The sequence below is a fragment of the Actinia tenebrosa genome, unplaced genomic scaffold (assembly GCF_029948245.1).
Source record: "Actinia tenebrosa isolate PJP-AT-01 unplaced genomic scaffold, QUT_ActTen_1.0 PGA_scaffold13__45_contigs__length_12533684, whole genome shotgun sequence".
In the NCBI taxonomy this organism is placed as follows: Eukaryota; Metazoa; Cnidaria; class Anthozoa; order Actiniaria; family Actiniidae; genus Actinia; species Actinia tenebrosa.
The window spans coordinates 10,052,342-10,272,117 of NW_028292573.1; the positions used below are offsets into that span (position 1 = coordinate 10,052,342).

The window sequence follows — 219,776 nt, forward strand, 5'->3', positions numbered from 1 at the left end:
TCGTTTTTGAAATGGAAATAAAAAAGGGTCATGAATCTAGAATTCTGTATTTGTGAATTAATTTGTTGGTAATTTTGAGTTACGAGTGAATTACTTAGAATTGAAAGCTTAAAAAACACATGAATTAAAGTCATGGCCAACCGCTTGATCCACGCCACTGAACAACACTTTCACAGTCAGACACAGCTATCCAAATAAAACTATTCACATATTACCAGTGATTCTAAGTTAAACAAACGTCTAGCAAAACCGCTTCAAGGCCAGAGTAGCAAGTTGAATAAAGTAGGACAAAGGCTATATAAATATCCACAAAGCTGGCTATAAATAATAGTAATCATAAGCCGGGAAAGTCATTACAGGAGACGACAGTTTAATGATTTTCATAAAGCTTGCTTATTTGTTCAGATCAGTAAAGGACCAGAATACTGGATGGTTTTCATGGTTGAGTGATTGCAATAAATTCATTAAATAATCCTCATAATTAGGGTCTATTAGTGCATGGACCTCCCAGATTGAATTGTATTGTAAACAAACTCATAGTGTAGTGGCCAAATGTATAACGAATATACTATATATACAGGAAAAAAGTCTTTAAGCTCGCACTATGAAATTTACTTCTCAAATGCGGTCAAAAAAGTGTTTATTTTGAATGCCTTGTTTTATGTTATCTATTATCACGTCCACAGAAGTCTAAACAACAAATTACTATTTTATTGTCGTTGATATTATCTTTATTCAATTGATCTAGATAATAATCGTTGGTATAATTGGAGTTGGTGCAAGTCTTTCTGAAAACCACCCAAACAAGTCTTTGGTAAGAACAAGTCTTGAATCATAGACTTAGTTTTCCATCAAACCATAGTAGACACTACAGACACGACATGGCAACGCTCTGTAATTTACATCTGACTTGATTAAGCTGTCATGAAAGTTTTTGAATCTCTATATTGTAGTATGCAAGTTTGAATGAAGTTGTTTTGACATGGTCTGATAGTCTCTTGCCATCAGCTATACTTGACCAGCCAATCACTTTAAAAAATACTCATCACAACATGATTAACGACTGGTTGTCTTGTGTGACTGAATAGCCCATTTACGAGATATGCTTCATTTGGCACGTACAAAGGTTTCAATAGAGGCTATGTGCTAAATTAATTGTTTTCTTTTCTCCTCTCGCAAATTGCTAAACATTATGCACGAAGCCTCACACTGAATCCTTTTTGCGTGACAAGTGAAGCATATCTTTTAAGTTTTCTATTAAACTATGTCATTTCGATGACGTCGAATCAAGATACTCCTTCAGTAACCACTTTCCTTTCTCTGCACAACTTACAAATATTAATGGACATGGCATTAAGATATACTAATGATATGAATTTTTATTCATGATTGTAACATCCTTATATATTTCCCCCCGTTTTTTTTTTGATATTGTTTGTGTTTAAAAAAAAAAGAAAAAAAAAAAAAAAAAAAAGAAAAGAAAACAGCAAAGCCATGATAGTTGCCATATTTCTTGCTTCGCCAAATAAAATAACTTTACTATCATTTGTTCCAGGTTGTCGCATACCTCGTCTCTTCTATTCTATCCACACTCTTGGCTATGTCTCTCACAGCATGCTATGGTGCTAGTCTCTACATCATCGACAAACAAGAAGGAAACTGCAAAGGTTTAAAGGATGGAGCATCTAGTTACATACAAAGGTCATATGGGCAGGTATCTCATGAAGCCCAGTGCAAAATACGAGTCAAGTTAGCAATTATTATGATAGTTTTTGGTGTGGCTGAGGTGTTAGGTGCCGTCTGGTCTATCGGTTGTTGTTGCACTATGTTCACTAAAAATTCTCGACATCAATATGAACTGCCCGATGAAACTCGATTGGTATGTATTTTCTGATTATAACTGACTTAATTACTTACATCCATCCATTTTGATTATATTCCAGCCATCCACACATACACATTTATGTTGCCATTTGTCTTTCCATCAAGGATACCACCCATGCATCAATGATGCCATCCTTCCAGCAATGCAATTATTTTGCCATTTGTCTTTCCCTAAAGTAAAAATAAAACATCCATCCATGGTGCTATCCATCCAACCATGCATCCATGTTACCATTTGTGTTTCCATCAAGGAAACCACCCATCAATGATGTCATCCTTCCAGCAATGCAATTATTTTGCCATTTGTCTTTTCCTAAAGTAAAAATAAAACATCCATCCATGATGCAATCAATCCATATAAAAAATATGCATCCGTTTCCATTTGTTTTTCCATGTAGTAAACCATCCATCCATGCGCGAATGCATCTATGTTGCCATTTGTATATATATGTTTCCATCAAGTAAACCACCTCTCCATGATGCCATTAATCCACCCATGCATCTATGTTGCCATTTGTATATATATATTTCCATCGAGTTAACCACCCCTTCATTATGCCATTAAGCCACCCATGCATCCATGTTGCAATTTGTATATATATGTTTCCATCAAGTAAACCACCCCTTCATGATGCCATTAATCTACCCATGCATCCATGTTGTTATTTGTGTGTCCGTCCAGGTAACATCTATGATGTTAAGTGCCCCCGATTAGTGTACCACTTGTGGTACGCTAGCAGCTTGAAACGTTAAAGTCTATTTGCGTAGTAGATCAGCAGCAACAGTCTCTTTAGTTCATTCAGTAATTCTGATTTCAGGAAACTATTGATGACACACCACTGGATGACGATGAACAAACCACATCAACAGCCCAATGTACAGCAGCCTCATAACAACGAATCTCAATATTTTAGGTGTATATATATAATTTGAAAAGAACTTTTCATAATATTTAATCAATCTTTTTGAATAATGATAAAAAAGTCGATTGTGTTTTGATACGTCAGAATATACTAATGACCTTAATTTTAATTGGAGCGCAATTTTCTCCCGTTCCATACCTGGCAAATTAACTCTCTTGTGTAAAAATACACAAGAATAAAATAAAAAAATAAGTGGATTTATTTAATGTAAATATTTATTAAAAACGATTTTCAAAATGTGGTTTTCGGTAAAGATAACGAATAAGTTGCAATTTAGATTGAAAACCATGTTCTAGTTCAGAAGAATGTAACAGAAATTTGCATCATGCATGCATTCATTCACCATTTTCCATACATCGGTTCACTGGTCGAACACAAAGCATTCAGTCGAGGTTGCAAGGTTCAAATTTGGATAATCCTTTGAAAGTACCTTATCGCCTCGCTTGAGTGCTTTCTGTTTGACCAGTGAACCAATGTATGGAAAATGGTAAATTTACCGTGAAACGAGAGAAAGAACAAGGATTTTATAAAAGAGAGTTGATGGTTGTGATACTCACAAATAACTGAATGAACAGTATGGATCCCAATTATGTGTTCTCAGGGAACTGATGCTGCTTGTCGTTTGCTGTCATCTAGACATTGAATGTTGTGGTGACTGGTATCCATCAGTTCATTTAAAATCTCTCCTTTCTCAATCGACTGATAATGCCATTTATTGGGTAGATGAGTTTTAGATCTTTAGTGACATCAAACAGCTGAATGAATGTTGTTGGCATCATCATGCATCTCCATGGTATGACAAAAGCTGCCCATCAGGTGGTACAACTGAATCAGAAACACATTTGCATGTCTGTGTGTTTCCATACGAAAACACAGACAGATGAGCCAACGATTCTGCCCAAAGCGGTTATTTACAATCTCGTTTTTCTCTCTAGTTTCCGATCATAATTCACGATTCTTAAAAAATGTGCAGGTCAATACAAGGATTACACATCTCAGCCTACATACAGATGATCATTGGTATATTTTGTATTATTTTGGGGTTTGTAGAGATAGGAGATGAAGTGGAGAGGTATTATCATAAAGTAATAGCCGTCCCTTTCCTTGGCTTTTGGATAGGTTTATGGGTGAGTAGTATTTAGTGATTATCAGTGATTTATAAGCATGATTGATACAAAAATAGAAAAAGAACATCTGTTATAAGGTTACAGTATGTACATCGACAAGAAGTTCTATAATATAAAGAATTCGATACTTTATTATTGTTTCATAAAAATTAGGATTGCGAAGTAAAAATCCAGTTTCCCAGAAAACAAGCGTTACGCTCAAGCTTCGATTCAAATTGTCGCTCTACCTGTTTACTTAGACTTTTTTACTCGCTCAAAAGTTTATTTGATCAATTAAACCGATGAAAAAGGTGCTGAAAAGGACAAAATTCCATGTTAATCATGAACACAGCAAAACAGAATGCAAATGTGGGTATTTGAGTGTCATTGAGTGGTTTATATTTGTTCGCAAATATTTCTAACGTCAAAAAGCAAAGAATTCCCTAAAGCCTGTGATAAGCCAATGCAATCAGATTTCGAGATTTTATTTGTTTTGAAAATAATTACGGAATATTAGAAAACTGAATAATGCATTCTAGATGGGCACGCTTCATGTCCTTTGACTGTAAAACCAAACAAAACCATGATAGTTATAAATCGTTCCTTGCCTTGATTATTGCATTGGACTGGATATTTGCTCAGTTTTCACTAGACAAATTTAAGCCAGCACGTTTTGCTTTTTTTCTGGTTTTCTGTAACCGTAGACTTAGACTGCAGCTGCACGAGCAACTTTAAGCGCTGTCAACAATGGAACCGCTAAAACATTTATGAGTTTTAGCTTCCCTTCAGGTTCATATGAATTTTTTTTTTCGTGTGAGGGAAGGAACTTAATACAAACTAGAACAAAACAATCCACCAAATAAAAATATTGAAATTTCTAAACATTATTTGCTGTCTAGTTAGGGGGCTCAATTGTATGGCTTGTCCTAAAACCTATTATTCGTACTTCGGATAGTATGAATACCTTTTCTCTAATACTGGCCAGAAAACCGCGCTAAGTCTATTTTTAAAAACTCTAATAATAAATAATAATAAAATAAAGCATTGTTTTGTTAACCTTCACTAACCCGGTCTAGTGTGTCCATCAACATATTTACAATTATTTTGTCGATTGCATTAGTGTAGTCATCTTTGTTTTCATAGTTTCTTACTGGGGGAATTGTTGGGGTACTTGCAAGTTTTTACAGCACAACGCATTTAAAAGTTTTGGTAAGATTATTGTTCATCTTTCATTTTTGTCTCCTTTTCTACTTGCATTTATATAAACTAAACAGAAACCTTACTTGTCCTCTTGCAGATTATTGTGTCGGTGTTTATTCTTCTTCATGACATCAACCTTCTTAACACGATCTATATATCATTTTTATGTCCTTTTCTATTTGCATTTGACTAAACTGAACAAAACCCTACCTTATCGTCTTCCAGATTATTGTGTATGCATTCGTCTCCATGACATCAACCTTCTTAAGATCTTTCCTTTTCGCATCCTTTTCTTTTTCCATTTGACTAAACTGAACACAAATCCTACCATGGGCCTCTTCCAGATATGCATTCTTCTCCATGACATCAACTTCTTAAAATCTATCCTTTTCGCATCCTTTTCTTTTTCCATTTGACTAAACTGAACACAAATCCTACCATGGGCCTCTTCCAGATATGTGCATTCTTCTCCATGACATCAACTTCTTAAAATCTATCCTTTTCGCATCCTTTTCTTTTTCCATTCGACTAAACTGAACACAAATCCTACCATGGGCCTCTTCCAGATATGTATTCGTCTCCATGACATCAACCTTCTTAAGATCTATCCTTTTCGCATCCTTTTCTTTTTCCATTTGACTAAACTGAACACAAGTCCTACCATGGGCCTCTTCCAGATATGTATTCGTCTCCATGACATCAACCTTCTTAAGATCTATTCTTTTCGCATCCTTTTCTTTTTCCATTTGATTAAACTGATCAAAGTCCTACCATGTCCTCTTCCAGATTATTATGTATGTATTTTTCTCCATGACATCGACCTTCTTCGGTAAAATCTATAATTTTTGTCTCCTTTATCTATTTTAATTTGTCTAAACAGAACCCAAACCTTACTTGTCCTCTTTCAGATTATTGTGTCGCTTTCATTCTCGTCCGTGACATCAACCAACAAATCAACCAACCTAATTTACTATTTTTGTGTCCTTTTCTCTTTACATTTGACTAAACTGATCAAAACCCCACCATGTCCTATTTCAGATTATTGTGTACATATTCGTCTCCGTGACATCAACCTTCCTTGCTGGCCTTATGACTGCTTGCTACTACCTCACGATTAAGTTCTGGAAATACCAAGACACTCATTATCCTGCACCTTATGGGATTACCTGGGTGATTACTATCCTTGGAAGTATTGAACTACTTGTAAGCCTTTGGGCGTGTGTGTGTTCCTGGAATATCATTTGCACTTCATCATGTTGCAATTTAGATGTTCATTCTCAAACGGTAAGTCAGGATGTCTTACAACATTGCCAACTTCTTACATTTGTATTTTTATATATTTAATATGTTTTTCTCTTAGGAAGGATTTCAAGGAGATTTCGAATCAACATCTCGTAGAACAGGTGCTTCGAGTGCATTTGTTTTCTTTGAATATGACAATGTAGTCCCTGTTGCAGCTAGTGGACCAAATAAAGATCCCTGTGGCACTCCCGAAAACATCCAAACAGAAGTTGATTCTAGAAACGAAGAAATGCCCCCAAGCTACGAAATGGCAATGCAAAATATATAATCTTAATTCCATTACAGAAATAAACAGAACTGTAAACATAGAATCTGGTGCTAGTGGACCAAATGAAGATCCCGTTGGCACTCCCTAAAGCATGCAAAGAGAGGTTTTAATACTAAAAACGAAGAACGGCCTCCAAGCTATGAAATAGCAATGCAAAATATATAACTTAATTCCATTACAGAAATAAACAGAACTGTAAACATAGAATCTGGTGCTAGTGGACCAAATGAAGATCCCGTTGGCACTCCCCAAGACATGTAAAGAGAGGTTTTAATACTTAAAACGAAGAACGGCCTCCAAGCTATGAAATAACTTCTCAAAATGCTTATTCTATTACAGAAATCAGTAGAACTGTTAAAATAGAATCTATTGATGTACAGTCGGAGGGACCACCATCACCTTCCTAGGAATTAAGTCCACTATCGAAAATGTTAGTAACACAATCATGGTACTTTTTAGACATTAGCTTTCCGAAGTAAAGACCCCCTCCATATGCTATATAATAAGAAAATAAGTGTAATAATCTCTTTAAGCTTATAATTTGTTTGTTTGTTGTTGTTTTTTTTTTTTTTGAATATGAGTGCACCAAATGCAGCTGCGTTGGCACGTTGGCATATATATATACAGCGATATGCAGAAATTCTGATCCAACCAAGTATATAGTACATAACTATATCGGGTGCATTATGGGTAATAGACCCGCGGAATTCAAAGCTAAGTACCAAAGCGTTGGCTGGCCTACCGAGTGTTGTTTATGAACAGCGCTAAAGTCAAGAAGCGGGAACAATGTGGCAACAAGAGAATGTCTTATATTTTTGTGATCAGTAGTGATCAAGTAAGTCCCGTCGGTGGTTATATCAGGCAGCTAGTATACTTTCTTTTTTATTGAAAGATTATTTTTTAAATAGGTGCTGACATTGTTAATAATTTGTGGTACAGTAAAGTTGTAGTGGTAAAGAGGACAAGCAAAGTTGTATAAAGACGCCTTTTACGTATCAAGAAATCGGTGCGACTTCAGGCCTAACAAAAGGCTTTCCCATATTGACCGTAAAAGGACTAGCCATTTTGACCTGTCACATGTGGGGACAGTCAAACGCTCACAGTCAACCGAAGAATAGGGCGTTTCTTGATACGAGATAGATCCAAAGTAGAGCGCTATGTTAAGTCACATTGCCAGACTTGAGCACGTTTGTTTAAACAAAAGAACGAGAGTGCACGCCCCAAAAACGTTCGTATTACACATTTCAATTTAAGATTTGTTCCGACCTGTTCACCCTCCACGAGACATCTGTTAATCTTTATTTATAAGCGCGCCTTAACGGTTTGTGGCAACAAGACAATATTAAGTGATCATGACAAGAGCCGTTGCGTGACATTAACATAAAAATATCACGTTTTAGTATAAATTTAGACTTGAATATACAGTTTCTCGAGCTGTGATTGGTCGAGCGACCGGTGATTGAGACGATAATCATCGCTGGAGCGGTGATTATGAGGTTTTCCAAAGTTTTCATCCAGATAGGAAGTAACTCTAAGACGTTTATCCTGAATTTCGACTTTTCTCTGATATTCAAATCTAAAATTATACTAAAACGATTATTCCCCTCAGGCTCAGTGGAGGTGGATTTTTCCAGTTGACGAAATGAGCCGGGGAAATGAGATGCAGAGATCTATATTTTTAAGTGCGCCCAAGGGTCTGACGCGAAAAGATAATTGTGACTAGAGCCGTTGCGTGACACAGACATAACGAATAGTATGTCAAAACTGAATATTCTTCAAGAATGACTAACGAAAGGCGCTCTAGACAATTTCAAAAAAAAAATTTGTTGAAGTTTCGCTTTTCGTTCACAGGTTTAAAGTCAACCTTAAAATCAACGACCAATAGGCTGAAATGGGAGCCGATTCTTACCAGATAACCCTAATTTCAGGGATAACCCAATTGATCATTGGTGTGCTTTGTTTTTTATTCGGAATCGCTGATATCGCCACAACCATAGCTGAACGTCGCATCACAGCTTCATTAATCTCCGCTATCCCCATTTGGGGTGGTATTTGGGTAGGTATTATCGTTCTTTATTTTCAAAAATGCTTTAGCAGCAGAGTGTAAATATATGCTATTCTTAGAAGGCGAAGTAACAAACTTCTTTGCATCTACATGCAGTCTACAGCAGGGAAGCCAAGTTCTACCGATATTCATGTACTTTCTGCGATATTATCTTTGAAATTTTGCAGTGAGTATCGAGAATGACGCTGAAAGATAAATTTCAGGATGTATTGTAAACATGGACGCACACTATTATTCTGAAGTTGCTCTTCACTTACCATTCTGACAAGACGTTTTAAAAATTATTACAGAAGGAAAATATGCAAATTTTTTCACTGAGTGGGAAAATGTCACGCGATATTAAATATATATTGTCAAACAATAAATTGCGTGGTACGAAAATAAACTGTACATTAGTTTTATAGGTCCAAAGTGTGAGTATTTGCAGTAATAACTATTTTAATAAGATCAAATTTTAAACATTTCTCTAGTATTTATTTTTGCCTATTGCTGGTTTTCACATGACGTCATCAAAACATCAAAATCTAAACTATAGATCGTATAAAGGCATTTCTCAAGTATGTTTTAGAAATCAATGTTATAAGTCACAAGAAAAAATCTTGACTCATTTCGATGTTTGGTTCCCGAGTTATGAAGGTTCCATCATCCAGCACGAACTGAGTATTAGTGCTGTATTACAGTGGCGCGCGATGTTGCACCGTGTGTCTGTAGCTTACAGCTATTTTCATAAACATGTGTTATGGGATAGACCGCTCTAGGTAGAGCTACTCGGGATCTTTATTCTACTTTCTCTTCTTCTATACTCTATCTCTACTCTTCTGACTAAAACTAATTACATGAGCTCTATTCATAATAACTTCATGACAGGTGTCATTCTACAATCAATATGATATCATCGCTGTGCCTTGATTGGCTAATGGAAATAGTAAATTCCTAAGTGTGTGTCTTATTAAGAATAATACGAGTGAAAATCATAGAACTAAACATAGCTTAAACCAAAGATATCATATGATTATATGGTAAATGTATAGAAAGGTCTACGAGGGATATTTATATCATAAGAATAGTGCTAAAATAACTAAGCAAAGGGGGAAAGAGTGTTTAGGGTGTAACCAGAGGTGTACATGCTAATGGGAGGAGCTAAGTGGTTTACTTGTAAATTCAAAGCATGCCATCATCTAAACTTGCGTGATGGTAGCCTTACTGAAATCTTATATCGATATTTTCAATAACTAATTGATCGTTCTTTATCTTGTTTTCATATGATAAGAAATAGTCATTAGAAAACTGATGTCTAGCTTAGTCTGTAAAAACATTAATTTTCTCTCTCATAACACATACGACCTCGGTGTTCTTGAATTGCACGCTGAAATTTGGTTTTTCGCTGCTGTCAATCAAACCTAATCAGTCGGTAACTTTCATATTTTTGACTGGCGGCAGCGAAAAAACCAAATTTCAGCGTGCAATTCAAGAGCACCGAGGTCGCATGTTTATGAAAATAGCTGTAATACACACCCGGATTTGTTCTGTCAGTCACTTAATTATTGTAGACTGACAAACTAAGCCGGAAAATTCGAGGTTTTTTCAGATGTGAAATTCAAACTTTCGTGTCTTAGTTTAAAGTTTTATTTGTTTGCTAATTGTGGGTTTTGTTTTTCAGATCTGTGTCACCGGTATCATTGGAATATGTGCTGTACGACGTGCAAGATTTGGAAGGTCGGGATGCATAGTAAGATAACATTCTTAACTTAGACTGCATATCATTATCACCACTACCACTGCCACTACCCACTGCCACTGCCACTGCCACTGCCACTGCCACTGCCACTGCCACTGCCACTGCCACTGCCACTGCCACTGCCACTGCCACTGCCACTGCCACTGCCACTACCCACTGCCACTGCCACTGCCACTACCACTGCCACTGCCACTGCCACTACCACTGCCACTGCCACTACCCACTGCCACTGCCACTGCCACTGCCACTGCCACTGCCACTGCCACTGCCACTGCCACTGCCACTGCCACTGCCACTGCCACTGCCACTGCCACTGCCACTGCCACTGCCACTGCCACTGCCACTGCCACTGCCACTGCCACTGCCACTGCCACTGCCACTGCCACTGCCACTGCCACTGCCACTGCCACTGCCACTGCCACTGCCACTGCCACTGCCACTGCCACTGCCACTGCCACTGCCACTGCCACTGCCACTGCCACTGCCACTGCCACTGCCACTGCCACTGCCACTGCCACTGCCACTGCCACTGCCACTGCCACTGCCACTGCCACTGCCACTACCCACTACCCACTGCCACTGCCACTACCACCACCGCTACCACCACCGCTACCACCGCTACCACCGCTACCACCACTACCACCGCCACCCCCACCACCACCACCGCCACCGCTACCACGTACTACCAATCTTTTCACTGACACCGATTAAGTCATGCACTGAAAATACTAAATAATTTGTCTAAATTTTCGCAGACGAAAAGTTAGCCAAATCTTAGATGCTTTTGAATCGTTTTATTTTTTCAGTGTTGCGATAATGGAAGTCCTGAGGTGTACACCACGCAAGGAAATTGCTGTGCATCATTAAAGTGTATGGTAAGTTGATGACGACTTGGAGGACTTTCTTTCTATTTATCATCATACCAGTATGTATATAATAGTGACCACTCGTAGATTGTTGTAAACGTGGGATTCTCCATAACTACAATTGTGTTTACTCGTAGATTGGCGTATACATGGGACTCTCCATAACTGCTAGTGTAATTGCCGCCCTCATGATTATGTGTTATGCTCTCACTTTGAGTTGGCACGCCGATCGCTCTACTAAGTATGCATTCGTGTACATCGCCTGGATTATGATGTTCTTAAGTATTGGTGCGTTCGGTGTTGCAATTTGGGCTTCTGTTTGTTGCTGCAAAATAATATGTTGCGGTCAAAATCCACAATCGGTAAGTGATATATTAAATGCAATCGTTGTACCCATGCAAATAAAAAATGCGATACTAATCTCAACGTGTTTTAGGCGCCCGTCGGGCCGGTAGTGTACACACAAACACAAGGTCCCCCTGTTGCATATATTATCGTCCAAGGACCCAATGGCACTCCTGTTGCCATACCAGCTCAAACCAGTGGGCCTATGATGGAGCCAGGTGGAACACCCGAGAACAACCCAGTCGAGCAAGCTGCTGTTCCTCCTCATTACAATGTAAGTTCTGAGACGACCACTTGTTCATCATAACTTTAGTATGAAATGATCAAAGTTACAAACCTCTTGCACGGACCGCCAGTCAGGGAATGATGTTACAAGAAGCAGGGAAGCTTATTTTCTCATGACCCAACGTAACCCTGTTTTTCATAGTCCACCCTCCCCTTCACTTTCTGACCAGTTCCTCATCCTGATCAATTCAAATCTGCTGGCCGATTCAAGAAGCTGTCGTTAATAATAATGCCTGTCTCTAAAACAAATTTGAGGGTAAACTATTAATGTTCTATTTTCTTATCTCTTCTAGTTTGGTGCACAAGGATTACAGGCAAATGAAAATTCTGTCAAAGTCGCTCTGTAGTGTTTTTTTCTTCTTATTTGTTTCATCTTTGTTTTACTTTGTATTGTCTATACAGTGGTACCTCCATTACCTCCGTTTGCGACCTTATACCATAAGGTTCTTCATAGCCAATAGAGGTGTTTGTTGTATATAGATTGGTTTTTCATTCAATATGGAAACCAAATAATGCTCTTTATAAATATTTTAGCTGCTTAATACAGGTATCGCTGCATTTACTTTTCACATTTAACTTTTCGGCATGGTTATAACTCTGACAGATTTTTACTTTCTTCTTAGCGGCCCGCACGCTAGAAAATTATGGATGTGCAGCATGCTTGTCAACTCACAACTTTAAAACAAAGCTTTAAATAAAATAAGTATAACAGTAGCAGTGCGCACTCAAGAAATCCCCCAAAAAATTATAATTCAGAATCTTTTGTTAATTAAGGTGCGAAAAAGACCAGTTTCGGGTTACAAATCACCGCTGTGTTTTGAAGATTCATTTACTCAGGGCTAGCCTCGAATCAGAGTATAAATATTCACAAGTACGAATGGTATAGCAAAAAATGCACAACTTCAACGATAAAAACACCTTGAAATTCCACGGACCTTCAGAACTTTTCTTATACGAGCCTTTACCGGCGCTTGCATTGCTACGCGGCCACCCCAGACAAAAATCGCGCCGTGCACTTTGCAATAGACTGCCGTCAATCAAACAAGTTGACGCCATTCACACGCGTTTGGACCGGCCCGGATAGGCCCGGTGAGTGTGGCTCATAATAATTGTAAACAATCGACCGAAGTTTTGACGCCTTTTGAATCACACACGCGTGTAAATGGCGTCAACGTGTTTGATTGACGGCAGTCTATTGCAAAGTGCACGGCGCGATTTTTGTCTGGGGTGGTCGCGTAGCAAAGCAAACGCCGGTAAAGGCTTGACTAAAGCTTTGAATGCTAATTTTGTTCCTTATCCAATCCCAGAGAGTGTTTGCCATTGGATGGCCCCTCCTAAAAGGGAACCCCGTGAATATTGATCAAAGAACACTTCCCTCGCACTTGAGTATCCTTCACTAGCCTATCAAAGTCATTTGAGCTTCTGCCACCTGTCTAACACCCAATCTTCTCTTTTTAAGAGGTGGAATCTAGGATATGATAGAAAAAAAGAAAGGAAAATACCCTTCAGATAAAGTCCCTATGCATGGGATTCCCGATCAGGAGGGAGCAAACCTCACACGCCTGAGAGCAGGCGGTCCAAAGGCATCCCAGGAATAAGGTAGCCATTGGGAGTTTGCTCACCCTAATATAGGAACAAGGAGTTACTCAGCCAAGTCAAGTAAGAAACCAAGGGGGAAAAATAAATAAAATAATAAATAATAAATAAATGAGCAGAGACAAGTATAAGTAGGCATCTTTACTGATGCTAAATCGTATTATTCTTTAAACAATAATACATGCCACATAATATACGCGACTTCCATCATGCTTCCAGAGTTTGGAGCCCACTTTCCTCTTTTGGCTGCCCCCACCATCTTGCCTTGGTACCCCTGAACAATGGCTCTTATAGTGCCCCCATTGTAGACACTGAAAAACACTGGATATTGGCAAAGCGGCCAGCTCTTCCACGCCCTCCTAAGGAACCTCTGGTAGCCGGCCTTGGCGACACCACCTTCATAGCTTTGTCAACTTTAGCCATGGCTTCAAAGACTTTCTCATGGTACTTGTATTCCATGCAAGCTGCCATGTTGGTTGATATAACAACAGAAGCGAATGTGGAATGCTTTGTTATCGTCAACCAAGATGTCGGCTATAACGTAACATGCACCTGCTCTATTAGATCTTTTTCCATTGTTTTCTTTTGTGTCTATTTGACTATTATACACTAAGAACTAGAAACTGTTTCACGTGGGTCTGAGGAAAATCACTATAGACCCCTTGCATGTGACGTCAAAGCAGCTCGATCTGGAGGAAGACAAAACAAAAGAATTCCAATCTCTTGAGAATTGGAACCTTTTTTTAACACCTTGGACAATTGTTCACGTCTCTATTATTGCAAGCTCACCGTTTGTCTCGCTTCGATGCAAAGGCACTGCTACCTTTCAAGATGGCACAGGGAACTGTGAAGGGGATTATTGTCAGTTAACTGACTGACCCCATTGGCACCCTCACAGCTAAAATACTCCGCCAAATTACAAGCAGCTGTCAGAATTCTTTGTAGAACGAGCAATGCTAGCATAAAACAAGTTATGTAAATATCAAGCAGGGGATGCCGGGAACGCTCTCTAGAGTAGACACGTACGTTTGGAAACGAAAGGCCTATCAGAATTCAGAATTCTTTGTAGAACGAGCAATGCTAGCATAAAACAAGTTATGTAAATATCAAGCAGGGGATGCCGGGAACGCTCTCTAGAGTAGACACATGTACGTTTGGAAACGAAAGGCCTATCGCCACCGCTTGGTTTAAATTTAAAAAAAAAATTGTCAATGAATTCTTTTAATATATCAACATGGTTGTATTCGGTTTGGTCTTTCGATGCGTTTTTAGTGAGACATAAACGAAGCATTTCGAAAACACATTAGTATATATAAGGCCTAATATTGCTTCATAACGTGGTCAATTATACGAACGTGACTTTCTCACAAGTGTTTATGACCATAAAAAAAAATAGACATGACGTTATTAAACACGGAAAATTACTGAAGCACACTGTGCATGGTGGACAGACAACATCACCTCATGGCCTGCGTACATTTAAACAAATGAAATCAACTCCTAAATTCCAATTCGATCTTAGGAGATAATCTCGATAGTCTTAATTATATATCTTCTTTTGTTGGCACATGCGAATAAATGAGGATTAATTGGTTAAACACCAATCCTCGGTTATGTTGACTGCAGCCTGCATGGTTCTACTTTAGTCGAAGGAAAAATTCATCTTATTCAATTGCAGATTCATATCTTGTTATTACAAAGAGACTAGACGATGTTTGCAGTTCGTGAACAGCTCCTGGTGTCAGGCGTCATTCAGCTGCTGATTGGTACTTTATGCTGTATATTTGGTGTCTTTGAGCGAGCTGTTCAGACAAGTGGTCATGATCATAGGCGGTCGTTTCATAATTTAACACTAACGTCCATGTCATACATTGCTGTTTGGATGGGCTCGTGGGTAAGTACGAATACCTCCACCAAATGTTAAACCTGAATCAGTTTAATTTCCCATAAAAAAATAAATCAAGAAATATTGCGGGTAAATAGAGGCAGCTAGATCTTGTTGTTATTATTATCATAGTATTATTGTTATTATTCTCGTTTAAGAAAGACTTGCCTTATATTCTCCGACTGTGTTTACCCTTTCGTCTTGAATGTAATCGGCAGTCTTCCGATCCCCTATATTGCGGGTAAATAGAGGCAGCTAGATCTTGTTGTTATTATTATCATAGTATTATTGCTATTATTCTCGTTTAAGAAAGACTTGCCTTATATTCTCCGACTGTGTTTACCCTTTCGTCTTGAATGTAATCGGCAGTCTTCCGATCCCCTTTTCAGATTGCCATCACAGGCTTACTTGGAATTTTTACGAAGAGAACATCTACTTTCAAAGCTACGGTAAGACTTAGATTCTAAATTTGTAATTTTTTCTCGGAACATTTTTCTATAAAAGCACTAGCATTGGCTCCTTGACGATAAATAATATTAAAATGATGGCAAAAAATGTTAATAAATGTACGTATACGTTCCGCAAATATTTCCAAGCGCCCATGGTCCTACCTAAACAACCACACAAATTTTATCTTTCATTTGGTTTCATATTAATTGATTTCAGATTGGTGTCTATTTGGGATTTACCATCACATCGATTGTCTTCGCTGCCGTCATGATCATTATGTACTTCATGACGGTGTGTATTACTTACGAATTACATAGCAGCAAAAAAAGAGGAGTAGATTATCATATGAGTATTTTGATACTGATCCTCAGTATCCTGGAGTTTGGTATCGGTATCTGGGCGTCTGTTTGTTGCTGCCGGGTTTTCATTGGTAAACCGCAAAAGTGGACACTAACGGTGAGTGTAAATGTGAATGAATCTTTGGAATGTACAATCAAATATGTTTTTGCAGCAAAAAAACAAAATTCAAAGCATGTGGGGTGCTCTGTTGATTGGTTCCCGATAGTAGACGAATGCTACATAATTGTTGGCCACTATCTACTGCTACCTATGCCTCGAAAAACCCGAGAATTTTTCTATGGAACAAAATCAGATAATGATTTTTATGGAATGAGGAAAACCGGTGAAACCGGCCATTGAAGCAAAGGAACAGATCTAACGACAACTCTATTCATTCTCTACTTTCACATCCCCATAATACCTTGCGTCTTGGTGGGGTAACCAATCAAAAATTTGTCCCAAATTGAAAAGTTTTTAAATTGAATTTATATTATACTTGCTTTTATCCGTACAATACTGATTATCAGTTTATTCCAAGTTATTTTTGCGTGTACAGATCATCGAGAGTTTTGGTCTTACAGAAAATGTATTGACTTACGAAAAAATGTTTAAAATTTACCTTAAACGTCTTCAAGCTTTTATCTTTTTCTGTTTTTTTTTTTTTTTTACTTCTTCATTTTATCTTTGGATACCAAACACGGTATTGTCAACATTGTCTGATCAGCCTTCAGCAAAATAAGTGGGTTTGTACCCTCCCTCTGGTTACCCCCCCAAAGACACAAAGTATTATGGGGATGTGAAAGTAGAGAATGGTCCTGTTCTGCTCCAGAAATTAAGTACTAAATTCTGATCTTTAGAAGTAAATAGAAAACAGTTTTATGGTGTGAAGAAGGAAATATAAAATCGAGCCATCCCATCCCACATTCCATGGCCTTTGACGCATTGACCTTACGACTCGTTTCTCCGATTCCTAATAGAGAAAACGAGGCTTTTCCGGTCTCGTGTCAAATACCTTTTTTAAGCCCTTCATTGGAGTAGAGTAAAGAATTCAAATATGTTTTGAATATAACCACAGGTTGAACAGGTTGAACAGCTTAACTATATGCAAATGCAAAATGGTTCTCAAACTGGATACGTTATCATCCAAGGACCTGATGGGAATCCTGTGGCTATACTTAATCAAACAGGTGGACCCATGACTGAACAGAATGACATTCCACCTCATTACAGTGTAAGTTTTCTTGTGGGCGTTTCCCCCCAGTATTTCTTGTGCATGTCCTGCATGTTTCTTCTGCATTGACCTCCGTGCGCTATGTGCTATTCATGCCTAGAGCTCCGCGCAAGAGTGCAAGCGTCGTAATAATATTAAGATCAGAGAATTCTTTTTGTATTCAAGCGGTGAGCGCCAAAAACTATTTTCTTGAAGAAAGGCTGTTGTACAAGGCTAAAATCTTGTTATTTAGAACTGAAGTTTAACTTGTTTGGAAGCGGAGATGACCGATGAAAGTGGAATCAAAGTGTTAACCCAAAGCAAAAATTTGAATCGAAAATGAGGTTTAGGCCTTCATTTGCTTATTTCCCATACATTTTCTATAAAAAAAGCCTGACAAAGCAACATTCTAACACAAATGCAACAAAACATCTTTGTACAATTGAAAATACCGCTTCAAACAAGCATTTTATCATAGTACATCAGCTTCTAACTGTTAAAAAAAGGTTTTGAGTGTTAACCCAAAACGAAAATTGGAATCAATCAGGTCTAGTTTTTGGCGCTTTTTGCCATTATTGCTCGCTATATTATTCTATGTTTTATCTCAAGTTGATACAATTGAATTATAGTGGGAAAACATCCCTAATTTTGATCTGATCTGATCTGATCTGATCTGTATTTTTATCTGTCACTACCATCAGGCAGCAGCTGCTACACACCAAGATCTACAAACAAGGAAAACTGAAACAGAAAACAGAGGACACTCTTGTCAAACTGTAACATATGTATAGGTCGAGAGAATGTCAAACATATCTTCTGCGCACGCGGCTGCTCGGCATTGAGACACAGATTGAAGGACCTTACTCCACTACCCTGGATTCCAGAGACCTGGAGGCTTATAAATTCAGAATTGTACGAGAAGATTGTGCATTTTTTTGTTTATAATACACTCAACAAAACCGAGCAACTTAATTGGGACTCGACAGAGTACAATTTGGAATTCAATTGTCTTGTCCAATCAGAACCGAGTAATTTTGTTCACGGGTGTATTAGAATAATTTTAACTAAAACTGAGGAGAAAACCAGTCATACCTAAGAGTCTTGATCATGGAAGCAAACAAAAGAATATGCCATAAATGTAACAAAAGTGTACCCTCATCCTGCTCATAAATTGGCATGGTTACAATATTTGGACATCGAGCATGGAGCATACAGACTCACATGTGACTAGTGCTAACTAAGATCGTTGGAAGATTGATTGACTCACGTCAAAAATTCTTGATAATTGCTACTTCTATGGGTTGCGCATTTTATGAAAATGGTGGCAAATGAGTAAAAGTTTGTGAATATCAGTGATGATAATAGGGCAACTGAACCCGTTGCATGGTAGGTTATTCTTGCCTTTAAAAAAAGCAAACCAAGCGAGCTAATAAATCAATACTTAAGTTAAAAAACCATCTCAACAAAGGTAAAAAGGCCTTCATCGAATCTCAGTCCACCTATGTGAGCTATGTTGGTTGGTTCTCTTTCTGACGCGGAGGGTTTTCCTGGCCTTCCAGGTTTTCCTCCCTCCTATCAAACCAACTCTAACTAATTCAAACTGGTTACAGTTGTGCTCTGGAGTCATACATGGACTGTATAACGACTGTCAAAGGTGCCCTCCGCATGCTTGTCAAGCCGGTTGAGCTACGCCACTGCTGTATTGCTGGTTTGCAATCATTCCCACGAGAATGAAATAACAAAAGACATGGTGGCCATGTCGGATGATATAACAAAAGATACTAATGACGAATCTTTTGTTGAATTCATCCAACATGGCGGCTGTGAAAACCATCAATTGCGGTGGTGATTAGCGATAACAAGTTTAAGGGATTAAATATTCATATCGTACATTTTAAATTCGACATCTAATAGAATTCGTAATCTTAAGCTTTATAATTTATTCTATAATTTGACTCATCGGTAATATTAAACATAATAATGATTATAAAATAATTCCTTTAATGTATTTGATACGAGTCTTTACAGGTATCTCAAGCTCAGTTTTAGTGTCGATCGAATTACAGTTAATGTATGGAGTCTGTAAAAGATAATTTTTTATAAGCTAAGAAAACATTTGTACATATGTTTTAAACTTACGTACTTGTTTGTATTGATCCCTTGTGGGTCTGGGATGAGGCCAATCCGTCAAGTTTTTTCATAGGTAGCCCAGGCTTACCGTTAGTGTTGAATAACTGAATCGATCGAGAGACAGACAGACAGACAAAGATTATATGGGTATCATATGGGTATTTTTGAATCCTCATTTTTACGCTTTAAAATAATTCAAATCAAATAAAACTCCCACCGTGTGTTGTTGATATATTGAACAGCCCCATGGTTTAATTACAGCTCATTTCGTTCGGGTTTAGATGACGTTTCCCCACCACACACTAAAGAGGAGAAGGTAGGAAACGACTCAGAAAAAACGGCCGTCGAACGGTCGAACCCTTTGCCAAATATTTTGCCGAAAAATGCTTCCAGTTGAAACTTTCTTTTGCAGGACTTTGGAGAGATAACTAAGCCACGCTATCATCTTAACAGAATTAACAAAACCATTATTCTTGAAAAGCAATCCCCAAATGAGTATCACAACCCGGCTTCTCTGGACGCCATTTTCATTCCTGACTCGAATGTTTTGCCACCCGAAAACCGTTTTTTTCTCGAGAGAGCCTGGACAGAGGAAAATCGGAAACTCTCGAGGGTAGCCTAGTCACGCGCACCTCATACACAATCGGCTGGAATTCCTTCAAAATTCAACCTTTGGCTAACATTCCTCCAGAATCCATTTTCTCGATAAATAATCTAAGGCCCAAAGCAATCCTCGGATCTTCGGTCCCTCAAACCAGAATATCTGCACCAAAATATCCGATTTTATGCGTAAACCGCCACAGTGATTTGCCTTCTTGGCAAACAGCTCGATCCGGAGTTATGCCAGGAATGCAAACGGTCGTCAAATTGGGAGCCCGTCCAGAAGGTACTGCGAGAGTTATGTAAACACGTTTCATTGCTTCTTAGCGTCGTAGACTTTGGAGGGACAAAAGTACGCATACGCGTCCGGGACGAGCTGCAGGGTTGGTCGTCGGTCGAGGAACAAGAGCCGAGATCAACCCTCCACCCTTTATACGAGTTTCGTTTGCTACCAAAATTTGAATACCGAAAGTCAACCTTACATAATCGGGGGGAAAACTAAAAATCCAGTCACTTTAGGTGTCCTAGTGCCCGTTACGCCGAGTATAGAATATAGACAAGAGAAAAATGAACTGAGACTGAAGGAATCCTACCCATATAGCCTTGTAACCATCATGTGCACAGTTTGATGCTATTTTTACACCATTTGTTTTTCTCACGCGCATTTACTGCGCGCGCTCTACGCTGTTTCGAAAGCTTGGCAATTACGACAGGAAATTGAAGTAGTAATTTGTTCAACCTTCAGTATTTTTACATTTATTTCCCAAAGCTTTCGACCTACATCGTCATCTTGAGGGCAGATTTGAACATTTGAACATAAGAAAAGCACTAGAAAACGTTAGCAAAAAGCGTAGAGCGCGCGCGTACTATGCGCGTGCAGAAAATCAAACGATCAAATAAATGATATCATTTGATGATATTTTCAGAATAGATTCTAAAAATAGCATCAAAGTGTGCACATGATGGGGCACAGGGATTCCTTCTCTTAGTTCATATTCTCTTGATATAGAGTATAATCATGTGCGTTCTGAATTACCGATATATCTTCAGCTGTTTCAGTGACGTCTACTGTTGCTTCGTTTCCTTGGTAATTCTACGTACGTACAAGCGTGACTTTTGGACAAGGGTCACCACACATCGAGAAATATAATGACGTTCTTCTCGACGCGGAAAAAAAAAAAAAGCTGAAGCACAAGCAAAACACATTCAGTCGAAGAAGAATCGATCCGTTCTATTAGCAGATTCATATCTTGTTAAAAGAAAGAGACTCTTGACGATGAATGCAACTCGTAAACAGCTCCTGGTGTCGGGAATAATACAGCTGATAATTGGTAGCTTCTGTTTTATGTTTGGCATAGGTGAGCGAGCTTCAGCAGATCAACGCCACCGTCTTACACTAACATCCATTCCTGTAATTGCTATTTGGATGGGTTTATGGGTAAGTACGAACCACTCAAACACTTTTTTTTATATCTTAATTTCTAATTTCCCAAAATGAGAAAATCAAGAAGCATTTTGGGCAAGAATACAGACCAATGTAGCTGCCTGCATCTTCAATTTTTCATGTCAAGTCGTTCTCTGTTCTGCAAATTTCCTTGCCCTTTTAACTCCGACTTGGTTGCAGGCCGTTTCTTCTTGAATGTACTTTCCTTAAATGACGTATTGTTATTTTCCTTTTTAATTAGATTGGCATCACAGGCTTACTTGGAATCTTCACGAAAATAAAAACATCATTCAAACCCATGGTAAGAGAACATTACTTATCTTAAAAAAATCTGTGTGTGTTATAGCACATATCTGTGACCAGCCGACTCGCTAGTACACCGTCGAAATCGAAGGTTTTAACCTTCAATTCCTTCTCCGACCTTCAATTTACGAGTCTCGCCAGCAAACTGAATAAGTTAAGTCTTAATATGGTATAAATAAATTCATAAAAAACACCATACAGTCTGATGTGTCGAAGGTGTTTTTCCATCGCTTGCAGTTTTTCTTTTATTCAAACATAGTCTTTCAACTTCCAAGAATTTTTTTCCAGACTATCGTGATTTAGTAGTAATTTTAAACCCTCTGATTCAGCGAGATGAGAATGTAAAAAAAATATATACACCTACTTGCAAGAACGTTGTCATACAAGAATAGAACATTAGTAATTTAGTATTCTTTCTGCAATCAAGTGTGTGTGTATATATTTAGCAATAATTCGCTGAAGGCGAAGTGAATATCGGGAATATTTACCGAGACGCTAGTCTTCGAGCGGCGAGGTAAATATTCTCCATATTCACTGAGCCTGAGGCGAATAATTGTTTTAGCATATATCAACTTGTGTAAAGAGTAACTTATTTTCATATACAATAATTCAATTAAAACAAACTAACAGAAACTTTTAGTTTGCGAAACAAATTCACGCAAAACGTTTAGCAAAACTTTTAAGCAAAACTTTTAGGCCATACTTCGTTGCCTTTTTAGCATTCAGGAATGGCATTTACTTTCATTTTTTCAATTTCCTCATCGGAAATTGTAGCAAAACGATTGCCGGCAGATGCCATTTTGTTGCCGACTCAATATTCCGAGATTCAGAGAAAGGATTCAGTTTTCCAGGGGAGAATTAAAGACGTAACTCTATTGTTGTACCTCCTGTCATGGCTGCCACCATGTGATGGTGCAAAGCCTCTATTGCATGAATTTGTGGTAAATATTGTGCAAAACGTTTTATAGAACGAGAATACGAAACTTCAACAATACAAACACTTCGAACTTCCACGTATCAAACGAAATCGATGCTAACACTGTCTTCGAAACGGGAGTTCGTTGACATTGGCTACCGGACAATAAGAAAAAAAAAATATTGACACGTTTAATATTAATTATTTTCAGATTGGTGTCTACTTGGGATTTTCCATCACATCGACTGTGTTCGCTGCCGCCATGATCATTATGTACTCTCTTTCAATTGCCATTTTTTTATGGGTACAGTTATTACATTATTACAATGGGACAGATTATGTGATGAGCATCCTGATCCTGATCCTCAGTATTCTGGAGTTTGCTATCGGGATTTGGGCGTCTGTTTGTTGCTGTGTGGCTTTTAGTGGTAGACAACCACAAACGGTGAGTGTAAATTTAGGTGTAAATGAATCTGGGATGTACACTGTCAATTTTGTTCTTGACGTTGTATTATGCATGAGATGGACTTGAGGGAGTTTCCGTTAAAATCCCAAATTACAAACGGCACGGGCGGTCCTTGATGGTGCTAAAGATTATGCTCTTAACTTAGGTAATTAAAGGGGAGGCCGGATGTGCATCTGAAAACACCCTTCAAGAATAAAACAAACTATCGTAAGACTATACACGTATTCCGAAGCCTTGAACCCTTTGGTGTTTACTACGGTTAACTACTAGTATTTTATTCTAATCATGTAGTAATTATTTACTTGATTATCATGACTAAAGATTAATTTAAAATATATTTGTAGAGTATATGATTAAAGTTACAAATACTATCTTATATAAATAGGTACCAGTCGGACAAATTGTCTACATGCAAACACAAGTCGGAAGTCCTCCAGCTGGATACGTTATCATCCAGGGACCTGATGGGAACCCTGTGGCGGTACCTGCCCAAATCAGTGGACCCATGACTGAACAAAGTGGCATTCCACCTCATTACGGTGTAAGTTTTTGTGGGCGTTATTTTCAGTATTGCTCGTACTGTCAGCTTCTTCTGCAATGAGATCCAAGCGCTATGCGCTATTTATGCGTGACTGTCATGAAGAATCACGGACTACATGATTGAAATTTGTAGAACTCAAGCTTCTCCCTGCCGTTCGCTGAGTTTTCGGTCAAAGTATTCTTATCGTAGCAAGCTCAAATAGATCTTTATTGTCAGTTAGTTTACATTTCTTAATGAAGCAATTAACTATTTCGGTTTTGGCATGATCACATGCATCCTGAGTCCTCGACACACCCTTAACCCAATCTACATCTGATTACTTTTATTTACTTATTTTATTCAACAGAATCCTCCGGTCCAGCAGCAGCAACAAAGCCAAACCAAGGTTCCTCTTCATAGCTAGAAGATTGTTAAGTCCCTGCTTAATATTAGAGACCTTTCGATCCGACGACGAGTACGAGAACCCGGGGGGGGGGGGGGGGTACTACCACCCCAACTTGGGTAGGGGTGTGCCGCCAGGACCTCAAAACCGTGACCCTATCCCAGACCTAAAATTTTGATTTTACATACCCTACCCCAGACTAAAACTAAGAATCGTACACCCTATCCCAGACTAAAAGACGGAAAATACGGTTTTACAATCGATTGCGATCAATATTTACTAACATTTTTATTGTTTTTGGTCGGCAGAAAGCGTAGCCTATTCGCCATACAAAAACGACCAAATCGTTAACCCTACCCCAGACCCAAAAGCCGAAAAACCATGCCCTATAGGGCGGCACATACCCGTATAGCAAAATAGGGGAGTACCCCCCCCCCCCCCCCGGGACGAGAACGAGTACGAGTACAAGTGTTTAACTTTTAAAGAGAGGCACTATCTTTTTGTAGTCGTGATCGTGTACGTAGATTGAAACTTCAGATGGTAAAAAATGGGAAATCGACGACTACGATTTAGTGTTAACCACGTGCACAGGACCAATTTTAAAACTGGTACTCGTACTCGATCTCGTACTCGTCTTCGTATCTATAAGGTCGCTAGTACCGGTAACGAGTCAAATTGATGATGACCGGCGTTAACGTTTTGCTACTGATAGAGCTTTTTAGTTTGCTGACTCAGATTCCTTCCTTCTTTTGACAAAAAATACGAAGTTAGTTGATTTAGCCGATTTTCGTTTTGGTGGTTATGACGTCATTTTCCACACTGCTTCGTTTAGCTTGTTTTCTAGCCTACGTATATATGATCGGCCTCAAGAAATCGTTGGGATTGGTCGGGGGACTTGGAAGGAGGGAATCCTTCTTCTCGGTCCCCGTCCTGCTCAAAACACCACGATACCGACACGATTTCTCGAGGGCGGATACGTACGCTACTCATTGGTATAGCACAGGCTAAAATATACAAGCACTACAACTTACCTATATTATCTTCTACTATTTCATTAGTGCCACGTGGTCCACATACTCTCATCTTAGTTCAGACTAATGATGATGTAGTAGTCTCTTGATAAAAGATCCTGGTGCATGCTATGTGACTGTGGTTTTCGATATTCTGCGAACTCTCCGCAATAGTTACAAGCTGCACGTTGAAGTAGTTGGTTTTTTGTTGCCGTCAATCAAAAGTAATCAATCTGTACCTTTTATGTTCTTGACTGGCGGCAGTGAAAAACCAACTTCTCAGCAAGGCGCTAAAATGCCAGAGTTTGCAGAATATCGAAAACCGCACTGTAGTAAAAGGGGAAAAAATCTGGATACGCTCCTAGCTTAGTCCTATTCGCTTCTTCGCTTATACACCTTATACACCTTACACACTCTGTTCTTTGCTGTTTTCTTCTGTGTCATTTTAGGGTGCCAGAGCTAGTGTTTAACCTCTAAGGTTTTTCTCTTGCACCCTCCACAAAGCATCATAATCTTAAGCTTTAGGATTTATTCTTTAATTAATTATGATTTCTTAGTTGACACGAAAAACTTGATAGCAATCACAACACTTACACCAAGGGCGTGACTAACTTATTATCGACATTGTTCTATAATAATTCCATAATAAATGATAAATAAATAAATGATTCCTTTTCAGTCTAGTCGTCTTTATTTGCAGTTGTTAATTTTTCGCCGATCAATATGTTTTTTTTCGTGTATTCAGTCCAGGCTTGCGCTGTCGATTTGAATATCTGTGCTGTTTACACTTGATATTCTAGTTGCTTCCGCTAATGTAGGTCCAGTTTACATGTGATGGCGAGTTGTTGGCATAGAAAACTAACCTGTTCAGCATGAACTGACACATGCTTGTTATGAAAACTTATACCTTTTGCTGTGTCAGATGGTTTCTATCATCTTTCAATAGGCTATTTTAATTTTCTCTCCCTATTTCTTTTTCTTTTAATTTCCGTCCAGAAGGGTTTTATGGCATTCTCGTTGTGAGGCAAAGAAATAAGGTTATCTTTCTTTTGGAAATAAAACTCTTTTGTCATACCTTGTTCTTGCCCTACAACATGAAGTGATTGCCAGGGAAATGCACCTGTATTTGGGTCCACCTTCTCTTTCTTTTCTTTCTTTGTTTCTTCCTTCCTTCCTTTCTTTTCTGTTATTAGCCTTGTTTTATGCGGTTGTTGGTGCTCTTCCTTCTGCTGCTACTGTTGTTTTTTCTGTTGTTGCTGTTGTTATCGAGTGGGTTCTGTTACGTTGTTGTGGTTGCTATTGTTACTGCTGTTCATATTGACGCAGTTGTTGGTGTTTCTTCTGTTGTTAATGCTGTTATGTATGCTATTTGTCTTTGATTCTAATTTGCCGATATTTCGTTGCCGAAGTTTGTTCTATTTTTGAGAGTTCCTCTTCTTGATTAAAGCATGGAATTTCTTTGTTGTTGTTACTTTGATAATGTTCAGTCTTTCTTCGATTATCATTTCCTCAAGCATTAACACTGAGATTCCTGAAACCTAAGAGATTTAAAAGTCAATTGTCTCTCCACTCTTCTCATCGAAAAAGAAGACGGTTCAACCTCGATCCGTCTGCTCCTGAATCCAAGCATCCTCTCGAATGCACTTCTATAATTCTCACTTTGAAAAGCGCAAATGATAGGATTCACACAGGAATTACAAACAATTAGAAAGAATGACAATCTACGAAATGATAAACGAACGTCATTTGGTATCATCGATGCGAAAAACAGGTAGACAAGCCTTGGGGTGAAAAAGAAGACAAACGCACATGTAAGTATCAGCAAAAGCTTGACAAGTTTCCTTCTACTTCTGACCTCATTGATACGTGTTTGTGGCGTTATTCCTGGTATTGTCCCCAGTATCCTTTTGCGGTAAATTTCTCGTAAAACCTTGAAGTAACAATAACAGATGGTAACAAGGATGAGAAAAGTTACGGTACCGACTGCAATCCAGTATACTTGAGAACTGAAAGTGAACTGACAGCGATGAAGCTGTTGGTCATAGTCGGTGTATATAAGCAGAGGAAGAGCGATCACCACGGAAGAAAGCCATATAGCAAACACTACGTATAAAACATTGTCTTTGTTCATTCGCAATCGATGTTGCATTGGTTTGATCAACGCATGGTAGCGCTCCACGGCCAAGATGCATAGCGAAATGATCGATACCGACAAGGTAATGCAAGATAAGTTATTCTTCGTGATGAGGATACAGACCATTTTTCCAACCATTCCATCTGGGTGGCTATAGAATTTCAAAATAACGAAAGGAAGACAAGACAACATTGTGATGAGGTCTGCAGTTGAAATATTGGCGATAAGAAAGTTTGTAGTCGTGTGCATTGACTGGTTGATCTTGACTGCTCGTATGACAAGCAGGTTACCAATTAGTCCTGCTAAGATGACAATGGTGTACGCACAAGTTAAGATAATGTGTTCAATCTTGCTTCCCTGACCGCTGATACCGTAGTTGCTATATTGGTAGTGTTCTTTGCTATCTTGTTCGGTTTGTGTACTTATGTTTGAAAATACGCGGTCGTCATTTTGTGAATTGGACATTTTTGCTTCTGAAGGAAGGATTCGAACACTCAAAAATGGCCCAAACTCAGTCACAGTGTGCGCCACCGGATACAGCGAAAGCTGACAGCGCGAAATTAAAGTTTCCAGTGAAACACAAGATAAAAGTACTCAAATTGATTGGAAAATGTGTGGTCTGGCTAGTGCGCGTTAATTTAAGGGTTCGAATTCAAGCATAACGTCAAGTCTAAGACTGACAATGCTCTGTAGGAAGCCGCAGCTGTTTTCATGTGTCCATTATATAACCAAATTTTAGTCTTTTTTTCTTTTGATTCCAGATAATTTCTTTATAAGTTCCTTTTCAGTTGTCACTTATATATTTTTCGCTAGAGAGCATATATATGATATACTTATATCTTGTTCTTACATTCAGATGAATTTGTATCCCTTCCAATCAGAATCATTTTGGAACCGTACCCGGCTACAGAAAAATCAAAACTTGCAACATCGTACCAGATGTTTTTCCCTCAAGAAGGATTTCTCTTCTTCAAATTTCACCAACAAAGCCCCCACGTACTATCTATATATCTTGCTCTTTGCCTTGAACAGCTCATCTGAACTCGAGTTTTAAACACAAAGTTCTTTTCTTGTAAATGATTTAAAGCTAAATGGTACTTTCCTCGTAATGCGTCTTGTCAAATCCGGCAAGCCTTTCGTTTCCACAATTGCCAGCGACGTATTTCTCACTTCGTATATTCTGTACAACTTGAAATTCAAAAGCTTTAAAGTCTACATAAGGAAGCTGAAGCCCTAAAACACTCCGAAAAGCTCAGCTTAATTCATGAAAATACAAATTGCGATTACACCTGAATCAATAAGGGCGTTTCGTAATTTAACACCAAGTTATGAATAACCCATGTGATTGATTGACTGGTGCAGTTCGTTGACCAATCACAAGCTAAAGTAATCAGTCTTGTTTGTGCTCTCTAATAAGTAGATACAACACTTGATAATTCTGAGCTATTTGATATATTTGATTTTAGTTAACGTCTTTAATGTCATGCTGTTCAAGCCCTTGGTGTATAATGTAAATACAAATTTCGTATCAGTATAAATTCTAAATGTCCTCTTGTTCATACACTTATTAGCAATTTCCTGTTCAAAACTAATAGGCATCGGGAGCCTGTTGGCAGATAGGAAATAGAAAAGAAAAAGTGGGTTCCTATTTTATTCCGAGTGAAAAAGGTTTGCTTTTGCTCGTAAACTGTTTCTAAACTATTTAATTGCGATTGTAATATACAATTTTTTTTTGAAACTTGCGTTAGTCAAATGGAGTTTGGGCGGCTCGCAAAAGCATATTCGTGCAATTTTTAATATGATTGGGGTACATGTTACATCATATAGCCACCATAATGGTTGACGATAACAAAGAATTTCTCATTAGCTTCTCTTGTTAGATCAACCAACATGCCGACTGTCTCATTGTTATTTATATCTCAAGGGATTTGGAGTCGTGTGGTTGCACCCCAAGAATTCCTGAGTTCGAGAAAACGATCATGCGTAAAGTTAACGTTTGTCGCTAGCAAGTGTGGGCTAATTCCCAATATTTCCAGACTCTGCGCACTCCGCACTTTTCCTGGACGAGAAGCGAGCGAGCTAGGCTCGAGCTTAAAATCTACTTGAACTTTGAACACTACATTTTTGGTTGAAAACGTGGGACAGTCTTTCTGAAGCAATCTCATTCCCAAAGGGAAGGTGTACGAAGGGTGAATAGCGCTATTTGTCGGATAAATCCTTATCCTGCGAATAAGTCGATTGCTGCTATCGAATAGACTTATCCGCACTGGATAAGATTTATCCGTCGGATCACCCTTCACCCTTCGTACAACTAGGCCCAGGAGATCTAGAGCGTGCACACGAAACAGAGGGGTTGAGAGGGGTAAGTATTTGGCACTTAAAAGTAAGTCCAATCTATATTTTTGCAAATGGTGAATCCACTTTTTTGTTCTTGGATAGTTAAAAGTAAAGCTAAAGTAACAAAACATTCACTACACTGCTTAGATTAAATGTGTTTGAATACTATTTATGGCAAAAGTCTATTTCCGTAACAGCTTTTATCCCAATCCCCTACATTTACATTTTCCAGATTTACCGGGTATACCACGGTCTCCTTTGAACCCGGGTACACCTGCTAACCCTGTCATACCCGGTGCCCCTGTTTCTCCTTTAGGTCCATGTTTTCCTGGATATCCACGTCGTCCTATTTCGCCCCGTTCACCGGTGGGCCCTCGTCTTCCCCTATGACCTTTGTCTCCCTTTTGTCCTTTTAATCCTGGTGCACCGGGGAAGCCTGGCGGTCCTTGAATCCCTTGATATCCCCTTTCTCCAGGTCTGCCCGGTCGTCCGAGCATTCCTGGTGTACCGGATGGACCAGATGGACCGGGCATTCCTCTGACCCCAGTGGGTCCTTGATCACCTATATCTCCCTTACGGCCAATTTTGCCACGCGGTCCTTGAATTCCATGCAGGCCGGGCTCACCTTTCGGTCCTGCGTGCATATAGTTGCAAAGAATGAAGCGGTGAGTATGGATGGATGGATGGATGGATGGATGGACGGACGGACGGACGGACGGACGGACGGACGGACGGACGGACGGACGGACGGACGGACGGACGGACGGACGGACGGACGGACGGACGGACGGACGGACGGACGAATGAATGGATGGATGGATGGAGGGATGGAGGGATGGAGGGATGGAGGGAGGGAGGGAGGGAGGGATGGAGGGATGGAGGGAGGGATGGAGGGATGGAGGGATGGAGGGAGGGAGGGAGGAATAATGGAGGTATGGCTGATTTTCTGAAATAAAATGAGACGGGATGCATGATTGATAAGGACTACTATTAAAACAAACCTGGTAAACAAATAGTATCTCTCGGCTTACAGATGTCTGACGCCTTCAAGGATTTCAGGTGAAGCTTGATCGCCATATGCACGTCTTCTATTGACAGACCTTTGCTATCAGCATCTCGACGTGTTCGTGACGAAGAATCTAGATATTAAAAAAGTCAGCTGGCAAAATGTTTGGAAAAGGGTGAGCTGCCCATTTTCCTTAATCCATCCTTCCCTACGCCGCTGTACTGAAATTATGCATTTCTTTCTTTTCCTCGGATTTGTATGCTCGCTTCTTGGTTTTTTGAACTGGGCTGATCTAAGCAATGGATGGTTATTAACAAGGGCGGATCCAGGGGGAGGGGCAAAGGGGGACTGAAGCCCCCCTTCAGCAGAAAACAAAACAAAACAAAACTGAAGAATTAGATGCTCTTTTAATCGTTTTCCGTTGTGTTGATGGAAGAAACTGAATTAGCCCCCCCCCCGGTGGTAAAAGTTTGGCTGGATCCGCCCTTGTTAAGTCATAGAACGAACTTCGAAACAAACTGGCTGGGCTGACTCATACCAGGGCATGGCTAATTGTATTATATTTGTACTCATTTTGCACGTTATAGGTTTTGCGAAGGGTGGAAAATTAAAACCCGTATCGTTTCGAGAACCACTAGAGAAGGGGCAGAATTCGAGATCATTCGACTGAAGTAAAACTGGTGTTCATCTAACATGGTTCTTAAAGACTTAGATGACAGATGAAAGGCGATTCTATCTTAGCTGGTGATCGATCCACGTCACCGTAGTGTATATGTATCCTTCTAGATGTGATCAGTGTTAGAGATCCGTCCTATAAAGATCATATATGCTTACCTGAAATATTTTATCTTTGACAGTTCAAAGACGCATAATTTTGAAATGTGGATTAATGAGATAACAAATAAAACTAAGGAACATTTAGCCATGACAAGCCTGGCATAAATAAGGCACACGTACGTACGCCAGCGCAAGATATTTACGTACGTCGAGTGTATATATACCTTTCTTGTCTTGGATGGCTTCATCTTCATTTGAACTCCTTGTAAGAAAAACCCCCGTAAGGAGTCCGGTACAGAAGCCGACGAACAGCAGAGCAGCTACAAATAAGATTTTAGATCTCTTGCACCATCCTGTTGTACTAATCCTTTGAAGGAGATTTTCCTCGCAGTTTTCTTGTTGGGCAGCCATTTTATTGATATCGATGGACTTGGCTGATAGACTGATACTATCAATATATATATGCTCTGATAGCCAACAACTTAATAAACGACCCTTAACTTACTAAACTTGATAAGTCTATCTCATTACAGAGAGTTTTCCAGCAAATATGCTGACGTTCTGCGTGGCAAGATATTTCAATGTTGACTTTGCAGTTCACTTGAAGTCACAGCAGTCTTCTTCTCTGAAGAGAATTATAGTGACTTCAGAGCAAAACATTGGTCTCTTTAGGAATGGTTGTCAGCACTAGTGACGATAGGATCAAGGATATCAGATCATGTTACTCGATTCCCCGGGGTGGGGGGTACTCTTGCCCGAAAGGAAGTTTAGAGGTTAGCTATATGTAGAAAAAACTCCCTAAATGCAAACATACAAACGAAACAAAAGCAGCGGTGTGATATCAATAAACATAAATACTCTGATGAAATCTAAATCTAAATCACTAATTTTAGAGAAAAATGATATATGCCTATAGTACGTATTGTATACTGATATAATTATTGAAGTCATTGTGATGTGTGACTTTGAAAATAAATAAAAATAATAAATTAAATACTTAAATAAGCCTTCAGCTTGTTTTTGAATGCGGAAAAAATGTCGGCCTCAACTACTTTAGTTAGGTTATTCCAAGAATGGATGATTCTTATGAAAAATGAGTTTTTATAGCAATTGACTTTTGCTGGCTTAAGAGCAGAGTATTATTTCAGCCAATCTCGTACCCAGAGCCTGCGTTTCTTCTGCGTTTCTTCTGGCTATATCTCACTTTCCGAAAATTAAGCATGCGCCAAAAAATGGATTATCCACAATCTCGTACCCAAAGCCTGCGTTTCTTCTGGCCTGCGGCGAAGAACGAGGGCTCTGGCATAATCCATTTTTTGACGCATGCGCAATTTTCGGGAAGTTAAAATTTAATCATTTAAAATCATGCTTTCAAACAGAGTTCTGTTTTTATTTCCGATCCGAAATAAGAATCAGAAATCGGGAACGTGTATTTTGTTTTTGGCAAGTCTTTTAACGTAAGCGCTCTTATACCGGAAGTCCAAGAAATCCTGGTCTCAAAAAATGGACTATGCCAGAGCCCTAGTTTTTCGCCGCAGGCCAGAAGAAACGCAGGATCTGGGTACGAGATTCAGCGAAACGGCTTTGCATCGTAAAGCGCATGAGCATAATATTATTTGCAGGCAGTTATTTGCAGTTGTCTCGGCCAATGAAAAACGAAGGAAAAAATAATTTGATTCCCAGCGGCTGGGGGTAGCGACGGAAAATACGTCTGTTTTCTCACGAGACTACAGCAATTCTTCAGTGCACGTTATATATAAGGAGTTTAACTAGTCGCCTAATGATCATGACCTTTATGGCTCGCAGGGTATTACGATTACCGTGCTGTTTATTTTCAATGGACGAAGAAGAAGAAGAAGAAATGATCAATTGATAAATAAAGCGGCCAGTCACGTCTACCACGTAAAGTCAGTGGGTCACTAAATAATCATTTAAGCGGCTTTGAATCTTCACATCCACGAGAGGGGCTTCTAAGGCCAGTCCAATCAGGTACATGGCATTTCTAAAGCAAATAAAGAAACTTGCCAATCAGGCAAGCTAATGATAAAATACAAAATAAAAAAGACTGTGGATTCAGTCAAGCTAATAATAAAATGAATGCAGCATAAGATGACTGTAGATTATCGAAAAAGGGAAAGACGCATCGTGAGAGGGTTATGACGTCAACACGCACAACAACGGCAAATCATAAACCGGCCGGTACGCAAAACTAATATAACTTGATTGATTTCAATTAATTACTGAATTTCAAATATACATGCATGACATTGATTGAAACAACAACAACAAGAACAACAAGAACAAGAACAAGAACAAGAACAACAACAACAACAACAACAACAACAACAACAACAACTGATTGAATCTATTGATATTGAAAAAAACATCGCCAATATAACTTTACCGAATTGGCTTGAGTGACCAAAAAAAAAAAATGTTCCAAGAGTGGAGGTTGGACTTCACTACCCTGCGAGCAGAGTCTCCTTTTAACTCCTATACGCAGGAGACTCTGCTCGCAGGGTAGGACTTCACGAAATACAATGAATGTATATATAACCGCATCAAGTCCAAACTCGAAGCGAATTCGAGATAAAGGTCTATATATATATTGAATCAATGAAACCCTGCATCTTGAGCTGGTCTAAGTCAGTAGAGATAGAAGTTGACTGCCTACTTTTGAACGTTCGATTTGAGCCCACGATGTGCGCGCTCTCAAAAACCGCTGAAAAATCTACAAGAGTACTGAAGAACCATACGCGTTTTGAGCTTCAACAGGGCAAACCCTCAAATTTTGCACGGGATTCTCAATTTTTTTAATAGCTTATTCCGGAAAAAACTCCTAAAAATCTAGGTTATATCAACATTTTAGAAAAAGTTAATTTTTCTAACACGAAAAAATAGATTTTTGTAGAGATTTTTGTTCGACTTGTGAGATTTTTAAAGAGCACCGAAACTACAAAATATGACAAATCAATGTATCTCTTTGTCTTTTTGTCGAAAATATCCGCGTATTATTGTAGAATGATTGACTAGCCGTCATTCGTGCAATCATATAGTATGCTAATAACTATGATCTTATGAATCTTAATTTTTTCTAATCACTTCCGGTGGCGCAAGTTTAATTGCCCAAAAAGCTCGCGCGTAGGCTTCCATTAAATGCTGATTATCTCGAAAACGAGCTGGGGACACCCAATTTTTTCTTTCCAGATTTGGAATCAGCATTAAATTTCAATTCGGAAAATCGAAGTTTTAAAAAAAGGTTAATATTTTTTTTCCAAAAGTAGGCAGTCACCTTAAACGTTGTTACCATGAAAAGGCACAATTTAGAACTTAGCTACCTGACTGATTACTGGCATACATATCTGATAAGCGCGGATTATTCAAAGACGTATTGGTATTGTCTCTCAGTCGATCATTTTCAGTTTTCATTTCCGGTAAAATAATTGCCAGCTTTGTTCTGAGATTTGATTGGCCCGAGCTGCTCAAACACAAGTTTTTTTTTGATGAAGCCTTAGATTATTGATCGAGCGAGCCAGGAAAGAAATTTGAATGTATTTAATAATTTTGAACACAATCAAGAGGAGAAAAGAATACAAATGTCTCTCTCTTAACCTTACCAGTTAAATGCTCTTTATATTCAGAGTACTCTCTCCAGGTAATGCAGGTACGGTTGCCTAGTAACGAACATTCTCTCCTAGTCATCTATTTTTATTAAGATTTGAGGTAAATATCATTATTTTTGTCGAACTGATGCATGAACATTTGATTGGCAGCTTTTCTAAGTGTAGTATAGTACTACCGGATATTGAAATACAATTAGTTTCTTTTAGTATGAGATTAATGCTATTTTACCCCTTTTTCTTTCTTTATTTTCCCTGGTCCCCCCCCCCCCCCCCCTATCTTTCTGTCTTTATTTCCTCATTAAATTTCGAATCTTAATCGTAATCTAAATTTTAGAAAATCAAGCAAATTATGGGAAAGAAAGGAAAAAGAAAAACGGGATCGAATAAACGAAGTATCAGGTACCCGTGTTCCAGTCCTCGACTACGGGTGACTGGCCCTTTATTTGCATAGGCAGTTCCCGGATGCTACTTGTAGAAAAAGGAAATATGGCGGCGTTAGACATGTGATGGAGTTATTTTTCGCTATATCGACCACTGAGGTCATAATCAATGAAGAACATTCATCAAGGAATGAAGAGTAAAAATTTCATACTACCATACTTGAAGTCTGTCGTTATAAATCCTTGGTTAAATAACTAGAGGCAGATAAAATGGGCTCCAAAGTCAAGGTGGCTGTGAGAGTTCGGCCATTAAACCGGCGAGGTTTGTGTTCATTTGTGAATTAAAATCAATGGTTTAAGTTTTCCAAAGCTGAAACATTCATATACATTTGCTGTATTTTACTGATTCTTCTCTTTTCCTTGCAGAGATTGACCTTGGAGATAAAGTCGTGGTTGATATGGTGGATGGAAATCAAACTGTACTTCATTCTCCAGACAAGTTCGTAGCTAATTTTATTTGTATAATTTATATTATTATAATTTTTTTTCTAAAATCATTGGTCATTTCAAATGTTTTTCTTCATACTTAAGCCTGAGGTTTATCTATTTTTCTCAGAATCTTTTCCTCTTGATTTTTAAATTCTTGCTGAATCATATTCCATGGTGTGCAGACGATCTAATCACGGTTTTAGCATTAAAATCTTGGAATAATTTCGAGGGAGTTCTCTCAAGATATACAATTTACTACGTTTTCTCTTACTCGAAGGAGTTTCATTCATTCTTAAGTCTAACGTCCATTGGTTCTTCTTTAGGAGGGTTTTATTTGACAAATAGATGTTATATATATAAGTGTTGCGTAAATCATTTTTGTCGTAACAGAATATAGTATGATAAGAATGGATTTCGAGAAGATAAATTCAACTACAATATTAGTATCGGGCTTTGATGGTTTCCTACAATATATCAACCCTATCTCGTCTTCTTTACCATAAATCTAAATCCTGGACATATTCAAATGAAAGACAAAAATCTAAAATAAGCTAAATACTGGAGTATTTTCTTTACGTGCTTCTGTAACCGATATTTCATAATTTTATCGTCTTTCAATAATTGTACTTTTTTTGAAAACTTCAACGAAGATTTCTAATCTTTTCTAATCACTTGGAACCATTGTTAATATTTGAAGAAATTTAATAATGATTTTCTAAAAAGGCGTAGTTACATCTCAGTAAGATACTAGATTTTACCATAGTATTAAATAGCTCTAAATTATGTGTAAGTTAAGAAATTTTCACACTTTGTAATATATGAGCAAACAGGAAGCGTTGAAGTCTACAGGAGTATGCTTTGTTATTATAACAGTTATTTCTAATAAATGAACATTTCACTCTAATATCTGTACATTTTATAGAATACTTTGTCAACTCCTTTATTCAAAAATCATCTTGTTCTTTTATTTTTCCAACCATACATAGACACAACTACATGTACATTGTTTGAATGACCACTAATAATAAATTATCCTCCGCGTTTTTCATTGATTGTTTTCTATGCACTTAAGAAAATGGTCATATAAACAATTCAATAGGAATAGTACCTTCATATAGTTTATAAATTATGTGTACCAAGAAGTGTTAAAATCTAAAAGCATTTTCATTCATTGATACTAATATTATTCTTTGCATTTTTTTATTTATCATCGCACTGTGTATTTGAAACAAATCAAGGAAGCAATCTAAGGTAAGAATATTTTAACCCATTCACTATTCTTTGATAATTTTAAGTGTATTTACATTGATGTATGACATAGTTCATTCATTTCAATGTTATGAAAACAAACTGTATTTACAAAATTTACACTAGCTCATGTGGGTTTAATTATCTAGTCATAAATAAACAAAAGCCTTTACCAAGAGTTATTCAATACTAGGTTTTGATCCTTTTTTTATAGAACTTTTGAATTCCAATTTCATTTACAAAATATATTCAAAATATATTATGAGAAGTTAGATAACCAGATAACTTTATGGTCAAGTTTTGTTTTATATTACTAAATGTACTTGCTTGCACAGTATATTACAATTACAGTAGATTTTAAATTTCGTTTTGGTATCTTCTATTGATGTTTTTAGTGCATTAAAGTTTGGCTTTGCTGATGTTTGCTTATATAATATGTTGTTTGTTCCAACGATTTCTGTTTTCAGCTCCTGTAACCATTATATTTTCAATATGTAATTGTTTACCCCCTATCTTGCTGCTCTTTTTACTCATATTATCTACTTCTCTCAAGCATAAAATATTAAACAGATGAGCCCATTCTTTTAACAGTACCATAATTCATATCTATAATGAGGCTTTAAAAGTCAAGAAAATAAGAATGAAAATTTTGAAAACATTTTAGATCTTTGTCTCTTTTATTCTAGAAATTTGTCTTCAGTATTGATAAGTTATTTTCTATTTGCAAATCAGATAACGCTTTGTGCATGAAATATATGAAATAATAAGGATTAAGCCATTGAACGTTTCAGTTTTAAGCACTTGTCCATGCTTAGTTTATTTTTTAAAATTTCATTTATTTTGTTACAAAAATTTTTAAGCTTTAAACCAGAAATGTGATCTCATAACTACTACATGACTCCTAATTCCTGTCATAGTATGCATGCTCAATTTAGAGTAGTTGATTCAAGACATGTTACAAGCATAGCAAGCAGACTAACATGCTGAGATGTGCCTCATAGGTAGCAAATCTCTTGAGGAAGTTGCCTAATTTTGTTGTTTATCATATCCTCCTGGTATAAAGGTCAGGCAGAATAATGCTCTGTTACATGGTTTCTGGTTGCGTTTTGTAGGTTTAGGTCAGTATGACAAGGTTATTTGGTTTCATGTATTTAGCTTGTTGTTTAAGATATCCTTTTCAGCATTATATATACAGTATACATAAGTGTAGATCTATCAGTATTGGAAAAAAAACTTCAAAGGTGACAGTACTCTATCAAATCTTTATAATCAAGGCTGTATTAACTTGAAAAACAAATAAAATGATAGCATCATATCATTGTACATGTATACTCTATAATAATATGCAAATAGTAAGTTTTAGTATACATGTAAATTTTTGTTATTTTAGATCATAATTAATATTTACAAACAATACAGTATGGAGCACAAATTATGCAAAGAAAAATAGTGATATTTTATTTTATTTTTATATTTTACAATTACATTATAATGATAGCATCATATCATTGTACATGTATACTCTATAATAATATGCAAGTAGTATGTTTTACTATACATGTATATTATTGTTATTTTAGATCATAATTAATATTTATAAACAATATGGTATGGAGCACAAATTATGCAAAGAAAAACAGTAATATTTTACTCTGATTCTGTCACCTTTTTAAACAAAAAATGATCATGCAAGAAGAAATACAATTTAATTGAAGGTTGTATTATTTCGCTAAGTGACTATTTAATCAGGCATAAGAGATAATATTATAATTTATCTTCAGGTAGTTGATGTTATATTTACAATATAAGTGGCTGTGTTGTATTGACTATACAATCACGAGTCGGAGGCATAAATTTTACAAAACCATATACAAATCTCATTAGAAAAGGTGCTAATTACTGGTAAATAAACTGGGATCTCAATTTCTCACTTGCTTGGACTTCTATATCCATTGATGAAGTAGGGAAAATCTAAACTATAAATGAACACCTGTTATAGTACCTCAAGTTGGTCATTCTACAACAATGGCACGCAGTACTAAATTTATTTTGCATTCAATTAATTAAATTTCACAAAAACTGCAATGTATAATAATATTCATTTGTTTTCTATTGTTTTATCATTGTTATGTAGATAAGGATTAAATTTAACACATTTGCATATCTCTGTGCTGTGATACTGTATGAACACCCTGGGAGCTATAGAGCAGGAGGGAAGCATGCATAGGAACATGAGGTGTAGCCAAGTGTTTCGTTTGCTTCTTGAGTGCTTAACAGCTCCCAGAGTGTATCATAATACAGAGACATATAAAGAAACATTTAATATTGCTTTGGTGATATATAGTGACCACAGTAAATCCGTGAAACTTTAGTAATACTAAATAGCACAATTTCATGCAAATTCCATTGTTTTCTATTGTTTAATTAGCACTATTTTGTACTATTTAGCAATTAGTGTTTCACGGATTAATTGTTTGCGCTCTATCTCAAATATTTTATAATACAAATTAGTCTTTATTGCATAGAACTGTTTCTCAGATTTCGCATTCACACATTAGGGCATAGACAAACTGGAGCAAAATTGCCATAAAAGGTTGATTTTTAGTTTTTTTCCATTTTCCAAGAGAATGCACGATAAGCAATTATTTCCCAAAATTAATTCCCAATAGCAAATTTTAATGGCGAGTAATAAACAAAAAAAATTTTTTTTTGCTACATGCTACTCTCAAATAATTTATTGCTGACATGACTTGTCAACAATCTGTCATTTAGTTTTTACGCTATATAGAGTTGAATCCACACTGGTCACTAGGGGTACCCTGATACCTTAATTACAGTATTTCGATAATTTTTTCAGATATCTCATAAAAATAATTGTTAATGACAAAAAAATAGTTTAAAAATGCTTTCTTTCTAATAATTTTGTTATTTTCGTATCAACTTCATCTAGCTGGTTCCGCAGACGTGTGCCAAGTGTTAAAATATAATTAATGATAATTACAAACCACGCTTTTTTATGCATAAGAATGACTGTCTACGTTATTTGTTTATACAATCTAGATCTTTCCACCAGGCTGTTATCCAAAGACAGACTTAAAAGACTCTTTTTTCCCCAAACCTAAGAAATACTAGTTTTTTTTAAGGGGTATGAAATATTAATACTCTAATTTGACAAGGATAATAGCATCTAACACTTTGGAGCATGTACTATACTGTAAGATTTGAAGCATATTGTCTACATGGTTGAATATATTTGTTTGCATTAATTGACAGTTATGACTGCGGTAAGATCTATGTAGAATGTGCAATTTTTGTTCTTGTTATTGTGTTGTATCTGCTATAAACAGAGTTCCTTTGACCAATCAAAACGCTTTCTGTCATCATTTAGTCGTTTTATTTCAATAGACCCCTTGCCAAAATGGATGCTAAAAGTTAAAATGCGTTAAATTAAAAAACCCATACCAGCACCAGAAAGAGCTTCTTTACTTTAGTAACCCTACAAAGATTCATTATGTCAGGTGGTATATCGGCTGAGAAAACTCAAGTTGAAATTTGCCAAATTTACAGACGTTTGTACATGTACAGTCTGTATGTCTGGGGGTATAGCATATATACAGTATATACCCCCAAGGGGTCTATTATGCAGTATTGTACATGTTATAGTGCAATCAGGATGGGTCTGCAACAGCTTAGAACCATTTACGCATGAACATTTTTGTGAAAGATTTCTTTCAATTCTTTAAAAATTTCCAATATCTCCCCACTTTGTTTCAACTAGTTTTAGTTTTATTTATTTTTATCGAGTTTTATTTCTTTGTTATGTCTGGATTTTTAAGTTCTATTATCCATAAAAATTCTTTGAAAACTCAGACTGAAAATTCAGTTGACAAAAGCCAAAAGCACAGATTTCTTTGATTATAGCTAGTCTTGACCAGGGTCACATGATTAAGAAACTCTTGGGTTTTTACAACCACATGACTCAAAATACCTTGAGATATGAATAACAATTAAACAGCTGCCATATTGGTTGATGTAACAAAAAAAGCTAATGAGGAAAGCTAACGCCTTTGTTATTGTCAAACAAGAGGATGGCTATGATTTAACATTGTACCCTAGATTGGGTATGATCTATTCAATGTCATGATGCTGACAATGATGATGATGATGATGATGTTTTATATGTACATCACTCATTTTTTTTCATATGAACTTATACATCTGAGACTATATCCTCACATGTGAAGATAATGAGAACGTCTTTTCCAATGTTTTCAACCAGTTTTTGTTTGTTAATGTGTCTATATATAAGAAGAAAATTACACGTTAGCTTGAAGATATTAAGTTTATCTTCTTGTGCTAAAAAATATTGTACTGATCAGTCACTGCGCTCACTACTTTTCACCACTTGAAGATAAACTTCATACGTTTGTGCCACTGTGTAATATCCTATATTTATATATATGTACATGTAAATATATCCATTATACTGTACATGTAGATGCCCATGCAGTAATTAGCATTTCTTCATAGCAGTTCTTGGGGAGTAGAGTGGGTATTTGCCAGTACCCACCTATTAAATCAATAAAAGTCTCCTATTTTGGACCAAAATGTTTTGCTCCTTACAAACACTTTAATAACACTTATGATAATCTAATATATCTAGCATATAAACAATTAGAACACATACATATATATGAACAGTATTCTTGATGGCCAGGATGATCTTGCTCACAAGTATGGAGAGATTTGAGTACTTTTATAGCATTATACAAGTACTCTCTTCCTTATCGTCTAATATCATGTATCTAGCTATTATTCCAGTTCCTGTCAACCACTAATCCATAGGTATTATGACAAATCCCTAAAGCCTACATTTGAGCTCTAAATGTTCTATTTATAACATTAATGTTTTTTGGAAGTATGTGTTTGAAGACTTAGCAAAATCCTTTCTTTACGGATTGATTAAGAAGAGATTTCCTTTGAATTCACAAAGGAATTGTTTACATAATTTTTATCTTTTTTGTGCTGATGTTCTTATTCTTTTTTATTTTTTTTGAAAATAGCTGATAACTCTTAAGATTAGGAAATCCAGAATTGAACAAAGTACAATCTCATTAAACTATATGGCTCCATGTTGAGGAGATAAATATGATAACTGATAAATATTCAGTATGAGTTAATTAATGTACACCTACTTGCAAGAACATTGACATACGAAAATAGAACATTAGTGATTTAGTGGGATAGGAATTATATTAAAAAACAAAAGAAGATCACTGAAGCTAAACTTTTTCTTTTGTCTTTTAATGTATTCCTTTCTCACTAAATTACTAATGTTCTATTCTTGTACAACCTTCTTGCAAGTATAGGTGTATACATGTACACAACAAGTCCAACCTCTGACAAAAATCAGCCAGAAAATAAAAATTTTTAATGACCGGTTGGTGGATTTAGTCTCTGCAGTCGTCATTAGCTTGATCCCAGATTATCATGGTCCTGGGAGGGTCTGGGACCGAAGCTAATGACAGTTGCGGAGGAGACTAGGCTGGTGGGGGCAAATTCCATTATTGGGACTGGTCATAATCTGTCCTGACTTTGACTTGAAACATTAGAAAACTATTCAAACATTAGTCACTGGACCAAGAGAGTGTGTACCAGTAGGTTTTCAACCCCAAAAATTTTTTGACCAAAATCAGCCACAAATGAAAAATTTTTGATAACCAGCCGGTGGGGGCAAATTCCATTTTTTGGACCAATCTTAATCTGGCCTGATTTTGACTTGAAGCAAAAAAAACACACACAAAAAAAACAAAACAAAAAAAAAAAACCAAAACAAACAAATAAACAAACAAAAAAAAAAAAACAAAAACAAAACAAAACATGAAATTTTATTTTATTCTTAACTTGAAAAGTATAGGAAAAGGATTTTAGTCTTTCTAATGCATGTAAGTTTTTCATTAAATGCAATCAATGAAGCACTGATGGAGAGAGGTTGTGAAAATGCTGCACAAGCTGTCATCCTTTTTTAAATCATTCTTACTGATGAAGCCCTTGAAATTAAATATAAACCTTTATGCCTCTAAAAAAATAATAATCGATGTATATGAAATGTTTTGTTACCACACACATTGTTTTTCACTTTATATTCACTATAAACTTTATCTGTTCTTTCATCAATTTTGATTGTAGCATTTTATTATTGTTTTGTCTTGTTGCTGATTGCCGTTGAGCTCATACTGTTCTCATATAGATTCCCTTTTAGAGACAATCAGTATTCTACCAATCAGAAGTATTATCTTCACACTCTACATTATAATCTTAATTAACATGACTGTCTCATTTCTTGTATTACTTTTGCGTCACTACATGTATATTTGCAGGGGGTGACTTAATTATATTAAAAGGTTTTCAGAATTTTTTTCTCCTGGGTTATTGCATATTCATTTTTGAAACCAAAAGATCATCAGTGAAAATTATGATTTATCAAAAATCTAATATCGATCCAAGTCAATCTTTTGATCATTTATGAACAATATTTAAACTCAACAACAAATGCTTTACCATATTGAGCAAAAATAAATATGAGAAAAGAAAAGAAAAATAAAATAATGTTGAATAAAAAATTCAATATTTTATAATTTATGACATATTTTAATAATAGTATACCTAATTATTTCTAAATATATTTATATTTTTTATCTATCTTCAAGGTTATCTTTAATTATTTTTTAAAGGGTTGAAGACCATTATTATAATTAAATTCTGTTTCAGCTGAAAATAACCTGCTATTTATTCCAAAAAGTGCTTCTGAAATTGTTCCATATTTCCAATTCCCATTTAGTTTTCTATTTTCTCATTTATTTGTTTATTTATAATATTTATTTCAAATTCTTAGGTTAGAAATTGATTATGGTTTCCTCAGCAATGGTTTGTTGTTTCGACAAAGAGAATATCAGAACTCATTAATGATGAACCTCTTCTGGTGTTGACACTAGTATTAAACATAGGACCAGTCAAATGCATTAAGCTGTACTCCAGACTCAGGAAATTGGTTCTCTGTTTCTATGACAGGTCATCTCAGGACTTGGAAATATGTGACTGACTTGAAATTAATAATAAAAATTTTATGCCAGAGATTTTGCTCTTTTAAGAATAAGAAAAACATGGCTTAAATTTTGTGCTCAAGATGGAAAAAAAAAAAGACTTGAGGGGGAAAAGTTTAGCCTTTCCTTTTAATGCAAGATTGAATTTATTTTGTTGCTCAGTTTAAAATGTATTGAACATTATTATAACAAAATAGTATGGCCTTAGCTCTATGATAAAACTTTATACTTCTTTGGTAAAAAAGTCTTTAATTTAAAAATAGCTAAACAGAAAACTATGATTATGGATTCTGGCAGCGAAAACTTACTGCAGTTTTGGATATTGTATTACTCTGACATTTTAATGGCTCGTTGTGAAATTGGTCTACTGATGCCAGCCGTAAATAAAAAGGGTACAGTTTGATTGACGGCAGCAAAAAATGTAATGTCAGAGTGCAGCTTGCAACTACCGAGTTTGCAGAAAGATTTCTGACATCTTAATGGCTTGTTGTGAAATCAGTCTTTACTGCCACAAGTCAAGAACATAAAAGTTAGCCTTCTAATTATTTTTGATTGATGGCAACAAAAGTGCAGCTTGCAAGTACAGAGTTTGCGGAATATCAAAAGCGGCGGTAAATTATTTCTAAATTTATCATTATTCATGATGCCAATATCTGAGCAGTGACAGCTGTAATTTTATCTCAACTTTTCAATCTTCACCTGTCTCAGTCCTGGATATTTCCTTTCTGTCATTATTCCAGCAGTGATCAAAGTCTTAAGTGTTTCCTTTGCCAAAAACTGAAAAACAAAAAGATTTAAATCTTTAGTGCTTGGATTTCTATAATAATTATACAGCAATTATAATGATTGATTAATTGAAATTTGAACGGTTTCTTAGTAAAACTAGGCTAGGTTGATTATTTACTACATTAAATGTTTTTACAGTATACTCATATTCAGGTTTATTGATTTCCAAATTTAAAAAAAATTTTTTTTTCATTTGGTCATTTATGTTTTCCAATAAAAACCATGTGTCCTTTCCTTGACAATAAGATTCTTTGTTTAAATTTCTATTTTTTTTCTTCTTTATTAATTAATCTGCTCAAAATTTTACTGGCAAACAAAGTAATGATACTCAAGGGAATGCAAGGGGATTTGGAAAAAGTTGTAAGGGGCCTGAACCTCTGTCTTACTGTGAACTCTAAATTGTACCTTGACATTGGAAAAATGTCTTTTATTGGGCATTAATCTTTCCATTTTTTGATCATGTTATTGTTATACCGACAGAACTTTGCCTTTGATCACTGCTTCTGGTCTATTGATTCTGCCAATGAGGAAAAGTATGCAGGTAAAGTTAGTTTCCTTATCACAATCAATGCCTGCATAGCCTCAACTGCTACAGTTAATCTGTTGAGTAGCTGGGAATCATGCTGTAAAAGAAGTGGCTATTATACAATATGTACCTGTATCTTCAGTTTTCTATGAAGTTCTAGTACACATGTTTGGGTATAAGTACAACAGTGTATCAGTATCAGGAGCAAAGGGGGCTGTAAGCTCCCCCCCCCCCCCCCCCCCCCCTCAACAATATATATATATAGTTTTACTTGATCAAAGTTAATAGATTCACAGTAAAATAAGCTGTTACTTACAAGTCTAGCAAAATTCGGTCTAGCCCCCTTATTTCTTTACCTCGATCTTTTTCTGTTTTCATACATTTTTTTCTTTCCATCCTCCCTTCCATCCTTTCTTAACAAATGTTTCTTCATATTCACAACATATATTTGATTATGCACCTATTTAACATCTTTGTTTAATATTGAAAATATTTAAAAAAAGCTAAAGAAAAAAACTTGTATTACCATTTACCCTGCTGCAGCTCAAGATAAGGTCTTTGATTGCCTTGGCAAGGATGTATTGGTTAATGCATTTGAAGGCTACAATGCTTGTATATTTGCCTATGGACAGACAGGTATGTGTTTATTTTCCCAGCACTATAAATTATTTAATAATTTGTTGAAAGTTTAAGGCCAAGTGATTATCGGTAACATTTACTGAGCCACCAGTCTTGAAGAGTTGACGTAACTATTTGCTGAAATACTAGTAATCACTGAGCCTGAGGCGAATAATGTTTTTAGTATCATTTCACAGGTAATTATTTGAAAGAAAATAGACAACATTGGTTTATTTGTAACATCTATATTTATTTTGTACTATATTTTCAAATTGGCACACTTCAACATATGCTGCTCACACCCAATCATGTATTCGCATGTATGTGATTAGTGAAAAATAGTCCAAGCGAGTGTCCAATTGATACTCTTTATTTTCTATAACTATCACCTGGGTTATGATAGAAATTTCGAATTTTGAATTTCTCTTGGAATATATGCTCCTGCATAAAATTTGTTTTGTATATGCTCGATATATTTTTTATTTTCTGTAAGGAAAGGTTACCCTGTAGGTGTGAAGTGCTTGTTTTATTTATTTATTTTTGGATTCAATCAACCTCCTCTCCCCTCAATCCATCCCTGAGTTATGGTTTCCATCGATAGTTATTACAAGCATAGCCATGTTGGGTAATTGTGTACTTGGTCAGCCAATATGCAGTCAACACACGGCCAATGGTAGGCCAACGCTTGGTCAACACACAGCCAATAGTTGGGCGACTGTCGACCAACAGTCAGGCGATAGTCGACGGACATGTGTGGGCTGGTCATGAAGTACAGGATTACTGCCATGTCGTCCATGTCGTCCATGTCAAAACTATGAAACGAGTACTTCAATTTACTGTGGTTGTTTTCAGGGTCTGGTAAAACATATACCATGATGGGAGTACAGAATGATAAAGGAATCATACCAAGACTATGCGACAATCTGTTTACTGGAATATCAGAGGTAAGGATCCTAATGCAGTGCTGACCTGTATGGAGAAAATGGGGAAAAAATACATAACACTGTGCTCTATACCAGGGCTTAAAATAATAACTGGTCATTGGACAATATTCAACCAGAATTGGAACTTGTCTGGTCAATTCTTTACTTTGCTTGTCATTTTGACCAGTCATGTTAAGGTGAAAGCTGACTGTAAAGGAGACATATGAGTTTGATTCTGGTCGGCTACACCCCTGTTGTACGTACAGGGAGGGTTTTTTTTCATTTTAGACAAGAACAGGACACGTCAATAATTAACTATTGAATTATTATTTTAACTATTATAACTACTCTAACTATTATACTATTATTTTTTCCTCCTTAGAACACAACGCAAGACATCACTTACAAAGTAGAAGTATCTTACATTGAAATCTACAATGAAAGAGTTCGGGATTTGCTTTGTCCCAGAGGGTGAGTCAATATCTATCTTTGTCATGAATTATGAAAAAAGATTAGAAATTTTAAACCAATTGATACTTCTGCTAACATACTTTTACATCCATATGTATTTCAGAGGTAACACAGCTCTGAGGGTAAGGGAACATAAAGTACTTGGACCATACGTGGAGGGCTTAACCAAACTTGTTGTCTCGTCCTATGAGGTTTGTATACACCTTACATGCATGCAGTGACATAGTGAGCGGGAGTGAGTGGGGGCAACCACCACCCCTCCCCCTCCTACAAAAATTTTTCACCGAACCTGTAGATTTATAGCAGGACACTCTAGAGAAGAAAAACTTACCCATATGGGTATTGAGAAAGTGGTACATTGCCCCCCTCCCCCTCCGCAAGACCGAGACCTTGCTACGCTTCTTCTCTCATGTAAATTCTTCTAGAATAAACCTGTCTAGCTTTGGCGTAATGTTTTGCCCATTTCAGACAACGTGTCATTCCCTTGAGTATCATTTCTTTGTTTGGATGTAAATGAAACAAAGGATCCTATTCTCAAAGGTCTAAACAGTCGGTGCTTATAAAGCAGTTTTCGTATGGCTGTGAAAAGCTCAGTGCCGTAAGCGTGACGTGCCGTGACCGTGATGCTTTCTAGAATTTTGATTGGCTAATTTTTTCTCGCGCAATGTGATTGGTCTGGCAGTGCCGTGACCTTTGTGTGACCGTGTCCGCGCCGTGTTTATGCCGTGTTCCGGGTATTTGGTTGGATGGAGAGTAAATTCTCGTGCAATGCGATTGGTCTGGCGTATGCCTTGTCGTGTCACCACCGTGTTCGTTGCGTAAGATTTTCACAGTCATACGAAAACTGCTCTATGTTAGAATCGTGCTTTATCATGTTAATGCGCGTGCAATTTCATACCTTAAAAGTTTTTCATTTAGTTATTGAGCATCAGGACGTTGAATATTGTTTATATATACACAGGATATCGAAGCCATCATGGTAGAAGGGAACAAGTCACGTACAGTAGCAGCTACGCGCATGAACACTGAAAGTAGTAGATCACATGCTGTCTTTAATATCGTACTGGCACGAACAGAATATGACCACGATACAGAGGTATGGTTTACTGTACTTTAAGGCCTTAGACGATAGAACGATTGTTTCAAGTTTAATCAACCATGCGGGATTCCTTTAAATATTCATTCATTGGCCATAGACATTCATCACGCAAAATAAGAATTGTTGTTTGTGCCCGAATAAACTCATCCTCAAGCGCATATGGAAAATTTATTGTTCCAGCCAAAATGGCTGCTGCGCAATCCATTAAGGTGAAGAAGCACAGGCGCGCGATATGCACTGGGGTGCAGAGGTAGATGATCTTTCCTCTTTGAGCTTTTGGAAACTGCTTCATAGTTGCGCACAATGTTGTATCATGCGAAAGAATTTCGCACTCTTCTACATTCTTGCGTACAATATTTGTGAATGTGTTTCTGACATCTGACAGCTAAAAACACTTCTTAACTTGTTTTCATTAGCAATTTTGATAAAGAATAGAAGAAAGCGTGCTTGAACTGTGTTTTATAAAGCAAGGAGTGAGGATTGATAGAGCACGAGATGAGTGTTAGGAGAAGCGTCGGTCGTGCCATTCAAAGCGCGCACTCGCTTTTTCTTTGATGAAGGAAAGGTGTTACAAAAGTAGCAGATTCCTTTATTTGAATCGCTAGCCAGTTCCTCTCTCCTCATATGTCCTGCTTTGTCTTGCCTTTTTGTAGTGTGTTGGCGAGAAAGTTAGTAAGCTGAGTCTTGTAGACTTGGCTGGCAGCGAAAGAGCCAGTAAAACAGGTGCTGAAGGAGAAAGACTGAAAGAAGGAAGCAATATTAATAAGTGAGTAATTTTCTTTGCATTAAGTCTTTTGAAATGTTATTGTGGTTGTTAAATGTCCTGTGGGAGGGAGGGGAAGGGGTTATTAAATTTGTCTTGCTATTCAGACTGGCTGTTTGCGCGTCGTTTGTTTTTATCTCATGTCTGTCCATTTGACTGTCTGTCTGACCATTTGTCTGTCTGTACATTTGTCGTTGTGTCTGTCAATCCTAACCGTGTATCACCATCTGTTTGTCTGTCCTTTTCTGTCTGTCTTTTTCTGTCTGTCTTTTTCTGTCTGTCTTTTTCTGTCTGTCTTTTTCTGTCTGTCTTTTTCTGTCTGTCTTTTTCTGTCTGTCTTTTTCTGTCTGTCTTTTTCTGTCTGTCTTTTTCTGTCTGTCTTTTTCTGTCTGTCTGTCTGTCAGCTGGGATGTCTGCGCTAATGTCTTCCCCTTTATTGTTGTTGTCGCCATGTTAATTTATTTCAGAATCAAGTAAAACAGGACTGACACGACATTCTGTTCATTTTCAGATCACTAACTACACTAGGACAAGTAATATCAAGCCTAGCTGATCAGGTACAGCAAGTTTCCTCAACAAGATATTATGATTTATTTTGTCCGTCTGGCTTCCTAATCCAGTTTCAAGACTTTCTTTGAATCCATTCGACGTAAACTTGCATCTATCGCTGTCGTTCGTCTCTCCGCTTATTCCCGCATGGTATTTTCTGACGATCTGCGCTTTACCATCTAAACTTCGCTAATCTTGCGTTTATAAGGAGGCTGCTTGTAAGAGCGAAAGACCATTTAATAGGTGGGTGTACGTAGATTCAGAACGTTCCATTCATATACTGAACTGCTTGTTTTGACTTTCATACGACAGTCTTCAGTCAAACACCATAAAAAAGGAGTGCATTTTGTCCCTTATCGAGACTCCGTTCTTACGTGGTTACTCAAGGTACGACAATTTTTGTATGAATAAACTTGTTGCCCTTCTTTTAATATTTACGTGATATCTGGATTTTTGGATTCTATCAGTTAAAATGATTAATAACTTGGGGTTTAGAGGGTAGCATTGGTGGCGTACGCTGCTATAGTGTCTTCTTTCACCACTGTGGTTCCATAGAGCCCTGCGGACGTCACATCTTTGTAAAAATCAGCGTGTGAGTTGAATGTAGTATGTGTGTGAGTGTGGACGAGGGTGGGGGGCAGTTTAAATCGGATCTGGACCATTTGTGTCTTCCTGGGCTGTGCCCCAAGAAAGGATTCAAAAATATTGTTTTGATAAATCCTTGATCGTTAGGAGCCACAAATCCAGATGCCGTGTAGAATATCATGTTTGCAACGAACTCGGTCACGGTCACGACAGTCCTCGGCAACCGCATTTCTGCGTGACATTATGTTATTATGGATTAGTTATCAGATTATAAATATGATTGTTTGATAATATTATCAGGATAATCTTGGTGGTAATAGCAAGACTGTGATGATAGCTACCGTTAGTCCTTCATCTGATAACTATGAAGAGACACTATCCACGTTAAGATACGCAGACCGCGCCAAGAGAATCGTCAATCATGCTGTCGTCAATGAAGATCCTAATGCTAGGGTATGTTGTATATTCCCTTCGTTTGGCATTGTCTTGGGTTTGATTATTTCATTCGGTTTCATCTGAATTTGTTAACTTCTCTCATAGATCATCCGCGAGCTTCGCGAAGAAGTCGAGCGGCTAAAACAGTTACTACAGTTGAAGATTGCTGGCAAGTTATCACCTGAAGATGCTGGGGAGTTTGAGATCCAGGAACAGTTATCAGAGAGTGAGAAACTGATGAAAGAGGCGACGATGTCTTGGGAACAGAAAGAGAAACAAACAGAACAAATTATGCAGGTAAAAGGTGTTGGAAGTGTTGTTGTTGGTGATGGAGATGATGATGATGTTGTTGGTGGTGGTAGTGATCGATCGCTGACACTGGTGATGGTGATGGTGATGATGATCATAATGATGATGGTGATGATGATGATGATGATGATGATGATGATGATGATGATGAATATTATGATGGTGGTGGTGTTGTGATGATGATCATAACGATGACGATTATGGTGGTAATGATGATGATGATGACCATAATGATGATGGTGGTGATGATGACCAGCTCCATTCATTTATTTAATATTATTTTTCGTGTTGCAGGAACGACATAAAGCCTTGGAGGAAATGGGTATCTCAGTCCAGTCTTCAGGAATAGCAGTCGAGAAAAACAAATTTTATCTAGTGAACCTGAACGCAGATCCATCCATGAATGAGCTGCTTGTCTATTACTTAAAGGTAGGCAAACCAGAGGTCGTGCAGTGGCTGAGAAAAACTAGCTATAGTGTATTTTATTGCAATCTTACATGTATGATTAAATGGTGCACAAGCCATATCGTTGTTACGCCATTCTGTAGTGCGTTATACATTCTGGTTGGAAGTTAGCAGTGTCTCTTCTCCGCTTATAAACAAGGGCGGATCCAGGGGGGGGGGGGCAAAGGGAGGCTCAATTCCCCCCTTCAGCAGGAAAAAAACAAAAAAGCTGAAGAATTAGATGCTTTTTTATTGTTTTCCGTTGTGTTGACGGAAGAAACTCAATTAGCCCCCCCCCCCCCTCCTTAACTCAATTAGCCCCCCTAAAATTAGGGCTGGATCCGCCCTTGATAAATGTATTTAAGTAGTAAAACCACTCTCACCTGAATACTGATCATGATTCTGATTTAAGGACCATACTAAAATTGGACGTCTGAACCCTAACCTACCTCCCCCTGATATCCAGTTAGGAGGTCTTGGTATTCTACCTGAACACAGTACTATGGATATTGAAGGCAATGAGGTTTACCTAACTCCTATGCCCAATGCCAGGTATGGATGCTATCTCTGCATGGCGCATTCACTGTTATAGTATGGCCTCCTATATTGAGATTTTTCATGTGACGTCACGCTGTAGAGAAATTTGTTTGATTTGAAAAAGGAGTTGATATTCAACGTTGTCATACAGATATTAGAGACTTTGAGATTTGCAATTTTTGAACCTCACAACTTTTACAAAGAAATGTAGTTTACGTGGAATCTACGATTAAAAATCTACGACGGCGACGTCAAACTCAAGTATAAATAACTTCACTTTGGGGTTTCGCGCTATCAAACTTTCTCTTCCTTGTGGATAAGTTGACTTTACTGACAGTGTTTTCAATGAAATCTCCAATGAACAGAACCCCGAAGAGAAATTATTTACACTTCACCTGTGTCGCTGTCGTAGATCTTTACAAATCTTTAAGTCTCTATTAGTAGTAAAACTGTGAAAATTCGTGAAGATTGCAACGAAACTACATTTCTTTGTAAAAGTAGTAAGGTTGAAAAATTCATACCGTGTCTAGATTATCGAAAATCGTCACGAAATTTTACAGTTTTACTAATATCTATATGGACAATTTTACTGTTTAAACTTTTTTTTAGTTTCTGATAAGACGAAAAAAATTTTTTTTTCTATAGCGTGACGTCACAGTGAGAAACCTCTATATATAGCAAATAAACATCTTAAGAAATAATTGCATTGATTGTACTAATCTGATACAAATAAAACATGTTGCCGGTTGTTTTTATCCAGGACATTCGTTAACGGCAAAGAACTGAAAGATCGAACGTTATTAAAACACGGTGACAGAATCCTCTGGGGGAATAATCACTTCTTTAGAATTAACTGTCCACGGCTACCAGGCAGTGAGGTCCAGCCTGAACAACCAGTAGACTTTTTGTCTGCACAGCATGAGTTGATGATGAACCAAATCCATCAAGGTAAGAAAACAAGGAAGAACGGAGGGACGCACGTACGGACGGACGCACGGACGGACGAACAAACGATTGAAAACAAGGACGGACGGACGGACGGACGGACGGACGAACAAACGATTGAAAACAAGGACGGACGGACGCACGCACGCACGGACGGACGGACGAACAAACGATTGAATAAGCTTTCAACTTAGAGTGCATACCGTATATCCGTTGAAAAGTGAACTAACAAAACTGTACAAATTAGTGCAAAGTTTAGTAGGTACGGTCTACTAAGGTCTACTGAGGTTTACAGAACTTACTAATTTGTGCAACGTTTTACAAAGTTTTTCACAATATATGGTATGCGCTTTACTTTTTCGATTGTAATGCCCATCAAGTTTGGATGCGCATACGCCCTGTGGTAACGGGTCTCAATGACATTAAGTCGGTAGAGAAGAGACTCATTGATTCCTTTGAAGAAAGCACTCGGTCACAATTTTCTGGATAACAATTGGTGTTTGATTTATTGCAGGTCCATTACATGAATCGATAAAAGCGTTAGAGGAGCAGTACCAGGCTGATAAACAAGGTAAACAACTTAAGTTACATGATGTCTATCGCTTGACAATATTCCATTAAGAATGTTATTGAAGAATATTGAGATAAAGGAGATCGTAAAAAAAAAGGACAATAATCAAAACAATCCCAGCTAAAATCTCTGGCACGACGAACAACATTGTCCCCGGCCCACTTGAATATCGCAACCTCACCAACAATACTTCGATTCAGTGTTGACCTGTAAGTTTTCACTGGTCTGTGCCCTTGCTCTACTGTACAAAGCAAGCGGAAATATTTTTTTTATGCAAACAAAGAAAGGATTCGATTCTTAATCGTGATATTTAATTGGCTCTTATTAGGTGCATTGGAAAAACAAAGACTGATGTACGAAGAAAAAATCGAAGAGCTTCGAAGTCAAGTCCAAACCAACCCACTTGGTAACAAATTCACTGACAGAACATGGAGTGTGGGGTCATTCAGCTCTGGGTACGGGTCACGTATGTCATGGTACGAGGATAGAGACACGCCAATGAATTACATCGACAAACCAGAACAGCGTCCTCTTGTTTTAAAAGAAGAGGTATTGAAGGCGAATACTCTTGTCAGGTAAGCGAAGTGCACCGGTAAGCTATTGTGTCTGGGTAGGGTCACGTATGTCATGATGCGAGGATAGAGACACATCAATGAATTACATCGACAAACCCAAACAGCACCCTCTTGTTTTGAAAGAAGGTAAGCTGTAAGTTGTATCGGTAGCTGTCCAGAAAACTATCGTAACCTATTCGATTTGCCGTCGGCAGGCGATCGTTGCATAGACGCTTCTCAAAACATTTTTGAAGAAATTTTTGCAGCGTATTTCTTTCACCGGTAATGGTTTAATTTTCACTATGTGGTTAACTTTTTTGGGGTTGAGAGAAATTGTGCTAGAAAGGAAATTCGTAAAGAATTTTAAAAAATGTTTTGAACCCATAAACCACATCTATAGAATAAGGTAACTACCTGCACATCAACGTTTTGAGGAAATACCCTCGCTACAACGAATAACTTCATGCCTCTGTACATAAGAAATGACCCGTTGGATTAAATCCCTACTAGGTCAATAATTACTGATCTTATCAAAATCCATTGTTTTCAGTCTGCATTATCCCAACGAATGCATAGAGGAAAATCAGACATTCATTATACCTACGAATGCTGCGTGCCTCAGTAATTATCTATTAATTAATGTAAAGCGCATTGAGACGTTGTATAAATGCGCTAACAAGAACCTCCCATTATTATTATTATTATTATTATTATTACTACACCTGGGGGTCAAAACAATGACATATATCAATTTACCCCAACAAATATTAAATTTGAAAAAGGATTTGATCTTGTTTCATAAAAGGTCTACTACCCCCCCCCCCCCCCCAACCTCTATCTCTTTTACAACTGCACGTTTTCATTGCTTTATCCAGGGAAGCTAATCAACTGAGCGAAGAAATGAACAAGGACACGGAGTTCGCAGTCACTTTGCAGATCCCGACATCGAGTCTAAGTTTTGGTCGCAGTCGTTCAGGATTCAGTAGTGAAGTTGCTATTGTTGTGAAACACAAATCTAGAGGAACACAAAGTTAGTATTCTCGCTAACTGATAATCCATACCATCTGTTGGGCTATAGCACCCTTGCATGGGACGTCTAAGCAGCTCAATTTGAAGGACAAAACAAAATAATTGAGAATTGCAAACCTATTGTCATTTCCTCCAAATTGAGCTGCATTCCGACGTGCTGCAAGGGGTCTATCACGACCATGGGCACTGGGAAAAAGGTCTGCTGCGCATGCTCTAAAACTTGGCGGGAAGCTTAGTGACAATCGTGCGCAAACGTCAAAGTTACCAATACCAAGTTATTCGTTGTTTTTTCCATTACAGTCTTACAGGTCACGAGTCCTTTCCTTGATTTTTTTTTTCAAACTTATTGATCTTGAAAGAACCGAAATGAAAAAAGATTCTGACCAAATAGATTTTGCGTCAAGTTATTCATTGGGATGGAATTTTTATTTATTTATTATTTCTTTCTTTCTTTAATTATTTGTTTATTATTTATTTAGTTATTTAATTAATTAATTAATTTGTTTGTTTGTTTGTTTATTATTTATTTATTTATTTATTTATTATTCATTCATTTATTTATTCATTTATTTATTTATTTATTTATAAATTTATTTATTCATTTATTTATTTATTTGTTTATTTATTTACTTACTTACTTACTTATTTATTTATTTATTTATTATTATTATTTATTTATTTATTTATTTATTTATTTATTTATTTATTTATTTATTTATTTATTTATTTTATTTATTTATTTATTCATTTTTTTCCCTCTTCCTTACTGTCATGTTTTTATTTCATTAGTTTGGTCTCTGGACAAACTAGAGAACAAGATATTCGACATGAGAGAACTATACAACCAGTGCGTTGATGAGGGGATTGCGTTTAATAGCAAGGTTAGTTTCAATGCCGTACCATACTGCTGTTTGTTACTCTCATGCTGATCATCCTTTTCTTTTGGATGCAGCGTAAACCCCCGGGGGTTGACCACGGGGTAAACGTATAAGGTAGTTTGCGATTTGGTACCTTTTAGGGTGTTTTTTTTGATTGATTGATTGAAGACTTTATTTAATGAGGGTGACACGTGACAGTAATTTTAATAACTGATTAACTTGTGGCCCTCTTTATATATATGTTGAACTTGAAATTTACAAATTTAGAATTTCAGCATATATTTGCATATTTTAAGGTATTTCTTAAAAGATCGTTCAACCACACTCTTTTTAAAAGACTTTGGGTATCTTTTACCTTAAACCTGCATCATGGTGACCCAGTATCAACATGTTTTTTTTTCCTTGCATGTTTCAGGAGGATAACACGGATCTTTTCTTTGAGGTGGAATGTCACACTCTTATTGGTGTGTGTAACGTGTTCTTAGAATGTTTATTACATGATGTTAGTCACGAGTATGCTGCACCTATCATCAGCCAGCAGGGAGAGGTAAGCAGAGTAATGTCACTATTGATATTCGCTTCTTCCTTCTTTATTGCTTTTTTCTTTATGACCTTGTCATTGTCTGATTGTTTTCATATCCCATCACTAATCTGTTCCTCCACTCGTCCGACCGGCAACTCATCCGTCCTGCCACTTGTTCATCCCTCCACTCATTCATCTCTCCACTCGTTCATCTCTCCACTCGTTCATCTCTCCACTCGTTCATCTCTCCACTCGTTCATCTCTCCACTCGTTCATCCCTCCACATGCCCGTTCCTCCAATCTTCCGTCCGTACATCAGTCAGTCTGTTGCTGTAACGTCCCGTCACTAATCTGTTCCTCCACTCGTCCGACCGGCAACTCATCCGTCCTGCCACTTGTTCATCTCTCCACTCATTCATCTCTCCACTCGTTCATCTCTCCACTCGTTCATCCCTCGACATGTACGTCCCTCCAATCTTCCGTCCGTACATCAGTCAGTCTGTCTGTCTGTTTCTGTAATGGACGTGCTATGGTCTTTTAGCCTGTCTCCAATAAATCTAACTTGCACATATTTTTTTAACTTCTAAAGGTTTGTGGTCGACTTAAAGTTGAAGTTACTCGTGTTACTGGTAAGTAAGGAATGCTCCAGTTTCTTTGTTGCTCAGGTGTAGAATATTCATGTGTGTACAAGTGAAGGTCCGTGGAATTTCAAACGGTGCTTTCATTGCTGAAGTTGAGCATTCTTTATTTTACCGTTTTTTGTAAATGTTAAACACTTGTACAAGGCTAACCTTTCGTAATTGAGTCTGTAATCAAAGAACACAGCGGTAATCTGGAACTCGAAAACGGTCTATTTACCAACACAAGTTTGCACAAAAGACTAAGCACCAATGAATCTCCCACACGCAATCTTCTAGAGATATAAGTACAAAATGTACAAATGCTTTCGTTTTCAGATAAGGGCTCCGATAGCGAATCGATTGAATCCGAGGACGGACGAGAAAGCCCCGAAGATGAACCGGAGATCGACGATGACGATGAAATAGAAGAGTTTCAGCTTGGTAATCGCATGGAAGTGTGTGTACGCGTGATTGAGGCGTTTGACCTTCCTCCTGCCTTGTGTAACTACGTGTTCTGTCAGTACCAGTTATGGAAAGATAAGGATACCGTCGTGGTCCCGCCTATTAATGCCAGTATTTCACATCCAGGACCAAAAACTAACACTATGATCTTTGAAAACAAACAAGTGAGTAAAAAAACCTAGAAAAAATAGTTTGGAGAAAAAAAAAAAGATAATGAAGTTTATTGGTTACAGGCTGTATAGTGCGCTATCACCACCAAAAGTTTCATTCATGTTGAGCTAATTCTCACAGAGATATTCTCTATTTAACGATTTGACTTTTTACAAGAATCCTGGGTTGACGTCATCATTTCGTGATTTCTATATTGACTATCAGCAACGAAAAAGGATCGCCGTCTAGTAGTCAAAGAGAAAGTAAAGGCCATTCTTATTTATTTTATAAAGCCTTTGAAATCAGGAACAGATCCTGTGGGATTGATACGCACTCTAAATATTGGACAATATTGTGAATGAAATATGTTCCCTCTTTTCATCACTTAGTCTTTTGACATCGAGATCACTGAAGATTTCCTGGAATACGCATCAGAAGGCTCACTTGCTATTGAGGTGTGGGGGAACAGAAGTCAAGGCTTTGATAGCACTCACAAGATGAACTGGAATTATAATGTGGAAGCTCCTCAGAAAGGACTTCATGACAGGTAAGGAGAAAGGGATCCAGAACTTCTGGGGGGGGGGAATGTTCTGAGACTACAAAAGAGATGGGAGGGCAACTATAGGGCTTTTCAGTTGTGACGTATTTCTGGGTCCAATCACACAAAAAGATCGCTAAAATCTTGCCGCAATTTATTCCAAGGATTTATTCTCTACCTCCAACAACTAGATATATGAACAGAAAATCCTATGCTATGAAGGGAAAAAAAAAAAAAAAAAAAAAAAAAAAAAACACGGGAAAAAATCTGTAAAAGTAATTATTAAGTCCCTAGCCCTTTCGCCCCTCACCCCTCCCCTCCCTCTCCTGCCTACGCCCTTGCATTTCCTATCTAGTCGTTCAATCATTGGAGGCAAAAAAGCAAAAGGGGATGGGATATGAGACGCTGTACTTAATGATGTATTTTATATTATTTTTTCCTGTGTAGGTGGCACGAACTTGTTCGTAAATTGGAACTGTGGTTTGAAGTACACGAGATCAACGACCAAGGAATCTACGCCCCTGTTGAACTAAACATACGCGAGGGTAGAGAAACTGGAGGAGTATTCCAGCTACGACAAGGTCACTCGCGTCGTCTAGTAGTCAAGGTCAACCCTGTACCGAAGTCTGGGGCACTTCCTGTAGTATGCAACACTATATCTAGTGTGTCTATTGGAAGCATATGTGTCAGGAAAAAACATTTGTTGGGACTTGACAGCTACCAAGAAAAGGATTTGTCACTGTAAGTCCTATCTTCCTCATTTATTCATTTATTCATTCATTCAGTCAGTCAGTTAATTTGCCTGTCTGTCTGTCTGACTGTCCGTCTGTTTGTCTGTTGTCTGTCTGTCTGTCTGTCTGTCTGTCTGTCTGTCTGTCTGTCTGTCTGCATCTCTTCTTTCTCTCCATCCTCTGATTCATTTGTCTTCCCGTCTCCGTTTGCGTATATGTGCTTCTGTGTAGACCAGTTGGTCAGTTTATCTGTTTGTCTGTCTGTTGTCGTCTTTTGCATTTTTGTCAATAAATATTGTTATTATTATGAAATTATAAGATTCATTCAAAATCTCTTTTCTCACGAATTCTACTGTGTTAGCGCACTTCATTGGAATAACTTTATAAATCTTTTTGCTTTATAAGGCTACGTGAGAAGTGGTCAAACTCGTTGATGAAGAGACGTGAATATCTTGATCAACAAATTCACTCTTCAATGGGAAACCAAGGTCAGTAGAGAATATTAAAATTATTTATGTGTAAAGTGAAGTACAGTGGTACCCCTATTAAAGGCTTGCACCTTCTGTGCCTTGCCTGCTGTCCTCTTAATAAAGGGTGTCTGCTGAATAGACTTTTGCTTCATGTAAATACGAAAAGAAAAGTTGGGGACTGTGCAACTAGTTCAATGTCCGTTTATTGAAGGGTGTTTTTTTTCTAGAGGCATCACTATTTCTTTAATGCAAGGCTGTACAGAAGTAATATTTATTGTGTCACGAGGTTGCTGCGTGAAAAATGCACATATCATAAGGGGTAGATGATAGATGGTAGATGATAAATTTTTATTTTCCTCGACATACAGATAAGTCAGTAGTGGATAAAGAACGCGAGAGCTGGTTAATAGACCAGTGGGTTTGTCTTACTGAAGAACGTAATGCTGTTCTCTGTCCTCTTCCTGGGAGTGGAATACCAGGATCACCGCAACCTGATGAAGAGTGAGTATACTTGCTTAGATGTACTATTAGCTATTCCAAAGTCGACGAAAAAACTGGGTCGAGTTGGTATTGCAATGCATTGTGGGACTGTCAGTGGGCGACATAGACGCCATCTTGGAAATATATCCCCTAAAGTAGTTCCACACTGCAATGCAATCTCGACCAAGTTTTTTCCTCAATCTTGACTGGCTAGCCTTACTTGCGAACCTTATTTGTGTTCTGTGTGTTTGTCTGTCTGTCTCCTTGTTTCACTGTCTACCATCTTTAAGGGGTGTCTTGTGCTTATCCTTGGTGATATATCATCAATCTTGACGTTTTTATCTTTATTTTTAAATTTACTTTTACTTATTTTACAGTTTGATTCGCCAAGGTCTGGAAGCACATATCCCTGTTATTTTCCTCGATTTGAATGGTAAGCTAAAGTATATGAATACAACATGCAAGGGGATTGCTGGTGGTGGGAGTGGGGTGTGTTGTTATGCATCTTTTCCCCCATTTCTCATTACCTCTCATATTTACTCCCATCGCGAAGTTTTATTCTCTTACGGGCTTCCTGTGTGGGGTTCAGTTCAGGATGAGCACAGGTATCCCACTGGTAGTAAAATATATCTGCAATTAGACAGAAAGAATTGCCCATCAGAACTCTTGAACACCCGACCCTGGAACATGTTCTGAAAAAATCCGGACACGCCGCTTCACAAGAGATACAAATGAAATTCCTTAATTACTCGATATACCTTTTCTATACTTTAATATATATTTTTGTTTCTGATAGATGAATTTAGAAACGGGGCCGCAGACGACGCTTCTCCAGCTGGTGTAGATACGACTCTATCATTTGAAAACCCTGATAATATGATAGAGTTGCCTATAATTAAATACGACCAGAAACAGGTAACGCGAGACAAATACTTGTAACGCAATGAAACCATTATTAAATACGACTAGAAACAGGTAACGCAAGACAAATACTTGTAACGCAATGAAACCATTATTAAATACGACTAGAAACAGGTAACGCAAGACAAATACTTGTAACGCAATGAAACCATTATTTTTCCTAGTATGGAAGTTCAAATTCAGAGCGCATCCGCGGAAAAAAAATACACGAGCGTTTTAGATACTCTCGTCTGAAAAAGCATTCTGACCAATCACTGTGCGCGTTAGAACTCTGCAGTTATTTTATAATCTCTGATTTTAAATATTTATATATCGATTTATATATCGATTAGGTATCTGCTACCGCGTCATGGGACTCGTCTATCCATGATGCCATCGAACTGACGAGAGTAACTGGATCGAACGAAATGGTTTATCTTATAGTAAAGGTGAGATACATTGCTAAAGCCAGCGTCTGTCTGTTTGATTGGCGCTAAGTCTAATGTCAAACGTCGAACTTGGCATGAGCCAAACCTACGATATAAGTAAGTATATAACCTGACATCAAAGATGACCGTCTTGTTGTCCAATGTGTCACTTAGGTTCGGCTCATGTGAAGTTTAACGTTTAACCTAAGCTTTAGCAAGTTAAACAAGATTCTCAGCTGGCAACCTTGCGTGCTTTTTTTTCTTCTCTTCTCTTTTTCTTTCTTTTCTTTTCTTTTCTTTCCTTTTTTTTTTTTGGTCGTCGTTAGTACCACCGCAAACTACAGCAGTGGCACGGCTCAACGTGTCCTACTGAAAACATGATTTGACTTCTAGTTCGTAGCAACTTACTGATAGTAGTGGGAAACGTCTAGTTTCTACCCTAGCTCCACAGAGGGTGGGGGAACTTGCGATTAATTTTTGGGGGGTAGGGGGGATAGTTCGATGGGGACTGAGATTTCATCCTTGTATACGTAGCCTTAATTAATTTTGGATTTTCGAGAGTCGGTTTTTGCTTGCGTTATTGACAACGTTTTTTCGACAAGGTCGTAGTTGGACTGTCTAGCCCTGTAACGATGGAGTTGGTTCTTCGGAAGAGAATTTGCATTAGAATATACAAGAAACAGAGTTGGAAGGACAGCCTCTTAAGAAGGCTAACAAAGGTGGGTTAAAATCGAGAGTATAGTAGACAAAAACATATTCGATTGTGAAGAGCCCTAAAATTCGTCATTCCATTTGATTTTAACTTTTGATTTATTTGGTCACCAGGAATATCGACATACCTGTGGTGTGGTTTACGAGCTCGTTTCGCACATACCTCGGGTAAGTCGTGTCCCCTTTAAATCAATAATTGCTGTAGAACCTTGTAATATATACTTAATGGATATATGCATAATTGACTCAGTGCATGGCATTTACCATTATACTCTTACATGAGCTCGCTTCACACGGACACCTTGTTAATTCGGACACTTTCTCTGGTCCCCTTGGTGACTGTATGCCAGGATGAAAGAGTTCTACTTTACCTGTTTTACCAGAATGCGCTTTACAATCATAAACATTGCTTAGGTGCTATAGGGGATTTCCACCATCACGTGAAGACAGCCAATGACAGGAGTTTTTGTACTCTAGGAAAGTGAATTCTTTTTCATGTGAATCAGATTAGACCAGATTCCATTGTTCCTGTCTCCTGTCATGGCTGCCATAACGTGATGGTGCAAAGCCTCTATTTGCAGTTGCGCAACGTATGTACTCATCGTCGTTACTACGAGTTTTATTAGTCCATACGAAACGTCGGTTATACCGCAACTTCTCTCTTGCTGTTTGCAAAACATAATTGATTATTAAAGAAGATTATTAAAATGCCACCCCACGTGACTCACTCTTGTTAATGTATCTTTAAATTACCACAGCAACCAGGAGAGGAGACAGAAGAGCGAGCGAGTCTAGCGCAAATGGCCGCTCAAGCTGTTGGCGAAGAAGAAGAAGACGAAACGGTTCTACGGCGATACAGTAAAGGGATATCAAACGTCGAAAGCTTGTTGGCACTTGACAAACTGAGACAGGTGGGTGTTGGTTCCCAGATAGCTCAAAAATATCACGTGAGAAATGTACACGGCACGGATACAGTAAAGGGATATCAAACGTCGAAAGCTTGTTGGCACTTGACAAACTGAGACAGGTGGGTGTTGGTTCCCAGATAGCTCAAAAATATCACGTGAGAAATGTACACGGCACGGATACAGTAAAGGGATATCAAACGTCGAAAGCTTGTTGGCGCTTGACAAACTAAGACAGGTGGGTGTTGGTTCCCAGATAGCGCAAAAATATTACGTGAGAACTTTACACGGCACGGCAACAGATGATACTTGGTAAACCAAACACATGGGTATATTGTTGACAAAGCGCAAAATCAGAGTCACCCATAGTCAATCAGAATCAATCATAGTCGAGTCGTAAGTAAGGTTTTTCACACAAATCACAAGAATTCTACTTCTTTTAGTCAGCTCACGGTATAAACTACTTCTTGATTAACAAAAAAAGATACAGTGGCTCTTAGCCAAGCAAGGAGAAACAAAAACAGGTTCCCAGTTGGTGCGGAAGCGACAAATTAAAGAAATCGTTTCATTTATTTATTTTTCCAGGAAGTTGTTGTGAAAGAAAAGTTAGCTGCCATTGGTAAACCTCTAAGGAAGTTTGCTAGTACGCCCAACTTAGCGGCAGCGGTGAGTAATATTTACTCCTAAAGACAATATTACATGCTTAATTCCTTGTTCAACTAGTCTTGCCAGAAAACTGTTGCTAGGAACTAGTTACACGCGAACATTCCGCTGCATCTCGTTTTCGCAGAAAATGGTTGTAAGTTGTAGAAAGTAGACAATAGTTCCCAATTAAGAATATTGGATCGGATACAAGCTGCGCAAGCATGTATTACTTGCACAAAAAGCTCATACAGTCAATTTTCGTCTTGCGGACGCCCCAATACCTTACCGATACCTAACTATTACGGACAGGAGAAAAATCCCTGGTGAAAAATACTGACAAAGAAATCATAGTAATTAACTCTTGGAATTTAGAATTACTGGTTATTGCGAACGGAGGTAAATTGGAGGATCGGATAGTCCGATATGCCTTTGCAGATTTTTGGTATCGATCCCCGTTAAAATGGCGATATAAGAGGGGTGCGTTCTCACCACGCATTCTCACCACGAGACTACGCGTGTGTCCCTAGATCAAGTGGATTATTACAATTAAGGGGGTTGATCATTTTGTGTGTGTTATTTTCTTTATAGTCTGACTTCTCTTTTGGAACCAGTCCTGGTCGCTTTGATTCCCCAGACACCAATCGGCTATTCGATTTTAGGGTAAGCCTTGTGATCTTGTTCTTAATGGGATGTTATCCAAAACAATGGGATGAATCACAAACAAAAATTGCATCATAATCTCTTACGCAGACATCCATAGTCTCATCAAGTAACGCAACGTTTCTGTCACACAACGTTTCTGTCCCGCGAGAAAAACGTTGTGTGACGACCCTATGAACGTCCACCTAGTCGGCTAGCCATAAAAGTCTATATAAAAACTCTTAACATTGTCCTCAAAATGTAGCCAATAGCAAAAAAAAAAGAATCACACTTTTTCTTGGGAAGCGTGAGGCAGTTCTCTAGGGATCTCTTTGGTTTTAGCCCCGTTTTTACAAAGTTTTCAAGGTGGTCTTTGCCTGTTGCATGTTTTTATTCAACTTTTTTTTTCTAGTTCCTTTCCTTTCCGTATAAACAGTTCTGATTCCTTACCGTATTTAGGGCAATGTATCCAGAGGACGCGAGGATTTATTGATTGATTTATCGTCATCCTACTCCTCCCCTTTGAGTAGTGGAGCAGGGGGAGTCGTCTTACGTGAACGAACCGCAAGAACTCCTAATTCACGGCCAAGCTCTCTTCTCCTCGAGTTAGAAACTTTAAAAGAAGATTCCAAGGAAGATAAAAGCTCAGCCTCGCCAAGTCCTCGTGTTCCCCTTGTGCTTTTCGATTTCAATGGCTCTAAATCAGTAGCTTCCGACGGCACTATCAGTCCGACGGACAACCTCCGACAGAGAACAGCGAGTTCCGATACGATCACTTACGACGATAATGGACCGACGGTATACGACGATTTGCCGACGCCGACTCCATTTACATTACCGAAAAAGTTGAGCCTTCCTGCAAAGGCAGAAAACATGAGTGCTGATTTTCTCTCAACAAAAACTGATGATGTATTAGATTTAAGTTCGACGAAAAACGAGGAGTTTAAACCGGATTCTACATCTCAAAAAGGTGATAATTTGATTTTAGATTTATTGAACAATGATAAAGGCGAGCTGTCGCTTGTCGATCTTGAAAATGTCAGTGTTACGAATGACCAGGAAGCGAGTCTTCTCGAAGCAACGGCCATTCCACCAAACCAGGTTAGTGCGGAAGGAGCTCGCAATCTATCTCCGTATCTAAACTCAAGTGAATTACAGCCCATGGGCAAGAAAAACGATTCGGATGAAAATTTCATGGATGATGGCAGGGACGAGTTGTCTACCTCAAGGGATGACTTATCGTCTTTAGGAAGTCGCGAAGACTTGACCTCATCCTTTGATAGCATGAACGAGGAATGGGATGATGAAAGTGTCAGTCACTTACGGTCTGGTATGGCTGTAAGACTTGCTGAAGGTAAAACTGGCGTCATCAGGTTTATTGGTCAGACTAGATTTTCTCCTGGTGCGTGGATCGGAGTGGAGCTCGATAAGCCTGGAGGTGAGTGTGCTTGGTGTTTTCTGTATGAATTTTGCTGCTTTTTTAAGAATCGATTTAGTATGTGTAGTGTAATCTTTTTCCAAAATTCTGCTTGTAGGGTGCCGCACGCAACATGCCGCACACAACATTCCGCACGCAACTTCATGCCGTTACAGTCAACTCCTGCCTTGCGAGCGCCCTAATATTACGGACACCTCACTATTACGGACAAGAGCAAAATACCCGGTGAAAAATACTGACAAAGAAATCACTGTAATAAACTCTCGCTATTGGAGACCCTCACTATTCCCGTCACCAAGGGACGGTCCCGAGGGTGTCCGCTGTAACGAGAGTTGACTGTATTGTGCTATAAGCAACCGTTAGAAATAGTAATCTGCTCACACGGAGCCGCGCCCAACATACTACACACACCAATATGTTACTTGATATTACTAGATCCATAGCCTCACTTATTCAATAATACATTTTGTTTTGACAGGAAAAAATGATGGCTCCGTTAAAGGTATTCGATACTTTGCCTGTAAACCAAGATTCGGTTCATTTGTCCGCCCCGACAAGGTTACTCCAATTGAGCACAGTGCTCGAGAACGAACCACGTCCCGCAAGTTTACGGGATCCCGGGATAACACCTCGAGAACCGCGTCTAACAGAGGCCTAGACAAAACCGAAAGCACATCTCGTACATCTCTTGTAAAAAATGCCGCCAAACGACGGACTGAGAGTCCCACGAGAGGGCGTACCGATAGTCCCGTCGGAGAATCCCGCACTGCGGGACGGGTCGAGAATACGCCTAGCCCCGTAGTAAGGCGCGAGAATGCCGCTGCAAATCGTAAAAAGAACGACTGGAAAAGACGGTCAAATATTTTATTTTAAATTCGGGAATTTATTCGATAATTGAAGGCATAAACCTTCAATAGCAAATCAATAATTGGAACGCTTTAGTATGGTAAGATCAGCGAAGGGGAACTCCTGAACTAAATCGGGGAAATCGTACGATAGCAATGTCTCCTGGTTTAAACACGTCAAATGATTGAATATCTGGTGGTGTATCAGCACCTCTTCGATGATCTTATGAAGGATCTCCCAGAAGACCCTGTGAAAGCATCCAATAATACGAGAATGATCCGATAGCGTATCTACCTCACGGTTTGAGCGTCGATAACTCCTTCACGAGGTCAAATACGAGAATATTCCGATAGCGTATCTACCTCACGGTTTGAGCGTCGATAACTCCTTCACGAGGTCAAACACGAGAATAATCCGATAGCGTATACATGTACGTCAAGGTTTGGGGAACGTTGATGTCTGCTTCACGACAAACATTGAACAGGATGAAGGTCAAATACGTTAATTTAATGCATGGTTTTTTTATTTGTTTATGTGGGGATTTTAAGATCATTCTTCATTTTAATTGTTTTATTTTATTTCTTAGACAGTAATAGTTAATTGGGTTCATATTTTATGGCCCAAAGTGTTTTTTAGCACTTAAGGTGTTTTCTACAGATCCACTTTTTTGGTGTTCGCTGAGGTAATGATTTTGAAACGTTTGTTAACAACAACAATAACCCAAATAACAAAAATACTACCATTAGCATCAACAACAACCAAAATAAACGCACTAGCATCATCGCCATCGCCATCAATTACGAAGATAACCACAATCAAAATAACAAAAAACAAAGAAAAATATAACATTGCGAACAACAACAACAAAAACAGAATTAGCACACTACCGTCATCACAATCCATAACAATAACTACAATCAAAATAACAACAACAATACTACCATTCCAATACCACCACCAACAACCACAACGATGACCAATACCTCAACAGCAACAAATGACATTGATTAAACGATAGCAATAACAAAAATGATAACAATAACGACAACTACATCAATAACACTATAGAAACGATAATACGACAATGTCAGTCACAACAACGACAAATCTTAGCCAAGAGTTAGAGCAGTTTTCGTATGACTGTGAAAACCTCACAGCATAAACACAGTCGTGACACTGCAAGGGATACGCCAGACCAATCACACTGCTCGAAAATTTACTCTCCATCCAATCAAATACCCGGAACACGGCGTTGACACGGTCACACCAAGGTCACGGCACTGTCAGACCAATCACAATGCGCGAGAAAAAAATCAGCCAATCCAAATTCTAGAAACCACGGTCACGGCAAGGCACGCATACGGAACTGAGCTTTTCACAGTCATACGAAAACTGCACTAACAAGAATAATAGCAATAACATCAAAAGATATAACTTTCAGCTGACACCAAAAAGAGCGAAGGACCTGAACACAAACATAGAATAATAGAAAAAAAATACAATAAGATTTCAATTGTAAATAGCTTATAGATAAAGGTTAGGAACAAGGCGGGATTTGCATTCCAGCTCTTAAACTGTTTACTCTAAGAAAGCCATAGAAAATATGCAGCAGTCGAAAAAGTGGAAAGTTAAAAATTGGTAGACGACATCGTTCTGAACAACTCGTTCTTATGGCTCTTAATTGGTTAAGAAGAGCAATAGCGCATGTTTAGTTATCTACAACGGGTCGTATCACGTCGTATTTACTATAGGTCACGTGACTATCCGCGTCTGCCATTATGATAGACAATACAGTACTAGTATTGGACGTTTTTTAGAATTTATTCTCATATCACGATCAGTTTTTTATTACAGAATCATATGTTCTCTTAATAATTTACAAATACGATAAACACTTACGAAGTTAAGGCTGAGTTAAGGGAATTTAGTATTAAAAAAACACGCAAAGGTATGGTCCTGTTGCTGGGTTTCAATCCGCTTATAAAAGTCTTTGGATCTCATCTGTTCCGAATGATGGTCAAACACTGACCAACATGTGCTTGCTTTCAGCCAGAAAAAATTCTATAAAAACATTGCAAAAGATATTTTCCAAGATGCGTGAGCGTTGTCAAAAGTATCGCTTGCTCAGATTCGAAAGCGAGGAGGATTAATATTCTTTCCTTCAAGGGTTTTTTTGAACGTTGTCCAAAAATTCCTCGTTTTTCATGTCTGCGCCTACGATATTGATGAAAGCGCCCGCTCATCTCGGAAACCATCTATTCAGCTGATGAACATTGAGAAACCCAGCAATAGATACTGACCATGATAATGGAGTCTATATTTCACGAATCGGATAGTTCGAGTGTTTTTCATGTTTCTGCGGCCCAAAGACAACTCCGTACGGTGTTTCTAAGTTTTTGGTTTCGTTTCAAATTTACAACGGCCTCGTAAGGCGCGATTACATAGAGCAATTTTCTCTGCAACTTGTTTCGCAACAGCGTTGCGATGCTCCGTGCAACTTGCCGGTGTCGCAACATTTTTTCGGGCCAAGTTGCAGAGAAAATTGTCGCTCCGTGTTACTGAGCTTTTAGTCAGTAAACTTTGTGAGGACTTGCTAGGGAAAATTGGTTATCCCTTTTTGTCTAACCAAGGATCTGCCTTGGTCGCAAAAACTTGAAAACTGCTCCATAAACGAGAGGATTTTTCGAATGAGCGGGAAACGTACATTTTAAATCTTTAACCAATCAAACCAATCAAAAACCGAGATATACCCTCGGCCAATCACAGTGCCCGGAAGCCATTTAAGTGCAGCCACTTTGCGTTTCCCTCTCGTACTAAATTTCCTAAAAGGAATTTTCTCAACTTCTACATCCTATTATAAATTTTTTCGGAGCGATCACGATATTATTTTAAACGCTAAAAATTTGAATATCCAAAGACCATTGGATGCAAAAAGAAAATTAAATAAAGACCGAGTAGAGGTCTAATCAGTTTTTTTAATATTTAGGAGAAAAGGGGTAGGGATATACGAAGATATTTTGCTACATTATTGCAATAGAAATAGAATAAATGAATCGAGTAATAAACCAAGTCTTTCTTAACGAAGAATCTTCGAATGGTTTTCTTGATAAGACTTCGACAAGTAAAAATGAATTAAGTAAATAAAATCGTGAAAAACATCAAATTTGAGTAGTTCTATGTTCTTTTTTGGCGTATCCTTCGGTATAGCTTTGGTATAAGCCATTCCGAGGTTGCGTAAAAAAAAAAAAAAAAAAAAAAAAGCGTCGAGTTGTTGGCATTTCAGTGCATATAGTTTTGGTGCTGTCAGTAAGGGGCATATTTCCAAGTTGGCGTCTACTTGTCGTCTCCTAAAACAGCTCCAGAAAAAAATTAATGTGGAGAGGAGCAGGAGGGTTGTTTTTAGCTTGGGATACTTTAGCAGCTTTTGGGCCATGAGCGCAAGTGTTTCGAAAACATCGCGCGCGCTATTAAAGAAAGCTCTAGGACTATAAAGCATAACTTATTTCATTACCAATTTTATTTGCTTTCCATTAGCTTCAATGCTCTGTATCGACACACCACTTAGAGAGAAACTTTTTAATGATCTTTATGATTTCCTGTATTTGACTTAAATACGGTATATTAGATTGGAACATCCTGTATTCAGTTTTCTCTAGAATATAAACCACGGTATACTGTATATAAACAAATTATATTTATGAAACGAGAGGTCAGTGGTTAACGAGTCCCGCGAGAACCCAACTGAGGCAGATTTTTTAATCTGCTTATACACTCGATGTAGCATACACTTAACATATAAATTATATTTTGTCATATTTTTTGCTCAGTATGACGATAATAATGAGCAACAAAGCTCATGACTATTTCGCCTACGGGAAAAAAGTGGATTAAGTGGAGGGAAAAGTGGGACGATCGTTCACAGTCTACAGTAAAATAGTGATTCTAGCTTTTATAACCTTTTTTTTAAATGTCGATTCTTCGGGCCAGACGTGTTGCGCAATAGCTGTTTAATTTTTTTTCTTCATTTTTGCTATTGTATTTTACTTCATAGTATAGAGCCATCAATTTTAAGGCATTCATCATAATTTATTTTTTCCTTTATTTCATATTATTTCATATTAATTTATATGACATTTTATTGCAAAGCTATTTATTCCAAGGCATAAAAATGATTTCTTTTTCATTTAAAACCTTCTGACGTCAATGTAATCTTGTCTACATTGAGTTCATTCCTTTTAAGCCGGAAAATCTTAATGGCGCCCAATAAAACGATCTAGCAATTACTAACTAAGTGCGTCGCTTTGACACAGTTGTCTCTAGCGTCGGTAAAAAGTAAATGAAATTCATTATACATGTTATTATATGTTATTTACCGGCCAGGAGGTCCGGATAGGGAAAAACTGTGCCCGAGGTCTTGAATATACGGACCGAGGCCGTTAAACCAAGGTCCGTTTTCAAGTCTGAGGGAACATTTTCTCCCTATCCGGACTGACTTTAGGACGGTAAATAACTTCTTTTATTTATTTATTTGTTCTTTAATCAAGACGCGTTGCTACTGTTGTTTAGCGGTCCCAGAATACCGGACCGCGACCGCGGGCGGATACTGAGAAAATACCGCCTGCTCAAATAGCCAATCAGAACGCTCGATTTTTTAGGATACGACCGGACCAGAAAAATAAGAAAATGTATATTTTACGCCTACATTGTAAATATACTGGGTGTATATACTGAGGTGTTATTCAAAAAAACTAGTGAGCTTTTTTTAGAGGAAAGCTAATCTTTATAGACCTTCAATTAATACGTGATACAAATGTTAGAATCAGCTTATGCGTGTAAACTAGTCGAAACGCAAGATGTTAAACTTTGATGAGTATAGCTTTTAAAATCAAAATTGACCCAATTTAAAAAAATTTCCCCTGTTAAATAAATTGCGTATTCTCAATGTACAGGAGGGAACTTGGAGAAAAATCGATAAAATCAACTGAAGACTCAAATGTTAATATGGATGGATGGATGCTAATATGGTGTTGCATCGCAATTATTAGTATAGCTGCCTTGATAGAAATCAAAGAAAGCTTAAGTTTGGTCGAAGGTTATTTATACTTCATCGACAAATAACATAAAACAGCTCCCAGAACGTCAGCAAACCAAACAATCCATCATAAACCACAATGACTTTCCTAGAACTCGTCTTTTCGCTACTCAGCTTATCAAAGCACTGATACTCCGTATTGTTTAGCGAACATTTAAAGGATGATGGGAAAGCTGGGGGTACCAGCCCTAGAAGTAATGCCATCATAATCACGAGATATAAAGTCCTGAATGATAACTGAATAACGTAGGGTCGTATCAAGAGAGGACTTGGACGACGAGGGTGTTCTTCTTGGTGACTATCATGTGGTAGACGTCCAAAAGCGCAGAGTAAATACAGAGCCCACACGCTGATTAAGACTAAACCGTTAATTAATGCAAACGTACCGAGTGAAACAGGTGAATTGTATTCCTTGTCGTATGAATGGTAACACTCGGTGTTTACGTTTTGATCTGCAGCTTGGTGTTTTGATCCCGAGGTCGTTTCACATGAGAAATCGTTAAAATCTTGATTGTAGATGTACCCAGATACGAATGGCAGAATAATTATCCAGAATAAACAAGAAACTACGAAGAGAATACCCCCACAACGTGTCTGCGTCTTTTGAACTTCGCCAAAAAAGATACTTAAGCTTCTTGACATGATGAAGATTGTATCTGACAAAGTTTCAATTGAAAAAGCAACGGTTTTCCATCAAGGCATCCATGCACTTCGTCGACTTTACTACCAAGAGTTCGTTAAATCCTTGTGGGGTTGTGTTAACAATACCAACAGCTTGTGGCGATGTTTTTTCGTAGAATCCTCTTCTCCCTGAAAAGATATAAGAACTTCAGTAAGAACTGCTGATCGTAGCAGTAATGACACGAAAAAAATTAACCAATACATCCCTATTAGCAGTGAACGCTTCTCCTTCTAAAATTGCCACCAACAATATAGATAACTTGCGCTAAAAGGGCGAACACTCAGGGATAAAATATACATGTTGTTTTCAATATCGGAACCCCTATTGGTTTACAGCTAATTGTATTTCCCAGTTGATGTCAGATAGACATTGGAATTACTTTAAGTTATGATTTACAGCAACTTGGTATGCCATTTGGTTAATTTGCCGAACAAATAACCACCATCATGTTTTGTACGGAGATGTTTTTTGCTAATCGTGTTAGACTGATGACGTCACTGGTACGGAAATCGTGTTTTTACCTTCCTTGAGGCATGTCAAAAAATTTGAGAATATTAGTCACAGTTATTTCAAAAGGTTGCGTATGCATCCAACTTGACGGGCCACAAAATTGAAAAACGCAAATTCAATAAAATTGAGGAGACAGTTTTATATTTAAAGAGGAGAATAATCGATTAGATGAATTCTTATCGAAATGTTTTTTATAACAATGCATGAAAATACTCGTGTTCTGGTACTTCAAGTTCCTTAAATTTGGATGCGCACGCAACCTTGAGAAAACGGTCAATTGATTATCAAAAACGTACTGATGCTGATACTGATGCTGATCAAAAAATATATATATATACATAGTAGAAATTTCAAAGTAGTTGTGCTAGTAAATACTATATTCAACATACACTGCATACAGAATACACTTTCCAACTGAAATTCTCTGCAAGAAGTTAGGAGACCAGTACTTATACATCAATGTAGATATCGGGTGATCTATTGTCTTATTCGAGTTACAAAATGCGGAACAAATATTGAAATGTAGAGTAAAATAAAGAAAACTACCTTAGCCTACATAAGGCAAACATTGGAGCCACTTATAGATAGATAGATATAAACTTAATTTATAGAGGGTAAACACTGAATAGTATACAATACTAATAAACTCGTTGCCCTCAAATATACTTATGCTTACTAGACGTTAGTATAAATTGATTTCGACTTCCAGAAAAGTCGTTCCCAATGCTAATAAAATATGCGCCAATAGTCGGTAGGATTCGGGTTTGAAACAGCTGTCATAATTCTCTCTCTCTCTTTCTTCCTTCCAGGTGATCTGAAATCTAGACACGCAATGCATTGTTTGTCACAGCGAAGATTTGCTAGTGTTTTCTATTATCTCTTCTATTAGCTCTTACTCCGACGAAGGACTAACGTCCACAACGTCAGTTTAACAAATCTTCTTACGGTGATTCAATTTATCCATAAGTTCCTAGTGTTTTCTATTATCTCTTGATAAAACGATTTCCCACTAACGACGACAAAATATACTACTTCTAAAAATTATTTGGTAAATCTTTACACGGATGTGTTTTAATTTCTTTATTTTCAAGTTAAAGACAGTTTTTTTTCGAGCCGAAAACTTGGAATTAGGAAATCTTGAACTACGAACAAAACGTTTGCTGATTGGCTAATTCGTTCTGCCTGATAGAACCTTGATTATCTGGTTGCCAGGAAATTATTCTCTTCTCCTCTACCGACTTGCTTGAAAAATGTCCCTCTTTTCCCAAATTTCCTCCCACCTTTTTTGTGAGGAGGGATGTGGGGAGGAATGTGGGGGGGGGGGGGGGGGGGGGGGGAGAGAAGGGGGAAGGGGGTTGAGCGTTTGCTTGTGCGCAACTCACTCATATTTTTGTTATTCTCTATTGAATTGGTAAGTTGTACGGGGCAGCCATATTGATCTTCATCACTAAAAAACCGTCGAACGATAGCCTGGGCTACCTGTGGTACGATGGTATATTTTTTTACAAGATCTTATTTTGAATATCTAATTAAATTTGTAAAATTATAACAAGGGTCAAAGGTCAGTAAGGCAAAGATATATAAAAACTTGCGCACTGCAGCCGGAAATAGAATATTAATCCTCATAAAACATTACCGCGCTCCACCACGATAAATTATAGTAAATGTAACTAGGCTACCATAGGATATCAAAAGAAACTGTCGTCTGAACAGTTCTGATACAAACGCATTTCCCAGACTGCAGATTATTTTGCAAGTCTAATTTATTAGGAACAAGTTTCTCGAAGAAGACAAACCTCGATCGCTCGGTGCAAATGAAGTGATTTTCAAAACAATATTCACAGATGTAAAATTAAGTTAAACTCCGGATTTACTGAGCTCTCTTTTGAATCTTAGAGGCGATGCTTTATCTACCCTATAAAGTTTGTCAATAAGCCACTCTAGTACATCAATTAAATATACCTTAAATACGACGCACAAGCTTTTAGTATGCATGCCTAAATACGTAATAGGCTATATATATAACAGTCCTACCTTTGGTCTAGGGATCGCAGGGCAAAATATACGCGTCTTGCACAATCTGTGGTTGAAAAATATCGTGTTTGACAAGCTACCACGAAACGCTCAGTACTGATATAAGGTACATAAAGATATCAGTTTACAATATTGATGTAATAACCTCGTTATAGAGTGGCTAATACTACCTGAGCCAGCGATGTCTTTTAGGTAGCCCGCTGAATCGTAATGGCGGAAGAACCTGATCAAGTTTAAAAAATAATAGTATATTATCCCTCCAATTTGTATCATTTAATCAAACAAATTTAATTCTAGGATCATTTTAAAATAATATTTATACAATAAGCTATGGATTCAACTTCAGAGAAGGTAAGATAAGTATCATTTATAGAATATTTTTTATTTTAAAATTTAGAGGAGCTTTTCTTTAGTTTCACTTTTAAAGTTTCGTAAAAGTCAAGATTCTTTGTATTTTCTTGTTTTAAGATTCTTATGGAACCTTATAACTACATTCTACAAGTTCCTGGCAAAAGGATAAGGGAAAAGCTTATTCAGGTATTTAAAAGTTACAAATTATAAATAAATATAGTTATCAAAATGGGTACATTGGTACAATAGGCTAAATATTTGTCTATTTTGCCCATCTCCTCTTAAGAGCTTGTAAAAGTCCAGCTCGCAGAAAGTAACACATTAGAAGAGGAGAAGTAAACTGCATGGTTTTTCAGAGCAGGGTTTTCATGAGCCTTTTTTTCTCTTTTTTTTTTTTTTTTTTTTGAAAAGAATGAAATAAAAAACTTTCTTGTCGTACTGTGTGCAGTTATTTAGCACTTGGGGATTATTAGAACACCCAAGAAGTGCTGAAATGTGTAGTTGCAGTTCCTTACCATGGAGGGAATTTGGAAAAGGACTACCCTACCCCCAGAAACTTCCAATTTTCTTCCATACAAACTCTGTAATTTTGTTTGTTTTCTGACCCCTTCCCCTCCAGAATTTCCAATCTAATTTCCTCTGTGGGTGGGGTATGGATATTTTCTGGAACTGCAAAATATGCAAAATTTTCTCCCATTTGTATTATGTCATTCCTCACCTGTTTTATGAATGCACATATCTAAGCCTTTCTTCTACAGTCAGTCAATGCATTCATGGTCACTGGCCAAGTTAGTCTAAACTTGTCCATACCTCATATATCTGGTTTGACGTTTAACTGTTCAAAATGACCGGCAAGGCAAACATTTGACGAGACAAGTTCCAATTCTGGCCGTACAGCACATTGTCCAATGACCAGCTGTTATTTTATAAGCCCAGCCCACTGAACTATCGTTCCAAATATTAATTTTATCTATTTGTGTTTTGAAGTATTTACTGATCACATATTGATTTCAATTCTCTGCAGGCTTTTAATCTTTGGTTAAAGATACCAGAAGACAAGTTGAATATAATCTCTGATGTAGTGAAAATGCTGCACAACTCAAGTTTAATGTAAGAAAAAACAGAGTTAAATAAGTTAAACTAATAGAAGACCTCTTTACCTTGAACATAGATGTTTTCACATTTCAGTCCACATATCATCCCCTCGCCTAAAGAGTATTATATTTCCTTGGCTATTGGTTGTGCATAAGGTGACACTTGAATATGGATCCATGCAACTTAAATAATCTTATTTTTGAAGGAATGTTGACATATTGGTCTAAAAGTTTTGGAGAAAACGGGATGCTGAAAATAAAAGGTTAAAGTTTGGCTATTTACAAACATGGTTTTGGTAAAGAAACTGAATTCAAGCTAATCAGAAATTAACAGGACAAACACATCTCAGCAAGTGGCTACAGTGGGACTCAAACCCGGCACCACCAGATTGTGAGACTGATGCTATGACCACTCAACCATGCTGCCCCCAATTTTACCACCATTAGTTGACCTAATGTTCTTAACATCAATAGGATTGATGATATTGAAGATAATTCAAAGCTGCGCAGAGGAATACCAGGTAACATTCCTATTGTTATAATTTCTTGTGAGCAAGCAGAGGGCTAAGAATAATGGCTGTTCAATGACCAGACATGATGACTTAGAGCAGTGAAGTCAGTAGACAGATCCACATGGTGGCCATCTTATTATGTTGGTGGTATTAGCAAAGGCAGATAATAAGAAATATTTTGTTAAATACCACTTGTATGGCAGCTTGCAAGCAATAATTATCAAGAAAGCAAAGTTTCAGCCCATACTATATGTGGGGCAGGGGGGGGGGGGGGGGGGCACAAAACTAAAAAAGATGCACCTTTTAGCAATTTTTAATGTTTAAATATTAAAAGTTTATAGTAACCATTCCAAGCTAGAAGGGGGAGGGGGTGGGTATGGACACCCTGTGACCAGCCCGTGACTTCCCTACCTTGGGGTTAAAACAATAGCAAATATTAACATTAGAAAATTATTCAATCCTCAAGGGAAAGGAATTATTTTGTTTCAACCCCAGATTGGGAATTAGCAGGGATTAACATGACGATGGTTGTTTATCAATGTCCTGCTAAATTGAAACTTAGTTGTCCAGTCAATTTTTTTTCTCTTGCCCAGTCTCTTGACTAATAATGTCGAGACAGAAATAAGGCAGAAATGAGCGCTATTTTACCTGCCATCGTGGGAAAAGAAACAGAATATAATATAGATAAAAAATAAAACTAATTTGGCCAGTGATCACATGACTACTGATAGTCTCCCTCGCAGCTGCTATCAGTGTTGTCATGCAATGCTGATGGTAGAAAGCATTGTGTGTCAAGACTTAGATAGAGGCTGTGAGGGAGAATAGACCATGCCAGTGACTGAGCAAGCATGTCAAGTCTTATTTTTTTCTCTTAAATAATTAAGATAACCAGCACTTTAAAAAATTGCTTATTTTAATTTAAATCCATTCTATTTCCAGTTACCCACAATATATTTGGAGTAGCACACACCATCAATAGTGCTAACTATATGTACTTCAAAGCTTTAGAAAAGGTCTTGTCGTTAGACCATCCAGGGTGTATTCACATATTCACAGGTGAGTAAAGTTAGGATACTTCTCAAATTTTACATTCCAGAGAGACTTTGCTTTAGTTCTTTCAGTCATAGTTATCAGTCCCAGCCACAGCACATTTGTTATTGATACTGCACATTTCATATTTTGATGATAATGAGAAATATATCTTTTTATTTGGGGGCAAAATGACATTTTGGTGAAATTATGACTGGCTAGAGTATCATATAGAGGCTTTGCACCATCACATGATGGCAGCCATGACAGGAGGCCAGAACAATTGAATCTGGTTTAATCTGACTTACATGAGAAAGAATTCAGTTCTCCTGGAGGAAAAGACTCTATCGTAGCTAATTCAAAATTGTACAAATTACTGCAAAGTTTGTAGGTCTATGATCTACTGAACTATACTAATTTGTGCAATTTTGTGCAATTTCTCACAAAGCTTTTCAAGGATATATGTTATTCACTCTAAATGGGCTTTGGGGTCAAGAATGGCCTAGTATTAGTAGAGATTTGGCAGAGGTAGAATAAGGGGTTTATTAGAGACATATTGGAGAGAAATTATAGTTGTAAACTTAATGTTTTTGTCTTAGAGGAGTTGCTGGCTCTACATCAAGGTCAGGCTATGGATATTTACTGGAGAGATTGGTTTACTTGCCCAACAGAAGATGAATATAAAGATATGGTTTGTAAAAGTAAGTAATCAATCATAATCCTCGGTTCAAATTATTTGGGACTGTTTTTATTTTGTACCCTTTCCCTCTTTCTTTTCCCATTTCTTTCAATCAATCAATCAATCAATCAATCAATCAATCAATCAATCAATCAATCTTTATTTAGTACCATAATACAGAAAAATTGTACAAGCCAGCTGTAGCAGCCATAGGCTAAACAAAACAGTTGAAAAATTATAAGATTACAGATTTGCTTATAGTAGTCAAGTATTGTCCATCTAATGACATTTCTTTTGTTTCCATAGAAACTGGAGGTTTATTCCGAGTTGCTGTCAGACTAATGCAGCTGTTCAGTGAAAACAAGAGGTGAGGTTTAATTACACAGGTAGCCCATACAAGGTTCCTGTGGTGTGGTTTATATAAGTCTGGGATGTATGGAGTTGGGATTAAAATATCATGAAGATGTTTTACTGAACAATAGACCTCTTTACCTTGAGCGTAAGGTTTCTTTCCATTTCAGGCCACATGTCATTCTCTTTAGTATAAGGTTTTTTGTTGAGTTGTATTCATATTCATGTGTCTTTTCATGCACAACCTTTAAACAAAGAAATAAAACTCGAGGGAATGACACGTGGTCTGACTGAATGGGTAAATATTACACCCAAGGTCAAGAGGTCTATTTGCTGTTAACTGTTCTGCAAACTTTGTCCATTATTCTGGTGAATTGTTTTTAGCTTTCTGTCTAAATTTCTTTCAATATATGTTGTGTTTTTTTTCTATTTCAGTGATTTCTTACCTCTGCTTGACACTTTGGGTCTGTATTTTCAAATCAGAGATGATTATGCCAATTTGCTATCAGAAGAGGTACGTGTGCATAAGACGTAACTTTCGATTTGAGCCCACAATGTGCGCGCGCACAAAAAATGCTCCAAACCGCTGAATAACCTTCAAAAGGAACCATACACGTTTTGAACTTCAAGTGGGCAAAACCCTCAAATTTTGACTCAATTTATTTTCTTTCTTTCTTTCTTTTTTTTTTTTTTTTTGATTTTCGAAAGAGTATATACGATAAAGGAGAAACTTTTGACAGTGTTTCAAAAAAATGACATGGGCTTTACTCAGAAAAGCGATAAGTGTACATTTTTGGCATTTCTTTTTTTCAGTACCGACAAAACAAAAGCTATTGTGAAGACCTGACGGAAGGAAAGTTCTCGTTTCCTATAATACATGGAATACAACACGACTCCAATAGTACCAAGATTATCAGTATCCTTTGGCTCAAGTATTCAATTTATAATGTTTATAAGTATATGTAAATTATGGAATAATAATAACTATCGGTTAACTGCGTAGTCTCCTTTGCAGCCGTTCTTAGTGTCGGTCCCAAAACTCCCTCTCCTAAACTGCGCAGAATTATAAAAATACGTCAGGAGCCAATAAGAGCGTTAAGTACTGCTTTGAGACAATATTGTACGTCTTCACTAATAAAACAAATGCGCGCTACAGGGCCGTGACCAGAACTTTTACAGGGAGGGTGCACATCGAATAAAATCGGACCATTGATCGTTTTTTTTAAGAAAGCAGAACCAAAAAAACAAGGAGATGGATGAGCGGACCTTAAGCTTTTATGGGGGGGGGGGGGGGGGGGGTGCACCCCCCTAGTTACGGCCCTGCGCTAGATGTTACACCTATTGTACCGTGACGCGTGATATTCTTCGCTCATTTAATGGTCTTTGGCAGTGCTAGAAATAAGCACTAGCAACTAGCTATATAAACCCTGGCAGTCAGCACCCTCAGTGCCTACATGTCATACTAACCATTTGTCATTGTGAATGGCATATATGACATAGCATGTACTTTGCATACCTTATATTTCCTTAACGTACATGTATTCTAAGATATCTTAAAACAGCGAACTGAAGATGTTGACATCAAGAAGTATTGTATTGATTGTCTAGAACAGGTAATAAGGCCAAATATCTTTTCTAATATTTTTCTATTTCTATTTATTTTTTATTCTTTATCTTTTTATTCCCTTTTTCATCGTCATTGACTGTGGGGCTTAGCCAGATAGGTGCAATCTTTACACCCAATTATTTATTTATTTATTTACATTCATATTTTAACAGGAAGCTTCTTCACTTATAAATGTGATTTTCAAGAAGGTCCTGATAAATAAGATATTTTGACAGTAATATGTAAAAAGAGAATTTGAAGGTTGAATATCGAAACCAGCTCGTTACTAAAAGTCAACATCATTATTACTAGTATGTAAAAATGTAAAAGATTAAAAGTTCAAATTATTTAGGTTTACAAGTTTAAAAGAAATTTGATTTAAAATGGTTAATATTAGAACACTGTTTAAGTGTGTCACTCAGATTGTTCCATTCTTCCATAGCTTGATACTGCATTGTGTGCATTTTTGTGTATAAATGTTGATTGTAATTTTGTTTGTTTGTTCAGAGTGGGTCGTTTGCTTACACCAGGGATGTACTTAAAGAACTTGAGCAAAAGTAAGTCCACTAATACTATACTGCGAGCAGTCCCACTTTTCCCTCCAGGGATTCCTGTGGACGCGCGGAGACTGGAGCCTAGTAGGGGGTACTGCTCGTAAACTAACAAATACATGCGAATATATCCGTTACCATCATATTCCCATATGCAGCTTATCTTAATTGGAGGAAAAAGCAATATAATTTTACTATGATGAAATCCTCCGTATTGTTCGTTTACGCATGACGTCATAGCCGCCATCTTGGTTGAATTTAACAAAAGAATTGTCGATGAATTATTTTGTTTTATTATATAATTAGTATAGGAAATCGCACGATCTCGAGTATAATTTGGAAAATAATAGACACGAGTAATGTTTTGAAAGTTCTTGTAATTGCACGAGCCTTTAGGCTCGTGCAATTAAAGAACTTTCAAAACATTACGAGTGTCTATTAATTCCAAATTGTACGAGAAGATCGTGCGATTTTTTGTTTATAGTTCACTCAACAAAATTTCAGTATAAAATGCGAAGCGACGCCGTTCGTCTTTGTCTATTTGGCGGCCGATTTTCAGTCCATCGCGCAACTGAAATGCAAAAAAAAGATTAGCTCTTACGGCTTTAAAATTTTATTTATAAGTTTTTTAAGTACAAAATGATAGAAAATAATTGTTTTGAAATTGTTTTGGCCGTGTTGCCATAGCGACTTAATTCGGTACTCCTACGGAGTACAATTAACGCTATAATTGTACTCCTCTCGACCAATCAGAGTCGAGTAATTTTGTTTTATTATACAATTACCAATGAAATATCTATTTTTCTCTATTTCCAAAAATTGATATCTTCACACGTGAAAAAAACATGTTATTTTCACGTGTGAAGATAACACCATTGTGATGGCTATTCAAAAATACAATTGCCTGAAAAAGCCAAAACATACTTCATTGATAATTATATAATAAACAGAATATTACATGGTCGCTTGAAGATACGAATTTTATCTTCTCGTGTTGAAAATCTCTCACTCGTTCGCTACGCTCACTCATAAGAGATCTTTTCAACACTCGAAGATAAATTCCGTATCTCCGCGCGCCCATGTAATATCCTCTATATATCAACCAACATGGCCACCGAGTCTTAGGTTATTTCACTCTCTCGGGAATAATCGAAAAGGAGCAATAGACCTTTTTTAACCGATACGGCTGCCATCTTGAATTTTATTGTTATGTAAGACATTATGGGATGCCGAGAGGGCAAATATTGGAAAATGTATTGACTGCACAGCTGTCAGGGTGTCTTGATATAACTTTACGCTTTTCGATGAAAAGCATATCTAGAAAGCAGATGAATTTGGTGGTAGTTGGAACCAATTTGGGAAACACCAATATTTCACTTTATTTGAAAACGAAACCCCGCCACTCTATGTTTTATAAATACGTTTGCCCCCTTGACATCCCATTATTAAGGATGGCCGCCGTATCAGTAAGAGGGTCTATTGATCTACTTAGGGACTTGCTACAAGGGGTCTATTGCAGTTTGTTACCAACTAATGTTATTATCAATCGTTACCGAGGGTTTTCAGTGGCTAATGCGCCGCCTCTCACCAATGCGACCCGAGTTCGAGTCCTGCCGATCTCGATGTCGTAGAGTACAGTTGTTTGTTGGTTCTCTCCTGTGCTTCGAGGGTTTTTTCTCCAGATTCTCCAGTTTTCCTTCCTTCTCAAAAATCAACTCCTAAATTCCAATTCGATCTCTGGGCTTTTACTTAGTTTGGAGCCTAGCTCTGTTGTGATTGTCCCACGCTGTGATACAACAGCTAAAGTTAGTAGATTTTTAGATTTTTTTTCTTGTACCCAGACCCCTCTCAGCGAAAAATCGATTTTCTAACCTGAAAAGGATTTGGGTACGAGAATGTGGTTTTGTTTGCCGAACTAATGGATCATCACTTGTGGTCTAATAAATTTCCTATTGCTGTTATAGAGCCTTGCAGCTGATCCAAGAAATGGGTGGAAATCCTCAACTTACTAACGTTGTCCATCACCTGAGTAAAATATACTCCGAATAAATAATACACTTCTTTAATATTAATGATTAACGAAACTTTAAAGTGCACACTATATTATATATATATTATAAAATAACTATTATGAATGTCGCGTTCTGGTTGGTTGGGAGCGCGTGCTTTATGAGAGCACACAACACGCTCGCGCACTTTCCGGTAATATATCTCAGATCTAGGTCCGCGACGACAGTCGTCCGCGACTTTAACCCAACAAGGCCGATTTTGTTATTTTATAATATATTTATTGCACATTTGGAGAGCGACTACATCCGAATATTAAGAGTTTTTAGATCCCATTCCAAACAAGAGAATTTCTTTAATTTTTATATTAGAACTAGTTGATTATTTCAGTATTATCGCTTACTAGTCACACTCATATTTGCCTTAAAGGCCTCCAACTCCGTTTAGCAGTGTTAAGAAAATAGAATACAATATTATACGTAGATCATGGGGGGATCCGGGGGGGGATGAATTGGTGTCTAGTCACCCCCCTTTGAAGTTGAAAAATAAAAAGAATAAAGGATAAGGTAAAACCTAAAAAGGATATGTGATACCTTTCTATAGATAACAGTCACCCCCCTCAAATCCTCCCTACCCGTCGCTACGGATGCATAGGTATACATCGAAATATGATTGAATCCCCTGGACCGTAGTCTCCCGCTCCCTCGAGCGTTGCGTGACGACCGACACTAAAAACGGATGCGAGGGAGACTACCTGGACCGTGACGTTTCATGAAGTTTTTCCTATTATTATTATTGAACTGTTTTACGCTTGTACGACTTTTGACGGGAAGCGATCGTATGTTCTGTGTTTTAGCCTTTTCTAGTACCTGTTGTTGCCTTTTTGTTATCAACGGGTACCATTTGATTTTCGATTTTATCCAGAAATCCCTAGTATTGGCGAAGAAAAAAGGGACGAAATTTTTAATAAATTACTTTTTTCTTTCATTTTTCGTAAAATGATATTTTATAACGAAAGTAAACAAACCAAATTTATTATAATTTTTTTCGTCGTTCATGAATTATTTGTAAAGTCTTTAAAAACGGGGATTATTTTGATAGGCGCTGGTGATCGAAATACTGGCATTACTTATTCATTATTTTCATTTTATGAGTAGTATTCAATTCTTCGTCTTTAACCTCTGTCAACTGAAATACGGATAAACACCTTATTAATAAGAGTTTTAAAATATTGAATATGGACTCACAGTTTCCAATTTAACAAGAAAACAAGTGGATTGATTTTGTTAGACTTAGTAATGGCGTTCCTCAAGGATCTTATTTTATTTACTGTTATCTCTTTGGTTGTTGTGTCTCATTCATTGTTTGTATTTGGATTGAAAAAATCAAGACACAATATTCATCGATATGGAAAATCTAAAGACGTTAGGACGACTTTTAGAAGAGATATGTCTTTGAGGTCGGCACGAGAGTTGTACACATTTACGGAGGATAATGATGGTATTCGATTAAAGAAAAAAGGCCACCATAAGAGGAAGCCAGACAGGACATCCAAGAGGCAAAACATCGAAGTTTCTGAGGTGTTAAAAGATCTTGCTGAGCTAGCAACAGCAGTGTCGGACGGGACAGGAAACACTTCGTTCACGACAACTGCTCCAGTAAACACTAATGTTCCTATAGTATGGCCAAATGCAACAGCTATGCCAACAACTGCTAACCCTACGGAAACTGCCACTGATAACCCTACGGGAACTGCCACAGCAAACCCCACCGGGAATCCCACGGGAACACCAACTGGAACGCCGTCAGGTACCCCCACGAGTACAGATTCTACCCTTACTGCAATGCCTACCTCCGCTTCTACCACGACAGGCACTACCACGACAGCTACTACCCCTTCTTCTTCAACAGCCAGTGGTAATGGAACCACATCTACAACAACAGCACCAGTTACTACTTCAACAACTCCGGCTCCTGGTAAAACCACTATTCCTGTAACAACCCAACCCACTACTAAGCCAACGCCAACGACGTCTACTCAAACAACTACAACTACTCCATTTACTATGATGCCTGGAAAGGACCTTCTGCCTTGGATAAAAAAGCTGTTGGAACAAGGAGGACTCGGAAGTACTGGCTTAACTGGTTTGCTTGGACAGGGAGGAATAAGTCCAGGTGTAATCATTCCAGGTGTTACAGGTGGACAAACTGGCATTCCAGGAATAACTGGACAAACGGGCATTCCAGGAATAACTGGACAAACTGGGATTCCTGGCATAACTGGACAAACTGGAATTCCTGGCATAACCGGACAAACTGGAATTCCTAGCATACCTGATATTCTTGGTATATCTGGAGAAACCGGAATTTCAGGACCTACTGGACAAGTTGTAGCTGCCGGTCAAGGTCTTACTGCTTTTCTAGGGCAAACCGGACTTGGTGGAGCAATTGGAAAGGTTATCCCCGAAATAAAAATATCTCCATCTGGCATGATAACCATCCATCACCATCAAGTCTTACCTTCAGGGATCCATACAGTTAAATTTCCTAGCACTAAAGTTCCTGGTGGGATTTTGCCAGGTCTTGATCCAAAGGGTGAGTTTGGATGAAGTACCTATAACTGGTTAAGAAAAATGTGATGTAAGGGATGTTTAGGTGTTTAAAATCATGCGAATTTAAAGAAACAATCAGGTCCACTTTTTATTTTTTTCAAAGAAATTAATACTATTACTCTTTCATATCTGATTTTTTTTTATCTCATTTGATTTCATTTCGATCTCATTCTGACCATGGGTACACGTTATGAATCCTCAAAAAATCCCCAACGTTCATCCCAGATAAAAGAAAAGGGTTTGATATATTAATTCAATCTTGTTTTCTTTTCATCTCCTTTCAGCTCCTTGTAAGAATAAAGTGCGTTACTGCAAACAGTGGGCAAAGCGAGGAGAGTGCCTTAAAAACCCTGCATTTATGTTGGCTAATTGTAAGAAAAGCTGCACCTCTTGTGGTAAGTGCTATGGTAAAGATGTCATCTGAGATTGTGCATTCTAAGAAGACGTGAAAGCCCAAGTGCATGAGATTTAAGGGTTTCTTGTTTCAACTTATAGCAACGTGTTCCAACACCACTCCAAAGTGCATTCAATGGGCAAAGGCTGGAGAGTGTACCAGAAATGTGCAGTTTATGGAAGACAAATGCTGGAAGAGCTGCTCTGAATGTGGTAAGCATTCTTGATGAGGTAGCATCTTTATCGTCAATGTATGTTTTATCCTATTCCACAATCCTATATTCATGATATGTTTCCTATAGAAGTTTTTTTGGGGGTTTATTATGTAGGTTGTTCATGTGGTTGTTGTTGGTGGTGGTGGAGTAGGGGATGTTTTTGGTGGTGATGATAATGATGAATGATGATGAAGATGGCATTGGTAGTGATGGTTATGATCATGATGTTGGTGATGGCGAAGGAGCTGATGATGGTGATGGCGATGGTAATAGTGATGGCGCTGGTGACGATGACGATGGTGATGGTGCTCCAGGTTATGATGATTAAGCTAGTGGTGGTAATGATGATGATGATGATGATGATGATGATAATGATAGAGATGGTGATGGAGCTGGTGAAGGTGAAGGTGATGGTGATAGTTATGATGATTGTGATAGTGTTGGTGATGAAGCTGGTGATGGTGATAGTGATGACGAAGGTTATGCTGATAGTTATGAAGATGACCCTGGTAATGGTGCTCATGGTGATGGTGGTGATGATGATGGCTCTGATGATGATGATATGGTAATGCTGCAGATGATGATTGTGGTGGTGTTGAAACAGGTAATAATTATAATTAAAAAAAGTTACCAGAGGGAAATTTGTTCCCCCATCCAAGTACGTCTCTTTTTACTTTACCTTCATGTTCCATGTCTTATTATGTTTAATTTTCTTCTCAGCACCCTGTATGAACAAACATCCGCAAAAATGTTTGTTGTGGGCAAAGATGGGCGAATGCCACAAGAATCCAACATTTATGATGAGAGAGTGTTGGAAAAGCTGCTCGGGTTGCGGTGAGTACCTTTTCTTTTCTAAGTCAAACCCTTCCTTGAACACAACCTTGACCCTTTGCTTTCTTTTCAATTTGTACACTAGCTATTTCCGCGGATATCTTCTCTTTTTGGGAAATTTTCCTATTTTTTTTCATCTGATAAGAAACAAGATCAGAAAAGAAAATGACAAATGGAGAGAAAAGAGAACGACAAATGTATAGATTACAAGAGAAGAATAGAGAAGAAAAGGCCAAATAATAAATATTATATATTAAGGAGAGAGAGGATGACAATCAACGGGAAGAGAAGCAAGAGTTTAAGGCTGAGATGAAATGAAAGACAAAACAAGAGAAAAGGAAAAACTGTACTTGCTGTACGTGCTTATTGTTTAAACGAGTAATTAATGTCATGTAAACGTACCCATACATCACCTTGGTAAAACCTGCAGGTGTTGTAGTTAATTAGCTTTTTAAAGTTGAAGAAAATATTGGGTCGAGTTGATATTGCAGTGCATTGTGGGACTGTTTAAGGGGAGAAAATTTGACGCCATCTTGGAAAAATCTCCCCTAAAACAATCCCACGATGCACTTCAATGCCAATTCGACCCAGTCTTTTTTCTCAACCTTGGAATAGCTAATAGTTTTGCATTTCTTCACAGGGAAATGCGAGAATCACCTTCCCATGTGTGTAGCCTTGGCCAAGCGTGGAATGTGTCAAACGCATCCAGGAGCAATGTCAATGCTTTGCTGGAGAAGTTGCTCTGGCTGTGGTATGTTAACAGTCGATTTTTCTTTGTAATGGTTTGGTAGAGAACACTAGATATTAAGCGAATCAATTTTGGTGAATGTAAAAGAAGTCGAGTCGGAAACTTAAAAAGGTTTTATATGCATCAATTTCGTTCTTTCTTTCTTTCCTTCCTTCCTTCCGTTTTTTAGTAAATCTTAACAAAGCACTCGAACTTTGACCTTGATAATTGCATGTTGAGTCGTGGAAACGTTTTATACACCAATTCGAAATATGACGATTAATTTGAATAACTGTTGCTCTCGAATGACTAGCGACTAGCTATTTAGCCTCGTGTTCACGTGGAAACATAAAGCGTTTTCACAAGTATGCTAGTAACTCGCTAGTCAGGGCAGTTTATACATTGGTTAAAAATTGCATAACTTTGTTTGACTTTTTCCCTCCAGCCCCTTGCGTCGATCATCGGCAAGAATGTGAAGCTTGGGCCAACAAAGGAGAGTGTGTAAGAAACCCTGGCTTCATGAACAAAATCTGTTGGAGAAGCTGCTCTGCATGTGAGTAAAACATTTATACGCCAAATGCAACTATATGGCGACCAGTTTCAATAACGGTAGATCTGGACTGAGGACTGCCTAGCATCGTGTTCAAGTGGAAAAATAAAAGCGTTTTCACAAGTAGTATAAGAGGGTAGTCAGTTCAGAACAAGGGCAATTCAAATTGGAAGTGATATTTGCTTTCGGTGTATAGGATATGAAACAGTGCCATAGCCTTTTCTATGGTGTCTTTCTCTTTTGGGGTCTCATGGGCTATCCGTGTTGGTGGGTCGGTTGCACTGCTGAGATGAGGTGAAAACATAAATCCAAAAGGAAGACTGAACAAAGTGAGGAAAAAATGAAAAAAAGGGGAAAAAAAGACTTGATAAACAAACAAAAAAAGCAAGCATGGAAACTAGAGTTACAAGAAAGAAAGGAAGAAAGAAAGAGAGAAGGAGAAAGAATAAAGAAGAAATGAATAGCTAGAAAACATCTTGGGGTGGGGAGGGGAGGCCGGGATGGGGGAAGCAAACATGCAGGAAAGAGTTCAAGGAAGAAAGAAAGAGAAAGAAGGAGAAAGAATAAATTAAAGGAGGAACGTAACTAGAGTTTTAAGAAAGTAAGGAAGAAAGAAAGAGAGAAGGAGAAAGAATAAAGAATAAAGGAATAAAGGAATAAATAGCTAGAGAAAATATGGGGAGGGGGAAAGGGGGGGGGGGGGGGGGGGGAGCAAACATGGAGGAGAAACTTAAAGGAAGAAAGAAAGAAAGAAAAATTAGCATGCGCATTTCTTTTTTCCGCTGCAGGTTGCGTTGATAAGCACCTTAGCTGTAAACAGTGGGCCAAGGACGGGGAATGTACCAAGAACTCGAGCTTCATGAACCATAACTGTAGAAAGTCCTGCAGAAAGTGCTGAACCTACATATACTAATGCTTGTTAGAATAAGCATGATGTGATACAAACCATATCTATTACCATTTTGGCACATATCTTTATTCTTTAACCATTCCCTTCCTAGTACAAATGTTCGTGTAGACAACCACAACTAGTTCAAACTCGTTAATTTGTTCATACAACTGTCTTTTACTAGCCAGTCGATTTATTATTTTTAACTTTTTTCTGTTACATTTTTGTGTTTTACCTTTTTTGTTTTTGTTTGTTTGTTTAGGTTTTTTGTTTTTGTTTTTAATTTGTTGTTGTTGTCGTTGTCGTATTTGTTTTAGATTTTACCATTTGTATTTTCATGGACCCCTTCCACGAAATGCTTACGTATTTACTGGGGAATCTCGTCTCTGATCTCTACTTCCTATTGATGGTTTTCAACCATTCCCAAGAGAATTAAATAACAAAAGACACGGCGGCCATGTTGGAGGATATAACAAAATTATTCATTGACAATTCTTTTGTTAAGTTCCTCCAACATGGCCGCCGTGAAAACCATCAATATAGCCGACAAAATCATCTCTCTTTCGCTATATTTTCCTATTTACTTTCAAAATATTTCAAAATTTCATGTTATCCTCTGAAAAGTTCATGGGATCACAGGGTTAACATAATATCAGGCGGAATGCGGAGCAAAGTTATTTAAAAAATCATTTTTGTTATGCTTGGACCTTCATTGACTTACTGAAGTGTCTGCATGTGGGGGAGGGGGACAGGCCTAGTTTTCTCAAACTTGTCACTTATCTAAACCTGGTACCCATCCTCTTCGCGCCTCACGGCACATTTACACTTGACTCATTTACAAAAACAGAAATAATCGTGATTTGTGTTGGTATGTAAAATACATAAGACAAAGATATCTCATTAGCCAGAAACTACTGAATGCATCAGTCTTTACATCGCTTACGACTAGTGCACCAAGAATTCAGATACAATACCAACATTTTTAATATTCAGCCATCCATCCCGAGGTTGAAAAAAAGTGGTTCGAGTTAGAGTGACCACAGTAAATCCGTGAAACACTAATTACTAAATAGTACAAAATAGTGCTAATTAGACAATAGAAAACAATGGAATTTGCATGAAATTGTGCTATTTAGTATTACTAAAGTTTCACGGATTTACTGTGGCCACTCTAGTATTGCAGAGCATTTTGGGTCTGTGTTAGAGCACGAAATAGACGCCATCTTGGAAGTATGTCATCTAAATAAGACCCTCAATGCACTGCAATGCCAACGGGCCGTACCTCCCCACTGATTTAGTTTAAGATGCGACATTAATTCCGTTTTTCTTCGACATTCAAATATTGTTGCCTGCCTCGTCCTGTTTTATGTTGTCGCAAGATTCACTGTCAAACCCAAAAAATTCGGCACCAAACGTACTTGTAAAATATGGCAAAATATATTAATAAAAACATATCGATATATATATATATATATCATGTATATATCAGAGTTCCTGATTCTTGGCCAATTTATCTTTTGAGTATGTCTTGTAAAAAAAAAGATATTAGCTTAGGCTTCGTTCATAATGTATGGGGGAGGGGCAGGTGAAAATTTGAAATGTCCAGAATAATTCTCAACAACCCCCCTTAAAGTCATGCAAAAAATACGATCCCCCTTAGCAAGGCTTGTAGCTTCTTCCAAAAATTGTGCATCCCCTCCCCCCAATTTTCTGATAAAAAATTGCCCATCCCCCCCTTTTTCCTACCAAAATAATTTTCCCGATCCCCCCTCAATTTCATTTGACCACCCCTCCCCCCTTCTGCCATACATCATGAACGCAGCCTTACCTTGCAACCTCTGAACATGAAAAATTTGTTAATTAGAAATGCGAGAGCTAATCCGACATTTAGGGAGAAACTATCATTAAGTGATAATAAGGGTTACATCAGCTTGTCAAAGTTCCAAAAAATATTTTCCGAATGTCATGTGATGTGTAAACTAGTTAGAAAAAACAATTCATTAGCTTGCTATCTCTGGACATGGAAAATTCGTTCATTAAAAATGTAAGCAAGAGTTTACTCCGACATGTATGAAGATAGGAAGAAAAAAAATTAATATTTTAAAAGTCATATCAAGAGACACAATTAGTGTTGAACAACATGGATGATATTGCGAGCTATTGCACCACACTGTGCCTAGTGTCAAGAGGCTAAATTAAAAAAAATATATATATATATATTCTCTCTATTTCATTACTCACACCGAATGCATAATTTATTACTACTATTAAAAAAAATATGTTGAATTGATTTTTATGAATTGAACAAGTTCCAATAATATTTTTTTCCGAATGTCATAAACTCTTATGATGTGTGGTCGTCGTATCGCGTCTAGTCCAGAAAAGTTCGGATTTTAAAGCTGCTCTTCATTAAACCTTGGGACTCTTGGATTTGCATGATACATCTTTGTATAGTATGGCACATGTAGCGATTTCAAACATAACTAATCGAAAATTCTAGCATTGAATGCCTCAGTAGTAGTTTAAATAAATTATGTAATAAGTGTTTGTTGCTTAGTGAAGATTATATTGGTTATGAGATTGAGATTGAAGTAGGACGGTTATTATTACGTTAGGTTTTTTTACTGTGAAAGATGGACTCTAGTGCTACGTTCGTTTCCTTGTTCGTTCTTCTGTTGACAGCAAAATCTGCAGTCACCGAGATGTCAAGTGAAAACGGCCTTTTCTTTGATGCTTTTATTGGGCGTAAAATGTCTTTGCCCATCAACTCCACCGACATACATCAAAGGACGACTAACGTTTCTGACAAATTAGAGTGCATCTTCACTTGTTTGGGATTTCTTTGGTGCCTTTCAGTAAATTTCAATACAACTGCCCAAAGAGATGGCCTCTATGGATGTGGGCTACTATCTGTTGATAGATTCTCACACTCAGGGAGCTTAATAGAAGAAAAATCGTTCACTCATCTCAGTATCAAGGTACGCAAGTGTAGTGATAGTCACTTTTAACTTTTATTGGAAATTAGTATGCGTAATGAGGCCGAGTAAGATTAAAGCCTCGTCCACACGTATTCGGAAATTTTTGTATCCGCAAATTATTTTTTGCGGATACGAAAATGTTTGCGTCCACACGCAGCGTATTCGAATTGTTTTCACCGTTCTTTCGACGGGGCCTAAGGATTAATTTCACGAGTGTTTTCGAAGCGACAAGGGCAATTTCAAAACTTTGAAAACACAAGTGAAATTAATCTTTGATTCAGTTTACTCGGTCCCATCAACGATTACCCGTTTATAGTATACTTGGCAAAATGATCCAACGAAAATAAACTATCAAATCAAATGTAGTTGCGGTTCAAAATAATTGTTTATTCGGTCAGCAGAGTTCATAGCGTGTTTTTCGGTTCTTTCTGTGTGTTCCACAGCACAGACTACGTCATCAACTCATTTATATTTATGAAATAGACGGTTATTATGCAAGCGACCGTGTAGACCTCACACTGTGTGGACCTCGCTTGAGACCATTTCGCGGACTTCAAGTTTTACTTCTGTACAAAAGATATCATCGATCGCTGAGCTTAAAACAATTAATATAATTGTTTGCCATGCAAAACGAGAAGCTATTTTGAAAACAGTTTATGAGCGTTGCTAGGCACCTGAACTACCATTCATTTTCTAATAAATTGGCCCCGAATTACGGAAAAAAGCCCTCCTTCATTAGCCAATCAGCATCAAGCAATTTTGCCCTGTATATGATAAGAAATTTTACTATCGAGGGGTGACTAAATGTTTGGCCAGTTACGCAACAGATACTGGAGCCAGTTACTTTTCTTTCTTTCGATATTTCGGCCTTTACGGATTCATGAGCTAAGCTAAGGAGAAGGAAACGGGAGGGGGTATTCATTCGTTGAGCTTTTTTGTGTGTTTGTTTCTTTGGTTGTTTTAACCTGATTTGCAAACTCGATTTTTTTACGCTGGATGATCTCTGCTCGGTTCCACGATGGTCGGTTGCTATGGCTTTTCCTCCCTCAAGGGTCTTAAATTCACATTTTGGCTTACAGAGGATCGAGTAGTTTCTATTCCAAATATAGCAAGACATTGAAACATGTTATTTAGAAATTCAGCAGACTCCAGTTTTTCGCGAGATCACCGAGCGTAAAAAAATCGAGTCTGCAAAGCAGGCTATGGTTGTTTGAGCCTCTAGCATTTGATTAAGCGTATATGTCTACTAGCTTTACTGATTTTACATCAAACGCCCGGCCATTCCCCATCCCCCATATACCAAATTCCCTATCAATGTCGTGCTTCTGGAAGTTCCAGGAGGCCAGTAAATATATAATATATAGAAACATATTTTTTCTAGAACCCTTGTGCAGAGATGCCTTGTCTTAATGGCGGTACTTGTGTCATTCAATACAACCGAGAAGACTATGCATGCGCCTGCAGACCAGAAAACAGCGGAGATCACTGTGAAAATGGTAAGTTTGTTTACTTGTGTTTTTTTATTAAAAATATTATAATGAGAATAAATGGAATAGACAAAAAGATTACGTATACCTTTCCCCAGAATTACATTGAGAAGATTCCATGAATGCGATACTTTTCGGTAGACTATGCTTACCGTGACCGTACTCTGTAATTTGTTCGCGTTCAAGCAAAAACTACTCTCTTAAGAGCACGCTTCTATTACGTCGTTCCTTCAATTCTGCGCGTCGTATTCCGTCAAACATCGTAGATCAGCGCATGGCTCGCGATCACCCTCACGCGCTGTGCATGATGGTATCAAATTAAACTTGACTGCGTGCTGGGTAACATTTGTTTTTATTAAAACCGGTAATTTAGTTGCTAATTTTTTATTTATTTATTTTTTCCATAGTGTTATATTTAAATATTTCCATTCGATCAGTAGCAGCCGAAGATAACATTCCTATCACTTCGTGCACACGTTCCATGATTCAAGTGAACAACGTTGAAAACTGTTTAAATGTAAGTTGCAAGTTAGTTAATTTTGTGAGCGCTATATATCCACGCGCAATATATGGATCTGTTCTTCCAACTCCGTATTGTATCCAGCTGAGGAGGGTGTTAGGGCTTTTACTTGAATAGAGGGTTTGTCTCACTAGTCTGAGATAGGTTCTCCAGTTTCCTTCCCTCTGTCAAACTATGCCATTTTGATGGGTCTCTTAATTGATTGGAAGGTTTGGAAGCGTGGTAATTTCCGATTTGATCTAGCAGTGCCCCATGGCATGCCCTGACTTAGATCAGTCCAGAGGTTGTTTCAGTGTCACAGAATATATAGGCGGACATATCCGGGACTTTTCTATTGTTTTGGCGTGAAGTTCAAACCATGTTCAATGGGCTGTGACTCGTTAAAAGAGCAAAATTACAAGAGAATTGGGTTAAATTAGCTCATGTTGGCTATGAAAAAGCCGTTGAGCCGTTTCAACAGAGTTCTCAGGCTCCGTCCACACTCCGTCAAACACAGATTAAGGAGACAACTGAGAAGCGGCTTTCATCAATCTCACACCTCGCTCGAGGGATACGCTTCGCGGCGTTCTGCTTCACGCTTAGCTCTTTTTGAGTTAACCAATCAGAGCTTTAGAAATGTTGTTATCATTCAAATTTATGCCCGCCTACAAATTAAGATGTATGTGAAAATCTGAACTGTAAGTTCATGTCCCTAGAACAATAGGCATTCTGTGCGATGATCAATCTATGAGTTATCCGTGCCCTGACTTAGATCAGCCCAGAGGTTGTTTCAGGGTATCAATCTGTTAGTCATCCGTGCCCTGAACTATAAGATCAGCTCAGAGGTTGTTTAAGGGTATCAATCTGTGAACCATCCGTGCCCTGACTAGATCAGCCCATGCAGAGTTTATTCAGTGCAGGGTTCTACTTATATAAAGTTGTCGAGAATGGAGAGCTGAAGTTGAGAACAAAAACTAAGTTCCTTCTTTCTGCGTTTTCAGGGTAGAGGTCATAATATCGTTGTCTACAACAAGTTTGGTGTCTTTCAGACTAATACATCCTTCGACACGCATGATAGCAGCTCATCTGGCCAACAGATGAAGAAGTTCTTGGAAGAACTCCCAAACGAAAGCATCGTTCTGATTGCAGTCTGGGATAGCGGTAGTACTTACTTTGGGGACGCAGTCAACGCCTTGAAGTCCATCGGTGCAACCAATCCCAATGCTGTATCTCAGTATAGGAGCTCATGGTTGTTAGTTGGGTACAAGGGAGGCTCGCCGTCTTGGATAACTGAGAAAAGAGCGGAACGATACAATGGACCCTGCTTTGCAAATGTTAAGATCCCGATACCAGTCGACCTTTCGTAAATTTTGATCTTCTACTATAATCATGCACCAAGCACTTGAGACAGAACGATCCGATGGACCCTGCTTTGCAAATGTCAAGATCCCGATACCAGTCGACCTTTCGTAAATTTTGCTCTTCTACTATAATCATGCACCAAGCACTTGTGACAGAACGATCCAATGGACCCTGCTTTACAAATGTCAAGATCCCGATACCTACTAGCCCTTTCTCATAAGATGCATACCACTTTTTTTGAGCATTTATCAAACTGATATTGTCGTTTGCGCGGTATCCCTGTGTTTTTAAACGTTTTGGGCTTCTGGGCTCCCTTTATCTAATGCCAGGTTCCTAAGCTAATATAAACTCAAGATGGCGGACGTAAAAAGTGTTTCATCGCTATATCTGCAAGTATTTATTCATATTTTCGACAATTCAAAGCCTTTAAATGGAGAAAAAAATCACAAAAATAGAATCTATATTCACCTCCAAATAAGGTAAGCTTAAAATATATGCATATAAAGTTGATGGCCACGCGAACGATAATTTTATCGAAGGAAAGTTGATGATGGCGGATCACAGAAGTCATGTCGCAGTGGCTATTCAAAGATTTCTATTAAAAGCCTGCGGTATTCTAAAACATGACATTAGTTAAAGTTATAAACTCTTTACGTAACTTTTGATTTTTGCGAATGATTTGATCTTTTAAAAACGATGACTGATAAACACAGTGGTTTTACTGAATGAACCTGTAATGTGATGAAAAAGGACTAAATATTAAACTTTGTCCAAGTGAAGAAGTATAACGAGTTTACTTTTGCTTCTCAAGATAGAATCGACTTAACTTAGGCCTAGGGCTAACGTCGAACAACTTAATTACATCAAAGAATGCCGCCTCATTATCACCTGATATCCATTGTTTTTAATGAGTTCGGTACATGGAAAGTTCGACGTTTGCGCTAGGCCAAAATTACTCTTTATTTTATCATTTCTTATGCGAATTAATATCACTACACGTTCAAAACTTGTTCAGTGTTCACTCTTTTTCTCGATTCTCATTGGTGCAGGACACACAGCCATTTCTTAGAGTCATTTTCTTCAAACCACAAAACAGTTTCTGGTAAAGTGGAAGCATTGAACCGTGAAATAAAAATAGTTAGTTAACGTGTAATAGTCAAATAGACACAAAAGAAAACGATGGTTTTAATAGGGTATACTAATGTGTATTAGTCTAATATCTATTTCACAGGTTTATTGACTTCACTCAAATTTATAGCCGGTATGATATAGTCAATAAGAATACACACACACACACACAAAAATTGAAATAAGATCTACTCACTTCTAATAGTCTAGGCTTCCTGTCTGTTTTCTTGATATGATCATTTTTCTAGCTTGATTAAAGCTTTTCTTACTGCTGCTAAGATAGCTAACTAAAGAAATCTACCTAAATTTTCTCTTTAAAGTCAGTGAAGTTGTATGGAAATCCGAGAACGATGTCCGAACTTTTTGGTGACCGTAACACAATCCAAGTTAGCGCCGAAAAGGTGAATTCATCCCATTTCTAGAATGCCTTTCGGTCTCAGCTTCTATGTTCTCTGTTTTGATCCCGACAATGATTTTGCGATTTAGTGTATTACAAATGCTTTTTTTTACTTATATGAATATGACCTACGCTATACACAGCCTTTAATTGGTATTCAGTATTAGGCCCCGTCCACACGTATCCGGAAATTTTTGTATTTGCGGATACGTGTGGACGGGGCCTCAAAGACAACCATTGATAAATTAAGGCCTCATTTACACCTTACAAAAAAATACATTTTTCAAAAAAATTTTTTTGTCAACACACAGCTTTTTCGAATCGTTTTTCAACGTAACCGTCCACATGTATTCATTTTCAAAAAGTTGCTTTTTACATGTTACCCATGCACTACGGTGGATGGAAGGCCAAAATTAAACTAAATAAAACATTTCAAATTAGAAAAAAATATCCGGATACGTGTTGATGAGGCCTAATCAGTGTATTGTAGTGGAAATAATACAAGCACGACAGTAGACACACTGCTCACGGGCGCCAGGACGGAGCTGTGATAATATTCACTTCATTTTATTCCGAGAAGACTGAACAACATCAAAACCTAGTTAGGGAACCGAAAAATCTTTGATTCCAGCTAATTCTTTAGTACATATTTCTTAATTGTACAGAGTTTATCACATATACTACGTATACCATAGACATCTAGTACTGAACCATGAGAAGCGCTGTAAACGTGGAACGTTGGTGGAGCGAAATGTTGAACTGACTAGGCTACTGGCACGTGTTGGTAGAACAAGTATGCAAGCTTGAACTTTTTGTCCGACAGACTTCTTCATTTAATAACAGTAAGTCAAAAACTCTACTATGTATTGGCAATTCAGTGTTATCAGACAAAACTTTTGGCGGCCTTCGGTTAAAAAAGTCATTGCGCGTCGGGTCGAATGTTATTCCATTATGATATTATCATAATTTGTGATTTACCTATTTATTTATAATTTATCTATATAAATTATTGTTAATGCCGCAACCATTAGTACTTTAAACGATCTTGCAAATTAAAGAATGGATGCAGTATCAAACGAAGCAGCTTTGCAACACGAGTAAACAGGCTGTAATGTTATACTCTCAGCTGTGCAGTGTTAACGGAAGTCTGTCTGACCCTTGTACTGTGAGCTGCGGTGTACCACAAGGCAGTAATTTAGGTCCACTTTTATTTCTCCTGTATATTAATGACTTACCAAATTGTTTGGCGCAAGCCATAACAAGAATGTTTGCTGATGATACCAGCATCAGCGTTCATGGCAAAAATGTGGGAGACTTGGAACCAAGCATCAACACTGAACTCACTAATATACATCATTGGTTGTTAGCAAATAAGCTAAGCTTGAATGTAGCGAAAACGAAATTTATGATTATTGGGTCCCGCCAAATTAAAGTTCCCAGCGCAATGCGATTCCACTATTAATATTGCGATCAATGGAACTAGCGTCAAACAAGTTGATCACACCGAATCTTTGGGTGTCACTATCGATAAAAACATAGACGTAAACCTTAATTAAAGTGCACATGAACCCTTCGACAATACTTTCAGTACTGATTCTACACGAAGTAAATAGTTGAATGGTAAAATATTTCTTGATTTGAGTGATGCGTTTCTACGTTATGAAGGTTTATACTTCCAATATGCTAATGAGTGTGACGTCTATTAAGGCTTAATCAAATATACAAAATCGAACTGGTTCATAGAAACAGTATTTAAAAAGCATCATTATTTTACTCATGGTTTACATGAAAGCTATTTACAATTTTTATTTTCAAAATGGCCAGCATTTAGTATTACTAGTTACAACAAAAACACTCAAATACCTTACCTGACGTCATCATCATTAACATATTGGAAGTATAAACCTTCATAACTTAAAGACGCATCACTCAAATCAAGAAATATTTTACCAATCAACTATTTACTTTATGCAGAATCAGTACTGAAAGTATTGTCGAAGGGTTCATGTGCACTTTAAGTGTTTGCCACTCAAAGTAAATGCACGTTTTTCATAGGTTCCGTCACTAAAGGAAGTTTTGGGTGGATTTGGTCATGCAACCTTCATCAATACACCCAAGAAAACAAGCGAGTAAGACGACGATAGCCCAAATACTGATATCAGACAATACGGGGTACTTGTGGAGCAACTACTACGCCATTCTCTTAATGCTGATCCAGATCATCAGGTAAAATATCATTTGAGTCCCAAACATGTTTATTGTAATATATTCTGAAAGAAGACGCAATCAAATCAGTAAAGACATGCTGCGACCTCTAGAGGCAGCGTGAACATCTTTCTTTATCATGCGCGCGCATATTCAATTGGTTGACAACTTCATCATTTAAAGCTGCAAAGAAAAACAATATAGAAACATATATAGAAACAGACTATAAAGAATAGTATGTCCTCTACTCAGACGGGGTATCGAATGAGCTAAATCTTATCTATCATTTGGATTATGTCATGCGTGACTTGCATATGATGGTAATTGCGGGAATCAAATTCGATACTCCAGAGGTGACGGGGAATGACTTACTACTACAACACCCTTGATTGAAACTTTCACCATGGTGTCACCCTTGAGTATACCCTTCTTGTCACATCAAACTTGATAAACATCAAAGATGTAAAGATGAGAGTATGTGGACCGCGTGGCACTAATGAAATAGTAGAAGATAATATAGGTAAGTTGTAGTGCTTGGGAACGAGGTTATTCCGGGCGAAAGCCCTTGGAATTAAATTCGGAAAAATTAATTTCCGACCTCGCTGGGATTCGAACCCACGACCTTCGGAATTGTACTACCGATGTTCTACCAGCTGAGCTAGAGGTCAGACTGAGAGCAGGCCGGGGTGAAATAGATGTTAGGTCGCGGTAATTATGATCAAAGATGTGGGTTTTATTGAGTTTCCTCGTCAGTATCAGTAGATGCACACATTACAAAGATTCTCGAAACTCCTAAGTTTTTTTCCTCTTTCCTGTTCTGTCCTAAACAATACGGTCATTCCATCAAATATTAAGTACATTTAAACAAGTCGAAATGTAAAATACTTTAGTATGGCAATATGCCCAGTATCAATAGTTCATATATATCTATTTTTCAAATATATGAAGTGTGGGTAGTTTGAGGATTGTGGCTTCATAATTAGGACTCTTCGTCCTCGTCTGTTCTCTTTTTCTTCTTCTCTCGTAAATATATAATGATTATAATGAGTCCTATCGTCAAAGCAATGCCAAACAAAGAACCAGCTACGACAAGTACAGTCATCAACAATTTTGCGGACGTTTCTTCATCTTAAAAAAAGGAATAAAAGAATTCGTTTAATATTCGTAAAAAGAAAGACAAACAAGTACAGAAACAGAATATAGAGATACGTCATCTCCGCCATGTTGGCGGTGTAACAAAAGACTTAACAAAGGTATTTGGCTTTCATTGTTAATACCAGCGACATTGCCACCATGTCTTTGTTATCTGACGGGTTTAATTAATGATTGCGATTCATCAGCATTAAAATGACCTCAGAAATTTTCCACAAATTCATCTTTAAAGAGAAAAGAGTAAGATTTGCTCGAATTATTCTTGGTGTGCAACCAAATTCGGCAAAATCCCTCGAAACGTAAATAACAATGAATTCGAAACAGCCGCCATCTTGGTTGATCTAGTGAGGAATGCTTTGTATAGTCAACCAACATGGCGGCTATGACGAAGATGCACCCCGAGAATATTTGTATCTACTAATAATGTTACTGCACTGAATTACTTACCGGATTCTTCCTCGTCTAGCTTTTGCTTTCCAATTAAGGCTTTTGCTTTTTCTAATAAAAAAGAGAATATTATTTTAAGGGTTTGCAGCCAATGATAATATGGATCGATATTTTTGATAACAATGTACATAGATGATTGAGCATGGAGGTGGAGCAGTATTTGCCTGTGATAACGTTCATAAGATTCATTCATTCAGCTGATTGATAACTCTTGTCATTTCTACTAGCTTTAGCCGTTGTATCACAGCGTGGAACAATCACAACAGAGCAAGGCTCCAAACTAGTTGAAAGCCCAAAGATCGAATTAGAATTTAGTAGTTGATTTTTGAGGAGGGAGGAAAACCGGAGAACCCGGAGAAAAACCCTCAAAGCACAAGAGAAAACCAACTCTCTTCGGCAGGACTCGAACTCGGGCCGCATTGGCGAGAGGCGGTGCATTAGCAGCGTACGCCTTCCCTTTTAGTGAAGGGCATCATTCTGTTTTCTAAAGAACTCTATATTTGCTCTACCCTGTTTCTTTGTGCCTTTGACGCTATTTGATTAACAATGCCTCTGTCCCTAATTTTCGGATATTTGTATACAATAAAGGGTTTCTTTACTGGCCAGCTTACCAATGTCTGACGAATCTTCAATCTTTACAAGTACTTTGGATGAATTTCCAACAACAGCACGAGGTTCATTAGGAATTAGAATGTTCACCGTAAAGAATTCTATGTTTTCAACTTCACTGTCATCTTGAATGTAGGCGTGTACAATGATTCGTTTTTTTTCACTCGTAAAAATTACATCCTTAGACAGGATTTTGAAGTCCAGGCCTTCTTTAGCAGTGTCTGCTCCATCTTGATTCACTACTAACCTGTACGATAATCAATCAATAATACAGAACAGTGATTTTAATATCACAAGCCATTAAAAAACACGAGCTAGGCTTCACGATTGCTTGCCTGTTTCTTAGAATGGGTTTTGTATACACCTATTTCAATAAACGTTTTCATCGCCAAAGGCTGAAGCAATAGGCAAAAAGCAATAGGACATAGTTCATTCCAAGATCATCCAAGAATAGTTGAAATGACTTGTGCTTCTGCTTCTTATTCTCGTCAAGAATATGGACCTTAGTGTTGGGACTGATTCAATGTTGTTTGTATTCAACGAAACCATTTCCATGTCGGAATGACCTATCGCCTATTGCCGTTGGCGATGACAACGCTTTTTGAAATCACACACTGGTGTGAGCAACGTTTAGTATGTGGCAATACTTACTTGACGTCGAAAGGTATAGCGGTAGCACCATTCATTACAAGAGCTAGATCAACCCTTCCTCCTATAACATCCTCCTCTACTGTAGCTGTCTTGTTTTCAAAATGTATTGTAACTGAGGAAACAAAATCAGTTTGAATTCTTCGAGTTTGGGTAATAAATACCGTATTAGAAACGCCATAGATCTCAGTAATCACTCCAAATTTGCATTGTTTAGTATGGTTCACCATTCTTGTGCCCCCCGTATAAACAAGCTGTGACGGTCATAGTGAAATAGGAAATGTGATACAGTTTTCAGGGCATTATGGACTGGGATTGTTTTCTATCCCTTTCCCAACTAGAATTTCCCTGTTTTTACCTTGATCATCATCAAGAATGAATACTGTTAGTTGTTTTTGCGTTTCGTTGATTAACACATGTGGATTATTTACGCTGCCCAGGAAAAGATGAACTGTTTTGTTGTGTTCTAGTATGTTATTGTCTTGGATTATCAGGTCAAAGCATGTTTGATTTTTGTCGAAAGCGAAGGTAACAGACGAAGGCCATTTGATTGCATTCGAATCACTTGCAAATCTGTAAAATAATTAGAAGACGCATTGAGATGAGTAAAAGAAGTTGAGGAGGAGAAGGAGAAGGCAAATGAAGAGGAGGAATCGAATAGTAGGAGTAGTAGTAGTAGTAGTAGTAGTAGTAGTAGTAGTAGTAGTAGTAGTAGTAGTAGTAGTAGTAGTAGTAGTAGTAGTAGTAGTAGTAGTAGGAGGAGGAGGAGGAGGAGGAGGAATAGGAGGAGGAGGAGGAGGAGGAGGAGTAGCGGTGGAGGTGGCGGTGGCGGTGTCGGTGGAGGTGGAGGTGGAGGTGGAGGTGGCGGTGCGGTGCGGTGGCGGTGGCGGTGGCGGTGGCGGTGGCGGTGGCGGTGGCGGTGGCGGTGGCGGTGGCGGTGGCGGTGGCGGTGGCGGTGGAGGAGAAGGCAGAGGAGGAAGAGAAGGAGGAGAAGGAGAAAGAGAAGAAGGAGAAGGAGAAGAAGGAGAAAAAGGAGTAGGAGAAGGAGGAGGAGGAGGAGAAGGAAGAGAAGGAGGAGGAGAAATGGAAGAAGGAGAAGGAGAAGGGGGAGAAGGAGGAGGAGGTGAAGGAGGAGGAGAAGGAGGAAACTTACTGGACATTTATTGAGCCGGCAACAATTCCTTGGATGAAAACACAGACCGAAACATTACCAGCGTGCTCAGATACTGAAAAAAAAGTCTTCTTGAGGCCAATAACAGCTGGAAGAAATTAGAACAATTAGTTAACTATTTTATTGCATCCACAGAATATAACACGAGAAAACAGACACCCTTTTGCTCCCAGCTGGAGTACTTGTCTCCCGCGAAAACAAAGACTGAGCAAGGAGCCTGAACATTTTAATTATAGAATGAAAAGCTGAAATGCTTCCTATTACTTTTCTCGTCAATAGCACGGGGATTAATGATAGTACAGTGTTGCTTATAGGGACGAAGCCATTTTGAACACTTTAATTATTCATCTTTACTCGTGTATATGCCTATAATTCCTCTCAACTTTTGAATGACTCTCTGCATGAATCGCCATCTCTTTTGGCTATCACTTTTTTTAAATAGAGGTATTTGAGGTTGTCCTTAATTACCTCGATCATCTTCAAGAATGTTGATAGTCAGTTCATTTGGTCTTACGAATACATTAAGATCATCTGTGCTCAGGGATAGATGTGCTGTGTTGTTGTGATCTACGACATTGTTATCGTGAATGGTCAAGTTGAAGCATGTTTGAAAACTTAAGTCATTTGGAGCAAATGCCACGAAGGAAGGTGCTTTGGGAATGTTGATGTTTCTTGTAGCTTTCAACCTGGAAAAGGACCAAACATTAGTTTAATCACAACTTCTTTTTTCCCTTCAAAATTATACAATGAGGATGATAGCGATGACAACGAAAACAGCAAGAAACGAACACTTATTCCTTTCAATAAGAATGCATTCAAAACAACGATACTTACGTAATATTTAATGGTACATTAGGAAGCCCGTCTCGAAAAACACAGATTGGGACTTGGCCAGCTTTTTCAGATACTGATAGCGAAGTGTCCCGAAAACCAACAATGGCGTCTGAAATTAAAAATCTACATAAATTTGACTGTCATAGAAAGAAGATTAATAATATGTTGTAACAGTAAAAGGCAAGTGTGCATCAGAGGAAATTAACCATTGGCGGTCTGTGAGTATGCTTCCAAGGAAATTCTTAAAAATGGTTACTACAAATAATGCTTTGCAAGGCACTTGCGATAGCCCTGGATCCTCCTCTGATCGGGGATCATGCATTTTGAAAATATTATAACGTCTCTTGTGCGTTCCTACCTGATTTGCATCCGTACAGCTCAAACCTCAGTGAAATGAAAGCTTCCCAGGATCTTGGCACAATTCTGATAAAGTTTATCGATTTTATTGGCAGCTTCAAAATATTAGTGTGGGTGGTGTTATGGTCGCTGTTTCCAGTCAATTCCAGGCCATTTTGATAGTCGACAAAATGGCTTCCATTGTTCCGGCTATACTCGAGACCAAATGATTTAACCCACTGCGCGGAATCTGCATGGCCTTGTGTTGCAATGGCAGTGATAGTGACTGGAATTAAGAAATGAACTTGGATCCACGCATGTGGATCATCGATATGACCAGTCCAGGCACCTTTTAAATCGCCTTCACTTTTTAGGTTGAGTCTAGCACGAGCGGGAGATTGAGTTGGGTCCAAGCTGCTTGAGGCTGTTATTGCATAATCTTGGATTACCCCATTTTCCATGCCAAGTGGATTCTGGCATGTCGCTGTTGATAAGTAATGTTTACAACATGAGCGGCCGTGTTGTATCGGCTATAGAATCACGAGACGGAGGGGATTCAATTTTTGAAAATCCCTTAATAATTCATAAATCCTTTTTGAACATTTTGGATTCAAGATCCAACCATTGTAGTGCTGTATCAGAACAATATACATCTACTAGTGGCTGTATCTGATTAGCATTTTCATCGAAAGGTATATATTGGGTTTACATCGGTTATTCATGTGACGTGATTTCTGAAATTGGATTGGCTTAGACGCTCTTAATAAATCATGATTTCTACAATAATATGAGGCATCTTGCGTTCGCCTTCTGGAGCCGAGTGGATGACTTTTACTAAACTTAAATAAATATAATTCAACGGCTGCTCGACCTAAACATATATCAAAAAACCTTCATTAGCCTTTCCTACGTTGAGGAAAAACTGGGTAACAGTGGCATTACAATGCATTGTGGGATATTTTAAGGGACATATTTCCAAGATGGCGTGCATTACGTCCCCTAAATGGAGACCCACAATGTACTGCAGTGCCAATTTGACGCAGACGTTTCCTCAACTCGGAATGGATAATAGCTTTTTAACTGTTTATGTAAACACGATCTTGTACACTGGGCACCCATGAATAACGAATTGAATTAAAAATTCTTAAAATATAAATATTCTGGTCAAACTAAAAAATATTCGTAAAAAATCACTTCGCAGATATTCCAACTGGGGCCACTTCGATAAACTAGTATCACTAACCAATCATATTGCGAGATCTAGTTCAAGATTTTTAACCAGCCAATTAGATAGCGCATCGATAAAATAAGAGCACGAGAACCTAATAATCTGATTGGCTAGCGCTGTTATCAGTTCAATCTCAGTCTAGTTTACCGTTATCTGATTGGTCAGTTTTATTCAAGTGGTCCCGGTTAGTGTGTCCGCACAGTGAATGGTGTACTCACGATAACGTCGCTCTTCTCCACTTGTAAAACCAACACAAATTACCACGAGAATAAATAGATGAACATGGGTGATATCTTTTAGCTTTCGAATTAACATTATCCTAAATTTCCAGGGTAAAAAAATATCAATCAAAAAACAAAATTAGCTACTGCACACAGAGATTATTTTGTACAATTTGCATATATTTTTTTCCTTGCGTTAGTTGCATGGAAAAATCGTTTTGGAAAATCTGTTCTGGAAAAAACTGCATTCGGCCATATACCTTTGCTAAAATTATCTTTTTCATAGCATGTTCAACGCGCGCGCAGTCCAAGCGAGATGTGTAATTTCACGATTCAACGAGTAGTTTTGCTGAATTTAAAAAAAATGCTGTGTTAGATTACTTAACGTATATCTTCAAAGCTGTAACGCAGCCTAAATATTCCATAGGTAAAAGTGGCAACTAAACTTGCCGCTATGCTTTGCGACAATTCCCTTAAACTCTGCGCCACTAAAATGCGGATTTGAGTTGCAGCTGCAATGTTAAGTCATAGGAAAAGTCGTAGCCACACGCATCTTTACATTATTCCAACTCAATGGTAATAAAAATATAGTCTCTCACCTCTATTTTGTACGCATTTATACAGCTTGTGGCGCTTCATGGCGGTGGCGCGCTGTTTGTCAAAGCGCGCGCAGGGTTTTCAGAGTAGTTAATTATTCAATTACAATACATGACGTATGATGAAATAGTTATTCAATTTTTTCATTGATTACCTTCTAATTGGCATTGATTTAGAAGTCTTTGATGCTCACCGATGTCCTTTTGTCAGGCATGTTTCAAAGTCAAATTTACATACTTTATAATAGCACGAAGACGTTTGGACTAATTTGCATACGGAGTTAGAGCATGCGCATAGCAGCTTTTTCACTCTTGTCATGCGCACTTTCATCATTACATAATAGGTTTACGCAGACGTTAATTCAAACCGATATATAGCTTCCTATCTCTACTGATTTCAAGCGCAGCAGTGATAGAGTACATAGACGGCCATTTCCCATCTTTTTCTTTCGTTTCATTTATTTCCATGTTTAGCGATACTTTCAAACGCCATAAAAGCCTAAGGCCCTGGCTAAACGAGGAAACATGTTTCCCTAAATGTTTCCTAAGGCGGCAAAACTGTCAGGAAACATTGGGAAACAATGTTTACCTGCGTCTTGGAAACATGAAATGTTTCTGCCGCACAGCAAAATCATTTTTTTGCGTCTTGGAAGCAACATTTGTTGCACGCAGCAATGTTTCGCATGTGGCTGAACTGGGAAACATCGAGGAAACATGCGCGCGGTAAACATGTTTCTGGAAACATGTTTACTCGTTTAGCCAGGGCCTAAGGCGATCCTAAGAACTTAAGCAAATAAAGTAACTATCGGCTGTTGTTGTACTTTGGTGTTGGTATGATTGAATATTCTAACACTAAAATAAGCGTATGAAAAGACCAGTGTCAAATCCAAAATTACCCCTGTGTTCCTTGATTATAGGCTCATTTACACAGGGTTAGACTCGTATCAGTGTTTAAATATTCACAAATACCAACGGTGATTTGTAAAGAATGCACGACTTCAACAATACAAACACTTTGAAACTCGACGGACCTTGATTAGAACACGTGAATAGTCTGCACAAAATCGAGGCTAACCCTGTGTAAATGAGTCTGTAATCGAGAACCACAGCGGTAATTTGGAACTCAAAACTTTTCTATTCGCAAACGTACTATCAAGCATTAAAGAATCACTTTATTGGTTATAAATTTTATTGTATTTATGGGAATAATTCCTTGGTTGATTTTCACACAAAAAAAGTCCTAGCAATGAACATAATTTTTAAGACCATTTTTAAAGCTCAACTCCAATTTTTATCAGTAATCTATACTTTATATATCAGTGCTATTAATAACCATAATGCATGTGAGATATAATTATCTTCTTTGCCAATTTCAAGCAATCTTTAGTGTTAATACTGGTGAAAATTTTGATGCAATAGACAAGCGCGTTTTGACAGCATTCATTGTTTCCAATTGATTATTATTCCGATTCAAGCAATTCGTCGACAAGGCATAAATACACATAGCGACAACAATTCAATAGAGTGCATAATATGTAGCCATGAGAAACGTTGCAAGAAATTGCACAACTTTGCACAAATTAGTAAGCTAGTAAGACCTCAGTAGACCATCATGACCTACAGAACTTTGCACTAATTTGTACATTTTCGTTAGTTCACGGATATATGGTATGCACTCTAGCATATAGCAGATTTTTTCATTTTCAAGACATCCCGGGGCTTTATTTTGAATTCATCGATTTGGCCTTCTTTGTATATAGATAGTACAGCATCGTGATGCCTAACAGTGTGACAATGAAGGACGCAGTAACCAAGACGATGAGCAGGGCAAGAAGCATGTTTTCATCTCCTTCATCTGAAAATGAGGTGAATAGAATGAACAAATCGAGAAACCGACGACAGATCAATTTTATAAGGAGACTATCCAACCATTTTTAGTTATTTTTTAAAATGAGTTTCTAAATAGATTCCCCAGCAGTCAGTAAGAAGAAAAAAACAATACTAAAGGGAACGGCTGGTGGAATTAAGCCCTGTTCTTAACTTTCAGGTTGTGACGGAATCCGAGTCGGAAACAGTTAATGAAACCGTCAAAAGCAAACGACTACTTCGACTACGATTTCGACGGCCTTCTTTTCTTTTTCTTTATTTCTTTCCTTCTTTTTTCTTTTTTCTTTTTCATTTTTCCTTTTTTTTCTTCTTTTCTTTCTTTTTTTTGTTGTCGCTTTTCACTTTGTCATTTTGTCATAACTGCTTCTAACGCCAAGAAGCAGACAGTTCATCGCATTGATTCACTAACTTACCATCTTCGTCCAGTTTTAGTTTTTGTGCGACTCCTTTTGCTAAAAGGTAAAAAAATGCAATGGCTTAGCTTAACTCATTTAATTATAAAGTACAGCCAACGTAGATAGTATCATAAGCCTTACCACAAAACACCATAGTCGAGACAAACAAATCATTACCAGCTGTTCTAAAAATACTAACGTAAAGATGACTTACCAACGTCTGAAGAATCCTTGATCTTGACAAATGTCGTGCATCTTTCATGGTTAGCGATTGCAAACCTTTCATCAAAACCTTTTATTTTAAGCGAAAACACCTCATCGCTCTCCATCTTTCCGTCTCGCTTGATATCAACAGTTACAATCAGACGTTTCTCACCCGGTGGGAAGAAAAACGTCTTGTTTTTCCTCAAGGTGAAGTCGGATCCCGAGTCTGCGGTGACTAATGCTTCATCGGAATTCTCCTCAAAACTGTGGACAAATAGATACTTAGCAGATGAGGCGGAGGATAATCATATTAATAAAACAAATGAGAATTTTTAGTAGACTAACATCGCAATAACATCGCATCCAAAATGGCGCACGGCAAAGTGTGTTACAGGAAAACTAGGCATACAGGGCTAAATGCAAAGAAATAATGTGCTGTCAATAATATATATATGTATAAGATACGTACTCAAGATGGATAGGAATCAAAGCAACCCCATGAGTGATACTACAAACAAGATCGACCTTCCCTTCCTTCGAGTCTTCTTCGACAATCACTGCTTCTTTTTCAAACTCTACGGTCACTGAAAATAAGATAGCACTGATTGGTCAACTATAGGGATCGACCTTGAAAAATTTAATTTGTGAAAACTTTATGGGAGTAAAATAGTTATTTTGTTACCAAATGGAGACCTTGACTGGATTATTCCTCGACTGTGCACAACTTTAAACAAATTTACGGGGCGCATGTTACGTCATTACCGCCATCTTGGTTGACGATAACAAAGCATTCCTCATTAGCTTCTTTTGTTAGATCAACCAACATGACGGTTGTTTCATCGTTATTTATATCTTATTAACGGATTTTGAGTCATGTAGCTGCACCAAAAGAATAAGGAAAAAAATCAGAAATTAAGAAAATTCCCAGAACATGAAAGGTATAAGTTGGTCATATCTTAGCTCTGTCGTCTCATACAAATCCTCTCATAATTGTAAAACGCTTGCTGTAACTCATGCCATGTCATTTTAAATGCTTGTTGTTATGACTTCAGGAACGAAAGAGGTAACTCATGTCACTTTTTGAAAGATGTCTATAGAAATAGATCCATATATCTTTGATGTAATGTTTTCCCATTTCAGAAGACGTGTCATTCCTTAGAGTATTATTTCTTTGCTTAACAGTTGCACATGGGAATACACATGAATACGGATACAACTCAAACAAAAAACCTTATTCTCGAGAGAATGACCCTTACGTACCTTTGTCATCATTTATGATGGTGATCGTCAAATTGTGCGGATCTTGTTCCACTAGGACAAAAGAATGATTGACTGTCATGGTAATATAGAATGTCTTGTTATACTCAGTAATGTTGTTATCTGTTATGTTTTGAAGGAAGCATGCTGTTGCATTGGGACTCGGAGGATTGAACGATACAATTTTATTATACAAGGGGATGTAATCCACTCCTGCCTTTGCTGTATTGTCCGATGTGCTTAATCTGTGAAAAGAAGAACGAATAAAAATTAAATTAAACTACAGAAATGAAATGAAAAATGAAGAAGAGTAACAAGATAAAGAAAGAAAGAGGAACTGGGATGATGAGGAATCAAGGTCGGCGTAGTGTTTTTGAGCACTCGAAGAAGAATAAAAAAGTACAGAAATATCACTTGGAAATAAATAAAAAACAAATGAAAATAAAAGAAAATTCAAGATAAAACAAGATAAAAAAGACGAGGAATTGGGATGAGGAGGTATCAAGTTTGGCGTAGCCTTTGTGTGCACGAGTTTATCATTTCAAGCATCCAAGTTCAATTTATGCACTTGCCGCCACGGCTATTACATGTGAGTAAAGTTTGTCGTGTCTTTCCGTTGATTCAATATGTTTTCAGCGCGTTCTTCTGCCAATCCAACACGCTAAATCTTAATTATATCTGCGAGTCATCTTTATTTCGAGTTCGCCTTTGCTCAGTGTTAGTCTCTTTATATACAGTCAATTCAAAAAACGTTGTCGTCGACCGGCTCAAGCCTACGCGACTGGACCGAAAGGAATGTGGGTAAAAAATCACTGAAGCGGTCAAATATTCGTTCTGAATTAATTTTTCCCGCTAGTAATAAAGATAATAATGGCGAGAAACAATCCATCAAATGTATGTCTTTGGGTTTAGAGAAAGAAAAACCAAGTAGTTATGATTCAGTTCACAAGTTCGAAAATATGAAGGCATTAAAAAAAAGTCTCCTTCGACACTTCCCGCTCGCCTACGAAGGTTCGTGCTGTAAACCAGGCATAACTAGTCAGAATAAAATTATGGAGTCAACTCGGCTTCAATGATTGCTACCCAGAGTTCCTTTCGGTCCAGTCGCGTAGGCTTGAGCCGGTCGACGACAACATTTTTTGAATTGACTGTATTGTGCACAAATGGGTTCACAAATTTGTCGTCTTACTTCTATTTTAGATCGCCTTTACTCAGTCTTAGTCTAAATTGTGTACAAATGTGTTATTGTCTTTCATTAAGGACCATTGCATGTACAGTAAGTAATGTACGTACTACGGAACAATACTAGTTGATTAAAATGGCACGGCTTTTGGTTGAATAGCTAAACAGTATTATAACGCACAACCGAGAATAAGGACGGCCGAGCCAAGAGAATTCGAAACTGGAGCTGAAACTGTATTTAGCCTTGCATTGGATCAGCTCGATATATTGGAAGCTAAAACCATTCATAAGGAGTTTGAGGTATGTAGCAAAATCCCAAAAAAAGATTTTTTATATTTTGTGAGTTGAGAATAGCTACTTACAAAACATCAATTTTTTCACGGACGAATCCTGATTTGAACACGCATAACTTTACATGCCCAGTTCCCTCAGGAACCGATACAGAAGTGTTTACGAAACCAACGTAAACTGGAAAAAAATATATAAATAAATAAATAAATAAAGCATATCAATATACCAGTTCGTAGTTTAAGAATCGTTTTTAGTGCGCATGCGATTTTATCCCCAATCATTCTCGGGAAATCGGGAACATATCTTTTTTATCAGGCCTTTGAAAGCATGCGTTCTTATACCGGGAGTCCAAAAAATCCTGGTTTCAAAAAATGGATTTTGCCAGAGCCCACGTTCTTCGCCAATAGCCAAAAGAAACCCAGGCTCTGGGTCAAGATTGATCCCAAATTTCTAATCTTTTGTTTAAACCTTCTTTTGTTCTTAATTAAACAAAGAAGGCGAGAAATTCGGATACAATCGCAAGTGCACTGAAAACGAAGTGGATTATTACCAAATAAATAAATAGGTTACTATAGGTATTCGCATGAGCTCGAGTATCAGATTTCGTTATTAACAGGTACAACAGTCTTGCATTTGCACTTTCCCTCATATAATTCAAGTTTATCACTTCTGTTCAAAATCCTAAAAATCAAGTTTTGAATTTAAAAACCTAAGAGTCGACTAGTTTAGCCTTTATAACCATGAGTTAGCCGTACCCTGACTTTGATCTGCCCAGAGGTTGTTTCAGGTTTCAGTCTGTGATTTATCCGTGCCTTGACTTCGATCAGCCCAGAGGTTGTTTCATGGTTCTATCTGTGAGTTAGTCATGCCCTGACTTAGATCAGCCCAGAGGTTGTTTCAGGGTTGTATTTGTGAGTTAGTCGTGCCTTGACTTCGATCAGCCCAGAGGTTGTTCCAGGGTTCGATCTGTGAGTTAGCCGTGCCCTGACTTTGATTAGCCCAGAGGTTAATTCAGGCCGTTCTATTTGTGAGTTAGCCATGCTAGAGGTTTTTTTCGCTGGAATGATTTTTTGGCACAATACTTACCAAGAGTAGGGATCCCATTAGAATATACTCCTCTACAGAACGATATTACACATAATAACATGCAGGCGATGTTTTTCATCGTGGATTATGAGTCTTGAAGCGCCACCCAAGTTAGATTGCAATTGCTTCAGAATCGCTGTATCCTCACCGGTATGAGCCCAGCTACTTAGTCTTCGTTGCTCTAATGAAGTTCAAATGATCTTTACTATTATAAGTCTTTCTACAAAGTATCTCAAGTACCCAATCAGAGTACGGAATATAAATTCTCATGGGATCGACGTGAGCTAACGGTTACAACTTTTGCATGTAATTAGTCAATTAGTAAAATAATGTTGCAAAGAGGATGCAAAAACCTGTGAAAACGTTTTACTAAATACCTGCCACAAAATTATTTATAATCCTTTGTTTCTAATCGTAAAGATTATTGTTCGCACAATCTAGTTTGAAGGGGTCATGAAACGGCTCATTTCGAACGCTATACGGCTGGGAGAATAGACCGAATTACCTTCGTACGTAAATAGCCCATTTCTAACTATGTGATGTTGACATGAGGTTCTTTGGAGAATCGTCTTTTTTTCAAATGTTTTTCATATCACATGAATATAAATGCATAATTCCAGAAAGATAAAGAAACAATCCTTTTCAGACATAATTCATGTGTCTTATGGGCAAGGAAACAATCTCGTACCTAGAGCCTGCCTTTTTTCTGGCATGCGGCGAAGAACGAGGGCTCTGGCATAATCCGTTTTTGGAGACCAGGACTTCTTGGACTTCCGGTATAAGAGTGCAAGCGTTCAAAGACTTGCCGAAAATTAAAAAAATATGTTCCCAATTTCTAATTTTTATTTTGTTCGGAAGTAAACACAGACCTCTGTTTGAAAGCAAGATTTTCATTGATTATATTTTACTTCCGAAAAATTGCACATGCGCCAAAGAAACCCAGACCTCATTCTTCAGTATCAGTATATCAGTGGTTTTGCTATTGTCTAGACTAGTGGGTTTAAAGACCAGCCTCCCGAATCAAAAAGGTAATAAAAGCGAATTTTTGCACCAACAGTCCCTTTCGCAGTTCCCTGCGCCATCTTGAAAGGTAGCCGTGCCTTTGCATCGAAGCGAGACGAACGGTGAGCTTGCAATGATAGAGACCTTTTTCTAACACCTTGGACAATTATTCGCATTTCTCTATCATTGCGAGCTCACCGTTCGTCTCGCTTCGATGCAAAGGCACGGCTACCTTTCAAGATGGCGCAGGGAACTGTGAAGGGGACTATTCTCAATCAGCTAATGATCAAAAAGATTCTATCGAGGATTGAAAAAAAAATTTTTTTCAAAGTTTTGACTTTCAGCGTTTTGCAGGACTTAATAATTTATTGCAAATAGGAAATATAAAGACTTTATTTTCCCTAGAACATGAATAGGAATATAACACAAACACAGGCTCTTATTCTCTGGAGAAGACACGTGGTCTGAAATTGGAAAACAGTGGATTAGATCTATTCACCCTTTTAGCTTGGGTGTTTTCCTATATTAGGACATTTGATATTCTTTTGAGCATTATTTCTTTATTTAACAACTGTGCAAGAAAAGGAGCATGAATATAGATACAACTCAAACCAAGAACCTTATCCTCAAGCTAAGGACATGACATGTGGTCTGTAATGGGAAAACATTACGCCTAAGGTATAAAGAGGTCTTTTCGAGTTTGACATTAAAAGAAGAAGATTACACCAAAAACTAAAGGTAAAGCAAAGGAACGAGATGGGAGAGAAAGTGTAGTTGAAATTATCTACATAAATATACAATACTATAGAAAAAAATACGACATGAACTAGAAGCAGTAACTCAATCATGGAAAGTTTTATTTATTCGTACTTTTAGATATGTGTGAACCAGCTCTGTGTAATCATGATCACTCATTGCATCCACGTTACTTCATTATTTATTTATTTTATTTTATCACGCAAATGAAAAGTAAGACTCCTGAGATAGTGATTACGAGAAGCAAGCAAATGGCGGCGACGCACATCCGGAATACCATTTTTTGGTATTTTCCTACGAAAAAAAAAAGATGAAAATATCATTTTTAATTTTACAGAAATTTTAAGCTAAGTTGACTAGAATACGATTCTTACTTGTATGAGGTATATAATCAGTTTTGAAATTACAAGCTGAGCAATCTTGTATACTTATTTCGTTCAGATTCTAATCCGCGAAACTATACTTTGAAAAATGGATCACTTGTTGAGAGGGTAAAATGCGCAATATCAACATCCTTTGACCCAACCTTGCTGAACTGCATGAGCTATGAATGTTAAATAGACAATTTTTAGCGTGAGTGTAATACTTCCCCATTCAGTCCACGTGTCATTCCCTACAGAATAAGATTCCTCGTTTAAATTGTACCCATACTGATGTGTCTTCTCATGCGCAACTGTTAAACAAAGAAATGATACTCTAGGAAATGACATTTGATCTGAAATGGGAAAACATTACTCCCCAAACTAAAAAGGTTTATATCGTAGGTTTCATTTACGTACTTTCAACTGGTTCAATATATTTCAAAGTCATTCTTCAAATTGTCAAGGTCTTTCCCCTTGAAATTTTACTAACGTACCTTTTGATTCTTGCTCTTGCTTTTCGGTTACACTTTTTGCTAAAGTTGAAATGACAGTCTAGTTAGTATTTGTCTTGAATCGAAACGCATATTTTATTCAGTTATCCAAGATATAAGTTTACAGTGTTTTTTACTCTTTCGAATTATATGCTTTTCTCATGGAAGATTATAAAAAAACTCATAGAAAGGCTTATGTACTTTTTCCAAAGTGCTGGGACATACTTGGTGTTTCTAAATATCTTTAGTTTTACCCCAGAGAATCAAGCAGACACCATCTAACACATTTATAATACAATCTGTATTGATGCACGAGTGAAAAACGTCTGCGCATGTTCTAAGTCTATATGAAAATCATAGTCAAAACGCCTTCATGCTATTGTAAAAAAATGGAAATTTAACTTCCAAACACACATGCTTCATAAAGGGGCTTTCATACACACTTGCCTCATAAGGGCTTCACAAAATGCCAAAACTTAGTGCCGATGCTTGAAACTTGAGGGTAATTCTTTCATATTGTGTTTGTTAATACAGTATATTGGTCTGACAAAAGTATACTCGAGGAATATTTTGTATTATCGGAGAAAACAAACATTTTGTGTTACTAGAACTCCTCTAAGTTCTTAGAAAACGTGCAATCTCGTACCCAGAGCTCTTATTTCTTACTGCGCATGCTCGACGAAATAATTGGCTCTGGAAAACTCCAATATTTCCTGTGCTGTGATTGGTTCTCGAGAACAAAGAAAGATACCGGAAGTAAAAATTACAGTACTAGGGAAAATAAACAAGATGGCGTCTCGAATTAAATACATCAAAAAAGCCTGTAGGGCCGGATTTTTCAAAATTTTGCCGGTTTTGTAATGGAAACTGTATTGATGTCCATCCAATAGATATTTTCGGAGTTAATTTAACTGAAAACCATTTTCAAAACCTAATTTTCCAAGCGCAAATTCACATGCTCGTTGAACATCGTCCGCCATTTTGAATTTACCTAGTCAGTCATAATGCGCATGTGCAGGAAACCCAGAATCTGGGTCGAGCATGCGCAGTAAGAAATAAGGGCTCTGGGTACGAGATTGAAAAAACGTGCTGAAAGGCACGCATGCGCTAACGTTTTTCTCTAGTGTCGCAGACACCAACTAACAAACTCATAGATACATTTAGCATTGATATTTTCCCAAACTTACCAAAGTCTCTGCTGTCCTTAATTTTCACGAATGCGTGGTCCTTCTTACCAGCTACGGCACGAGTTTCATCAGGACTTACGATCTTCACTGAAAATATCTCCACAGACTCTACCTCACCGTCGGGTATGATGTAAGTGGTCACGTTAAGACGTGTAGTTCCCGGATAAAACGTTAGAGTGTGATTTCCAAGGACAAAGTCGGTTCCAGGGTTAGTGCTCACTATCAACTTATTTGGATTTTCTGTGAAACTAACAATCAAAATAGACAAAATATTCAGTGCTCAAGTCACAATTTTAAAAACCTTTAAATACAGGTATTTCTAAGTAGTTCGTTGAAGGTTTCGTTGCATCTTGTTACACTAAAAGACCTTTTAAGCTAGTGTAACGTCATTCGTATGAAGAAGAAAAACACACAAAAAAAACGAAAAAACGCCGAAAAGCAGTGCTATAAAGATTTTACTTTCTTTTGGTTCATGACAGGATTTGCTGTCCAAAATAAAGCTAAAATTTTTTCACGTGGTGGTTAAATTATTGAAAATCTGTCTCGCTAAATTTTCGCTGTTTTTGTGAGCAATAGGCCTTTCGTCACGTGCTGATGTATGACTTTGATAAAGTAATCAGTACAGCTCAAGGTCCCTTGGGAAACGCTCTGCTGGATGGCAAACAAACTTTAAATTGCTTCGTATCTTGAAATCGAAAGTATCTTATAAGGGAAAAAAAGTATTTTGAAAAAGGTTTTGGATACAACACTATTAATCCAGCAAAAAATCTTTGAATAAAGGAAGTCCACATTTTTTTGCCATCCAGTAACAATCACGTGTCAATCTATTGCAAAAGGCTCAAAAGTTTCTCTTAAAAGCTGTGATACGTACTTGATATGAACAGGAATTACGGCAACACCTTCAGTAATGGCACAAACAAAATCAACCTTTCTTTCTGAATATTCTTCAACTGTTTTATAGACTTCTTCGAATTCGAAGGTCACTATGGACAAGAAACAATAGCATATAAATGATCATCATTCTTATTCAAGATGTTCAATGTTTCCTTAAGCCAATTAGCCGTTCCGAGGATGAGAAAAAAACGGGGTCGAGTTGGTATTGCAGCGTATTGTGAGAGCATTTGAGGGGACAAAATAGAAGCCATCTTGGAAATGTATTTTTATTTCAATTCCAATAGGTTGCTATCAATAGACGTCACTTCCGGTAATAGCTCTTTTTTGATGGCTTGTAGATTCTTGGAGGTTGTTTTGATCTCTTGTTTTCTGGTTTCATGTCGTAGAAATAGTCAAATACAATAGTTTGAGGACATATTTTGATATATTTTGACTTAGCATCCGCTAGTTGCCCCCCAGTCAACCGCTTGTTTGCCCTCAGTCAACTCCAAAAAGTCACGTGATTGATAGTAAGCAATTGAATTGTTAATCCCAATATTTATTTATTATTTATAAAATGTCATTGGTTGAGGATATGATTACGCCATTGTCAACAAAGACTCCACCATCGTGCTTACAGAATATATATAGTATAAATATAGTTATGGGCAAGAATAGAATGACTTTTGCAAAAAAACAATTTTTCAACCAAACGTCGCACCGATGCATTTGTTTAAAGATATCCAAGAGTTTATGTGTAGATTAATCTAGGTATACGATCTCGCGAGCCATCTTACCTTGATCATCGTTGAGAATAGTGATAGTCAGATTGTTTCGATTATCTTGTACGATCACAGCAGGATCCTGTGTTGTCATTATGATGTGGAAGATCTTGTCGTACTCGGTGATATCGTTATCTTTGATGGTCACATTAATGCATGCTTGGACTTGGGGAGCATCAAACGTGATGGTTAGGTTCGAGATTATTTCGTAATCTACATGGTCCTTTGCTGTACTGTTAACGGTGTGTAACCTGCAAATACCAAAAGAGATACCCAAAAGTCCTTCAACTGAGGTTTTTGTACCAATACCTCGTGGGATTTGGGCATCCTGTGGTAATAGCGTCGTCTATCGTTTTTCGGGCCATGTTGATAACACGATGAAAAAAGATGAACTTTTTGAATATGAAAAGTCATTTTTTTGAAATTTGAGGCTAAATATTATTTCACATTGCCTTTATTGCTATAGAGTGAGGTCATTAAACTTGTGAAATAGGCAGTAGACTAAAATACAATTTAGTACACCATAATTTAAATAGTTTTCTTTTGTGTTTATTTGACTGTTACACGTTAACTAGCTTTCTTTATTTCACAGGTTAAATGTCTTCATTCTAGTGTCTTGCTCTCACAAAAGTATACTTCGGAAGTGTTTCGTATATTATATTAGATTTGATTATATTAGAAAATAAACATAAATTTCCCACTAAAATGCTTTAAATTCCTGTGAAAAGTGCTGGACCACACGCATGCCTATGCGGCGCCAGTGCATCATGGGTAATATTGACGTATACAGTAGTGAAGGATTTTCTATACTCACGTGACGGTAAGCGGTACTGCTGCCAACCCTTCTTTATACATACACACTGTTACGTTACTAGCGTTTTCAAATACGGCCAAAGAAGATAAATTAAAACCAATGAAGGCTGAGAGTGAAAAAAGACACCATATTCAGTAATCGACATTAAAGTCTGCAATCAACTTATAAATCCCGAAGATTGAAGGACTTGCATAGCTTATTTAAGAAAATGGAAGTTTGTTTTGTTGTCATTGTTTATTTGGTTATTGTTCCATAATCAGGTGTATTTTTTTAAATAGTTTTTTGTTTGTTTATGAAGGCCAATCAGCGGGAACGATAATTTCCTTACCTTTATCATTATTCAGAATATGAATGTCGGTCAAATTTCTCCCCAGACGAACTGCTTTCTGGTTGGTTGTTAACGCCTTTTTGAAATGTTCATCCCTTTCGATCAGAACCTCCTCCGTAATGTTGACAGAAATATTCATGAAGGTAGGGGATGTATATGTCGGTGTAAACGTCACTAGTTGATTGGACATTCCTATATAGTCATACGTGGAGTATGCTGATTGGTTCACTGACGAGATTCTGGATAAAACAAAGTAAAGTCAATATGAGAAACATTGATGGATTGATACGGCATGATACGGGTAACTGTTGCCTGGACCTTTAATTCAAAACAACCTTCAAGTTTTTATTGGATTCTCTTTTACAACCCTTTGGGCTGATCAAAGTGCTACTGGGATTGCTAACTCACAAATAATGTAATTGGAATATAGCGTTTCGTTTCACCAAAAGCATTCGCACGTTCACGTTGAAACGATCAAAAACGCGCCAGATACGACAAGATATGATGCAATATCGACAACTCCGGTCCGTGCAAGCAACAGACGTGCAAGTGGCAAAGATGTCATCGTTTTCAAAAGCTTCTGCTTTCACTGTACGATAGCAACCCGTTTTCAATTGCCCTATTTCATAGTGACGTCACGGTTTGTTCACATCTGCTAAAATGATGGAAATTTAAGCTAAATTTAAGCTTAATTCTCTTCTTCCGAGATATTTAGCGTAATATTTAGTTGTTCTTGCCTTCACCAGCTCATAAACCAAATTTCATTGTGATTAAAGATGTGTTGTTGTCATTCCATCCCCTCCAGCGACCATGATCCCTTAATAAGCGTTAAAACGATAGTTTGTATTGATGTGACGTCATTATGAAATAGGGCAATTGTCTCCACTCTTGACAACGATTTTTTAAAAATGCGATCGTTATTGATCTCTTTAGTCTGGTCGCTATGTTAAAACGTATCGATCGAAAAGTATACATTTATGAGCGAAAATGATGTTATTTACCAACCTTACGTTGACATCTATTTCTGTTGTTCCTATCATGATTACTTGAAGGAAGTGTGTGCTAACATCCTCAGTTACTTTATAAAATTGCTTCACAAATTCCACTAAAACTGAAATACAAGAATTGGAAAATTCATTGCAAATACACATCGATCTCAAGTCCAGAAAGTAGACTATATTTTCCCTGCGATCCTCTATGATCCATTTAAGAATTGATATCTGCGCTTTTTATTAATTCATATTCATTATAACATTTACAGCCACTCTCAATCACACGCGCCGCTCTAGCGATTGTTTCTTTCTCGACGAAGTAGCTTTTGGTGGACGTCAATCAAGGCGTTTTCATGACATTCTATAGGCACGTGCCCTTATAGCTTTGTGTTTTCCGACAACCAATGGAAACGCCTTATGATTGACGTCCACCAAAACCTTCTTCGTCGCGACAGAAAAAATCGCAATAGGGCGCGTGCGATTGAGAATGGCTGTAAACAGGGAGCCAGTATCTCGAAGGAGTGGAAAACATGATAATGGGAACATGATGGCAAACCGAGTTCTTACTCTTAATAGGACCATCTAAAAATTCATCTGACTACTTTTTCCACGTCTATGAAAATGTAAGTATTTCAACAGACGAAAATATTATTATGATTATTATTATTAGATTTTTTTAAAAATAGTTCCTTTGAGTTCTTCGCAGTACTCGGTTTCATCGCAATTTCTGTTGTTGAACATTGCGCAAAAAATATCTTCGTGATATTTAAGGCAGATTTACACGAAACGATTTTTTCTCACAGCTGTCGCGCGCAACTTCCTTAAGCTAAGTTTAGCTGCCATTTACAGTCGTAAGCATTTTGCACCTTTGATTTATGCGAACCAATGACAATTGCAAAGAAATCGTACCGTGTAAATCAGCCTTTACATCAATCTCGCTCAATCCATATGGTTCCCAATTCCCAAAAGAATCTCAAACAGAGTTTCCTGTAGAAAAAAGCGACTCACGAACCTGAATCATCATTCTCGATAATGACTGCAGTTGAACGGTATGGCCTGGCTATAGCGTGTTGAGGAACCAAGGATTCTAGTCGCACTAAAAATTTCTCGTCATGTTCAAGTATACTGTCATTGTTAAGTAATATTCTAAATGACTGTACGACTTCATTTTTCGAGAACTCCTTTTCGACGCCAGATAAATGGATAAAGTCACCGTAAGAATTGGTGAACTGGTTTATTACACCAATAGCAACTGTTCCATTGACGGTGGTCAACCTGAAAGAGAAACGAGTGTTAAGATTCTTGACTAGGCGTACAAACGGCTATTAATCTTCCACGCTTTAAAAGTGTAATTGGCATAATAGCCAGTGGTTAACAAATCTGTGTCCCTCGTACGGCCACGATTGGATTTTAGAAGTAGAAACACTCGAAGCATTAGCCATTCCGAGGATGAGGAAAAACTTACATGAGCTGCCATTGCAGTGCATTGTGAGACTGTTTTAGAGGACGAATTAGACGCCATCTTGGAATTCGTCCGCGCATATTGAAATATGTACTCACATATGATAGCGAATCCAAGCATCGAACCCACGTCCACAGCGGTAAGAGACGACGCATTCGCAATAGCAGCTCACACCACCCCTGCTTCCCGTCAGTGCTTAGAACTGACTAACATAAGAATAACCATCTATTTTATCTTGAGATAAATTCCACAAAGCACGGCCTCGCATTCAAGTATTAATGGAATAAATTGATACAGTAGAAACAAAAGCTTTATATTCTCATGTGAATAAACATGGCCGCCGCTGTGATAAAAGTCTATGGATCCTCCTCTTATTATATTCTTTTGTGTAATAAAGAAGAGCATTTAATTTTACCTGTATTTGATTGGCACTTCCTTTGGACCAACACATAAGACATTGATATCTACGAATCCAACATCTTCATACACCGAGTAGATTGAACGTTCAAAACTGATGGAGACTGTAAAAGTACAACCGAAAATTAAAATCTTGTCCATAGATTCCGCACCTAACACATAACATATATAAGCCAAGACCAAAAGAAAAGTGCGTTGAATTTATGTAAATCAAGGGGTCCAGGGCCCTGCACGTGTAGCAGTAATGCCTCGCCTCTCACATCTGGGGCCTTGGGTATGATACCTGAACTCGCAGTCACATGTGACAAGGGTATGTTTGCTCTCTCCCTTGATTCGGGAGTACTTGAGGGTACGAAACAGTCATCTTGGAAATGTATCCCCAATAATGGTCTAAAATTTAATTGGCTGATAATCTGATTGCGTCATTGTCAACAAAAGCTCCATCGTCGTGCTTACAGGATGAAACTAGTTATGCGTAAGAATAAGAACTTGAATGGCTTTTGTAACATCTTTCACACAAAAGTCGCACCGTACGTACGGTGCATTTGTTTACAGATATTTAAGAGTTTATGTGTAGATTCCTCTTACAATGTCTCGCGAGCCATCTTACCTCGATCATCGTTGAGAATAGTGATAGTCAGATTGTTTCGATTATCTTGTACGATCACAGCAGGATCCTGTGTTGTCATTATGATGTGGAAGATCTTGTCGTACTCGGTGATATTGTTATCTATGATTGCCACATTAATGCATGCTTGGACTTGGGGAGCAGCAAACATGATGTTTAGGTTCGAGATTATTTCGTAATCTACATGGTCCTTTGCTGTACTGCTAACGGTGTTTAACCTGCAAATACCAAAAGAGATACCCAAAAGTCCTTCAACTGAGATTTTTGTACCAATACCTAGTGGTATTTGGACATCCTGTGGTAATAGCGTCGTCTATCGTTTTTCGGCCATGTTGATAACACGATGAAAAAAATATGAATTTTTTGAAAATAAAAAGTCACTTTTTGGAATTCTAAGCTAACTAATTATTTCATATTGCCTTTATTGATATAGTATCTTGGTTTCACTGAAGTATACTTCCGAACGAAATGCTTTGCATATTAGTTTATATTACATTAGAAAATGCTACATAATTTTCCCCACTCAAATGCTATAAATTCCTGGGAAACGTGCTGAAACGCACGCATGCGCAATTTAAAACAATTTTTCCAGTGTCTTTCCCCATGCAGTGCATCATGGGTAATACTCATGTAACAGAAGTGAAGGATTTTCTATACTCACGTGACGGTAAGCGATACTGCTGCCAATCCATTTTTATACAGACACACTGCTACAGTACTAGCGTTTTCAAATACGGCCAAAGAAGATAAATCAAAACCAATGAAGGCTGAGTGAAGAAAAAACACATTCAGTAATCGACGTATTGAAGTCTATACTCAACTTATAAATCCCGAAGACTGAAGGACTTGCGTAGCTTATTTTCCGGGAGATAGAAGTGCACAAATATTTTTTTAGGTTTCCTTATATGCAGCCCGTAAAGTCCTCCACTGGTCATAAATGTAAAGCGCATTGAGAAGTTGTACAAATGCGTTATACAGTCCTTTGACTAAACGTTGTCGTTTGATCGGCTTCATCCCTACGCGCCTAGACCGAAAAGGATCATGGGGATAATTAATTCACAGTTACTAGCTGCCGCACATGTTATCTAACACGTCTTGAGTTCGCTGTTTTCGATCCCATTTATTTGCTGAAACCATGCCTCGAGCATACGACGAAGATTTAACACTGGCGAGCAGTTTGGATGACGCAATATCTGGGTAATTTACCCGTTTTCCTTTTAGGTCTAGGCGCGTAGGGATGATCCGATCAACGACAACGTTTGGTCAAAGGACTGTGTAAGAACCTCTCATTATCATTATTATTCCTTTTTGTGGTTCATGTTGATTTTGTTTTTGTTCGTTTATTTTGTTGTTTTATTTAGTTGGTTGTGTTATACTCAGGTGTTTTTTACCTTTATCATCATTGAGTATATGAATGTCGGTCAAATTTCTCCCCAGATGAACTGCTGTCTGGTTGGTTGTTAACGCCATTTTCAATTGTTCATCCCTTTCGATCAGAGCCTCGTCCGTAATGTTGACAAAAATATTCATGAAGTTAGGAGATGTATATGTCGGCGTAAACGTCACTAGTTGATTGGACATTCCTATATAGTCATACGTGGAGTATGCTGATTGGTTTACTGACGAGATTCTGGATAAAACAAAGTGAAGTCAATATGAGAAACATTGATGGATTGATAGGTTACTGCTGCCTGCCTGGACCTTTAATTCAAAACAACCTTCAAGTTTTTATTCGATTCTCTATTACAACCCTTTGGGCTGATCAAAGTACTATTGGGATTGCTAACTCACAGATGTAATTTGGAATTTAGCGTGTTGGTTTCGCCGAAGAAGGATTATCGAATCAAATGAGACCCAAATGAAAACCTCCGATTACATTCGTTATCGTTTCACCAAAACGCATTAGCGCGTTCACGTCAATGATTATGTTATGATGCAATATCGTCAACTCCCGTGCAAACGACAGAAAGACGTCATCATTTTAAAAAGCCTCTGCTTTCACTGTCTACATTGAAACGATATGCACCCTTTTTTAAAATGTTGCCACTCTGTAGAACGGTTTTTAAAACTTTTTTCCGTTTTCGATCGCTTTTTAAGTCTTGTCGCAAGGTCAAGACGCAGCGATCGAAAAGCATACATTCATAAAATGTAGATAAGCTTATTTACGAACCTTAGATTGACATCTATTTCTGTTGTTCCCTTCATGATTACTTGTAGGACGCCTTGGCTAACGTCCTCATTTACATTCATAGATGGCTTTACAAATTCGACGAAAACTGAAATACAAGGATTGCAAAATTCATTGCAAAAACACATCGATCTCAAGTCCAGTAAGTAGACTATGTTTTTCCTGCGACTATCTATGATCCGTTTAAGAATTGAAAAAATATTATGCGCGTTTGATTTATTTTTATTTATTAAAATATTGAAACAGGGAGCCCATGTCTCGAAGGAGTTGAAAACCTAATGATGGGAACACGATGGGAAACCGAGTACTTACTCTTATTAAGACACCCTAAAAATCCATCGATCTAAGTTTTCAGAAGACGAAAATATTAAGAGTATTTTTTATGATAGTTCCTTTGATTTCTCTGTTTCATTTTTGCAATACTCGATTTATGTAAGCTTTAATGTACATCACCATTTCAACTGTTGAACATTGCGCAGAAAATGACTTCGTGATATTTGGTCGAGCAAGAAAGTAACAAAGTGCCCTCTACCTCACTTCGCCAGTATTCCCTAAGGCCGATGTACACAGAACGATTTTTCTCAGTTTAGCTGCCATTTATAGTCGTAAGCTTTTTGTTGGTACCTTTGATTTATACGAACCAAGGACAAATGCAAAGAAATCGTACCGTGTAAATCAGCCTTTACATCAATCTCGTTTCCTAATCCCAAAAGAATCTCAAACAGAGATTCCTGTAGAAAAAAGCGACACACGAACCTGAATCATCATTCTCGATAATGACTGAAAGATGTGGCCCGACGATAGCGTGTTGAGGAACCAAGGATTCTAGTCGCACTAAAAATTTCTCGTCATGTTCAAGTATACTGTCATTGTTAAGTAATATTCTAAATGACTGTACGACTTCATTTTTTGAGAACTCCTTTTCGACGCCAGATAAATGGATAAAGTCACCGTAAGAATTGGTGAACTGGTTTATTGCACCAATAGCTGTTCCATCGACTGTTGTCAACCTGAAAGAGAAAGGATGTTTAAGATTCTTGGCTATAGGTGTACAAACTACGGAGCCCGTTAAAGGACCCTTCTAAACGCGCAACTTTTTTTTTGAAAATACCCGAGTTACGAAAATCCGGACTTACGAAAATCCGGACTTACGAAAATCCCGACTTGCGAAAATCCCGACTTACGAAAATCCCGACTTACGAAAATCCCGGCTTACGAAAATCCCGACTTGCGAAAATCCGACCCGTGCTTCCCGTCAGTGCTTAGAGCGTATAATAAGAATAACCATCTATATTATCTTGAGATACTTTATGGGCAATTATCATTCGGCAGCCATGTTGGTTTCAACGATAACTTCCACCACGCTCGGCCTCGCATTCAAATATTTAAGAATAAATTGATACAGGAGAAACCTGAAAGCTTTATATTCTCATGTGAATAAACATGGCCGCCGCGTGATAAAAGTCTATGGATCCTCCTCTTATTATATTCTTTTGTGTAATAAAGAAGAGCATTTAATTTTACCTGTATTTGATTGGCACTTCCTTTGGACCAACACATAAGACATTGATATCTACGAATCCAACATCTTCATACACCGAGTAGATTGGACGTTTAAAACTGATGGAGACTGTAAAAGTACAACCGAAAATTAAAATCTTGTCCGATAGGTTCCGCACCTAACACATAACACATATAAGCCAAGACCAAAAGAAAAGCGCGTTGAATTTATGTAAATCAAGGGGTCCAGGGCCCTGCACGTGTAGCAGTTATGCCTCGCCTCACACATCTGGGGCCTTGGGTATGATACCTGAACTCGCAGTCACATTTGCTTCAGCTTCTTTAGTTTTCTTTCCTCCGCCAAACCCAAAACGCAAAACTTTAATTATATCTTTGAATAAGTCATACTATATATATACACTCTGACTTTGTTCAGCCCAGAAGTTGTTCCAGGGTATAGATAGAATTTAAAGGATTCACCATTTTCCATACATTGGTTCAATGGTCCAACACAAAACGCTCAAGCGAGGCGTAGGTACTTTGAAGGTACTTTCAAAGGATTATCCAAATTTGAACCTCGACTAAATGCTTTGTGTTTGACCAGTGAACCGATGTATGGAAAATGGTGAATTGTAGATTCAAGTGGCGTAGCGGCTGAGCGCTTGCCTCATCAATGTGACCCGGTTTCGAATCCCGTCGGGCTCGGTGTCGTCGTATTTGAGTAGAGTTTGTTTTCCCCTCTCCGCAAAAATCCACTTCTAAATTCCAATTGGAATTTCAGTTGATGAAGGGCCACTCTGTGGAAAGCCACTGCTAAAACCTATTTATTTTACTATGATATTTTACTATGCAAACCTTTATCGTTGTCTGTTATGCTTATAGTAGCCAAGCCATTTGTTGGCGTTGCTCCATCTTCAGTTGACACCGCTAAAGTAAATGTCTCTGTTGATTCTGTTACTTCATCGTCAATTACAATGAGAGCCGGTATGATTAGAGTTGTATCTGTAGGTTTGAATTCTCCTTTAATAAACGTTTGCTGAAAATCAGCGTCGGGCAAAGCCGTATATGGGCCTGGAGTGTGACCTCTGAAAAATTAAATAAATAAGTTAAAGTCCATAAAATGTGACAATTAGATTAGGTGTCTATGAGCCCCTTACCATTAAAAAAAGATGATCGTTTTGATAAGTACATGTCTATCTTTTTCGTGCGAGTTTAACACAACAATTTGCATGGTCTTATTGCTGTAAAATAAAAGCAAACTTTTGGCCCTCTATGTTTTTAAGATCTCTGTAAGCGAGACAGGACTGCCATTGAACGTGGTCACGCATGTAAACCACACAATCAGTCTAAGCATTTGCTGATATTTCATAGACCAAAGGTAGTACCTTCTACTCAGATATTTTAAGATCCTGAGTATAGGTTGCTATCAATAGACGTCACTTCCGGTAATAGCTCTTTTTTCATGGCTTGTAGAATCCTGGAGGTTGTTTTGATCTCTTGTTTTCTGGTTTGATGTCGTGAAAATAGTCAAATACAATAGTTTGAGGACTTATTTTGACATGTCTTGACTCAGCATCCGCTAGTTGCCCCCCAGTTAACCGCTTGTTTGCCCCCCAGTCAACTCCAAAAAGTCACGTGATTGATAGTAAGCAATTAATCTGATCATAGAGTTTACAGACTGGGGCATCACTCTACCAGCCTGAGTGGTGGTACTTTTGACATTTTGGAACTATTTTACTACAACTCACTTGACACGCGTAAATAGTTTTCCGATGGCCTTTCCTTTTCTGTTCAAAGTCAAATTACAATTTCCTTGATTTTCACTAACTACTTTCGATGTCTCTGTCCAGAATAATTCAACTAAAAAACAAAAAGATAGTTATAAATCATTATTAAGTATTAATTATTAATTATAGTTCCACTATCTGAACCCCTACTTGGCGGTCAAAAGGATGAAAAAAACCCCAACTGGTTAACTGAACCTCATAAACTATTTCAATCCTCAAGATGAGGAAACTCTTTTGTTTTGTCTCCCAGATTCTGGGTTTCAATCAGGGGATAAAAGCCTTTGATTGCGAATCTTATTATCCGCTCCAAATAGCTGTCAAACACTGACCATCATGTGCTGTCAGCCAGAAAAATTCAATTGAAAAACTTTTGATTCAGCTGATGAACATTCCAAACGATAAAGGAAATGACGTCATATGAGTCCAAGCAATCTCAGCACAAATGAAATAAGTTATCTAAGACCTTACTTACATTTTGAAGTACAATAGCGAGCACAAACAAGTGGAGACGAAAGCTCGTAGACATAGAAGTAGCGACAATTTCGGACACGAATGTTGTGAGAACGATTGCAGCATTGCCCATTCTGGTTGTAGCAGATGCTGCGTGACACTCTACGTTCATTTTCATAGGGATGACTGGCATTCATCCACAACGTAGTGTTAGCACCACATTTGTTAAAAGACGCACAAGATGTTGCAAGTTCAGTGCCGCTTGGACCAACAATACGATACCATCCTTTTGGAATGTTGTCACACTTTGCAGACCCGACTGTCACATCATTCTCGAAGCGATCAGTTGCATTGAGAGTCTTGTGTACATAGCATTCTGAAAATATAGATAAACGTTCGTTAGAGACTTTGTACAGTCACGTGCTTCATGGCATCCATGTTGGATAACAGTCTGGGTTCAATAAAAAGCTGATAGAAATCTGGGTGTATTTTCAGGAAAGCGTTTTATTCAATGATATTTTACTCTCTCATCGTGATCCACAATGACCCTGATCGGCACGTTTAATCGGATACCCTGCAGATTCAAGTCAGGGTACGGCTAACTCATAGTTCGACTGTGTAAGAGTTTGTGGTAGGAGGAAAACCGAAGAACCCTGGAGAAAAACCTTGATTCAAGGGAGAAACCTATCAAACGCATGTGATGGCGGGTCAAGGGATCAAGCCCGACATTCCAGTCACAGGGGCGCGCGGGGAGCGGGTAATCCACAACCGGCAGAACAAAGCCTGGGAGTGGATGAACAAACAATGAATGGTGAGATAATACAAAGAACGCAACGCACATGTAGAACAATACACATTTTTCACCATAATCCATGCTTTCTTTGTTTTTGTTACTTTGTCCAATCCCAAGCTTCGTTCTGCCAGTGGACACCGACCCGGTCACAGGCAAGTGACCTAACACTACACCACCCTTCTTTCCCATTACTATACAAACCATCATCATCATCTTTGATCGTTACAACTGTTTGTGTGATATTCTCGACGTGTACGTTGGCAAAGCTATCCAATACTTCTACAGTAAAAGACTCATCGCCAGCCAGACTCGTAAATATCATCTTCCACAAGTGGAATTATAGCATCAACTGTAGATTGTCCAGGTGAAAATGTTACCAAAAGGGGATTAAAATCCTGATAATCTAATGTAGACTTTGCTGTTCCATCAGAAATAGAGACACTGGAGAAGAAAAAAAACATATCATGAAACTAATAACTGGATTCCCTAAACTTGGCCTCTTTAGCTTGGGGGAGTTTTTAAGAGCAGCAAAGTAAAGGTTATTTAGAGCAGTCTTAAAACTAAAACTAGTCGGTTCAGAGATTGTATACAAGTCGGTAGAGTGTTCCATAGTTTAGGAGGTAGTTTGTTGAAGTACAAGTCCTCAAATAGTTTTGTTTATTGAATGGTACAAACAAGTCCATATTGCAGCTGTTGTGTGTGGAGCAAGATTCAGGCTTTGCTTTCATACGTTACTTTACAGGATTTCTCTGGTGCGTGAAAAAAATGCACTATTATTGCAACAACATTGAATGCATTCCGCAATCAAATGAGAGTAGCATTTTCTAGTTCGTATTTGCTGTTCTTCTCAGAAGACAGATGTAAGCACTATTAAATAATTAAAACTATAAAATAACTAAGTAAATCAATCTCGCGATCTGATTGGTTGGGTACGCGTGCTTTATGAGGGCACGCAGGCGCACTTTCTATTGCGTCATTCCTATCCAAGATTTCTTCAATAAAACGTACTTACTTGATCGCTAGATAAGGAAAGCTTTCAGTTCGTCGCACAGGTATATTAGCTTGGGCTTCGCTTTCTTCAGCTGAGATCGCCATGGATAGAAGTTCTACTGAAACTATAAAAAAGAAGGCGTGTAGATTATAATGATGGCGGTTTTTTTCTCACTTTGGGGGAATATCAGCTTTCTATTATTTATTATACTCTACAAAATTACTCGATTCTGATTGGACAAGAAAAGTACAATTAAATCGTTAGTCGTACTTTGTAGAGTCCCAATCACAGCCATTCTCAATCACACGCGCCGCTCTTTTGGTGGACGTCAATCAAGGCGTTTCAATGACATTCTATAGCACGTGCCATCATAGCTTTGCGTTTTCCCACAATATTATGGAAACGCCTTGTGATTGACGTCCACCAAAACCTTCGTCGCGACAGAAGCAATCGCTAGGGGCGCGTGCGATTGAGAATGGATGTAAGTTGCTCAATTTAGTTGAGTGTATCATAAACACAAAATCGCACGATCTTCTTGTACAATTCGGAATTTATAGATACTCATGATGTTTTGTAAGTTTTTATTTTTATTTTTATTTGTTTTTATTTAGCTTCGCCAATTAAACACCCACGCATACACACGTCATATATAAATATATGCATGCAATGGCAGAGAATCCACTACCGCATGTATACCAATGACAGTGGTCCCTAAAGGCTCATCCAATTTTGAGAACTTTCAAAGCATCTCTCGTACCTATGAATTCCGAATTCTACTCGAGATCGTGCGATTTCCTGTACAAATAACCACTGTCAATTGAAAGAATACTTCATTACAAATTTTTTGGAAAGATTCACTACTTTTGACAAAATATCACGATCAGTTATGAAAGGCCAAAATTAAAGTGATTCGTATGTATGTTTCCCTGGGGGCTTCATATCCTTGTTTTGGTGTATGTTAACATTATTATAACCCTCATATCTTCTCATGGATTTTTGACTGGATCTCAATACTCACGCATGTTATCTACGTCATCAAGCCCTATCATTTCAGAGAATAGACCTAATCGGTGTTGCTATGAACGTTTCCACCCAATTCAAACCACCGATGTTCGTTATATTTTGGTTTCACGTTGCATCGTAGAGACAAACGCTTCTATTCCCAGAAGGTTTGAATTGGGTGGTAACGTACATAGCAACACGTTAGCCGATTAGGTCCATTACATCTAGAAAAATTATTCTTAAGGAATATTCTAATTTATAGAATATATATCATATGTCATTATGACAAAGGTCTTAGCACCTCAGTATTTCAAAAACAAAATGTCAGAGCCATAAGCAACAGTCCCTTCCGAGTTCCAAGAATAGTTGAAACTACTTATGTTTCTTATTATAATTCTCTTTCACAACTTTCAGTGTTAATTGTGATCATAGAAACCATTTTAAACATACATCAGTCTCGGAATGCACTATCCCATACCTATGGTGGCACCGACAACCTTTTTGAGTGAAATTGGTAAAACTTGATGATTAGGTTTTTGTCTTTTCTATGAAGAAGGGTTTATCAAATTGAGTTGGTCCTCCCAGTATATGAAGCAGAAAGATTTAAATAAAGCCTTCTTTTCAAAATAGATTTGCCAGTGACCACTGAACAAGGACCATTTATCATCTGATCGAAATTTGAGACTAGCAATACAAGCTTTCCCAAAGGTGCTAGCCAAAACAAAATAATGGTTCTTGCATGATTAATATTATTACTGTACTATACCTTTCTCGCCGCAATAACGAAGACTACAATGATGACTTTGATGAAACTTATAAACAAAGAATGGGCCACAGTTCCGTACATGGATTGGCGTTGAAAATTCACAGCACGTGTTCCAACTAAAACACACTGTACGATTAACTATACCCTCATTAGGACTAGGATGAGTACCATTCATCCATCCAGTACCATCCGCTTGACAATACATTTTCTTCGTGCAAGTTGTTGCTATTTGTGTCCCTGCATCGCCAACAAAGCGATACCATCCTATTTTATCCATGTCACATTTAACCTCGCCAGATAAGGGTGTAGTCCGCAAGCGGTCGCCTGAACTCAAGCGAGTGTAGCCCTTGCACTCTGGGAATAAGAAGGTCGGTGATGACGAGTGAAAATAAGATCAATACCAACATCCACATACCAACACCCACATACCAACACCCACATACCAACACCCACATACCAACACCCACATACCAACACCCACATACCAACACCCACATACCAACACCCACATACCAACACCCACATACCAACACCCATATACCAACACCCACATACCAACACCCACATACCAACACCCACATACCAACACCCATATACCAACACCCACATATTAACACCCATACCAACACCAACTACCATACCAACACCCACTCCCCCATACCAGCTCCCATACCAACACCTATACTAACATATAATTACAACATACATACCAACACCAACATCCATATTAATGTTCTTGAAAAAGTATGATACGCTTTGGTACTCTTGTGTACACTGATTCTTTTGACACTAATTTTAAATGACAGGAACAACTTTATTACCTATACTGTCGCATCCTCCGTAGAGCTCAAGCCTGATTGAAACATATGTTTGATAAGATTTTGGCAAAATCCTGACGTATCGAGCGAAGATAGGCGGATCAAGAACATTAAAGACGATGGTATTCTGGTCGGTGTTGCCTTTGAATACTTTCTCATTCAATCTATTTTCATATTCCATCAGGTTGCCCTCAATAGTGCCGTACTCTATTGAATAGTCCATCACCCATTGGACCAAATCTGGATGACCTTGTGTAGCGATACGTGATACTGTAGTTGGCTGGAGCAAATCAACTTGTATCCAACTAGTATTTACGGCGATCTCCAACGGAGCCCACGCTCCATTAAGATTAACGCCTTCTCCTCTGTTACCAAGTCTGGCGTAGAAGGGTTCATAACCACTTGAACGGCTTGTAGAAGCAGTTATGGACTCATTTGGAAGGGCTCTACTTTGCATTCCAAGAGCCTGATCGCGAAATTCTAGTTCACACAGTCAAACAAAAAAAGAAAGACTCATTAAGGCCGATTTAGACGGTACGATTTTCGCCTACGACTATCGTATACAACACGCTCGCGTCTGTCGAAGGCGAGTTGTAGGCTTGATTTACACGCTACGACTCGAGTTGTAGGATGGCGCGAGCGTGTTGTATACGATAGTTGCAGGCAAAAATTGTACCGTCTAAACCGTCCTTTAGAATAACTAAACTATTTTCAAGCTCCTACAGTGGAAGTGGTGACTCTTCTGAGATCAGGATAGGAATAAGTTTGAAAATATTAGTGTGAATGTCCGCTGGTAAGACACGAGTAATAAAAATTAATTAATTAATTCCGTTATTAAGTAATAATAATGATATCTATTTATAAAGCGCTCTTTTACCATATGCATATGTTCAAAGGCGCTTCACAATGAGTTTTTGAACGAGGGGTGGTTAGGCACTGAAAGTGGTCCACTGCCAGGGTTTCTTTACGTCCTCAGTGGTTTTTTTACGTCCCTCCGATATTGGTTGTTAATGATGAAGTGTGGAGAGACGGGACCGCCATTTAAAGTGATCATCCAAGCCACTTGATTAAGCTTGGTTTTCACTTGCGCCGGGATCGGCCAAGTCGGTAGGATCAACAGGTTTTTTACTTTCTTCCGATTCTGATGTTTACGACAAATGAAAGCTAATATATCGGGAGCGCGCAGAGCAGACAACCAATCAGAATTTTTTTCTTCAGGCTCTCTCTTTGATGTTAGAAAAGCACAAATCGAGGCTTCTGCTTCCGATTCCGCCTATGAAGATCGATTTTCAATTGCATTAACTGTTTATGTATGATTCCGACTCAGAATCTGAATCCGATCGCGACTCAAGTGAAAACCAACCTTTCGCCTGCGAGGAAGACTAAACCTAGGTATGCTTCAAGAGAGTGAGCCCACCATCACAGGGGTCAGAAGCGTGGCATTAGCAGCGCATGCAAATTACCCATATGGTTACCCGAAAATATTTAGAATCGTAGATAGTCTTAATTACCTTGAAGACACCCGTACAGCTCCATTCTAAGTGCAACCGCGCCATGGTAGGTTTGTGGTAGAAGTCTGACATATCTTGCTAGAATTGGTGGATCAAGAATACTGGATACAACATTATTCTGATCAGTGCTGGCATTGAATACTGTACCATTTTTATAGTCATGCAACTTTCCATCACGTATGCCATATAGTAGACTATAAGTTTTGACCCACTGAGAAACATCCGATCTGCCTTGTACTGCGATACGAGTGACTGTTGTCTCGCTGGATAGTTCTATTTGTATCCATGGCGAATTATCGTTTTCCGCAGCTCTCCAACCGCCAGCCAAGGAGTCATGCATCATCAAACCAAGACGACCACGTGAGGCTGAAGTATTTGAGCTGAATGCCGATGAAGCTGTTATCTTCTTGTCAAGGATAATTCCAGTTTGCATTCCAAGGGGGTCGTCACAAGGTTCTATGAAAATTCGTTGGAAACCAATTAGTATACACTCACTTTCAATATCATCGTCGGGTTAAAAATGTAGAATATAGCCGAGACCGAAAGATATTCAGGGAAATGATATTATATAAGGATTTATAAAATATAAAATTAGGAATGCGTTGTTATCGTCAACCAATATGTTGGCTATGACGTAACATGTATCACAAGAATACACTTTTTGTTTCAGTTTCAGTGTTCTGTGTTTTGAGCCTGACAATAAAAAAAAATTCCCCCCCCCCCCCCCCAAAAAAAAATCTTGGAAATCCTAACTTCATTTTTCCCTCAATCAGCACGGTCTTGTTTCTTCTTGCACTGTTCGCGATCACTCAATCATAATATCGAGAGCTAACTAACTATTCACCTCGTAGATTGAACAATAACCCCGGAGCTCCTCCCTATAGGATTTGTAGACGGGGCCAAAAATTGAAAGTAGTCTTTTTACCTGGTACGCATCCATACAGCTCCCATCTCAGTGACCGTGATACTTCAAAAGTTAATGGATAAAGCCTGATAAATCTTGCTGTTAAAGGTGGATCAAGATCATTTGTTACAGTAGTATTGTGGTCGGTATTCGCTGGAAATACTTTGCCGTTTTCATAATCGATGAACGTCGTATTTTCTTTGTACAAGCCGAACCCAAGCTTGTAGGTTTTAACCCACTCAGGCGCGTCTGAACGTCCTTGTGTGTCGATGCGTGTTACTCTATTTAATTTTGTTAACTCCACTTGAATCCAAGGGTTTCGATCGGTTGGATCGGGAATCCATGCACCAAGCCCTGCATTATCCACCGTTGTGTCAAGTCTGCTACGTACAGCCGAATGGTTAGCGCCGAGTGCCGTAGACGAGGAAATCTTGCTGTCTGAAATAGCTTTACTTTTCATTCCAAGTACGTTAACCTTGCACTGAAAGTCTAATATAATAGAAATTAATAAATATTGGTTAAAGTAAATTTTGTATTGCTGAGTTTCAATGAACTGATATAAGTCTCTTCGTCTCTCATTATCTGCTACAAATGGTAGCCAAACACTACAAACGACTGTCAAAAACTTGATAAAACCCTTACGTTAAATAATTTGATTAAAACCGGTCCAAAAAAAAAAAAAAATTATTAAAGTTGTACGACGGTTCCTGCTTCGTATAACCGCGATTTTGCCGTGTCGGACTAGCGCCCAATCTCGTATCCAGAGCCTGCATATCTTCTGGCCTGCGGCGAAGAACGAGTCTTCACCGCTGGCCAGAAGAAGCGCAGGTTCTGGGTACGAGATTGACTAGCGCTGTTCTCATGACCGAGAAACGTTTTATGGGCATACCACATCGTGACGGCGCCTATATCCGAGCATTTTGTTTGGCTATGACCATGATTGATTCATGTCATACCGTCAGTTTCATACCGTCAGTTTCATACCATGTATGCCGTCGATTACGAAATTGACTCTAAATTGATAAGGTGAACAATAATGTCTCCCGGCCGTTACTGTTATAAGTCAGATCAGTCTTGTTGGTTACTAAACTTGACATTTATAATATTCATATGTGAACAATGTCAGCACAAAAGAAAAACTCGTAGTGTAAATAAGCATTGACTAGCATAAACCAAAACAAAAGAAAGCATTGGAATTATTGTCTACTACATTGTATAATTCTTAGTCGTGCTATTTTTCACGGATGCAAAATTACTTTTTAGCTGAAATGTTTTGGGTATACTACTTCAACTAAAATGAAGATTATAATCTGATAGAATAAATAATATATATATATTCTTCCTTTCTTCCTTGCCTTCTTCCTTGCATTCTTCCTTGCATTCTTCCTTGCATTCTTCCTTTCTTCCTTTCTTCCTTTCTTTCCTTTCTTCCTTCTTCCTTGCATTCTTCCTTGCATTCTTCCTTGCATTCTTCCTTTCTTCCTTTCTTCCTTTCTTCCTTTCTTCCTTCTTCCTTCCTTCCTTCTTCTTCTTCCTTCTTCCTTCCTTCTTCTTTCTTCTTTCTTTCTTTCTTTCTTTCTTTCTTTCTTTCTTCTTTCCTCCTTTCTTTCTTGCTTCCTCCCTTTCTTTCTCTCTTTTCATCCATTTCTTCTCTTCCTCTTCCTTCCTTCCTTCCTTCCTTCCTTCCTTCCTTCCTTCCTTCCTTCCTTCCTTCCTTCCTTCTTCAATCACAAGCTTTGTCCTACTGGTAGTGTGCAACCCACTATATTCATATGCGATTTATATTACCTGCAACACATCCATAAAGCTCCCATCTCATTGTAACATGGCCATAGAACTCCTTTGGAATAACCCTGATATACCGCGTTATGATCGGTATTTCAAGAAAATTGGTCTTAACAGTATTTTGATCAATATTTCCATCAAATATCTTGCCATTCTCAAAGTCGATTAAATTATGTACATCAAAACCAAATTGTACGGCATACTTCGTAACATATTCGTTCAAATCTGCTCGTCCTTGTGTTCCAATGTGAGTAACAATAGTTGGTTGTAGAAAATCCACTTGTATCCAACTATTTTCTATCAGGTTTTTATTAGCAGGAGGAGACCATCCACCACCTAAACTCCCGTCTCTTTGGGTATTGAGCCGACTACGCACAGCCAAATAATTTGAGTCGAGAGCTGAAGAAGCCTGTATTTGACCGTCCAGCATCTTTCCACTTTCAAGTCCCAGTGGCGCACTGCTACATGATTCTGCAACAAATGATTTAAATTTATTGTTCATTAGTAGATATACAGTGTATATAGAGTGTTTTTCGTACGAGTGGAAAACGATGCGGTTAATCTGTAGTCATTTTTTAGCCCTATAACCGTATCTTACAGTAAACAAAACTACGCTTTATGATTGGATGAATTTCTGGAAGACAATTAATGGAAAGCCATTTTAATGTGACGGTATGCCGTACCATGTACATGCTGTAAGTCAATACCGTATGTTTCCAGCCGATACGAAACCATTCTTATGGGAAGTCATTTCAATGTTATTTCTTACCGTGTACGTATAAGTCAGTACCGTATGTTTTTCACTCATAGGATAACCATTCTTATAAGAAGCCATTTTAATGTAACGGCATGTCGTACCGTGTACGAGCTATAAATCTATAGAATTAGCAATACAGTAGCAGAATATTCAGGCTTTGAGTTTAGATATCACATAGCCTTGAATACTTTAAAACATTTGTGCGCATTACTTCTTAGTCTCCTCAGCTAATTACTTCTGTGAGCGCTTTTTGTTATTTTTATTTGACGTTGATCTACCTGTGGTAAAGCCTTACAAAAAAATAAATCGCGCTATCGCATTTAATAACTTTGGGCTTTATGTATTCCCGTATCCACCAATGTATGATTCTCTTGATTATTCCTTTCTTTGTTAGAAATATATCCATATTGACGACCTTTAAAAGCCCAGTGTATGCGGGCATGGCCTCGAATCCAGGAATTGCTTTTTTGTTATTAATCTGCTTTTGTTTACGAACCTCTCAGAAGTGAGCCCAAGCACTCTGTGGGAGTATTTAAATATTCACTACTCTCAAAAATACGTAAAAAGGTTTTGGATTGTGCGCACATAAACTCTTCTCTATACGTGATGAAATGATGAGTGGTTTTCATAAACCCGTTTATAATACACTCGACAAAATTACTCGATTCTGATTGTGAAGAATTACCCCTCGATGCTCGTATTGTCTATTTTATTACGATGACGATGCAGAAGTGATTCTACAAAATAATGATTACAAATACATGATATATAAATGGTAATTCGTGATTAACATGCTATAATAGTCCCATTGAATCATAAAGTACTTACAACAAAGAAGTAATCAGGTCCTAAATGCTTATAAATGATATAAAAGAACGGTAACAATATGAACGTGTGTTCCTCGTGAGTCAACGATTGTTCGAGAATATCAGATGACCTCATGTCACCGTTTCCGGTGGCCTGATGTTAATGTTATTATGAGTGTCAAGTGACCGTAGACTCTTCATCCCCCCCAAGACTGGGAGTCCATAAGGCATTGTGGATGAGCAGGCTGAGTGCTGGATCCAGTTGCCAGATTCAGGCTCGTACCGTTTGGGTGGGCCACAGTTTCGTCGAGGGCGGTGAATTGGTGTCTGCTGATCTGGTTGATGTGGTGATGGTTCCGGGGATGGGTCGACACTTGGGGTCACGGGTGAGGCGGCCTCTTCGTCTGATGGTGCGTGAGCTTTGTTCTCCATGAGGGGGGGTGGATCTTGGTCTTGCTGAATTTCCTGGGGTGCTGCAGTGTTGTGTAACGGCTGAGCGGGTGGAATTGGTTTTGGTTCAGCTGACTCTTTGTCTTGTTGTCTGTGTGGGGAAGGCTCTGTGACGATTCGCGGTGTTGCAGGCGTGTATGCACGGAGGAAGCGACGGTTTCGTAGCGTTAGTCGTCCCGAGCCATCCACTTTTACCATGTACTGGTCATGTGTCCTTGTTTCGACTATAGTGCCAGAGCGGTCCCATTTGGTTGGGTGAGGTCCTTGTTGATTCTGAAGGAAGACCTTGTCGCCGACCGATAGTGGGCGTAGAGGCCGAGAGTGCGCTTTGAGAGATTCTGTTGATCGTGACATCCTGGTGCGCAGGGCCTCCTCCTTTGCTGTCCATGCCTCGCGCCAGAGTGGTCGAATATTAGGATTTGAGTACTTCTCCAATCGGTTGGCGAAGGATAGGGTGTCGCGTAGTGGACGTCCAAAGACAATTTCTGCTGGTGAGAGGCTGCAGTCTGGGTCGGGCGTATTTCGCAGCTGTAGCATGGCTTGCAGGAAGCGGTCATGGTTTAAGTTCCCAGATGGCCCTGTGTTAGACATCAAAAGACGTTTTGCGGTCTTGACGGCTACTTCCGCTCTTCCGTTGGACTGGGGAAAGTGAGCAGAGGAGAGGCGGTGCTGTATACCCCAGTGGCGCAGAAAGACTTCTGTGCATCCTGCTGTAAATTCCGGTCCCCCATCGCTAGAGATTTCTTCGGGTACTCCAAAGGTAGCGAAGAATGATCGAAGATGGCGGATCAGACCATTGGCACCTGCGAGGTTGGTGCTGGAAGGTGAGCCAAATATCTCCACCCAACCTGACAGGCGATCTCCCACCACAAGGTAGTGTTGGCCTCCGTAGGTGAAGAAGTCTGCGAACACTGCTTCAAATGGGGTTGAGGGCGGTTGTGATAGTATGGGCGGTGGTGACGCCTGTGAGGGTGCGTTTCTATTACAATCCACGCATCTGTCTCTGGTTGACTTTATGTCCTTTGTCATTCCGGGCCAGTAGACGATCATGCGGGCGCGTTGTTCCATAGTCGAGGTACCCTGGTGTGCTGCGTGGAGATGCTGTAAGACTTGTGGGCGAAGGGATGTGGGGATCACAACCCGGTCCTGGTACATGAGAACACCATGTTTCACATAGAGGGACTCGCGCAGTGGCCAGAAGGCTGCAAGCTCAGGATCGGTTTGATAGGACGCTTGATGACCTTGCTCGATGATGTTGAGCAGGCGGCTGAGTGACGAGTCGGTGGCCGTGTGTTGTGCTATGTGCGCCCATGAGATCATGCCAAGTTGTATTGCTTCACTGCGGATTGAGGCCATCAACATCGACTCTTGTTTGTCTGGTGAGCTGTATGATCCCGATGGCGATGGGTGTCGTGAGGTTGCGTCGGCTGCGTGGTTTAGCTTGCCTGGTAGATGCACAATGTCAAAGCGCCATGGGAGCGTTCGCTGTTTGAGTCTGAAGAGCCGCGAGTTAGTTATCTCGTCGAGCGTGCGGTCGCCAAGGATTTTGGTCAGTGGCCTGTGGTCAGTTACTACCACGAGGTTGTCACATCCCTGTGTAAAGTAGCGGGTCTGCTCGAGGCCCCATGCGACAGCGAGGGCTTCACCTTCGATGGCTGCATAGCGTTGCTCTGCAGGGGATAGGAAGCGTGATCCCGCTAGGGTGATCCTCCATCCTCCTGGGCAGCAGTCGGGTATTCCGGACGGGCAGTCGCAATGTTGCTGGAGTAGGAAGTACCCAATCCCACGTTTGGACCAGTCAGGACGCAGGCATGTACGACGCTGTATGTCGAATATCTCGACCCCTTTGCGGATGGCATCGACTATGGCCTGTTTGGAGGCTTGGAAGGCGTCCTCAAGTTCTGTAGACCATGAGAACTTGCACCGAGGGCTGAGGAATGGCTTGAATGGGGACATTGTGTCACGTAGTTGTGCATAATTGGCTACTTGGTTCACGAACCCAAACCAGCTCCTGATGTCTGTAGTAGAAGAGGGCGAGGGAAAGTCCCGAATGGCGTCCAGGTACTTCGGTAGCGGCTCGATGGTAGAGTCAGAGATCCTGAAGCCTGCAAAGTCAACGCATTTGCTGGCGAATTGGAACTTGTCTGGGTTCAATACGACTCCGGTTTGGCTCAGATGTGAAAGCAAGTCGATGGTCCGCCACCAGTGCTGCTCCAAGGTAGCATCGTGGTGTATCAAGTCATCGACACAGCGTTCCTTGCGGTCGAAGCTAGAGAGGATGGCATCGAAGCGACGGTTGTATCCGTCACCAGATGAGAGGAATCCCTGTGGTGCTCTCGTGTAGCGCCAGCGCCCAAAGGGTGTGATGAACGTTGTTAGATGGCGGTCAGATTGCCGTAGAGGGACACTGTGGTAGCCATTCCAGGCATCGGTGACCGTTTTCCAACTGTCCTTGGGTACCCGGCGTGCAAGGTGGAAGGGCGATTCGGTAGCAAATGTTTCACGTTGGCAGAATTTATTCAGTGGTGACAGGTCGACAGTGCGGCGAGGTGAACCATCATGTTTTCTAGTGACGACCATTCTGTGGCACCATGTGACAGGCTCGCCATATGGCACTCTTTCGATGACACCGAGAGCTTCGTCGCGAATGAGGTCGTCGTACACCTGTTGCTGCCAGTGGATGGGTATAGTAGCTGCGGTGTGGCAGGCCTTTGGAGTTGCGTTGGGATCAACGTGAATCTCTATTGCTGGTCCTTCCATACGTGGCAAGGTTTGGTGAGGGCATGTGTTGAAAGTGGATGAGGCATATCTGTCCAAGAGCCAAGCTTTCATCTTTCCATTGTTTTCAGGTGTGCATGGGAACGGCAGTTCCGACGGTCGGCTGGGGGCTGTTGCTCTACGAGGGCATGAGCATGCGTCATCTGAGGCGTGGCTGGCTGCGTCTGTGTTTTGGCTCGTGGATTTTACATGTGAGCTGCGGGCACTTGCTGGGAAATCTTGTGGCAAGATTGCTAGGTTGAATAGCGTTTCACATGATAGATACATGGTGTTCACTGCGCTGCTGACGTATACCATAGAGCGTCATGTTACCTCTCTTCCGGTGCTATTCCTGCTGGTAAGTTTGGCAAAGAAAGCACCCTCTATGGGGATCGGTGAACGGTTGGCTGCCGATAGACTGAGGCTGACGGGGGTTAGCATGTCCCGCGAGAATCCGCTGGCCAGGAAGTCTGTTAGGGACCATAGGTCTGACTGTGCTCCGGTGTCGGCGACGGCTGATACTTCAGCTTGAGGTGTGTACGTACTCCCTTGACTGCTGCTGGTATCGGTTGCTGGGGAATCGGCGTTGATCTTGATGCTGATCGTGGGATGAGCTTGGAGGCGTGCCCGGCGCCATTCACCCTTTGAGAAGATATGATGGTCGAGTGCAATCGGCGCGTGGTTGTCGGTGGAACTGTGTGTCGTCCTTCGCCGTTTCCTTTGTCGACGCTTTGGTCGTGTAGGGCGGACTGGATGTTGATGGAGTGCCGCCATCTGAGAGATCTGTTCGGGGTCTTGGCTGGCGTGGACTGCGGATGTCGAGGCTGAGGGCGTTCCTCGCGTGCGTTTGCTGCGGCGACGGTTTCGATAGCAGGTGATGCAGACCTGATGGGGCTTGGTGTTCCAGCCCCTTGCTCCTACCGTGTATATTTTGAACCTTTGTTGGCAGTCCGGACATGTAGCCTCTTTACACTGGTCTGTGGGAGATGGTACCGGTGGTGGAGTTGTGGCCGGGGTGTCAGTTCGTGGGTTCTGTTGGCGACGGAACGACGACATGGCTGATAGGCTAGATGACGGTAACGCATTGCGGGCCTTTTCTTTGCTCTCGACGAGTGAGATTACCTCGTTCACTGGTGTTTGGATAATTTTTTTGGTTCCCAGGATCTCGCGGCGTATATCTGGGTCGGCGATCCCATTTAGGAGGACGTCACGTGACATGTGAGGCGTGTAATCGACGTCTTTTCCACATTCGCATTTTGAGGAGAATTCGCATGTTTCTGCCTTTCCTCTGACTCTGGCGGCAAAGGAGCGAAATGGTTCGTCGCGCTCTTGTCGAAGCTGAAGTAGTTCAGTTCTCAATACGCCGGTTGCCACAGGAATGACTGCTAGGGAGCGCATCGTGTCTAGTAACTGCTCCAAAGTGCCAGAGGTGGCGGTTGGATTCGTTTTGAGGATGTTATCTCCCAATTGGGGACCTGCGCACTGGAACAGCTGGGCCGGTGCTGTGGCCTCGTTGATGGCTGAGCCAGTGCGGAAGACGTTCCATCTTCTCACAAAAATGTTCCATTCTTCTGTCGATATGCCGACATCAATTTTTGGTCGATCAAGGGACGGGGCACGTACGCTTGGCGTGGGCGCTGGTACAGCGGCCGTCGCTTGATTGGTTTGATGTGCTAGGTTGTGGTTCTTTAGTATGGCGATGACCAATTCTTCTGAGCCATCGGCCGTTTTGAAGTCACACGACGGGACAGAGCAACTTATTATGACCATAGTTACTATTTTGGTTTTGTTAAATCACTTCTGCATGAAGAATTACCCCTCGATGCTCGTATTGTCTATTTTATTACGATGACGATGCAGAAGTGATTCTACAAAATAATGATTACAAATACATGATATATAAATGGTAATTCGTGATTAACATGCTATAATAGTCCCATTGAATCATAAAGTACTTACAACAAAGAAGTAATCAGGTCCTAAATGCTTATAAATGATATAAAAGAACGGTAACAATATGAACGTGTGTTCCTCGTGAGTCAACGATTGTTCGAGAATATCAGATGACCTCATGTCACCGTTTCCGGTGGCCTGATGTTAATGTTATTATGAGTGTCAAGTGACCGTAGACTCTTCAGATTGGACAAGAGGAGTACAATTAAATCCCAAATTGTACTTTGTAGAGTCCCAATCATATTGCTCAATTTTGTTGAGTGAATTATAAACAAAATATCGTACAAACTTCTAGTACATTTCGAAATTCATAGATACTCGTGATGTTCCGAATTGTACTCGATATCGTGCGATTTCCTATACGAAATACACACTAGCGTAATACAAAGTAAAAGATCCTAATTCCATTGTGTTCTTTTGTTGTCATTTCGCTATTACACACTGTTTTTTTACCTAATGATATCTGTTTCTCGGGTTTATGAAAATCACTCTATCGTGTGAATTAAATTCCTCCTTCAAAGCAATAAGATACACTCAATTGAAGAATCGTTGTCGGGTTCAGAAACATAGAACATAGAATCTGAGACAGAAATGGCACATGGGAAATGACATAATTATATTATAATTTATTCATTTGTGCCATCCACCTAGTCGGTTTAGAATGCCAAACACGTATTAAAAACAGTGGATGATGCCACGGGTCGCCGGTCACAGCATGCATCTAATTAACGTACTTCCCATGTGCCATTTCGGTCTCAGCTTCTATGTTCTGTGTTTCTGAACCCGACAACGATTCTTCAATTGAGTGTATATCAAACTCAGCCGAGGCAAAAAGATACATGCAATATAATGTAATGTACTTTACACGTGCACAGATCGATTAAATCGAAAATCGAAAAATTATTGCATGGCTTTACGTAGTTGAGTAAAAACTGAGGTTCTCGTTGAAACATAGGCAGCACTAAGTACTGCCATCTTGGAAGGATTTTGCTGTGGACACCTTTATGTAGCCTGCGTGCAGCCGGTATAATTGCTTTCGAGAGAAATTATACTGGCTGAACGCAGGCCGGTTATGCAGCTAACTTTTAAAAACTACTCTGGAAAGGTAAATACTTACTCCCAAATATGCGGTCAGCTAGCAAGAAAATTAGCAAGGTCCCCAACAACCGGCCAACGGTAGCCATTTTCTCGGAATCTTGTTTTAAAGTTCAGAGCTCTTCTTCACCTCTTCTGTACCATGCTCGTTCAACGAGGCCCGGCGTTTGAACTGAAAATGATACTCCTAGGCAAAGTACAAATGACTTAAGCAACCAATCAGTGCACGGTATTTAAATTCATTCGTGCTCTTTGCTTTGTGCGGAAATATATTGACATTCAAATTCTCGCGTTTTTTCAAGAAATATTATTCCACTAAATGAATCCATTACCAGCGTACAAAGGGCAAATACTTCGTTCCATGCTCAATTAAGCATCCATGTACATTCCATCCAAAACTTGCCATATTCAATATTCACATGGAAAAATTCCCTACAATACCAGCGGAAATTTTTACGTATTGTCATATATTGAGAACTGCAATGTCTTAGGGACGTACCATTAGGAAGATTTTTCAGGGGATTGGGCAATTTATTTTGTGCAGGAATATTTTTTACGCCTCATGACTGTGCAGGAATTTTTTGGGGACATAATTTGGAATTTTTTCTGGCACTTTTCTTATGCGCGTTTTTTTTTTTTTTTTTTTCACTCTTTAAAGCTGTGCTCTAATCTTGAACATGTAGGTAGGGAAATGGTTAAAAGACAACTTTTAAAAATAGGAAACAATATGTTCGTTGATTGCAGTTACGTCATCGCGGCCATGTTGGTGCCTTTTATTAAAAGATATCTCATTAGCCACCACCGTTAAAGGCACCACAATGGCCGCCGTGCTTTTGTCTTTTGACTCTCTTGGGAATGCTTGCAACCCATAAATTGTTCAAAGCAATAATTACAAAATTTAATAGTGAAAAACAAAAGTGTACAAGAACTTGAAAAAATGAAAAAAATAAAAAATATCATTAGGAATTGCAATATGGTAGTTGTTTTTTATAACTACGCTGTAGCACACACACACATCCTATCACGCTTTTTCAGGTAAATTCACTGCATTGATTCAACACACTATTGTATTATGTTCTATTTGGTATTCTTGTTGGCCAGATCTCAATGCGGCCATTTTGTCGTTAAGATCTTGCTTCTTGTTCAATATCGTCAGTTCTCTGACCAATTCTTGCTATTCTATTATGTTCCTGTAAAGAATAGTGAATAAGGTTCAATGAGACTGCATGCAGTCAGCTATAATGGCTGGTACTTACAGTTGAGTTACAATCTTGGACCAAAAATACTTTAGTTGAGAATGTTTTTTAATAGTACAAATTCCCTCAGTAAGTAAGTAAGTAGTAAATAAGTCGTATTTGGCATCTTGCACGCTAACGCACATTAACGGTAACCCAAAATATATTTTTTTAATTGGCCGTACCCCCCCCCCCCCCCCCCCCTTGAAAAAATTCTTTAATTGAACGTTACGTCATCGCGGCCATGTTGGTGCCATTTAACAAAAGATTTCTCATTAGCATCCATTGTTAACGGCACCACAATGGCCGCCATGTTTTTGTCTTTTAACTCTCTTGGGAATGCTTCCAGCCCATCAATATTGTTTAGGGATGTTTCACATGAAAATATCTATTAGAATTACTAAAAATTTCTGAACATTTTTGAAGGTCGTAGCTTAAATTTTCAACTTACTCGCTCCTCCTCGTTGAGCAAATACTTGTCTTCCTGAAGACAACTTCTCTGATGATTTAACATTTTAATCGTCTCTTCTCTTTGACTGTGGAGCTGTTAATTACATCAAAATATAATACGTAAATATTTAGAAAACTATTCGAGAGATAATGTAACTCACTCAAGACCATCGCGGGACAGATTAGAGAACTTCGCCGGAATGGTTCTGTAGTGCATTCACTCTTCTGGGTTCACGGGTTTGATTGCTAGACTTGGTATCACTTGTGAGTAGAGTGACTATTTGAAGGTTTTGAAAAAAAACATACCTTAGCAAGCTCTGCTCGTTCTCGGAGCAGCTTCTGCTCAATTTCAACTTCTTTCTTCTGACATTGTACCATGGCATCCTGGAAAACAAATAGCAGTATGTCATCATATAAATATTGGCATCATCACTCTTAGCTGATAACCCCCATTATAAAGCGGATGTTAAAGACCTACTGAGGATGCTGGCCCAAGGTACCATCCTCAATGCTCGTGCTTGGGCGCAAAACTCATGGGGATATTAATATTAGTAAAACAAATAGATCCTCATTGTTGTAAAATGCGGGCTGCAACTCTCACGTAACTGCCATTACTGCTTTTGCTGCAAATATGCCTCGCTCCTCTCCTCTTCTTTGACTGGTCTTAGAATTGAGTACCTTGATTTTTTTGGCGTTTTCTCTTTTCAGAGAACCCAGGTCGTTCATCATTCTCGTCACAACTTGTTCCTGTTTACGTCGCTGCATCTCAGCGGCACGCAATCGGTTGTACAGCGCATGCTCACTCTCTTCCAACTTGGAGACTATTTTCTGTTTAGAGAACAAAACAACTGGTCAAGCTTTCAACGCACAGTAGGTTACAATTTGAGCCTGTTTACGTGATGGTAGTTGAAACAGGGCTGAAAACCGTGTCCACCATGTTTTTGTTGTAGAGAATTTGCCGCATGCGCACACGGTTTTCAGCCCTGTCGGTAGATGAATCTGAAGCATGGGATAAGTCGTTTGTGTCTCTTCTTTCCCAAGAGTTAGCCCTAGCATTTAGAGGCATGCTACATTCATATAAACCACTTTTTTATTTCAATGAATTCCAAGCTACCGTACTAATCTGCAGAGGGAAATAATATCCATAGCAACTCTAATCCCTAATCACCCTGACGACCAAGTTAAAAGTGGTCATCGTCACCATGACAACGAACCTGTAGATGTTTAATCCCATCTTCGTGGCATTTTCTTTTCGCTTCATTTTCTTTATCCAGGTATCTTTTCTTCCATTCTGCGATGTTTTGGTTGTACTGGTGTTTCTTGTCTCGCGTGGCTTGTTCTAAAAGTTGACTACGACGAGCTTCGGCAAACTAACAACACAACACAACAAAAAAGACAATTTAACATAGACTTTATTTTCATGGTAGTTTCTTTTGTTATATCATTTCTCTGAAAAAGGAATGCGTAATATTCTAATGGGAAGCGAGGTGATCTAATATGAATATGTACCTGTCCTCTTTCTTCGATTTCTTTGCCTTGTCGATCCAATTCTAAGTATTCGGCTGCCAACTTGGCCTGCCGCTGACTGGTCGAATTGTGTTGCAGACGCCTGTTGACGTCAGTCATCTTGCGCCCCTCTGTAACGATAACAATAAATCGAAGATGTTAGCTGTGTTTCTTCAAGCAAATGTTTCTCGGAAAATAATTCCAAGCTCCAGGCGGAATGGAGAGTTTCTTATGACACAAAAGGCAAAACAGTTCTGAGATCTTTTCTTTACAGTTTTTCTCAATGTCATGCACGAAAATGTCGTCGTAACGAAGTAGATTTTCAAGGACACCAAGCAAGGCATTTCCATATCATGTCATAGGTACGTGAACTTGAAAACATTGCGTTTTTGGACTCGACCAAAAAGTCCAATTTTTATCACGACGACAAATCGTACGATTCCGCGCATGCTACTGAGGAACGACTGCAACGACATATGCCAATCACAATGAACCAATCACAAACCTTCTCTGTTCTTGAGTGACAAGGACTCTTTGTTGGCATACAGATCTCGACTCAGCTTTCTCTTAGTGAACTCGTGCCGTAACCCTTGGTTCTCGGTATGCCTGTAACCATGACAATGAAAGGTTTTTAGAAATCATCCGTTTCGGATTAACAAAAAGTATACTTTTTATGCGTTTTAATGTGTCTTGATACTAATAAAATTGGAAATAAGCAACTAAAGCGTATAGCCACAAACGTATCGCATAAGGGATGCGTTTTATAGGCTTTATTTTGAGTTGTCCATAATAAAACAAATGGTCTCCTTTTTCAAACTCCTTCACGTTGGCTATATTTTTTTAAAGCCTGCGTTTTGGGTGAAGACTATTAGCTTTTTCAGTGGTGCATCTTAGTGTATGCGCTAGGTTTATTCAAACGTTCAAAAGTTGTCGTATAGACCGATGAAATGTCCTGGCCAGGCGGGTACATCGCAGGGGCACACTCCTGTGCAATAGAAGCAGCTCAGGGTTTGTGGTCTCTCCCGCGGGCATTGGCTCTATCAAGGTACGGTAATACGGGTAACAAAGTCGCGCAACTTTGCGCGAAGTAGAAACTCTCACTATTCTTTGTGTCAATGCAAATTTATTGTGCGTAGAGTGTAATACGAACTCTGCAACTTGCAACGCGACGATGTTAGCCGACAAGTGCCGAGATTTTTTCATACTTACTTAATACGTTCTTCCAGATTGCCTTTTCTTCGTCTTTCATCCTTTTCCAAGAAAAAAAAATCGTAATCGTTTTGTGACAACTTGAGCACAGAGAATTATCATTACTGAATTTATTTGACTTTACTGAAATGCTCTGGTTTTTTTTTTTTTTTTTTTGTTGTTTTTGTTTTTGTTTTTTTCGTTGTTGTTGTTATTTTGTTTTGTTTATTTATTTATTTATTTTTTTTGGATAAGCTTTTACTTATTGTTTATTTTTTTGTTGTCACCTCCGTCGCCTCTTTTGCAAATATTAAATTCATAATTTTCGAAAGTATACCTCCTCAGAGTTATCAGTAAAGAAAGAAATAATCATCAATGGGGCGAATAAGAAAACACTATACGCTAATTTCAAAAGAATAAGAATAAGACTCAGTTTATCGTACTTACGTATACATCCTTTTTCGCAGTATCTTTGTCATAACTAAATAAAAAATACAGAACTGTTTAAAAAAATTCGAAAATCTTTAAAAGGGGAAATTAAAAAGGTCTCGCAAAGTCTTATAAAGACATTTCATAAAACATTTAAAGAATGCAGTAACATACTTTTAAAGAGAGGTTAATGAATCTTTTTTTCCCTTCCTTCCTTCCTTCCTTCCTTCCTTCTTTTCTTCTTCTCAGTTTTTCTATGTACATTATTAATCAATTTCTTCTTTCGTTCCAGTGTTCCTCCATATTCATTTGCTCGTTTATTCATTTACTTATTCATTTATTCATTTCATTTATTTACATACTTCTGTTCCTCCACTTGTAGTGTTCTCTTCTTCTGTGCCTCCATGTTTACACCAATAGACAGCTCAGCCATCTTTTTCTTCAGTTTGAACTCCTCCTCCTAATACATTAGATTAAGAGCGTTCTTGTGATTAAAACTAACACTCTAACACAGGCCCTATTTCAATTAGCCAAAACGTAGGTTATAGTTTTCCGTGGAATAAGTAGGGCCCTGGATACGAGTGAAACGACAAATGTTATAATTTCCAGGGAAGTTTTTCGCAAACGAAAGGGGAAGGTTTTAGTGCGCAGTAACATCTTTTCCCATACTAGTCTCTTATATTTCCCAATCTAAGCCCCCCTCCCTCCTCCCCCCCCCCCCCTACTTTTTAGGGTGGTCGGCGGTCCTTGTTTTAGCGAGATGTTTACAATATCCATTGACATGCCCTCAAAGAGGAAATTCTTCTTCAGCCACCAGCATTCCAGAACCTCCGCTCCTCCACTATGCTTAGCCCAGAGCTTCAAATCCCAGGCCTCAGTTCCAGGGCGTTCCGCATCCCGCGCGTTCCATTATTAACAAATCTATGCTAAGAAATCCGGTTAGTAGCCAATGAATTACCTCCTTTCGCTTCAAATTAGCTTCATATTCAGTAGTCAGCCTCTTCACTTCATTCCTCGTCAACTCCAATTGCTTGGCAACTTTGTAGTAATCAAATTCAGTCGAGGTTCTACAAAACAAAATTAAACGCATTACACCTAGTGTAGAATCTATTAACTGTTCAACCCCAAGAACCGCGGAGCATGCAAGCTTAAAAGTAGTGGAGTGGCAAAATTTTTTCCTTGCTTTCAGCATTCGTACCCTTTTTTTGGTAGCATCTGCCCCTCAGCCCCACTCCCATAAAAATCTCGTTGCTACACGGAAGCGAGTTGAACGTCATCGGTCATTGTGGTCAGCGGTTATTTTCCCGCCTTTCTTCAAATCTTTCAAATCGTGAGTTTGCTCGACGTGTTTGTATATTATTTTATTTTAAAAAAAACCTCACCATAAGCTGTTTAGTTTAATAAATAAGCTATACTTATCGGATTGTTATCTTCTGTGTTGGATGGTTTATAGAACAAAGTCGTTTGAACTCGGAATTATGGACAAACTATCAAGTTTATGGAAGGTAAGCTTTAAATACCCCGGACTTAGCTCACAGCTCTTTTACTTTTTACGTGTGACGTGTAGTGCTACTTAATATTATCTATTTATCCTTTTAAAAGCACTTGAACTAGTAATCCAAATGTGTAAAATTCAAGTTTGTAGTTTAAACTAGGCCCTGACAAACGAAAATTTGAGCCAACATTTGAAACAACAAATTTACCTTTGACGCAACATTTAGCACAACATTTAGCCAAATTTGACTCAACCTTTGACACAACATTTATGTTTGGTCAAATGTTGGGACTGTTTGTCAGGGCGTTTAGTAAGGTATTAGTTAGTCAACGTGGGATTATTTATTATGTTGCACAAGGAGGAGAATGTATAGGGGTGGCGAATTTTATATATCATCACCCCCCATCCCCCATCCCCTTCAATACTTCCTTCTTCATCATAAAAACATGGAGGCCATTTTGGTGCCATTAACAATGGCCTGCATTTAGCCCGTATAATTTCTCTCAAGAGAAATTATACTGGCTGAACGCAGGCTACATTAACAATGGATGCTAATGAGAAATCTTTTGTTAAATGGCACCAACTCTCCCCCGAGAGGCTGCGATAACATAATGTGCAATAGAAGAATTGAAGACATATATTATATTGATATATCAATCGTCCACAGACAGACAACTACTATATTATATTGATATATCAATCTTCCACAGACAGACAACTACTGCCCCTGGACATAAAATAAACAATCCCTTATGAACAGTACTAAAATATCTTACAAGAATAGAAAGGATTTTCTCTCCTTGTCCCTCATCTTTAATCCTGCTGAAAGGTTTCGTTCAATCCTGACTTTAGTAGACTGTTGAAGAAATAAAAAATAAACATTGCAAAATAAAATATAAATAAATATTAAATAAATAAATTAAATCAATAAACCTATGGCCCTCATTCCATGAGTGAATGACTGAATTAGAATTTTAGGAATCGGAAAACTCCTTGAAAAAAAAAGGTCATATAAATGTAGAAGTAGAGTATGCCCCTACCCTGTCCTCCTGGATAGCATGCTGCTGCTTGATCTTTTCTATCTCTGTGTTATTATCACTCAACTTCTTTTCTTCTCCTCTTTTCTTTTTATAAATATCTGGATGAAAATATCATACAAAGTCATATTTATTTCATTAATTATAGTACTTGATGGGTGAATCAATTGATAAAACCTTTCTAACTTTACCCTAAGAAGATATAATAGACTCTAAACACTTTTCTTAGTCATAATTTAATTTAACTTCATCATCCTCTATTCTTTTTTCATTGACCTATGTACTCCATTTATTTTAGTTTCATGTGTAAATAGATGTAGACTCCCTCAATAAGTTTTTGTTCTTGAGGTTAATATTATGTGATTCAACATGGTTAAATAAAAATAGAATAAAAAATTTAAAAATCCTTCGAATGCCTATTAATAGTCAAGAGTGTTACATGTATGAACTTACTATTCTCATAATCCAGCATGATTCGACGCAGATGTTGCTGTTTTTTGATGATATCACCCTCACTTCTTTTGAGCTCTCTTTCTTCTTGTTTGTGTTGAAGCATAACATCCTATTTATAATAATAATAACATGTAACAAAGTTAAAATTTTTGAGCTGCATAAAAAAATGACATTTGAACCCTAAACTTGTTCTGGTTATTTTAGGATAAATTTTAATATAGTTTTTAAAACTTTGTATAAGTTTTAATGATATTTACTTAAGACAATATTGCATGCCAAGTGGTTTAACATAAAATCCTTTAAAAAGGGAATCATTCAGTGTTTTTAGTTGACATTACATCCAATATTTTATACATATAACTTGTTTTTTTGTTAACAACATATTGTGACAAATAGGCAAAACATAGACATAGTATTGGAAAGAAATTGGAATTGCTGAAAATGGTGAATATTTGATTTTTTACCTCAACTACTCTCATTCTCTTCCTATGATCCTTCTCATTCTGTTGTGCTCTGAGCGTTACATGGAGCAAACCATCCGTCTTGGAGCTTCCTGGACGTAGAAATAAACTTGGTGCTTTGGTTTGGTTTGCTTTACCACTGCTGATTGGCTGGGTGGAAATCTTTGGTCTGTTAAAAGGGGGGAAAATGATTAGATTGTTGAAAGTTGTGTGTAAGGCTTAATTAGCAAAAATCCTCAATTAAAGTCCCATAATTACCTACTGTTATTTATCACACAACATAGAAAATACAGCGAATCAGAATGCAGAAAAGCTGTCATATATTTGTCGGTATTCCAGTCTTCCTTGCCATCATACACTGAGCTCTTAGTTGTTATTTATCATGGCACGCCATTGAATATCCCACTTGTCCTACCGTATTTCTTTGTATATACACTTGTCCAAAGGGTCGTATGTACACATGATACAATTAGTGATGCATGGAATATTCAATGGTAATTGCCACTCGAAAGGATTGTATAACTAGTATATATATAGCATGCATAATATTCTGGCTTGTAAGCTTACTTTGTAACCGTATCATCCTGCCTATCCCCATTGGATAAGGATCTAAAAGAAAATAAACAAAAAATAAATAATTGTAACACTTATTAGATTATTCAATAAAAAGTAAACAATCAGAAGCAGTTGCAGATAAATTATTAATACTCAATACATTTTGACTAAAAAATATTTTTACCAAATTTAAATCAATTTTTAATTGTATCAGATTCTTGGATAACTGCTATCTGAAAAAGACCCTAGGAAAATAGGGTCACACATAGTTAAGGATGCAAGGATGTTTCAATTGTATTATGTGAATATTTGGTGCATCAAAAGGCAAAAATTAATTCAATAGATATGGCTTTTTAACATGTTTACTTAGACTTCGTGAAGTCATATATAATTTTGATTTTAATATTGTAATCACTGGTAGGGGAAATACAGCAATCGTTCATAGATTAGTAAATGCAGGTTTGGGACTTGATACCCAGAAATGCTCAACAAAGTTCCGATTCGCTTCCAAACAAAACACTCATATTATATCACTAAACCAATCCTCACGCCTTTATTTAGCACATATTAACCATTTGATGCATAGCCCAATCTATATTAACCTTTCTTTGCTGCTTTTCAGGCATTAAAAGACGTAAATATTATTGTACTCACTTTAAGAAGTTAGCGTACTCGTCTCCCTTGACATCGGTCTCTTGTACTGGCGACTTCGATACCTTCTCATTGACTGGTAAGTCAAGATTCGCGTACCTTTTGTGCAGCAATGGCTGCCTGTGAAATGGAAGCACCATTTTGGGAAATATCCCAACACGATGTTATCGTTTAAGGATCGTATAACATCATTTTTGAACGTCCTGCCGAAATCGGTGGTTCTTGTTGAGTATCGATTTCGAGAAGACTCTGTTGCTATGGAAACTAATTTGATGCCAAGTGTGTTCTTTGTTGGATAACGAGGGGTCTAACAAAGTCACGGTGGCTTTTATTTTATGCCTGTTAAACGCTTATTTTCTTCCGTTTCCGAGAAAATAATTTCCTGTTCTTATATGTTCGTCCTTCCTATTCAAGTGAGTCAACCGAATAAATTAAACAACAGAATTTGTCTTTGGTTTCCTAACATTTTATATGCGATTTTTTTGTCCTTGTCGGATGGCTCGTAAAAATCTCCAGGGAGTGGAGGGTAAGCAGTACAATCGGAGTTAATTATGATACATCTTTTAAGGCCTAGATGAATAGCCGCGAAAGATCTGGCTTTCCGAGTGAGAATGAATATTAGACTTACATATGATAATGAATAATTGAATGATGAAAGATGAAAGAAAAAAAATCAGAACAAAATCTGATTCCAGGTGGGAATTGAACACATGACTGAACACTTGCTTTCACTGGCAAAAATAATCTTGCAACAAACAGCCCAGCCAACTTGTATTTTTACGAGTTAACGTGAATCGTTTTTAGCAAAGTAAAAATAGATATATTTTCGTTGTCAGTACCGAAAATATATTTATCTCTACTTTGCTAAAAACGATTCACGTTAACTCGTAAAAATACAAGTTGGCTGGGCATTTTGTTGCAAGATTAATTTTATTACCCGGATAGTTATTATAGATATAATGCCGTAAAAGCTAACTGCTCCCACCTAATTGGGTTGTGTTTGGTGAAGAAATTGAAGTAAATAGTCGTTAATTAATTATGTAAAAGAAGGAAATATTCGGTGTCTGCTGGTGCCCCTTCGTCTCGTTGAACGGGAGCTAGAGAACCTTTGAATAACATTAAACAATATTAAACAAGAAATGAATTGTTTTAGGATTAAAACAAAAAAGAATTGAAAGGAAGGAAGAAGGCAGGAAACAAAACGGGTAGGTGGAATGAAGGGAGGGAGGGAGGGAGGGAGGGAGGGAGGGAGGGAGGGAGGGAGGGAGGGAGGACGGACGGACGGAACGAAGGAAGGAAGAAAGGGAGGGAGGGAGGGAGGAAGGAAGGAAGAAAGAAAGAAAGAAGAAAGGAAGAAAGGAAGAAAAAAAGAATGAATGAATGAATGAATGAAAGAAAAAATATTCGTTAATCAGCTGAATACTCGATTTTACGATTTTCCAATCGTTAAGAAGCACTTACGGAAATAATTTCGGCGGACGATCTGCTAACTATAATTCACTTCACATCCTCTCACTGCACTCTGAACAATTGTCTGGCTCAATTATTGTTGATTTAAGTGATTGAGTCATCCACTACCCTAGTGGTCATCCAATGGTTCAGTAACCCTAAACCACTTCAAATAATTAAGATCCTTACCATCGACTTTATTTACACTCATGACAGAACCGCTCTGGGATAATTTACTCAAAACGCGAAAAATTTCGGGTCTAAAACACTACGATCAATAACCTGATTTATTTTTACTCCTTTCGAAATTTTAGTCTTTAATGGACTTTATAATTTACGAAGAATTCCTTATATTAAGGCGAGTAAAGGGTTTTCGGCCTCACTTTCCTTGTGAGTCGTCGAAAAGGAAACTAAGACGCCAGTGATTCCAATCGAAGTTAGAACTGCCGGCAGACATCTTAGTAAAGATGACGAATTTTAAAATTCTGGTGGTAGTATTGCTGCTGGTCTTTGTTTTTACTCCTGAGAACGCGAACGGATGGAGACGAAGACGACGACGACGCAGTGTTACAGGTTAGTGGGACCGAGTGATGCACTATAGACCCCTTGCGCTGCATGAGTCCCGAGAGAAAGGATAAGAAAAGACAGCCTATTGTTTTGTCCCCCAAAACAATTCCTCTATTCCTCTAGAAATTAATGCAAGTGTTTATCAGGGGGGTTATTGATATGCCGTTTTGATCGCATAAGTTTTGGTTCGTAACGATAATTTCTCTATTCGTTAGAATCATCATCAATCATAACGATTATCATCATTCTAATTTCTGTAGTTGTTGTTGTTATTAACTTGTCTTCTCTTTTATAGTTATTAGAGGCCCACCAGGACCTCCGGGACCTCGAGGACATACAGGACCACGGGGATACCCCGGCCCACGGGGACGAACAGGAGCCCGGGGATACCCAGGCTCGAGAGGCTACCGGGGATTCACTGGAAGTCCTGGCCTTAGAGGTAATTCCATGGGATCTCTGGCATTACTCTTCCTCACAGCCTTCCCCATTCCTCTATCTGTGTTGGAAGTTCAGATATCCCGTCAATTGTCTGCAGTAAAAATATTTTTAGTTTTGCGGAGGGTCAGACGTAATATTTGGAAGGAACGCATCCACAGTTTTTTTTTTGAAAAGAACCATGATCAAAGTGCAGTGGCCACTATTTTTGTCAAAGCCCATTACGATTTTCCTAGTCTGCCTCTCTCTCTCGCACCGCAAAAAAAAAACAAAAAAAAAACAGTACACCAACTGAAACAGCTTTATTAATTCTTTATTTTGTTGATATTTTCCCCCCAAGGTGCTCCCGGTTTAAGAGGTTTCCCAGGCAAACCCGGAGCCATCGGAAAACTATCCTGCTCCTCCCGCCCGTCCACCTCATCAAGCTTCGTGAGATGCCCCTTCTTTGACCACCAAGTTGTCTCCTGTTCGTGCCGTTCGTTCAAATCAAACTGCACCACGAGCTACTCCATCTCTGGACGGACCTGTAGATGTACCTGCGCGCTTGCCAGACCCATAGCCCTTTGCTGCAGGCTTCTTGGAAGGCCGATATACGGGACAGCAAAGCCACAATAAATAGACAATAAATAACAGCATAATAAAAAGTAAAACCTTCATGATATACAACCAAGAAATATCCTCGACTATTTAGTCTAAATCAATATGTAATTTATTGGGGTAAAATAAATAAAACAGAATGAACATCAATTGTCGACCAATTATTTTGCCTTGATTTTCCGAATAAAGAATTTATTAGCAATTTAATAATTTTTTAATTCCTTAATCAAAAAATGTTGAACGCACAAGTCCACGGTTGCGCATGCGCCGACAGGCACTTAGGTGTCCTTAGAAATGAACGGCTCTATTTTGATTAGGATCTTTCAAGTGTCCTATCGACTGAATTAAAAGCTACATCCTGTCAGACTTTATTAGTTTTGCGTGCTTTATAACGTACGAATTCATATAGGGTCCTGTCAGTTGTTTGATAGTTTGCGTAACATGCGTGTTTGCTTTTCTAGCTAAAAATCAACATGAGTAATGAAGTGACAAACGATGAGATTTTAGACTTTGGAAGACGTGAAGCTAGAAAAACGAAAGTGCTCACCAGACATTAGAGACCTTTAGCACGACGTTCGTGCTAGGTATCGCAAGTCTCAAACAGCATTTCAACGTTTTCCGTCAAATTTTCGACATTTAACAAGGCGTCATTACCAAGTTGTTGCTGGAAGATCCGCCATATTGAATTTCATTGAGAAAGAGTTTTTCTCTTTCTGACTGAGAGCCTGTTTCTGGGCCTGATTCCTAGCGGTTTGAGGTAAACGGTAAACCTGATGCTAAAGGTATCTATTCTCCAAGCCCAATACCTTCGATCATAGCATAGTGCACAATCACTTGCGGGATCTGAAATATTTCATCATTAGAGGCATGAGGTTTTTTTCATTTTTCTGCTCGCAGCCCATTATCGCCTAATTCACTCCGGACACAAAAATCCTCATTAGTGGATGACTTTACGAGCTGCGCTTTACTGGCAGCTTACAATCATGAGTTAACTATTGCATAAGTATACAGATACAACTGTGGATTCGTCAGATGTATTTGAATTCATGGGCCGTATAGGGGGCGAATCTAGTCGGAAGATTGTTTGAATTAAAGAGGGACTTTAAAATATGGAGTTTTCATTTTGATTGCTTTTATCATTCAGTGATATTACCAGTAGTCCTAAACCACTTTCAATTTAGATAACCCATTAGATTTATTTGCTAACAATTTTCTTCCATTACGGATCGGCTCTGAATGAACTTCGTTATTAAACGTGAAAAAGTTCGAGTAAAAACCAAAATCGATCAACACATTTACCTTGGCTGTTTACTGACCAGTAAATTACTGCACGTCGGTCCTTCGCCTTTTAATGGCCCGCCTAATGGTCAAGGCAAACTTTTCTCGGCTTATATTTTATAAATGAGAGTGGATAGATTTTTTCCTCACTTTTTTGCCAATTCCAGTGAAAGAAAGACACTAAGAGCTCTACATATAGTCTTTGGCTCGATATAAGGTGATTTTAGAATTAAGATGACGAATTTCAAGATTTTTGTGGGGATGGTGTTTCTGGTGTTCATCTTTTCGCCTGAAGACTTTGGAGCGCACGGTAAGTGTACTAATCCAATGACTATTGCTTTGATACAACATTTACAGGTTGTTACTAAACTTTTTTTTTGTATATTTCAGGTACAAGGGGGCCACCAGGTCCTCGTGGGCCCCCCGGATATCGCGGTTCCCGGGGTTTACCAGGTCTCCAAGGACTACGGGGACTACGAGGATTGAAAGGGGCAAGAGGACACGTGGGATTGACAGGACGTCCTGGTTCTAGAGGTGAGATTGGTATCTATGCTAGGACAAGGCTTTGAGATGATATTGCATGCTGCTGCTGCTGCTGCTACTGTTCAGTGTTAACCTTTCTGTCGTCATTATAGACTTTCGCAAAGTCCGACGCCCTTTGTTGCGCAAAAAAAAAAAAAAATCGCTCGGCTGCAAACAAGAGAGGGCGACTCTGGGCAAGTCTGTCGTAATTGTTGCTTTTGCTGTTATCATTACTTTAGGCCCGTTTATAAGGTCGATTTTTGCGGCGATATGTGAAAATATTATTTTTTCTTCTTCTTATGCTTCTAAAGAAACATTTGCCAGGCAATCTTGGTGTCCGGAATAAAACTTCACATGTTAATCCGGCTTTTTCCATACTTGAGTTCGACCAAATAGCCGCAAAAATCGCACCTCGAATCGCTGCAAAATTGCCGTTGTAGACAGGCTTTTAGTTCTGTCGCTGCTGTTTTATATTGTCCATGTCGTCGTACTTGTTGCTTCTATTGTTACTGTTTTTAATGCTGTTGCTACTGCTGACTACTATGATTGAGTTTTTTATACATTATCAAAGTTGTGCATCTTTAACTCTTTGAAAAACACACTCGTGCGAATTAATATCTATAAATTGAACTTAATAGCGCATGATTTATACTGACTAATAGATATACATAAATGCGGAATATGTGTTATTCTTTCTTAGACTTCGATTCACAAAATAATTGCCATTTCATGCAAAAGATTTGTTTATTTACGTCAGTTTTCTAACATCAATATATTTCTTTAACAGGTCTTCGTGGTGACAGTGGCATACCCGGGACGCCTGGTCCCCTCCAGAAGCTAAAATGTGGTTTTTATAAATCCCATTCGAACATCAAGTACTCCAGCTTCGTCAGATGTCCTTTCCTGGATCACTTGATTCTGTCGTGTTCTTGTTGGTCCCCTAGTAGCAACTGCTCTGAACAGTATTCTATTAAGGGGAATTTGTGTAGCTGTGTGTGTAAAAGGGCGCGTGCTACTGCTGTGTGCTGTAGAGTCGCAACGAAAAATATGGGAAAGAAGTAGAATTTAAAAAGAGAGTGAAAAAATTCTAATTCTCAGCAAGACATAAAATACAGTTGGTTAAAGTGCGAAAGACCGACTTGAAACTTGGAATACCTTTAGTCAGTTACGCGAAAGCTAATAAACTAATAAACGTTGAGAAAAGGAGTAAGAAGAATGTATATTTTGATCTTATCCAACATGACTGCAATAACATGATATTACTGCTAAAAAAGCTTTCAAAATAACTAATTCATAGGTTTGAAATTCGTCCAAAAAGTAAAGGTGATCGGTTGTCGGTTTTCAAAATGACCCCTCAGGGCCGTAACCAGGGGGGAGCATAAGGTGCACGTGCACCCCCCATAAAAGCTTAAGGTCCGCTCATCCATCCCCCTTTTTTTTCTTTTCTTTTTTCCTTTTTTTTGTTTTGTTTTAGTTTTGCAAATTATTGCCTGTGCACCTCCCTGCAAGATCCCTAGTTACGCCACTGAGTTGGTAATAATAAAAAAAACGATCAACGGTTTGATTTTATTCGATGTGCAACCTCCCTGTAAAAGTTCTGGTTACGGCCCTGCCCCTAAAAGGTACGCATAAATTACGAAAGAGCTGTTGAAGCCATGTTAAATTTCAGCCCCTAAAATGTACGACCATGCATATATGATGAAAAATAATTATGCTGGTATCGTTTAATCGGTGATTGGACAACATTTTCCGTTCTTTTTTCCGATGGTAAAGAGAAAAAAATTATACTAGTGTCATTTTTCAGTGAGTTATCCGCGTTCTTGAATGGCGACGAAACATGAGATTATAACACTGAGTCGTATTACCTTAGAGACCTCTTGTAGCAATAAACTCCTGTTCAATCTATATAAGACATGCGTAATAGGTAAATTACGAGCATTGTATGAAACGACTGAAGAAGAGGGTCAATGGGCCTTTCACAACTTCAAGTCGCGTAAAAAATGAGTGGCAGCTCAACTAGAAACCGTGGAAAGCTGTTTCGGCCTGTATTGGGCCTCGTCAGCACGGTGCATCTAGTGTGCTGGTAGAATCCCACGAAAAAGTAGTAACATGAGAGATAAGCTGTGTGAGATGGGCTGGGAAATCAATTTCAATTTATAGAGAACCAGGCATTGAACCATTTTATTTGAATTTACTTATTTATTTATTCATCCGAATACATTATTTACATTTTTATGCTACAGACAATTTGCATTTTTTGCTGTCTAGAGTCGTTTACCGAACTATCAATCTGTCGTTTTCCTAAAGCACAACTGAAAAAGTATAGAATGCTTGGTTTGATGAGCATTAAACTACAGTGTTTCTGTGAGCAGCGCTTATGGTAGACCGGCCGGTACACGATGAAGTACTATAGTCAATGCACACTCAGCAGCAATATTCTACGAACCACTTTATATAACTCTCATTTCTTGCTTCTTTTGCTAAGTTCAAGTTAAGTTAACTTGGGAGTAATGATTTCCCGCAAGCCATCCATATACGACCAAGAAGTTCAGACATCGTTCTCGGATTTCCGTACGAATGTACTGACTTTTAAACAAATTATTTACTTGATTTGCTTAGTTAGCTTTCTAGCGAGAGAGCAGAAATAAGAGAGGGAAACTTCTTAATACCGCGCGCGCCATGTATTCCCGGGTGGGCTATTTTTAGTAACCGGATGCAGTTTAAATTTCGCCTTACCCTACTCCCGTGCGTCATCATATTGCGCGCGTGAAAAACAAGACTTAAAGTTTCTACGAAAATAAATTTGGGAAACTATATTATATATTCTATCCGTTGTTACGTACTTTTCATTACTTCTGCCACCAGGGAATCGTACGTTTGTGTTATTTTGTTACTACTTTGTTGAAATTAAGTTTTACTTATTTTGCATGACCTCATTTTAGACCCTTTAGGCTTGGGCTCAATGCTTTTACATTCGACCAAGAGTCATTCTCTTCAATAGAAATATAAATTTTTTATGATCATCTATTTTAGTCCGGATCTATAGACTCCTTCCAGCAAATTCCAAAGCAGCTTAATATGGAAGACCATACAATAAATTTCAATTTGAGACTTGCGCTAAGAGATTACGTGACCCTACCACCTTAAACCAAGCTCTTTAGTTTACAAGAACCCCAGAAAATGAAATCACCTCGATATTAATAGAAAGGTGAAGCTAAGTTTCAGGTCATGGTTAAATTGAATATTTATTGAGTTTCGTACGGGGAGATGTGCTGAATGGAAAATAGTGTCACGTGATCTTTCAGTTCGAGCCCACGATTCTCAACAGCAAAAAAATATCTTGTTTTTCTCCAAATAGAGCTGCTCTTGCAATATGCTAGTGGTCTTTATTTATCAATGAATTTTCTCAAGGGCTACTGGCAATTATAGCAATAATACTCAAGGGAATGACATTTGGTCTAAAATTGAATACCTTAAGCACAAGCCAAAAAGCTCCATTTAGAGCAATAGATATTGGAGTTAACATTAGTCCTGTGTGTTTGATTCCTTGAATTAACTTGCGTCCAAGAAATCAAAACGTCCTGATAAGATTTCTTTCAAGATTCTTCGAACCTAAGAATACAAAATCAAGTTAGTTCAGTTGTACCGCACAAAAATAATTGAAAATATTTAAAATCACCATCATCTTGAAAGGTAGCCGTGCTTTTGCATCAAAGCGAGACGAACGGTGAGCTTGCAATGATAGAGACATGTGAATAATTGTCTAAGGTGTTAAAAAAAGGTCTCTATCATTGCAAGGTCACCGTTAGTCTCGCTTCGATGCAAAGGCATGGCTACCTTTCAAGATGGCACAGGGAACTGTGAAGGGGACTATTGGGGTACATGACAAATGTATTTTTAAATGGTAAACAAAAACATCGTATACTTGAATTAGTTTCTTTAACATTTCCAGGATCCTGTTGTGCCATGCGTTTTGTGGAATCACTTAAAACCGCTGCCCGGTTACCTCGGTTCGCGCCCTCTGATTGGCTAGCGCTATGACAACAACAAAAACGGCCAAGGAACACGAGCGCTTAGTTAATTTCGTTAATATTTTCAGTAATTCTTCGTTTTTACCTTTTCATGGTCTCTTGTGTTCTCATGAATAATACTTTCAATCTCTCTCTTTAATGCCAGTTCCTGGGTCGGCGTTATCTCTATTTTCTTTGGGAGTTCTTTTTCTGTCAGTGTGTCTTTCTCTTCGGCTGTTTGTTCACTGTCACTACTAGATAACGCAGACGTCGATGTTTGGTTGCCTAAAGTTTGGTTCTTTGGATCAAACCAAAAGTTTAACGACACAGTCATGCTGAAACAATAAGGCATAGATTTAATTTGCATGCAAACTTAACTATATAGAACAGATGTCGAATGACTGTGACAAACATGCCGACGTGCACGTGACATTGTACGTGACGTTGCTGTATCCTGGTAGACATACCGCGCGCTGTCATTTGTTTGCTCTATTTGATCGTGGATAAGCAGGAAACTCTCGCGCTGTGATTGGTTCAATTATGTCGTCAATCCCATATATACCATGCAAGAGTAGCCTGTACCACAGACATTTGTCATTCATATTTTATAGTGGAACTCGTTTTGAATGCTTACCTGTTGTGTTCACTTTCTACATAGTGCCACCAGTATGTTGGGATGTACAGCACATCTCGAGGTCCAACGACGGCTTCTAGACCTTCAATCTCTTTGAACTTTGGAAATCTTTCAAAATCAGGTTCGTCAAAATTTACCTATGAAAAAGTTACGATCTTGCAGCTTTTAAGGTGCTGACACACAGTGCAACATTGCATGCAACATTGCACGCAACAGGAATGCTGCATCGTGTGTCTACCTCAAACTTGTTGCACGCAACGTCGCATGCAACAAATCTGAAGTTGAATCGCGCTCTCCTCTTACAACATTGCGCGCAACAAATTTCTTCATGTGAACATTTCCAGCCAATCAGCCAAATTTATAACTGCTGACCAAATATCTTAACATAGCAGGCTGACACAAGCGATGTTGCGTGATTTTGTTGCAATGTGTGTCACCCCGATTCCAATTCGTTGCTTGCAATGTTGCGTGCAATGTTGCACCGTGTGTCAGCACCTTTAGTTCATTCATGGAATTAATGATGATCATGGGATAATTACATCAATGTACCTGTGACTGTCTGTCATGTGGGTGTCCCACTGGGTAAGGATACAGACATCTGAAGTATTCTGGACTAAAAAGGATGACGCGTTTAAGACCTGCAATCTTAGAATCATAAAAGATAGGATAAGCTAAAGTATATAATAATACAAGTACCAAGCACAAAGTCTTTCCACCTCATTATCTGTTTAAAATGGTGGTTAAACACTGACCACCACCATGTGCTGTCAGTAAGAAAACATTATATTGAAAGCTTGCTCCGGCTCATGCAACTCTTACGCTACCATCGTGTTCTCCCAACTATCCGCGTGCAACTTCAATAGATTTACGCACGCTAAGCATTGACCATTGCTTAATTAAAAGCTTGCTCTCAACTGATGAACATTCTGCATGAGACAAGAAATGACGTCAAGTAAAACCTAGTAGGGACTTTAAGATTTGCAAAATCTGCGACGGCGACGTCAACCGTAAGTTTAAATTACTTCACTTTGGGGTTTCGCGTCTTTAAAATCTGTCTTCCCTGTGGATGAGTTGACTTTACTGACAATGTTTTGAATGAAATCTCCAATGAACAGAACCCCAAAGAGAAAATTATTTACACTTCCGGTTGACGTTGCCGTCGTCGATTTTGCAAATCTTAAAGTCCCTAGTAATAGGGTAATACGACGTGTTACGGGCAGAACTGAGAACACAAGTACAAGGCGGTTTAATCTAACAGGGAACTAAGTTGCCTAAATTCCAAATGATGATGGAGCGCAAGTTCCTAATAATTTCTGTTGTACCTGAAGGAAAAATCCGAAAGATCTATTAGTCATTTCCAGATTGAGGAAAAAACTGGGGCTCGAGTTGGCATTGCAGTGCATTATGGGATTCTTAGGGGTTATATTTCTCTTGTGTGAGTAGAAGCCTTGTAGGGGACTTCGTGTCCCATAGACCCCTTGCACGTCAAAACAACTCGATTTGGAGGACAATTGAATGGAAACCTATTGTTATGACATGAGAATTGGAAACCTATTGTTATGTCCTCCAAATTGACCTGCAATCCGACGTGCTGCAAGGAATCTATTGTTGTATCGCTTGCACTACGTGGAGAATTGTCAAATAAATAATCTTAAATTAATTAAAATAAATTTTAAATAGTCCCACAATGCGTTGCAATGCCAACTCGACCCAGTCTTTTACTCAACCTCGAATGGCAAACAATGGCAATAAATCTGGTGCAGAATTGTAAAAAAAAAAGCGCACGCATTCTTTACCTGTACAAAGAAGTTTTCCAGTACATCATAGTGAGTAGGAGTGACAACATCAGTCATACCAATCAGTAATAAATTAATCACTTTATCTCCCCAGCCAAGTCTTGTCACGATATCCAACAACCAGGGATAGTCAAACGAGTTGATATCTTCTACTAACGACTTGCTCACACCTTCTATGATGTACAGCGGGGACTAAAAGATAAGAAAACAGCAGAGTGCATGTCATATATCCGTGAAAACGTTTGTAAGAAGCTGCACAAATTTGCACAAATATTAGTAAGTTCAGTAGACCTCAGTAGACCGTAGACCTACAAAACTTTGCACTAATTTGCACAATTTTGTTGATTAACTTTTTCACGGATATAAGGGATGCACTCTATAACAATCCATAGTCAAACTTCTATTAGTCATAATCGAGGTTCAGCGGGGAAAATGGGTGCCCTGTCCTGGCCGTGTCCTGACTTAGACGCGGTCCAGGGGTTTTTTTTTAAGGTTCGATAAAAATTTGAAGAGGTCATACAACTCTGCTACCACGCTTTCAACGATACTTCTATGTTGTTATTGGTGTTGTTGTTGTTGTTGCTTTTGCTGTTGTTGTTTCGCTGTTTTTGTTTGTTTGTTTTTTGTTTTTTGTTGTTGCGAGGCTCCAAACTAGCTTTACCCTGGTTACTAAAACAAGAGGGCCTGTTGTTGTTGTTGTTGTTACTGCTGCTGTTGTTGTTGTTTCGTTGTTATTGTTCGCTTTTTTGTTTGTTGTTCCAAACTAGCTTTACCCTGGTTACTAAAACAAGATGCCCGAGTAGAGATTACCCAGAGTATAGTAGTCCAGTCGTTTTCTTTTAATTTGATTTACCTGGAAATACGAGAGTGTTCCATTGTTCGATTTCTGTAAATCCTTCACCAACTCCATAAACTCATGGAAATAAGTGATCATCTTCTTATGGGGTGGTTTCCAATCCTCGTACCGGTCAATCATCTTGTCCTCGTCGAAGTAAAGGAAGCGCCTTTGCTTCGAGATGTACGCGATGTGGCCTTTATCACGGAGATTTTCATCCAGGTAATCTAAATCCCACTTGTAAGCTGAACTGGCGAAAGAACAGTTTTCTAGGATCACTGGAAGCTGTGAATTCAAAAGAACAGGGGCTAATTTCAGGAGCAACGTTGTTTTTATTGTGGAGCAGGATGGGGGTACAAAACAGCTAATAATAATAATAATAATGATGATGATAAATAATGATGATAATCGCTTTGAGCAAGAGACCATCTTTGAAGCTTTATTTAACGAACGTTAACGAGATGCTGGTTTACAAAGTTCTTCCAAGAGAATATTCTCTTGGTTCTTCCAAATGATGTTAATTTTGATAATGATAATGATCATACAATGAGCTTTAATTTCTGAGGTTATACGGAATAGTAGAATATACGGAACAGTATATTAACCTATAAATAAGAGCTGTAAGCTGCTTCACGTCAACTCACCCCGTTATCAATCATTTTCATGGCCTCTGGTTCAAAGCAGTTCATTCTTGGCAGTTTCTTAACTGGGAATGTATAAACCCCTTGAAAGCGAGGATCCACGGGAAACTGTCTGTCTTCGTGGTTTGCGCACTGTTCATGACTTGATGAACAGAGATGTTCTGGATAATACTTTTCCTTTGTGTGAAGACTTGGTGAATCATAACATGCTAGCAACAACAGCAACAAAAAACCTTCAAATTTTATCGATACCCTCAAACGACCTCTGAGCTGATCAAAGTCAGGGCAAGGCTAACTCACAGATCAAACCCTCAAACAACCTCTGAGCTGATCAAAGTCAGGGAATGACTAACTCACAGATTGAATCCTGAAACAACCTCTGGGCTGATCTAATTCAGGTCATGGCTAATTCACAGATTGAACCCTGAAACAACCTCTGCGCTGATCTCAGTCAGGACACGGCTGACTCACAGATCAAACACTGAAACAACCTCTGGGCTGATCTAGCCGTCAGGGCATGGCTAACTCACAGATTGAACCCTGAAAGAACCTCTGAGCTGATCAAAATTAAGGCACGGCTTACCCATAGATCGCATTGGAATTCAGCTTGTTAGGTTTTGAGGATAGAGAAAAAACGCAGGTCCCGAAAAAAACCTTTGGCAGTGAGAGACCTAACAAACTCATTTAACGTGTGATGCGAATCCGAGGAATCTCTATTGAGCTAGCAAACACCCATCATTAAACGAACACTCAGCTAGTTACAAGGTCCCGAAATTTTCTTCCTATATAATTACTGTAAAACAAACCTGTATTCAGCGGACACCTCGTTTATCAAACATTAGGCAAGATCCCAAATGTCCACAAATATTAGAGGCATTACTGTATACTGAGATTTGGAAAGCTATGATCGAGCATTTTAAAATTTGATGTTCAAGTACGTCACTTCTTTCACATTAACCAGCCAGTCACTAGGAAATTCTTGCAATATTTGGGCTACCTTTGGGTGGATTTGGCGGGAATTTTTGCGCCAAAACGTGTGTGCTCTGCCGTCTGGTGCTCTCGCTACGCTATTAGCCAATCAACGAACACCTAGTTCCAGGTGTTTTTCTCGATTAGTATTAAATTATACCGCTCGAAAATAAAGAAAGTAAGACTCATCCGTGGTAAGATCCACCAAATATCTTTTAGAAATAGCAAATTTTGTCGTCGTTGGTGGAAAATATGAGTTCATTTTGATAGAAAAAAATACTTGGCATTTTTAATTGTGACAGACAATGCAATGCGCGCCTATATTCCAAATCACCTGATGGACGATTGTCTTTATAACAGGCATTTTTTCTAGAAGCTGTCCAGATCTTTGGTCAGCAAGCTCATGGGCTTTAAGGGGCACTTAGATCAAAAAAGGCCCCAATTTTTCAAAGTTCGAATAATTGAAGTATTTGAGAATAATTTGACATTTTCGCCTGGGAGCCACTTGCAGTTGAGAAATTTTGGGTTAAATGACGTCATTTACTCACAATTTATATGCTGCATAAAATTGATAATTTTTATCCGACACATTTTACTGTGAAGAAAATATGTTGCTTGGCTACGATTGGTGCCATATAGATACGTTTGATTAAATTTTAAGCCATTTCCAATTTTTATCCATTTTCATCCAAGTGCCCCTTTAACGCCGTACCATTTAAGTCAGACAGATCGATTACTCGGCGAGTGAGATTTTCTGTTTGACAATCATCAAGTTATTTATTGGATTAATATGATTCATTTTGAACTATTATCGACTTATTTTTAAGATGCTTCTTCCAGAGTTTATGAGCGTCATTCATTAGTAAATTAATATAAAGCAATTGAACAATTTCATAGTGAGAAAGTAAAACATTTCTCCGTGTGCGATCAAGCTGAGTGTCAAACTCCGGAAAACACTTTATAATGTCTTAATCAAGAAGATTGATTGTCATTTCCATCGATAATTAATGTTATTGAATACTGGAATGTTCATACAGATTATTCAATTAGTATTTGTTTTAGGCCCCCGCATCTCGTTGCATAGTTTTTATAGAGGTTCAATACTGTCAAATGTTCTGAAACAAGAGCGATAATCTGCAAATAATCTTCCTCTTCCTCCCCCTCCCCCCCCCCCCCCCCCCCCCCTCCTGGCCTTCCTAGGACAAGGCTTTAGTGGGGAGGCCTTGTCAGCTTCGTTACCGTAGCTGATAATGAGTGTTTAGGGAAGCCATCGAAAGACTTGTTTTGCATGTCTCGTAATGGACCTGGGGAATGTCACCTTTGAAGATTTTCACGCGGTCTTCTGGGCTTTATAACTAGATTGTTACAAAAAAAGTAGATTTTGAAATATTTTTTTTGGTTCCTATTTTTAAAACAAGAGTAGTGTAGCGGGATTGCCCCTCGCTTCTCACCTCTCACCATGTGAGTACATTTTATTAAGTCTCTCCCCTGACTTTACCGCTATTCTCTGGGTATTCTTGATATTTCTGCCCTCCGCAAATCCTATCTATGAGTTAGCTATGCCCTGATGTAGAATAACCCAAAGGTGGTTCTTGGGCATCAGGTTGCAATCATTATTACTTTCTAATTATTAATAATAATATCGTAATTCCATGACATTTAGATCTGATAGAATATAAGCCAGCCATTTTCGCTACCAGAAGGATATAACTCTTATAGCCTGGTCGGTAGTAGCCCATGCTATGGATCAAATCCACTTGGGCGTATTGTTTTGTCCATTTCAGACCACGTGTCATTCTCTTGGGAATAAGATTCTTTATCTGAGTCTTATCCATATTCGTGTGTCTTCATGTGTAACCGATAAACAAAGAAATAATACTCTAGGGAATGACACGTGGTCTGAAATGGAAAAACAGTGGATTCCGTCTATCAGAAGGCAGTATTGATGATAGATCGCTAGTTGGATTTGACTCAGTAAAATGAAATAGAATCAGATCACAGACTTACCAAGATTGCTGTCGCGGTGACTACATGTTTTCTCTGTCGCTGCCGTTATTGTCGGAAGGTACAGAAACAAGAATAGCGCAAGATACATAGCCAACTGGAGAGGAGCCAATATGGCCATAAATCTTAGGAAGTTTTGAAGACCACTCAAGGCTAGTGAGATCGGAAGTCTTGAGAGCTGAAAGCATTTTAGAATCGATTTGGTTAATTGATCAGCTCTAGATTTTTTTTTGATCAGCTCTAGATAATAGATGGGGGGTTTTATGGAATAAAAAAGTGAAACATGGCAAAAACGGAGATAGAATACATGTATTGTGTGGAAAATATGGTAAAAATAAGAGATGGAAGAGGGACAGAGAGAGATATCAATATACAATGGAGAAAAAGAGAAACAAATAAATAAATAAATAAATGAAATAAATAAGAAAAAATGTTAAGAACGTAACGTTATCGCCCTAAAACAACGGAAAAAGATAAAGGCAGGAACTGAAGGATAAAAGGGAGAGAGAAAGCAAATGAATGGATAAACAAAAAGAGGAAAAACGAACCAAGAGAAGGAGTAACAAGGATAATTGGCAACAACAATAGCAAATATCAGAAAGAATAACAGCAAAATCAAAAACAATGCAAGCGGCATGCATTAGACAAGAAAACGATTAACAAATGAATAAACGACAAAGAAAGAATAAGAGGAACTCACCAAATAGATGATTTACACTGAAGAAATAATCTCCAGAAGTTAAAGCAAACAAAATATGAAACCTTAAATTACGAAAAGAATTCTACAGATAAATTCGTTCTCGACTCTCGAATGAAGAAGTTTGAATTTCAAAAGTGGACCGTGCCACTGACATTCATCCAAGTGAAGCAGCTAACTTAATTTCCTTTATGGGCCTCGTGAATCATGTCCTCCTACGCCTCCTTACCGAGATGCAATCGATCTGGTCGGCTTGAATTTTGATCTATTTACGTGTTTGAGGTTATTCGTGGAGTGTCTTAATCAATTTAGCGATAAAACCATGGATCATTTGATGCGACCTCTTGAGGCCTAAGTCAAGCAAACTGAGACTCGGGGCTTTAAAAATCTTGACATAAAAGCGAATCATTATCGTATACCCGCCACTTTATCTTTTATTCTTTTCCGAGTTTAATCGGTAGATATGGATCAAATTGTAAGGAAGGCGGGATACAAACCATCATATCGTGTCATTTCTAGACTAATAAATGCATTATTCGGTCTAGTAGCGTGCATGTGCGCAAAACGTTCTCTACGTTTCCAGATAACGGGACAGCTCTTTCGGTAAATAAGCCGCAAAAGGAAGGATAAAGGAAATGGAGAAAATATCCCTCTTCAACTTTTTGTTTTAAAAATCTGCTTGTTATGGCCGCGTACCGTGCAAATATGGAAGTTACCAGAATGTTCTTAGTGAATTATTTGGCAACAAGTCATCATCATCCAAATTACGGGCATCGATCGCTTCGTAATTATCACAGAAGAAAAAATATCTAGTTAAACTTACCGTAAAATTAGGAGGAAAACAACCTGTTTGATGCCTTGAAAAGGAAAAATGAATCTCTAGTACTAGTAAATGAAACTCTTCATTTTTTGATTCCTTTTTTTTTTCTAATCGAATCTTCATATTTCTTAATAAGACTTTTGGCGGGAAACAGACGCGTGCGCCGCTCCATGCTAAGATTTTTGAGGGTAGTTTACGCGAATCAAAATGCTGTGCATTTTGTAAACCTTTTACTTAACAATTATTCTTTTTTTTCTTCTCTAATTTTAAATCTTATACCGAACCTCGATACAACCTCTTGGTTGATCAAAGACAGGACACGACTAATACTCTAGTTTTGAGTTCTCTTTGCTCAGCATTAGTCTCGGTAGTGTGTAATTATAATATTCAGCTATTCGACCAAAACCCGTCGCATTTTAATCAACTCATGTTGTTCCCTAGTAACTACATTCCTTACTATACAATGGTCCCTAATAAAAAAAAGAACACATTTGTACACAATCAAGGCTAAGACTGAGCAAAGGCGAACTCGAAACGGGAGTATTCACAGATATAATTGAAATATAGCTTGTTATTTTAAATTTTGCGAAGGGAGGAAAATCGGAGAAGCAGCATGGAGAAAAAACCCTCGAATCGAAGGGAGGGACCATAGTTACCAGCTGCGCATGCGCTAATAAACTCGAACACGTCGAACCCGAGACCCTCGTGTACCCGGTTTTCATGCGTTCTTTATATAGTATAAATTATCATACAAATATTTCTCTTAACTTTTCTGTACACTATTAAAGGCAGGTCTTTCCTTCTAGCCTCGTAGCTTCTATAATACAACCCACAGAAACGTCTTTTAGTGGAAGTGGTATATTCAGTTTCTTGCCTGATATCTAGCTTTTAGGTTATTCTAGTGATCGATTTGATTCTATCATCGATTCTAAAGATTACCAAAGCAGCACGCTTCCCCGAACCTTAGGGAGCTTAGAGAACAAATTCCAGATTAAAAGACCATTTCTTAGATCGATTACTTGATTATTTGACCTTCCTGTCTATCCAAATCACTCAAGAACACCTATTTTTATTCAAATTTCATAAGTGAATTAGAATCGATGGGAAAACAAAGGCGGAGTAGAAGCGATTTATCGATAATTAGACGTCAAGGTTCTGATATATATATTCACTCTAAATTGAATAGCGGAAATCGCAAGCTTCTAGTATATGTCAGCGAGAATCAAAAAATTCCGAATTTCTTTCGCGAATGAAGTTATTTGTTTTGATATAAACAAAGCAATTAAGAATATATTCATTGGAGGTGATTGCGGCACGTGTCCTAGACGATTTTAATCTACAAACTATACTGAAAACAGTAAATGAGGCACCATTTTACATTAATTTTGACTAAAAATAATCTGACAAACACAATGTTGATATTTTATTTTCACTACTATTCCGTACAATAATCTTTAATTCAAGAAGGATAAATATTTTCCTTATGAAGTTTATCTAACATGGCCCGAACGAACTTCTCGTGTGCAATTTCAATTATTTTGTTTCAATTCTACATTTGAAATATTCTTCTTTTTTTCTTCAATTTTTTTAAATGTTCGTCATATATTTTCTTTACGTTTTTCTCTGTTTTACTAGGAAGTTTTCGGTGGTTTTTAAAAGCAAATCATCCAAGTATGTGTAAAAATAACTATTATTGTTTTCTTTGCTGTTTTCTCTGCTACTTTTCTTCTTTTCAATCTTCTTTTTACGGTTTATTAGCGTGCCTAGTTTAAAGATGTTTAGCTAGAATTTAAAAGAACCAGGAACTTAAGAGACAGGTGAACAGTATATTGAATTAGAATAAGCGCTACTAAAAGCAGTTAATCCATAAATAACATTGATACTGGGCACAATATAAGAAAAAAGCAAACAATAACAATAAATTTAAATACTACAGAAAAAATTTTTTTTCCTCAGACTCCTAGACATGATTTATTCCAAATAAAATTGTTCAAAAATCGAAGGGTATTCTTAAATGGAACCATATCGCCTAAAGATATGGCCGGCGATATCAAAAGGTTTTTGGACAGCTAGGTAGTAGCCTTAAATAGACGGAAGAATTCACTCATTCGGCGTTTTCAAAAAAACAGTACTTCCACGGCCCTAAATATTTTTTCGTGATTTTATTGCACTAGATTAAGGCTCTTCCGCCTTCCTAAAAGAAAATTGATATATTGATTTCTAGTTTTCTTCAATTCATACTCAGTAATATCAACAATCAAGGGCACTAAGATATAAATGAAATGTAAATACAACTCTCGATTCGTACTTCGAGTTTTGCCATTTTAGAGTTGTTTAATCTAAAAAATATACATTTTATTTCGGCGTAATCTGTTTTATTCAGTGAAAAATGAATTTGTATTGGATATTTATTAATGTATTTAATATTTATGAAAAATGTTCTAGAATAATTAAGTGTGATTGGGCATTATTAAGGTCCTATTGAAGGTGCGTAATGAATGGTATCGATCTCCGTCTCTTTCAAGCATTTATCAGTACGTAAATAAAGCGTTTGGCATTTCACTGAATGAAAATTTGAGCGTTCTAATGAAAGGGCATTTGAAATTAAAGATTGTACAAAACTCGAGCCAAAGATAAATGTCCGATATCTACATTGGGAGAAAAACACGAAAAGGGCGACCGGTCACTAAACTGAAATGATTTCCGCCAAAAAAATCAAAACTTTGAACGGTTGAAAAGAACTATTTACACCAAAGACAAAGAGTCAAAAATTATAAAATTATTGATAAGAAATAGAATAGTTTTACCTCAGGAAATCGAAGTTGAGGAGGTTTCAATAAGGGAGAGTTCAAGTCGTATCGCCTAAAACGTCTTTGTGTCCATCTCCTGCTCGCGGTCTAAATGAATTCAGATTTTAGGAGCGCTTCCAACCTTACTCAAAACCAAAGGGTGTCCTTTTTGACGTACTCTGAGCACAGCAGGGCTATCAAACCAAACAGGTGTTATGTTGAACAGTCGATATCCGCTGAACTCCCTAGCATTAAAGCAGGCGACTTAATACCCAAATGATGCCATTAACGACATTCATTAATTCTGTAATTACAGCCAACTTCTCTTGTTTATATTGTTTTTCTATTTCTATTTATTTCCTATTTATAAAATGTTGAATGGAATATTATCGCTGACGCTTAGTGCTGACCAAACCTGTTTAAGAATATCTGTTTCAACGTTTTGTGCCTTTTGAAAAATAAAACGAAAAAAAATAGACATGAAATTCTCGATTGTGTTTGCTTTCTTGTCTAAGCTTCCTGCCTCAACTTCCTTGGGTAGAACGATAATTCAACAGAGAATTTGATGCCTGAAAGACAAGCCGGCATATGATCCGGAATTTTCGCTGTCATGTGAACTTCGTAATTTAAATCTGTAAGGGCTGCATGTCAGACTGGGAATTACAAGGATTTCATCGCTCTCGTTGTAAGTGGTGCTAACAGACTGGCGACAGTAGTAGAAAGATAGATAACATCGGGGTTTTTTGAGATTGCATTTTAGTCAAACTATACCATCAATGCACAACATAGGTTTTCATCTACTAATCTTCAATCTTACCGGTACGACTCCTCAATTTGAGGGGGGAAAATACTTGTATAGATCCGGGTAGTGACAATTCACTAATTATGCAATTAAATAATTATTGATTTTCTGATTTTCTGTCTCTTTCTTTTCTCCTCTTATTCATTCCTTTCGGGGTTTTTTCACTTTCTTCCTTTCCTTTATTGTCCTACACGTTTCTTCATTCTCTTTATCTCTCTCTTTCTTTTTAATCCATTATTTTTTATCTCTTTTTTTTTCCATATTCCTTTCTTTACGACACTTCTGGATTGACCCAGCGGTGAAAACACTGAAAATGGTGATTTTTTAAAATAAAAAACAAAAAAAAAAAAATGAATTTAAGAAAAATGTATTATGCTTTAGTCAATCTATTTACAACTTCAAGCTTTATAACTTTACTAGACTACAACTACTCACTTTAAATTTTAAAAAAAATCAGAATTCTGTACTTACATTTCTTCAAAACAAAGATTCTTTGGTATCAAGTTTAGCTCGGAAATTGAAAAGGCCAAACACTTTAGATTTTAAAAGACACATTTACGATAGACATTCGAGATCATGTGAGTTGGAACACTTGAAAAATCCTGTCTACAAAACACTTGAAGAAACATACGATATTCATCAGTTCAGAGAACATTCAACGATAACTTCTAGATTCACTTCAACATACATTAAAACATTGAATTTCGGAAGTCTGAAAGAGTTGAATTTTTATATTTTTTTCAATCATTAAATCAAGTCTTTCTTCGAGTAATATGATCGTACATGACTACTTGTGTATATTTCGGGGTAACGATAGTGATTCGAGCTGAATTATCGCCCGGCGTAGGAGCCTTTGGATCGACGTTTAAGATTTTTCGGTCTCGTTTATTCTTGAATAGCAAGCCAGTCACATTTTCAGCAATGACCTATATAAAGAGATTTAAAAGAAAAAACAATGTTAAAGAGTAGCTTCGGGGCTTTAAGAATGGATTTATAAATAGCTACAAATTGTTCATCATTTCTGGGAGAAAAATACGAGATTATTTGGCTACAAAATGACGTAAAACCAACCTGATAGTTCGGCGTTGGGTTAGATGTCGCTGTCTGTGTTTCCCAGTTGTAAAAACTAAGGAAAATATGAACAAAAAAACAACAGATTATAGAAAACGTAGACAAAAGAATTTAAAAGTTCTGTTTATTTTCTGGTATTCATCCGATCATTAATATATTTTATGGCTTTATTCTGACAAATAACGAAAAACACATAAAATCTTCAAAAAAGGATATTAAAAAACTAGAAAACGCCACATCATTAAATTTAAAGTTAAGTATTCGAATAAATCAACGGATCCCTCAGTAAAGCCTTTGTGGAATATTTCAGGCCAAGATTATTCTAGCCCTCAAGATAACAGTCTATCTAGAAATACGGTCCTTAAGCATTTCAATGCGCTTTGGTTCGTTATAAGATTCGGTTTGTGACAGCCCTTCAGCGCCTTCAAGTAAATTATCGCTAAATAGAGAAATGCTGTTTGAACAGCTGACCTGTACCAGACATATACTGCGGAGAGCCTCAGGCGTGCGATGTGAACTCATGGAAACGAATCACTCATACGTTCGAGGTCAGGACTTTGACTTCCGAAAACAAATATCAATTTTTCAGTTTCTCGTTTATATTCCTTTATTCTCGTTCGCGCGCGTCAAAATTTTATGTACGAATACGTACAAAACGTCTGTTCATTTTTTTATATAATAACGTAAAATCTGGTTTACTTCCATGATTTTGTAAATTTACAAAATATGAAGGAGTTTCACGGCAGTCATCATTTCTTTCTTTTCTTTTTCGTTTTTTTTTTTTTTTTAAATGTTAGACCGTTTCTGCAATTGTTTTTAACCTACAAATGGCTGCCGTTTAGCGCTCACTTTTATAACTTGCTGTCCTTATGCTAGTGTTTTTTACTTGACCGACAAAGATAACGGCTAAAACCATATTGCACATGCTTGGGATTTCGGCGGTAAAATAACCCAAAAATAACCCAAGAAAATGCAGGGGAAGATTTATGATTGATACAATGTTTTACAGTCGACTTACTTATACTGCTAAGCTTTATAAATTAGCCATTCTGAGGCTGAGGAAAAAATTGGGTTGAGTTGGTATTGCAATGAATTGTGGGACTATTTTAGGGGACGAAATGAGATAACATTGCAAATATTTTTCCTAAAACGGTCCCACGATGCACTGTAACACCAGATTATTTTCCTCGAGCCTCTTAGCAATCACTCGGAGAAGTCATTCCTCATTCAAAGTAAAAAAATAGTGGGGGTTTTTTTTGACGCTAAAACGCTAAGTTTTTAGAACCATGTACAATCCGATTTGTGGACTTCGAATCATTTACACAATTTCGACAAATGATTTTTTTCCGCCTTCTGGATCTGGATTTATTTTGTTCTTGACCGCCTTTCTTTTTAGTAATAAGAAATAGTACTAAAGGGCAAGCCAAAATCTTCGGTATATATTTGAATCCTTTGTTTCCTCAAGATTTTATCTAGTTTATTACCTCCTGTCCCTTCTACACCTATCCTCCTCCCCATATCTGTTCATCCTCTGCGCCCAAGGTACTGATCAACATGACCAGCAGTTTCATCCATTCTCAAACAAGATAAAAACATAAAGCAGGCGAATTCGAAGTAAGTTTAACTTTCATTTCTACTATCGCTTTACTTTGTCTTATTTATTTGCTTTTAATCGAGCATACGATAATATCTACTAAAGCTTATCGTATAGACTACTAGATTTAATATATTATATTTAGGTCTCACAGTGTATGTCATTCATTGAAAGAAAACATGGATTATTGACTACGTTTTAAAACCATGGGATTAGTTTAAGAAGGCCCGAGGCCATATTCATTAAGAGATTACTACGAAGCTCAAATAAGGGAACAAATAATGACTTTGTTGTACCTTAAATCTGAAGGTCTTGGAAGAAGTCGTCTTCTTCCGGCAAAATATGGCTCAAAATCTTCTGTCTAAAGAAAAAAACATGGGTTTAGTCTGAGTGGGATTATTGGACTGGGTTGCCTGATGTCCTCTTGGAAGCGGATGTATGGGTTGTCCTTATAGCAGGTAAAATATATTGATCTTGTCTTCTGTGTTGTACTGCATGTTTTTGCACTAGTCAATAAAAATCTCAACCCCCACCCCCAGGGACAGGGCAGGGAATTAATGTGGATTTAACATGGATTTTAACAATACTGAACAATCTTAACAGCAAGTCTTTCTACATACAGGTACTGTACCTGGAGAAAATGCTAAATTTAACACTAAATGAATGTCGAATTTCCCACCCTTTCCTGGGGTTAAGGGTTCTATGGGGTTTCAATTGCCTAGTGCATTAGATATAGCAAGTGTACAAACTAAGGAATGGAGATGGGCTTTAGGTTTTGAGGTATGGTGGAGAGAGTGGAATTCAAGCAGCCCCATTTTTTTGCAAGAAATAAATAGCTGGAGAGAGAATTTTCTATTATCATGCATACACTACCCCTGCTGCCCCCCGGAGGGGGGAGGGGGTACTCCCCTATATTCGCTATACGGGTAGGTGCCGCCAAACAGGTCATGGTTTTTAGCGATTGTACTCTCGAACAGGGTGTATAAAATCATGCTCTCTCCTCTCTGGAACAGGGTATCCATTTTCGCACTACCCGGACAGAATATGATTTTCAGCGATCTTGTTCTGGAACAGGGTATGAATTTCAGCCCTTTTTTCTCTGGAACAGGGTCAGGGTTCAGTGGGCTCAGCAGCACACCCCTACCCTAAACAGGCAAGAGTACCCCTAGGGCTGCACCCTCCCTTGGAATTGCCCAGATGTCTGCTTGTTTCTTTTTTTTTAGTTTCTTATATTTAAAAGCTTGCCTGAAGGGTTCTTAGTTTTGTTATATCCAGCATTTAATAGGGGAGATTAGAAAAAAAAGTGGGAGAACTTAGATCATATATTTGGTTTAGATCATATGTATCTAATAGGTTTTCAAATATCTATTTAGCCTCACCTTTAGTCTGTGTGCGTAATCAACATATCCTGAAATTTCCTGGGGGGAAAAGAGTTCTTTTTTTGAAATATGCTTTTTTTAAATAAAAACAAGAAAGACATCAAATATAAACCTAATAAAAATTTCTTCCTTGCATCAGATCAATTGAAATTCATGTACTATTACACTTAATCATACTGATAATTTTTTATCCAAATATATTTACCTGTCCCTTTACATTCTTGTCTCTAATAAAAATAATTGACTGGGAAAAAAAGAGTAAATAATATAACTATTAAATTAATTATTAAAGATAATTTTTTATCCATCATTTTTGTCACATTCAGAGCAGAGACCCTTCACATGAATAGCTGCTTAAGCTGCATGATAAAGACATGTAAATAGGGTAGTCCACCTCTAAACAATTAGCTATACTCTTCCACAGATTGAAAAAGTCAGCAGAAGCCAAGCTACAGACTGGAAGAGCCTAGTGATTCAACACTCATGACATTTTGGAGCCAGAATTCTTTGAGAGTTTTGCTTATTTTAGAAAGGACAAATTGGTAGACTTGGGAGATTTTCAATGTGTCTAGGATCATTACATGGTATGATTACTGGTTCAATTTGTATATATGGCTTGTTTCAATGACTAATACAGTATCCAGTAGGGACTGCAGAGACAGGTGGGCTATCGCTGTTCCCCATTTCCCACAAGTCTCTTGATAAAATATTTTCCAATCTTATTCCCCCCGCTTTTTCCTGTACTATATTATTATTATTATTATTCTCTTATATTGTTCAATCTTAGCCCCACTAGCTAGTGCAGTCAATTATAGGCATGTAAATCAGATAGAGCAATGCAAAAGTGTCCCTTTATTATAATGGACCAATCCTAAAGACCACAGGCAACTTTCTCCCAAGAGTCTTAACCTTAATGTCAGGATATCCGTACTTAACTTACAGTCATTTTTCCACTACGATTTGCTTCTTCCCTTTGGGCTAATGCTTTTAAAAAAGGGTCTTTAAGTTCCTTTCCAGAACTGGCTAGTGTTCTGTTGGTACAAGAAAACAAATACTTCATTCATAAATCTATTATTATAATTATTTTTTAGAAGAGGAGGTTGCTGCAGTTTTTCATTTTCTGCAAACTGGGTAGCTGTGAGCTGCATATTGAGTTTTAATTTTTCGCTGCTGTCAATTAAAAATAATCAGTACCTTTTATGTTCTTGCCTGGCAGCAGTGAAAAACCAATTTTGCAACAAGCCGTTGAAATGTCAGAGTTTGCAGAATATCCAAAACCGCAGAGAAGAAGTAAAAGTTCATACTGTAAGCACAACAAATGACTTATTTTACATACTTTTGTTGACTTCTTTTGGATAATCTGCTTGCTTCTGCTGCTTTCTTTCTTGCTTCAAACTCTTCTCTTTTGAGGACCTGAATTAGACATAATTAACATGCCTATTCATTCTTTTCTTAATAATATTCACATACAGATTGAGAAATAACATGATAAAATTTTATATGTAACATTGCATGCATGTATCTATGCCACATACAACTGGAAAATTTGATATCGTACAAGGTACTACTTGACTTACCTCTCCACTACCTCGATAGCCAAGCTCAACTAGCTGTCTTGCCAATTCTTCATCCTGTACAACAAAGAACAGCAGTTGATTACAATCAGTGTCCGCTAACCCATGCACAAGAACTGATAAGCAACGACTCTTTTGTCATGAATAGTCAACCGATCCTAGCTGTATCCCTACCCAGATTACTACTTTCACTTAGAAAAACAGGGCAGAATAGCCTTATTTTTTATCTAAATTAATTTAAAAATTCGATTCAAAAAGGTATGATCAAACATTCGTAACTTCTCGTAATTAAAAACAAAAAAATTTCACGAAGTTTTCAGCCTTGATTAATCGCAAAAACCTTTCTAGCCGAGAGAGAAAGAAAGAAAAAGACCTACCTCTAAATAATATAGATCTGTTTGAGTAATCTGACTGTCTAGGAAGTCCTCATAAGTTGCGAATTCAGTGACAATGTTGTCTGTAGCTCCAACTGCTTCTTCGTCCATCTTGGTTCTCTGCTTACATTGGCTAGTTGCTAAGTAACTAACAACCTTCGACCCAGGCTCTCGATTATTTCCACAGGTAACCCACGCTCTATGTAAGCTGAACACGGTGTTTAGTTTTGTAAAAAAAAAAAACACATTTAGTAGTACAAATTCAAAATTTATACTTTTATTCAATGATATATTGAGTACTATATTTTCGAAATTTAGATATTTTTTCTGTTTGTTGCGCGCATTGTTTGTGTTTGCTTTTTTCTAGAGCTGAAAATAGATTTTTCTTTCAAAATGATTACGCTAAAAATAATATTCATTTTTAAAAACATTTAATTTTTTTCGGTCGGTAAACATTTCCTTCACTTATCCTTCGATCAACCGTCCGTCCATCTTCCCATCCGAACCTTCATCCATCCATCCGTTTATCCTTCTATCTATCCATCGGCCCATTTGCTCTTTCAATCATTCATTTCTTAGTACGGTATATAACCGTATTATTCATGTATTCTTGTAGTTATTCTTTTTTTCATTAAGGTTATCAGAACACTTTTCCTTGTTTTGCTTAAGGTTAATGGGCTTTTAGCCTGTTTAGTCTCGCACTAAGATTACCCTGTTGAAGAGGAAAACGTTAACCCATAACACGTTCTGGAACAACATTAAAGGAGTTTCTGGTCGTTTAAAGTACGTTAGCATTGCATTACAACACTCGTTGTTTTCCTAGCCCTGCGTCACCCAGACCCGCTGGCCAAAACGTCGGGCCAAAAATCTTTTGCAAAGATTTTTACCTTCGACGCTTTGACGTCTTTTTTAAATATAGATTGTCACGGAGAAGAGAAGTCGTTTTCCCGCATTAAAATTATTACCAGAACTACAAAAAATCGCTGGAAGCAAGTTCAATATGTCTGCTGTAAACAGGATGTTTCTGTGACAAGCTTTTTATTAAAAAGCGAGATTATGGACTAAACATCGATAACAATAACAAAATGGCTCCTTTTTTATACCGGTAATTAAAGAATTGTTTGGAAATCTCGTTTCATTTCTAAAATAATTGAATTTTTTTAGTGATTTTTATTCATAACATCTAAAATTTCAAAAGGGAACAAACAAGAAGACTGATACGGTAATTTCGAAAACCACAGGGAGCCCGATTTACAAATACTTGGGGAAAAAATAAAGATTCAAAAAATCGAAAATTTAGCCTTTGTTCTAAATATTTTTGTGGTTTGGGTCCAAAAAGTCTGATAGATATCATAAATGACAGAAAATCAAGCAGACGAGATTTTGTTATGGCGCGTGTTAACTGAACTTGCCATAAACCACGGATAAAAAACGAAGCCGTTTAGCTCAGCCTAACTATTATAATATATTAGTTTTTCTTAGTATAGGTTGCTATCAATAGACGTCACTTCCGGTAATAGCTCTTTTTTCATGGCTTGTAGAATCCTGGAGGTTGTTTTGATATTTTGTTTTCTGGTTTGATGTAGTGAAAATAGTCAAATACAATAGTTTGAAGACTTATTTTGATATGTTTTGACTTAGCATCCGCTAGTTGCCCCCCAGTCAACCGCTTGTTTGCCCCCCAGTCAACTCCAAAAAGTCACGTGATTGATAGTAAGCAATAGCACCTTAGTAAATTCACAAACTTACGACCAGGCTATTGTTCGTTTGCAATAGACGTCATAGCCGCCATGTTGGAAGAATTTGACAAAAGATTTTTCAATGAATTCTTTTGTTATATCTTCCAACATGGCGGACATCCCTTTTGTTATTGTGCTCTCTTGGGATTGATTGCAAACCAAGAATATGCTATTCAAAATGATGGTGTAAGATCATGTGAGCAGGTTACGGGACAGTATCGCTTCTAGTTCTTGATCACTCAATAAAAAATAAAAATTAATGATTAATAAATATTAATCCAAACATTGATTTATTGATCGCTTTATTTTCGTTCAGAACACAGTTACAGTATTTTCGCTCCATTCTATTCTTACGGCGTTCAATTCAATCTTGAACAGAAACAATGGAACATTTGCTCAGGCATAGTTATACATGTTTATGATGAACTTTCATATTCTGACAAACTGATCACGCATTGAAGTCGTAAATGTTAACAATCGATTAGCTTGGGTTCGGGTTTGATTAGACCGGCTCGTCTACAGTATATCCCGAGAACTTGCAATGTTTCTTCTTTCTGTTCACCCTCCCCGGGTCTCTTGACAGGTCCTGTCCATCTGCACTTGACATCTACTTCTTTCTTTCCGTCAATGCACTGAAAAAATAATATTTTAGAAACGGCCTTCTTAGTTTATTTGTTCCGATCTTTCTTTCTCTCTTTTCTACATCCATTCATCTCAAGCCTCCAATCCATCCATCCATCCATCCATCCATCCATCCATCCATCCATCCATCCATCCATCCATCCATCCATCCATCCATCCATCCATCCATCCACCCATCCACCATCCATCCATCCATCCATCCATCCATCCATCCATCCATCCATCCATCCATCCATCCATCCATCCATGAGTATGATTGTTTTCTATCTTTACTGTGCCTTATGAATTGAAATAAAATTGCAGCCTCGTAATCCATGTAGTACTCGTTAGAACAGTTACTGCATATTCATTTGCGGGGGGAATTTGAATTCCACTGGGGAAATTGCTGCAATGGTGTCTTAATAGGAACCATGAATTCGACTCTTGTTTCGTTGATAACTCATTAAATAACTCACTAATCAACATTGATTTTCTTGTTTTTCTTACCGGCGATTGATCGCCTTTTCGATAATACCATTGTACACTTCCACCATTTATGGTTGCTGTTGGAGCTAAATTTAAAAAAACGATTATACCTTACATCATAACTTATCGTGTCATATATTAGGGTAACGATAATTATATTAATTAGCCTTCGCCTGGTAATAAACGGCGTTCCTTAAAAGTGATTTTTAGGCATTTATATCCCTTGATTCGAGGGTTTCTCTCCGAGGTCTTGGGTCTTCCTACATCACCTTTGTGCTTTGGCACGAAACCAAACACAACTTCCAATTCGATCGTTGCAAGTTGGCCAGCATGCCCCGATTTAGATCAGCCCAGAGGTTGTTTCAGGGTTCAATCTGTGAGTTAGCCATGCCCTGACTTAGATCAGCCCAGAGGTTGTTCCAGGGTTAAATCTGTGAGTTAGCCATGCCCTGACTTTGATCAGCCCAGAGGTTGTTCCAGGGTTAAATCTGTGAGTTAGCCATGCCCTGACTTAGATCAGCCCAGAGGTTGTTTCAGGGTTAAATCTGTGAGTTAACCATGCCCTGACTTTGATCAGCCCAGAGGTTGTTTCAGGGTTAAATCTGTGAGTTAGCCATGCCCTGACTTAGATCAGCCCAGAGGTTGTTTCAGGGTTAAATCTGTGAGTTAACCATGCCCTGACTTAGATCAGCCCAGAGGTTGTTTCAGGGTTAAATCTGTGAGTTAACCATGCCCTGACTTTGATCAGCCCAGAGGTTGTTTCAGGGTTAAATCTGTGAGTTAACCATGCCCTGACTTTGATCAGCCCAGAGGTTGTTTCAGGGTTAAATCTGTGAGTTAACCATGCCCTGACTTAGATCAGCCCAGAGGTTGTTCCAGGGTTAAATCTGTGAGTTAGCCATGCCCTGACTTTGATCAGCCCAGAGGTTGTTTCAGGGTTAAATCTGTGAGTTAACCATGCCCTGACTTTGATCAGCCCAGAGGTTGTTTCAGGGTTAAATCTGTGAGTTAGCCATGCCCTGACTTAGATCAGCCCAGAGGTTGTTTCAGGGTTTGATCTGTGAGTTAGCCATGCCCTGACTTAGATCAGCCTAGAGGTTGTCCCAGGGTTTGATCTGTGAGTTAGCCATGCCCTGACTTAGATCAGCCCAGAGGTTGTTCAGGGTTTGTTCTGTGAGTCAGCCATGCCCTGAAGCTTGGGATTGGACAAAATAACAAATACAAAGAAAGAATGGATTATGGTGAACAATGTGTATTGTTCTACATGTGATCTACGTTCTTTGTTTTATCTCACCATTCATTGCTTGTTCATCCACTCCCAGGCTTCGTTCTGCCGGTTGCGGATTACTTAAATTCGGGCTCGTTATGTGAGGTAGCCGAGCGTTTAACATAAATCACCCAAAAGGTTGTTTCAGGGTTCGATATGTGAGTCAGCCCTAATGCTGTTTATAACATTGAGAACTTTTAAAAAGCCTAACTATGAAACAAAACTAGAAAGATCAAATCGGTTAAATTTATTGCTCTCAATTAATTCGTTGATAGAGAATAACCTGCAAATACCAAAATCTATATATATATTTTTTTATATTTACCAAGAATAGCATTCAGTCTTTTATCTTGGTGTTTATCTCTGAACATTTCCATGTCCGATTTCTGAAGTCGCATTCCGCTGCAAAATATAAACAAGCAGAGGAAAGATACCAAACTAAATAGCTTTGCCATGGCTTAGTCCTGATGATGATGAACTTCAGTTATATGCACCTTGGAGTGTTGAATAAGATACTGAGGCGTTCCTTTGCTTTGCACACACATATATATATACTAGAGACTGAACTGGTTTATGGATAGCCAATAAAATGTAATCATTGTCAAATATTATCAGGCACTAGGATTAACACACCTTTTGCTGTTCGTTAACCGCGAGCGAATATTCATTGAAGCGAAGAAGTATTGTCATTAGAGCGAACAGGCATACAACAACGCGAACGGAGTCTCAAGCGTGCGATGGACTTTCATTATTAAGAAATTTAGCATTGAATTTGACAATCATGAATAAGTTTCCGTGGATTCATTAACGTTTTCAAACTTTCATTAGCGTTTTGGTGCAGATGAGGAGCTTCATGGTACTTTGAAAATTGTCCGCGGGAGATGTTCAAAATCTTGAATTGTCATGACTACGGAGTTAATCCAATAAAACAATCCTTCAGTTGTTATAGTTAATCCCCTTAATCCCATTAGTAGGTCACATCGATGATTTCTAACTATGACATACACTTATGACTTTCTAATAAAACAAAAGTTTCTGGAGTTGTTTTTCAAACATTGCTGTCTCGCAAAAGGCCGCTCTGATAACTTTATGCCTTTTTATTTGTACCACGCCACTTCTCTAACTTTACAATTCAGAGCATTGCCGAACCTTTGAACTGAATCGATAAAACCATAGTAAGTTGTTGTATTTTTTACTGCATTAACCTATCTGATTCTGCTGTTACGAAGAAAAACTGTGTAAGGAACTTTATTTCGTACGTATAGTTTTTCCGCAAACAAGCTTCTAACTTAGTAAGCCGCCTTTGCGGCCGAGCGCGGACTGTGGAAGAGTCTGTAACCTTGAAGAGGTGGGATCCCTTTGTCATTCTTTCAATATGGTGGATATGTACATGTACATGTAATCTTTTTGGAATTTTCCAATGGATGATCAAATAGATCTTCAGTACTTTCGTCACAAGTTAATAGTTAATTTAACCCTTCAGTATAAATATGATGTTTTGGCGCTTAAATTTAATTTTACGATGGAGGACGAGGCAGAGCACCGGTTTAAGTTGACTCGTGTGTTCGGTCCTTCGCTGGACTCCTTGAAAGTTTGGTACGCTGTTCCAAACAGCTTGATGCCAAATGGCAGAAAAGAAAAATTTTTGAACAGCGACATTGCCAAGTTTTTTCCTGGTGAGATCTTGGAAGTGTCGATCGGAGAGTTGGAGACTCAAGACGTGAAGAAGGCTCCCATTTATATATTTGGGTCGAAGAAGAAAGACATAGTGGTAGTTGCTACCTCATTTGGCCTGCTTGCGACAAGCCTACGATCAAAAATCGAAAAGAACAGTTTTATAAAATCAAATGTTTTTTTAGAGCTCAAAAATCATATTAACTCTTTCGTTAGCAATGATAATATTATGGCGGGAAAAAATGGCGCCAAAAACATTAGGGTAGATACCCCACCAGAAACCCCTCATGGCAGTGGAACGGTACATGCTCTCCTTCCAGAGACTGATTCACTAAAAAAGTTGGAGGTTAGTTCGTTAGGACCGCGACTTCTGGCAAAAAAAGGTAGTGAAATTGCAAGAGCGTTATGCGATGATGTGAAAAATCGATTGGGTGAAGATAACCTCGGCGCCGTACTTGGCTACAGTTTTTCTTTTGGAGACGAGAACGATAAAAATTTTGTTCAGGAAAGTCTTTCCATTGCCTTGTCTATCGTTGCCAAGAAGTGTGGCTTCAGGAAAGCCTTTAAAGAAATGCTCAGCCAGCCAGTGTATAGTGCCTTTATAGACACTATGAAAGTCCCTGATTGGGTTCAACTGCTTGTCAAGCTCAGTATCAAGATGCCTGACCAATCTTGGCAAACGATGCTGAACCTCTTAAACCTTGGTAGAAGTGGGGTAAGGAATGATTTGACTTTTGCTTATAATGTGCTATCAATTACAATATTGCTAATAGTATAATGTAACTGTTCACATTCTAATCCTTTTTAATGAAGAATAATATTTGTGATATTCGATATAGTCACGAATGTTGAGACAAGCATAATCAGACAAGTGTAAACAAAAACTTAGGTACCCTGCGAGCAGAGTCTCTTAAATTAAAAGAGACTCTGCTCGCAGGGAAAAACTTAGGTACATTCACAAAAAAAAAACCCAAAGATGTGTGGGGCATTACAAGGGGGTTTGCAAGGCAAAACTGCCCCAAGGGCAAATAGTGAAGATTGTTTCTAGTATTTTAGAAATCCCCCTGGTTGGCCTAGAGAAGGCCGCTGATAGGCACATTAATCATATGAATTATTTTTGTAGAAAGCCACAGATGCAGGAATTTTGCTATCAAGCAATGCCATTAGAGCCAAGAAGTCCCTTGTGTTTGACATAACAAGGGAGATGTTTGACATATCCCAGCTGCCTGCAGATCTTAGAGGTTACAGTGTAAGCCTGCCAATGGTTTTGGTATGGGCTATTAGAGAGAGTAGGTTGCACCAGTGTGCACCAGAACACATGGAGTTCAACCTGAAACTTGATGGTAGACCACTTGGAGGTCTGTACTTAAAAAAAAATTTCAAACTTTAATTATTCTTATTGGTGTCACTCTACGTTTTTCCAAACTGAGTTTCAAAATTATAACTGATTGAGTATTAATCAATATCATTAAATACAGTGTTATGTGAAAAAGCATCTAAGTAACAGATGATAATGATTAATTCAACTCTTTACCTTTTTGTTATAATAGTTGCCTGTACAAAAATATTTAAGTTAAGGTACGCAAATATATTGTTATATTCCTTCTTTTTGCAGGACGTGATCAAATTTCAGTAGGCATTGTACCTATTAGCCTTGCTTCTGCTACGAAGGGGAGCCAGAGCTCTTTGTCTGTGCATCCACTTGCTATTGCAAATTGTAGAGAAGAGAGGTACAACTGAGTATTACATTAAGTAAGCTGTATTAAGACCTAAAAAACTTTTATTGAGTATTATATAATTTGGTCATTATATACAATGTAATATCAATGTTCAATAAACATTGGGGAAAAGTTTGTAACTCTTTGTTTTCAAAATTATTCCCAAATTAAATAAGAAAAGCATGAACTATACCAGAATCTTATACACACCAAGATAATAAACTCATCTTATTTCAACAGAGAAAAGATCAAGACATTGCTGTTAAGACTTAACAATGAAAAGAGAGAAATTAAGAACAATGGTCTTCTAGTGGATGGCAAACTTTACAAAGTTAAATTCAAAGGTTCGAAAAAATACCTTTTCTCAAAAGGTTATAATAAATTATGTATTGTACATATAAACTTTTTAACAAATTAATTTATATTAAAAAAAAGTTTATAAAGCATTGAAAAGTTAAGTAAAATCTTTTGTTTCCTAAAGTAACCCTTGACCTAAAGGCACTCCTGATGTTAATGGTAGACCCAGAGGATGAAAGCTTTATACTTGGAGATAGAGGACTTGAGGTGCAATTTTGTGCTTTCTGTGAAGCTTTAAGGGTAAGTGTTACCTTCTCCAGTAACAGAAAAATAATCTAGTAATTACAAAGAACAAACACTGAAGCCAAGTAGCATATTGTGCCTTAATGTTTTAACACACACTTATAAGAAGTGGTTACAACATTCACAGCCATGTTGTATCAGATTTACGAACACAAGCTGCAGGAAAGTGATTGAAAATCTGATACAACACGTATGAGTTATATTGTGAGTTGTGATATTACTGAATTTGTATCTATATATAGGCATGCAAAGAACACTGGAATGGTGCTTATGATGAGGTCTGCCTCACATGTCTTGCATCAAAAGCTAACATTGGAAAGTAAGAAAATTATATTGATTCATAACTTTATTAAGCCAGGACTCGATAATAGTTCTCATATAGGTCTACTTATCACAGACTCAAGTGAATGTGAAAAGCATTGAACTGAAGGACAGCAGTTAAAAATTGTCTAGAATATTGGACTACCATTATGTTCAAATCATTTATTTATTGATTCATCCATTATTTGTTTGTGGTTTTTAGATGGACAGGTTTTCGTGACGATTTGACATTTCTGTTTGATGAAGAGTTGGCAAACATTCCACTCTGCTCTTTGCATTGTGAAATGCGAAATACTGAGCAGTTGCTGGGAAGTCTGGGGCTATTTGCCCACAGATGTGGTACTCTTGAAGAATGCAATGAAGCACTGGCAGACTATGGTCCTGAAGCATCCAGGGGAAAGGACCGAATAATGATTAAAAAAAAGGAAGGTCAAACGACTGCTGTTTCAAAAAGTAATGTAGTCGTAAAATCCTTTTCAGGTAAATCTAGTATTTTTTAAGTTGCTCATCCACACAAAATATTGAATAATAATTTTCAAAAGTGTATTTTCAATTTTTGATACAGGATCAACAGCCAAAGCATACCTTGATAATTATGAAGATATTGTTTCTCAATCTTTGCCTGTGGAGAAGGTAGCACTACATTACAGTGAAGTCAGTGGCTCTGCAAAATATGTCATCCTCAAGTTTGTTTCATTTGCAGATTCAGTTGTGAAGGTAATTGAAAAGTCTTGTACTAAATACCATTAAATAAATTAATTTAATAAATTGTCATTAAGTCATCCTCATCAGATCATTATCATGATTACGATATTATATTATTAAATATAAGAAATTATGTTAATGCTTAATCTTATCTTTACCAGTATTTAGAAGAAATTGCTGAAAAGGGGACATTCAGAAGAGATTGTGGTACCAGACAAGAGGAAATTCTGCTGAAGGAGAACATCGGTATGTGCCACATATTTAGATTGTGTTGTGTTGTATAAAACCAAACTATCCCAAACTTGTATCCTTTTTGTACTTTGCAGGTAACCAATTTCCCTTGATATTCTTAAGATCCAATAACATGATTGAAGACATCATAAGGTTTATTTTCTAATCAGAGATAACAATTTTGAATGAAAAAGGCTATTTTTTCTTTTTTGTAGCATTTGAAGCATTCATAGAAACAGAGATGCTTTCTTGGAAGGCATGGTTGAAAGATGTGGAAGATCGTTTTCTTGAGATGGAAAATAATGTGCCTTTAAGTTCACCTCCCAAAAAGAAGCTAAAGAAGAGACAGCAAAGGAAAACAGAAAACAAAGTGTCCTCAGTGGCTGAATTTGCTGCAGAATTACAAATTGACTGTTTCAAAAAGGTGACATACTCAAAAATAATTGTTTATTGAAATTGTCCCCAATTTATCTACTTGATTTCCTTGAAACTTAAAAAAATACTAGAATGCACACCATAAAACTGTTAAACTAAAGTAATTAATATGCATCGTCTAATTGCACTATTTTGTACAAACTAATACTATCATTGAAGCAGAACTGCAGTGCAAACAGCAATAGCAGCCTATCTAGCTTTCTTTGTGTTTTTTTGTTTTGTTCCTGCCTGTGAAAGCTTAGTTTGTCATTGACTAAAAATGGTTGATAACTATATTATTATTGCACTGAATTATAAGTTAGTAGTTGTTTCAGAGTTTCATAACTGTGCACTCTATTAAAGTCTTCCTTAGGAATTTCCTCTAGCTTCCCAAACATCCAAACTACTGTATGAACTTAAATACTCAACCCAATGTATGTACTAGAAGTAATTAGCTAATGGCTATATTACTTCGAATTAATATTTTAACACTTTCATTTGATTTCTCTTGAGGTCTTTGAAGGTTGGCAAATTATTGACCTTGTCATGAGGAAAAATGTGTATGAGGATGATGAAGATGAGAAGATAGATATTTTTGATGTTAAGGTATAAAGAGTATAAATTTTATTTAAACAATAGAAATTCATGACTCTGAAGAGTGCTGTAAATTCTGATTCAATTCCCGTAAACTTTAACTTGGATTTTCTCCGCAAAACCTAAATTTTTAACATTTTTAATGTGAATAAAATCATTTACTTAGACATTGTCAAACAAGTTCAAAACATTTAGGTCATGTTGTAAATCTCATACAACATGGCTGCTCATGTTGTAAATGTTACTGTTATTTCCCCCACAGTCTAAGTTATTATATAATTGCCCTTATCCTATGCAATGATAGGTCCACACTCACACATATGGTTATTTGATAAAGAAAAATTTAATAAGGACCTTCTATCTTATCTCATCTCAATATTTCAGTGCAACATTTGGGGGAGACAGCTGAGACACTTATTTGGAGTCTCTCTTGGTGCAGGGGACTACATCCATTACACAGTTGACCACAGCGCAATGTTACTTCGACAGCATCGGTCACTTGTCAACTATTCAAATCAAGGATTTGAAGCAGCACACAAAGTACACCGTGCTTTATATTCACGGGCCACGAACCATGACCAAGCTGGAGGGAGTCAATCAGGTATTTGTTTAACTTCTACATTGTTGTCAATTTTTTTAAAATTATTATCATTACTTTTAATAGTAGTGGTGGTGTTGACGGTTAAGTACTTAATGGTCCTTATTGATTATGATCAAGAAAATAGTAATCTGAGTCTCAAAATCTTGTGAATTTTATTTTCTAGTAAACCAGATATTGACACACGTGCTCGCAGAGAATATGCTGTCTTTACGATTACAGTTTGTTAAAGCTAAGGAGTGCATTGCTGGAGGTAACAATGATGGGCTTCAGCTGCCCATTAAATGATGACATAAATCTGTTTTCAAAACCTTTGTCCCACATGAAGTTTGTAATTGTTGAAATAGAAATTAATTAACAGCAGAATCTGAATTTCATGAATCTTGATTAAATGAGCAAACAAACAGTGCAATGATGCTAAAGTTATTTTTAGAAATGCTGAAGATCTTCTAAATGCCTTGAGCATCGTGTTCACATGGGTTTAATTATTTAATACAATTATTTTCAGATTATTCTTTTAGTTACAGTAATTCCTATCTCACTATTTACTATGTTCATAAGGGACAAAGTTTTTGAAGACAATGATTAATAATTATTAGACACAGAATGCTATAATTCAGTTATCGATAGTGAAATGTCAATTTTCAAATTAAATTTTATAGGAAAGACAAATTTTTACTATCGAGGATGTGGGTGGAGGAATAAGACTGCTGGTTGGTCAAAAGATGACCAAATCTGGATTCTAACAATGGATGAACTTTTTGAAAAAATATTTGGCAAAGATTACCTAGAATATAATTATGACAAGGACCATGGGACAAAGGTGGCTAGTGACCCCAGAGAAAGCTACAAATACTGTCACCCTGATTGGGAAGATGACCTTGAGGATTCTGCCAACTACAGCAGCGAGAAAGTTTGGAATAAAAAACCAAAGGCTAAGAAATCCCTCATATTCGAGATCGAGAAAACCTCATGCCCAAAGACTAGACAAGGCCCTCAAGCCTCCAGCCCAATGGGTAGTCCTCAAGCCTCCAGCTCAACGGCTAGTCCTCAAGCCTCAAGCCCAATGGCTAGTCCTCAAGCCTCAAGCCCTACGACTAGTCCTCAAGGTCCTCAAGCCTCCAGCCCAACGGGTAGTCCTCAAGCCTCCAGCCCAACGGGTAGTCCTCAAGGTCCTCAAGCCTCCAGCAGCCCAAAGGCTAGTCCTCGAGGTTCTACTAATACTACAGGTCAATGTAAAAATGACACATGTCCAGTTGTTGATCTTACTTACCCATGCAGTGCTAAACCATTACAGTCACATCCTCGTGCCGTTTGCTTGTCATTATCTTTAACACGCCAACAGTTTGCTGATATTGATATCCCTGAATTAATTACATCCTCTATAAGCAAAAAGGATGTCAAAGGAATCTATGGTGATTGCAAAGATCTAACCAATCCATTCAATCTGACCCAAAGACCTCCAGAATGTGCAGTTATTTGGGCTGAAGAAGTCGCGAGGAAAGCACGTAGAGGAAAGAGACCCACATCAGTTAAAATAGGAAGCACTGGAATGTTCACTTCTACTGACATTGAGGTCCTCCACAAGTACTGCCAAATTGCTAAAACTAGGCATATGATCAATGAAGAAAGGAATTGGTTGGAAAACGTGGATGATCTTTCTTGTCCTGAAATTGAAAGCATCAAGAAAATTTTATGGGAGAGGAACATGACAGCTACCATTTTGACTGTTGGTGCAAAGTCGATCGATGTGCAATCATTTGCAACACTAGTAAATGAAAGATATCTGGATAATTTCTTAATAAACTGTGTAATTCTGAGATACGTAAAAGATCAGGCTAACAAGCAAGTAATTTACCTTCCATCAGAAGCATTCACCTGGCTGAGTAGTAACAATGACAAATTTGTGCTAGATCAGGTAGTTAAGTCCATCACTGAAAGTACAATCCATCCAAATGATAGCGTACGCCTTGTGCTTGTTCCTGTTCACATGAATGAATGCCACTGGGGACTTGTGGTTGTTGATCTCATGAATGATAGACTTTTGTTTGATGATGGGATGAAATGGCAGCCTAGAAGAAGTCTTTTGCCAGAAGTACAGCAGCTTCTTGATTTCACATACAGGGTCAGACCTAATGACAAAAAGCTTTCTACAAAGTTTTGGAACCAGAAAACTAATTTTGAAAGATTTGGCATGCCTTTGCAGATGACAGGCACCACACAAGGCACTGGAAGTTGTGGTGTGGGAGTGATACTGTCCGCAAGAGACTTTATCATGAGTACAGAAGTTTCAAAATTTAGCTGGACCTTTAACAACATTAGGAGTGAGCGCAAGAACCTTTGCCTTAAAATTGTTCATTGGAGTAAGACTTAGCTTAAATCCTTGACTGTGGGCTGTTATTCAGTGAGATTTTCTTTTGGGTTTAATCACTGATTTTGTCCCCCTTTATTTCAATTTCAGTGCCTTGAGACAGCAGAGTAGCTTGGCCTATCACAAGGCTGTTATTCTGTGAGAGTTTCTCTCCGGGTGTCTCATTGGGCATCTAGTTTGTATATAACTGATTGTATATAATATTGCCCATAAAAATAATGCACTAATTGTTTTCTTTATTTCAATTTCAGTGCCTTGAGACAGCAGGATAGCTTGGCCTATCACAAGGCTGTTATTCTGTGAGAGTTTCTCTCCGGGTGTCTCATTGGGCATCTAGTTTGTATATAACTGACTATATATAATATTGCTCATAAAAATAATGCACTAATTGTTTTCTTTATTTCAATTTCAGTGCCTTGAGACAGCAGAGTAGCTTGGCCTATCACAAGGCTGTTATTCTGTGAGAGTTTCTCTCCGGGTGTCTCATTGGGCATCTAGTTTGTATATAACTGATTGTATATAATATTGCTCATAAACATAATCACAATTCTTTTCTCCATATTTTAATTTCAGTATCAAGAGTAATCAAAAGCTAAATATGAATCTTCCCTATGAAGAGTCTCACAGTCAAATTTCCATTTCTTGAATTGTCATATAATGGCCACCATATTAATTCACATTCTCTTGTAAGTCTTCCTTTTCCTTCATCAATAATGATCTCTGTTTTCATGGTAACATTCTGTGCTAGCCTTCCCATTTTAGCGGCCTCTAAAGCCTCGCGTCCAAATAGTTCTTCTCTTTCTGCAATTTCCCTTGTACCATTAAATGATTTCGATAATTTCAATGGCACTCTATGTTGTTCATTGAAGGCCCTTTGAACATCTCCTAGAGAGTAGGTCTTGTAGGACACTTTTTGTACTCTTTCTTTCCACATGGGAGGCTTCATGTGTTTCACTTCTTTAACACTGTTTACTGTGGCACTTTGAATGTTGTGAAGCAAGTGCTCAAGATATGTAAGAGGTACACTTGTCATGGTAACTTGGTACCATTTGGCTGAAATAAAATGCATTGTAAGTAAAGAAAAATATGATGATGCAGTGCCAGTTTGGCTTCCTGTTGAAGAATATGGTCGGCTAGTACACTAAATAAAATAGTAATAAAATGAACACAGGAGAAAGTTTTTTAGTATAATACTGACAAAAAATATATACTGAGCACTTATTCTTTCAAAGCTAGAGATTCATTTTTTTAGGAAGGGGTGGTCGGGCTGGAGGAATCCAAGAGTGGTCATTAAATTTCTACTCGGTCAAAAGGGAGTGAAATATTTTATACTACAATAAAGAGGAACAGGAATTCTACAATTTTCAAGAGGAGGTTCATTTTTTATGCAGTCAAGAAAAGAGCACTAAAGATTTAACATTTGCTCTTCATAGGGATTCCTCCGTGATAATAAATACCTGACCTTAGCCGACATTAGTATTTAAATATTTTATCGACTAATGAAAATCGATCTCAAAGTTACTGACCAGGAGCTTTCGGGATATGCGCTGAATTTAATCCTTCCACTAAATCTCCTAACCATTCCAGGTAATGTTGATATCTTATGTTGTTTTTGATACGTTGTTGGCTTGGCAACAATGCCTCCTTATCATCGAGCCTAAATGATAACAGTAGTGGCAGATCTTCACCCGGGTGACGCTGTACGACATGCGTCTCTGCAGATCTTCTTGAACGGAATGATTTAGGGCAGAATGAACATCGGACAAGGAAAGTTGATGCCATCTTGAGACGTGGAGAATTTCTGTTTGGACAGTCACGAATAACACTTTACGGAAACAACAATAAGTGTTGAGAATATCGCCGAACTTGAAAATATATATGCCACGTAAATGTGGTTGAATTAGAAAAATTGTTAGGTTAACTTGGACAAGTCTTACTGAATTCTTTAAAGGTCAAAGTTCGGTTTTTATATACTTTTACCAAAGCAAAATAAGTTAGTTTAGGAGAAAATAATTAATCAAAGCTATTACATCCTGATTGAAAAATGTTTTCTCCCTTAACAAATCCAAAGCTCCCATTACTCTAGTAGCTGAAACGGATGTTGAGTCATTCACCAACGTGCGTCGGTCTAACTCTAGGCCATACTGTTTTGGATTTGAGTGAAAGACGACGATGAACCATAAAAATAGAAGAAAGGCAAAACGACAAAGATGGCTGCAGAGAAAGAGAGAAAAAGAGGCAGAGGAGAGAAGGAAAGATAGAGAGAGAAGAATTGAGGAAAGAGCAGAACAGTTGATAGCCATGCGAGCTAATGATTCCAAAGTTCTAGAGGAACCACATGCGCCAGAACCGCCGAAGAAGAAACTCCGACTTCCTACTAAAGACGTTGCAGTTAAAGAGATAAATTCCAACCACATTGTGCGTACCAAGAAGCATTTGGGCAGCGGCAGTTATGGTTCGTGTTTTCTGGCGTTTTACAGAGGCATAACTGTCGTGGTCAAGGAACTTCAATTCCACAGCAGCGATCAAGAAACGAAAGAAGACGCAAAAAAACGCACGCACAATGAGCTTCTGAATGAGGCGAACATCATCACTAAGCTTGGTGATCATCCAGGTCTGCCACTGCTGTTTGGTATTTGTAGCAAAAGCACTCCATACAGACTGGTGCTACAGTTCCATGGTAATGGATGTGATAGCCTCACACTCCTTCGAGCTCTGCACTCCAAACTGGTAGCGAAGAAACGCGAATGGGATGCGATCATGATTAAGACAGCCGAGGCTTTGCAACATGTACACAGTGTTGGATTTCTACATAACGATCTAAAATCGAACAATGTGTTGTTGGACAAACGGGGTACCGTTCTCACACCGGTAATAATCGACTTTGGCAAAAGCCGACCAATTTCGAATCCAAGGGGACCCAAGACCTTATCTCTTGAAGAACAAGTTAGATACAAGAAAAAGTATCCGCACATCGCTCCCGAAATCGTTGAGGGACGCGCGGGACAGTCCGTCGCGAGTGACATTTTTAGCTTCGCTAAAATCGTCGAGCAAATATATCTAAAATGTAAGTTTGAGGAGCTTCCTCATTTAGTCACACTATGTCTTTCGCCTTCCGTTGAAGCAAGGCCACGTTGCGCTGAGCTTTATTAAACCGATTTTGGGAAGGGTAGTTATTAATAGAGGCTGTATTTTACATTATTGCTACATGGGCGATGAATATAAGACTTTTATAAATGCGATTCACGGTGGTACCAAATAGGGCAAAAATGACGGAATTTGACTGAATGTATGAGCTTTTTAGAATTTAGTTTTTCCATCGTGTATATGACACGAAAATATTTCATCGTCCAAAATGTATAGTTTGTAAGTAATAATCAATATATCGTAATGAAATTAGTTTCAAAAGCATATTTCTATATCTATTCTACATTCAAACATATTTCGTGTATTTGCAACTAAAACTGGAGACTTGTAAACAAAATGACGTCACCACTTGTGCTAAATTTTCTTGAATTTCTAGAGAAATATTTTTTTTAATAACAAATTTAACCGTGATATTCTTATTAATGCCAATAAACTACACATTAAGATTAAAATTTTTCCGTTTCATATGCACTTTAAAAGCTTTTCTGAGTTGTCCATATCTAAGATATTCTAGCTCTCGTGACCGAACTAGAGAGTAAATCGTCGATGCAAACGGATTATTTTGCTTTCAACTTTGACGAAGGACTGATGCCCGAATTCATTAGAAAACTAAGCACGCAAATACTTTACTCGCTAATGTTCAGTCACAACAGAGGTCCTCTCTATTAACTATGGTCACAATAATGTTTTAAGTTACACCATGTAACAAAAAGCTGAGAAATAACTTTTCAAAATACTTCAAACACCATACGTTTAAAATAACATTCCTACACGAGTCGAGAACAATGTTTAGAATATTCAAAACTGTTCACAGAAAAATTGTAAACAAGCTAATTGCAAGGAGACTTTATAAACTTTGTGTTGCCATAATGTTTTGAATAAAAACATTGATAAGATTTAATCGTATTTGCTGACATTCAATACTCAAAAGGTTACGCTCGAAGTGCAAAAACCAACACCTACGCCCTAATTCATGAAACGCACTTTCTGTTTGACCCCTGCCGATGTTGGTCCTCTCAGGGAACGGACATCAGCAGGAGGTCGGTTTTTCAAAGTACTATGAAGCTCGTTATGTCAATGCAGTGTTTTGGACATTTATTTACGCAATACAATATAGGTTTATTTCCCATGAGGAATTGTAGGATTTACTGTCTTTTCTTTTTTTCTTTTTTTTTTTTTTTTTTTTTACAACCCGTGAATATGACTTCAAATCAAATCAGTTTTTTAATCCGTCTTTTTTGGATATTGCAATGGCTCAACAACAACAAAAAAAAACGAATTCCGAATGAAGTCAGAGAGCATCTTGTGAGGGCCTATGACAGAGGCGGCGGAAGCTGAAAATCTTTAGGGGGGGGGGGGGGGGCACTGGAAAAAGCACAACAATAACTTAATAACAGTATTAAAAATCGAATCTATGCATTTATATTTCATGGGGGGGGGGGGGGGGGGGGAGGAGGGGGGCATGTGCCTCCCCGGTTCCGCCGCCCCTGTATGAAGATGCACAGAAATGCATACAATGGTACAACCACATGCAAACATATCTTCCAAGAACACATTCAAGGATAAATTCACTTTTTTGTTTTTGAAAATCTACAATTGTAAAAGCAAAATATACTTATATTGTATTGCGTAAATTTTGCGAAAGTTTGAAAACGCTAATGAACCCACGCAAAAATATTCATGATTGTCAAATTCAATGCTAAATTTTCTTAATGAACGTTCCATCACACTCTTGAGACTCCGTTCGCCTTACATAATGCTTCTTCGCTTCAATGAATATTGCTTCGCGGTTAATGAACAGAAAAAGGTGTAAAAGGTAAAGTGAAAAATCTATGGGCCGAAAAAACCTTTTGTTCTGTTCTGAAGCCGAATTTATACCTCAGACATTCCTACGATAGCCCGAGTAAATAAGCGTTTTTGAACATCTTTGTTTTAGGATTTTTAGGGTTCTTTAAGTTCATTAGGGTTTAGAAGTTATCTGATGATATTTTTAGTTTATTTTGTTCTGACAAAGTGTTTTTTATTCCGCTAGGTACTTAATTAATATAGATAGGTAAATTTTGGATGAGTGCATTTTCAACAACTGATCATGAAATTAATTAGCATGTGAACATTTTTAATCGATTTATTTTAATTTTAAGCGGGATATTTGTATCATGTGTACGCGCCTATCATTATCATTTATTATTATTATTTAATGATTTTTTGCGCGCTAGATAAAGTCGCGCGTATTTTACAATAACCATTCTCAGTATCCATCGCTATCTGTATTGCTAATATTGGTAATGGTAAAGGCTACGAGAAAACTCAAATGTGGTTTTTTTTTTTAGTTTGTTGTCGTTGTCGTTGTTGGAGCTAAATTTCAGCAGTTGAACAAAGTTTTTCTAGGATGAAAATTCATTTCTAGGAAAATTTAGAATGCAAAACATTTTGGCGGGGAAATGCAAATTTATGTTCTTGAGAGGGTTTGAGTCAAATAAACGTTTTATTATTCATAAATATTATTTAATAGAAATAAATATTAATAAATATTAATCCAAAAATTGATTGATTGATCGCTTTATTTTCGTTCAGAACACAGTTACAGTATTTTCGCCCCATTCTATTCTTACGGCGCACAATTCAATCTTGGACAGAAACAATGGAACATTTGCTCAGGCATAGTTGATACATATTTATGAACTTTCATATTCTGACAAAATATCTGAATTATGAAGGGTGTGTATCTTAACAATCGATTAGCTTGGGTTCGGGTTTGTTTAGACCGGCTCGTCTACAGTATTTCCCGAGAACTTGGAGTCTTTCTTCTTCTGGTTCACTCTCCCCGGGTCCCTTGACAAGTCCTGTCCATCTGCACTTGACATCTACTTTTTTCTTTCCGTCAATGCACTGAAAAAATAATATTTTAGAGGCGGCCTTCTTAGTGTATTTGTTTCGATCTTTCTTTCTCTCTTTTGTACATCCATTCATCTCAAGCCTCCAATCCATCCATCCATCCATCCATCCATCCATCCATCCATCCACCCACCCATTCACCCATCCATCCATCCATCCATCCATCCATCCATCCATCCATCCATCCAACCACCCACCCATCCATCCATCCATCCATCCACCCATCCACCCATCGATCCATGTATCCATCCATCCATCCATCCATTCATGAGTATGATTGTTTTCTATCGTTTACTGTGCCTTATGAATTAAAATAAAATTGCAGCCTCGTAATCCATGTAGTACTTGTTGGAACAGTTACTGCATATTCATTTGCGGGGGGAATTTTTATTCCACTGGGGAAATTGCTGATACGGTGTCTAAATAGGAACCATGAATTCGACTCTTGTTTCTTTGAAAAATCATTACAAAAACTCACTAATCAACATTGATTTTCTTATTTTCCTTACCGGAGATAGCTCGCCTTTTCGATAATACCATTGTACACTTCCACCATTTATGGTTGCTGTTGGAGTTAAACGAAAAAAAGTTATACCTTACATCATAACTTATCGTATCATAATTAGGGTAACGATAATTATATTAATTAGCCTTCGCCTTGTAATAAAAGCGTTCCTTAAAAGTGATTTATTAGGCATTTATATTCCTTGATTCGAGGGTTTCTCTCCGAGGTCTTGGGTCTTCCTACATCACCTTTGGGATTTGGTACGAAACCAAACACAACTTCCAATTCGATCGGTGCGAGTTATGCTCTAGACAATCTCTCGATCCCCGAAAGAGCGTGAAATAAATGCGGCGAGAGCTGGGGATTTTGCATTGGGATACGGGGAATTCATCGCATACTTTAACAGTAACAATTTTGACAGCTACATCTTCAATAATTTTAAACCCAATCTTTCCGCCTGAGGACCGGGAAAATAGCGCTAATTTAATACTACATGAATGTTCAATTCGGACTCGTTATGTGAGGTAGCCGAGCGTTCTTGACATAAATCACACAAAAGGTTGTTTCATGGTTCGATATGCGAGTCAACCCCGATAATATTTATGAAATAACAAATAGGCATCAGTTTTTATATGTGTCTGTCCTCTTATTGACGATAAATTGCGTCATCACATTGTCAAAGCCGGTGTGGATCCACGAGGCGTAGCCGATAACAATAACAAAAACGATAAAAACTCCTCATTTTTAGCGATCAAAACAACCAACGGAAAGAGCGCGCGCTCGTCGACGTCAGCTTTATCTGTCTGTCCTCTTATTGATGATAAAAAATAACCAATCAGCGTAAGTTATTGTAAAAATTGCTATTTATTTATTTGTACCTTCATCGAAAAGGATAGCTTCGAAAAGACGATTTGTGTTCCTGATTGCTTCGGGTTCATCTTCATCTGAAAGTAAAATAAAAAAGAACTATTGCCTCACATTTAAATATATATATATATCGATGAATTGAATATGAAAGTAATGCAAATTATCATGTTTTAAATCAAGCATGAGGTGAGCAATTTGCTTACTGATGTTTCCTTGCAGAGCCGATTCGATTTCCGTTTCCCGCCAAAAATGCCGCCATTGGCTGTTTGTCATAAATTTATTCACTGACGGATTGAAAAGATAAATTTGGCGCGCAGAGCAAAAATCAAAAGTCATCAGTCTTCCCGCCAGTAAACAAAAAATTAAAATAAGGGGTTGAAAACTTTTAGAAAGCCTAACTATGAAACAAATCTAGAAAGATCAAATCGGTTAAATTTATTGCTCTAAATTAATTCGTTGATAGAGAATAACCTGCAAATACCAAAATCTATATATATATGTGTATATTTACCAAGAATTGCGTTGAGTCTTTTCTCTTGGTGTTTATCTCTGAACATTTCCATGTCCGATTTCTGAAGTCGCATTCCGCTGCAGAAAATAAACAAGCAGAGGAAAGATACCAAACTAAATAGCTTTGCCATGGCTTAGTCCTGATGATGATGAACTTCAGTTGCACCTTGAAGTGTTGAATAAGATACTGAGGCGTTCCTTTGCTTTGCACACACATATATTTATATACTAGAGACTGAACTGGATTATCGATGGCCAATAAAATGTGATCTTTGTCAACGAATCAGGCACTAAGATTAATAAAAGCTAAAGTGAAAAATCTATAGACCGAAAAAACCTTTTGTTCTGTTCTGAAGCCGAATTTATACCTCGGGCATTCCTACGAAAGCCCGAGTAAATAAAAATTTTTGAACATCTTTGTTTTAGGATTTTTAGGGTTCTTTAAGTTCATAAGGGTTAAGAAGCTATCTGATGATATTTTTAGTTTATTCTGTTCTGACAAAGTGTTATTTATTATTCCGCAAGGTACTTAAGGTACTGGTAATGATCAAGGCTACGAGAAAACTCAAATGTGGTTTTTTTTTAGTTTGTTGTTGTTGTCGTTGTTGGAGCTAAATTTCAGCAGTTGAACAAAGTTTTTCTAGGATGAAAATTCATTTCTAGGAAAATTTAGAATGCAAAACATTTTGGCGGGAAAATACAAATTTATATTCTTGAGAGGGTTTGAGTCAAATAAACGTTTTATTATTTAATTCTGCAAAGAACGTGCGCGATACGGAAAAGACCATGCCTGATATGAGACCGTATCAGCGCTGCTCATCTGCTCGCAATCTGGTACGATATAGTTTAGAGGGAGTTTCAGCATTTCTTTGCAGAATCAAATGATTAAAAAAATATTTGATACGGCTGTGCAATTTGTACTCGTCACTTTGCTTAGCCGACTGATAATTTAACTTCTATTTTTTTTTTTTTTTTTAGAATTAAAAAATTTTTTTTTAGTTTTGAGAGTTTAAGATTTATTTGGTTTTATTTTAAGTACATTTTGTTTTGTTTGATCATTTTTGGCGCGCTAAATGAGCGCCCACTGTTAACAGTAATTTAGTCGGCGTTGGCGGTGAGCTGCAGTGTCTATTGCCGTCTGTATTGCTCTTAACCATATCGATACTCGTAGAGATTACGAGAAAACTCGATAAAAGCATTTTTTCTTCTACCACGACAAATTAAAATCTCCAAAGTTAAGAAATCTTTGGCAAGATTTTTTCAGTTTAAGAGGAAATGTTTTTCAATAATGGCAAAAAGCGCCAAAAACTAGACTTTCGTATGAGTTTTGATCCCAATTTTCGCTTTGGGTTAACACTCAAAAGCTTTTTCAAACAGTTAGAAACTGATGTACTATGATAAAATGCCTGTTTGAAGCGGTATTTTCAATTGTACAAAGATATTTTGTTGCATTTGTTGTTAGAATGTTGCTTTGTCAGGCTTTTTTATAGGAAATATATGGGAAATAAACAAATGAAGGCCTAAACCTCATTTTCGATTCAAATTTTTGCTTTGGGTTAACACTTTGATTCCACTTTCAGCGGTCATCTCCACTTCCAAACAAGTTCAACTTTCTGGAATAACAAGATTTTAGCCTTGTACAACAGCCTTTCTTCAAGAAAATAGTTTTTGGCGCTCACCGCTTGAATACGAAAAGAATTATCTCTTAATCAAAACAAGGGCAAAAACGCCGCACCTATAGCCATCATCATTGTTACGCATGATCTAAAGCTATCGATAATGGTCAACAGTAAGACCACGTCCACACGAAAGAGTTTTCGTTTGCGAAAAACGCGTACTTTCTAATGCATTTTGGGAGTACACTAAAACGAAAACGCTTACATCTCAAAACCGCTCCAGAGTGGATACATTTGAACATTAAACAGCGGCCTATCGTATTATTTCGTATAATTGTGGATGCGAAGCTTTCGATCAGTTATTTTTATACAAATATACAATATTTCTGATGGATTAGGAACCGTTAAGATGCTTGACAAGAACAATTAATCTCTTTTAATCCTGCTTTAATAGAAATTATTGTTTTTACAATGGAGTTATGATAAAACAATGGGTAAATCGTTCAAGTCGTTCAAGCTGAAATATAGAATGTCAGATATCCTTTAGAGTATATCATTCACCTTAGTCTATGTGAGGGTGCCGCGCTCAGGACACTTATATATACAAGTCATAGACTATAAAAGCTTTGAATCAGTATAGATATCGTTAGATATTTTTGAGTTATTATTAGGGTCGTTATTATTTGGATATTGTTTATTGTTGGATGTGATTTTGTTGGATATTTTGGACCTGTAGGACAATCATTCCTTGAGTTAACTTCTTAATAGACTAAACAACTTCGTTTAACCGTTAAACATAATTTTTTTACTGTATATAATACTAAAGGGAATGACAGGTTGTCTGAACGATTACGTTTAGTCCAAGAGGTCTTGAACGCCTTCTTCTATTGTAAACCCCTTACCAGATAACTGTGTCTTCTAAATACTGATTTATTTATTGTTGTTTTCTTAATATATATAGCATCGCATACGGAAAGGGAGCGTTCATGATGGCTGCTGTCGTTACGCTTCTCTGGTGTCTACAATGAGATGTATCTCTCAGTTGTCAATTTGATTTCCTATATATAATTTGTTTTTCAATTATTTCAGTATATATTCTTGTCCAACGATGGAGTCTTAGTCTGATGACAAGCCTAACAGTTATATAACTACACATCTGTTCCTACTTAAACGTTTCCAAGAGTCTTGAAAATTCGATATAGCGTCACTTCTGTGAAGAGAATTTCAATTTCTTATGAGGTTGAAAGCTTATAATACGAGTGGTTCAGAGAAGGCACTGATCTCAGGATGTATCTTGGATACTTGTGTACTCAAATAAAGACGTACGATTTCAACATTCTAAAGCAAACATCGCGGAGTTTCTTCTGTTTTAATTTGGATGCTATTCAGAAGCAGGTTTTCCTGGCTTATGAACTCATCCCATTAAAACACGAAACAAAAATAAATATCGATGTTGGTTCTCGTCAGTACTTCTATTTATCAGGCTTTTTTGGTGTTTTTGAAAACTAAATATCACCTGCGATAATAATTTATTATTGCGATAAACGACTATTCAAAACTGTAACTGCATGAAGTAAATAGCTTTTCAACACCCTCGATTAGTTTAGCTTGAAACATCTGTGGTGTAGCCACGGTTAAGATGGGAAACATCGTTTATTTAGTCTGTTCAATGAAGACCCCTTATAAACACTTGTACTAGACATATAATGCCTGGTCCAGGGATAGAGCCTATGACCGTGGCGATGAGAAGGAGTGCATTATCAGCGCACCAATCAGCGACCAGCGAGCGACTGAAATTCAAAAAACTGGACCCATTGTTCAAAACGATAGTGCTAGTTAAATTCAGGTTTGATTACCAAGGCAGCGAAGGTTTCCATACAAGTTTTTACTGATTCTCAAATTTACCGAGTAATGAAAAAACTTGGATCACGTTTGCTAATCAATTTGGTTTTGGATACATTATTAATTTACCATTTTTTGGTTTTCTCTCGTGAACGACTTTCAAACGCCTAGCTGATTTTAATCTTAAAAGATTTCCTTAAAATTTGTCGAAAATTTGTTACACCCTTTTGAAATAGTTACTGGGTACATTGTTTAGCTCGGGAAAATTTGATTCCTGTAGATCTAAAATTTAAAAACATCGGGTTCCAAGTGCAATAATAAGGATCTCAGTATCTGATAACATGGACTCGTCCATCCGGTAAAATGATACCGTATGATTTTACCGGACGGACTCGCCATTGTTATCAGTTCTATCGTATATCTTTCCCTAAGGGACCGGTTATTTATTACAGAGGGGAAGAAATGGTTCATTTATCTTTTGAACTGTGTATTTTTAAGAGCCCGTTCCACCTTTCCTGCTGCAGTACTGTTGGTAATCCCGCATCTACCTACTATTATAACTCCTTTACCGTAGTACAACTCTGCACACATAAATAGTCTTTTTTTTTTGTTGTTATGGAGTGAATTTTGTCAGACGCGCATGAAACAGTTTCTAGTAGTTAGTGTATAATAGTCAAATAAGCACAAAAGAAAACGATGGAAATAAGATCTACGAACCTCTATTAGTCTACTAACTATTTGACAATCCGAGGAAAACCGATCCGAAATTTATTTTTTAAACTTTGTAAAAATAAATTCCGGCAAATTACGAGAACCTGCAACATTGTATTTTGTTACTGTTTTTTTCTTTTAATGGGATGACTTCATGAGCCAGGAAACCCTGTATCAATAACATCCAAATTAACACATAAAAGAAACTTCACGATGTTTGCTTTAGAAATGTTGAAATCGTACGTTTTTAATTATTTGCATAAGCATACAATTTAGATCCTGAATGCCTTTTCTTGCTATGACGTTTAAATGAACTCGTCGTCTCTATACCACTCGTTGTATTGTAAACTTTCATCCTCATAAGAAATTGAAATTCTCTTCACAGAAGTGACGCTATATCGAATTTTTAAGACTCTTGGAAACGTCTATAGATAGGAACAGATGTAGTTATATAACTGTTAGGCTTATCATCAGACTAAGACTGCATCGTTGGACAAGGATACTGAAATAATTGAAAAACAAATTATAGGAAAACAATTGGGCAACAATTGGGAAACATCTAATCGTAGACACCACAGAAGCGGTATAACGACACTCAGCCATCATGGACGCTTCCTTTGCGATGCTAGTCGCTTCAAATGAAAGTCAAACCACGGCCTCCAACGAGACTGCTTCTACAACAACCTTGATTGAATCCTTGGGACCTGTTTATCTTAACTCAGGGATTTTCATTGCTGTTTTATCGATTGTGGCAACATTTGGGAATGGTTTGCTCTTACTTGCGATATGGAAAGATCCCTACAGGACATTCAGGGTGCCTCCTACAGTGCTTGTGACCGGGTTAGCAGTTGCGGATTTCCTCACTGGTTTTCTGGTTGGTCCTGCTATCGCTTATGTCAGAATTGCGCCTCAAAGCGAGAGGCACACGAAACGTTTCACCGTCGTTGGCAAAGCGGGGAAAACACTGTCGTTCCTAACAATGAATGCCTCATACTTTGTTCTACTCTTTCTTACATGGAACCAATTTGCCGCAGTTCGATTCCCGCATCAGCACAGAAATTTCATCAGTAACCGAAAAGTTACGGTTTGCGTCGTCGGGATTTGGTTGTACGCCATCTCCTTTTCTCTTCTTCCATTCTGCGGCATCGATCCAGAGATAGTCAACAAATTGGACTTCTATATGCACACCACTGTCTTCATTGTTCTTCTTGTCATTGCGTATCTTTGTCTTTTCTTCGCTTTTCAAAACCAAGTTCATCGCATTACTTTAGCAACGACTCAACACTCTGTACACTGCGCCAACCATGCACGCAGGCAGGGGCTTGGCTTTACACGAAGTAGGAAACGCTCAGAAAGACAGTTTACTATTCTCACCCTAGTACTAGTTTCGTTCATCATTATTTGCACTCTGCCTTCTTTGATTCTTCAGTTGTTAACCATCTATTGGACCCCGACGAGTTTTGAAGAAAAGCGTAGTATTTTGATTGCTCTTGAAGTCTGTAGCGACGTACTGTTTTTGAAGTTTGCTCTGGATCCGTTCATTTATTGCTGGAGGCTCGCGTCCTACAGGAAGGCGCTGAAAAGCGTGTTGATGTTCGGTAGGGTATCGGTGGTGAGGGAGAATCCTTTTTCGTTCACGAAAACTGCACAACCGCGTAGAGGGATGGCGAATTGTGTGATGCCGTTATCAAGTGGGAGACGAGAATCGTACTATGATGAGCATTCAACAAGGCAGTGCAACAGAGAGATACGACGACCAAGGCGAGAATGAATCGCACTCCGCGATAATTACTAGTCTGCGTGCAGCCCGACTATAACCTACTTATAATACCTACCAAGACCAGAAGACACCAAACTACTATCAATGCGTCATAGGGAGAAACTAGTTAATAGCGACCCGAAGGCGAGTTTGAACTACACTCAATGATTAGCTTCCAAGGCCAGAAAAAACTATCCATAACAGAGAAAGAGTGATATATCGTCATACCCTGCTGGAAGAGTCTCCTTTTAAGTTTTCCGCGAGCGAGAGAAACAAAGTGAGAGAAATTAAAAGGGAGAGTTTGTCAACAGAGTATTCATCGTCAGTGAGTATAACGACGAAGGCGTGACCGAACACTAAACGACAATCTTTTGATTGTGTTGATGTTGGATTATCGAAACAAATCTGCGTTCCTTTTATCAGAAAAAAGAAAGGAAATAGAAAATAACTGTCAGGACTGACGACTTTTACGAGAAAAAACGCCGAAATATATATTCTTTTTCCATGGTTGCGCTTGGATCCTAGAGGCCATATCAAAAACACACTAATTCTTATACATTATTGCTTCAAAGTTTTGTTTTAATATCTAAGCAAATGACCACTTTTCTAGTTTCTAACGAAAACTGAAATCGTCAAAATGCATCTCGTTTTAACATGGTTCCCGCTTGAATTGGTCGCATTTCATTTTTCTCAAATTTTGCTTAAGTCCACAACCTTGAACAAGGTTTTTTTATTCTACTGAGTAACTTTACTTGGCCCGCATGAAAAAATAGTAAGAATAATACATAGAAATATAGATACTAATTTCATTGTTTTCTTGTAACTGTAAGTAATTACACAACTTTCACGGGACAAATAAATGTTGAATGTCGTTAAGATAACAATCTAGTTTTACGTTGTATTTATAAATGTCCGTGTTTTTTATTTTCGTCAATTTGAATAGAGTGAAAGCACAGAAAAACACCGGAAGGTATTAATTATAAAGACAGCGAAAAACAAGCTGGGCAAACAGTAGCTTATTCGTGCAAATGTTGGTTGATTTAAGGCTTTTATTTCGGTGTCTTTAATGACTTGATGCAGTGTCTATTCTACTTGATCTTGTGTAAATATTAGTGATACCCGACATAGAGTGCATCCGAATTATTTCAGGGAAATTAGAAGGTAAGGTTAGAACATTATAGTAAGGTGATTAAGAAGTCATTATTATAAGAAGTCATTACGATTTCTTTTTTTTTTTTTTTTTTTATAATTCTTAATTTATGTTCGAGTTCTTTAATCTGTGTGTCGGTAGTAAGCTTCTGTCGGCGTGCATGGGATCAACGGGGGGGGGGGGTGGGGGGGGGGGGGAGGAGAGGGAGGAGGGCAGGAAGGAGGGAGGGAAGGAAGGGAGGAGGGAGGGAGGAAGAGAGAGGAGGGAGGAGGGAAGAAGGGAGGGGGGGGAAGGAAGGGGGAGGAAGGAGGGAGGGGAAGGGAGGGAGGCGGGGGGGGAGGGGAGGGAGTGAGGGAAGAGGAGGTAGGGGGGAGTAAGGACGGAGGAGAGGACAGGGCACCATAGGCATTCTTGTCTACTTCCTTCTCTCGGGCTTTTTCTTTTTTTTTCTTTCTATTCTTTTTTCTTTCTTTCTTCTTTCTTTCTTCTTTCTTTTTCTTCCTCCTTCCTTCTTCTTTTCTCTTCTATCTTCCTTTCTTCCTTCCTTCGTTTGTTGTTAACCTGTAAACAAGCTTTAAAAATTGTGCAATTGAATAAATACAAATAATTTAACGAAAAAAATTGAATAAAACGAAGTTACGAAACAACCAGCAACTCTAGTAATTCACCATGGACTTTAGAGGCTCTCGTTCCAGTACTTCTCAATCAATCTTATTTTTTTTTCTCTGGTACCCAGGGTACCAAGGTCCAGTTATGCCATCGCATATACACCTATCACAGGGGCGGATCCAGGAGAGGGTCGCAGGGGGTGCGCACCCCTCCCTTGTTCCACTTTGTGCCCTACTTCGAAGATAACCAATACTGTTTTTTCTCTTCGATTCTAAGGGGTGCACCCCTCCCTGAACAAAATCCTGGGTCCACCCCTGTATCAAAGCTAAACCACTGGTGTGGTGGTGATGTGTGTGTTTTAGAGGAGGAGGAGGGGGGGAGGGGGGGGGGGGTGAGGAAGGGGACATTTGGATGGGACAAGGACTTTGATACTTTGGTCAGAGAAGAATATCTTGAATTATTATTAATAGTAACTGAATAACTTTCAGAATATAAAAGATGGATTTGATATTCCATCTGTCCTTATAGTGGTCCTTTCTACAAGTACTAATCAGCGTAAGGCATTTATTTGTCCTTCATGTCTTCCAGCTTTTTTTCAAACTTTTCAAATTCAGTTTCACTGACTTTTGCAGTCTCATCTTCCACCTGCAAGATTCAAATAGAATTTGAAATACTGAATATTAACAAAGTGGTGAAGTTGGATGAATAGACCTCCTCAGCTCTGACATATTTTTCCCCATTTCAGACCATGTATCATTTCTTTGTTTAAGGTTTGCACTCGGTTGCTCATGAGAAGACACATGAATATGGATACAACTCAAACAAAGAATATTATTCTTAAGGAAATGACATGTGGTCTGAAATGGGACAATATTAAGCTTGAGCGCTCCAGAGCCGAGGAGGTCTATTGACGGCAGAGAACTGTATCAAACTTACATTACGTTACTTACATTTAACATTTTTTGTTGTTGTTGTATGCTGTTTGCAAATGATATTTAAACTAAAGGTTAATTATAAAGAATTCTTTCTTCCCTACCTGCTCTACTGAAACAACATCAGGTACATAGAACTGCAACATGTTTTCAACACCATTTTTCAGAGTTACCAGGGAACTTGGGCAAGAAGAACAGGCACCCTATGAAATAGGTTCATCAGATATTAGATATACACTGCAATTATAACACTTAGCTGTAATATTTCAGACCTAAACCCTTGAGTATCATTTCTTTGATTAACAGTCACACATAAGATGACACCTGAATATGGATACAACTCAAACATCAAAGAGTCTTATTCTCAAGGGAATAACACATGGTCTGAAAAGGGAAAACATTACGTTAAAGGGAGGTGTACATGTATGGTAGGCAGATAGTATGCATATGCAGGGCCGTAACCAGGGGGAGCACTGGGTGCAGGTGCACCCCCCCATAAAAGCTTAAGGTCCACTCATCCATCTTCCTTTTTTTTATTTTTTGGTTCTGCTCTCTTTTGGTTACCTTTTTTTTTTTTTTTGGTTCTGTTTTCTTTCGGTTAACTTTTTTTTTTTCCGATTTTATTCGATGTGCACCCTCCCTGTAAAAGTTCTGTTTACGGCCCTGATATGTGTACTTGTTGGAGGAATGCTGAATACCCCTAAAAGGAGTAGGAATTAATGGACTTGAAAAAATATTTTTAGTACTGACTGGAAGGAACATAAAATATAGTGGAAACAAGTGTTTTTATTGGCCCAAGGCATCAGACCTGTACATAGCTTTGCAGACCCTGTAGCCAACCAGAGCATGGTTATAACACACAGTATTTAGGTCCTAGAATATTGAGTTGCAATTTACCTGCATCTTGAGCTTTACAACACCATTATCAAAACCCTAAAAAAAGAAAAACCAGCACATTATAACAGCACATAAGGTTTGGCCTTCTTACATCACAGCAAAAGGAAATACTACTCTTCCCTGTAGACCAAGGCAGTTGTTATTTTTTATGGCCGGAGTGCAGACAAGTTTTTATCATGTGGTTTTAAAACGTTCGTCCATGTGGTACGACATTGGCATCACCTTGTTGATTTGAAATGCACTTGCCACTAACATAACCAATGCTACAAAGGCAATCAAAAAACCACAACTGCCTCAGTCTACTGAGAAGAGTAAATGTATACAACACAACTTTCCCTTACCATGAATATAATATCCCCACCATCCTCCTGAACAGTTGGCCTACAAAGAAAAGGAAATGTGAGAAAAATTTTCATCAATCCTAAAAAAAACACACACAAAAAAATTTTTTTAAAGAAGCTTTGCTAGAAATTCCAATGGTATAGCTACTTATTATTTGTACTTTTTATCATTTGATATTTTTAATTTATTTTCATTTATAGGAGACACTTTGTTTGGAGCCCAGCTCTGTTGTCTGTTTTCCTCACCCAAACATTTTCTTTTCTTTTCAAAATTTTTTAGTATACTTTGTAAGTTATTTTAGGGTGAAAGTTTATTAAATAAAATAAATATCTGATATGTTAAAGTTCCAATCTAGAGCAAGGTTCTCCTTTACATGTAGAAGTATTTTTTTAAATTTAATACTTAGCTCACCTTATTCTTGTGTCAAGCAGCTCTTTTATCATTGCAACAACCTCATCATCATCTTCATCTATAGCTAAGTCATAAAATAACTGTTATGAATCCACGTTCTGTTTGGTTGGGAGCGTGTGCTTTATGAGAGCATGCACACGCACTTTCAGTTGCGTTATTCATATCCAAAATAATGGTTATTTTAATGTTTAATACTATTTTATGAAAGAAATAAAAAACTTGCTTGCTGTGCTGTGTGCAGCTATAATGCACTTGGTGATTGGCAGAACACTTGAGAAGTGTCGAGACACACTCCGCTATGCGTCGTGCCTCTCCTAACACTTCTTTCGTGTTCTGCCAACCCCCACATGCTTTATGACAGCACATGAGCACGTTTTTTATTTCTTCTTTAAAATTGAAGACAAAGCAATTAGTGCAATACACTCTACACCACACTATAGGGCTCACCCCAAATAATATAGTTTTAAAACAAATTAATTGACAGTAAAAATGCAAAAGTATTTATTTGAACTAGTCAATCAGCTAGTAATATTACTAGTGATAGAAACATTAGACTTGACAAATCAACCACACTATGTTTTTCAGATCTGTGAGCAGCAGAGTCACGAGTGGTTATGAGTCTTCCCACGACATTATGTTTTATAACGCGTTGCCCGAGAGATAAAAGGACTTTGGGCAAGTCTATCGAAAGACGTGTACATACCAGTATCAGTGGGAGGCTGTTCATCAGTAAGAATGGGTAAATTACTGGCAAAGAAATCCATGATGGTAGCAAATATGTCTGGCTTTATTAATGACCATTCTATAATGTCATCATCTGCCTGGAAAAATGCCATAATAATAATAATAATAATAAATAGGTGCTTATAGGGCACATTTCTAACCTCAATGCGCCTAACAACGCATATTTCTAACCTCAATGCGCCTAGCAACGCATATATATATGATTAACTAAAAATGTTTTTGAAATTAAAATGTCTTAAGTTTAGCTTTAAAAGTTTCTTCTGTTTCTGCTCTCTTATGTGTTCAGAGATTGAATTCCACAATTTCGGTGCAGATGTTGAGAAAGCATGTCTGCCATAGGAATTGGATTTGATAGATGGGATGCATTATACTTGAGAATATTTGAATTTGTAATATCAGAAGGCACTGTATTGACTATGAGATCTGATGATCACTGTCAAGTGTAGAACGATTGGTCAGGACAGCAACAACTATAGCCTATTTTATGCAAGTAATTAAAATAAACAAAGCCTTTTGGCCTATATTGGCATTGTCTTAATGGCATTAGATTGCTATTGTCTGAATTACTGAGTCTGAAATATCAATCTCTCCCAGGTTAAACGACCTCCAACCACATCATGAGTGCCAGTGGTGGTCCCCTGATGAATCTACTTACCTTTGTGACAGTTATGAACTCAGGACCAAACATAACAGACTTCACCCCAGATATCCTAAACAGACTCCTGAGTCAAACAAGGTAATAATGAATTTAATTAAATAATACTTAATAATACAAAAATTTGAAACTTGTAGCATACAAACCTAAGCCCTCAAAAAATATATATCTAACCCCAAAACAAAACCTTTGGGCTCATCAAACTCTGGGCATGGCTAACTCACAGATTGAATTGGAATTTAGCATGATTGTTAGGTTTTGCAAGAGGAGACAAACCAGATAACCCATGCAGAAAAGAGACCTAACAAATTAACTCTCATTACAGATGTGCCAAGTGCAGGAAACAAACACAAGAACCCAGACGGAAAAGGCAAGTGTATACTACTGCTATGTTGCGCTAAATTCCTAAATTACACCCTTTATTGTACAAATTTAATGTTATGTCATTATCAAAAGGATGAATTAATGTATTAGAAAACCCAGTACATGGATCACATAATCAGCATAGAGCTCTGTATATCCTAAGGAAAATAAAGGGGTCTCTTATCTATTACCTTAAAACCAGAGACCCAGCCATTTCATAACTGTGGAAGTGAAGATAGGCTTTTCATGACCATACTGTAATAATCTTACCTTGCTAATGGAGAACCATGTGATGCACTACTGCTGTCAAAATTAATAGTCCCTGATTCAAGGACCTGGACACCAGGAACGAACTTTAGACTGTTGGGGTTTGGTGTGTCTTGCACTTGTATGAACATGTTACGAGCTACAGGAGAAAAAACAGCAATGTCACATAACCCTTGGGGGTTTCATAACGGGCATCATACAGACGTCCATACAGAAGTCCCCAACCTTCCAAATTTGCAATAGTATTGTGCTTTGGGATGAGGGAGAGTTGATTTATTGAGGTTAGTAGGGACATAACTCCTTCCTTAAGGAAAAGCATGTATTTGCCTGAAGAGAGTACTACAGAGTCAAAGCCATTTCTTGTCCAGAGCTGGTTCGTTTGAGAAAACATTTTTTAAAGTGAGGTGTACATGTACCTAAAGAGCTCACCACGCTAGAAATAATTAATTCAATATCAGTCAACAACAACACTCTCGGACATTCAACAATGTTAACTTCAGGACAGGACTCTGGCAGAATATCTGCATAAACACAATGACATTGAAGATGGTTTTTTGAGGTTTACAACGACAAGTAGTAAAAAACATTTATTCGATGAGTTTTTAAGATTTGATGCTGATTTTTCGTAAGGCTCATCCGCAATACTTGGAAATAGATATGTGAAAACTTCAAGGCAATCCATTCAATGGTAATGTTTCTGCAGCGCGATGTTTCATATGCTTCAAATTTTGTATCGAATTTTCAAGCGGCGTCATAACTTTTTTTCGCCCAAGACTTTCCATGCAAATTTATACACAGGCTCAGATGATAAGATTCTGAAAATTTCAGAAAAATCGTACCTGGGAATGAGGAGAAAAAAGCCAAAAACTAAAATAGCACTGTTTGATTTTTGGCCGTAATAGGCTAAACATTTAAAAAATCTTAAAATAAAATACACTGTTAGAATATTAATTACCTTGAATTCTGTTTGCAGTTCTTGGTAATGGAGTTACGTATGTGGCTCTCTGCCATGTAAACGTCCCGTGATTATTCCTACAGCTGTCTAAAGATAAAAGCCTTCTAACATAGTTTGGATTTAGTTTCGTATTTCTTGTATTTGTGAGAAATATTCTGTTGAAATATCGACATGTTTGCAGCAAACCCACTTGGAAAGCCGCCATCTTTGTTTTCGTCCGACAAGCACTGCGCTCTTGCTCAAAACACAGGTAACCCAAGCATACCCTTTTGAAAAAAATTTTATACGTACATACGTAGCGTTGTCAATTTTTATTACAGGGACGAAAAAAATTTCGAGAAAAGCATAATTATGGCATAATGCCAAACCGGAAGACGGCCAATAAGTCATTCCTATGTTCAAACCCAAACTGCTCAAAATCGAATACATCAAAATATCGAATAACACAGGTCAAAATCGAATAGATCAAAATAGCGAATAACACGGGTCAAAATCGAAAAGATTAAAATATCGAATAACACGGGTCAAAATCGAATAGATCGAAATATCGAATAACACAGGTCAAAATCGAATAGATCCAAAATCGAATAACACGGGTCAAAATCCAATGGATTCAATTATCGAATAACACGTGTCAAAATCGAATGGATTCAATTATCGAATAACACGGGTCAAAATCGAATGGATTCATTTATCGAATAACACGGGTCAAAATCGGATGGATTAAAATATCGAATAAATCGGGTCACAATCGAATGGATTAAAATATCGAATAACACGGGTCAAAATCGAATAGATCCAAAAATCGAATAACACGGGTCAAAATCGAATAGATCCAAAAATCGAATAACACGGGTCAAAATCGAATGTATCGAAATATCGAATAACACGGGTCAAAATCGAATAGATTAAAATATCGAATAAAATGGGTCAAAATCGAATAGATTAAAATATCGAATAAAATGGGTCAAAATCGAATGGATTAAAATATCGAATAACACGGGTCAAAATCGAATAGATCCAAAAATCGAATAACACGGGTCAAAATCGAATAGAACGAAATATCGAATAACACGGGTCAAAATAGAATAGATCCAAAAATCGAATAACACGGGTCAAAATCGAATGGATTAAAATATCGAATAACACGTTTCAAAATCAAATAGATTAAAATATCGAAAAACACGGGTCAAAACCGAATAGATCGATATATCGAATAACACGGGTCAAAATCGAATAGATCCAAAAATCGAATAACACGGGTCAAAATCGAATAGATCGAAATATCGAATAACACGGGTCAAAATGGAATAGATCCAAAAATCGAATAACACGGGTCAAAATCGAATGGATTAAAATATCGAATAACACGGGTCAAAATCGAATAGATCCAAAAATCGAATAACACGGGTCAAAAACGAATGGATTAAAATATCGAATAAAATGGGTCAAAATCGAATGGATTAAAATATCGAATAAAATGGGTCAAAATCGAATGGATTAAAATATCGAATAAAATGGGTCAAAATCGAATGGATTAAAATATCGAATAACACGGGTCAAAATCGAATAGATCCAAAAATCGAATAACACGGGTCAAAATCGAATAGATTAAAATATCGAATAAAACGGGTCAAAATCGAATAGATTAAAATATCGAATAACACGGGTCAAAATCGAATAGATTAAAATATCGAATAACACGGGTCAAAATCGAATAGATTAAAATATCGAATAGAATGGGTCAAAATCGAATACATTAAATATCGAATAAAATGGGTCAAAATCGAATGGATTAAAATATCGAATAACACGGGTCAAAATCGAATAGATTAAAATATCGAAAACACGGGTCAAAATTTTATGGATTAAAATATCGAATAACACGGGTCAAAATCGAAAGGATTAAAATATCGAATAACACGTGTCAAAATCGAATAGATTAAAATATCGAATAACACGGGTCAAAATCGAATAGATTAAAATATCGAATAACACGGGTCAAAATCGAATAGATTAAAATATCGAATAAAATGGGTCAAAATCGAATGGATTAAAATATCGAATAACATGGGTCAAAATGGAATAGATCGAAATATCGAATAACACGGGTCAAAATCGAATAGATCGAAATATCGAATAACACGGGTCAAAATCGAATAGATCCAAAAATCGAATAACACGGGTCAAAATCGAATAGATCGAAATATCGAATAACACGGGTCAAAATCGAATAGATCCAAATATCGAATAACACGGGTCAAAATCGAATAGATCCAAAAATCGAATAACACGGGTCAAAATCGAATGTATTGAAATATCGAATAACACGGGTCAAAATCGAATAGATCCAAATATCGAATAACACGGGTCAAAAACGAATGGATTAAAATATCGAATAACACGGGGCAAAATCGAATAGATTAAATATCGAATAAAATGGGTCAAAATCGAATGGATTAAAATATCGAATAACACGGGTCAAAATCGAATAGATTAAAATATCGAATAACACGGGTCAAAATTTTATGGATTTAAAAATCGAATAACACGGGTCAAAATCGAATAGATTAAAATATCGAATAACACGGGTCAAAGTCGAATAGATTAAAATATCGAATAGAATGGGTCAAAATCGAATAGATTAAATATCGAATAAAATGGGTCAAAATCGAATGGATTAAAATATCGAATAACACGGGTCAAAATCGAATGGATTAAAATATCGAATAACACGGTTCAAAATCGAATAGATTAAAATATGAAGGTACGGAATGATTGGTAGTTGGTTATTCAGTGACGTCAATAATCAAACCATTGCGGGCTATAGTCCATGGTTTTTGCTCAAAAATGGTCGAAAATGACCTAATTTTTTTTTCCTTTTTCATAATTAAAAATGCATAACTTTTGAATTTAAGAGTAAGTTGTTCTTAGTGAGCCATACTGTAAGTCCCATAGGGTATAGTCGGATGTGGCATTTGTTGCTGTAGTACTATTCTTAAACCTAAGTCCTCTGTTCCTTAATATCATTACTGACAATGTTCTGGTCGCACTTTTGCACTGTGTCCCAAGAAGTATCGTTCTTGGGAACAAAACAACGGATTTTTTTTGTCATAAGAAAAGAGGGCCTATTGTTTTGTGCGCCAGAGCAATTCCTCTAGGAATTCAATGCAACGAGTATTTTTGGAAGAGTCTTAAATCATTATCTATATCTTTAAGCAATATAAACGCGTGTGCATGCGTCTGTACTGTAATATTAGCTAACACTCTTAGCAGGAGCTGTAGAGCACGAGAGAAGCAGGCCTAGGAACACAAGGCGTAGCCGAGTGCTTCTCTGCCTTTTCAAGTACTTTACAGCTATAGCGCTCCCAGAGTTTTATAT

The 219,776-nt window shown here is 37.9% G+C and overlaps 23 protein-coding genes and 3 long non-coding RNA genes across 29 annotated transcripts in view; 13 read left to right on the forward strand and 13 right to left on the reverse strand.

Annotated features, from left to right (window-relative positions):
- The window catches only part of LOC116295352 (uncharacterized), a 3,978-nt gene extending 970 nt beyond the window's left edge, over window positions 1–3,008 (forward strand). Inside the window, exons 2-4 of the mRNA XM_031703141.2 lie at window positions 749–814; window positions 1,556–1,879; window positions 2,703–3,008. Of these exons, the coding sequence (XP_031559001.1) occupies window positions 749–814; window positions 1,556–1,879; window positions 2,703–2,777 (465 nt within the window). The 3' untranslated portion in view covers window positions 2,778–3,008. The remainder of the gene's footprint in view (window positions 1–748; window positions 815–1,555; window positions 1,880–2,702) is intronic.
- Window positions 3,009–3,039: 31 nt separating this feature from the next.
- On the forward strand, window positions 3,040–7,223 carry LOC116295351 (uncharacterized). 2 transcript variants are annotated; one of them, XM_031703140.2, is made up of 4 exons: window positions 3,040–3,934; window positions 5,057–5,122; window positions 6,152–6,397; window positions 6,474–7,223. In XM_031703140.2, the coding sequence occupies exons 1-4, from the start codon at window positions 3,773–3,775 to the stop codon at window positions 6,681–6,683; spliced, it is 684 nt and encodes a 227-aa protein (XP_031559000.1). In that variant the 5' UTR covers window positions 3,040–3,772; the 3' UTR covers window positions 6,684–7,223. The 2 variants fall into 2 exon arrangements, with proteins under 2 accessions (XP_031559000.1, XP_088884736.1); XM_089028610.1 differs by having other exon boundaries at window positions 3,191–3,934; window positions 6,478–6,597.
- A 1,200-nt stretch (window positions 7,224–8,423) lies between these two features.
- LOC116295345 (uncharacterized) lies at window positions 8,424–19,831 on the forward strand. Its single transcript, XM_089028761.1, has 11 exons — window positions 8,424–8,739; window positions 10,409–10,477; window positions 11,293–11,361; window positions 11,490–11,714; window positions 11,789–11,971; window positions 12,276–12,296; window positions 15,287–15,472; window positions 15,853–15,912; window positions 16,130–16,369; window positions 17,328–17,483; window positions 18,164–19,831. The coding sequence occupies exons 1-11, from the start codon at window positions 8,575–8,577 to the stop codon at window positions 18,251–18,253; spliced, it is 1,464 nt and encodes a 487-aa protein (XP_088884887.1). The 5' UTR covers window positions 8,424–8,574; the 3' UTR covers window positions 18,254–19,831.
- Window positions 19,832–21,365: 1,534 nt separating this feature from the next.
- LOC116295350 (uncharacterized) lies at window positions 21,366–25,932 on the forward strand. The gene is made up of 5 exons (XM_089028611.1): window positions 21,366–21,630; window positions 21,878–21,937; window positions 23,067–23,300; window positions 23,707–23,862; window positions 24,209–25,932. Exons 1-5 carry the CDS (start codon window positions 21,469–21,471, stop codon window positions 24,263–24,265), a joined length of 669 nt encoding a protein of 222 aa, XP_088884737.1. The 5' UTR covers window positions 21,366–21,468; the 3' UTR covers window positions 24,266–25,932.
- An 838-nt stretch (window positions 25,933–26,770) lies between these two features.
- LOC116295347 (prolactin-releasing peptide receptor-like) lies at window positions 26,771–27,853 on the reverse strand. The gene has a single exon (XM_089028762.1). The coding sequence runs from the start codon at window positions 27,851–27,853 to the stop codon at window positions 26,771–26,773; it is 1,083 nt and encodes a 360-aa protein (XP_088884888.1).
- Window positions 27,854–29,878: 2,025 nt separating this feature from the next.
- Window positions 29,879–32,165, reverse strand: LOC116295348 (uncharacterized). The gene is made up of 3 exons (XM_031703139.2): window positions 31,733–32,165; window positions 30,727–30,864; window positions 29,879–30,359 (listed from the first exon to the last, which is right to left on the reverse strand). The coding sequence occupies exons 1-3, from the start codon at window positions 31,917–31,919 to the stop codon at window positions 29,926–29,928; spliced, it is 759 nt and encodes a 252-aa protein (XP_031558999.1). The 5' UTR covers window positions 31,920–32,165; the 3' UTR covers window positions 29,879–29,925.
- A 3,436-nt stretch (window positions 32,166–35,601) lies between these two features.
- Window positions 35,602–70,022, forward strand: LOC116295353 (kinesin-like protein KIF13A). The gene is made up of 38 exons (XM_031703143.2): window positions 35,602–35,833; window positions 35,938–36,010; window positions 37,239–37,251; window positions 45,618–45,678; window positions 46,207–46,299; window positions 47,134–47,225; window positions 47,587–47,675; window positions 47,779–47,866; window positions 48,637–48,771; window positions 49,428–49,540; window positions 50,049–50,094; window positions 50,399–50,473; window positions 50,972–51,124; window positions 51,212–51,403; window positions 51,710–51,844; window positions 52,272–52,411; window positions 53,157–53,344; window positions 53,856–53,912; window positions 54,241–54,487; window positions 55,342–55,496; window positions 56,285–56,376; window positions 56,789–56,920; window positions 57,486–57,525; window positions 57,853–58,142; window positions 58,518–58,675; window positions 59,114–59,407; window positions 59,803–59,885; window positions 60,236–60,368; window positions 60,725–60,780; window positions 61,144–61,262; window positions 61,601–61,696; window positions 62,278–62,394; window positions 62,501–62,554; window positions 63,145–63,297; window positions 63,877–63,957; window positions 64,525–64,596; window positions 65,035–66,013; window positions 66,492–70,022. Exons 1-38 carry the CDS (start codon window positions 35,782–35,784, stop codon window positions 66,884–66,886), a joined length of 5,541 nt encoding a protein of 1,846 aa, XP_031559003.1. The 5' UTR covers window positions 35,602–35,781; the 3' UTR covers window positions 66,887–70,022.
- Window positions 70,023–75,187: 5,165 nt separating this feature from the next.
- Window positions 75,188–83,937, forward strand: LOC116295355 (geranylgeranyl pyrophosphate synthase). Of its 2 annotated transcripts, XM_031703147.2 has the most exons (13): window positions 75,188–75,283; window positions 75,475–75,528; window positions 75,646–75,714; window positions 76,553–76,638; window positions 77,097–77,143; window positions 78,074–78,190; window positions 78,763–78,864; window positions 79,149–79,209; window positions 79,629–79,707; window positions 80,007–80,109; window positions 80,742–80,806; window positions 81,307–81,356; window positions 83,315–83,937. In XM_031703147.2, exons 2-13 carry the CDS (start codon window positions 75,508–75,510, stop codon window positions 83,397–83,399), a joined length of 885 nt encoding a protein of 294 aa, XP_031559007.1. In that variant the 5' UTR covers window positions 75,188–75,283; window positions 75,475–75,507; the 3' UTR covers window positions 83,400–83,937. The 2 variants fall into 2 exon arrangements, with proteins under 2 accessions (XP_031559007.1, XP_031559006.1); XM_031703146.2 differs by lacking the exon at window positions 75,188–75,283 and having other exon boundaries at window positions 75,373–75,528.
- Window positions 83,938–84,075: 138 nt separating this feature from the next.
- Window positions 84,076–91,057, forward strand: LOC116295354 (uncharacterized). The gene is made up of 7 exons (XM_031703145.2): window positions 84,076–85,952; window positions 86,254–86,364; window positions 86,465–86,575; window positions 87,298–87,411; window positions 88,049–88,159; window positions 88,581–88,688; window positions 89,474–91,057. The coding sequence occupies exons 1-7, from the start codon at window positions 84,656–84,658 to the stop codon at window positions 89,581–89,583; spliced, it is 1,962 nt and encodes a 653-aa protein (XP_031559005.1). The 5' UTR covers window positions 84,076–84,655; the 3' UTR covers window positions 89,584–91,057.
- Window positions 91,058–92,160: 1,103 nt separating this feature from the next.
- LOC116295341 (uncharacterized) lies at window positions 92,161–134,389 on the forward strand. Of its 2 annotated transcripts, XM_031703131.2 has the most exons (10): window positions 92,161–92,552; window positions 93,934–94,048; window positions 94,447–94,556; window positions 95,540–96,379; window positions 98,091–98,267; window positions 99,481–99,651; window positions 110,755–111,204; window positions 125,486–125,598; window positions 133,043–133,113; window positions 133,748–134,389. In XM_031703131.2, exons 1-4 carry the CDS (start codon window positions 92,208–92,210, stop codon window positions 95,903–95,905), a joined length of 936 nt encoding a protein of 311 aa, XP_031558991.1. In that variant the 5' UTR covers window positions 92,161–92,207; the 3' UTR covers window positions 95,906–96,379; window positions 98,091–98,267; window positions 99,481–99,651; window positions 110,755–111,204; window positions 125,486–125,598; window positions 133,043–133,113; window positions 133,748–134,389. The 2 variants fall into 2 exon arrangements, with proteins under 2 accessions (XP_031558991.1, XP_088884957.1); XM_089028831.1 differs by lacking the exon at window positions 98,091–98,267.
- On the reverse strand, window positions 108,294–109,549 carry LOC148911816 (uncharacterized). The gene is made up of 3 exons (XR_016119542.1): window positions 109,369–109,549; window positions 109,173–109,211; window positions 108,294–108,727 (listed from the first exon to the last, which is right to left on the reverse strand). It is a non-coding gene; the product is annotated as an uncharacterized LOC148911816 (long non-coding RNA).
- Window positions 109,828–112,357, reverse strand: LOC116295338 (uncharacterized). The gene is made up of 3 exons (XR_016119543.1): window positions 112,160–112,357; window positions 110,619–110,860; window positions 109,828–109,942 (listed from the first exon to the last, which is right to left on the reverse strand). It is a non-coding gene; the product is annotated as an uncharacterized LOC116295338 (long non-coding RNA).
- Window positions 115,004–133,384, reverse strand: LOC116295339 (uncharacterized). The gene is made up of 24 exons (XM_089028763.1): window positions 133,189–133,384; window positions 132,746–133,099; window positions 130,999–131,101; window positions 130,364–130,427; window positions 130,188–130,308; window positions 129,216–129,569; window positions 128,705–128,816; window positions 127,812–128,041; window positions 126,981–127,086; window positions 126,213–126,466; window positions 125,439–125,544; window positions 124,660–124,898; window positions 123,930–124,035; window positions 123,251–123,486; window positions 122,639–122,744; window positions 121,774–122,036; window positions 120,775–120,880; window positions 119,770–120,008; window positions 119,442–119,547; window positions 118,643–118,878; window positions 117,844–117,955; window positions 116,973–117,220; window positions 115,789–115,827; window positions 115,004–115,226 (listed from the first exon to the last, which is right to left on the reverse strand). Exons 1-24 carry the CDS (start codon window positions 133,382–133,384, stop codon window positions 115,123–115,125), a joined length of 4,140 nt encoding a protein of 1,379 aa, XP_088884889.1. The 3' UTR covers window positions 115,004–115,122.
- LOC116295340 (uncharacterized) lies at window positions 133,541–138,498 on the reverse strand. The gene is made up of 5 exons (XM_031703125.2): window positions 138,447–138,498; window positions 137,767–138,234; window positions 136,000–136,467; window positions 135,075–135,530; window positions 133,541–134,043 (listed from the first exon to the last, which is right to left on the reverse strand). Exons 1-5 carry the CDS (start codon window positions 138,496–138,498, stop codon window positions 133,541–133,543), a joined length of 1,947 nt encoding a protein of 648 aa, XP_031558985.2.
- A 4,351-nt stretch (window positions 138,499–142,849) lies between these two features.
- Window positions 142,850–144,303, reverse strand: LOC148911817 (uncharacterized). Its single transcript, XM_089028956.1, has one exon. It carries the CDS (start codon window positions 144,301–144,303, stop codon window positions 142,858–142,860), a length of 1,446 nt encoding a protein of 481 aa, XP_088885082.1. The 3' UTR covers window positions 142,850–142,857.
- A 2,162-nt stretch (window positions 144,304–146,465) lies between these two features.
- Window positions 146,466–155,430, reverse strand: LOC116295362 (uncharacterized). Its single transcript, XM_031703158.2, has 17 exons — window positions 155,045–155,430; window positions 154,403–154,444; window positions 153,839–154,004; window positions 153,375–153,483; window positions 152,925–153,022; window positions 152,661–152,740; window positions 151,348–151,456; window positions 150,752–150,849; window positions 150,408–150,441; window positions 149,982–150,022; window positions 149,278–149,378; window positions 148,776–148,903; window positions 148,481–148,636; window positions 147,945–148,094; window positions 147,573–147,650; window positions 147,268–147,360; window positions 146,466–146,771 (listed from the first exon to the last, which is right to left on the reverse strand). The coding sequence occupies exons 1-17, from the start codon at window positions 155,179–155,181 to the stop codon at window positions 146,706–146,708; spliced, it is 1,686 nt and encodes a 561-aa protein (XP_031559018.2). The 5' UTR covers window positions 155,182–155,430; the 3' UTR covers window positions 146,466–146,705.
- Window positions 155,431–156,858: 1,428 nt separating this feature from the next.
- On the forward strand, window positions 156,859–161,092 carry LOC116295359 (uncharacterized). The gene is made up of 5 exons (XM_031703156.2): window positions 156,859–157,063; window positions 157,353–157,496; window positions 157,833–158,105; window positions 159,758–159,901; window positions 160,677–161,092. Exons 1-5 carry the CDS (start codon window positions 156,958–156,960, stop codon window positions 160,949–160,951), a joined length of 942 nt encoding a protein of 313 aa, XP_031559016.2. The 5' UTR covers window positions 156,859–156,957; the 3' UTR covers window positions 160,952–161,092.
- A 982-nt stretch (window positions 161,093–162,074) lies between these two features.
- Window positions 162,075–170,917, reverse strand: LOC148911818 (hypoxia-inducible factor 1-alpha inhibitor-like). Its single transcript, XM_031703150.2, has 8 exons — window positions 170,782–170,917; window positions 167,809–168,014; window positions 167,183–167,449; window positions 166,330–166,521; window positions 165,083–165,178; window positions 164,534–164,670; window positions 164,006–164,234; window positions 162,075–163,501 (listed from the first exon to the last, which is right to left on the reverse strand). The coding sequence occupies exons 1-8, from the start codon at window positions 170,897–170,899 to the stop codon at window positions 163,442–163,444; spliced, it is 1,305 nt and encodes a 434-aa protein (XP_031559010.1). The 5' UTR covers window positions 170,900–170,917; the 3' UTR covers window positions 162,075–163,441.
- A 5,719-nt stretch (window positions 170,918–176,636) lies between these two features.
- LOC116295356 (cilia- and flagella-associated protein 299) lies at window positions 176,637–182,038 on the reverse strand. Its single transcript, XM_031703153.2, has 9 exons — window positions 181,882–182,038; window positions 181,508–181,561; window positions 181,267–181,343; window positions 180,871–180,961; window positions 180,136–180,174; window positions 179,931–179,969; window positions 178,848–178,912; window positions 176,958–177,012; window positions 176,637–176,812 (listed from the first exon to the last, which is right to left on the reverse strand). Exons 1-9 carry the CDS (start codon window positions 181,987–181,989, stop codon window positions 176,639–176,641), a joined length of 702 nt encoding a protein of 233 aa, XP_031559013.1. The 5' UTR covers window positions 181,990–182,038; the 3' UTR covers window positions 176,637–176,638.
- On the forward strand, window positions 178,873–181,816 carry LOC148911819 (uncharacterized). The gene is made up of 2 exons (XR_016119537.1): window positions 178,873–179,009; window positions 180,355–181,816. It is a non-coding gene; the product is annotated as an uncharacterized LOC148911819 (long non-coding RNA).
- Window positions 182,039–183,918: 1,880 nt separating the features above from the next.
- LOC148911820 (uncharacterized) lies at window positions 183,919–186,499 on the reverse strand. Its single transcript, XM_089028963.1, has 3 exons — window positions 186,317–186,499; window positions 184,746–184,810; window positions 183,919–184,249 (listed from the first exon to the last, which is right to left on the reverse strand). The coding sequence occupies exons 1-3, from the start codon at window positions 186,444–186,446 to the stop codon at window positions 184,088–184,090; spliced, it is 357 nt and encodes a 118-aa protein (XP_088885089.1). The 5' UTR covers window positions 186,447–186,499; the 3' UTR covers window positions 183,919–184,087.
- A 327-nt stretch (window positions 186,500–186,826) lies between these two features.
- Window positions 186,827–196,383, forward strand: LOC148911821 (uncharacterized). Its single transcript, XM_089028961.1, has 14 exons — window positions 186,827–188,380; window positions 188,789–189,023; window positions 189,281–189,395; window positions 189,624–189,727; window positions 189,865–189,980; window positions 190,226–190,302; window positions 190,507–190,784; window positions 190,870–191,021; window positions 191,171–191,255; window positions 191,456–191,664; window positions 192,168–192,260; window positions 192,633–192,849; window positions 193,013–193,099; window positions 193,509–196,383. Exons 1-14 carry the CDS (start codon window positions 187,412–187,414, stop codon window positions 195,218–195,220), a joined length of 4,449 nt encoding a protein of 1,482 aa, XP_088885087.1. The 5' UTR covers window positions 186,827–187,411; the 3' UTR covers window positions 195,221–196,383.
- A 138-nt stretch (window positions 196,384–196,521) lies between these two features.
- On the forward strand, window positions 196,522–198,713 carry LOC148911822 (calcium-dependent protein kinase 1-like). The gene has a single exon (XM_089028962.1). It carries the CDS (start codon window positions 197,390–197,392, stop codon window positions 198,368–198,370), a length of 981 nt encoding a protein of 326 aa, XP_088885088.1. The 5' UTR covers window positions 196,522–197,389; the 3' UTR covers window positions 198,371–198,713.
- A 2,210-nt stretch (window positions 198,714–200,923) lies between these two features.
- Window positions 200,924–203,345, reverse strand: LOC148911823 (uncharacterized). Its single transcript, XM_089029260.1, has 4 exons — window positions 203,143–203,345; window positions 202,643–202,708; window positions 201,769–201,824; window positions 200,924–201,253 (listed from the first exon to the last, which is right to left on the reverse strand). Exons 1-4 carry the CDS (start codon window positions 203,270–203,272, stop codon window positions 201,092–201,094), a joined length of 414 nt encoding a protein of 137 aa, XP_088885386.1. The 5' UTR covers window positions 203,273–203,345; the 3' UTR covers window positions 200,924–201,091.
- A 4,274-nt stretch (window positions 203,346–207,619) lies between these two features.
- Window positions 207,620–210,255, forward strand: LOC116295357 (somatostatin receptor type 4-like). Its single transcript, XM_031703154.2, has one exon. The coding sequence runs from the start codon at window positions 207,915–207,917 to the stop codon at window positions 209,079–209,081; it is 1,167 nt and encodes a 388-aa protein (XP_031559014.2). The 5' UTR covers window positions 207,620–207,914; the 3' UTR covers window positions 209,082–210,255.
- Window positions 210,256–210,813: 558 nt separating this feature from the next.
- LOC116295358 (NFU1 iron-sulfur cluster scaffold homolog, mitochondrial) lies at window positions 210,814–216,606 on the reverse strand. Its single transcript, XM_031703155.2, has 9 exons — window positions 216,395–216,606; window positions 215,443–215,578; window positions 214,810–214,876; window positions 214,114–214,231; window positions 213,411–213,474; window positions 212,999–213,038; window positions 212,658–212,693; window positions 211,865–211,963; window positions 210,814–211,473 (listed from the first exon to the last, which is right to left on the reverse strand). The coding sequence occupies exons 1-9, from the start codon at window positions 216,597–216,599 to the stop codon at window positions 211,393–211,395; spliced, it is 846 nt and encodes a 281-aa protein (XP_031559015.2). The 5' UTR covers window positions 216,600–216,606; the 3' UTR covers window positions 210,814–211,392.
- Between the last annotated feature and the right edge of the window lie 3,170 nt (window positions 216,607–219,776).

Bases quoted from the DNA above. Each gene is read 5' to 3' on its own strand.
- LOC116295351 (XM_031703140.2), top strand. From the start codon at position 3,773: ATGTGCAGGTCAATACAAGGATTACACATCTCAGCCTACATACAGATG. The intron at 5,123-6,151 runs GTAAGATTATTG...GTCCTATTTCAG, and splicing joins CAACGCATTTAAAAGTTTTG to ATTATTGTGTACATATTCGT. The intron at 6,398-6,473 runs GTAAGTCAGGAT...TTTTTCTCTTAG, and splicing joins TAGATGTTCATTCTCAAACG to GAAGGATTTCAAGGAGATTT.
- LOC116295345 (XM_089028761.1), top strand. From the start codon at position 8,575: ATGGGAGCCGATTCTTACCAGATAACCCTAATTTCAGGGATAACCCAA. The intron at 8,740-10,408 runs GTAGGTATTATC...TTTGTTTTTCAG, and splicing joins CCATTTGGGGTGGTATTTGG to ATCTGTGTCACCGGTATCAT. The intron at 12,297-15,286 runs GCAAATGAAAAT...CAAAGAGACTAG, and splicing joins TTGGTGCACAAGGATTACAG to ACGATGTTTGCAGTTCGTGA.
- LOC116295350 (XM_089028611.1), top strand. From the start codon at position 21,469: ATGAATGCAACTCGTAAACAGCTCCTGGTGTCGGGAATAATACAGCTG. The intron at 21,631-21,877 runs GTAAGTACGAAC...CTTTTTAATTAG, and splicing joins CTATTTGGATGGGTTTATGG to ATTGGCATCACAGGCTTACT. The intron at 23,301-23,706 runs GTGAGTGTAAAT...TTATATAAATAG, and splicing joins GTGGTAGACAACCACAAACG to GTACCAGTCGGACAAATTGT.
- LOC116295347 (XM_089028762.1), bottom strand. From the start codon at position 27,853: ATGTCCAATTCACAAAATGACGACCGCGTATTTTCAAACATAAGTACA.
- LOC116295348 (XM_031703139.2), bottom strand. From the start codon at position 31,919: ATGGCTGCCCAACAAGAAAACTGCGAGGAAAATCTCCTTCAAAGGATT. The intron at 30,865-31,732 runs GTATATATACAC...TTTAATATCTAG, and splicing joins AGCCATCCAAGACAAGAAAG to ATTCTTCGTCACGAACACGT. The intron at 30,360-30,726 runs GTTTGTTTTAAT...ATATGCACGCAG, and splicing joins AGATACTATTTGTTTACCAG to GACCGAAAGGTGAGCCCGGC.
- LOC116295353 (XM_031703143.2), top strand. From the start codon at position 35,782: ATGGGCTCCAAAGTCAAGGTGGCTGTGAGAGTTCGGCCATTAAACCGG. The intron at 62,395-62,500 runs GTGGGTTAAAAT...TTTGGTCACCAG, and splicing joins TCTTAAGAAGGCTAACAAAG to GAATATCGACATACCTGTGG. The intron at 62,555-63,144 runs GTAAGTCGTGTC...AAATTACCACAG, and splicing joins TCGTTTCGCACATACCTCGG to CAACCAGGAGAGGAGACAGA.
- LOC116295355 (XM_031703147.2), top strand. From the start codon at position 75,508: ATGGATTCAACTTCAGAGAAG. The intron at 75,715-76,552 runs GTATTTAAAAGT...AATTCTCTGCAG, and splicing joins TAAGGGAAAAGCTTATTCAG to GCTTTTAATCTTTGGTTAAA. The intron at 80,807-81,306 runs GTAATAAGGCCA...TTGTTTGTTCAG, and splicing joins GTATTGATTGTCTAGAACAG to AGTGGGTCGTTTGCTTACAC.
- LOC116295354 (XM_031703145.2), top strand. From the start codon at position 84,656: ATGGCGTTCCTCAAGGATCTTATTTTATTTACTGTTATCTCTTTGGTT. The intron at 85,953-86,253 runs GTGAGTTTGGAT...ATCTCCTTTCAG, and splicing joins GCCAGGTCTTGATCCAAAGG to CTCCTTGTAAGAATAAAGTG. The intron at 86,576-87,297 runs GTAAGCATTCTT...TTTTCTTCTCAG, and splicing joins GAAGAGCTGCTCTGAATGTG to CACCCTGTATGAACAAACAT.
- LOC116295341 (XM_031703131.2), top strand. From the start codon at position 92,208: ATGGACTCTAGTGCTACGTTCGTTTCCTTGTTCGTTCTTCTGTTGACA. The intron at 92,553-93,933 runs GTACGCAAGTGT...TATTTTTTCTAG, and splicing joins TCACTCATCTCAGTATCAAG to AACCCTTGTGCAGAGATGCC. The intron at 94,557-95,539 runs GTAAGTTGCAAG...CTGCGTTTTCAG, and splicing joins ACGTTGAAAACTGTTTAAAT to GGTAGAGGTCATAATATCGT.
- LOC116295339 (XM_089028763.1), bottom strand. From the start codon at position 133,384: ATGGTAGTTGGTGTTGGTATGGGTGTTAATATGTGGGTGTTGGTATAT. The intron at 127,087-127,811 runs GTTTGCATAGTA...GTACTTTTACAG, and splicing joins CATAACAGACAACGATAAAG to TCTCCATCAGTTTTAAACGT. The intron at 122,745-123,250 runs GTAAGATGGCTC...GTACTTTTACAG, and splicing joins TATTCTCAACGATGATCGAG to TCTCCATCAGTTTTGAACGT.
- LOC116295340 (XM_031703125.2), bottom strand. From the start codon at position 138,498: ATGGTTTCGTATCGGCTGGAAACATACGGTATTGACTTACAGCATGTA. The intron at 138,235-138,446 runs GTACGGCATACC...CATTTGTTGCAG, and splicing joins TGACTTACAGCATGTACATG to AATCATGTAGCAGTGCGCCA. The intron at 136,468-137,766 runs GTAATATAAATC...CTATTATATTAG, and splicing joins GCTTTATGGATGTGTTGCAG to ACTTTCAGTGCAAGGTTAAC.
- LOC148911817 (XM_089028956.1), bottom strand. From the start codon at position 144,303: ATGGTCATAATAAGTTGCTCTGTCCCGTCGTGTGACTTCAAAACGGCC.
- LOC116295362 (XM_031703158.2), bottom strand. From the start codon at position 155,181: ATGGTGCTTCCATTTCACAGGCAGCCATTGCTGCACAAAAGGTACGCG. The intron at 153,484-153,838 runs GTAAAAAATCAA...TATTATAAATAG, and splicing joins AGAGAATGAGAGTAGTTGAG to GATGTTATGCTTCAACACAA. The intron at 148,637-148,775 runs GTACATATTCAT...TTGTGTTGTTAG, and splicing joins AAATCGAAGAAAGAGGACAG to TTTGCCGAAGCTCGTCGTAG.
- LOC116295359 (XM_031703156.2), top strand. From the start codon at position 156,958: ATGACGAATTTTAAAATTCTGGTGGTAGTATTGCTGCTGGTCTTTGTT. The intron at 157,064-157,352 runs GTTAGTGGGACC...TCTCTTTTATAG, and splicing joins ACGACGACGCAGTGTTACAG to TTATTAGAGGCCCACCAGGA. The intron at 158,106-159,757 runs AAATAGACAATA...TGTATATTTCAG, and splicing joins CGGGACAGCAAAGCCACAAT to GTACAAGGGGGCCACCAGGT.
- LOC148911818 (XM_031703150.2), bottom strand. From the start codon at position 170,899: ATGGCCATATTGGCTCCTCTCCAGTTGGCTATGTATCTTGCGCTATTC. The intron at 166,522-167,182 runs GTAAATCAAATT...CTTATCTTTTAG, and splicing joins GAACACTCTCGTATTTCCAG to TCCCCGCTGTACATCATAGA. The intron at 164,671-165,082 runs GTACATTGATGT...ACTTTTTCATAG, and splicing joins CACATGACAGACAGTCACAG to GTAAATTTTGACGAACCTGA.
- LOC116295356 (XM_031703153.2), bottom strand. From the start codon at position 181,989: ATGGACGAAGAAGCAGTTGGAGCTACAGACAACATTGTCACTGAATTC. The intron at 181,562-181,881 runs GTAGGTCTTTTT...TTTGTTGTACAG, and splicing joins CAGATCTATATTATTTAGAG to GATGAAGAATTGGCAAGACA. The intron at 180,962-181,266 runs GTATGTAAAATA...TTGTACCAACAG, and splicing joins TCCAAAAGAAGTCAACAAAA to AACACTAGCCAGTTCTGGAA.
- LOC148911820 (XM_089028963.1), bottom strand. From the start codon at position 186,446: ATGGCAAAGCTATTTAGTTTGGTATCTTTCCTCTGCTTGTTTATATTT. The intron at 184,811-186,316 runs GTAAATATAAAA...TTTTAAATTTAG, and splicing joins AAGACTGAATGCTATTCTTG to CTCCAACAGCAACCATAAAT. The intron at 184,250-184,745 runs GTAAGAAAAACA...TTATTTTTTCAG, and splicing joins GAAAAGGCGATCAATCGCCG to TGCATTGACGGAAAGAAAGA.
- LOC148911821 (XM_089028961.1), top strand. From the start codon at position 187,412: ATGGATGATCAAATAGATCTTCAGTACTTTCGTCACAAGTTAATAGTT. The intron at 189,396-189,623 runs GTACAACTGAGT...TTATTTCAACAG, and splicing joins GCAAATTGTAGAGAAGAGAG to AGAAAAGATCAAGACATTGC. The intron at 193,100-193,508 runs GTAACAATGATG...TAAATTTTATAG, and splicing joins TAAGGAGTGCATTGCTGGAG to GAAAGACAAATTTTTACTAT.
- LOC148911822 (XM_089028962.1), top strand. From the start codon at position 197,390: ATGAACCATAAAAATAGAAGAAAGGCAAAACGACAAAGATGGCTGCAG.
- LOC148911823 (XM_089029260.1), bottom strand. From the start codon at position 203,272: ATGGCAAAGCTATTTAGTTTGGTATCTTTCCTCTGCTTGTTTATTTTC. The intron at 201,825-202,642 runs GTACAAATAAAT...TAACTCCAACAG, and splicing joins AGCTATCCTTTTCGATGAAG to CAACCATAAATGGTGGAAGT. The intron at 201,254-201,768 runs GTAAGGAAAATA...TTATTTTTTCAG, and splicing joins GAAAAGGCGAGCTATCTCCG to TGCATTGACGGAAAGAAAAA.
- LOC116295357 (XM_031703154.2), top strand. From the start codon at position 207,915: ATGGACGCTTCCTTTGCGATGCTAGTCGCTTCAAATGAAAGTCAAACC.
- LOC116295358 (XM_031703155.2), bottom strand. From the start codon at position 216,599: ATGGCGGCTTTCCAAGTGGGTTTGCTGCAAACATGTCGATATTTCAAC. The intron at 213,475-214,113 runs GTATGTACACGT...TTTATGACTTAG, and splicing joins ACAGCCTCCCACTGATACTG to CTATAGATGAAGATGATGAT. The intron at 213,039-213,410 runs GTGAGCTAAGTA...TTTTCTTTGTAG, and splicing joins CTGCTTGACACAAGAATAAG to GCCAACTGTTCAGGAGGATG.